The following is a 288358-nucleotide window of genomic DNA, read 5'->3' as shown; positions in this document are numbered from 1 at the left end:
GGAAGCATGGCAATGTACACGCAGACATGGTGCTGGAGAAGATCTGGGAGTTCTAGAGCTGGCTAGGCAGCTAGCAAGAAGAGAGAGTGACACTGAGCCTGGCATGAGCTCCTGAAACTGCAAAGCCCAACCTCAGTGACACACTTCCTCGAACAAGGCCACACCTCCTCCAACAAGGCCACACCCCCTATAGTGCCACTCCCTACAAGGCCATGAGAGCCATTTTCATTCAAACTACCACATCCAGCCAGCCTGCTGGTAAATGCCTGCTGAAGTCAGTTCAAGAAGATGGGGCCATTGTAGGGGACATGAAGAAACAGGGGGGACATGGCCAAGTAGCCAGAGCCCAAATGTAAAGAAGCAGAAGAATGAATCACCTGAAAAGATGGCAGAGAATTCAGAATAACCACCTCAAAGGTGCACACTGAGCACAGGAAGATGCTGCAAAACATCACGAACAACAGAGAAAATATGAAAAAGAGCCACATAAGCACTGGAGCTGATGAGTGTGACAAGTTGAAAGTTTCACTTGAGAGGCTCAACAGCAAACTGTGTGAGGCAGAGGAAAGAGGAAGCAACTCAGAGACAAGTAAGTCATTTGGAACTGTCGAGTCAGAGGAGCAAGCAACAAAATAGAATGAGAAACAAGGGAGGAACATATGGGATCTCATCACAAAGGCCAAATGTGCACAACAAAGAGAAAGAAGCAGACCTCTTCTATAAAAAGATGATGACCCAAACGGGGCAGCAAACATGCAACCCCAGGGCTCAGAACGCTGCAGGAGGAGGATCATGAGTTTGAAGCCAGCCTCACTCTCGATAGTACATCATGGGACCCTCTCTCACAATAAGTCAATCAATAATGAAAATTCCCAAGTAGGGCCAAAATCAATTATACTCAGACTCCAGAAGCCCAAAGGACTCTAACTAGGTTACTTAATGATGCTCACAGCAAAGACATAAACTGCTCCAAAGCAAAGACAAAGGATTTCTACAGTAGCTCTGACTCATTGTATGCAAAGATAGGCAATACTAAGGAAGACAGCAGAGGGACCCTTCAAAATTGGAGAAATAAAGACTTTCCCAGATAAACACAAGCTGGGAAAATCCATCACCACTAGATCATCCCTACAAAAAACGCTAAAGGGAATCATTCAAGTTGAGACAAAAGAAACCCAGACAGCAACATGAAAATTTGGAGTTCCATAGCAACTGTGAATATATTCACAAACATAGAACAATGTAAAACTGCAATGGTGAAATGAAAGAGTTTTTAAGTCTGGTCTGTAACAAAAATAAAAGAAGCATTAAAATCACTGTAACTATAAAACATATTGCTGGAGGCACAATAGTAAAAGATGCCACTGGAGACATCGGTAAGTAACATGTGGTGCAGCAAGTAGTTACAGAAGAGAGTTTCTGTATAAAAGCGAAGTTGTCACTGCCTTAAAATAGATTGTCAGAATTGTGTGTTGTTTTATGCAAGTCCTTCGGTAACCACAAAGAAGACACCTATAAAGGATACACAAGGGCCAGGCATGGTGTGTAAATGTCTCTACTGCCAATAGTCAAGAGCGAGAGGCAGGCAGAGCTCTGTGAATCTGAAGCTATCCTGCCCTACACAATGAATTCTAGTGAATAGCCATGGCTATGTAGTGAGACCCTGTATCAAAAAAAGAAAGGAAGGAAGGAAGGAAGGAAGGAAGGAAGGAAGGAAGGAAGGAAGGAAGGAAGGAAGAGAAGAGAAGGAGGGAGGGAGGGAAAAAGAAAAGAAGGGAGAAAGTGAGAAAGGTGTCAAATCATACCGCAATCAAACCAGCAAAATAGAGAGGAACATAACAAGAGAGGGAAAGAGGGACAGAAAAGCTGGGAGACAGACAGAAACTACTGACAAATGGCAATAGTAAACTTGTTCCTATCAGTAATTACTCTGAGTGTAAAAGATTAATCTCATCAAGACAAAAGCACAGAGTGTCTGAGTGGGTTTAGAGACAGCCAAGGTCTACTATATGCTGTGTACAAACACTTGCTGCAGACTTGAGGACACACAGACTAAGAAAAGGACTGAATAAGTGTTATGCCAACTGTAACCAAAGACAGTAGGGACGGCCACACTTACACCAGACAAAATAGGCTGTAGTGTGAAGCCCTTCACAAGAAGTAAAGGCAGTATTAAATGATGAAAAGATCAACTCAATGGGAAGACATAACGCTGAGTGCACCCAGCATCAGAGAATCCAATGTGTGAAGTAAACACTGGAAGGGGAGATTGAACAGAAAATTCCTGTGATATGATCTCAACAGGGGATAAAACTTCCAGATCAATAACCCAATATCAGAATCAGAGGACATGAACAACAATATAGACTCAATGAACCTAATAGACATGTCCAGAATATTCCACTGAGAAGCAAGAGAACACATATTCTTCTCAAGCCCGTACCACAGAGCTTTATCCAGGATAGACATCTGTGTTGGTTCACACAAAACATGTTAAAAAAAATTGACAGTACATCACACATTTTTTCTGACCTGAATGGGTGACACCAGAAATCAATAATGTAAGAAAAATTTAGAAAAATCACAATATGTAGAAATCGAACAACATATTCCTGAGTAACCAAGTCAAGGAAGAGATAAAAGAATACTCAAAGACATCTTGACAAAGTAAAACAAAAACAAATGTCCCCAAACTGATGGCATGTAGCAAAATCAATACTAAGGAGGAAGGTTACAAGGGTACAGACCTGCAGGCAAAGTGAACACATGTCTTAAAGAATCTGACTAGATCCCTCAAGAAATCAGAAAAACTAAGAATAAACTAAGACCAAGTTAGTAGAAGAATGGAATTCCATGAAATCCAAGATAACACAAGTAAATTAGAAGACCATATGTTTGTTCACTGATCAGAAGATTTCATATTGTTAAAATAGCCACATTACCTGATCTACATATTTGATGAAATCTCTACTCAAATCTCAGTCGTTTTTTGTTTTGTTTTGTTTGCAGAAAAATTTTAAAGTCCAAAAATTTATATGAAATCAAAAAAGGTTAACAAACAATCTTGGAGAATAAGAACTAGCCTGGGGTATCACATATACTTACTTCAAAGTGTATTGTAAAGCTAAAGTAATCAAAGCAGTGTGGTGATTTACAAGGACAGACAGAGACCAATGGGCAGAATGGGGAAACGAAGAATAGCCTAAGCATATCCACCCAAACTTCAGAAAGATGCCGACACAGCCGCTTTAACACATAAATAGCACCGAGAACGGAATGACCACACCCCAGATAGCTAGTGAACCCTAGCTCCCACTTGCATCATATGCAGATTAACTCAAACTGGATTAAAGATTTAGATGTAAGTCCTCAAGTATTAAATTCCTAAAAGAAAATAGAGAGGTGAATCAGAATAATTTCAGTCTTTACAGCAATTTCTAAGCAACCTTCCCCAAATCACAGACAACATAAGAAAAAATAGATTAAGTGAGAACATATCACACCAAAACTTCCGTGGAGCAGAAGAAACCATCAATCAACAGAGTTTTAAAGCATCTGTGGAGTTTAAGAAAATATTTGCATTTTATTCTTCTTTGTTTGCATGGGGGGATGCATGTCACTGTATACATACATAGGTCAGAAAACAACTTGTGAGAATTAGTTCTGGTCCTTCCTTCCATTGTGTGGCCCCAGGATCAAATACAGGGAGTCAAATTTGGTGGCAAGCCCTTTTACCCACTAAGCCACCTTGCTGGTCCAGTAAAGAAAGCATTTATCTATACACCACCTATCTGATTGTTTTCCAAAATGTACAAAGAACTCTTATAACTCAATAGCAATAAAAATAAATAGTGCAATTAAAGTGGCTGAGGACTTGGTTGGACATTTCTCCATAGATGACATACAAGTAGCTGACAGGTCGGTGAAATATGCCTATCACTTCTAATCACCAGAGAAATGCAAGACAAGGCTACAATCATTATAATATATAATACATGCTAGGATGGCCACAACAGATGGCCACAAAAGAAAACTGAAAACAGCAGGACTTAGTGGGTGTATCCAGACATTCGAACCCTTGCACAGTTTTAGTAAGGATGTAAAATGTGTTCAGGATGGGAAACAGCATGTAGGCTTCTCAAAAAATTAAAAGCAGAATAATCATATAAGCCAGCATTTCCACTTCTAGGCATAATCGCCAAAGAGGCAGAATCCAATCAAGGATTAAAATAGACACTTACATACCAATCTCCACAGCAGCACTATTCCTATGAGCTGAGAGGCAGAAGCACCCAGGTGTGCACCTACAGATCAATGAACATCAAAATGCGGTATAAACACATCTAGCTCTAGAAAGTTTCTTAAATACACAGAAGCTAAAGGGAATTAGATTCTCAAACCTTTCTTCAAATTCACCAGGGTGTGCGTGTGTGTGTGTGTGTGTGTGTGTGTGTGTGTGTGTGTGTGTGTGACAGAGAGAGACAGAGACAGAGACAGAAAGACAGAGAGAGACAGAGACAGAGACAGAGACGGAGGGAGGGAGGGAGGGAGGGAGGGAGGGAGGGAGGGAGGGGGAGAGGGAGAGGGAGTCAGAATCACCTAGAAGCCACACCTCTGTGCATGTCTGTGAGGGCTCTTCTGGGGGGGGGTAGCTGAGGAGGGAGGCCTGGCAACACCTTCCTATGGGCTGGATCTGGATTGAATAAAAGGGAAAAAGAAAAGAAACTAAAATAAGCAGAGTACAGCATCTTCTTTCTGTTTCTCATGTGGAAGAAAGGTGACTTTCCTCACCCCATATCTCTGCACCATGCCTTCCCTGCCATGATGGACAAGACATTCTCAAACTGTGACCCACAATAAACCTATACTTCCTTGAAAAAGTACAGGGTAGACATGTAATCCAATATAATTTGGCCTTAAAAAGGAAGAAAGTCTGAAACACACTAGAGTGTGAATAAGGCTTGAGTACTTGAGGCTAAATGAAATAGTGTAGTCATCGGAGGACAGATACTGTGTGACTCTGATTATATGACGTAGTGGAAGCTGGTTACCAAGGAAACAGCCATGCAATCAGAAGGTTGAATCCTTCAGCTCTACCAGTGGATCTCCAGAGAGTGAAGAGAGGCTTAAGGTTTAGGCAATCACCAATGGCCAGTAATGTGATCAATCATGACTACAAAATGAAGCCTCCAAAAAATAAGACAGAAAGGATACCATGGAGGTGTCAGGAAGATGGAACATCCAGAGAGGACATGGAATATCCCATAATTTCTCAGTTCTTATCCTACTCATCTCCTTCATCTGATTGTTCATTTCATCCTTAATTTATCCTTTATTAGAAACCTCCTAAACATAGATGTTTCTGTGAGGTCTGTGAGCCTCTGTAGCAAATCAATTAAGTCTGAGAAGAGGATTGTGGGAGCTCTCAGCTGATAGCCAAATTGGCTGCTCTGGCAATATAGGTTGCAACTTATTAGTTGTGGTGATTTGCCAGTGAAGTAGGAACAGTGTTACGGGATTAAGTCCACAATCTGTGGGAAGTAGACTGAAGTAAACACTGACTGTAGCATCTGAACTGAGATACATTACTGGAGATCCATTGGTATCCAGTAGATAAACCCCATACAGATGTCCGAAGAGTTGTGTTGGGCTTTTGAGATGCCTCAGCAAGTAAAGGTGTCTGCTGCCATGCCTAATGACCTGAGTTCAATTCTCCACACCCACAAGGTGGAAAGAGAGATTCCTGCACGTTCTCCTCCAACCTCAATAGCAGCCTGTCAGTGCACACAAAAATAAACAAATAAAATATAAAACATAAAAACTGTAGCATTGAGTAGTGTATATAAATAATAAATAAAGAGTTTTTTCTTTAGAATTCTGGCATGGAGATCTCTGTTACATGTCTTTTTTGTCACAACAAAAGCCATGAGTGAGCATGTGTTAATTCTCTCCCAAACAGTGCTCCTCTGCATGTTAATACTTTGGCTGTCTGTAAACATTTTACCCAAACTTGTATCTTGCCTTTTGCATCATTTTAATGTGCTTGTTTTGAATTTAAGTTTTAAGTAGTGGTGGAATCAGATGTAAAAATTGCATGCTTTTATGAAAGTGACTCTCGTGTGAATGACCATACAGAGTCATTGATTATTTTATTCCAATGATCCATAAAATATTCATTGATGAATTCATTTCAGTGATCTTAGTTTTTTCATGTTCAGGACTTTATTCCATGTAGACGGTCATGTGTGTGCACTGTCAGGCTGGAGTAAGTGCTTGTGTGAGACACTGGGAGCCCTTCAATAGTTGCCCCAACCATTCCTCAGACGACACATTCTTCTCCCCACTCCCATAGAAAACTGCCATGCATGAGTTCCTGTAGGTCGGGAGTGTGTCCCTGAGCTCTGTATTCTCCATTGCTCTTCCAGGCTTATTGTTAGTTATTTTGGCGCTCTTACCCCGAGAGGAACACGTCCCGAACACAACAAGACCACAGAAGAGTTTTTATTAAAAGAGGATAGAGAATGTGACAGGCCTGTGTGAAACACACACGTGGTTAAGGAGACAAGAAGAAGAGGAGAAGAGGCCTGTGCAAAATGGCGCCGGCTTTTTAAAGAGTGGGCCGCACATGCATACAGGACCACATGTGGCTACTCCACACATGCATATAGATTACATGGCCGCACACAAGCTTTACGCAGCCATGCAAAGCCACGGAGTCCTAGTCACCTGAGATGTTCTGACCTGGAAATGGCTATTTTGAACCGGAAATAACTAGGCAGTCCGCCAGGCAAGCCCAACCGTGTGGACATGTTGTGATTTCCTATCACTTATGCCAGCCCACTTCAATTACTGAGGCTCTGTAATCAGATTGGGTCTCTGGGAGGCAGTTTCTGCCTGTCCTCTTTGATCATTGTTATTTGCTACTGCAACTTGACATTTTCAGCATTAGCTTCCCCCCACATCCCTACAAAATGAAGGCACTGGATGACGCACCAGTTGCTAACTGCACATGGAACCTTTTCCCAGGATAGTGTGTTTCTAAGGCCCGGGCTGAAAGCACTTGGCCTCTAGGCTGAGCAAGAGCCTGCTTCTTCTCCAGGTCCCTGGCAAATGGTCCATTGGAAGCTGTAATGCCAAGCAATTTTTCAGCCTCTGCTCTCCAGCGTGAAGCACATTCTCACCTTCCAAAGTCTCAAAGCTTTCTTAGGGACGGCTTCCCTTGACAAATGGCTCACATTTGCAGCTCCCACTGAACCACAGAGCTCCTGACCTTTTTCAGTGCTCTGTGTCCTTTTGGTTTCTGCCCATCATGACTCTTTCTTATTTTTGAGCACAGCTAAACAGCCTTACTATGTTTTCACTATCTTATCTATCTGTCATGTCTCTCCACAATGAGGTGGAAGAGACGATTTTCTATGAGCTTTGAGCCACTATTAACAAATAGAGCGGTGGAGTTTGATTGGTTGTTTATTTGTGGTTTTGGGGATCAAACCTAGTGCCTTGTCCATGCTGGGCAAGCACTTTACCACTGAGCTACATCTCAACCCTAAAAGTAAGTTTAGCAAAATGGGGTGATATTGATGAGTGTGTGTGTGTGTGTGTGTGTGTGTGTGTGTGTGTGTGTGTGTGTTTGTGTGTGTGTGTGTATAAGGGAAAAAAGGAAACAAGACAAATGGATGTTCACATTCAAAATACCACCAAGCAAATAACAACAACAGCAAAAGTAGGTGCCCGGATAGATATAGAAATGGAGAGCATATGTAGGCTTTTCTGGGCTGGTTGGAACAGAGGTGGATTCAGAATAACATACTAGAAAGAAAGACAAGAGGGAAATGAAAAGGACACAGGCTGAATGTGGGGCGTTCAGTCCTTATAGAACCACAGTGACCTTGTCACTATTTAGAGCACAATAGTGGCACTGAGCACCACCTGGCAAACCTGGAATGATGGTCAGGTGACAATTCGCCTTGTCATTGCAGAGATCATTGACTCATCCTTTCTTACTCATGGCTGTTTCATACTTTCTCTGTCTCTGTCTCTCTCCCCAACAGGCTTTGTTGTTGCTTTAAATGTACATTTGTGTGTGTGTGTGTGTGTGTGTGTGTGTGTGTGTGTGTGTGTGTATGTGTGTGTGTGTGTGTGTGAGAGAGAGAGAGAGAGAGAGAGAGAGAGAGAGAGAGAGAGAGAGAGAGAGAGAGAATGAATCTGGGAACCAAATCCAGGGCCTCCTGCATGCTGGAGAAGCATTCGTCTACTGAGCCACACGGGAGCCTTTGCTTAGCTCTTTGAAGGCCTCCACCTCTGTACGCCTCTTCTCTTCACAGTTCTGTTTTCCCACTATTCCAACTCTAAAGGGAACAGCCCAGTCAATCCCTTAGTTTTCACTATAACGTTCTTTCTGCTCTGAGTTCTCACACCCAATCATCCGAGCAGCCTTGGGCTTCCAGGTGTTCAGTCTGAAAATGCAGCTTTGTCTTTGAAGATGCCATTGACACCTGGTTCCCTGAGCAATGTACAGGGTTGCAGAGCTGTGACCCAAGCGTGCCATTTCCTGCTGCCTGCAAGCATTTGGCTCTGGGGAGTGGGTGGATACTGCTGTAGGCACTTGGAGCATGAGAACATCTTTCAGGGTATTCAGAGCCCTAGAAAGGGGCAGGGAGTATTGATGGGGAGGGGGGTGGGGTGGTGGGATTTGAACTTTATTTTCCTTTATCTTCCTTTTCTATAACAAGAACAAAAAAATATTCTCACATAAAATCTGAATGCATGGTATAGCTAACTACATGTTGGCATTTTTAGGTCTTCAACCCATCTCTTAAATTGTGCTTTGTATTTAAGTGATGTTCTGAACATAATAACTTGATTAATCACCTAAAATTCAAGATGCTAAGGGTTGGCTTTCCTCAGGCATAAAATGCAAGACTACAGTCTTACTTGTCTTCATGAACTAGGTGTATGGGGAGCAAGGGTGTTTAAACCTCAAAACATCACCACACATTCCTTGGGAGATTATCCTCTCTGAAAGGTGCTGCCTACTTGAAATAAACAAAGCATTTGTCTTCCAAGTCAAACATTGAGGAGAATAAAATGATAAATGGTGACAATGATCACATCTATTTTGTGAAGCTAGAAATGAAGTGATTATGGTAATTGATAACATCTTAACATTTCCATAGCAAGTATGCTATAAAGTAGATTTTATTCAATTCATCTAACTTGCTTTCTACAGCAATTGTGTAAAGTCAAACAAACATGGTTATTATCCATATTTTTTAGCTGATAAGCTGACACTCAGAGAGACTAAATAAAAAAGTTTAAAATAAACCCAAAATGTAAAGGAGAAAGAAGAAGCAGAATATTGACTCTCAGTTCATTGCTTTTCCCAGGGATAAAAATGTAACTTCCTTCCACTGGACAGTACCAGTATAAAGCTCCTCAGGTGTGTCATGTGACATCCACATCACTTGACTTGTGACTGCATCCCCACATGTTAATAGAAGCAAATACATCTCTCCTTTCCTTATCATAACTCTACCACAACATAAAGGGACACCTTGGAGGTGGCCAGTCCTGACATTCCCAACACATGGCATATGGCTCTGCTTCCTGTGGGCAGTGGTAGCTCTGTCATCACCCAAATACATACACTAAGTACCCCAAATCTCCAACAGCCAGAAAAAGAAGCAATATGTCACCTAAGATGGGTGTCTTAGTTAGGGTTTCTGTTGTTGTAACCATGGCAAACTCTTATAAAGAGAAACATTTCATTGAGACAGTGGCTTAGTTTTTAGAGGTTTAGTCCATTCATCATGGCTGGGAGCATAGCAGCTTGCAGGCAGACATGGTGCTAGAGAAGAGACTGCTACATGTTGATAATGCAGGCAATAGGAAGTAGACTGAGTGTCACACTGAGGGAAGCTTGAGTAAAAGAGACCTCAAAGCCTGCCCCAAAGTGACTCACCTCTTCCAACAAGGCCACACCTTCTCCAACAAGGCCACACCTCCTAATAGTGTCACTCCCTTTGGGGGACATTTTTTTTTCAAACCACCACAGTGGGCTTAAGTACTTAGGTTCCAGTCATGGTTCTGCTGTCAGCAACATTTTCATGTCAAAATTTCCTATCATTCCTACATCTTTGAAGAGCTAAAATTTTCTAAATCAACAAGGCTTGTACTCACAATTAATGGAAAAGTGTATTACGGTGGCTTAGTCAAAGGTTGGGTTTTGTTGTTGTTTCTGTTTTTAATCTTTCAAGAAGTCTTGATTTGGGCTTGACAGTCTTAGACAGGTCCTGAGAGATCCCATCAAGGAAGGGGTAAGTCATAACCTTCTGTTCCACTGACTGGTCACACAATGGCTGTGGCATTCCCAGGCACCATGTCACATTCCAGTGAAAGGAAAAGCCTTGCCTTGTCCATTCTTTCACTTAGGCTTTAATCCTCCCAAATAAAAGGAACTTTTCTAAAAGTCTCTACAGAAGAACTTTCTTGAGGTCTCTGGAACTGGTTGACATAGCAACCTTCCTTCACATGGGATGCCGAGGGGTGGGGGAGCAGGTTTGTCATAACCAAATTGTAATAAGTCATCATCTGTCACCTGACATTGGACACATGGCCATGACAAAGCCTAAGTGCCATTATGATGATGCAATCTACTCCCCATGGGCCAGACCTTATGTGGTAATGTTAATGGATACTCAAAGGCAAAATAAATAAACAAACAAACAAATAAATTAATTAATTAATAAATAAACAAACAAATAAAATGAAGACCTGAGCCCAGGTATGTCTAAAGTTGGGAACAATATTCCCATAGTTTTCCTCTTAACCTTACTCCCTCTGGTGGTTTGAAAGAAAATGACCCCCAAAGGGAGTGGCACTAATGGGAGGTGTGGCCTTGTTGGAGGAAGTGTGTCACTGTGGTGGTAGACTTTGAGGTCTCCTATGCTCAAGCTACACCCAGTCAGATGGACCACTTCCTGCTGCCTTCATATCAAGACATAGAATTCTCAGCTTCTTCTTTACCATCATGTCTGCCTGCAAGCCACCATGTCACACCATGATGATATGGACTAAACCTCTGAAAATGTAAGCCACCCCAATTAAATGTTTTTCCTTTAGAAGAGTTGCCATGGTCCTGGTGTCTTTTCACAGCAATAGAAACCCTAACTAAGACAGGTACCAGGGACTGGGGTATTGCTGTGATAGGCCTGACCATGCTTTTGTTTGGAGGAATTTGGACTTTGGGAGTTTGGGTTAAGAAAGGAGTAGAATGTCTTAAGCACAGCTTAATGGGCCATACTAGTAGGAACATGGAAGACAGAAGTGCTAAGGGTGATCTGAACTGTGGGGGGCTGGCTCAAGAGGTTTCAGAGGGTAAGAATTTTAGTATGTTGCCTAGAAATTGTTCTTGTCATATTTTGGTGGAGAAAGTGGCTGCCTTTTGCCCTTGTCTGAAAAATTTGCCTAAGGCTAAAGTGAAGAGTTTTAGATTAATTTTCTTAGCAGAGAAAATTGCAAAACAGCCTAATATAGACTCTGTTGTGTGGTAACTAGTGTTAACTCTAATGAAGATTTATAATGAAAAGGAACAAGCTGAGCAAGGAAAAATATTTAGGGAGAAAACAAGTACCAGAAAGTGGAATGGAGCTAACTCCTGTATTCAAGGAGATAAATAGATTAAAAAATAGAATAAAGGGAGTGGTGACCTCAGAGCAAGAGTTAAGTTTCCCACTTGTAAAAAGGAATTTAAAAAAAAAAAAAGCTTAGAGCCAGGTATGGTGGTACATCCTTTAATTCCAGCACTTGGAAGTCAGAGGCTGGCAGACCTCTGAGTTTGAGGCCAGCCTGGTCTCCAGGGAAAGTTCCAGAACAGCTAAACTTAGGTAGTGAGGGAAGCCATCAAAAACAGAAAGCTGATGAAGATGTATTTGAACAGGGGATCATGTTCCAGCCCCAGTAAGCAGCAGAACTTAGCAGCTGCAGCCATGTCGTTGTGGCTTTAAGGATAGAAGAAAGGAGTTATGGAATATTCCTCCAGTAAGGAAAGTCACTAGTGCCAGGCATGTGTCAGGAGTGTCCCTGAATGGGGACCTAATAGAGAGGCCATTGTGTGAAACTGTGAGGTTAAGTCCCAGATTGCCTTGGAGACCCCAAGATGTTGGAGATGCCAGAGCGGTGGGATACCTGCCAAGGGAAGCTACTAACAGAGTGGAGCCAGCCCACGAGAAAGAAGTGTGCTGCAGTCAACAAAGCTGAAAGGAGCTGGAGATCTGAAGAGTATTTTGGCATCAGACATGGAGATGCAGAGTTTGGAGTTTGCCAGTGGTTTTCGCTCTTGGTTTGGTTCAGTATTTCCTCACTATGCTCTCTTCCCTGTGTTTTAGAATGAGAATGTATATCCTGTGCCATTATACGTTGGAAGTATGTGATCTGCCTTTTTATTTTAATTTTACAAGGGATAACATTTAAGAAATTGCATGAATCTCAGAAGAAGAGACTTTGGACTTTTAAACATTGTTGAGAATGTCATAGACCATGGGGACATTTCAAGTTGGACTGAATGAATTTTTACATTATGATATGGCTACAAAACTTTGTGGGCCAGGGGATGGAATGTGGTGGTTTGAAAGAAAATGGTCCCCAAAGGGAGTGGCACGAATGGGAGGTATGGCCTTGTTGGAGGAAGTGTGTCACTGTGGTGGTGGGTTTTGAGGTCTGCTATTCTCAATCTACACCCAGTGAGACAGACCACTTCCTACTGTGTGGTGATATCTTGTGTATCCTAATAAAATTTGTCTGAACATCAGAGGACAGAGCTAGCCACTAGATTAAACATAGGGGCCAGGCAGTAGTGGGAACACACCTTTAATCTTAGCACTTGGGAGGCAGAGACCTGTCTTGATCTCTGTGAGTTCAAAGCCACCCTGGACTACATGAGATTGACTCAGTCTAGGAGAGAAACAGAGCCAGACAGTAGTGGCACACACATTTAACCCCAATACTTGGGAGTCACATGCCTTTAATCCCAACACTTGAGATCTCATGCCTTTGCTTGGGAAGCACATGTGCCTTTAATCCCAGGAAGTGAAGGCTGGGCTAAGAAAGCTAAATAAGGCATGAGGAGACAGGAACTGAACCTTTTTCAGGCTGAGGAGTTGGTGAGGTAAGAGGTGGTGACTGTGCCTTATTCCTTTGTCTCTCTGATTGGTCAGCATTTATCCCAATATCTGGCACTGTGATTTTTTTTATTAAAAGGCCACTTAGGAATTCATGCTACATTTGGCACCCATTGTGGTAGCTAGAATTTCCACCTTAAACCTGAGAAAGCTTTAAAAAAGGGTTCTAAAATGGTGCCAAGAACAGCTTCCTAGTTCATGTTGCTCATGGAGAGCCACAGTACAGAAATGAATCCCCTGGCTGTAGTGGGTTTCAGTGATAATATGACTGACTTCCACAGTCTCTGATGGGGCCAGGCCACAATACAAAGAGGCATCTCCCAGATGCTACCTGCAGGCTTGGGAGCACAGTCACAGGCTTAAAGACACAAACATACTATTTAATACTGCTTCCCAGAATTGGAGAGTTAATAAGTGTGACTCATCAGTACCTACACCATGTTGAAAAACTGAATGGGGTGGGGACACATCAGTCTTAGCCACACTGCAGTTTAAATCAATGATCAGAAAAGGATTATAGATACATAAAGAGACAATAAAAGTAATATAAAAATTAAGCCACATTAAAAAAAATTAAGCACACAAAGAATCTGGATACTGCATATTATTATATTGCCTTTGGCATTTTTAACTGTAGAGAGACATTTGATTGTTGGGGATACTCAGTTAAACCAATATGTATATTTTAATGATATCTCAACTTCAAAATTTGTGTCTAAGGATATGTTGCTTTGGAAAAGAGGTTCTGCTTTCATTTCCATAGAAGATGAGAACCTGTGGATTTCTTCCAGGTTAATATGATTTGATCAACCTAGACCCCCTGAAAGGTCAATACAGCCTCATAGACTACTATAACCAAGATTTAACTATAATTTTTAATTTTCTCAGGATCCCCATAAGATTGCCTGTGCCCCCAACCAGCAGGAAGTAGTATGAGAAGCTATGCCGAAATTCCAAAAATATTGTTTAAAATGTTTATTTTTATTTAAAGGAGGTTGACTATAAATGTAATCTCTTTCTAAAGAAGAAAAGGGGATATAGATATGATAGGATAAAAGGGTAGATTATTGAATCTACTTTTAAAGAGCAACAACTTATTTGAAATGTTTTACTTTGCAATAGATGTTGGTTTATTGATACAAATTTAAAGTTAAAATTTTGTTTTTTCCTTTCTTTTTTTTTTTTTTGGAGCTGAGGATCAAACCTGGAGCCTTGCACTTGCCAGGCAAGTGCTCTACTACTAAGCTAAATCCCCAACCCCTAATTTTGTTAGACAATATATAATTCTATTCTTATTTAGGATATTATGTTTATGTAACTCATTTAAATTTGCAATATATAATTAAAAAATACAGAATAATTAGTCATTTATGATGGTCAAACTTATAGTCATGTTAGTTAGGTTTCCTGGGTATAAATAGATATATTTCAATTAGGTAGATAATCTTTGAACACTTCAAAGACCTACAGAATATAGTATTTAAAATTTTTTAAAAACTTAGACTTTTCTGTACAATGAGACATGTCTGCTCCTGGCAGCACTAACCTACTTCAGAGAAGATAATGGGCATTGAAGAAACTCCATATGGAGTTTGCTTTCTTTATGGCAAAAATAGCCATTTGGGCAAGAAACTGCTCTTGCCTGGACTACTTGATAATTTTTTGTAAAAACTGGACATACAGAAACCATAGGAAAATGACCACTGAATTTTGCCAAAACAAGGCAAGATGGTCCTTCAATTTACTGCTTCACAGAAGAAACTGTCAGACATTCTACAGGACATGGGGAGAAGCAACTGATGAACTTTGCCAAAATGGGCAAAATAGTCCTTAAAATTTCCTGCTTCACTGAAAGCTGTGCCAGAGACTCTAGATCTATAGGCTGAAGATAGATGCCCCAACGTTTCAGAGGAACTTTGAATGACTGTCCAGGTAGCTAGATGTCTCTGTCATTTCTAGAATTATGGAAGTTGCTTGCAATGCATTTCCTGTTTACTCAGGTAATATTATGTCCTTCTGAGGTCTTTGATGGAGTTGAAGACTAGATAGTTATAATTACAGTTTTTCTTAGTCATGATGAAAGATAAATTAGATATGAAACTTTAGACTCACAAAAATAAGATAGATGATAGAATATTTTCTTTAATTTTACCAAATATAAATAGACTAGATGTTGTAACTGTAATTCTTGCTTGATAACTGTTTTGTTACATATACTTTTACTATGTTAAAGTTAAAACCTTCCTTTTTGATTAGACAGAAAAAAGGAAGTGCTGTGGGATATCTTTCTGGATGCTGTGAATATGTATGGCTCCCATTGGATAATAAATAAAGCTGTTTTGGCCTGTGGCAAGAAAGCTTACAGCCAGGAGAGAAATCCAAGCAGAGATACAGAGAGAGGAAGAGTGGAGTTGGGATTGATGCCAGCTTCCACCAAAGGAGCAGCAAGATGTCAGCAGACCAGTAACACCATGGCCATGTGGCAACATATAATTTTATTGGAATGGGTTAATTTAAGATGAAAGAGCTAGCTAGCAAGAAGCCTGCCATGGGCCATACAGTTGGTAATCAATTTAAGCCTCTGAGTGATTATTTTATAAGTTGTTGCAGGACTTCAGGGACAGGTGGGACACATGAAAACTTACACTGTTGCCTTCATATCAAGATGTAGAATTCTTAGCTACTTCTCCAGAACCATGTCTGCCTGCACAGTTCCATGTTAAACTATCATGATACTGGACTAAACCTCTGAAAACATAAGCCACCCCAATTAAATGTATTTCTCTTGTAAGAGTTGCCATGATCATGGTATATTTTCACAGCAATAGAAACCCTGATTAAGATACTCCCAAATGCAGGATGAACACATTCCTTTATCTACACTCAACTGAGTGACCTAGGAGAAGAAGGACTTTGCAACTTTTGAAAGTGTTGTCAGTAACAGCATGTTTCTTTATTCCACATTTCAAAGATAGCTCCTCTTGTCTTAGAAAGGCATTGGGATCCTATAACCTCACTGGGACAGAGAACATTGTGAATGGACCTGTCCTAGACAGTTGCATTCTGAATAGCTGGAGAGTTGTCCTGGGATGGCACTTGTCAGCTGTCATCAAGCCACAAGAGGCTTACAGTGACTGGAACTGCCAACATGCCTGGAAGTCATTTTCATTATCTTTATTGACAATTAGCTTTAATGGCAAAACAAAATAGTTAGGCAACAGTAAATATGAAGCATGTAGCTTTTCTGTAATAAAAAAAAAAAAAATCACGGCAAGTTTACCAACTCCAGGTCCTTTCCTATATACCGAAGTGATTTGGATTGGCTTACAGAGAGTGACCAGGGAAAATACACTCACTGGGTTCATTAGCAGAATTAATGTTCCATGTGGGCTTCAAGCTATTGCTTTACAAATTACCTGACATAATTAATAGAAAGTGTGTTGTAATAATGGATGGCATTTCAGCAACTCCCTCAATAGCACGCATTGAAAACGCCACTAGTGCTGAATACACTTCTCTGTTTCCTGAGTGAGTCAGCTCCTTGGGGTGTTTTGACAGTGCCTTGCCTACATTTAACATAATGGTGAATTAGTTGACTTTACCAAAGTCAACAGAGTTGCAACTGATTTCTGTCACTGTCTTGATTTCAGGAAAAAAGCTAGGGACAATTTCAGTGTTTCTTGGTGGAGATGTGGTCACAACCTTATTCAGAACACATCCTTGTGGTGAGGGCCTGACCCCACATTACAAGGCATCTATCATCTCCAGTTCCTAGACACTAACTGTCAACAACCACCCTCCATCATCTTAACAACCCTCACAGATTCCTATGGATCCCCAAGTTTCCCCTGAAGCAGCTGGAACAATATCTCATGGTTATCACTAAATTTTCAGATGCTCTGTAGCCTGCGTATATTATCACTAGTGATGGGAGCAGAACTCAGGAAGAAAGTAGAGTTCAGAGAGCATCTCATGATGACAGGTTTCATGCACCATCTAACAGAAAGTTGGTAAAAATCCTCCTTGTGTGTAACAGCAATTTTAATATTTTAAGAAAAAGCTAGGCACAGTGGCATGCCTTTAGTCTCAGCTTTGGGGACACTAAGGCAGGAGGATTGAAAGTTCAAGGTCAGTCCCAGATACACAGCAAGTTTCATGCCCATCAGAGCCAAAAGCATGTAGGGAGAAAAAAGCATGTAGTGAGTAAAGCTTTCGGCTGGTTAAGCATTCAGGCTTTCAACCAGAGTTCAGCTGAGATTCATGTGGAGGAGGACTCAGAAGCTTCCAGCCTGAGGAAACAGGATCACCTGAGGAACTAGCAAGGTGAGGTAGCTGTGGCTTGTTCTGTGTCTCTGATCTTCCAGCATTCACCCCAATAACTGGCCTCGGGTTTGAGTTTTATTAATAAGAACTTTTAAGATTCCTACTACAACATTGTAGAAATCCTATCTCAGAGAATTCTGTGTGTGTGTGTGTGTGTGTGTGTGTGTGTGTGTGTGTGTGTGACGTGCCAAAAAAGTTTGCCAAACAAACTTTTCTTTGGTAGCATTTCACTCCCATGGCAGGCCCTCAGTGGGACAATAGTCCACCACCAAACAGGAAGTAAAGCATGAGGCCAAGACTTTAACAACAAAGTCCTTGACAGGTGACTCCTGCTGATTGATTGATAAATAAAGTGCTGATTGGCCAGTAGCCAGGCAGGAAGTATAGGTGGGACAAAGAGAGAGGAGAAGTCTGGGAAGTAGAAAGCTGAGTCAGGAGACACTGCCAGCCTCCACCATGCCAAAAGCAAGATGTTAAGTACCAGTAAGCCACAAGCCACATGGCAACTTATAGATTAATAGATATGGGTTAATTTAAGATATATGAACTAGATAGGTAGAAGCCTGAGCCATTAGGCCAAACAGTTTAAATAATCTAAGTGCCTGTGTGTTTATTTGAGTCTGAGTGGCTGCCAGCCTGGGTGGGACTGGAGATAGCTCCAGCTACAGACTCCAATGTGTCAGCTCCTCTTCTCTTGGCTCTCCTCACCAATGGACTCATCCTATTTGGTACACTTAGTCATTCTGCAGATTTGCTGAGTGTCCACAAGTGATATGTCAATATTGGAATACAGTTGAATAAAAAAAAATACACAGTGAATTAGTTACTTTTCTCATTGCTAGAATAAAATATCTAATAAGAAGCACCTTAGAGGAAGGTCCGAGACATCATGCCCATCTTGGGGAGGAAGACATGGCAGCAGGGATCAGTAGTGTGTGACACCTGCTTTGTCAACAGTGTTATCAGTATTCACCAAGGCATTATAAAGTTTGAATGACTTGATTCATAAAGGAAACAATATTTTTATGAATCGCAATCCAAATTTGTATACATAGCCAACATTTAAGTACACAAATAAGCTTCATTTGCCTTAGACTCACAGAATTAGATACACAATTAAAAGAACAAACTCATTTCTGATAATAGCATATGCTATCCATTGTTATTTAAAAACTTATTCTTACCTGTGTTTTGCTAGAATAATCACATTTATATTAATATTGTTTATATTGCTCTCATCTTTGATCACTCATTGTGTGGTCTGAATAGATATGGCCCCCCTAGACTCATGTTTTTGAATTCTTGGCGCATAGGGAGTGACACTATTAGGAAGTGTGGCCTTGTTGGAGGAAGTGTGTCACTGTGGAGGCGGGCGTTGAGGTCTCATATGCTCAGGCCATGCCCAGTGTGGCTCAGTCTCCTTCTGCTGCCTACAGATCAAGATGTGGAACTCTCAGCTCCTTCTCTAGCACCATGTCTGCCTGAATGCTGCCATGTTTTCCACCATGACAACAATGGACTAAACCTCTGAACTGTAAGCCAGCCCCAGTTAAATGTTTTCCTTTATAGGAGTTGCCATGATCCATAGTATCTCTTTACAGAAATAGAAACTCTAAGATACTCATAGAGTGGTTCCTCTCTTGTTCCTTCAAATTAAGGCTTTAGCTGAACATGGAGGCACACACTCACTCATTGTCCCAGCATTCAAGAGACAGGCCAGAAGGATCCATGGGAATTGGTTTGAGGCCAGCCTGGGCTACATAGTGTGTTCCAAGGAGCGTGGGTCACATGATAAGACCTTGTCTCTAAAATAAATAAATAATGGGGACTATGGCTCAGTGGGTAAAGTACTAGCTAAAATAGCCTGATGATGAGCTGAGTTCAAGTTCCCAGAACCCACAAGAAAGATGGGTATGGTAGCACAGAGTTGGGAGAATAGCCTTGTGTTTGCAGCAGTAAATAAGAAATAACCTGCCTCAAACAAGGTTGGAGGGCAAGGAACCTACTTTCCAAGTTGTCCTTTGTCCTCCACATGTACACCATGGCATTTACACATTACACACACACACATGAATACATACATACCTAAAGTAAACAAATCAATGAATATAAAAATAATAAAAACCTGAAATGAACTTGTATATGTCCCAGTCCCATTTTGTGATCTTCTGATATCACAAATGGTGAATCTGGGATCATGCAATAATGGGTGACAGACAACCAAAGTCTATTAGACCAGAAGCAAACTTTATTCCAGAAAAATAAAAATTAAAAATTAAAAAAATAAAATAAACACTATGGGGCACAAAAGCTTATCAGTTAGATCAGACCACAGCCAGGGTTAGAATTCTGAGGCTGTGGCAATGGAGGCAGGTACTGGCCCTCTTTTATAGTGTCAGACACAGAGTGCATGCTAGGAGTCACATAGAAACATCAGGCATGTGATGCATGCTAGGAGTCACATAGAAACATCAGGCATATGATGCATGCTAGGAGTCACATAGAAACATCAGGCATATGATGCATGCTAGGAGTCACATAGAAACATCAGGCATGTGATGCATGCTAGGAGTCACATAGAAACATCAGGCACCGGGTGCATGCTAGGAGTCACGTAGAAACATCAGGCACTGGGTTCATGCTAGAAGTCACATAGAAGCAACTATTAAAAGTTAACTTTGGTCCAGGCAGTTGTTGGCTATAAGGAGCAAGGGGGTTAAAAGTTAACCTCTGGCTGTTGACAGAGGAACTGGCTGTAAAGTGGAGAGCCGTTGTTAGCAGTTAACCTTTAGAGCTGATGATTATCAGTTTTTATATCTTAAGCTTATACTTTTATATTTCTATATTCCTGGACCCTTCAAGATAATGATTATGGTGTGGTGGGGTAAATGCAAATATGCCTGTGACAAGGCAGAATCATTGTGGAACCATAAGACGTCTCAAGACTACCCTAGACTCAAATCTCAATCTATCAGTACTGGTCAGCTTTCCATTGTTGAGATAAACACCATGACCAAAAACAACTGGGGAAGAAAGGGTTTATTTCATCTTACCGTTCATAGTCCATCATGAAGGGAAGTCAGGGCAAAAGCCCAAGGCAGGAACCTGGAGACAGGAACTGAAGCTGAGGCCACGGAGGGATGCTGATAACTGACTTGCTCCCCATGACTCACTCAGCCTGCTTTCTTATAGAACCCTGGGCCACCTGCCCAGGTATGGTATCACCCACAGTGAGCTGGGTCCACCCACATGAACCATTATTCAAGAAAAGGCCCCCATAGATTTGCCTACAGGCGAATCTTAACAGGAGCATTTTCTCAGTTGAGGTTCACTTTACCCAACATGTGTCAAGTTAACATAAATTAACCAACACACTCTCCACTGATTGTCTTTGGAGCTTCCAACTGGTTATTCGATATCTCTGTATTTCATTTCTAAAAGACCCATCTCACAATGTCAACGTAAGAAGTCAGTTCAATACTGTGAAACTCACAATGGGACTAAGTGTGTTAGTTACTCAGGAAAAGAAAGAACACCCTCCCTTCCTTCTTCTGGATAAGTCCCAGTTGTTTTTCCAAGCCTTTAACCCTGGGCTGCTTCCTCTGAGCAGCTCCTGACCACATGCCATCCCATCACTGACTCCTGGGTGGAACCTGTCCTGGCTGGTTTTATGTCAACTTAACAAAAGCTAGAGTCATCAGAGATGGAGGGAGCCTTAATTGAGAAAATGGCTCCATAAGCTCAGGCTTCAGGCAAGCCTGCAGGGTATTTACTTAATTAGTGATTGATGGGGGAGGGCCCAGCCCCTTGTAGGGGGAGCCACCCCGGAGCTGGTGGTACTGGGTTCTGTAAGAAAGCAGGCTGAGCAAACCAGGAGGAGCAAACCAGTAAGCATTACCCCTTCAAGGCCTCTGCATCAGCTCCTGCCTCCTCCAGCTTCCTACCCTGCATGAGTTCCTGTCCTGACTTCCTTTGATGATGAACTGTGATGTGGAAGTGTAAGCAAAATAAACCCTTTCCTCCCCCAAGTTGCTTTGGTCATGGTGTTTCATCACAGCGATAGTATCCCTAACTAAGACAGAATCACAGTAAGGAATGCCCTAGACAGAGGGGCTTTTCACAGTATCCCTAACTAAGACAGAAGCACAGTAAGGAATGCCCTAGACAGAGGGGCTTTTCACAGTTGACATGCTTTGTCTGGGGCTGTGTCTTACCCTCACATGCTCCTCCAATCCATCCTCACATGCTCCTCCCATCCATCCTCACATGCTCCTCCCATCCATCCTCACATGCTCCTCCCATCCATCCTCACATGCTCCTCCCTCTAGTGAACACACACCAAGTTCTCTGAAGCCACACCTCAGAAGTCTGTTTAATGAGTTTCCTCCCCTACTCTCTGCCCAGTCAGTGAGCAGCAGCTTCACCACTGAAGCAAACAACCTTGACATTGTTAGTGATAGTGCAAATGCAAGGAGTCTCAAGGTGGTTGTTTTTCTCTTGATTCTGAAAGCCAGCATCTAAACGCTAAGATTTTATAGCAAGCTGTGGTAATTGCTTTAGGACAAGCAAGAAATACATACATTTTAGTTACCCATCCTTTTTATAGCACTCCATGAGGTCATACCTTCCTCTGAACAGATACAGGTATCAAAAGCATTGGCATGATATATTTAAGATTCATTTAAGACCCTTGTGGGAGTGACCTGTGAGCTCTGAGTAACTGTGCCTAATGGTGTCATCTGTTGATTATCGATTACCCCTTCCTGCCTGGTTAGCTCACTGGTTACAGTATCTCCACAGGCCATCTATTGTCCTTCTGGAATGAGGAACAAAGGAAAAGAAGCTGTCCCTAACTTATTCCCCTAGCACTTAGGTGTTTTTGCCTCCATTATTTTCTCTCAGCCTTCCTCAAAGCCTGGTGAGGTAAACAGTTTGAGACAGGATTGTGTCTCAACATGTAAAATAAAAATAGGGCTGGGACTACACCTCTGTAGTAGAGAACTTGCCTCAAAGCACAGGGCTATCTGGGTTCTATCCGCAGTAACTCCAGTCAGAGTCACAGAGCTGTGTAGAGTATGTGTACTGGCTCTCGCTCATTCACCTTGGAGTCAGACAACAGAAGTGAGTCCCAGTAATTGAGCATGCTGGGTAAATACACAGACTGTGGACAAGCCAGTTCCTTGATATTTCCAAGGCTCAATTTCCTTATCTGAAAATGGAGGCAATAAAAATGTCTACCTTGTGGGATTATCCAGAAGATAAAGTGAAATAATGCCCATAAAAGGCCCAGCACCAGGTAGCTCTGCTACTGTATACAGAATGTCTCACAAGGGTTCTACAAAGCAGTTGCTCTAGCCCTATAGCAGAGGCCTGTCTTCCCTGAGCCTGGGAAACAGCTCTCTGTTCAATGGTCACACAAATCAACCCCATGCTATGGGAATCCTAATGAGGAAGAGACGGATTTTGCCTGAGGGAGTGGAAAAGGCTACCTGGAGGTGATAATATGGGAGGGAGCCTCAGCCCTACAGAGTCTATCTTAACAAGGAGCCCAGGAGATAGAATGCCTAAGGTTGAATGGCAGGAATGGAGGATGAGGGGTACAGAATGCAAGAGTATGTAGGCAGACAAGAATACATTTTGGCAAGAATGAAGGAGAGGAAGAGAGGTATACATGAACAAAGAGGGCTTGAGATTCACCTCTAAGAGTGGGACGGATCTGGAACACCCAACTCTAGGCTCATGTTCTGTAGGTAGTGGAGGACCATGAGAATTTCCTAAGCAAGGGAGCCACATGCCTTTATCTGCATTTGGAAAGAGCATCCAAAATGTCATCTGGACCCTGGATTGAAAGGGAGAGAGCTGGGGTCAGGAGGACAACAGAATATTAGCACACAATGAGCCAGCATGCAAAGAGAATGGGCAGGTCAGCTCCCATCCTCCATGGTAGCTTGCTAGTGTCAAGGACATGGGCCTGTCCATCATTTCTCCAGAGCAATGCTGGTTCCATCCCACTCTAGAATCAAAAGCCCTATATGCTGAAGGCAATAGTTAAGAATTAGGGAAATGAGGGAACCCTAAATGTTAAGAAACAGATGAAAAATACGGGTAGTCTTTGCATGTTGGCGACACAATGCTGCCTGCCTGAGTCATGCCTAGCTTGCTCTGAAATGCCTCTTGTAAATAGCTATGTGAAGTGGTGCTGTGTGGGGGTTGTTATCTTTCATCAGTCCATTTTCCTGTGGCTCTGCATTTTCAACTTCTGGATAACTGACGTTAATCAAAACCAAATTGTTAAAAAAGTGAAGACAGACTGAGGTTTCTTTCAGGAATTATTTATCTAACAGTGCCCATTTCCAAGATGACCCAGCATCAGGTATGGTTAAAATCTCCAAGATGCTTATATTCAGAGATACAGCTATATTTCAAAGACGGCACTGCTTTCAGATTTTTACTAGACACTGAGAGGCAGCAGGCTAACAGCACGGGAACTTTTTAAAGAGCTGTGAACTGAACATTTTAGGAGCTCCTGTGGCTCAATTGGCCAGGGCGCAGTACTTATGTGAAATTTTTATTGAGAGGAGACTCATGAAATGTGGAGAGGGAAAGATGTGAGGATGTAATAAATACCCATTCAAAGGACATCTGGGGACATGTCAAGATGCAGTCCTAGGACATGAAGCTGGCCACACAGAAATAAATAGAAATCTAGATTCCTATATATTCATCAATCCAAAAGGGACTCCAGCTGAAAAACAAAGTAATAAAAGATAATAATCTTTATTATTTTTTTAAAGAAGTTGTGGCTTCAGAAAAGGTACCTCGTTCCTTAATATAAAATATACAAAACTATAAGAAAATGGGTTGCTAATGGTGATCATATAAAAGTAGGAACCCATGTAAGTATAAGTTAATATGGATATCACCAATACGCATTGATAAAGTCACAAAGCAAGCAACAGTATGAAGAAAATGCATTTGCAATGCATAAAACCTCCTGTCACCTGGCCTGCACACTTCCATCAGCAGGAATGGGAAGCCACCCCAACACTGTTCTTGTGATGTGAAGCTCCTTCTTCTAGCAGCTGTGGACCCCCACTCTTACACACACACACACACACACACACACACACACACACACACACACACACGCCTTGTTACTTTCTTGAGGTCATCACCGCTGACCTCCATGTTGACTTTATCCCTTGGTCTAACCGGTGTTCTGTCACTGGGACAGAATACCTATGGAAGTCAGCTTAAAGGAGCAGAGATTTATCGGGGCTCACTGGTACAGAGATTTCAACATGTGGTTATTTGGCTCTGTGGCTTCTGGGCTGAGAGTGAGGCAGAACGTGATACAGGGGGCCTGGTGGAGGAAAGCTGCTTAAATCATGGTGGCCAGGAAGCAGATAGAGAGCAAAAGGGACAAAGGTCCTCTAATAGTCTCTAAGTACACACCCCCTGTGACCTAACCTCTCTAACTCAATGGTTCTCAGCCTTCCTAATACTGCGACCCTTTAATACAGCTCCTCATGTTGTGTGGTGACCCCAACGATAAAATTATTTCATTGATACTTCATAACTGCAGTTTTGCTATTGCTATGAATTATAATGTAATTACCTTATATTCAGGATATCTGATATTCAGCACTCAGAGGGTCACAACCCACGGGTTGAGAACTGCTGCTCTAACTGGTCTACATCTCCTAGTTGCCCATTCCTCAACAGACCACACAATCCACTGACAAACTTAGAGCCCTCGTGACTCATTCATCTCTGCATGCTAAACCTCAGGTCATTGCTGCTTTGATGACTAAGCCTTCACCACACAAGTCTTCGGGGGACATTCCCAATCCAAATCACAACCTCTCTATTCATGTCATGTCACCCAAAGAAAGTCAAAGAGCCAGTGTAGAACTCAACCCCAGTATCTGAGAGGCAAGAGGATTGCAAGTTTGAAGTCAAACTGGGCTATCTAAGGCACCTCAAAATAAATAATCTAAAGAAACCTAGGATCCCCCTGTTACTCGGTCCTCGCTGCATTTGGTCCATACTTCTCATTTTTTACTCTTCCCTTCACCCATGCCTGGTTCCTAAAACCATCCCACGGTGCTATCACACACAGAGCTCCACGTGCTCACTTCTGTGAAAATTCCTGCTACCTCTTGTGTGTACATGTTTCCAAATTTCTTCTATTAAATTTGCTCAATACAGGAAGGTTACACATTTTAACAGGGTAATGTGTTGTTTCAGTACCCATTGTAGAATGCTTCAATTAGGTTAAATAGACTATTCCCTCACATATTCATCATTTCTTCATGGTTTGAAGAACTTAGAATCCTTTCTGCATGATACATTACTGCTGTCCATAGCCACACTCCTGGACAGTGGCACACTCAGCTTCTTTCTCCTGTATGACTGTGACTCAGTGCCCATCTATCAACCTCCCCTCATCCTTGTCCTCACCTGCTCCCCTCTCAAAAGCACCGTTCCAGGCTCCCCTTCTAGAAAATCCACTTTCTTTATTTTCACACGAGAGAGATTAGGTAGCACTTGTCTTTCGTGCCTGGCTTATTTGATTTAGCATAGTGATCTTCAGTCTCGTCTATTTCATTGCAGACGACAGGCTTCCATTCTGTTTATAGCTAAATGGCATTCCATTGTGTATAGGCATCACGTGAACTGTATCTGTTTGTCAGTCAATGGACACTGAGGTTCTTTTCATTTGTTGGCTATAGTGAATCGTGCTGCAATGAACATGGGTGTGACCTGTGAACATGGGAGTGACCTGTGAACATGGGAGTGATCTGCCAACATGGGAGTGACCTGTGAACATGGGAGTGACCTGCCAACATGGGAGTGATCTGCCAACATGGGAGTGACCTGTGAACATGGGAGTGACATGTGAACATGGGAGTGACCTGTGAACATGGGAGTAATGTGCCAACATAGGAGTGACTTGTGAACATGAGAGTGACTTGTGAACATGGGGATGACCTGCATACATGGTAGTCACCTGTGAACATGGGAGTGACTTGTGGACATGGGAGTGAACTGTGGACATGGGAGTCACCTGTCAACATGGGAGTGACTTGTGGACATGGGAGTGATCTGTGCACATGGGAGTGACCTGTGAACATGGGGTTAACCTGCACACATGGGAGTCACCTGTGCACATGGGAGTCACCTGTGCACATGGGAGTCACCTGTGTACATGGGAGTCACCTGTGAACATGGGGTTAACCTGCACACATGGGAGTCACCTGTGAACATGGGAGTCACCTGTGGACATGGGAGTCACCTGTGCACATGGGAGTGACTTGTGGACATGGGAGTCACCTGTGCACATGGGAGTGACTTTGCAACCTGTTTTAGCTGCATCCCAGCTCTCTAAGATGATATTTCTCCACACTCAATTCACGGGCACATCTGTTTTCTTTCCCTCCATCAATAACCTCTAACATATTGATCAGGTAGACACCCTCTTCCATCTCATTACCATGACGGCACCATCAGTACTCTCCCAAACCACTCTGTCACAGCTCTCCATGGTGTCTATGTGCTCAAAGATGACCTTTGTCACAGTCTGGCCTGTTTCCTTTGGCTCCACCGCCATCACCTCTCCTAGGAATCTCATCCTTACACTGTCTCAGCTGGTGACTCCCCCAAAGTCAGACAGTTCATTATTGGTACCTACTCTCCACTCATGATTTTACTTCAGACATTCTGTCCTCTGACCTTGTATTTGAAGTTCTCTCTAGTGTGCCGCCTCTCACAATTCCTTGACTCTTAGAACAGACAAGAAAAAACAGTAAATCTACCATCACTCACTCACCCAGAATCTTCAATTCCCTTCTTACCATCCTTAAATCCCACCTGGGTTGTGTGACTGTGACCACTCCTTTGTATCCATTTTCAACTTGCCTGCCCCTCTTATGTCTTCCAATTCTTCTGCTGTTACAAATTATACTTTATTAAGTCTGTTTTCTGTTGCTATAAGAGAACACTTGAAGATGTGTGTGTTATAAGAAAAGAGTCTTATTTAGCTCACTGTTCTTGATGGTCAACAAAATGTCCAGCACAGTTATTTGCCCAGCTCTTATGATGGTCTCATGGAAAATGGCATCCTAGTGGGGAGGGGGCAGGTAGAAGAGATCACATGATGAAGCAGAAAGTCAGAGACCTATTCAGGAGCTACACTAGCACCACTGGGGAGTAGGTTGCTTGATGACCTAACCACACTCTTCAGGCTTCACCTCTTTAAAGGTTATGCCACCTTGAAACACTGTGCACCAAATCCTAGCTCACTAACCTTTTAGGGACAGATTCAAACCGTATCCAAATCTATCACCCTCTAAATGTATGTGTTGAACTTCCTTTGTGATGGTTTAGGGGGCTGCTATAGTCTTCAGTAGAACAGTTAAGGATAAACAAAGTCATGTAATGAGCCCCTGACAATCTAACTGGGGTCCTCAGGAGAAGATACCCTGGGGATGTACACAGAGTAAGCCATGTGGGGATACAGGGAGAAGACAGTCATCTATCTGCAAGCTTAGGAGAGAGGTCTCATGTAGCAGGAATCTTAAATGGTCTTATTAATAAAATCAAACCTGAGGCCAGTTATTGGGGTGAATACTGGAAGATCAGAGAAGCAGAACAAGCCACAGCTATCTCACCTCGCCAGTTCCTCAGCTGATCCTGTTTCCTCAGACTGGAAGCTTCTGAGTCCTCATCCAGAATGGATCTCAGCTGAACTGCTGCTCAAAAGCCTGAAAGCTGAACCAGCCAAATGTTTCTGGTTTCTGGTCTTCACACCTTATATATCCTTCTGTTTTTGCCATCACTCCCTAGGATTAAAGACATGAGTCACCATGCTTGGCTGTATCCTTGAACACACAGAGATCCAGGTAAATCTCTGCCTCTAGAATGCTAGGATTAAAGACATGTGCTACCACTGCCGATCCTCTATGTTTAATATTGTGGCTGTTCTGTCTCTGACCCCAGATAAGTTTATTAGCGTGCACAATATTTCGGGGAACACAATACCAGCACATTCTCAGAAGAAACCAACCCTGCTGGCACCTTCATCTTGGAACTCTGACCTTAAGAACCTCAAGGAAAGAACACCACCAAGGTTGTGGCAGTGAAGGTAACAAAATCCCAAGCTTAAATTCATTGTTCTGCCGATTTCTGATAGGTACCTGTACCACTAATTGAATTTGGCTGAGAGAAAGGAAAAAGAGAGAGAGAGAAAAGACAGCAATGTAGAAGAAAGAAAGGATGATAAAATCTCTTCAAACCAGAAGACTAGTCTCATAACTGCTAATCTCAGGGCAACCATTCTACATTCCCTATACCAGAGTTGTGTCTTAGCCAGTGTTCTGTTGCTGTGAAAAGACACCATGACTGCAGCAACTCATAAAAGAAAGCATTTAATTGGGGCTGGCTTACAGTTTCAGAGGTTAAGTCCATTGTCATCATGGCAGGGGACATGGTTGCATGCATGGTGATGGAACTGTAGCTGAAAGCTACATCCTAATAATCTGCAGGCAGAAGAGAAAGATAGAGCCTGGGCCCATTTTGAAACCTCAAAGTCCACCACCAGTGACACACTTCCTCCAGCAGGCCACACCTAATCCTTTTATTCCTTTCAAATAATGCCATTCCCTGGTGACTAAGCATTCAAACCCATGAGTGTATGAGGGGAGGGCTTCTTATTCAAACAATCACAGCTGTTTTCACTGTTGAAATAAAACATCAGAGACTTGGTAATCTGTGAAGAGGTTTCTTGAGTGCATCATATTGGAAGCTGAAAGTTTATGCACATTCAAACAGCAAGTCAGTGTCTGTGGAGAGAGTACTCATCGTATCATATCATGGTCGGCGACATCCCAGTAGCAGGAATGGGCATAAGAAGAAGAGGTAGGTCGTTGGTACAAACAGCCCCACAGTCAGTCAAAGCTGCCACTTCCCTGCTGCTGGGAGAGAAGTGACATTGTGTCAAGAGTGACATTGCTCAGACTCTTACCACATTACCCACCGTGTCACATACTCTCTGCTTTGCTTCTTCATCGTATTTATTTTCTGTCTTCACGAATTCAAGTTGCATGAGAGGAGGGATTTTGTCTATTTTGTACTGACTCCATAATCTACTACCTAATAGCCACTCAGTAAATGTTCTTTCTAACAATGAACGAGTTAATATCATAGATGACCACTGTTATTAATAGACCAAAAAACTCATATAAATCAATAAGTGAAGGAACAATTTAATTAAAATGAACTGAAAAACTGAATAGTATTCATAAACCAATGAAATATAAATAGCTAATAAATATAAACAATGCATTCAACATTATTCATAATTAAAGAAAGGCAACTCTAAACAAATAAATTCTACCCATCAGATTGATGATAGTTTTTTTTTTTTTAATTTAAATGTTTCTTTGTTAGAGACTCAAACAAATACTGCTATGGTTTGAATGTTTGCCTCCCCTAAAAACACACGTTCAAAGTTAATCCCTGATGCAACACATTAAGAGATAAGGCCTTTGGAAGGTGTTGAACTCATTCATACATGGCCTAGAGGGACCTATCCAATGTCTTTTACTCTTCCTGTGCATTACCCCACATGAGGGTACAGTGTGAGCGCCCTTGCTCTAGAGACAAATCAAGAGGATGCTAGCTTATGTGAGAGCATCCTTCTCCAGATACCACATCTGCTAGCATCCTGATTCCCCCAAAGCCCTTAGAACTGTGGGAAATAACCCACTGATGATAAATTAAATACTACTAATAAGGAAATAAATATAAATTATTTCATTGTTTCAGGGAATTTGTTAGGTTTTTTTTGTTTTTTGTTTTTGTTTGTTGTTTTTGCTACAGTAAACACAAAAGTCAAAAAGGCAAATTGGGAAGGAAAGGCTTGATTTGGTTTACACTTCTCAGTCATACATAGTCCATTGCTGAGAAATGTGAAAGCAGGAACTGAGGCAGCAACATGGAGGAATGCTGCTCACTGGTTTGCACTTGGGGCTTGCTTGGCTCCTTTTCTTTTACAGCCTAGGACCACCTGTTCGGGCATGGCATGACCCACAGTGGCTGTGCTTCCCCACATCAACCAGCAATCAAGGAAACACCCCACAGACTTTCCCACAGGCCAATCTGAGGGGGCTATTCCTCAGGTGAGACTTGTTCTTTCCAGGTTTGCCTAGGTCTGTGTCAAACTGACAAAAACTATGACAAGCAGCATGAACTAAACTAGACCTTTGCATGTAGTATTGGTGGAAAGTATAAACTGAACTGTCTTTTGATAATATTTGCCAAAATTTAGTACAAATGCCTTATAAAATGTGCAAATGTGCAGTGGGATATTCATTCGCAACCTTAATTATAAGAGCAAATATTAGATTTAGAGCAATATGAGACTTTAATTAAAATTGACACACCCATGCAAGGAAATAGTTTATACTCATTAAAATTAAAGAAGACACTAGGTGCTTAGATCTGTGCTAGAGTGCTTGCCTGGCATATGGGAGGCCCTAGGTGCAATCTTCAGGACTATAAAAAATGAAGTGGATTCTAATTAATGTTTACTGATATAAAATGATGCCCATCATAGCCAACATTCAGGTGATGAACACAATAATCTACTCTGAGTGTGTCTGTGTATGTGTGTGTGTGTGTGTGTGTGTGTGCACGCTTGCGAGTATGCTCATCACAGCTTTCTAGGAGGCTATGTAAGAAGCTCTTAAAATGATCATTCCTCTAGTGTAATTTCTGAGTTTGGGGAGAGTTTTTGGTTGTTGTTTGAAGATATTTCTTTATTCGTTTTCTCAGAGCTAAAGATTGAACCCAGGGCTTTTGCACACACTCAGCAAATGTGCTCAACACCAAGTTCCACCAGCAGCCCTATTTTATGCTCTTCTGTAGGATTTTCTTTACGGGAAAGACTGCTTTGTTTTTGAAGAGGAGAGAGATGGACTTACTGCCAGCACGACACATAGGACCCCATGAGCACATGCACGCACCCCACAGTCTGTAGACACAGGGTTAACGCAGTTTCATATTGTTTAATGGATCCAGGTCTATCGTTTAAAAGCTTTGCTCTCAGAAGGCAAAAGCAACCTGTCAAGGTAGTTGATTAAGTGCTTTCCACCTCCTACATACAAATACATAAATTCAATAATGGAAAAAAAATCACCCAGGCATTTGTTTGGCATTTTGAAGACAAAGCAACCAATCAATAAACCACTTCTTGGCTTTGTGCATCATCTTTTTAGACAAGTACTGTGTTTGGGGAGTTAGACAAATAATTCTATTTATTCTGCTATGTACCTCCTTACCATCTAGTGCTCAGTGAGGTCTTGGAAGAAAACAAGCTGAGGCCCTCTCTCAAGAAGTTCAGTCCCTGGAAAGATGGGAAGAGTAATAGAAGCACAAAGGCCATGGCCACGAAAGACTTAATGGAAAAATGAGGAGGCCGAGGCCACAAGCAGAATTCACGCTGCAAAACCAATAACTAATGCCTTTCTTCCAAGAGTTGGCTTTTGAAAGTAAGGTTTTAATAGTCCATGTATTCCAGTAAATTATGACAAATCAGAAATGCCGCTATTAAACTGGACCCCTGGGGCAAAGTCCCTTACTGAACCTATTTGAGTTCAAATCGACAGCAAAAATGCACGGAGAACAAAACAGCCAACACCATTTCCAACGCAGCATTCTGAAGGCAATTAACTCTTATACTCAGATATAGGAAGATACTGCATAATGGAAAGCAGTGACTATTTTGGGATCTTACTAAAGATGCAAACATTTCAGGAGACTCCCTCCCCTCCACCGACCCTTTCCTGAGTTATTATGCCCATTACCAACCCTGTGTCTAAATCAAAAAATTACTGAAATGCAAATTGAACGGAGCCATTATCTGTGACTGAAAATATCTCTGTGTTAATAGAGCTACGCTGATGAGAACTAAGGAAGCCAGGGATGAGCAGCACCCAATTTACAATGGTGTTATTTAAGCACAGGCAGTGCATAGCATGAAAGTTGTGAGTAAAACGCCAGGGGGAAATGGAGTGGTGGATGAGGGATGATACGGAATGTGCCTTGTTAAAAAGAAAAGGGACCATGGGAACAGCACACTGATGTGGGGTACACAGTGGGCATTTCCTCACACTAATGCAGAGTACACAGTGGGCATTTCATCACACTAATGCTAGGTACATAGTGGGCATTTCCTCACATTAATGCTGGGTACACAGTGGGCATTTCCTCACATTAATGCTGGGTACATAGTGGGCATTTCCTCACATTAATGCAGAGTACACAGTGGGCATTTCATCACACTAATGCTGGGTACATAGTGGGCATTTCCTCACATTAATGCAGAGTACACAGTGGGCATTTCATCACACTAATGCTGGGTACATAGTGGGCATTTCCTCACATTAATGCAGAGTACACAGTGGGCATTCCATCACATTAATGCTGGGTACATAGTGGGCATTTCCTCACATTAATGCAGAGTACACAGTGGGCATTCCATCACATTAATGCTGGGTACACAGTGGGCATTTCCTCACATTAATGCAGAGTACACAGTGGGCATTTCAGATTGGTGAGAGTTATTAAGAAGGGGAATTCAAAGTCACATTTTAGTCTCTTTCCCCAATCCAGATTTACAGCTAGGTGGTTTGATTTTCTTTATGATTTAAAATCTCTCAAACTGTACTCCTTTGATTTTTAAAGTTTATTTTATATATATATTGTTTTAACTTGTAATTGATACATAACCACTGAACAAATCTCTGGAGTGAAGCCATCTAACAGCATCCTCATTCTCAAAGAGGAAAGCTGCTGTGGCACAATCTTTGTACACTGTAAATATGTGTTACTCTCATTTGGTTAATAAAGAGCTGACTGGCCTATAACTTGGCAGGAAGAGATTGGGCAAGAGAGCCAGACTAGGAGGATGCTGGGAAGAATGTTTCACCACAAAAAATGATAAATATTGGAGATTAGAGATATGCAATGATTGAGTCAGAGTAATTAGCATATCATATATAAGTAAAACATCACACTGTACTGAGAATTTTTTGTCAGGACCACTGGCCAGCTCCCAAATAACCACACAGAGAATTAATACTAATTATAAATGCTCAGCTGATATCTTCGGCTTGTTACTAACTAGCTCTTACATTTTAAATTAACTCATTTCTATTCCTTTACTTCACACCTACTACTTACAGCTTGCTAATACTTAAATCCTTTTAAATTCATACAGCTCAAGAGCCCCATAATCCTCAGAGCTTAATGTGGAACACTGTCACCCAAAATTTTTAACCCAGAAACTCTGGTCAAGATGATCCTGTACCTACATGCTTTTCTTCCTCCCCTGTCCCCTAATCAAAACCAGCAACAATGACAGACAGTAGCATAGACAATGTGGAAAGAAAAATAGATAAAGATCTCTATGGACCAGAAGTAGAATGACTGAAGAATATGACAGAGACAGAAGCCAGGAGCCAGCTGGGATCAACATCCAGAAGCTAGTTGTGGGGCTGGTGAAAAGAGATGAGCACAATCACTTCCCACTGTTACCAGGAGCCATGGCCTTGGCATGTCATGGCCTTGTCACGGGACCTTGATAGAGGAGATAATGAGCCAGTCCTCAACTGAGGTGGGCACCAAGGTTTCCCCTGTTGCACAGTAAACAAATCTGCATCATCCTCTAAGGCCACCAGGTGCCAGGAGTCCTCAAACTCCACTATACCAAGATCTAGTTTGCTGGGCAGACAAGAGCAAACACTTTCTGAGTCCATTCAGTCAAAACCATTAGGGACAAAACTATTAAAACCAACTGAAGCTTTTTATCTCATTGCTGTGTGAGAAACAGCATCCCTGGGGATCTGTGAGTGTCTTGTCAAACACAGGGGAAATGGAATTGGTATGGGATTGGAGGGATTTTGTTGCCTAGGTAAAATGTAAATGAAGAGGTCTGGGGTTTTCTTTGGTTGTTGTATAGGCTGGTTATGTGTTCAATTTGACACAAGCTAGAGTCATCAGAAAGGAAGGAGCCTTGGTTGAGGAAAGGCCTCCATGAGACACAGCTGTAAGGCATTTTCTCATTTAGTGATCAAGAGAGGCAGGCCCAGGCCATGGTGGGTGGTGCCATCCTTGGACTGGTGGTCCTGGGTTCTATAAGAAAGCAGGCTGAGCAAGCTATGGGAAGCGAGCCTGTAAGCAGCTTCCCTCCACAGCCTCTACCTCAGCTCCTGCCTCCAGGTTCCTGCCCTGTTTGAGTTCCTGTCCTGACTTCCTTCATTGATGGACTGCAATGCCGATGTATAAGCCAAATAAACCCTTTGCTCCCCAACTTGCCTTTGGGTCACGGTGTTTTGTTACATCAATAGAAGCCATAACCATCCTCTTAGCGACATTTAAGTGAGCAGTCCGGTGGTGGTTAAACACACACACACTGTCTTAGAGCTGTCACCACCATTCCAAACTCGTTTCCCCTTATCCAACTAACTCGAGTTATCACACCTCCACCCAAACTCCCACAGCCAGTCTTTCTAAGTCTGAGTGCTCCAAATACCTCCTGAAAGCAGAATCGTAGACTCTTTCCTGGTGCCACCTGGTTCCTCTGAGCAGATGTCCTCAAGGCTCACTGACCTTGTAGCATGGTTTGGATTTTTCCCCCTTTTAAAATAAAATAATATTCTGTGTATATGTATATTATTTATCCACCCATGATAGACACTCTAATTAATTTCCACTTTGGGATTACTAAGAATAAATGCTACTGTAAATACTGGTGTACAGATCTCTATTTGAGTTCCTGTTTTTAATTATCTGGGTTCTACACCCAAAGTGCAATTCAGGATCATGCCGTAATTCTCTATTTAACTTTTGGAAGAACTGTCAAAGCGCTTCAGTGGTAGCTCCAGCATCTTACATTGCCCACCAATAGCTTGTGAGGACTCCAGTTTCTCCACGTCTTTGGCAACACGTGTAAGGTTTACATGTTTTTCATTATAGCCATCCCAGCGAGCGTGAAGTGATGTCTCGTTGAGGAATGAGTAATGTTTTGATAGGCACAACAGGAAACAGGGCTGTAAGGAGGGCTCCAAAGCTGATTTCCTTGCAAACTGCCAAGTTGAGCTGATGGGAAATATTGTGCTGGGGAACCTCTTCCCTTCAGCTCCCTGCCTGGCTTGGAAATAGAGGTTGCTTCTCTGTGGCCCTTCAGTCTCACAGGCAAAAAAAAAAAAAAAAAAAGCTGTGTTCCAACCAATACAATTTCAAACTAGAACAGTCCTACCTGTCATTCAGGAGAACGAGGTTTCTCGGTGACTACATAAAAGAAGAACTCTTTTGAAGGGAAGGGGGATTCTTTACAAGGATGAAACATCCGTGAGAGGAATACTGGTTACCAGTAACTGCATCTGTACCTTCTCCCAGTGTGACAAGTACTTCCTCCCTCTAAGCTAATCTTTCCTTGCTCAGCAACAAAGATACAGCAAAGACAATCAGGGAAAGTCACAAATAAGAAATTTTCCTACTTAACATGATCCTACCAACTAAACTACAAACCACATAAAATGTGAAAACATGAGCCATGATGACATAAGCACAAATCCATGGCAAATGTAATGTCTGGGGTCTACCGGCTTCATCAGCCAGCCGGTAGGTTGCGACATAATCATTAGCCTTTTCCTCAACTTCTTAATTTCACGTTGGAGTTAACATGACTCCACAATCTTATAGGACAATCCAAGAATCCATAAAACTACAATTTGCCTCCAAAGTAAAGTAATCCTGGTGTCTACTATTGTCATGTATCCACCTCTGAACAAAACATTAGAGGCCGGGGACCTTGCTGCTCATGCAACAAGGGCATCCATTCTTCAATTACCACTGAGCAAAGTTCTCAGAGCATCTCCATCATGCCGATGAAATCAGGGTGGGGTCGGCTAGGACCCTGCCTCTAATGTCTTCTACAGGTATTTTGCCCCCTCAGGCTTTATTTTCCTAGATAAAGATTCCTATATTTTCTTAAGATTTTGGCCTTTTTTCCTTTGGAAAAAAAAAAAAAGAAATGATCAAGAAGCCTGGGAGCCTGAAATGCCAACTGCGCAATTTACATCCATCACTGCATAATTAGCAATTGGCTGAGCACAATAAAAGGATAGCCTGCTATGAATCCCTCCATACCCAATCCAGGCGGGAAGATTGTGTTGATTCCTTCTCTTCCAAAGCGCATACTGGGAACCATCCAAGTATTTAGCCAGAATACAGTATACCATTTAAATGAACTGCTTGGAAATGGTGATTGGGAGACGTCGGGCAGGACTTCTTTGGAGACCTTTTTGAGATCCAGCTCTCTGGTCCAGGTGGAATTCCTAAAGTTGCGTTTACAGCATTTTTTTTTTTTTTTTTTTAATGAAGATGAAGCATTATTCTGAGCAAGGACTTCAGGCCCCAGGCCGCAGTTAGCAGCTGGTGGGGCTTTTCAGGCTGAAAGATAATATCCAAGAAGGGAACAATTTGCCCTGTTAGCTTGATTTCTTCTGTGCTGAAAGCCAAGCAGAGCTGGCCTTTGCTGGTGTAAAATGGAAGCAGGACCAGCTCATCCCTCTAAGTTTGTGATTAGCACAATAATCATTCTGCCTCCTAATTTTCCTGTCATTATAGGAACTGTAAGTGGCATTCGGGAAGTCCACAAATTGCTAAGGAACAGTGTGCACAAGAGAAATTCTCCCATTGTGCAAACAGACCAGTTCCCACCCTAAAATTATTGGCCTCTCTCTGACAAAATGAAATGGGGACCTTGCTATGCCTGCTGGGCTGTATAATACCAGACTAATTTTTAAAGGAACTTTTTTTTGTTTTGTTTTTTTGTTTTTTTTTGGTTTTTTGAGACAGGGTTTCTCTGTGTAGCTTTGGCGCCTGTCCTGGAACTCACTCTGTAGCCCAGGCCTCGAACTCACAGAGATCTGCCTGCCTCTGACTCCCAAGTGCTGGGATTAAAGGCGTGCAACGCCTGGCCTGGGGCTTCTTAAACAGGAAAGCTTTTTCTATTTTATGGTCCCTCAATGTGGGAGTTGCCATGTTGAGGTCAAACCAATGGGATGGAAGACTGGTCATATTCTGTCTCCTTCTCTCCTACTGTGTGTCCGTCTGTCTGTTTCCCCTGTTCCTTCTCTCTCTTCTTCTCTCCCTTTAGGCACAGCCATCTTCTAAGTTGTCATGGTGTAAGAAACAGAATAGGTTCCCCTCACAGTGTCAGCTGAGCATAGTTTTCTACTCATTTTTTTAACCACGGTGATTTGAAATCTACTCACTCTAAAATGCCCCCACCTACTCCCACCATTGCGCAAAGATTCACTATTCCTGGTTCGCCGAATCCCTGAACCTTCTTCCAAACAGCTTTTTTTTTTTTTTTTTTGTGCCATCCAGGAAAGATGAACACATTCTTCCATGTCACCTATTTCAAACTTCAAAGTCAGCTCAGTTTACTCACCTGTGATTCTACCTCTCCACTAAACCGTGTCCCCCAGAGGTATGTACTCACCTGTAATCATGTCCCCTCACTAAACTGCTTGCCTCAGAGACCAGAAGCCATGTTTCAATCACCTTTGCAGCCCCCAGATCACAAGACCTAGTGAATAGCTGGTTCTTAATAAATGTTTATAAATGAACTACATACACACACACACACACACACACACACACACACACACACACACACACACACATTTGAGACAGGGTCTCACTATGTAGCCCTTCACTGGCCTGGAATTTACTATGTAAACCAGGCTGGCCTTGAACTCACAGAGATCTGCCTGCCTCTGTACCCCAAGTGCTGAAATTATATACAAATATCATCATACCCATCAAAAAATGAATATATTTCTAAGTCATAATTTACTGTGCTTTTTATAAGAGACAATATAAGCATAGCTTTACTGGCTAGAAACTGGGCATGGTGGCGCATGCCTATAATCTCATCACTTGGGAGGCTGAGGTAGGAAGATCAAGAATTTAAGGCCAGATTTGGCTACATATCAAGTTCCAGGTCACCCTAGTTACCTAGAAAGATCCCATTGGGGGAAAAATATATACAAAAACCAAGATTTTAAAAAGAAAAAGAAACAAGCCATTGTTTACAAAACCACAGCTAAGGAGGCAAAGAAACAGGGAGACAAAGTCTTTGTATCTTGGGTGTCTCTGGTTGAGCAAGAGTACCTCAAGGACTGAGGGGCCATCTGTGTTTGGAATAACAGCCTGGCGGAGACTATGCGGAAGACCAGTGATAAGAATGAGTTATAGAGATAGAAGCCAAGACAGCCGATTCTATCTAGGTTGCCTAGGAAGACTCCATGGTGGAGACCTTAAAAACTGGTGTTGAAATATGGGTCATATTCTCCAGTTATACAAGGGTGACTGGCATTCTTTTTTCTTTCTTTCTTTTTTTTTTATTTTGATTTATTTATTTTATTCATATAAGTGATTTGCCTGCATGTATGTCTGTGTACCGCATGCATGCAGTACCCATAGTGGCCAGAAGATCCCCTGGCATCGGATGCCCTGGTACTGGAGTTAGAGATGGTTGTGAAGCACCAAGTGGGTGCTGGGAACCTAACCCAGGTCCTCTGCAAGAGCAATAAGTGTGCTTAGCTGCTGGGACACAGATGTTCTTAAGAAAAGGAACAATGGCTGAAAATAAAAATTGCAAGTCTCGGAGAGCAAGAAGGGTGGGGGCATGTTTGGAATGGTACTCTGCCTAGATCTATTTCCTCCTAAGCCCAGCCTTGAGTGAGCTTTCAAAGGAATCTCACAACTATGTTAGAGTCATACATGTCTTTTCTGCCCAGCATTTGGAAACTGTAGGTCCCACTAAGCAGGCATAAAAACTATCTAGAGGGTCAGTGGCTTTGGCCACCATCCACAAAAAGGAAGTCTTCTTTGGCTACCAGTAGGGTCCCTGCTGACTTCAATTTCTTGATCCTTACTTGAGAAGTCCAGGAGTCTTTTTTTTTTTAAACCAGAAAAGGCCTCCAAAGTCTCACATCTGTATCCAAAAGGCTTTCCAAGTGCAGGCTTTTCATGTTCCTCGATGCTTGTGTACAGCCAAGCATCTGAAGTCTAGAACTCCTCCCCCATCAAGAGTTTCAGAGCACAGCTAGAAAATTGGCTAGAGATCACTCCACAGAGACACCATGTAAGCCAAGACTCCACCAATGGAAAGCAAAGCAGTGTCTTCCATCTTTGCTACCGTTTCATCATCCGCTCGGGACAGGACACGACTTCCTCCAAGCCCTGAAGCCTGAACCGGGTACAAATTGACAGTGTGGGAACAACACACACTTCAAAAATTCTGATTAGGTTGTTCTTTTAAATCAAGGCCAACATTAAGTATGTTTCTCAATTCTTCCTTTTAACGATGCTTGTCCCGGTTTAAGTGGCCTGGGGGGAATACATTAAGCTGACTTGCATCACTGACTCAGATCTAAGATACAACAGTTAGCCATACATCAACTTTAAGAGACTTTGACCTATGAAAGTCCTGATTCAACTGCTGTATTTTGTGTTTCTCTTGTGCTTTGGGGTCCTTCTTCCCAGCTCCGGCAGTTTGCTAGCACTTTTAATGGACCCCTTACATGATCAAGGCCTCCTCAAAGGCCCCTTCTCTAACCCAGACTTTCATTTCCATCTAGGGCAGTGATTTTCCAAGATTAATGCAAAATAAAATCATCAGAGAGTCTTGCTTCTGGTTTTCATTGCTTGACTTGTTTCTATTGCAATGCCGAGGCTCCGTAGCCCCTAAGACAAATGAATCCAAATTATAGGACTCTGATCAGGGTGTTGGCAGCATTTAGAAGCTTCTAGAAATGTCTGCTGTTGGCCCATGGATAGAATCACTGGCCTAGACAATATTAAGTACGTTTAACAGCTCTAAAGACCCTTTGTTCGAGGGCCGGAGAGATGGTTCAGCAGCTAAGGGTATAAAGTGCCAATGCAGACGACTCAAGTTTAGTTCCCTGCACCTACATCAGGCAGCAGCTCATGGTGCCAGTAACTGTAGCTCCAAGGGAACCAATGCCTCAAGCTTCCATGGACACTTGCACGCATGTGCACAGCACACATCAATGCACAGGCACACCCATACACAATTAAAAATAATAAAAGTAAGTCTTATACAGAACCCAAGGGTGTAAAAGAAATGAAAGTTGAATTGATTTGGTTATTAATGAGTTGTGTGTGTGTGTGTGTGTGTGTGTGTGTGTGTGTACAAAACACACACCCTTGGGGTCTCTATAAAACCCAAGAATTTGCTTAAAAATCAGTGCTTTGCTTTGCTTTCTACCCCATTAGAATGTAACTTACCCTAAAGCCAATCCTTTAAACAAAAGCTTGGCAATTTTTCTGTAAAGATCTATTAAAAATTTTAGACTTTGTGAGCCATGTAGTCACTATCATGACTACTTACTATCATTTGTATTGAGCATAAACACAGCCATACATAAATGAATGAGCATAGTTGTATCTCAATAAAACTTTATTGACAAAGCAATCTGTGGGCCAGGCTTAAGCTGCCAACCACGGTTTTCCAACCTCTGCTTTAAAGCAACATGTTTCTAAGCAAATTATTGTTGCTCTTACAAACCAGATATATTCATGCTTTATCCCCACCAAGGTTGTGCAGTGTGACAGGAGCCTCAAGATGACAACTCACATACCAGGAACTGGATTTCCTTTATACTTCAGCAGGGGGATGACAGTAATAATTTGATGGTGCACAGAAAGTCGGTGCAATGGGTTAACCTGTGTGCAAGCAGCTCAATCCATAGTCTTCTTGGAGCCTAGCAAATATGGAACTGCAGTCTCCCCAACCCTTGGAAGTCTTCAGCAAGGTGCTGATTTGTCTTTGGGTCTCTCCCAGTGCTGGGATGGAACTGGGGTGCATCCTGGCAAGCACTTAGCCTCCCCGATACTCCCTCAGCCCACTAGAGGGTGTTGGTGTGGAGGAGCAGTGGCTATAGTCTCCTTGATCCTGTGTTGGGGTAAAAAAATGCCTTCTTAAGTCTGCTTCTATTGGCCTTTAAGAGCTTGAAGAATCCTGTTGGTCCCTTCAAGTCCAAAGAGAAAAGAGAGAAAAGAATTACACTGTCCCCAGAACTCTTCATTTAGTATTTGGTGTTAAACAGTATTCCAGAGCTATGAAAACAGACTAAAATACTGGAATCTAATCAGGGCGCCATGGTAATACTGATACTCAGAATTAGTATTCCAAGTAGGGTGACTTTCACCTGCTGGTTCAAGTTTGCAAGTCTAGAATCAGACACTGACATAACTTGAATGAAAAAAAAATGTTTTTTTCTGAATATCCCAATGTTGTTTTTCAACATTTGATACTGAAAGTGTCAAGTATGCAGCACCCCCGCCCCAACCTTTCCATCCATCAGTTCATCCTTGTTGAAGGATCCGCTAAAGGATTCCTGCACAGTCCACAAGAACTGGCCTGAGAGCAGTGAAGCGTTTGTGGTAAGCTTTTCCTCTCGTCCCTGTGTGCCACCAGCTTAGGCTTGGTGTCTCCACAGCCTGCTCAGGATCCCTTGTTCTTCTCTGTTGACGTCACAGTACTCTGTCCCTTTGTTGCGCTGCTTCTCAGACACTGGAGCTCCTTTATTTAAGACAGTGGGTCTCAACCCAAAGGGGTCACAACCCTTTCCCAGGGGTCACATAGCAGATATCCTGCATATTAGATATTTACATTACAATTCATAGCAGTAGCAAAATTACAGTTATGAAGTAGCAATGAACTAACTTTATGGTTGGGGGTCAAGACAACATGAGGTATTAAAGGGTCACAGCATGAGGAAGATTGAGAAGCGCTGATTTAAGCCGATGTTCTCATCACATTCTGTTTATTCATTTCAAATCTACTTGACACTCATCTACAAGATAACCCCTGCACTTAAGGCTCGGGGAATATCAAAGAAAAGGGAGCAGGAAGATTATAAGAGCCAGAAGATCAGGAAGTCTGCTGTGAGATAGTGTCCTTTATCTATAAGGAAGATAGCCCAGGAAAGCTCAACAATATAGCTGCCTAAAAAAGACCAGTAATCGAAAACAGCAGTTGACATGGCAACATGGATGATGGAAACCTCATGAGGCCCCAGTCCTAGGTGAAGAGCTACAGGTAATTAACAGCTTCTGACAGAGGAAGAATCATCCAGGGATAAGCTCCAGGGGGCTGTCGGAATGAGGAGCCAGGTTTATCCAGCCCCAAGAGGCCAGCCCTACATGAATAAACACACACACACACACACACACACACACACACACACACACACACACACCAAAACAAAACAAAACAAAACAAAACACTAAATAGACTCAGCAGGTTGTATTTATATATAGGTGTGAGAGGGTGTGTGTGAGTGTGAGTGTGTGAGTGTGAGTGTGTGTCTGTGAGTGTGTGTGAGTGTGTCTGTGAGTGTGTGTGTGTGTGTGTGTGTGTGTGTGTGTAACAATTATATCAAAAAGATGATGAATTTGAGAAGGAGAAATGACATGAGAGGACCAGAAGGGAGAAAGGAGAGGGTAGAAATGATGTATATATAATACTCACATAGGAAATTCTCCAAAATGATTTTTTTTCTTTTCTTTCTTTTTAGTTGAGGATCGAACCCAGGGCCTTGCGCTTGCTAGGCAAGCGCTCTACCAATGAGCTAAATCCCCAACCAAAATGAATTTTTTTAAATTAAAAATTAGGTGGGGCCTGTCGGAAAGAGATTAGGTCGCAGAAGTCTCATTCTGGATGGGTTTAATGCAGTCTTGCAGGACTAGGTTCCTTATCACAAGGGTGGTTGTTATATAGCCAGGCCACTCTATATGCTCAGTCCATGTGATGTGGCTGGTTCCCTTTCCACTGTCATGTTCAGATTCAGCCAGCAAGGCCTTTGCTAAGGATGCTGGCACCATGCTGTGTGGACTTTCTACCCATCTGAACGGTAAGCTCTTTGTAAAACACCCATCTTTGGTTATTTGGCTCTTGCAATTCAAAACAGACCAAGACAATGAATGGTGTTAGGCTTTTCCACTTAATATTGTTTTAGAGAGATGTATCCATACTGTGGCTAACACGGTGTGGTTCACTTGGCAACTGCTAACTGTGTTCAACGACGTGGGCTGACTTTATTTATTCTTGCGGGATGAGCGTCTGCTTCTGGGTTTCCCTATGATGAATGCTTAGTATTATGAATGTGCTAGACTTTTCTGTGCACACATCCTCGGAAACGAAACTGAGACGAGAAGACGATACGAACCATGGAAGACAGTGCCAATTTGTTTTCCAAAATGGTTATCCCGTTTCTCCTCCCCACAGAAGTGCCCTCACTGTCCTTAGGCAGCGTTCACTCCAGGAAAATATCAAGTAGGCATTACTTACTCTGACATAGACATAAAAGGGTGAACAATGGAAGGGGAACTTCGAGATGTGCCTTTTAAGGATGACAAAGTGCTAAAATGAAGTCTGCCTTCCTCTTTGCTTATTTTCATCAGTAGTGTGTCGAGCTAGTCAGTGGTTCTCAACCTGTGGGTCATGACCCTTTGTGGTCGAAGGACCCTTTCTCAGGGGTGGCATGTCACATATTTACATGATGGCTCGTAACAGTAGCAAAATTACAGTTATGGAGTAGCAATGAAATAATTTTATGGCTGGGGGTCACCACCACATGGGACACTGTATTAAAGGATCACAGCGTTAGGAAGGTTGAGAACTACTGAGCTGGATGTTTACGTGTATTGGCTTCCAATCCTGTGTTCTTAGTTTTGATGTTGTTTATGCCACGGATCCTCCTCACCGGAGAGACTGAGAAATGTTTTAACCTTTTATTCTCAAGCAAAACTAATATCTCCTTCCCAAGGCCATTCTTTTCTTCTGGACAAAGTGCATATGCCTTTACACACGGCTTCCAAAGGGTTGTTCGTCCTTCCCTATCTGTAAATTTGCTTTTATTCCATGAGCAGCCTGAAAGTCGGATATCAGAGGTGCCAAATTAATTGACTTTGATATTTAGCATTCAGATATGTCAGCTGGGTCTCTGAGTTCTGTAGAAAAGGCTCCCTACAGGAAACAAATTTGTAGGATTCACTTGATAGCTAATGTAAGTGCAGTCCAGCCATGAGTCTCCCATTCACGTACAGTCTGTCCTGATTGCCTGGTAGATCATCCAGAAAATGGATAGCCTCCTGCAGCCTTACTGACAGACAGGCAGGACCATTCCTCACACTGCACTCCAACAGCATTTGCACATGTACCTGCTGCCTATACGGCAGCTGCATGGGTCACCTTAGGTTTGCTGGCAACCCAGTGTTCAGTGTGCTCAGTGCTGTTTGCCGGTGAGTTTCCTCAGCAAGGCGGCCTTATCAGATAGTGAGTTTCATTATGTGCTGTCCACTGGGGACTCGACTAAAAGCAATAAATTCATTTCACTGCACTAGTCTCTGGGCTATTAAAGCATTTTAGTCCTGTTTCTCCTTTAACCTCCCAGGAGCCAAATATTCACTCTGACGAAATGCTATTCATTACGAAGTTAAGATGACTTTGACTCCATTTCTCTAGCACATAATACAATGAAAATGCTTTGTCCTGGATTCATCTCCAACCTGACAGTATTATGGACCGTCTTTCTTCTCTAAAATGGATTGAAATTACCTCCAGCTATCTATGTCTCACTTAGACAAAGAATAGCTGAAGAAAATGCTATTCTGCTCATTTTTAATATCCTGACCAATATATATTGCTTTAGGGAGAATGATCGGGGGCTGGAAAGGGGTGGGCGACAACAGAGTAGATAAAGGAAACATCCCCAGAGTATAAAGAGTTCAAATCCCTTATAGTCCTCTTTCATCCACACATACTTCCCTATCTCTTCACCTAGGCTTAGAGTTAGCAAACAGAGGGGGAGATTGGTGGACTTACGGACCTTCTCACAGAAGGGCACGTGATAGACGGTTTGCTGACTGGCTCAGGCAACGTGATAATGAAGTTACCATGGAAGTCAGCTCCAGTCCAAACTGATACACATCACACAGGTGAATTTGTTAACCCCTAGGACCTCTTTGCTTGCACCTGGAACAATTGAAGCAGTACCTTCAGAGGTTTAGTGCTTGGACTCAATGAAATCACAAATGCAACTCTCCTAGCCGAGCCTTGAAAGTAAGATGAGAAAAACTTCATACTTTTCCTCATCCTCCCTCCAGTCAGAGCCAAAAAGCAAGAAGCAGGAAAAAGGGACAGAGGATTGACTGCTGTGAGGCCTCAAGACTGACTTTTGCTCTGTCAGCTTAACTCTAGAGATGCAGTGGCTCTTCCACCCATACCCTAAGAATGATTTTTCACTCACCACAAAACAAAAGCAAAAGCAAACAGAAAGCCTGATGGTTGTAGTTGGTGTCCATATGCTACAGCAGTTATCAGAGATGAGAACTATGAAAGGCATGTCTTTGTGGGTGGTCAATGGAAGCTGTCTGGGCATGCCACTCAGTCCAAGCTTGCTCTGGTGTTAATGCCTTTCTCTACTCTGGGCTTTACAGCTGCATCTTCAGTACCAACTTATTCCTTCTTTTGTTTTTCCTCCCCTTCACCTGTCACTCTTGACTTCCTACTTATCTTTCTACATCATCATATGCTGCTCGGCTATGCAAGCCACCCTGTGCCCTGATCTAATTACTCTGTTGATTAGATCTTCTCCCCATGTTCCTGTGATCAAGTGTGCCTAGCTAGAGACACGGGGGCTTGTCAGTTCTTACCATCAAAGCTCTGCCTCCAGGACCAAGAAGTACTTAAGGCTTCCTTGGAGAGCCGGCCCTATCCCACATGAAGAGATTTGACTCAAGATGTCCAAGAAAATGGGAGCCACTTGTCTTTCTGATCAGAAATATTGCTTTTTGACAATCTATTACTTTTCTAGAAATGTTCCCACCTATTCTCCTTTAAATAGAGTAATTCCTAAATGCCTGATATTATCATCTCTGATGGAGTTGTTGAGAGCTTGTGGAATCTGTTGAGGGACTTCAAACCATCTTTCAATGCCTTCTTGGGTTCTGGGCCTCCTTCTGAAGGGCTTTCTTAGAACATTGCACTACTATGCGGTTCCAGAATAATAGTGGATGAATAAGGATAAATAATCCTCTACTTAAAGTTGTGCATTTTCATTTCAGTGAGTTCAGATAGCTCCTCGATTATTAACCAGCTGGGAAATTTTCCAGGTACTGCATCAAAATAAGCGATAGCAGAAGGCTTGCACCAAGCTGCTCTATTTATTGTATCTCATGTGCTATCTCATGGGAGTTTTGCAGTGTGGATGATTGGTAGAAGTCTCCATAACATATACACTGTCAGATACAGAACTTTCTGTTTTGGAGTTTTGTTTTGTTTTTTAGTGTATATCATCATTCAAAGTAATGAGTTTCATTATGATGTTTCCATACATATATAAAACACATTTTGATCATACTTATGCTCCAACACTCTCTCTTGTCTTCCTCCCCTCTCCCCTGCTGGCTCCCTTCCATTTCACAAGAGTATACCTTCTTTACACACACACACACACACACACACACACACACACACTCTAGAGAATTCATGGGGAGAAGAACAGAGTTTTAATTAATCAGCAGAGTAAACAGATTAATGCACAGGGTGGATGACATGGCTGCTTAGCATAAAATAACATAGAAAACCAGGATGTCAAGAAGAGTAGCAGGGGAAAGAGAAGCAAAACCAGGGGAAGGAGTAAGATGGCGAAGGACTAAAGTCGGTGCTGAAGATGTAGCTGTAAAGTCCAGAAAAGAGGCAGCAGGGTGTGTTCCATTTAACACCAGAACAAGCCTGGGCTTGTGCCATGCACAGACCTTCTCCAGCAATGGAGAGAAGCCATGTGACATTTGTCTAAGTCTGCCTTATTCCACTAAATGATCTGTAGCCCATACACTTCCCAGCAAATGATCTAAGTTGTCTCTTTGTGGATGAATGAAACTTTATTCTGTATATGTAGCACATTTTCTTGGCCCATTCTTGGGAGGATGTAGGCGATGAGTAATCTTGATTTTCTTAAGTAGGAGCAGCTACTGCCAACTTCAGGTTCAATCATTGGAAGCTGTTCACCAACAAACCAACTTTCCGGAGGCCTATCAGCCTTCGAATCAGTTCAAGACCACTTTTCAGTGGCCTCAAGGTTGCACCTGTAATGTTATTATGCCAATCAGATCTGGTCAGAGCCTATAACACTGTGGGTGTGAATAGAAGACTGAGTTTTCATAGAGAACAAAATAGTGTTCATGATGCAAGTTGATGCTATTCATTCTTGGCAGCACTGAAAATGCCCAAGCTCTCCAAAGGTAGAGTCATGGAGGATCTCTGTGAGTTTGATGCCAGCCTGGTCTATATATTGAGTTCAGACCAACCAGAAGTACATAGTGAGACCTTGTTTCAAAAATAAAACAACAACAACAACAAAAAAAAAAAAACAGAAAGAAAATTTCTTTTTATCCCCTTAAACCTCACATTGATTTGTTATTCTCAAAGTAGTAGGAACTAGAGGAGACTTTATTCTGCACTTTAGCGCTCTCTCTCTCTCTCTCTCTCTCTCTCTCTCTCTGCATATATATGCAAATAAGATCAAGCTTTCAAAACCACATACAACTGAGTGGCCTTTAGAGAATAAAAGTGTAAACTCATTAGGTCTGCTCACGGATTTCCTTCTGAGATTAGCATTTTGTTGAAATTTTACTTTCAGTAGAATCGAAGAATAAGACAAGAGAGGGGAAAGGGACTTTGGGTAGGAAAGGGAGTCACCGCATGGATTTACAGGTCTTAGAGAAGGCCACCTGCATCTAAAGGGGTTCTGCTGCTGGGCCTGTTTCCACCAAAGCAACGGAGAAGCCCAGATCTCTGCCCCGTCACAGACCACAGGCTTCCGGAGAAAGATGGGATGTTCTGTGTGCAGGAAGAGGTGACAAGGATGGGCAAATGCTCTGCAGGAGGCTATCCTTCACTACCTTCATAGCCTCAGAGGACATCCATCTAGCTCTTTCTGGCACTAGACATCACATTGTGCAGGCAACAATGATAGTCAATGGAATGGCTTCCTTTGTTATCCCCACTTTCCCTTGAGATGAACAGAGGATCAGAGAGGTATAGACAGATATCTATATCTCCATGAAACAAGGTCATAACTAGGAATTAAATAACTAAAACCCATGTGTTATAGATTCCAGAGCCCTGGTTAGTCATTCAACAGGGCTGTTCCTCTCCCTAGAGAGGAGCAAGACGTATGCCTTAGACTGTCTATTTCATAGTGTGAGGGAATAAAAAATAAATGAAGTCACTTTTATTCTAACATGTAGAGGCATATTTAGAAAAGTCCAGGGATTTCTAAGAAAGGGAAATGTTTGAAAACATCTTGAACTGTTTCAAAGGAAGACATTTTGTAAGTATGGGGTGCAATTGTTTTATGAGAACATCTTGTCACCTGCATCTCTTGGAAATGCAATACTACTTAACCTCAAGGTATTTCAGATGAGTCAGAATCTAGAGTAGTTGAGGCATTTGCTTTTTAGCTAAAGGGCTGAGAATGAATCCATCTTCCTTTGCTGACATTTCCAAAGGAACTTTGCATTCCTTTGCAAGTCACCTGAAGATTTACATCCCAAATGTAATCAGAGTAATGTAACTGACTAATAACAATCCCACCATAGGCCTGGGTACATCTGTGTTAGTCTATACCTAACACCCCATGATGAAGCCTCAATGTACTTGTGACTCAGCCATGAACCTCTCCCATGTGATGGCTCATTCTGTGAAGCAAGGCCATTTTTTTTTCTCTGAACAGCAGATCTAAGAAAGACTTGCATTTTCCTTTTACACTTCCCCAGAGGAGCAAATTTCACAAGAAACAGAGTTCCATCAACCCAGAGCAATCTGTGTACCTCACGCGCTCAGAAACGCTCCAGCTGCGGCACCATTATTAGCATTCCATTGCACATTTTGTTCCTAACAAGCACTCCTTGGCCCTACACGAGGTAATAATTGCTGTTCTTCTTTGCCCAGTTTAAATTAATTTGTCCTTGGGGGCAGAGGAGGGGGTTGAAGTTCTGCCAGATTAGCAGCCCTAGACTCTAACCTCCTAATTGTACCAAAATACACCCTAACAAGCCTCCCTTAGCAGCCATAGCTTAAAGACCTAACCAAACAAGAAGCACGCTTATGATTCTCCCCAAAGTCTGAAGGTTGAAAATAAAAAGTGAAGGACAAACAACAACCCAGTCCTTAAGGTGGATTCCCAGATAGGTCAGGAGTGAGAGCCTTCTGCTCTTCATGATGATTCAAGTCAAAGAAAACGTGTACCGTATGCACCCTCCCTCAGGGTTTTCTAATATTGATGGCTATTAGCTTCTTGTCTCTTGCCTCCTGTATCTAACTAGTTTAGTGATGTGGCTAAAGCCAGTGACAGGAAGCTATTGTCTAAAGTCAGCTGAGTGAAAACCCCAGGAAAATCTGAGGTACTATAGATGTAAAACAGTGGGGCTTAGCCTTCTGAAGGAACCAGTGTTTCTGATGTCCATGTGAGAGGCATTGTGCTAAGCGCTTTACAGTTATCCTCTGTTTAAAAGATGTACTTGTTTACATGTAGATGTGTATGTCTGTGTAAGTTTATGTGTACCGCATGCATGCGTGGGGCAAGAAGTCCCCAAGAGGGAGTCTGGTCCCATGGAAATTAATTTACAAGAGGTTCATAACTGAACTGTGGGTCCTGGAAACTGAACCTAAGTCCTCTAAAAGAGCAGTATACACTCTTAATCGCTAAGCCATATCTCCAGCCTCACATTTACCCTTTTTTTTTTTTTTTTTTTTTTTGGTTTTTCGAGACAGGGTTTCTCTGTGTAGCTTTGGCCTTTCCTGGAACTCACTCTGTAGCCCAGACTGGCCTCAAACTCACAGAGATTCACCTGCCTCTGCCTCCTGAGTGCTGGGATTACAGGCGTACGCCACCACCGCCCGGCTTACCATTGTTTATAAAGTTCATTGTAGCCCATTGAAATACATTTCCTCCCCCTCAGTCAGCTGAGTTGGATTTGATGTTGACCCAGGAAATGGTATAACCTGATTGCATACCAGCACATCTCAGACCATGTCCCTGCCAGGGTGCCATATGTCTCTCAATGAGCAAGCACTGCATCTCCTCACTCCATGCTGAAAACCGGCTCTGATGGAAGAGGAACGAGCTTCACTGAGAAAACATGCCGAAGTCTAGGCTGGTTGACTTGAATCTTCAGTTGCTGGGATGTTCATTCTTCAGTTTATGTACATTCTTCAGACTCATTCTTCAACCTGAGGTGAACTAGAATCACCTAAGGGAGAGGCCTCCGGGCATGTTTGTGAAGGATTTCTCCATTGGGTTGACTGGGATAGGAAGACTCACCCTAAATGTAAGTGGTACCATTCCATACAAGCCTAACCTATCGGCCGAGAATTTATCATTAATAAGTCTTCATGGCAATTATTGGGAGGCAGGTGGTCCCAAGGCAAAACTCTGCCTACAACCTAGACTGAATAAACAGGAGAAAGCAAACTATACAGCAGTCTGTCTGTCTGTCTATCTCTCTCCTGACTCCTTGAGACTCTGCCCCTATGACTTTCCCACCATGACTGTACCCTAATATAAACTCTTAAAACTTTGACCTAAGGACCAAATCTAATAAATTATAGAACAAGGTACTTCTTTATGCAGTGTCCAAAAAGCCAAACTCAGAAGAAATATGTGTGATTACAGCCCAAGGCCAGACTCTGTAATTACAGAGTCCAGGAACAAATGCGGGGTGTGTTGAGCGGAAAGAATGGCTGTTCCTTGGGTCAGGCTGCATTTGTGGGGCAAAGACAAAGCCTAGCGAAGCTGAGAGGGACCAAGTTCAACCAAAGTCGGGGCACAGAGACCGGAGCTGGAGCAAGTTAGCAAACAGCTGTCTGGGGAAGAGTCCTGGGGACATTCACTTTTTATGTTACCTTTAATCAGGCATGGTGACTCATGTCTTTAATTCCCACATGGGGATTAAAGAGGCAGGCAACTTTAAGTTCAAAGCCAGCCTGTTCTATATAGTAAGGTAGCCAGGACTATATAGAAGGCTCTGGTATTTAAAAAAAAAAAAACCATAATAAATAAATAAGTAAACAAATGTTGCCTTTAAACTCAGGCCTTATCTGACTTTATTTTAAATACATTTCACTGTATCTGGCAGAGAAGCTATGTGGGTCTTTCTAGGAATCCAGTTTATACCTGGTAATTATACAGAAAGTCTCTATAGAGAGGGCAAACTGTTCCTTTGAATCTTGGTGTCCCCACGACCAAGTATGATATGAGATCAGAGGAGAGACTCAATACACAATTGCAAAAACATCAAAGAAGAGAAGGAAGAGTTGATAGCCATTAGCAAACCAGTTGAAATAAGTCTCAGATTCTGAGTGGAGGGAGAGAACAGGGGAGTCAGCTCTCTCAACTGTGGGATAGGAAACATCAGAAAAGTGCTTGTGACCAAGGCCTTACTGCTAGGAGATGAGAATAGAGGGGTTCTCCAGTCATAAAGAAAAGACAGAGTGCAAGAAAGAAAAGAAAGAAAGGGAGAGAGAGAGACAGAGAGGGAGGGAGGGAGGGAGAGGAAGGAGGAAGGAAGGAAGGAAGGAAGGAAGGAAGGAAGGAAGGAAGGAAGGAAGGAAGGAAGAAAAGAGAAGTCCAGCCTTTGACAAGTACAGGAAAAGCAAGGCATGTACTTGCCTGGAGGAACTAGAGAATAATTAGTCCTTAAATCATCAAGACATCAGAAGACAGAGAGACCAGGTGCCAAAGTGCAGAGACTTCAAGATCAGCAGGATTGATAACACAAAGCCCCGGCTGCAACTGTCCTTCACTGGGGCCATAGTTAGTCCTAGAGGAGGGCTGAACCTGCAGGAGGGTTTGTACACCGGTCATAGAGAAGGTTTGAGGCCCCACAGAAAAAGAGACATAGGAGATTATTGCACATCTTCCTAGTAGCTGGTCAATAATGTATTCATTCAGTGAATACTATAATAGAGGAAGCAGGGCAAGGCTTCTTTGGTCCCACTTTTAGAAAGGAAAGTAAAAAGGCATCAGATGAGCTGCTACCTGGGGAAATAAGGCAGTGGCACAATTTATCCCCAATACAGTTGTCTCCGGATAGAAAGATGCCAGCAAGAGGGCCCTGCAGAGGCATGGTGCTCCCACCCTACCCCAGCTCCAGTCCCTGGCAGGACAGACCTGTATCAAGGCGACCTTATACAGCCTTTCTTCCCTGTCTCATTATACTTAGCACATAGTTTCAATAACTGCCTGGTTGTTTTATTTTGCTCTCTGATTAGACTGCTGATTCTGAGATAATAGAACCATGTCTGTTTCTTGGTGTTTGCCTTTGTGTCCCGCCCGCCCCCAAACCCCAAGCCTATACTTGCATTGCTCAGTAATTAATTGTTGAGTGAAGAGGAAGAGAAATGAATGAGAGAGGGAGGGAGGGAGGGAGGGAGGGGAGGGATAGAGGAAGGGGGATGGAGAGAAGGAGAAAGGGAGCGAGGAACCTTATCTCCAATTTTAACCATAGGCAAATGTAACACGGATTGCTAAACGGTCTTATTAATTAAAAAACAAAAAAAAACAACAAAAAAAAAAAAACAGAGCCAGATATTGGGGTTAAAACCTGAGAGATCAGAGGAATAGGAAAAGTCACAGCCAACCTCATTTTACCAACACTTCAGTCTCCAAAGAGACCTACTTCCTGTGTACCCATGTCTATATGCCTTTCTGTTCTGCAATTTCACTTCCTCTCTCTGCCTAGCTACATCACTTCCTCTCTGTCTATACAGACCTCCAGATCTTTATGGTTAGTGCTGGAATTAAAGACATGTGTCATCATGCCTGGCTCTGTTCCCAGTATGGCCTTGAACTCACAGAGATCCAAGTAGATCTCTGCCTCCCAAATGCTAGGATAAAAGGCGTGTGCTACCATTGCCTGACCTCTGTGTTTAATATGGCTGGCTTTTTCCTCTGATCTTCAGATAAGCTTCATTAGGGTGCACAATGTTTTGGGGGACACAATATATCACCACAGGCAAAAATAGACACATTGTAGAAGCAAGAGACTCAAAGATAAGTGTTAGACTGGCATGTTATTTCAACATGTGAGGATGCTTGCTGTCACACCTAGCAACTAAGTTCAATTCCTGCTACCAGCCAGGTGGATCTCTGTGAGTTTGAGGCCAGCCTGGTCTACCAAGTGAGTTCCAGGAAAGGCACAAAGCTACACAGAGAAACCCTGTCTCGAAAAACCAAAAAAAAAAAAAAAAAAAAGAAAAAGAAAAAGAAAAAGAAAAAGAAAAGAAAAGAAAATTAATTCCCATAGTTACCCTCTGACCTCTACCTGTTCTCTCTCTCTCAATGAATAAATAAATGAATATAAAAATCTATTTAAAATGCTTAGTATTGTTTCTAAACGTCCAGCATAGAAGGATCCTGAGAACTGCTATACAGCAACATAAAATCCTTCTCTGCACAGGCTTGGAGCTGGGAGTTAAAAAAATTACAAGAAAAGAATGGATTGCAAGATGCACGCTATAAGTTAACGGTAATTTCTAGGTCAGTTGCGAATGATTACCATTAATAATTACAAGCTTTTATTGAGCCCTTTCTATTTTCAGAGTGCTTTACAGTCACTAATTTGTTATTCCTCACCACAACCCTAAAAAGTAGACCATTATTATTATCTCATTACACATGCACTAAGGATGTCACGTTGGATTTAATTGACCCAGGAATGTAGCTATTCTTAGTAGGTCATTTGGCCCTCTGCTTTCTGGTCTTAAAAAATCTATGGATGCTGCCTGGAGGGCAATATGGCTAAAGTGCAGTTTAGAAAGAAACACTGCAGACAACTGGGAGAATTGCAGGAGAGGAGTGGGTACTAAATTTCCAAAAGGTAAGAGGTGCCAGAGCACAGCTTCGATGTATTCCAAAAGCACATGCATTTACTTCTGTTCATTTGCTAAAGGATGGCATTTCCACTGAGGTTACTGCCACTTCGGAAATACGGATTTTGTTTAACATGCACAGATCTGAAAACAGCTTATGTACTTTGGTCTCATGGTGCTGAGGCAGAGCTCCTATCAGTGGTATATCTGACTTCCAGGATCAAATTCATTTGGTTGGTATAGGAGTTATATTTGTTGATGTATGTTCACTCTGAGAGCTAAAACCATTATAATCATATACTGAGAGCATTGTTGCCCAAGAAGGCTGGTAAATGCATGGAATGGAATTTAATTATTGAAACAGCTTCTCCATATTCAAGGATGGTATTTTAGCCACCTGTCAATGGGAACCTGTTCCATTGGCCCTGTGTTGTGTGACTTTCTGTTCATCAACCTGCTGTGGAATAATGCTTTTGTACATTGGTTTAATAACATGCTGATTGGCCAGTAGCCAGGTAGGAAGTATAGGTGGGATAAGCAGACAAGGAGAATTCTGGGAAGAGGAAAACTGAGTGAGGAGATGCCAGTGAAACACCCAAGGAGCAACATGTAATGGTACACAGGTAAAGCCACGGAACATGTGGTGATACATAGATTGATAGTTATGGGCTGATTTGGGATAGAAGAGCTAGCTGGTGAGAGGTCTGCCATGGCCATAGTTAAAAAAATAATAGAAGCCTGTGTGTGTTTATTTGGGACCACGGGACCTTGGGAGCCAGGCAGGACCAGGAAAACTTCAGCTACATCAACCTGTAGAGACTTTTAAACAGGTGCAAAAAAATGCCCTTGTGTGTTTCTATAAAAGCTATATCCAGTAGTTCAGAATATGACATGGCTTGGAAATGGGTTTTTCCAGAGTTAATGGAGCAAAAATGCGATCATTGGTTCAGACACTAGTCCAATGTGACTCGTGTGCTTATAAAGAGGGGAATGTTTAAATGTAGTATTTTATTAATTCTCTGAGTATTTCATACAACATATTTTGATCATATCCACTCCATTCCTCTCAGATCCATCTCCTCAACTTCATGTTCTTCTTTTTTGTTGTTGTTAAATAACCCACAGAGTCCAATTTGTGCTGACTATATGCTCAGGGGTATGAGGCCATCTATCAGAGCATGGTCAACTTACTAGGGCACTCTAAAAAAAGTGACTCCCACCGGGCAGTGGTGATATATACCTTTAATCCCAGCACTCAGAAGGCAGAGGCAGGTGGATTTCTAAGTTTGAGGCCAGCCTGGTCTACAGAGTGAGTTCCAGAATGGCCAGGGCTCCATAATGAAACCTTGTCTTGAAAAAAAAAAAAAAGTGTGAATAGCAACACCCACCCAGGACCCATCAACTGTCCTTAACCTCTTGGTCAGAAAGAGGGTAAAGTGTAACACAGAGACAGATATGTCAAAAGGAAAGGGATTATGTAAAACTAGGTGCTGTGTATATCGCTCTGTGTAAATAAAGTTCTGATTGGCCAGTGGCCAGGCAGGAAGTATAGGCGGGACAAGAGAGAAGAAAGAGAATTCTGGGATGGAGAAGGCTGGGGAGAGACACCGCCAGCCGCCACCAGGAGAAGCAACATGTAAAGACACTGGTAAGCCACACGCCATGTGGCAAAGTATAGATTAACAGAAATGGGTTAATTTAAGATAGAAAAGGTAGATAACAAGCAGCCTGCCATGGCCATACAGTTTCTAAACAATGTAAGTTTCTGTGTGCTTTCTTGGTTGGGTCTGAGCGACTGTGGGACTGGCGGGTAAGAGAGATTTGTCCTGACTGTGGGCCAGGCAGGAAAACTCTAACTACAAATGGCGCCCAACGTGTTGGCAAGAGTTTCCACCTAAAACCTGAGAAAAAAAGATTCTAAACGGAGCTAAAAACAGCTTCCTAATAGTCTCTCTCAAGGTAGCGACAGCCTGCCGGTTTCAGCTACTATGGCGGGTTCCTGGCATGTGCGTCTGACCTGCAGTGTGGCGGAAATGAGGAGTCTACAAGCAGCACTTTGCTCTGCTGCATGGTGGATTTAGCCTTTGCCAGTTAAAAAAAAAAGATTTCTAGGCTATGCGCTGCTTTGATAGAACTGCTTCTGATACTTGATGGTACACATGGCTTCAGACCCAGAGCTGGCAGTAAACTGTACCTCTGCCATGTTGGGAAACTGAGGTGGGCGGAGCCAGCAGCCACAGTGGCGTTTCAGTCTTACAAAGATGGATATTACACAGAGAATCTGGTTTGTCTTGTCTTTGGGATTTTTAACTGCAAAAAAAGATTTGACCGTAAAAGCTGTTGAGTTAAACAAATATGTAAATTTTAAAGGTACCTTGACTTCAAAATTTGAATATAAGGATATGTTGCTTTGGAAAAGAGTCTCTGCTTTTGTTTCCACAGAAAGCCAGAGGCTATGGATTTGTTCCACATTAAGATACATCAGGCTTCATCAGCCAAGACCACCTGAAAGGTCTCCGATGATACCATGGCCCAGATGATCCAACATCCAGAATGGTTTCAAGACAACTGGCTCAGAGGTTCACCCTAATGGACTACTCCATAATTCTAAAATTTTCTTTGTATCCCCATAAGATACAGCGCCCCCCTCCAGCAGGAAGTAGTAAGAGAAACTACGCCCACATTCCCAAAATTATCAAGCTGGCTTTGGAGATGGAATTGGCTCATTCCTTCTCTAAACCCAGACATACTGCTAAAAGAAAAGGTTAAGAGATTCTTGTGTCCCAAATCAGAAGAGCCCTCTGGTGTGGGACAGAGAAAAAACAATATTTTTCTTTAAAGCAGGTTGATTATAAATGAGATCTCTTTCTAAAGAAGAAAGGGGAATATGATATAGATATAATAGGATGAAAGGGTAGATTAGGGAACTGACTTCTAAAGAGCAACAACTTGTTTAAAATGTTTTACATTGGTTTAGATTTTAGTCTATTGATACAAACTTAGTTAATTTTGTTATATTGTGTGTGTATTTCTACTCTTGTTTAAGGTATTATGTTCATATAGCTCATTTAAAATTGTAATGGATAATTAAAAATAGATTAATAACTGGTCGTCTATGATAATCATACTCATAGCCATGTTAGTTAAGTCTTCTAGGGATACACAGAGATATTTCAGATAGACTGGTAATCTTCAAACACTTCAAAGGTCTACAGAATATGGCATTTAAAGTACTTGTAAAATTTAGACTTTCTGGACAGTGAGACATGTCTGCTCCTGGCAGCACCGTTTTACTTCAGAGAGGAGGATGGGCATTAAAGACACTTCATATGGATTTTATCTTCACCTTTGCAAAAATAGCCATTTGGGCAAGAAACTGTTCTTGCCTAGACTGCTTGATCGACTGGACATGCAGGACCCATAGAAAGGTGACCACTAAACTTTGCTTGACAAAATGGTCCTTCAGGTTCCTAATTCGCAGAGGAAACTGCCAGACATTCTACAGGACACTGAGAGAAGTGATCGAGAGACTCTAGCCCTGTGGGCTGAAGAGAAATGCCCCAACTTTACAAAGGATCATTAGGTGACTGTCCAGGCTGCCAGCTGTCTCTGTCTACTCTTGCAAGACTCCTGAAAAATGCTTGCATCCTTCTCCCGGTTCTCAGGTAATATTATATCCTTCTGAGGTCTTTGATGTGGTTGAAGGCTAGATAGTTATAATTTCCTCAGATATGATAAAAGATAAGTTAGCTATAAAACCTTAGACTCACAAATATAAGATAGATAGGATATCTTCTTTAATATTGTAACTGTAATTCTTGCTTGATAATTGTTTTGTTATATGTAATTGTACTATGTAAAAGTTAAAACCTTCCTTAAAAAAAAAAGAAAAGGGGAAGTGCTGTGTATATCGCTCTGTGTAAATAAAGTTCTGATTGGCCAGTGGCCAGGCAGGAAGTATAGGCGGGACAAGAGAGAAGAAAGAGAATTCTGGGATGGAGAAGGCTGGGGAGAGACACCGCCAGCCGCCACCAGGAGAAGCAACATGTAAAGACACTGGTAAGCCACACGCCATGTGGCAAAGTATAGATTAACAGAAATGGGTTAATTTAAGATAGAAAAGGTAGATAACAAGCAGCCTGCCACGGCCATACAGTTTCTAAACAATGTAAGTTTCTGTGTGCTTTCTTGGTTGGGTCTGAGCGACTGTGGGACTGGCGGGTAAGAGAGATTTGTCCTGACTGTGGGCCAGGCAGGAAAACTCTAACTACAACTAGGAGATTAAATCAACTAAAAGCCAAAGAACTCCAAAGGACAGTTAACTACCAGAAGCTAGGGAAGAGAAAACAGCCCTTCTGTTGGCTTCAGAAGGAATATGTTTCTACAAGACGTCCCTATGGCACACTGGAGAAACAAATGTGGTCCTCTTGATGGCTCAATCTCCAAATGAGATGAGAAATGGTAAACATTGCAGAAGGTCACTGCTACAGTAGCCAGTTATCGCTAGTGCTAAGTTATCCCTCATCCTATGTAATAACCACGGACTGTAACTATGTAGAAGATAATCCTCATCAACCAGGCCACTGGGAAATAGTTCAAATTACTGCATTGTCAATTACAACCATGGCCACAGCTTAACAACTGTAAAGCTGCCTCATACAAAGCAATTGGCCACAGGAATACTATATCCCTAGTTGGTTAAGGGGTCCTCATTTGTACACACATAGGTCACATAGATAGCATCAATCTTTAATATAAAATTTTAATTACTGTTTGAGAATTTCATATATTCGCACAATGCATTTTGATCACATCTACCCCTTTTTGCCTCTCTCTAATGACCCCCAAGATCCCCTCAACAGGTCTCCCATCTAATGTCATCTCTCCTTTTTTTCCTTATAACCCACTGAGGCCAATTAGTGCTGCACATATGAGCACGTGGGGCCATCCACTAATGGCCACCCCCCCAAAATAAAAAATGACAGCAATATCAAGTTATTAAGCTGAATTTTCTTATTGTGGTAAAATGGATAACAGAATTTTCCAATAATTTTTAGACTACAACCTGGTGGCATTGAGTGTGGTCATGATGTTATGCAAGCCATTGTTTATTTTCAGAACTTTTTATCACCCCACATATAAGAATCATGCCATTAAAATATAATTTCCTAATCCTCTCCCATCCCCTTCACCAGTCTCTGCGAGCCTCTACTCAACCTTCTGTTTCCATGAATGCACCAATACTAGTCACCTTGTATAAATAGAACCATATTATTTATCTTTTCCTATCTGACTTTTTCTCCTAGTAAACAATGTTCAACTTTCCCCCATGTTGTAGCATGTATCAGAATTTACTCCCCCCCCCCTTTTTTTGAAATAGGGTCTCTGTATACAGCCCGGCTGTCATAGAACTCACTATGTAGACCAGGCTGGCCTCTAGATTATGGAGACCCATGCTGCCTCTGCCTTCAAGTGCTGAAATTAAAGGGTGCCACATGCCCACTTCCTTCCTTCTTAAAGCTAAATAATATCCTGTTTTGTTTATTTGTTTTCCTACTAATAACATTTAAATAATACACATATGTTGGCCCTCATAAACATCGCCTTTATTAACATTAGTGTACAAATATCTTTGGAGTCTCTGTTTTCATTTCTTTTGAGGGGATACCTAAAAGTAGAATTGCTGGACTGTGTGATAACTCTGTGTCTAACTCTTTAGAAACCACAATAGCCTTTTTTTCCATAACTGCAATATTTCACATTCCCATCAGCAATAACAAAAACAGCTTCTCCATGTCTTCACCTTCACTGCTACTCTCTCTCTCTCTCTCTCTCTCTCTCTCTCTCTCTCTCTCTCTCTCTCTCTGTGTGTGTGTGTGTGTGTGTGTGTGTGTGTGTGTGTGTGTGTGTGATGTCTATCTCAATGTCTAATGTGGTATCTCACTGTAGCTTTGGTTTGTATTTCCCTAATGATGAGTGACATTAAGTATCTTTCCTGCACTTATTGGCCATTCACACAATTTCTTTGAAACACAGTCTATTCAAGCCCATTGCTATTTTTCTACTTGGGTCCTTTGTTTTGAAGCATCTATATTCTTAATTATTTTTTAGTGTGTGTGTGTGTGTGTGTGTGTGTGTGTGTGTGTGTGTGTGTGTGTCCCTGTGATGTATGTGTGTGGTCATGAGCATGCCACAGTGTGCATTTGAAGGTCAAAACAAAAAGTTTGTGAAGCCTGTTCTCTTTCTGCCTTTGTGTGAGTCCTGGGGGTGAATTTAGGTCTCCAGTCCTGCATAGCAAGTGTACCTTTACCCTCGGAGCCCTCTAGCAGCCAGGAACCTATATTCTTACCAAGGCCCCAGGTGACACAGTGGACGATTATTGACCTTGAGATGAGACTGTAAGAATCACTTCTTTAGTTTTTATTTGTCAAATGATTGAGTGCAAGCTTTCCAAACTTCACTTCTGTTGGTGTGACAAAATCCCCTGACAAAAAGCAACTTAAGGAATAGAGGGGATTCCTCAGATTACAATTCCAAATTACAGCCCACTGTAGTGGGGAGTCCAAGCAGAGACTTAAGACAGCTGGTCACCTCACACCCACAGTCAAGAACAAACAAAAATAAATGCATAAATGCTTGCTGCATTCCTCTTGATTTTACTTTTTTACAGTTCAGATCTCCTACCTAAGGGATGGTGCTGCCAAGAATGGGCTGAGTCTTCCCACATTAACTTAGCTAAGACAATCCCCCACAGACCTGCTTCACAAACTAGCTCAATGTAGATGATCTATCATTAAGACTCTTCTCAGGTTATTTTTAGGTTAGGTCAGTGTCTTAGTTAGAGTACCATTGCTGTGAAGAGACACCATGACCACGGCAACTCTTATAAAGGAAAAACATTTAATTGGGGTGGTTTACATTTTCAGAGGTTTAGTCCATATCATCATGGTGTGACATGGTGGCATGCTAGTAGACATGGTGCTGGAGAAGGAGCTGAGAGTCCTACATCTTGTCCCTTAGGCAATAGGAAGTGGTCTGAAACACTGGTCATATCTTGAGCATATATGAGACCTCAAAGCCTGTCCCTACAGTGACACATTTTTTTCAACAAGGCCATAATATTGCAACAAAGCCACACTTCCTAATAGTGCCACCCCCTGTGACCTTATGAGAGCAATTATACGTAAACTACCACAGTCATGTTGACAATTAAATATAACCCTCACACTAACCTTATTTGTGGTACCAAAGTTGGATGAAATCTGTTTAATATATGGACTTATCACTTCCTTCTAGTAATTCATCTTCTGTGAGTTTTCTAGGATTTCGATATATTTTTGTCTCACTTTGATAGATTTTACCTTTCTTGCTGTGAGGAGCAACAAAAGATGCCCTGAAAACAAAGCGAAATCAATCAATCAAACACACAAAACCCAGCTTGATCTCCCCAGCATCCTTAGAGCCTAAACATCCATATCTAGATGTGTTAGTGTGCACTGGAGATGTTCATCCTTCTACAGCTGGACATGGACGAATGTTAACACTGAACCAAAAACTTGTGAAGCTCCTGTTTCTGAATCATCATGGAACCTCAAAGCTCCTGACCAGCAGGAGTCATGTTATACATGTAATTTATTTTAAAAGAATAATTATCTTAAGGCAGCTTCGCTGCTCAGCCTGATTTAAAAGAACTATTATTGGCCTTATGAATATGTAATTATCATGATTTATTTGTCAAGTGCTGAACATAGGTAAATTTCCTACATTTTTATTGAGTTTTAGAAGTTAATTAGTATGCCTATTAAGCAAAACTCAAAGAGCATTATACATGAAATATTTCCTTATAATTCAAATAAACCAATTTCAAACCTATTGGGCTATAAATTCTATTCAATAGTTTCCAAACATTTTCCCTTCATATAAAGGGTCCCTGTACTTACCTTTAACAGTAAAGAGATTCTATCAATCTATGTCTATTGAAATAGCTCACGATCCTTCTTGCTGGGTGTACATAATTAAACTTGTTTTCTGTGAAAATCTATGGAAATGTCTTTTGAGATTAATAGAAAAGTACAATTTTCCTGATCACTATTACTTAGAATTTATATAACACCTCATATTTCCAGTATTCCCTTTCCACCAGTTCCATTTTGGCTATTCTTACAGTGTTCCACATGTGGTTGATTTTTCTTATGCCTTTTGACATATTTCAGTGGAATGAAGGCCTAAAATGGACTCTTGTCATAGCTGGTGTTTAGTTTCCTAAGACTACCCCCAGAGTCACTGGAACTCATGGAACTCACTACCCAGTCACAGTCACAATTCCTATTCATAAGAGCAAAAAGATAAGGAGCAAAAACAGCCAAGGCAGAAGTCACGTGGGATGACAGTGCAAGCTTTCCCAGGGTCTTTTCCCAGCAGAAGCACACAGGATGTGCTGAATTCCCCCAGAAAGAAGCTGGGATAACACTTGGGAGGGTTATCTACAAGTCAAGCTCTGATTAGAGGTTCCATGCCAAGGGTTTTCACTGAAGGCTAGCTAAAAACACAGCCTCTGTCTGCTGCATTCCAAATTCCAGACTCCCAGGAAGAAAGCACGTGTTCAATACTGTGGTAGTTGATTTTGTACTCTTGGCTGGGCTACAGTGCCTAGGTAGTTGGTCAAACGTTACTCAGGATGCTCCAGTGAGGATGTTTTTAGATGAGATGTATATTTAATTAGGTTTGTCTTGGAGTGAAGCAGATTGTCTCCCTAGTGTAGGTAGTATGCCTCATCCCATTCAAATGTCAAAACTTTAATGACTTGACTCTGATTAGGAGAGAATCTACAACACATGGCTTTTGGACTTGATCTGCAGCATTGGCTCTGCCTGTGTCTCTGATCTGCTGGGCCATCTTCAAGATTCTGAACTTGCCAGACTGTAATCACGTCTACACTCTCCCTTGCCCCACCCTACACCTCACACCCTATTGGTTGGTTCTTATTATTATTATTATTATTATTATTATTATTATTATTATTATTAAATATGTTTGTTTATTTATTAAAACTCTTTTCCATTTATTGGTTGGTTCTTTAATGAACACTGGCTAATAGAGCCATATTGTTTGTACAAAGAGTCTAGGCACATTGAGCTACTCTGAGCAGTTAATGATGGAGATACTTGTGGTATCTAAATTCCCAAATGTCAGTCAACGGCCACCCTTGCAGGGAGGACTTTCTGAGGCTGGCAGCAGTTCAGGCTCACTACATTTATTCTTTTCTCCAAGAGCTCATAAGCCCTATAAACCATAGGAAGTACATAGAAAAAGAGCAAAGAGAGGAGGTTTTCCCATTGTTGTTCTCATTCTCGTCTGCATAACCCTTGTTCATAAACCTGGGTTATTTTTGACTCCCAATGAGTTGAAGAGACATTCTTGATACTTTTGAAACCATAAACAAGCTAATATATACCATACACCTTCTTTCTAACCTGTCCTAACATCAGAATTGTTACCAAATAAAGAAGTCAATGTCAAAAGGCGCCGATCTAGTCTCATTGTCTGTCTGTTCTCATTGTTCTGTTGTGCAGGTTCCGCCCTGTGACTTTTCATCAGACAACATATCTTTTTCTCTTAACTTCACAGGGGATTCCATGCATGAATGTGCCCTGAGAGCTGAAGCATGACAAGAGCTTGCACCTAAGTACTCACCAGAATAAAAAATGGTTGACAGCAGTTGCTGCAGGACCTCGCTCTGTGCCTGGAAGCCATCAACAGTGAAGATGCTCCTGGGATGAGACTATGGAACTTTCCAACTGTAACTAGTGTTCTCAGAATCTGCACTTGTTTATCAGACAGAACTAGATAAGGGGCAGACATGGGTGGGTGTGGGAGACATATTTTGGTTTTGACACAGCATACTTTCATTTTTTCCCCCTCCAAACTTGGACCGTGTTTTAATTAGCCATCTGAGTCTGCTCTTCTTCCATTTCCAACTTACTGCTTTTATGGATTTTTCTATAAACATGAATCTGGTCTTATTATTCCATTCAATCCATTGGCTCTCTCCATGGCCTGATGAATGGATTCTTAAGTCCTTGGCACTGCAGTGAGAGAATTTCACAGTGTAGTTTGAATTTATATTTCCAAATGTCTTTGGCTACCTACCTATCAAGATCAGTCAGCCATGTAAAAATTGGAGTGTGTCAGATTCCAAAGCTCTGCAGGTTTCTGAGACCCTCTCTCATTCAATTTTTCAAGAGACTTTTTTATTGAAATATGCTAACAGAGAAGTATACAAGCCATAGCTACACAGCTTGATGTGTAAGCAGAGTATACCCATGGGCTCATATGTCAGTCAATAAATGAAGCATCACTGGCACCCCATAGGTCTTTTCACCCCCTAGTCACTCCCTGTTCCCTGACTTCTTTACCTGTGATGACTTCTCATTTATGAACTTTGTTCAAATGGAATCAATTATTCATATGAACTACTATGTCTGAATGATTTTTCTCGATATCATACTTATGAAATGTCCTCCATTAGCATATGCAACAAAAGTCCCTGGTTTATTTCTATTGTACTGCATTCCAGTTTGTTGCATTTAATGGGTGTTGGGTTGTTTTCATCTTTTTACCTATTAGGGATGTAGTACTATGACTAGCCTTCAAGATCTGCTTTAGTTAATGCAGACATGCATTACTATTGATATGTACTTGCCAAACTTTCTGGCTGTAAGAGCTGTGTACCTGAAGCTTCAGTTGATGATATAAAACAAATATTTTAGATGTCTCTACTTATCATCAATCAGTTCTCGCTTCATTCTTTTTAAGACCTTACTAACAATGGGTGGGGTAGGTTTAGTTCTGTTTTGTTTTGTTGAGACAGGGTCTCACTGTAGAACTTTTCATAGAGACTAGGCTGGCCTCAAACTCCAGAAATCTGTCTGCCTACCTCTACCTCCCAAGTCCTGGGATGAAAGGCATGTGTCACCACACTGGGCTTATTTCTTATCAGCCATTTGGGAGAAAATACAGCTATATAGCTTTTGTGGTTTTGATTTGTATTCCTGGGTAACAACTGTATTGGCCACCTTTTCATTTATTGGCCATTTTGACTTTTGTCTTTAAGTGCTTTTTATGGTCCCTTGCCCATTTTTTTTCTATTGATTTTAGTAATAATTTATGTATTGCTATTTATATGGCCTAAATTTAGGAAAATATACTTAAACATTTCCATATTCCATATCTAACATTTTCTCCCTTGATGTTATTTTAAATGAACATGATTATTTTAAAATGTATTGTATTTATTTTATTTACTATTGATAGTGTGCGTGCTTGGGGGTGGGATACATGTTTACTGATAGTATGCTGAGGGGAGAAGACTGCTCTCTGGATTTGGATCGTGCTTTCCTCCATGGGTTCTGGTGGTCAGACTCAGGCTCTTTCTTTCCATTGTGAGTTCCATGGGACAGATCTAGCCACCAGGCTTACAAAGCAAATCCTTTTTCCTGCTAAGTAATCTCACCCACCCTGAACACAATTCTTAATTCTACCGAAATTCAGAACTCTGAGATGATATTCCCCAATGCAGTGGTTTGGAAAAAAAAAAAAAAAAATGGCCTCCAAAGGGAGTGGCACTATTAGGAAGTGTGGCCTTATTGGAATAGGTGTGGTCTTGTTAGAGGAAGTGTGTCACTGTGGAGGTGGGCTTTGAGATCTCATATATGCTCATGATACTGCCCAGTGTCTTAGACCACTTCCTGTTGCCTTCAGACCACAATGTAGCCAGCACTATGTCTGATTGCACATCGTCATGTTCCACCATGATGATAATGGACTGAACATCTGAACTGTAAGTTGCCACATCAATTAAATGTTTTCCTTTGTAAGAGTTGCTATGGTCATGTTGTCTCTTCACAGCAATAGAAACCCTAAGCGTTACCCATCACCATTTTTTTTTTCATCTATTCTTGCCTCAGTACCACACTGTCATCATTATCACAGCTGTGTAGGAAGTCTTTGTGTCTGGTGTTAGTTGGCCAGAGCTTTCTTCAAGAGTATCTTGACAGATATTTCTGCATTTTCATATAACTGATAGTAATAGTCTATCAATACCCACAAAGATAAACCTACTTGGATTTCAATAGATCCCACTTAATCTATAAGTCTATTTGTGGAATTAATTACATTTTTATAAAGACAAAGTCTTCCTCTTTATCCTAGATCTATTGAATGAGAAACTGGAGATGGGCCCCCCACTATCCAAGAATTAGCAGACCTCTAGGTAATTCGGATAAATTAAAAAACCTGTGGATAACCTCAAAGGGATATAAAGGTAATGTCAGAGAGAAAAACTGAGGCAGAGATGATATCTCACAAAAGAAATATAGATCGGCTTTATACCCTTATTGATAACTGCTTATTGTGCTTGAGAATACAGAACTGCAGCCAATGTGTGTGTGTGAGGAGGAGAGAGGGATATAAGGTCAAGTTTTGTTTTGGTAAATTATAAATGTTAAGGAGTATCAGTGTGGAAAAATGGCATTTTTGAAATGGTTTCTTTAAAGTCAAGGACCAAAGTCTGCACCCATTACATGTTTGACAAATTCCCTCCAATAGCCATTTCCCGTCCCCCCTTCCCCACCCCTACCCCCAAAGTATTAATCTCCCTTGGAGCAGTTCTGTTGCTGTTGTTTTCTTAAGAGGCTCCATTTGGCTATCTTTTATCAGTTTGCCTCCATTCAGGAAAAGAAAAGCCATGCTAAATCTTTCAGCTAACACTGAAATCGAGCATAAGGATTACAGGAAGACAAAGAAAACAAGCAAAGAATAATGAGGCTCCCCAGAGACTGGGAAAACAGGCAGCCATTTACCTTTCCCATGGCAGCAGCTATAATGCCAAAGCCCGGGATTCTGTATGATCTCAGGGAGCACAAGGGTCCTTATCAGTGTGGCAGAAATGAGAGTCACAGAGGTCACCGCCTGCAATGCCAGAAGAGGCTGAGAATTATCTTTACTCCTCCTTCTTCCTGCCCCCGCCCTCCAGTCATTCATGGATCAATCCCATTCACTGGGACAGCCAGAAAGCAGAAAGAAAACTGTCTTGGTGTGGGATGATGTTGACAAAGGAGGAGTGAGGATGGATACAAGGTGTTATCTGAGGTTCAGATGACATTTCATAGTCACATATGGCTCAACCAAGGAAGACACCCTTGCTTGCTTCTGTTGGAAAGAGTACTACCTTTGGAACCACAGCATTATGGTCTATGGCAGCTCGAATAAGTCAGTCAGATGTCCTTCTTCAGTCTGACTTTTTCATGCAAGGTGAACCTCTCAGAATGTTTGTAACTACCAAGTGGACAAAGGCACTATCAGCTGTAAACCCCCAGAAGAATATACAGTGGCCTTGTTATGACAATAAGGGCCAAAAACAGCTGAAGGAAAATTTCCCTTGTTCTGAGAAAGGGGAATTGAGACAAAGAAGAACTGGAATGTCTCTCTTTTTTCCTCTTCTCTTTTTTCTTCTCTTGCTTTGAAGGGTCCAGGAACACAGAAATATAAAATTACAAGCTTAAGAGATAAAAACTGACAGTCATCAGCTCTAAAGATTAACTGCTAACAATGGCTGTCTGCTTTACAGCCAGCTCCTCTGTCAATAGCCAGGGGTTAACTTTTAACCCCCTTCCTTGCACCTTATAGCCAACAACTGCCTGGACCAAAGTTAACTTTTAATAGCTGTTTCTACGTGACTCCTAGCATGCACCCCATGCCTGATGTTTCTACGTGACTCCTAGCATGCACCCCATGCCTGATGTTTCTACGTGACTCCTAGCATGCACCCCGTGCCTTATACTATAAAAGGGGGCCAGTACCTGCCTCCATTGCCACAGCCCCAGAATTCCAACATTGGCTGTGGTCTCAGCTAGCTGATAAGCTTTTGTGCCCCACAGTATTATATTTTAATTTTAATTTTTAATTTTTATTTTTCTGAAATAAAAGTTTGCTTCTGGTTTAATAGAGTTTGATAGTCCGTCCCCCATTATTGCACTACCCTGGACCCATCAGCTTCTCCTCCTCTCCTCTCTCTTTCGTTCTCTTCCCCTCTTCTCCTCTCCTCCATCCTCCGCTGGCTAAATTTTGTCAACTTGACACAAAGGTAGAGTTGTCTGGAAAGAGGACCCTCATTTGAGGAAATGTTTGCAAATGCCTGTAGGCAAATCTGTATGTAGTGCGTTTTCTCAATTTATGATTCATGTGGGAGGCCTGAGCAAGCCATGAGAAGCAGGGGGTCCTGAGTAGTATATGAAAGCAGGCTGAGCAAGCCATGAGAAGCAAGCCAGTAAGCAGGGTTGCTCCGTGGGCTTTGCTTCAGTTCCTTCAAAAGTCCTGCCCTGAGTTCCTACCCTAACTTCCCTAGCAACGGAGTATGACCTGAGAGTCGTAAGCTGAAAGAAATCCTTTCCTCCACAGCAAGCGAGAACCTAACTAAGACACCTCTCTTTCCCTCTCCTCTTTTCTTTCTTTCTTTTTTCTTTTTTTTGTTTTTTTGTTTTGTTTTGTTTTTCGAGACAGGGTTTCTTTGTGTAGCTCTGCGCTTTTCCTGGATCTCACTCTGTAGCCCAGGCTGGCCTCGAACTCACAGAGATCCGCCTGGCTCTGCCTCCTGAGTGCTGGGATTAAAGGTGTGCACCACCACCGCCCGGCTTCCTCTCCTCTTTTCTATCTAACTTTACTCCAGCCAAATTCAAGACCTGAATTTTCTTAAGTCAGTCTGGTTTAATAATAGGATAACGCACTACGTAAAGCCCCCTTGAATTCCATATTCAGGGAAAAATTGGCTGGAAGCAGAGTGGAAGCATTGGTAGCAGGGGCAACATTCAGTGACCACAAGGAAACTATAGTCTAGGAAAGGTGGAGGAAGTGGTGGGAAGTGCACAGCTTTCACTGGGCATACGTAACAGCGGCCTCCTTATGACAATAAGGGCCAAAAACAGTTTAAAGAAATTCTCCCTTGTTCAGAGGTGACAAAATAGCTTTAGGGCATCAAAAATGGCAATTCTTAGAAAACCCTTGTCGCAGCCATACATAAACATGCAGCTGATACTGGGAAATCAGAGTCTCTACTTGGAGTTCTTAGTCTCATTAATAAAAGAATTTAAGAATTGACTCAAACAGAGGCTCAAGGACAATTTTATTATCGTTTAAATGAACCCCCCCCCCCCCAGGGCAGGCAAGCTGTAAATCTCAGCAATTGCTGGAAGAGAATAGAGGAAAGAAGAGGGGAAAACCATGCCATTTAAGCAGCCACGGAAATCAGACAGATGAATGAACAGCCACAGGGTTGGGAGTGGAGCTTTAGAAAGAAGGCCAGAGTATCAAAAAAATATAACTTGGGTTCTAGCTAGCATGGAAAAGGAAGAGACATTTAGAAGAAAGAAAGGAGGAAAGAAAGAGAGAGAGAGAGAGAGAGAGAGAGAGAGAGAGAGAGAGAGAGAGACAGAGACACAGAGAGACAGAGACAGAGAGAGAAAGAAAGAAAGAAAGGAAGGAAGGAAGGAAGGAAGGAAGGAAGGAAGGAAGGAAGGAAGGAAGGAAGGAAGAAAAAGAAAGAAAGAAAGAAAGAAAGAAAGAAAGAAAGAAAGAAAGAAAGAAAGAAAGAAAGAAAGAAAGAAAAGAAGAAAGAAAAGAAGAAAGAAAAAAGAAAGAAGAGAAAGGAGCCAAAATGTTGTGCCTTTTTGGTTTGGAACTCAGAAAGAGGGGCAAACCCAGATGAACCTCCTGGTGGCCGGTGCAGGATGCACTAAAGGGCCGGGATTTGGGGGAGATAATGTACAGTACTTCATTAAAGAAACAAACAATTATTCCATGTATCATTTTAGCATGGCTTAAAGTGAGCCCACCTTCCTGGGGCTGGTACCTTGTCCTGGTGATTTGGCCTGGCCCAAATGGAATGTTAAATAACTCTCCATCCAGGCCAGATCTCTTGATCAGAAGTTTCTTTGTTTTTTCAAAATAGGGTTTCACTCTTTAGACCAGGCTGGTCTCGAACTCACAGAGATTCACCTGCCTCTGTCCCCGCCTGCCCCCACCCCCACAAGGCATGTGCCACTGTGTAGTCTCAGGGGCATTTTCTTAAAGAGTCTTTATTGGGGCTCTCACATGGTGAGAAGGTAGGACAACACCAAAGCAGATGTTGAGAGACATTTTATAAGATTCCTTCCTAACATTATTTTACAGTGAAGGGTTGTTTAAATATGCCTTTGAGGCAGTTTCTCAATTTTCTAATATTTTTTTCCAGCAGACTTCAAGAGACAGACTTTGTTTTATAGTGTTCAATTTGTTCAAGTGGCATGTGAAAAGTTTTTAAAGATTCTGCTCTCGAAGTCACAAAAAGCTTTGAGTCAAGACACTGGTATAGTACATAACATTTTTCCTTCAAAAAGTATAAAAGTGTGTGTAGTATTAAGATGTTGATTAAGGACAGCCTGATCTACAAAGAGAGTTACACAGAGAAACCCTGTCTTGAAAAAAAAAAAAAAACTGCTGGTTATTTGTGACTTAAAATAGGGCAGGAGAGTTGGCTCAGTGGTTAAAAGCATTTGTTGTTCTTGCAAAGGACCCGGGTTCGATTCCCAGTGCCCACATGGAGTCTCACCACATCCTCAGGCGCCAGGCATGCATCTGGGTACACAGACATACATGCAGACAAATCACTCACATGAAATTTATAAAATAGTTCTAAAGGATAAAAGAGTTGGCTGGCGATGTTAGGTTATTTCTGGACTGAGGTTCTAATATAGATCACTACTAAATGGCAGGATAGATACCTCTATTGGGTCGGCTATAAGATAATTTGAGCAACATGGTTTCTAAGATCACTTGTAATTTTCATTTGATTTAGAAAAGCTCTCCTGTGAGTTTGAGAAAAGCACCAGTTTCAGACATAAATACTCCCACAGCATTTGTCTCTCTAAATATCCTAATCACTACTTTGGAGAATGTTAAATATAGGAGCACATCAAGAGGAGGGATGGTTGACATAGTTCCTCTAACGATCTTTGTTTGCTTCCATTTTTCTATCCAAATGGGACGATTACACTAAAGTGAACCCATCAGCCAATGGTGATTCCCACGAGCAATGCCACACAGCAAGAGGGATCCAAGACAGACAGACAGAGCCTTCTTAACATCACAGGGCAGTGGAATCTGACCCTTCCCATTTGCTGGCAGGCAGCAGCTGTGAAGAAAGATAAATTCCTTGACAGACATGAGGAGCCACAGGAGTCCCGGAGAGGATTTGAAAGGAGGGACCTAGAAAAATCTGCTTCTTAAGCACTTAGCAACTGGAAGAAATGAGTCACAACTTGGGTATAAACATATGGCCATTATCTCCTTGTCACAGGCCAATGCCTCTGTGTTCCAAAGGGCAATGGTAGGTGTGTTGCCAACAAACACTCCAACACCTTTCTTGTTACAGACTTGTTTCCTGAGACACTAGATCATAGTCAGAAAAGCATGTCTGTGGATGACTCAGTGACCCAGAGTGCTGCTGACGATCTAGACTCCAAGCAGCCAAAGAGAAGGAAAATAAGACACAGATTTCCAAGTCATAAAAGCAAGGGGGAACCATGTAGTACGAACTCAGCAAATGGATGCTCCCAGTATCAGTATTTTTACTGCAATATGCCCTGGGAAGAAGTTCTTTAATAAACTCTTGTTTTTGGATGCTTTACATCTGCTTTTTATTCGTTTGATCAGTAAGTGCCCGAGTGCACTCAACAGCTAGAGCCATCGGGCTCCCTATCTTTATTCATGTAGCTGTCACTAGAGTTTTCCCCATCCTTAGTAGCTGCTCTTCTTCTGAACTCCTCTACCCCTCCAAGTCTGAATGATGATGATTATAAGTTCTCCAATGTTAATTGAGGCTTAAGATATTAAGCCAGCCAAATCAATAAAAGCTTGGTATAATTAAAGTTAAACACCTCTTTTTTTTGCGCTTCAGAAAAGCCATAATGGTTCTCTTGCTCTTTAGGAAGGGTTGGCTGAAGTCTATAGATTTTCAATAAGTTAAAATTTCCCGAGGGTTTTGTTTCTCAGAGGGTCAAAAAGAAAAAGAATAAAAAGAATTTTGAGAGTACTGTATTTGGCGAGGATTGTAAAGGATAATTACCCACATTAGTCACTTTTTATCCATTTTCTTTCTTGCTTTTTTCCTGAATAGCTAGAAAGGGAATCCAATAAAACGTTCTGTGATAATGGAATAGATCCCTTCATGAAGTGTAAGTACACTTGAGGTATAAATCCAATCGACATTGCAGTAACAGCCTGGCACATGTTCAAATGTGCCATGCAAGTCAAGGAATGAGATTGTTACCTTATAAAGATACCAATTACTGTTATCCATAACCTTGTGTTTGGGTGCTCTTGAGTTGACATGAAGCTCTCTCTAGGGGTTGATGGTAGGATTCTGGACACTCTGCCCATATAAAACATCCAACCGGTGGGGATTGTCTGCTTTCAAAAGCAATCAACAGAGAACAACTGTTTCAATGTCTAGAATGTCCTTACCTCCCCATGGAGAAGGAGTTGGGGGAGTATCAATGATGATACTTCATGATATATGTATCTGGCTCATATTTATGGACTGTCTCCAATGTTCTTAGTGTTACACAAAATAACACATGTGCTACTGTGATGGATACGTGGCTTCATGAAGCCTTCAAAGTAGGAGAGTTGTGCATATTTAAGCCCTCTCTCTACTCTTTTCACCGTGCCTAGAGGCCTCGAGTTAATTTTGTGTGTCTACATGACTTAGCTAAGGGAGTCTAAAATAGTTGGTGAGACATTATTTCTGGGTAAGTCTATGAGGCTGTTTCTGTCATCCCATCTGTTGACTAGAACAAAAGGACAAATCTACTCTTTCTGCTTGAGCTGAGACATCCATGTTTCCCATCAATATCAGAGATCCTGGGTCTCAGACTTTTGGACTCATACCAGGATTTTTACCACTGGCCTCACTTTTAAGGTTTAAACTTGACCTGACTCACATGACCAAGTTTGTTTGTTCTCCAGTTTTGTAAGGGTAGATTGAGGGGCTTCACAGTCTCCTCATGATACATATATGTGTACATATGTATATTGACACACACGTCCACACGTGGGTATGGATATATGTTCTGTTCCTCTGAGGAGTCTGATACAGTCACCTTAGATTCCAATGCCTCCAAGATTAATGCACAGAGGAAGGAGATGTAAGGGATGAAAACTACTCTCTTTTGAGTCTCTGTGAGCATAACAAATGTTTGAAATGGTCTCCCTGTGAGTAAGATAAACGATTGGAATGGACTTCTTTTCTGGGGCACATTGTGGATGCTTCAGGGGCCCCGCTGAGATGATTGGATTCCATTGCCAATGATTTTCCTCTGTCTGGATATTCCTATTTTTCTCCAGTCTCTAATAGTCTAGGGTTTCACCCTTGAAGCATTGCTGCTGAGTAAAATGCCAAATCCTGAAGTAGTCCAATGCAACACAGAGATTCTCTAGCAGCAAGCTTGATGCTCTTTTCTGTCACTTCCTAAATTCTGTCCCCCTTCCACTGTGGAAGTTGGTTCAGGCTGCTAGAACAAAGGAATAGGTAACAGACACATGTACCTTCTCATAGTTCTAGAGTCTGAGGAGGGTCAGGATCAAGATGTTAGTCTGCTGTCAATCTTGCAGACAGGCCAGCATCTTATTATATACTCTCATGGTGGGGAAAAGGGTAGAAACAGGGGAAGAGCTGGGGGATGAATGGGAATATCCTTTTTTATAAGAACATTAGTCCCATATAAGGAACCTCTTTGATCTAATTGTATCTCAAAGGCCTCATCTTCAAATATCATCATGCAATATTTCAGTGCATGGACTTGGTGGGCAATCAGTCCACATCACTCACTCTCTTCCTTCTATTACATGGTAGAAAAATAAAATAAAGATTATCTTTTGCTTGCTTTTGGTTTTGTTTTCAAAACGGGGCCTTGCTACATAGCACTTGCTGTCCTGGAACTCCTTTTGTAGACCAAGCAGGATGTGAACTCACAGAGATCCACCTGCCTCTGCCTCCCAAGTGCTGGGATTAAAGGGATGTGGCATGTCAAGGATGTAATTTTCATATAAAATCCAGTATAGTGGTTTTTCCAGGGGAATAAGGGACTGAAGAGAGTATCCTGGGGTCCTGGTAACATTTACTTCTTGACTTGGGTGACATTTTGATGCTTATTTACTAGTTGCTTAAAGTGTCTATTATGTTTTATGAAATTTCTGGGTGTGTGTCATAATTAAAGGTATTTAAAAATTCAAATGGCTGACGAAAGGTGATGGTCTTGACTGGAGAAGGAAGCAGTAAAATGGAAGTACAGAGATGAGGTTGAAGATGTCGCTTTCATCCTCACAAAGGGATATTGGTGACTTGCAGGCTAGTCTATAGTGTATTGTCAGGACTGAGTTCTTGAGACTTGTGGGTGGCTTAGCCCTAGGTGGATTGGGAACAGAAGCCAGTAGTGTAGAACACAGATAAATTCAAAATGATTCTTAGGCTTCCAGGCTGACCAAATGAGTTCACGAATGAGGCCAATTGGTAAGATAGAGACATTATGCATGGTGACACATGCCTGTAATCCCAGCTCTGGAGAGGCCGAGGCAAGAGGAGTGTGAGTTCTAGATCAGCCTTAGCTGCATACTAGTGAGACTATGTAAAAAAGTAAAACTTGGAGCTGGAGAGATGGCTCAGGGGTTAAGGGTGCTTGCTGTTCTTCCAGAGGAACCAAGTGCGGTTCACAGCACTCTTAATATCAGGTGGTTCACAATGGCCTGGAACTCCAGCTCCGGGGGGGGGGGGGGGTCTGATGGCTCTCTTCTGGCCTACACACACACACACACACACACACACACACACACACAAGGACCCAGGCGAAGATGAGACACCAAAGCCTGGTCTTCCCCTTCTCCTTCCATGCCTCAAGATGAACAATATATCCTCCATCACTCCCTTGAAATTCTTTTGTAAATGCTTTCCCATCCCATGTCTTTACAGACTCCCCAATTTGTTATTTGAATAGGACTTTATGATTTCTAACAAGGGAATGTCTTCAATAATGTTTGTCTGATTATTTTTTATTTTGTTTCCAGCTTCTCGCCCCTATAAACATTTATCTGCAATAGCATTTCCCCCCACAGAATTATTTCTTTAGAATACGTTTTCAGGTTTCCCAGTAGAGATGGCTGCAGATTCGTACTCTTCCTTTGTGAGCGCATGTGCATGGGAAAAAATAAAAGGTCATAACTGATTTCTAAAGGGTTTCTAATTAGTTTTCTCCGCACTCTTCTTTTGTCAAGTATTTGAAGGAAACAATTAGCTGTCTAAACGTTACCTTAGTTCAGTATATGCGTCACTCCCTTACAAGGCTATCAGATGTCGTTCTTCTAATAACCCTGATGCAAATGAACTTATCACTTCACAAGAAATTCAATGGGCATTTCAGGGTGTCTTCTTTTGCCATAGCTTCAATACTATGAACCTAAGGTAATGATTACTAATACATGCTTTTTCGAGGGTACAGTGATAAGAGAGGGAAGGAAGCAAAGATGAATGTAAGTAAATATTCATAACAGAAGAGGAAGAATACCACACTGAATACTAATGGCTGCCTCTAGGGAAGTAGTTGTACCTGATATTTCTAAGGACATTTCACTATTCATTTCATGTTTCCATTACCTGCATATCAGCTACTCACACTTCTTTTTGGTGGTAGAGTTATCCAGACTTGCATTTTGGAAAGGAATGGCCATTAGTAGTACAGTGCTACCAAGGACATACTAGCCTTATGACTTCCCTCCCTTGCTCCTGCATTATGAAATCCTTTTCTACATTTCTAGACATTTCTCATTGCCATAAAGACACCTTAAATTGTTTCCATCTTAAAAACCTCTCTGAGTGCTCATAATTGACATGCATTTTCTTCTTGGTGTGCTGGGAAAGTTTTATACTGATTGCAGCAACTGTTGCACAACTCTGAACATGCTGAACTCTTCAAAAGTATTTTATTTGTATTGTGTGTGGAGTTGTGTGGGTGTGTGCATATTTATATGTGTGCAGATGTACATGCGAGAGCCCGAAGTTGACTTTGGGAGTCTTCCTCCATTGTTCTCTGTCTTATTGGGTGAAAAAGTACTTCTTGATTGAACCCACAACTGCCCAATATGGCCAGTCTAGCTAATCAGCTTTCCATATCCCCCATTTCCACATTCCAAGCTCTGAACTTACAGGTGGGCCACTACACTCACTCAGTATTTACCTGGGTTCTGAAGATATGAACTCCCATCCTAAATTTTGTACAGCAAGTATTTTAAACACTAACCCATCTCCCCATCCCAAAGCATATATACTTTTTGGTGTTTTTTTTGTTTGTTTTGTTTTGTTTTGTTTTGTTTTTTTAAGACAGGGTTTTAGTTATGTAGCCCTGGCTAGCTTGGAACTTGCTATGTAGACCAGGCTATCCTTGAACTCACAGTGATCCACCTGCCTCTACTTCTTGAGTGCTGAGTTAATGTGCTACCATCCCTGGGCTCCAAAGTGTATATACGTCATATGGGGTGATCCATATGTATATGAATACATAGATCAATAGACTTAACATACAAAAAGAGAGTAGAGGAGAATATGATATTCTAAGTGCTTGAAATGGGACAGAATGAATTACCATATTTCAACTGCTTTAACAGAAGATCAAAAAACAGAGCAAATATCATTCTATGAAAAATAACACAAGATCTATTTGTTAATAAAAACATAAACTATAAAACAAAATTATAAAGTAAACATATAAACCAAAAGTCCTGTCTTGGTATCATTCCTTTTCATTGTTACTATAGTCCTTTCCTTCCCTTTGTGCCAACATCCATTGACAAAATTATATCTACTATGTGTATTTGTATATCTCTTTTGCTAGCTGGTATTGCTTGTGCTTCCTCCAAACTGCTCTCTAGGTCCCCCCTCATCCTCTATGTAGGCATATGCTTCAGCCATTCTCTGCATTGGTCTTCCTTCTTTCTCAAGCACCCCACACTTCAGTCCTATCTCTCTGGTCAGGTAGGTGGTCAGCCTGATCTCTTAGATTCACAGCTGGTGTCCTTCCCTCACCTGCGGCACTGACTTCTCCCTCCTTATTCTCTGTCTAGTTAGCTTTGTTAGGTTTGCAATGGGAGCCACTTATCATCTTGGTGTTGTGGATGTCCTGATGCACTAACTAGGAAGGTTGGGTTTCCTGGATACATCTCTTAGTCTATTGGTTTGCAGTTGCATCAGCTCTATTCTGAGCGACTATCTCTAAAGATGCACATGTCATTATATCATTGTGCACGCATTCCTTACCAATGCATTCTGGAACGTTTGAGAACTTTTCTGAATATGCTTATAACTTCCAGGGATTACACACACACACACACACACACACACACACACACACACACACGTATATGTATGTTATATAATATTATGTATTGTATAAATTATATGTATATGGCTTGTCCGGAATATTTTATGGTAAGCAATTGAACATCAAAATAACTATCTACAGATAAGATATAGGGACAAGTCGGTACAAGAAATTGCACATACTTATCACTTAACTAAAATAATTTTCATTCATTGATTTTTATCAAAATGTAGTGCTGTTTTTTTGTCAATGCTATACAAGCTCTGTGTGTGTGTGTGTGTGTGTGTGTGTGTGTTATATTGCATGAAATAGTCTTTAATGGAGTACACATGTGTATTCTAATTACTTCTGAGAAAAAAAATTCATAAGGAAAGGAGTATTTTTAGTTCAAAAACATTTAAGTAGAGTAAACACGTTTTTAACTATACCGTTCAAATGTGTGTTGGCAGGGGCTATGGATACAGCTCATTTGGCACCATGCTTCCCTTGCAGGTTTGAGTCCCAGAACTCATGGTTTTTTGTTTTTGTTTTTTGGGTTTTTTTGTTTGTTTGTTTGTTTTAATTGGCTCTGGGTGTGGTGGCATGTGGTGCTTGTTATCTTAGAGCTGGGGAGAAAGAGATGGGCAGACCCCTGGGACTCGTTGGCTAGCCTGTTTAGTCTATTTGGCAAGTTCTGGGAGGTAAGATCCTGTCTTTCAGTTAAAGACTAGATGAATGGCACCTGGGGAACAACACCTGTGGTTATCCTCTGGTCTTCACACATATGTGCACATTCATGCACATGTACCCCCCCAAACTGTAGGGTAGCAAACACATTAATCCTCAATGTGACAAAGTCAGGATTCATATCCAAGCATTTGACATGTAGAACCTAACTTAACTTCTATAGCACCAAGTGCCTCTGGTATTTAAAGGAAGTTATCTTTTATATAAAGCAACTTCAAGTTAGATATGTCAGCTTTGAATTACTGTCCTTTTCTTGTCTCATAGGAAGTTGTTTTTGTTTTTGTTTTTAACAAACCTTCATCTGACACAATTCATTCAGTATGATGGCTGCCATGGTAACTGTTGGTCCCCTCTGTCATTATGACGCATGTAGATTTCTGGTTGGAACTTTAGCTATGAGAATGAGCACCTTGATAGAGAAATCTGGGCCAATGGCACCATGGGCATTTCTGATGTAAGAATGACATATTTTCTAAGACAGGTGAGAAAATGACACTGCCTTGATTAAGTTATAGCTCTGCCTTGTGCTGGCGAATTTGCCAAGGAAGCATCATACAGGACATCAAAGAATAATTGGACTTAATAGATCTGAAATACTACTAGTGAACTCATATGTGAGGCTGATCAATTGGAAATGCATGAATAGAATAATCAAGCCAAGTTTCACTGAGACAGAAGCATGGAACTCATGCTAATTTATGATGGTGTAGCCTTCAAAGAGAGTTCATGTAATTATCATGGAGAAAACCCAGATGTCATACACATTCCAGAAACAGAGGTTTTTGTTTGTTTGTTTGTTTTCAGTTAGCAGATTTTTCTGTCAACAGAATGGCCTAGGAGAGTACGGTATGCTTATATTTTTAAAACAGTTGGACATGATTTTTGTGTAATATTTTTGAAAATGATAAGATGCTACTTTACTGTGATTCTCAATTTTTGGAGATTGGAGAGACTTATAAGAATTCTGAATTAGTCAAACAAACAAATCAATCTTTAAGAATTCTGAAGCTGGGTGGTGGTAATGCATGCCTTTAATCCCAGCCCTCGGGAGGCAGAGCCAGGTGGATTTCTGTGAGTTTGAGGCCAGCTTAGTCTAGAGAGCAAGATCCAGGACAAGCACCAAAACTACACAGAGAAACTGTGTCTTGAAAAAACAAAACAAAAAGAATTCTGTTACATGTGAAATGGTAGGTATTTGCTCCTAATTATTAGCTTCATCATAAAAGAAGTTCAGAGGAGAAAGTTATTAATAGTGGCTGTATGTCCTGTTAATTTTATGTTTGCCACATAAGAGAACAGATCTAACATTCAAGGAGTACTTACAAAAAATAGGGCTTTTTTCCTATGACAAGGAATCCTCATGACAAGGCTCCAGTAAAGCCAAGTTCTTAGGTTGAGATGTATCTACCCAGGCTAGCTGACTAATAATTGTTAGAGATGCAATTATTTTGTTTGTTTGACTATAGGTTTTGCTTTCTCTAGCACTGTGTATCACTCTAGTATCTAGTATGATGGATCGATCCCTCATGGACCTGTGTACAACCACAGATTAAGTAGTGATAGCTGCCCTTTCCTGACTAGAACTCAACATTAGTCCTTCTGAGCCATACACTTTATAAATACTTAATGTTAAGCACCTTTACTACTCTCCACTGAGGATGAAAAAAGCTATTTCCAATTGACTGAATGCATTTTCAGAATGTGTTATGATCAGTTTCAGGCAATTCAGTCTTTTCATGCTATCCAGCAGAGACTTTCTTATTTATTTTGTTCTGATAAGCAGACAAAATAAATGCATTTTAAAATAGTTTGACCATTACTTCTTTCTGCAGTATATGAGTAAATGGCCATCAGGGGATGATGAGATGAAACATTCTTTATGCTTCCCTTTCAGAGAACACCCAAGGGGCAGCAGGACAATTGATTTCTGATACATTGTGGTGATTCACCTCCACTCCCAAATACTCCATGTTAAGAAGACTCAAGAGAACAATGCTGACTTAGCACTCTGCTTTATAGTCATCATAAGAATTTTCCAAATTTTGATGATGAAAAGGGAACCTATTCTGTTGGTGTTGGTGATCATCATGACAAATAGAGTTCCATCCTTTGCTCTGTTTCCTTTCCATTTTCCACTGAGAAACCGTGTGGTCATGGATTGAAAAATAAATACCGTGGGTAAGTGGGTCTTGCTGTATCTCCAGGTTTGTAGTAATTAATCCATAATGGATGCCTGTTGCAGAGTTGTAGAACATCCAAAGAGTGACCCAATGACCAGTTCTTGCTTCATTCATCCAAATAACACTGTTGACATACTTTCTTACAAGTTGGATTATGGATTTCACTGTTCAGAAACGCTTTGGGTACAGTTTTTTTTTGGGGGGGGGGGGGGGAGACTGATTACATTTTTTGGATAATGGATAAGGAATTTAAGGCAGGGCAGTATGTTCATAGTCAATAAAATACATTTTCTGAGTTTATTGTAAATTTAAGTTTTATCCATTGACATTTTTGTTTAAGGGAACCTGAATGTATTTGTTGAAATGTATAAAGATTTATAAATTAGATTGTCACATTTAATACCATTTCTGCACAGGAGAACATACGTGACGGCCCGATTTTAGCTTCACTGTGTTCTCTGCTATAGCCTTACCCTGACAGACACTGACAAAGGGCACAAATGTATAAGACATAAGAAAATGTTACACTTCTAACCTGTAGTCCCATTCAATGAAAACCAAATGCCACTCATGTTCCTGACCTTATTGTATTCAGCCGATATGCCAAAATTCACCCACTCATTGAAATGGGAATATTAACATCATGCTAATTATATTTAGTAATGAACACTTGAAACAACCATTGGCTTAACCTGTTTGATCCATCTTATTTTTTTTCCTTGGGAACGACTCTTCATGTGTCCACTCCGTTAGAATAATGCTATTAGTGTGTACTTCCACAATGCCTATTTCACTATTGAACAATTGGAATGAAACAGAGACCTCACTGGAATTATCTCGATACCACACAAAATCTATAGTAATAGGAAATGTAGAGAAAAAAAGGAAAAAAAGCTCTAGAAGATGGCACCTTAATGGTGTGTTATGGACAGAATTCAGGTTTTTAATCTTAGTTTGGGAGAGGAGAGGGAAGTGGAGAGAAATGGACGGGGAAAGACCCAAACTTAAAAACAAACAAAAATCAAAAAACAAAAAAAGAAAAAGAAACATTTTCACAATTAGTTAAAATTAAAATGGAAAATAAAAGTACAGAGACAGAATAAGAAAAAAAAAACACCTTAATTTTAATTAACATTTAATCAAATTTGTTGGTCTTGCAAAAGGGTAACTAGGTTGGGGATTTAGCCCAGTGGTAGAGTGCTTGCCTAGCAAGGGCAAGGCCCTGAGTTTGGTCCTCAGCCCCAGATTTAAAAAAAAAAAAAGCGAAAGGGTCACTGGCAGAATGTTTGGTTAAGTAACTTGCTCGAATGTACACCTCCAGGAAACGGCAGAGCTGGTTGTCTGAATCACCATTTAAAATTGGGATCTTGCAAAGTTACAGAGTGAGGAAATTTACAGGGAAAACTCTCGCCAGACTATCAGCGTTGAGGCAGCCAGCTGATTGCTACAAATGCCAACAAGCAGAGACTGGATGAATCTTTGAACTGCTTTCTTCAGAGGGCCTGTAATCTGAGAAGACAGGATTAACACTTTAGAGAGCTGCCTTACTCATCATTTCCCGAAGAGTGGCAATCATGCCAGAGTTGGGCCCTGTCTCTCTGGTCAGGTGGTCAGCCTGGTCTCTGAGAGTCCTGGCTGGTGCTCTTTCCTCACTGCCTGCACCTGCCCCTCCTTAGTCTCTGTCTAGTTAGGTTTGCTAAATCTTCATACTCCCATAGCCACTGAGCCTTGCATTCCTCTCAAGGCACCCCGAGTTAAAACAAACCAATCGAGCTATTGACATTGTGTACGCGTATGAATTCCGTTCTACAGTATTAGGTACAAATGTACCCTTATAGAATATAAAAGTGCCCTTATTAGTCCTGCCTGTCCTGTATCAGAAAGCGACCGAAGAGATTAACAGGCGTGTAGGGAGATCTAACCCTGCACTTTAAAAAATCCCCAATGTGCTACTTATAGTTATGTATCCTTCAGAGCGTTTTGCATGCATTAGCTCACTATAATCCCTGTAAACAATTCTGTGAGGTGGGTACTATTAGTTCCATTTTTCAGGCGAGGACATGGGATGGGTGTTTGCATCAAGTTACACTTCCATAGCTGCTTCAAGAAGCGGGGACTGGGCGGACGGCGGACACCTTTTCCTCAGGCCAGAGCAAAGCCGCCGAAAGTGAAGTTAGGAGCAAGTTCCTCGGGCAGGGAAGTGGCTCCACATAGCTTTCAAATCTGCCAAGCCAGCCCGCCAGGGCGTCACAAAAGCCCGCCTCTCTACTACAAAGCCACGCCCCCAGGCCGGCTGGTCTCTGAACTCCCAATACTTCCCTTCTTCTCTCGGACTCCACCCTCTTCGGCAAGAATCACTTCCGGTATGTTAGGTTCTGATTGGTTCAAAAGCCGGAAGTGAGGGCGGGCGGTGGCGCCGTTGCCGCAGTGACAGTAGTGGGGGAGTGGGAAGATGGCGGCTTCGCGTCGGTCTCAGCATCATCACCACCATCATCAACAACAGCTCCAGCCCGCCCCAGGGGCTTCGGCGCCGCCACCGCCACCTCCCCCGCCGCTCAGCCCGGGCCTGGCCCCGGGACCCACCCCGGCCTCGCCCACGGCCGGCGGCCTGGCGCCCTTCGCCTCCCCGCGGCACGGCCTGGCGCTGCCAGAGGGGGATGGCAGCCGGGACCCGCCCGACAGGCCGCGATCTCCCGACCCGGTGGACGGCGCCGTCTGCACGGTGGCAGCAACGGCCGCGGTCCCGGCAGCTTCCGCCGCCGCCGCCGCCGCCGTCGGAGTGGCTCCCAGCCCAGCCGGCGGTGGCGGTAACAACTCCGCGTCGTCCACTTCTTCCCCGACTTCTTCTTCGTCTTCCTCCCCGTCCTCCCCTGGCTCGAGCTTAGCGGAGAGCCCCGAGGCGGCCGGAGTTGGCTCCACAGCGACTTTGGGACCCGGGGCGGCGGGCCTGGGCCCGGGGGTCCCAGCCGTAAGCGGGGCCCTGCGGGAGCTGCTGGAGGCCTGTCGCAATGGGGACGTGTCCCGGGTGAAGAGGTTGGTGGACGCAGCGAACGTGAATGCAAAGGACATGGCCGGCCGAAAGTCTTCTCCCCTGCACTTTGCAGCAGGTGGGAGACTTTGGAATTGTCTTTTACGGGTGTGGGAGTTGGAGGGCGGGAGATCGGACTGCTGAAAAGTTACAGGTTGTAGCGGGACAAGTAGGGGCTTGGCTGGTGTTCTTTTACTCCTCACCCTGAGACCTGAAGTTCGTGCCTGGGTTGGTGGGAGCGTGCAAAGGGGGTGGATGTGTGAATCCACTCTTTGGCGATTGCAACCGTGGTACTTCGACTTAGGTAAACTCCGTGTAGTGGTTGATCCTGGATATGGACATACTTAAAACTTTTTCAGTTCAGTGCTGTGAGACCAGTTAGATCGGAGTAGCTTTGGAATAGCTTTGTCGTTTGTGTGCTAGTTTTTTGGACACGGTTGTGTCTCTTGAAGACAGTCCGAGCCAAGAGAAGTGTAGGGTAACTCAACAAGTGTTTAAGAATCTGCCATATTCTTAGTAACATAACGAAAGACGGATGGAGTTTGTGGAATTCCACCTTTGCTAAGACGTTTACAGTCTGTTGGGAAAGACTACAACCGGCCTGTCCGAGACAACAGTGATAAGGGTATTGTGCGCCTTATGATAAGGGAAGAAAGAGCGGCTTTTGAGTTCCGAACGCCACCATTGTGTATTTACCTTGTCTCAGCTAGCTGGTTTTCTTGAAGACAAAGATGATAGGCTGTTTGAGTGGGGATTTAGTTAAAAAGTCTCTGGCATGAAAAATCTCCAAATAGGCACAGATTCCTAAACGCTGAACTTTACTTTTTTTTGCCCATCCCCCTTCCAAGTAAGTCGTTGTTTTCTTTTAGAAAGACATAATGTTTTTATAAAACACAGAAACGGAGAACAAAAACAGAAGGGCCATAATCTCACTGCCTTGATACTTCCTGGTTTTTTAAAATAAAGGTAATGAGGTTATGTACTTTAAAACATTACACTTGGAGTATGCACTTTACATATGCATTATAAATTCAAAGAAGACAGAAGGATACAAAATTAAAAGGCTCACCTTTAAAATAAAATACCAAAGACCCCTCCTTTAAATGTTTTCTTTTGAAAAAAATTTTTGTTGTTGTTGCTTTTATTCACGAGCCCCTGTGTGTCTGTGTGAATATTTGCCAAGTGTGTGTGCAAGCATGCCTGTGGAGGACCCAAGAAAGCAGTTCGATGGAGCTGGAGTTATAGGAGGCTGTGGGTCACCCAATATGGGTGCTCAGTTTCTCTGGAAGAGTAAGCAGTGCTTATCACAAGATCTGTCTCTCCGGCTCCTTGTTTGTCTTGATGCCGTTGAACATTGGGACTTGGCTTATGTTGGGCAAGTCCTCTACCACTGGGCAACACTTCCAGCTCTTCTCGGTGTCCATTTTCACGGGTGTTACTCCTTCAATTTGTTCTGTAAACTTTGACTAAGGACTTTATGTATGATGGTTTTCTACCACATGGCAGGTTCTGCCGTTCTGGTTTACAGATAGAAAGTGAGGTACACGTGTTCAAGTGAGCGTAGGTTCACAAGCAAAGTAGTGGAACGTGGATGTTGAGTCAGAAGTTTGATCTGGAGCTTCAGCTATGATAATCTGTACTTGGTTTTATAATTGCAGTGAAGAGTTCCTAAGTGATGCAGCTTTAGGGGGAGAAAGTAGTACTCTAGGGCTTATAGAAAAGGGTAGCTACCAGATTGTTTTTTCAGCCCATACTTAGAAAGAGATTTTGTATTGTTGAAATTTAATCAGAACTTTCAGGAAATGAAAACCACACTCTCCTTTATATGTGTGTTGTACTTTGGTGTTTTTTGGTCTTCCGCTTAATTTTTAGCAAATTGTGTTTGTGATCTAGTAATGGGTAATGAATGACCAATGGCATGTATGATAAACATTGGAAATCACCACCAGATTGTTGGATCTATGCTGGATATTTAGACACTAGCTGTTGAGTGTGGTGAACTAGCTCGCTCATAAGTAGGCTTTCACCTGACCAGATGAAAACTTGGTTCTTGCTGGTTTTATATGAAATTGCATATCTTTTTCCTGTCTTATTTTTCTTTCTTCCCTCACTCATTGATTGTCTCCGTCTCTCAGATAGATCGGGCAAGGCTTAAGATTCTTCTGTCTCAGCCTGCCAAGTGCTGGGACCGTGGGCCTCTGCTACTACACATGGTTTCTTTTTCTTTAGGCTAAATGAAAGGTCTGAGTCTGATTTAATAAATCAGCCGAGACCGTTTACTTCCAAGTACTCTTTCCCAAATCTGATTAATACGTTGTCTCACAAATCTCTAACCACCAACACACTACTTATATCTATTTGTGCCTCAGTTTCCTCATTTCGAATGAATCCACAGAGGAGTGGGCCTTTCCCAGTCATGGCCAGCTCCACAAATCGCTTGCAGTTGTTTGCTGTGTACTCAAGTCAGTGGACCGCAAACAGTGAAACGGCCTCATATAGTTATTTTGTAGTGAGGAGGACCTAACCGTGACACCGCCTGCTTTTTTTTTTTTTAACCTCATTTGTTTGGCTCATTTGTGGAAAACAGACAAAACAATTATTGAATTCTCCATGGTTAAAAAAAAAAGCATTCTGTATTTAACTTACACTTTCATATTTGTTTGTAGAACATTAGAGCTTCCTTAAGTCTAGTTTCCATTAGATGTATGCTGCATAGTTAAAAGTACTTGTTAGTTGACTATTAATTTGTGTGTGTATATATATATATATATATATATATATATATATATATATATATCTTTTTATAGATAGGTAAATATCTTGGATGGAAAAATTAAAAAAATATAGCTAATAGTTCATTATGTGTTAAACATGGGCAAAACTTTGGAGAGGCAGATAGTTAATAACTTCATATTACTAGGTAATGAGGAGCTTTAAAGAACAACAGAATTTCACAAAGTGTAACCTGTAGGAGTATATTGTACTGTCTTTTGTAGTATGTAAAAGAAGTTGTTAATTCTGGGTTTGGAGTAGTTAGGAAATCCTTCAAAAAAAGGTTGTCTACTTTTGTTTTTGAAATAGGGTTTTACTGTTGGCTGTCCTGGAATTGGCTGTTTAGACCAGGCTGGCCTCAAACTCAGAGAACTCTGCCTGTCTCTGCCTCTGGAGTGCTGGGATTCTAGGTGTACACTACTATACCAGGCCACTATAGAGCTTTCTGGGTGCCACTTTAAAGTGAAATTACGGTAATTCATTTCCTAATAGTGATGCATTTTTAGTAACAAACTGGTATGATTTTGATGACATTTCTTTTTACAAAAGAGTTGAGATGAGGTATTTTTTTTAAAGGTTCAGTTTTTCGATCTCAGTATTTAGTAGTTATTTTTAAAGCTTAATTTTAGTTTTTAAATTGATATGTGTATGTGTGTGTCTATGGGGATGTGATGTGCATGTGTGTGGGGGTCCCCTGAGGGTGTTGGATACCCTGGAGCTGGAGTTGCATGTGGTTGTGAGCTGAATTAAGTGGTGACAGGGAACTTAACTTGCGTCCTCTGGAAAAGCAGCAGGTGCTTTTAACCACTGACACATCTTTCTAGCTCTTCATAGTATGTATGTATTGTTTTTTTGAGACAGGGTCTCTCAACATATCTCTGGCTGTCTTTGAATTTATTTACTATATAGATCAGGTTGGCCTTAAATCACAGAGCCTCTACCATGCCCAGCATGGCATTTACTTTAAATTGAAGATGTTTGGTGTAGGTTTCTGTATAGTTAATTAACATATTTCTTGTATTGTCCTAAATATTATAAGGCTATCAAAAGTAGAATGTAGCACACTTAACCCTACAAAAGTTGCCCAACTCACTCCAGAGCCTGATTTTCATAAAGATAATACTGCCCCCCCTGTAGTACAGTTGTTTTAGCTGAATACACGCTGTCCTCTAACCTGTGGCAGAAAGAGAGTCTGAGTGCCAGAATCAGCCGTGGGAATCGGTGCGGCCTGTGCCTTCTGCTCTTTATTGCCGAAACAACCTCAACTGTGACTTCTTACTCGATTCTTAGTGTCTTAGAGTCGGAGGCTTACTTCTCTAGGGTAGGTTGGCTTGCTGATGCTCCAGCCACGGCCTCCCAAGTGCTGGGATTGCAGGCATGTGCCACTGAGCCCAGCTCCTCAGGACTCAAAGGTCTTACTGTGGTAGAAGAAAAGGAACTTGCTTTTCAGATTCCTTCCTAGACTTCAAATCCCTAGTTGAAAATGGGATTGTGTGTACCTTGTGTTTTCTTAAAAATTGTGCAGTAAATAACCTCTTTTCATACAGTTCACAAGGAGCTTAGAGTTAGGGAGATACATGAAGTGTCTTTCTCTTTTGCCTCAAAGGTTTAAAGAATAAATTAGCTGTTTGATGACATTACAAACACATCTCCAGTAATGTAAAAACAACAAACTGTTATATAAGACTGCTTATATTTCTGCCTTATGCTGTCTCCTTAGATATTCCTCAGTGTCTCAGACTCTTTCAGTGCATGTCAGTGTGAATTACAGACAAGTGAGTAGGTGCCCCAAATCAGCTGAGTTTTGATGCCTACAGACACGGTGCAAGTCAGACCCTTATAGAAAGTCACCACAAAGTCAGGAAGTTTGGTTTTCTGGTATTAGCAGTTGTGTGTTAAAAGTTCTATAAAGGGATCCTATACAGTTCACACTTTTCTGTAAGACCTGCCTCTCCCACCCCCTGTAATAGATCAATAGTTCCTGTTCACACTCAGTAGATCCCATTCTATCAGTGTGCTATCAGTGTATCTCTCTTCCGTTGATGAACTCTTAGGCCGTTTCCAGTTTTGACTGTTATGAATAAAGCTGTTAGGACATACATTCTTATAATCTTGTCTTGTGGGTGTAGGGTTTTTGTCTTCTTGAAAGAAAACACCTTGGAATTACTGGATCTTAGGTTAGGTAAGTGTCCAGGTTGGTAGCCGACAGTTCCTTGAGGGCTGCAGGACTGAGGCATTCAGTTGCACAGAGCAGCTCACAACATAGCAGTTGATTTCAGAGAAAGCCAGCAAGCCTCAGCAGCACAGTAGGTGAGTAGAATTGAACTCAGACTCTTGAGCGTTCTCACCCACCTTGGCTGAGTCTGATAGAGTGGGCTCAACCCGTCCTCGGGAGGAGACGGATACACTAGGTATGCACACACTTCCAGTGTCCGTGTTGCCTAATGATAGAGATGAGTTTGGAGAAAGGCACAGCCTACATACAGGTATGCTCTATGGTATTGCTTCTAGGCTCCACACTTGTCCAGTATCCTGTCAGTGTCTGAATTCTGATAGGAACACAGTGATGGGTATTTGTATATAAACATGGGAAAGACACAGTAAAACGAAATACGATAAGTGAAATATAGCATATCCTCAAAGACATAAGTGGGGTTTGCAAGATTTGGAGAGTGAATAGGAAGGCTTAGTCCACACTACTGTAGTTTTTGTTTGTTTTATTGTTGTTGTGGTTGTTGTTGTTTTTTGAGATTGTCTACTTACCCTCACCCTAATTTATAAATTATTTTTTCTTCAGTGATGTATTAACCTTTTGTTTGTTGGAGTCAAGGTCTCCCAATCCTCCCCTTCACTCCATGAGTAGTAGTAGGCCTGTAGACTACCACCTCTAGTCAGGACTTTTCCACTTTATAATCTTTAAAACTTTTTAATTCTCTTGTAATACTTAAGACACAAACATATTGTATACAGTTGAACAAAAGATTTTCATCTTCTGTATCTTCATTCTATAATGTCTTTTTTTTCAATTTTTAAAACTTACTTTCTGTACATGGTTGTTAAACATGCATTTCAAAGCAGTTAGTAGGTACATAAACATTTATGTTATTACTTGTTATCTCAGTAGTCTGGGCTGTTATTATGCAAGTATAATGGTTGGGTGCCTTGTAGGTAACAAAAATTACTCACAGTGCTACAAGCCTGAGATTAGGGCCCAAGGAGGTTGGCTCCTGGTAAGAGCTGTCTTCTTAGTTGCCGACTGCCAACTTTTTAGTTGCACATATATTCTCATGTGGTGAGCAGAGAGATATACAAAGAAAGAGAACATGTGCACTCTGTGTTTTCTCTTATGAAGACTATAAATTTCACTTAAGTTATCTCAAGACCTCACTTCCTGATCCTGTCACACTGGAAGATTTCAGTGCATGGATTTTCTTTAGGAGGACATGGCATGAGCAAGCATAGAGTCCACAGGCATGTCTTCCTGAAGGTTTGACTTCGTGTGTGCATGTGTACACACAGCACCTTGCACATGGAGGGAAGCTGGGAAGGTCTGATAGGTGAGTAGTGTCAGTAAGAGGGAGTACAGTGTCCATCTTTGGACTGATTCCTGATAAAAAGGATGGGTTAAACCAGTTCTTAACCTAGAGCAGTGGTTTTCAGCCTTCCGAATGCTGCGACCCTTTGGTACAGTTCTTCGTGTTGTGGCGACCCCAACTGTAAAATTATTTCATTGCTACTTCAGAACTGTGATTTTGATAGTATTATGAATTATAATGTAAATCTGATATACAGGACATCTGATATGTGTCATGAAGTGGTCATGACCGTAGGTTGAGAACCACTGACCTAGAGCCTGCACACACTGCTGTGCCATCCAAACAGTTGGCTTTCCTCAGTGAGAGAGAGGGTGCTTACCGCTTGGGGCCCCTTGATGTTAGCATGCCAGGTAAGTTTATATTGTTTACCACTTAAGTTTCTATGTTTTTATAATTGTGCCATTTTGTAATAAAAATGGAGCTGAGCCTTGCGTGTCATTCATGGGGGTTCACGATCAGAATTGAGCATGATGAGTTATGAATAGGGCTGTAGAGTGAGAACGAAGTAAAGAAAAACTCTTTGCTTACTATCAAACAAGCCACGAGCAAGAAACAAACGTCTAGCAATGGACTTTTAGTGTATTGTTTGAAAAATACTGTGCTCCTGAAATTTTTTTGGTGGGGAGGTGTTTGAGGCAAGGTTTCTCTGTGTAACAGCCCTCGCTGCCCTGATCTCGCTTTGTAGATTAAAGGTGTGGGCCACTCCAGGCCTTCAAGTTTTTTGAGAGGCTGAGTTTCTTGGGGTCTTAGTAGAGCCTAAGCACTTGGGACGATGGGTTTGAGCCTACCTTGTTGAAAATTTGTCTGAGTCAGGTAATTGAGGAGAGTCTCAGGCTGTGTTTGGAGTGCTGTGCTTTAGAGGCCCCCTAGGGTTCGGGGGTTACCTGCTGGGCTGCTGTGTGGAAACTTGTTTTGTTCCTTTGCTTGGATCATCTCTTTACAGAATTCAAGCTCCATGACCTTCCACTGTGCTCATCTCAGTTCTTCGTGCAGTGGTGGCTCTTAGTGCAGTGTAAGCAAGCGAGTCTTTAATCTTTAAACTGTGGGCAAAGGAGAAATGGAAGAAGGTTCTTCTCTTTTTGGTTCTAACTAAGTGGTTGTGGCAGAATTTTGTTTATTTGTTTGGACTTGTAACTTTTTTCTTTGAGGTAATTTTCCTTTCTTTCTTTTCTTTTTGTTATTGTTTTTGTTGTGTTTTGAGATTGAGTTTCTCTGTGTAGTTCTGGTGCCTGTCCTGGATCTTGCTCTGTAGACCAGGCTGGCCTTGAATTTACAGAGATCCACCTGGCTCTGCTCTCGAATGCTAGGATGAAAGGTGTGCGCCACCATTGCCCGGCCTGAGGTAATTTTCTTTAAAGAGTCAAGTAAACATTAAACATTTGATAGTTAACACAGACAACTTCTGTTAACTGCAAGGTCAAACTGACTTTAAAAAGAATCTACTGATTGACCCACAATTCTTAAAAGCTAGTCTTCATATCAACAATTATAGTTTTAGAAATGAATGAAATGTCCCAATATGTAGCTAATTTAATTTGCTTTTGAAAATGTTGGTTGTATCCAAGTAGATCTGACAGGATTGTATGCCCTCATTCTGATATATTTAGGGGAGCCATTTGGATGGTCCCACCCATTCTGTTATTACATTGTGCCTTTCTCCTTTTCGAGATGCTTACCTTCTCATACTGACTATGGAAATTTGACTTTTTAAAAAAAGGTGACACGGAATTACAGTTAATGATTGCATGTTAGCTATTTTGTAAAATAACGTCTGGACTAGAGATGTTAAGTTGTGCTTTTGTGTAGAAAAAAATCTCATTTGGAAAAAAAAATCTTCTGAACTAATATGTAGAGCAAGGTATTAAAAACTTGGTTTAGCCAGTGTTTCCCATGAGGCAGTACCCAAGTGTAACAACAGAATGTATAATTGTCATCCTATTGGAATTGTATGAAAACAAGAACTTTAATATAGGTTTTCAGTTCACATTTGAAGACTTGGCATTTTAGATTAAGATTTCTAATCTCAAGTCTGACCTCCTTATATTTAGAAATAATAATTTTTAATGTACTAATCTACCTTTTTATGTCAAGGTCAGAAGTCACATAGCTATTAAGCGACACAGAGTTTTAGACCTGTAATCTGGCTGCCTTAAAGTCATTAGGTCTGGGCTGCTCAATGGAAACTTCGGAGTAATGAGAAATAAAATATGTTTGAGTTGTCATGGCTTTCTCAGATTTGTTTCCTGATAGCAAAATTAATCATCTAAAATTTGAAAGTGCAGAAAAAAAATAGTTCACCGTCTTACCACTCCAAGTCAAGTAATGGTGATTTGTGGTGGATATGTCCCTCTAAGCCTTTTCTTGGGCACTTAAAGTAAAGCTCTTCAGTAAGTAGGATAATAGAATATTTACAATCATTAGGATGTTTGTTTTTAAGATTATTTTTTTAGCCCTTGTGTATGTGTGTGTCTGCATAAGTTCATGTATATATACCATGTGCGTGTTGGAACTCATAAAAGCCAGAAGAGGGGGTTAGATCCTCTGCAACTGGAGTTTGAGCTGCCTACTGTGGGTGCTGGGAACCAAACCTGAGTCTTCTGCAAGAGCACTAAGCATCCTTAACTGCTGAGCCATCTCTCACAGTTCCCAGGATGGTGAACTATCTTATCATTTGTTTGTAAATATAAAATGTTTGATTGTAAGTAACCCATGAAAAATGTCATTAAATCAGAGGGTATTTGAGCAATTCTTCTAAGTCTAAAGAGTGTTAAGAAAATCCTGATAAATTTTGTTAAATATTTGTAAAGATCCCATTTCACCATGGGTCTCAATCAGCAAAGCCACTAAAGCCCTGTCTCAATCTTTGCTGAATTAACTTCTTTGCTAACTGTCCTGTGAACATAATCCTGTCTGACCTGGTGTTATATGACAAAACCTTTCCTGGGGAGACACAACACACATGTCTTTACTCACCCTAGATAGGGAGCCCGTGATAGACCAAAGTATGGACACCACCAGAGTCCAACTTGGTGAACCAATGAGTTTTATAGGGGTCACTTTCAGGAGCAAAACTGTTTCAAAGGCAGCCATATCACCAAAGCCCATCCTAGCATGAGTGACAACTCATAAGTGTTGGGAAGTGTCCTTTCCCAGTGACTCTGGTCTAAACCTCTTCCAGGCAGCTGGTCTGCCCTCAGTCTGTCTTTGCAGCTTAACTCTGCTCCTCTGAGAGGAACTCTCCCCTTTGATTGCTTATTCTGGCAGGGCAGGGCCTAGAACCATCATCTGGTCAGTTTGAGGGACTTTCTGAAGCTCTTTGAGTGTGTACCTTCCTGTTGAAGGAGCTTCCTGTAGGGTGGAGTGTTCCAGTCTCGGGGAGGGAGCTGTTTGTTACCCAGCACCTGGCAGGGGACATCAAACATGGCCTTTCTACACCCAGTTCCTCTTTCCTCCTGTTTACCATATAGCCCAAGCTGATGATAAGCAAAGATCACTAATGGCTCACATGAGCAAGTCTAGTCCCCCAGGGACTGATTTTCCTCATGTTGCCTCGGATTCTGCAGCTTTTGTCTCCAGTAGGGAATGAGTCATTGTAGTAATCATTTTCTCTGTTCCTAGGCAAGCAGACAGAGCTCATCTATCCCCATGTTCCAGCAGCTTCATGAAACAGCTCACGAGGGGCCCTTTCACTGTGTTTCAGGTGCAGTGTATTACCCCTGGTTACTGTAGGCCCTGTCCTGGGCCCTTACTGAGGCTGCCAGCTGCTTGTTGAATCCCAGTTTCCTCTTCTCTGTATTGAAAATTTGACCTGACGTGTGTCTTGTTGATTCTTCTTGCCATCTTCCTTTTCACTGTTTGGTTCTTCCCATGGCTTCTGAATTTTTAGATGCTAATATGGGCACAGATCTACTTTGTACTCTATTCCTGTACACCCCACAAGTTGTAAGAAACTGTAGTCTAGCACTTCCAACTCACCTTCCCACACTCCTGCAGGGCATTTACCCACCAACCCCATACCTCCCCCGAGTTTTCTTGAGTGAGAGCAGCAGGAAATATTAGATAGAAGGATTTATAGTATGGAGGTAAACAGATAGAAAATAAAGGATAGCCTTGAGAAGGCCCTGTCTCTGCCCCCAGGGTATTTATAGAGATGCCAAGGGGTGGAGCAAAAGACCTCCTCCCCCAGCACAGCCAAGTGCAGACCAGCTCAGACACCTGCACTCAGGCCTGTGGTCCAATCATCCTCTATGTGGACCTGTTGGGTAAAGCCCCGAGGAACCCGAAAATGGGCTCCCACACACTCCCACCACTTTTCTTGCCAAACCAGGTGCTAATGTGGAAGATAGCATTCACATGTCTTTTTCCTATTGTGACCCTCACTTACGCTGGCAAGTTCCGAGTAGACAGCTCAGCCTCAGTTGTATGTCTTACCACTCACAGCAGAAATCCTGACACTCTCTGCCACGGCCTACTTAGAGTCCTGTCCAGTATGTGCTGCTTTGAGGGACTGCAGTGTAGTCTCTAAGTCCATCACGTGTTTGGGGCGTCTCTTACTCAGATGCTGGGCTTCACTCATCTAAGAGGCATGCCACACCACATATCATGTAGAAGAAACCACTACCCTGGGATTCTTCTAAAGATGCTCCATGCTCAGCTAACTCGGCCTCAGTTGCGTGTGTTATCACTCATATTGGTGATATCACCATATGTATGATACCTATATCACCATACACAACTTCCCCTACCACATGGGGCAAAGTAGCCATATCGGGATTGCTCCTGTGCTCCACTTTCAAATGGGTCAGCCTCAGTTGCAAATCTTGGACTGGTCTTAGTCTTTGTTCACCCTCTTTGGGTACTAATGCATTGTGTGACTTCTCCTGGGAAAATATGAACACATAGCCCCTACCTCCACCCCTAAGTATGATAAAAATGGCAGATCACAGAAACAATTCCACTGAAGTTTAGCTTGAAATCCTTCAAGGAGCCTAAAAGCTCTGGAGTCTGTATCACCGGAAAGCCACATCAGCTCACCTACAAAAAGCACCCCACTTGAATTTGGACACAAGTTGCTGGCAGCCCCATGGGACAGCCTCTTCCTCCAGCAGTTTTCTACTGCTTGTGTGTGTATCCTTGGGGCGGGGCATACTGAATTTTGAGCAACTTTCCTGTGAAGTGACCCTCCTCCTGTAGCTTGCGTTTTTCTCTCTGGGTCCCACCAAGCCCCGGCAGTCCCATAGCCCACTTATAAAATAAATATACAGACGCTTATATTATTTAAATTGTTTGGCCATTAGCTCAGGCCTACCATTGACTAGCTCTTACTCCTATACTCAGCCCATTTCTGTTCATCTATATGTTGCCACATGTTCTGTGGCTTTACCTGCTGCCTTTACATGCTGCTCCCTGGACGGCAGGCTGGTGTCTCCTGACTCAGCCTTCCTGTTCCCACAATTCTCTTCTCTCCTTGTTCCGCCTATCCTTCCTGCCTGGCTACTGGCCAATCAGCATTTTATTTATACAGAGCACTATCCACAGCAGCCTCCCTTCTCTCCAGGAGGGAGTGTTTCATTGGGAAGAAATGTCTAGAGAGAATACTTGGAGTCAAATGTTGTTTCTCAAACGTTTTCATCTCAGGACTCTTAATACTCAAAGGTGCAGCAATCCTCCCTAATCCTCAGAGTGGTGAGGTGCCTGAGACTGCATCATACCAAGCTCTAGATGTTTTCCCACACATGTACACTTTTTGTAAGGTTCAATCGATAAATTAGGCATAAGAGATTAGCAGCAGTACTATAGAAATGTAAGAATTGGTAATAAATGATTTGAATGTAGTCTTGATCTTCTCTCAAAATGTCCCTAAGTCAAGAGCCTCCGTCTTGTCTCCTAAAGGAAACACATTTAGCTCCTTTCTCTTGTATCTGAATCGTCAGCTTTTTGGCTAAAATATGAGTGAAGTCAGGAAAGCACTGAAATACCATAAGAGCTAAGATGGGGCAGTGACAGTGGGTAGAGACAGACTGGATACCCTGGGCACAACAGAGCACAAAAGACATTCCACCACACTGCTACCATGGATACTTAAGATTTAAAACTTACACGTTATTTATTTCTGGTCTTTTCCATATAATGCCCCCAGACAGTGACTACAGGCCACCAGTGCAGAAAACAGCTCTATGGAGAAAGGGGATGACTGTATTGACTGCATCTTTGTTAATATAGGTTATGTCTGTTGAGACTTGTGGTATAAATTAAAATGTAGAGATAAAAATAGTAGACTCCATTATTGGAGGGTAAATAACACTTGCAGTTAGATTCTTTCTGAATCAAAGGCTAATAAAAAGAAAAAAAGGGGTTGTTTTGTATTTTGAGTCAGTTTAATGCCCGGATTGATAGAAGACAGCCCAAGTCTTGTCTTTCACCAGACATTGTGTGTATTCTGTAGACTGAATTCATGGAACAGATAATGGAGCGCAGGAGGAAGTGCTATGATGTATTTTTTTTCTTCAAAATACAATTTGGTTAATTAGTTTTCATAAAGAGAATTTGCAGCCTTATCAATGAATTTTTCATATTTCTGGCATATTGAAATCCACTGACCTACTTTACAGAATTGGATCTTATAACTATATGGTTTAGTCTCTTAGAATTATTACTTCAGTATGCCATGCAAATTTTTCAAAGCATTAGTATCTTTATGATAAAAATAACAAGCAGCACATTTGTTAGTAACACCAATCTTAGAAAAGTAATGGTTACTGGGAAACTGCTAAGTTTATAATAGCTTTGTAATGCTATAAAATTCAGATATTTGTCTGAAAGCTTAAATTCTGTCTTTGAGAGCAAATATTGTTGTTTTTATCTAAGTAACAGACTCCCTAGTTCATCCTGAAAAAACGCCTGGCAAATGCAGATGTCCAAGCTTACATATAATTTTCAGGAGAATTACACATTCCTGAAGCTGTGTAACCATAGTTTTCAAACTGGAAGGTTTGTTGAAACACGCATTGCTGAGCCACATCCCAGAGTTTCTCTTCTGGTTAGTCTGTAGTGGAGCCTGATAGTTTCCATTTTTACCTAGTCCCAGCAGATACCTGTACTCTTTGAGAGCAGATTTCTAATCATGGAGTGATTAAACCACTGGTATGCACTAAACTCTGTTCTGTAGCTGAAAGTTTTTCTGTGTCCGTGTAGTTGATGTCTTCTCCAGTCCTGCCTGGCCCACAGTCAGGACAAATCTCTCTCACCCACCAGTCCCACAGCCACTCAGACCCAACCGAGTAAACACACAGACTTACATCACTTACAAACTGTATGGCCGTGGCAGGCTTCTTGTTATCTAGTTCTTCTAACTTAAATTAACTCATTTCTATAAATCTATACTTTGCCACATGGCTCGTGGCTTACCAGTATCTTACATGTTGGTACTCAAGGCAGCGGCTGACAGCATCTCCTGACTCAGCCTTCCTGTTCCCACAATTCTCTTCTCTCCTTGTCCCGCCTATACTTCCTGCCTGGCTACTGGCCAATCAGCATTTTATTTATACAGAGCGATATCCACAGCAGTCCTGCCTGATCCTCAGCCGCTCAGAACATGCAGAGGCTTATATTAATTAAAACTGCTCGGCCATGAGCTCAGGCTTACCACTGACTAGCTCTTACACTTAAACTCAGCCCATTTCTGTTCATCTGTATGTTGCCACATGTTCCATGTTTTTACCCCTGTGCTGTTACATGCTGCTTCCTGGACCGCAGACTGATGTCTCCTGACTCTGGGAGGCAGTGGGCCTATGCTTCTATCAAAGCAGCATATTCTTTTCAAATCCCCCCCTCTCTGTTTCATGCATGAACAAAATAGATGATCTTTGTTGGAGGACACATAAAATTTAGTTAAGACTCCCATGTTTAGAGAGATTAAGAACGTTTAATATTTATACAAGGTTCTATAAGTTAGGACATGTTATATTTGAGGAGAAACGGTCCTGTGTTCTTAGATTGTACTTACAGGAACCCTGGGGACTGGGTCTGTAGGATGAAGTAGGTGCAGATACTGAAAGTTCCCCTAACAGTGCTGTACATAGAACCTCAGATTCTTGCTTATAGCTCTGTGCTGCTAGATTGGCTTTCTTAGGGGAGTCTACTAGTTTATGTTCCTCACATAGCCCTTATACCTCCATAATACTTCCGTAGTTTGTTTTTGAAATGCAATAAGCACAGATATGCACAGAATTTCTCTGTGTACCTTTGCTCTGTAGCCCGGGCTGGCCTCGAACTCACAGAGATCCGCCTGCTCTTGGCTCCTGAGTATTGGGATTAAAGGCGTACACCACCACCTCCCGGCTTCTCAACCAAGTTTCTTTTTCTCTACCAGAAGTCCTGCCTATACCTCCTGCCTAGCTATTGGCTGTTGAGCTTTTTATTACACCAGTCACAACAATATCTCTTCCCACAGTGAACAAAAATCCCACAACAGCATGTCTCCCTGAATTTTTTTGTAGTTTCACTATTTTGTGCTGTAATCACTAGTTTTTGTTGTTGTTTGTTTTTGTTTTTGTTTTTTGCTGTGCACCGAGAGGCAAGGATTTAAAGAGATTATTTTTCTGAATTACTCTAGATTGCTTCAGTTGCTTTGAACCACTTGTTGAATAATTTAATCATTAAGATAAAATGAAGCTTGGATTTTCATGTACATCCACATACCAGATCCCATTATAGATGTCTGTGACCTGCTGTGTGGGTGCTGGGAATTGAACTCAGGACCTCTTGAAGAACAGCCAGTGTTTTAACCACTGAGCCGTCTCTCCAGACTAGGAATTTTTTTAAAAATTGTGTTAGTGGTTTTTTTGTGGTTTTCTTCTGCCTTTTAGATATGATTCGTTCATTGTACTGTGTTTGGTTTTTCTCTTCCCCCAAGAAGAATACCCTTGTCTGTAGAGTTCTATGATGAAACAAAGGAAGGGAGACTGAGAACTACTGCCAAACAGTTGAGAAGCTCTTCTGCCTTCTGCGATTGGCGCACGAGCTGCTGTTTGTATTCTTCTTTACTGTTCGGTTCTGTAGCTGTTGTCTTTCCTTTCTGAAGGACTTAGGAAGGTTTTGCTCTTGAACTAATTGTTCGACTGTGCCATGCTGTTGGTCTGTTCTCACTGGCAGCCTGTGGGCTCTTCGCCTGGAAACTTTGACCTGCCTTTAGCTGTGAGAAGTCTGCCAGTTTTGCAGTACTTCTCTTCCTACTCTCCATTACTCCCGTCTCTTTGGGAATCCTTTCCTTCGGTTCCTGTTTCAGAGCCTTTGGAAGAATTCTTTAGGAGCTGGGGTCCAGGAAGATGGCAGTATGCTTTCTAGGTTGTGGAGAATATCGATAGACATGCTAGGGTAGAGAGCGCCCCAAGCGTGGTTTCTGTTAACGTTCTCCGCGTTTCCTAACCTCCTTTTGTTGTTTGCCAAACGCTGTCACTACTGCAGTGTGATTGCCTAAGGGGAGCGAGACTTGACTTGGCCCTCAGGCCTGCCTGCAGTATTCCCTGCCATTACCCTCTGCTCTAGGCCAGAGTAGACTGGGGATCCTGTCTTCCTAGCTCACAGCGGTGAAGGGGTACGGTGACAGTGGTGAGGAGTGTAGGTTCCTCTGGCCTCTCGCCTGCCCAGGCAGGACACCTGTCTTCTGCTACTGAGCTATGGTTTTTGCATTGGAATCCGACCATCTCTTTTTCTGTCCCTAGACGTATTTCCCTACAGTTTTTTAAAGTTCCGGTCTTCCTTGTTCCTGGAGATTCCTGCACTGGGCTTAGGGAAGGCACTCTTATTTCTCTGTACTTCACTTTTACCTTAAATTCTCGTCTTTTTCTAAATCGGGTTCTATAATAGAAGAATTTTCAGTTGGGGTCCCCTTTGTGACTTTTGATCAAATGATCAGAAGCTGATATATCTACTAATGATTAAAAACTGATGTAGTTAGAATCAAAGTCGGAAAGGAAGCGCTAATGGCTGAGTTAAACGGAAAGTGTTTATTTGTCATGGATGTATATTACAGAGCAATCCGAAGTTGATTTAGCGTATATAGACTAGGGAGACCTCACTTGGTACCTGGAAGACTGGACGGTTTTAGAGTAGACTGCAAGTTCTTTCCCCACTCCCTATTACAGATGGTCGTGATGGCATGCAGATTTCCCTCATAAAGTACAATAACCCCCAAACTGCAAAGAAGTGTTAGAACTCAAAAGAGGATAGGATTGGCAATAAAGGCAGAAAGGGGCTGTTGTGCCCTAAACACCCTCTCATTTTGTAACTGCCTTCCACACATCAGCCAAGATCCATATAGACTGAGGATAAACTTAGCAGAGTTAGAAATCCCTGTGGGCAATGGACCTCTGGGGTTGCTCTCAGATGCAGAGCCACAGTGTTAGTTTGGGAACTCACTGAGTAAGTATGTTGGGTAGAAAGTGTTGAAAAGCTCTACAGTCATGGTATAAAGGCCCCTGTGTTGGTTAGTTGTTGTCAACTTTACACAGATGTATCTGGGAAGAGGAATTCTCAGTTGAGGAATTGTCTCCATCAGATTGGCCTGTGGGCAAGTCTGTGGAGCATTTTTTTTTAATGATTGATGTGGGACGGCCCGGCCCAGTGTGGGCGGAGCCAACCCAGGCAGGTGGTCCTAAGTTGTATAAGAAAACAGGTTGAACAAGCCATGGAAAGAGAGATCACTAGTAAAGAGGGTTCCATAGGTCTCGGCTTCAATTCCTGAGTTTTCTGCCTCTACTTCCCTTCATGTTGGACTGTGACCTGGAAAGCGTAAGTGCTTTTGGTTACAATGTCTTATTGAAGCAGTAGAAAACAAAGCAGGCCAGTCTCCTGACTGGAATTCTGTAAAATAGACCACTGTAATATTTTCTGTTCTAAGGTATCGAGTGGATCCTCTGTCACCACTTGTCTGTCTGTCCTTACTACTTATGTTATTGTTCCTGACAGTTTCAAAATTACCTTATGTTACTTTATCTTTTGGGTGTTCTTGGATCTTACAATACTTACAGAAAAAATTAAAAATGAATTGTAATATGAATGTTCTTATTGTGATTCAATGCTTGTAGCTTTGTTGGTAGTCCACTTAGGAAGAAAATGCCTTTTGAATCTGTTGTTGCTGCCATTTATAAAAACTTCAGTTTACAAGACTCCACACACCTTTGCTTTCCTCTTTTGTTAGTACTGTGCATGCCACAATTAAGGTTGAAGGTTGTTTCTTGCAGGCTTTAATCGTAGGCTCCCTTAAGATGCTAAATGTTAAGTGGAATGACTTTTTCACCTTCGTCTTTGAGCTCCAACCTGGGGAATAAATATCAGTGACCTTACATTTAGTATTGAAACATTTTGAATGGCCTTAATTGTAATATTTAAAGATCAGAATAAGGAATATATTTAAGTGTATTCAGTTAGGCATGTGTTTTGAATTTAGATTTTCCTTACAATGCTAGCACAATGCTTTTCTTGTATTTTAAATGTTCTTTGAACATGTGAAATAATGACATTATTTAGCAACAAGAGTGTGCTGAAATTTACAAATCATATCACTTTGGCAGCTAGTGAGGGACAGGTATTAAATGACCTTTTGTAGCTCTTGGCTTGCTTCTTTCCCACATGGAAGGAATCTCCACAGACTAAGAGTGCTCCTACAGTTCTAAGACCCGGTCATCCTTGCCTCCCAAGGCCGTGCCAGGTCTCCTCCATCTTTAGACTACAGCAGGAGTTTCCTTCGTTTGCTCTAACTTTCGTCTTGTTCTTTAGTTTTTATTGTGTGAATGTATATATTGTGTGTATGTGCTCATGGGTGTGTGTGGAACGCAGAGGCTCATGGGTGTCCTCTAAGATGGGTCGCCCTCCAGCTTCTTTTTTGAGACTGGGCCCCTTGTTTAGCCAGGAGCTTCAGGGTTGCTTCTGTCCGACACACACCACAGTGCCCAGCATTAGTTTACATGGGTATAAGAGATTCAGATTCCTATCCTTCTGCTTGTGTACCGAGTGCTTTACTGACTGATGATTTTCTCAGCTCTTTATTGTTTTTGAGACAGGGTCTCATTATGTAGCCCATCTTGGCCTACAAACTCATTTGTTCAGGCTCTGCCTCGAGAATTTGGGGATTGGAGGTGTATGCCACCATATTTGTTTGACTCTAATTTGTTCATTTTTATATAGTGTATTAGAGTTCTGGAGGAACAGACAGGTAGGCATTATTATTATTATTATTATTATTATTATTATTATTAATTTTATATTGGCTTCCATTGATATAGTAACAGCTGCCTAAACAGTCCTAGTCAGGTGCCAAAAACTTAGCAGATTCTGGAGACTCGCTTCTCCTGTCAGTGAAGGAATGAGCAGCAGCCGGGAGCAGGAAATGGGTCTGTAAGAGGGAAGGCCACGGGGCAGCAGGGCAACCTGCCTTCTCCAGGCCCCTTCCATCTGGGCTGCTACCTGAAGGTGCCGTCACACCACGTGGGGCTGGCTTCCTGCCGCAGTGAAGGCAGGCTTCAGGCGAAAGCAGGCTTCAGGCAATCGGGTCCATCTCTCAGGTGACACTCCCTCCTCAGGTGATTCTCACTTGTGGCAAGTTAACATTTAAACTGAACATCACATTCAGCTATCTGGAAAACCATTTAAGACTCATAGCATGAAGTGATTTTTCTTAGGAATAGTTTCTCAGGTACTTAAAAATGAAACAAATTTCCACCTATGGCTTACAAAGCTATGGCAGATGCTGTTTTCTTCTCCCCAAATTCATCTAGTTCTTCACCAATAGAGAACTTGATTTTCTTGAGATAGCTGTGTACTCAGCTCTAAAAGACTGTTTTCCAGTCATTTTTGGAGGTAGGCGGATGACACATCTTTGGCTAGGAATGATAGGTGTGTGTGTCTGAAGAAGCTTACTCGTCCACAGTAAGCACTCTGTGTCCAAGCCCTTTCTCCCTTTACTTCTCTCTTGTCTGGGAGTCCTGTCTGCAGCTCGGAGGGCAGCACTCTGAGGACTGCAGACTGAGGAAGCAAGGGAACGCCAACGCCGCCACCTAAGTGGAGAGGCTCCCCAGGGTTTCTAACAGCACTGCTAAGTGGCAGATGCGAGCCCAGGGAACTTCTGTCCTACTTTGGCGGTGTCACTTGGAGCTCTCTGTGTTTCTCCCTCACAAAAAGGCCATACCCATCTTCCTGACCTCATCTTCCCATGGCTGCTGTTGACATTAGCTAGCAGACAGATTTGGCCACCTGACAGACCCTTCCTTCCTCAAGGTCAAGCTCCTTGCTGTGGCTCCAAGACTTTGAGTGGCGTGACTTTCCTGACCTCACCGACCATCACTGTCTTTTCCATCCCAGTCAGACAAGACCTGGGCAGTTGCCCACGAGCCCTTCCTGTCCTTGCGGGAGGGGCTGTGGGAGAATAGGGTTGTGTGCTAGTACGGAGAGGAGAGGTAGAGATGGTGAAGTAGACCTCTAACCAGCCCGCAGCTGTGTGCCAGGGGCAGAACCGCAGACTACCACCATGGCTGGTGACAGCAGTTAGCTTGCACTCCAGAACCTCACGGTTCTAATCAACTAAGTTGACTTGCCCCTACCCCACCCCCAGCTTCAGCTTAATTTGAGGGTTTATCTAGGAGAAGTATAATTCTGACTTTGTGATTCATGTCTATGGAATGGTATTTTTATTTCGGGAGAGTTTCTTAGTACTTGCTCTCTTGAAAATGAGTGAATTTCTAGAGATAGCATAGAAGACACATCTTTTCCCCTCGTTTTTCATAGGATTCTCATTTATTTAATGTATGCATGCAGTGGAGAAGATATGACTGTTTTACTACCCTTTAGTTTTATATAAAATGCCAGTTTCTAACTTGACCAAGTATGTACTAGTGTGGAGGTGGTGCCATGGAGCCACAAAGTGGGGTAAGTTACTAACTGCTGATCTGTGCAGTTTCCAGTTTTAATCCATTGTGATAGAGCTTGCAGTTTACCGTGTAGTACGGTTACTTTCCTGTTAGGAATGGCCATTTTCCCTTTTCTCCTGCGTCGTTGTCGTCATCCCTGGCTTCTGTGACGGTTCCTCCAGAGCCTTCCTCGCCTGTCTATGCAGTCTTTACCCCGCTTGAGCCCTAGCCGGCTCTCCTGTCCCCTTTCTTGTGAAAACTGTCTGGTTCTGGATCTTCAGGTGTGTCTAGCTCCGCCTTCCCCGTTTGCTCAGATTCGTAATCCGTCACAAACGGTGTGCCTGCCACCTGTTGTGCGCAGTTTGGCTCCCAATACCAGTAGTGTTCTGAGCACTTCATTAGTCCTTCATTAGTCCTACTGCAGAGGCCCTTAACCCAGATGTCACTGTGTGTTTCTGTTGCAGCCTCTTAGTTCTCTGGTGCTAGATGTTGTGATTGGTACAAAATTTTTTTTAAAGATTTATTTATTATTATGTATACAGAAGAGGGCGCCAGATCTCGTTACAGATGGTTGTGATCCACCACGTGGGTTCTGGGAATTGAACTCAGGACCTCTGGAAGAGCAGTCGGTGCTCTTAACCTCTGAGCCATCTCTCCAGCCCTTAAGTACAAAATTTTTGTCAGCAGCTTTTACGTATAAAGTACGTGGAAGCTCTCTGTATATAGTTTTGTTAGGTGTCTCCAACGCTGGTGGACAGAAGTCGTCTCAGTCCCTTGGTGACTGACACAGTTGCCTGCCATAGCAGGCGATTGGGAAGTGGTTTCTGAGGAACCGCTCACTAGCCAGTTCTATCTTGAAATGAAGGTCAGTTTGAAAAAAGCTTGTGTTTTAGTGTACCCTTTTCACTGTAGGGTACAGACGCAGGATGGAGGTGTGGATGTAGTGTCTAAAACATTTCTGCCTCTCTTCTCCAGGTTTTGGGAGGAAGGATGTCGTAGAACACTTGCTGCAGATGGGTGCTAATGTCCATGCCCGTGATGATGGGGGTCTCATCCCACTTCATAATGCCTGTTCTTTCGGCCATGCTGAGGTTGTGAGCCTGTTACTGTGCCAAGGAGCAGATCCGAATGCCAGAGATAACTGGAACTACACACCTCTGCATGAAGCTGCCATTAAAGGGAAAATCGATGTCTGTATTGGTGAGTAGTACTGCTGCCATCTAAGTCTGCAGTCAGCTTTAACTGAAAGCTGCTCTGGGGTTTTTATTGTGGTGTAACTAGTGCCGCCTCAGCATGGGTACAGATGTATCCATCAAACGGAAGTAGGGAGCTGGAGCCAAAGGTGGTAAGAACAAGACTCAGTGAGGCAACTCAGTGTCAGCTGGTTAATTGTTCTCTTTGCATGTAGTTAACTTCAGTCTCTCATTAGACAGCTGCAGTCAACCTTTTGTCACAGAGATCCCTGAAGTACACTAGTTGGATACTGTAGGTTGATTCAGAGGAAATCGTCAAATACGGTGACAGATGTCTTTAATTTACTAAAATTGAACCCCGATTGGTTTACTGCTACTGAAAAGCCTTGAGTATATGTTTCCAATCCAGTAGTTCAAAGCTAAACTGTACTATCATGTGTGTTGGTTAGTGGCTGTTTTTGGTTTTGCTCTGGTCAACTTGACACAAGCTAGGATCATCTAGAAAGTGGGAACTTCTGTAGAGAAATGCTCTATGAGCTTGGCCCTTGTAGCAAGTCAGTGGGGGCATTTCCTTGATTAACGATGTGTGAGAGACGCAGCCCACTATGGGCAGTGCCATCCCTGGGCAGGTGGTCCTGGGTGGGATGAGGAAATTGGCTTGCTAGCAAGCCATGGAAAGCAAGCCAGTAAGAAGCATTCCTGCATGGTCTGCAGTTCCTTCTGCCCTGATTTCCTTCATGAAGGACTGTAAAATGAAATAAACCCTGTCCTCCCTAGGTTGGGTTTGATGTTTATTACAATAATAAAAAGCAAACTTGGTCTGCGAGAAAACAATTACAGACAATTTAGCTTTCCAGCCATTTTAAGTAACTTCTAATTTATATGAATTTGTAGTCAATTACTGTTTCTCATTATATATTTTTACATGTTTAGATTTTGCTTTATTGCATTAACATTTTTATTTCAAAATCTAAAACAAGACTCTTAGAAACCAAGTGTTTTGCCTCCCCAGGGCATCATCTGTTTCTTCATCCTTCAGATGATTGAGATGTGTTTAGCCCATGGCAGACTTTGTATTCGTTCTGGATGACAAAATAGTGGTTCTGCTATCTCTTTGTGGATGTCAGCATTTTAGTACAACGTCTTCTTTGTGCTAAGGTAGATAGGCCGTTTAACATGTTCTGGTTAAAATTGTCCCTAAATGGTGATTACGACTGTTCCCTCATAGCCCTTTGTTCTGGTCTCCAGTATATTTTCAATTTTCCTAAAATTGTAATTTTTCTGTCAAGTTCTCTGCCACCATCCATAGTCACTTCAGCATTTTTTGGCTTTTTATATATGTATGTATGTATGTATGTATGTATGTATGTATTTACTTATTTATTTTGACTATCCTTTTAGTTAGTGCCTTACCATCTGTTACTTATATTCAGATGATTATCTCTTTTCCTCCTAGGCCTTATACTAACACAGTCATGTCCTATCAACTTATTTTGTACAATTACCTTGACAAGACTGAGTGCCTGAATTTAGCACTGAACATCTCTCTGATCCGGGCGCTCTGACTTGCTCTTTTGTATGTGATAACTGTTGCTGAGCTGGATAATTGTTGTTGCCTAATGGGGACTTTCAGCATCTCTTATCAGTACTGCCCCTGACACCTCGTATCTATTGGACTTTTCTTAGTCACTTGTCACAAAATGGCATGCTCTCTTCAGTGTCTAAAATCACCCTTTCTAGCCTCCACTGCACTGTTTTTCTAGTTTTACCTCTCTGAAATTTTCATTGTCAGTACATTATATTTTTGAAGTTAATATCCTTTCTCCCTCTTAATCTTTGTACCAAAAAAAAATAGAGAATGAAATGCCTTCTTTAGTGTTGGTTCTTATGAAAAAAAAATCTAGATGGAGGGCTTATAAGACCTTAAAGAATGGGTCCCTGCAGCTACCAGTCCATGCAGTCCTTAACAGACTTTGTACACATTGCCTGCCCTCGGTTTAATTTCTTGGGAAGTATAAAAGTTGAAAGGAGAGGAACACTTTTGAAACTGTTATCAAAATATAACCAAGGGGTAGCTACTGTTAAAGTATGTACTGTAGCTGTGGGAATCAGGATGGACTAGCTGGCATGGTGGTGCACACCTTTAATCCCAGCACTTGAGACAGGTGGATCGCTTAAGTTTGAAGCCAGCCTGCTCTACAGAGTGAGACCTGGCCTCAAAACAAACACACACACACAACTTAAAAAAAGATTGACTGTATAGAAGAGTCTATATTTAACTCTTGGGAGCTTCTTAGTTTGTCCTTTGAAAACCTCTGATAGAATATGTTACACTTCATGAATTTAAGCATAGTTAAGACATTCTGAAATATTCTTGTGTGGCGCAGCTGGACAGAATAATTGGAAACCTTGTTCAAATCTGGTAGTTTTGAGGCTAGTGTATAAAGTTGACTTTAACAGTGTTTTTACCTAGTTGATAGAATGCTACCCTTATGATTTAGAACTAATATGTCTCTGTATTCAAGTAGAAGAGCAAACATTTGATAGTCATAAGGGTAGAACAGTCATACTGCTGCTACCACCTTGGAAAGCATCAGGGCAGATGCTAAGAGCACAGGCTCTGCTTTGATCTCCTCAACTCCCTAGTTTTCCACCGTGCGACCAGTGGCTACTTAACACCATGTTTCATGATGTTCAGAAGGAATAGTCCACGTTGTTCATGACCAAATTACCAGTACTAAAGGTGGCTCTTGGAAGGATAGCAAGTGTAGTACACAGTCAGTAATAATAATAATAATGCCTTTTATTAATTATTAGTACTACCATTGTTAAGATCCAAACTTTAACTTCTATGTGAGGTACTTTGGTTTTCTCTCTTTTACTGATATTTAAAGAAGTCTTGTGAACAGTCTTTAATCTGTTTCTTTCATTGCTGTTTTGTAGCTATCATAAAAGAAGAAAATACAGAGTATTTTTGTAAAATTCAGCTTTAAGTGCTTGTAAAATTAAATGAACTGCTTAAGGTAGAGGTAATGGGGTTCACTAGAATGTTTATGACATTCTTCTACTGCATATAACAACTCAAATGTACTTTAGAAACCAGCGTATTTTCTCTCTTTAAAGCTTGTTTATTTCTTCATATCCTTAGAATGTAGTCTCCAGAAAATTAAATAAGTGTCTATTGAGCATGTGCTATGTGAATACAGAAACTGGTGGGGTCAGATTTGCTTCTTTCCATTCTTGGCTAGGGTGACATCTGTCAGCCAGGTGCCCTGTTCTGTAATAGAGGAATCCTGACCGCAGAGTTGTGAAGGACGATATTAAAGAATTGTTTGTAGCGATAGATTTGTGTTTCAGGTCTAATAGAGGCCTGGTCATGGTGTGCCTACTAAAGAACAGTTAATTTCCTCCTATTGTGTGGAGTATTGTTTTCTGAGGTTGATCCTATAACTTCCTGTCCTTTCAATTTGAGGTAAACTTTGATATTTATCACCTTTTTTAAAAAATGTTTTTTATATATGTGCCATCTAACCCTATCCTCTGATAGGGTTTAAATTCTCAAGATCCCTCTCTAAAGACTTGAGTGATCTGGGGTGGGATAGCTTGCTGGTTCCATGGCAAATGGTGCAATTTAAGTGCTTAGTTTCTGCATTTTTGTGCATGTGCGAGCGTGTGTGTGTGTGTGTGTGTGTGTGTGTGTGTGTGTGTGTGTGTGTGTCTGTGCGAGTGTGTGTGTGTGTGTGTGTGTCTGTGCGAGTGTGTGTGTGTCTGTGTGTGTGTGTGTGTGTGTGTGTCTGTGTGTGTGTGTGTCTGTGTGTGTGTGTGTGTGTGTCTGTGTGTGTGTGTGTGTGTGTGTCTGTGTGAGTGTGTGTGTCTGTCTGTCTGTCTCTCTGTGTCTGTGTCTCTATGTGTATTTGCACACACGTGTGTGCTCATCATGTGTCATGGTGTGTGTGAAGACCCAACAGCCACTTGGTAGTGTTTGTTCTCTCAGCATTTACGTGGATTCTGAGGATCAAACCCAGGTCACAAGGCTTACATAGCAAGTGCCTTTACCTACTGGGCCATCTTGCCAGCCTGACATCAAAGAATTCTAAGGATGTAGGGCTGCATGTTTTTCTAACACATACAGGATTCTTACTGTTTAGATACTTCAACATCTAGACCAGAAGCTTTGTAAGGTAAATGAAAAATTATCGAAGACTATTGGGGTCCAGCCCCTCAATAGCCTTCTCCCAGGGTTCCAGAAGAGATGCTACCAGTGGCGGGTTAATTAATCTGAGGGATACTCGAATAAATTCATGTCCATGAAACTCTTAGTCCACACACTTTATTCTTCTAAGTCACTTCTCTCTACGCAGCTACTATTCTGCTCTCTTGGTTAGCTCCTTTCTTGCCTGATTCTCTACATCTTTCTGCTGTCCCCTCTAAGTGTTAGCTTCATTCCTTCCTCTAGTTCTTTCTCATCTCGGCTCCTCTCCCTTCTCCTTTCTCATCTTGTTCTTCCCCATCTGGCTCTTCCTCGTCTTCCATCTTATCCCTCTAGTGTTCTCTTCTAATCCTCCAGTCTAGTCCTCAATCTAGTCGACCTCAAGTCTCTGAGGTTTCTAGTTACATACCCCTGCAATAGAGATGCTCTGGCTAAGGCAAGGCCACTAGGCTTGAATTCCCTCAAGGTTGAAAGGAGGGGCAATAAGAGCCACACAAAGGAGCAGTAATTATCAGCCATCATCTGCAACCCAACAGGGAAGTGACTAACGAGGACATGAATCAACTAGGGGCTAAATCTGGTTAATATCTAAGCAAAGGGGGTTTATTGCTCAAACTATGTTCTTAGAAGTGGTTAGTTGAAGTGTTAAGAACCTATAAGTCACTAAATTGTGGGTGAAAATAAAACTGACTTCTGTTTTCCTTTGGCCTCTTACCTGTCCAAGCTATCCTTGCTGCCTCCATTTTCTGGCAGGGCGGGGGAAGTATGCTTGGTCACTAGGCAACCTGTGTCATAGCCAGATGCATCTGGTCATTGTTAAAGGAGATCTAGAACTAGAGATAAGATTTGGAAAAGGAGAAAGTTAAGCTTAATTAGCACATCCGCCTGGCCTGGGCAATTGTCAGTATAAATCTTTACCTTCTCTGACAGATGGTCTATTCTTAGAAAGTCTGGGGAGTTTCTCAGATAAGATACTTTCATCTGGAGAAGGTCCTGGCCGGCTGTTGCTAATGACAATAATTACAAAAAGGCCTGAAATTAGGGGTCTGTTGTAGCACAGTTGGGAGAAAGTTGCCCAAATATTCCAATAGTAATGGGGAAATTGTGCCCCATGAATGATCAACACAATGTTTTAGAAATGGAGAAGCTACAGTAGCATACAAGAAATTCATTGCAGGAAAATGGCTTAGTATTCAGGAATCAATATCACCAAGACTCCTTGAACCTTTAACTCCAGAAGGCCCTTAGCTTCTTCCAGGTATTAACATTTGCCATAGTCAGCTGAATTCCTACTTCATAGTTTGGTGGTTCCCAGCAAAACAACAAGAACAAAAACAACAACAACAACAAAACCTAGCTGTGTCAACCATAGTGGAAGATCTAGAGAATAATCTGTGTGTGTGTGTGTGTGTGTGTGTGTGTGTGTGTGTGTGTCTGTCTGACTGTCTGTCTGTCTCCAGGATAGCTTAAAAATACCAGATATACACTGAGATTAAACACATGTACATCTACACCTCTCCTTCTAGGAAAATTAAATGTAGGAGACCTTTAGAGCCTAAGACCCTAATTTGTTTCAAAGTAAATCATTCAAGGACTAGGGAGATGGCTTGCTGTGCAAGCAATTAGGACTTGGATTCAGATCTCCAGCACCCATATAAGCTGGGCATGGTAGCATGCCTCTCCAATCCCAGTGCTGGGGGCAGTAGGGGGACAGGAGGATCACGAATGCCTGCTGGCCAGACAGCCAAGAAGAAACAACACATTTCAGGTTTAGTGAGAATGCCAGAAAATATGATGGAGAAGCAATTGAGCATCCTGATGTCAACCTCTGTCTTCTACATGCTCTTGCACACATATATTAGACACATATACTCATACACAATCTTAATAGATGAATTAAAGAACATGCTAGTAGTCTTGATGATCTGTGGGAAATATCCAAATGTAGAGCAGAATGTGAACATGTTAGTTAACGTATGGAAATCCTGAAGAATATGATAAATCTAGAAAAGTCAATATTTTTAAAAACTTACATGTGATAGGAGTTTCAGAAGGAAGAGATGTAAGAACTGATTTAAAAAAAAGTAACTCAGAGAAAAAGATAGCCAGTATTTACAACTTCAGAGCCCGAACACCATTGGCAGAAATGGATTAACTTGTAATTCTCTTTGATAAAAAGCAGTTCCTTAGCTATTGATGAGTAAGAAAGGCTAAGTAGTGTGTGTGGCAGGATGCTTGGGTTTTTTCAGACAGGGTCTCACTATGTACTTTTGGCTGTCCTGGAACTCATGGAGACTAGGTTGGCCTCAAACTTCAATCCCCAGTACTAGGATGTTTGGAACAAAGCTCTAATTATTTGCTTGTTTGCTTTGTTCATTCAACAGTTGTTGGTTTTCTTTGTTCCGTGTCTGGCAGAGACTCTTTTCTCGAGAGTCCCAAATTAAAGCAACAACAGTTAAGCGTTTTTCCAGGCTCAATGGCATTTTGTCATAGTGGTTGAAGTCAAAGAGACCTGGGTCTTTTTGTGAGTTAGCTGTTTCATGATTGAATTAGGCGTAAGAACATCATCATACAATTGTGAGGATAAAATGAAATAACACAAATCCTTAGTATGATATGCTTGTATTTGTAGTGTGATATCTAAATAGGATATGTGCCATAGTTTATAGCTCCCCTTACTATTTGAAAATTACACAGTCTGATGTAATTTTCTTATTGCATTATATGATTTGATCCAGATGTATTTATATTTACTCAAAATGCAAGAGGAAATAAGATCTGGTGATAGTTTCATAATAGTCTTTTTGAGATAGGGTCTCTTTATGTATTTATTTCTGTCTGTCCTGGAACTCACTATGTAGACCATACTGTCCTTGAACTCTGAAAGAGCCTCCTGCCCCTGCCTCCCAAGTGCTGGGATTAAAGGTGTGCGCCACCACATACAAGCCTCATGAAAGCCCCTAAACATGAAGTCTAGGAAGAGATTAGGCAAACTATTTAAAGATAATATCACATAGTAGCATAAAATTAAGTTGGTTATTTAAATGAACTAGCAAAAACAATTAACTGTAATTCTCATCTTTCTATCCCAAATCAGATCTCAGTTGATTCTTCAACATGTAATAGAATTTTTGGTGTTTTCCCATTAAAGCTTCAGTATTTGTTTTCTCTTTTCTGCCCCTTTCTTTGCTGTATAGAAAGTAAGTGGCATTCCTTAGCTTTGATCATTCCACCCGCTAAGCTCAGATGTAGTCAGCCAAATACACTGTCAGCTACGTAGGACCCTTTATTCAAAAAAAAAAGCTGAAACAGTGTTACGGTTTAGTCTTGTTTGTATGCAGTTCGTCTTCTTACACGTGTGTATCCTACATATTCGGAAATTAGGCAGCATCAACTCAACTGCCAGGCTGGTTAAATTGTCAATTGGTAAAATACGGGATCATCAGGAATAGCAAAGATTTCACTTACGGCGTAGTTGAGGACTGGTCGTGATCTGCTGCTGGACAGAACCATGAAATAGGAGTTAGTGGACCTGAAGATTACTCTTGTATCATCCATTAGGAAGCATTTTTGTTTGGGATGGATTACTTTCTGTGACATAGTTGCTTTGTCAAATGAAAATAGTGAGACTGTTGTATTTCTTTTTACTTTGCTAGTGTTTGTAGAAATAGTATTGGCTGTTGGAGTGTTATGTAAGGTGTTATAGCTGTATTTCTAGATGTTTCTGACTATAAGAAGTGATATGCTATACATGGTAGGCTTTCTGTATCTAGAGATTCCTTATTCATAGATTTATTCAACTGCAGATTGGACATTTTGGAGGCCATTTTCTTTATGGAAAATGTAGATTTTTTTTATCTTCTAAACCATAACAATTTGCTTGCTTAGTGTTTGCATCATATTAGGGACAAGTAATCTATAGATGACTAAATAATATATAGGATGTAGATTATTTGCAAAAACACCACCAATGAATTTTGATTTTTTTTTTAAATTAGGAAGTCTTGAAACAAATCCTCTTCAGATACTATTGGAACTACAGACAGAAGGATGGCCCAAAAATGTCCATATTTTAGTTTCTGGAACCAGGACTATATGTTACTTTACGTGGCAGATAAGAATTAAAGTTATAGATGGTTGTTACCCAAAATATTTTTAGTTGCATTTAGGGCCCAATTAGGTATCATATCTAAAAAGACATTAACAAGTCCAGGGTCATGATTTAACCCTGTTTTTGTCTTGTTTTGGCCTTGGAATTTTGAGAGGGAGTCTGGGTATATAATTCAGGCTGTCATGGTACTCATCATGTAGTGCAAGCTGGCCTGAAGCTATGGATGTCCTCTTGCCTCAGATTCTCTAGCACTAGGATTATGGGCGTGTGTCACAAACCTGATTTTACCCTATGCTTAATCCTTCATTTAGGTATTTGAATAACTAAAATTCTCATTTAAAGAATATGTATCCTAAGTCTAGTGGTATGATACCTTATAGGAATATCAGTGAAAAACATAATTTGGGAATGAGAATGGAAGTTTCTTTGTTCTTGGTGGGGTCTTTTTTAAGACTATATTTTAATCATAAAAAATAATTTCTTTCAAATCTTCATCTTTTCTTCCAAACTGAAACCAGGTTTTAAACAAGATTTGTATTTTTTTTTTTTTTGTAGTTAGTGTACAAAATAATGGGTTTCATTATGGCAATTTTGTATGTGTGTATTATTGTACTTTACTCATATTTCCCCTGATTACCCTCCATTGTCCTCCTCTCCCTTTGTGCTGGTCACCTTCCTCTGCCAAATAGTTCCATTTCTTCTTTCATGTCATATAGATATGTGGATATAAATCTACTTAGATATCTTACTTATTCTGTCTATGAAAGACATTTACCATGTTGGACATTCCCTCTCACTACTCTCTCGTGTAGACTGTCTTCTACTTTCATCTTACATATATGTGTGTATTCATAAAATATATTTTAGCCGGCAAGTGGTGGCGCACACCTTTAATCGTAGTACTCAGGAGGCAGAGGCAGGAGGACCTCTGAGTTCCAGGCCAGCCTGGTCTCTTCAGAGTGAGTTCTAGGACAGCCAAGGATACACAGAGATACCCTGTCTTAAAAAACCAAAATAAAATAAAATATATTTAATTTTGGATTCTGCATCTGAGAGGTCAGATACTTTTTCTCTTTTTCTCTGAGTCTGGGGCTTATTTTGCTTAGCGTGATGATGTCCAGTTCCATCCATTTTTCTGCAAATGACATCATTTTATTCTTTATGATTGACTAAGACTCCATTGTGCATATGTGCCACAATTAGCCATTCAGCTGTTGACTGGCATGGAGATTGACTGTTGTTAATCATGCTGCAATAATGTGACTGGCCAAGTTTCTATGTAACTCTGCCCTGCAGTAGTTTTCTTCTCTGAGTTTCTTGTAACTCTGTTTACACATATGTTCCCTAGAAAGATGTATTTGCTTTCCCTGTATAAACGATTGTGGTATAAATTGTCTGATGATTTCCACTGTTACCTTTACTTTGGTGAAGATCATACTCTGTAACTTGGAGTGACATGAGGATGGGAGAGGAGGGTAGACACAGTGTTGGGCTCCTTTGGGATTATATTATTAAAACAGCAGTACTCTCTTCTTCTGGTTTAAATGTCATATTTCAAAGAATAATAAAATTCTCTGGGTTTCATCCCCAGAAGTATAGGGTCCAGGGAACCGCTAAAGGAAGACCACAGACTCAAATATGTGTAAGAGCAAAGAGCCTTTATTAATATTCCAGCATATATGGGGTCGTTCACCTGTACAAAACGGTGATGACCCCGAGAGGGGCTCCTTTTAAGCACAGCTACGGGAATTTCAGGGACAGGTAGGTCGTCTCCAGTATGATTGGGTAAACAAGCAGTGGTTCTATTAGTATACTTTTAACTGGCTGAGGTTTAGTCTTATCATTTTTGGACATACACAAGTTTGGGCAAGTTCGGACATGACCCAGAAGGGGTTGATGGATTTGTCCTTGAGATATTATTGTGAGGCTGGTTCAGACCTTGTCCCTGAATGTAAGGGCATTGTGGATAAATGACCCTTTGTGGGAGAGACACCTGTTTTGTCCTTCTCAGAGAACTGAAACCTAACCTCACTTGTGGGAGTGGGAGAGTTTAATCCCCTCAAAAGTAGTTTTAGAAGCAGCAGATGTTCATCAAAGAAGAGATAGAAAGTTTATTCATGACTGTCACACCACCTCTTCTGTCTGTCTAGATGGATATGTTCTCCTTATTAGTTAGTTTACCAATGATTGTAGTCATCCTGCAGGTGCTTGCTGGAGGGTATCTGGGTCTTGGATGCCATAGGGACAGTGAGGCTGTAGAAATAGATAATTGTACAATTCTCTCAGGACATGGTTGGGCATAGTTACTGATATAGATATAATAGGATGAAAGGGTAGATTAATGAACTTACTTTTAAAGAACAACTTGTTTAAAATGTTTTACATTGGTATAGGTTTTAGTCTATTGATACAAACTTAAAGTTAATTTGTTATACTGTGTGTATATTTCTACTCTTGTCTAAGGTATTATATTTGTATAACTCATTTAAAATTGTAATGGATAATTAAAAATAGATTAATAATTAATCATCTATGATAATCATACTTGTAGCCATGTTAGTTAAGTCTTCTAGGTATACACAGAGATATTTCAGATAGATAAGTAATCTTCAAATACTTCAAAGACCTACAGAATATGGCATTTAAAATATTTTTAAATTTAGACTTTCTGGGCAGTGAGACATGTCTGCTCCTGGCAGCACCAATTTACTTCAGAAAGGAGGATGGGCCAGCCGGGGAGGAGGCTGAGGGAGGGAGCCAGGCCTTTGGAATTTGCCCCACGTGAGCGCCAGATATTGGTGAAATTATTAAGGCCACTCCACATAGTTAAAAGGGAGATTTATTTTGTGGGGTAACTTACAAATGAAGGGATAGGTTGTAGGGTCTGGCAAAGGTATCACACAGTCCAGCGGTGTTCTCTGGAGTACTCTGCTCAGTCTGCCTCCTGTGTCCAGCGTCCCAGCACCAAGAGAGACCTCCTCTCAATCCTGAGTCTTCCGCTTCCTCCTCGGCCCCGCCTTGTGAGCATGACCATTACCGAAGCCTCAGTGGGGGTTGGAACTTCCAGGCCAATGCTGGGATGGCTATCCATTACAAGTTACCATGATCATAATCATTTTATATAAAATGGTTGTTCCATGGATTCTACATTTTTTTTTTTTTCTGGAGCTGAGGACCGAACCCAGGGCCTTGCGCTTGTTAGGCAAGTACTCTACCACTGAGCTAAATCCCCAACCCTCTACATTGTTTTATTTCAATGTATAATTTATGTTATAAATTAGGGTATGGTTTAATACAGTGTAACTTTAAAGCTTTCGATTTTGTAGACAGTATTGTTTTGATAAGTCATTTCTGATTTGTCACTCTTTCATAACTAATGTTCTACAGCTTAGCTTTAAAAACTGTGGGTGGCCAGCATAGCCAAAGGAATCCTGTACAATAAAACAACCTTTGGAGGCATCACAATCCCCGACCTCAAGCTCTACTATAGAGCTACAGTAATAAAAACAGCTTGGTACTGGCATAAAAAACGACATGTGGACCAATGGAATCGAATTGAAGACCCTGACATTAATCCACACACCTATGAACATGCAATTTTTGACAAAGAAGCCAAAACTGTACAATGGAAAAAAGAAAGCATCTTCAATAAATGGTGCTGGCATAACTGGATGTCAATGTGTAGGAGGCTGCAAATAGATCCATATCTGTCACCATGCACAAAACTTAAGTCCAAGTGGATCAAAGACCTCAACATAAATCCAGTTACTCTGAACCTGATAGAAGAGAAAGTAGGAAGTAGTCTTGAACGCATTGGCATAGGAGATCACTTCCTAAATATAATACCAGTAGCACAGACACTAATAGAAACAATCAATCAATGGGACCTGTTGAAACTGAGAAGCTTTTGTAGAGCAAAGGACATGGTCATCAAGACAGAGCAACAGCCTACAGAATGGGAAAAGGTCTTCGCCAACTCCACATCTGACAGAGGGCTGATATCCAGAATATATAAAGAACTCAAGAAATTAGACATCAAAATGCCCAACAGTCCAATTAAGAAATGGGCTATAGAACTAAACTGAGAATTCTCAACAGAGGAAGCTCAAATGGCTGAAAGTCATTTAAGGAATTGCTCAACATCCCTAATCATCAGGGAAAGGCAAATCAAAATGACTCTGAGATACCACCTTACACCTGTCAGAGTGGCTAAGATCAAAAACACTGAAGACAGCTTATACTGGAGAGGATGTGGAGCAAGGGGAACTCTCCTCCACTGCTGGTGGGAATGCAAGCTTGTACAGCCACTTTGGAAATCAATATGGTGCTTCCTTAGAAAATTGGGAATCCATCTCCCCCAAGACCCAGCTATACCACTTTTGGGCATATACCCAAGGAATGCTCAATCATACCACAAGGGCACTTGCTCAGCTATGTTCATGTCAGCATTGTTTGTAATAGCCAGAACCTGGAAACAACCTAGATGCCCTTCAACTGAAGAATGGGTAAAGAAAATGTGGTACCTATACACAATAGAGTACTACTCAGTAGAGAAAAACAATGACATCATGAGGTTTGCAGGCAAATGGATGGATCTAGAAAAAAATCATCCTGAGTGAGGTAACCCAGACTCAGAAGGACAAACATGGTATGTACTCACTCATAGGAGGATACTAGATGTAAAACAAAGATGACTAGACTGCTACACAACTCCAGGGAGGCTACCTAGAAAACAGGACCCTAAGAAAGACACAGGGATTGCCCAATGACAGAGAAATGGATGAGATCTACATGAACAACCTGGACTGGACGTGAGTGGGGGCAATGAAGGGCAAGGGCCAAGGGAAAGAGAGCTTAGGGGAGCAGGAGATCCCAGCTGGATCAAGAACAGAAAGGGAGAACAAGGAATAACAGACCATGATAAATGAAGACCACATGAGAATAGGAAGAAGCAAAGTGCTAGAGAGGTCCCCAGAAATCCACAATGATACATCCACTGTAGACTACTGGCAATGGTCGAGAGAAAGCCTGATCTGACCTACTCTGGTGATCAGATGGCCAAACACCCTAACTGTAGTGCTAGAAATCTCATCCAATGACTGAGGGAAGCAGATGCAAAGATCCACGGCTAGGCCCCAGGTGGAGCTCCAGGAGTCCAATTGTTGAGAAAGAGGAGGGATTGTATGAGCGAGAATTGTTGAGACCAAGATTGGAAAAAAACACAGGGACAAGTAGCCAAACTAGTGGAAACACATGAACTATGAACCAGAAGCTGAGGAGCTCCCAACTGGATCAGGCCCTCTGGATAAGTGAGACAATTGAATAGCTTGAACTGTTTGGGAGTCACCCAGGCTGTGGGACCGGGACCTGTCCTTAGTGCATGAGCTGGCTGTTTGGAACCTTGGGCTTACACAGGGACACTTTGCCCAGCCTGGAAGGAGGGGACTGCAGCTGCCTGTGCTGAATCCACCAGGTTTAAATGAATCCCCAGGGGAGTCTTGGCCCTCAGGAGATGGGAATGGAGGGGAGGGACTGGGGGGAAGGTGGGGCTGGGCATGGGAGGGGGAAGGACAGGGGAACCCATGGCTGATGTGTAAAATTAAATTAAATTAAAAAAAAAATAAAAAAATAAAAACGGTGGGTGGCAACCCCCTGTGGGGCCGTATAATTTGAATGGAGAGGGCTGTGAGAACTTGGCAGCACTAAAACTTTCTGGGTGCATAGTAACCAAAAATGAATTCAAAGTGACCCCAGATGGTTCTTCCATGCTTTCACATGTTGTGTCCTGTGACTTCACTGTAGCCTTAGTTCTGATCACAACATCACCCATATTTTACACTGTGTGTACATCCCATCATGAACGCTGCCTGAAACATCTTGGCTCAGACTTGAGGCTATCATGTTATTAGTGTTCTTACTGTACATACAGAATTTACATGTTTTCCCCTCTTACAGAAACAATAGTTTACTTAAGAAAACAAAGGCCTTAATATTTCCCCACTGTCTTCCCTCAGCATGTACCAAATTAGCATGCTTGATCTATATTATGTTAGAATAACTGATTTTAAAAATTGTTGTTTGAGGGGCTGGAGAGATGGCTCAGTGATTAAGAGGACCTGGATTCAATCCCCAGCAACCACATGGCAGCTCATAATGGTCTGTAACTCCAGACTATCTGACACCCTCACACAGACATACATGCAAGAAAAATCCAATGCACATTGAATAAAAATAAATAAATCATTAAAAATTTTAAAAATTGGCTGTTTGAGTTGCTGACTTGAGTTTCATAAAAAGTATTCAATGAATTTTATTTTGGGAGAGGACAATTTTCATCAGTTTCTGAAATGGTCCTAAACATCTGCCATTTGGTAGTGCATATTATGCTACACAACATTCTCAGCATTGATGATTATAAAACCAAAATATTGATATCTTTGAAAGATGTTGACAGTGTGACAAGTCTGACTTGTATTAGATATTAAGTAAAGTGGTTTTTGTGTGTGTGTGCATATGTGTTTTGTTTTGTTGAGACAGGGTCTCCAGTAGCCCAGGCTGGCCTTGAATTTACTATCCAGTGGGGGAGATAACCTTGAGTTCTTGATTTTTTTTTTTTTTTTTTTTTAAACCTCTATCTCCCAAGTACTGGGGTTACTGATGTACACCACCATGGCTACTTGGGCAAAATGTCCCTTATTGTAACAGTAAACAAGTATTTTCATCTCTTTAGTATGCAAGTTTGCTTTCTTTTTGAATTAATGTAAGACTGCATAAGCATTATTTTGCAGTCAGTGTCTTTGTAATTGTTTGTGAATGTTTCCTTGTCTGTCTACTTTCTGTGTCTGTGCACCTGTGTTCTCATTAACAGGCCTCAGGTGGAAGGGAAGCAAGTAGGCCTTTCATTAAGTGGCTGTGTGGACCTTAATCATGCCAGACTAATGGCCTGGAAAGCTCCAGCCTTGGATAAGAGCCACGCAGCTTTAGCTACTGGGCTACTCCGGGAGGACTCCTGACTTAGTCTGTCACATTATCTGTTCATGTGCCATCCATAAATGAGTTATGAAGAAGCTTCATTTACTGTGGCTGCCATGCTCCTTGGAAAAGTCCACTGAAAATTTAACAAGGCTTTGAGAATTTTTTAGAATTCAATTTTTTAATTATATGTGCCCCTGGGTGGGTATGTGTACTTGAGTATGGATACCATGGAGGCCAGAAAGAGAGCTTTGGATTGCCTGGAGATAGTTATAGGCGGTTGTGAGCTGCCTGATGTGGGTCCTGAGACCTGGACTCAGGCCCTTTGGTAGAGCACTGATTTCACCACTGAGCCTTTTCCAGCCCAGCTTTGGGAGTTCGATTCTAGTTGTTTCATTATTCTTTGTTCTTTTTTTCCTTCAGAACAACGCTCATCTTCATTTTTTGCATCAATTTTTGTTATAAAAATAAATTGGGTATTTTAAATCTTAGTGTAACATTTTGGACACTTGGCAAAATACCATACTGTACCCTTAAAAAGGAGAGCAGCAGGGAATGGCACCATTATTTCCTCTTGTGACACAATGACTCAAAACACTGAGCATCTTGCCTATTGGTGTTCAAATGCTTTCAAGAAGATGAGGGTGTTTTAGCTATTGACCTGATAAATTTAGTACTGGATAGCAGGCCTTCTCAATAATAATGGTAATTATACCATCTCCCTATCACACATAGGCTTATAGTTGCTCATTGTGTGTTATTAGAATTCATAGGGAAGACCTACTTTGAATCATTCTAGTACAAGAAATATAATAAAGATGCTTAAATTAAGAGGAAAAAGTAAATAATAATAATAATAATAATAATGCCTAAAACAAGATAGGTTTTTTAAAGTGATGTTGAGCTTTACCTAATATTGAAATTTATCTGTTAAAAGAATTACACATTTCTGTTACTTTAGAACAAGTTGGCCATGATAGTTCAAAATAGTGTGTCAGTGAGCAGTGTGGCATAAGATTGATATTGTTTGAAAATGGCATGAGACATTTGCTTAGGCATTGTTGCATTGAATACTATCATGTTACCTGAAGTTCCTGTACATTAGAGCTGCTTTCTCACTTTGTCTGGGATTTCAGAGGCAGCTTTAGTTGGAGACAAGGATTGGTTCTTACTAAACTAGAAAGCCAAGTATAATCCTTATATTATAGGCTTAAAAAATATGGGCTCTCTGTAGCACTTGGCTCATTGAAGTCTGCCAGTCTTTTTCAAGTTGGATGGCTGCTAGACTTTGCCTCTAAACAGGATCCAGACAGAGGATAGTAAGCTTCAGTATGATTGTTTAATATTTTGTTCCCAGATATGATAATATAAGTAAGATTTTCTATAAAACATTCCCTTTGTCAATCTATTATTTTGGGTCAAGGCTGAAATTTTCTTAATTTGTTGTGCTACCCCATGGAGTCCTAGGTAGGGAGTGAGAACACATACTTCCTATGCATATTTGGAGCTCAGTTTTGAATGGGGTCTTTTGAAAGAATATCCATGAGTACGGAGACTGGGAACATGAGAAGGAACCGTGCTGCTTTCCAGAATCATGACTTCACGTGTTTTGTAGTTATTGTGGTTGTTAGGACATTGGATGCAATAGGAACAGAAGAAGTTTTTAGGACAGAGGGGGAAACTGGCCTCCAGAACTCACATGAGGAAGAAAAAAGGCTTGGGTTGTAATTCTAGGGTAACCTTAGCTTCTATTCTCACAGAGTGATGTGTAGGTAAGAGATTGAGGGGAACTGACTTAATCCAAATTACATTTGGATTATACAGCCTGGGACCCAATAATGATACCTTGTTAATCATAAAATTTCATATCAGTGTCAGCCTATAAACAATGAAGGACGTGCATGTAATTCATTAAATCACAAATGGAGAATTCTTTTATGTAAATTTGGATTTTTCCCCCCAGATGAACCCAATTTTTGAGCATTAAGGTACAAGGGAAAATGTTACATAATGGATATGTAATAAAACACAGAAAGGTAAATAGTCCAATAGGGTGAAATAAAGTCATTTCTCAAAGGATGGTAGAGTTAGCAGAATCTTGGAGTTTGGGCCATTTTTGTATTAAAGACTTTTTTAGAGGCATAACTGAAGCTCTGGAATTAAGAGTCTGGTGATGCCAATGAATGTATTATTTATGGGAAATGAGGAGAGACAGCAAGACGGTACAGTTTTAGGCACTGTGCTGGCTAATTTTATGCTAGAGTCATTTGTGAGAAAGGAGCCCCAATTGAGAAAATGCCTCCATAAGATTGCACTGTAGGCAAGCCTATAGGACATTTTAGTTAATGATTGATGTGGGAGGGCTCAGCCCATTGTGGGTGGGGCTTCCCCTGGGCTGATGGTCCTGGCCTTTTCTATAAGAGGGCAGGTGAGTAAGCCATGGGGAACAAACCAGTAAGCAGCATGCCTCCGTGGCCTCTGCATCAGTTCTTGCCTCAGGGTTCATGCTCCCTTTGCATTCCTGTCCTCTTTGAGTTCCTATCCTGACTTCTCTTAGTGATGAACTGTTACCTGGGAGTGTAAGCCAAAATAAGCTCTTTCCTCCCCAACTTGCTTTGGTCATGGCATTTCATCACAGAAGTAGATACCCTAACTAGGACAGGCACACTTCCACTTTCCTTTTTGAAATGTTATTATTAAAATAACTTGTATTCCTTGTAATAAAAAATAGTTTCGATAAAGTTGTCCCTCAAATACAAAGTAAATAGACATAATAATTTTACTGTTTTACTATTTACTTGTGTTTTTATGTTTTAAACCTCAGATTTTCTTTCTTTAGATGAACTATTGCAGAAGCTTGGCATATAAAACTGTTTGGAGATGTGTTCCACTTTGTATCTGTATGTAGAAGATCTGTATTTGGGGTCCGAAGAACCTGAAGAGAGAGCCTTTCAGCCAGGGAATAGTTCTTGTTTTCACAGTAGGACTTGCCACCGGTACCTAGTGCGCCTAAGTCAGAGTTGTTAAACACCTTAGAAGGTGTGGGATAGCTCCCTACTGTAAAGTACCTACAGCAAGACCAGTCTGATGACAGAAGAGCTGACTACTTCAGCAAAGATCCAGGAAGCTGAAGACAGCAAAGTGAAAGCTAATTCCAAGACGCCAGCTCTCCATCCCCCGTCTACACACCAAAAAGGATGACACCGGAAGAAAGCGGTCAGATGACTGCGGAAGGGGTCCAGGGAGCCTGAGGAACCGATGAGAGGGCGAGGCAGAAGGCTACCATGTCCTGACGTGGGAGTGAGTGCTGACAGCTCCCTTCTTGCTTGTCCTCAAGAGGTCAGATTAACTATGCTCCCTGTGTTTATCTGTGAGCCCAAGAAGATACCTGCACAGTTACAGCATGATGGAGCCATTACCTCACAGACAGGAATGTCTATCTGCTCCAGCGGCTAGTGGGTTCAAAGTTGAGAACCTGCCTTCTAAGTAGCACACGTGAAAGTAAAACTTCCAGTAGCTACATTAAAAAGCAATAGGTGATAACCAAGTCATTGATTTGTTTCATTTAACACAATATCTACAAAATACTATTTCAGTATGTAATGCCTATAAAACATTGGTACTTTTTACATTTTTTTCAACTAGAGTTCTGAAATATGTTTATACTAAAAGCATATCTCAATTAAACGATTTTTCTGAGTTTGTGTATGTATGCATATACATACTTTTTTCTATTCATTCATTCATTCATTCATTTATTTATTTATTTATTTATTTATTTATTTATTTAAAAATAAGGCCTTTACTGTGTAATTTTGGCTGACCTGATTATCAAACTCAATGATATCCTCTTACTTCAGCCTTCCAGGTACTGGGATAATTGGTGTGTACCACCAAACCCAGTTTTGTGAGTAATACTTAATCTTTATTTGCATTTCATAAAATTGCTGTTCATAGAGTGATTGCACATACCTAAGGTGTTATAAGCACATGAAATGCTTGCTAGTAATAATTTAAACTAAAATTTAAATTGACCAGAGTCAGATGCAAGCAACAGTTGAGATCATTCGTCTCCCTAGACACATCTCAGGAACTCTCGTCACATGTGCTAGACCATCCATATGGGATAGCATATCTCAAGAATAGAGGAGAGATTATGACTGAAATACAGCCATGACTTTAAAGCTCTTCCCTGGAAACCCAGCCTAGTTTTCTAGCCATTACATTGGAATATTTGTCCTTTCGTCTTCATTTTGGAAGAGCTTTATAAGTGGGTCACATTAGGCTCTGCCTTGCACAATGATATTCTCAGGTTCCTCCAGAGAGTGTTACAGAGGGTGTTAATTAAGAGGAAGACGGCTTACTTTACTCAGTGAATGTCGCTAATCACTCAGTGCAGAAGACACCATTGAGCATCAAAGAAATGTTTATCTCATGTTCTCCAGAGAAGCTTGCATATCAATGAACATTAGTGTGTTGAGAGAGCAGAGCTAGTACTCCTTTTAGGCCTCAAATTTTATCTGGTGTACATAGAGTTTATCTCCTGTGACTAAAGAGTTTAATAATAAAGGGTCCCAGCAAAATTACTAAATTTTGCTTCTTTGTTCGAAACTTTGAAAGTGCGTGTTGCTTTGATCCCAGGTCCATAGTGGGGAGAATTCGTGATCACTGGTGCACTTTGATGATTGTCTTAACATGTGCTGACTCACGGCTACATTCTTCATGTGTTAATACTCAGTGCAGAGGTTAACACAGTGAAATGAGGAAGTAACATTTAATTAAGAAAGTAATTTTGACCTGGAAGACCCCCCCCCCCAACCTCGGGAGTGCTGGTTACCCTAGCTAAGGTGACCTAAGGAGGCCTCTCTGTTTTGCTGTAGTTGGTGTGTTAGTGATGTCTGTAATTTCTGCACTCTCTGAAAGGAGGACCATTTCTCTCTCCTCTCTGGCATATTCTGACCTGTAGCAACTACACGGTCCCTTTAAGCCTCAAGTGCCCTTGGGTTCCCTAGGACTAGTTCACAGCCACCTGTCCTCATCCTGAGGAATAAGCCCCTCATGGGGTGGGGGAGAATGTTATTTATAGTCACTAGTTTGGGATGGGTTCTGGGCTTTCCTTGCTGTTGCTTTACTCCACGAGACCTCGGAAAAACAGGTTTTATCTGCCTGCTTCAGGAACTGGCTTCAGAACAGCAGTGGCTTCTATGCGTCCTCCTCTGGATTCCCTTTACCGCTCGCTGTTCCTGCCTCTAATTCCTGAGCTGTCTCAGTAGCTACTGGATCACTTGAAGCTGCATTAGGTTTTGTTAAATCTCATTACTTTCACTGCTTACCACCTAAGGGAGTTGGCCATTTCTCAAAATTGAAAATGCTTATCCCTTAAGTCTAATTTAAATTCAACAAGCCACATTATTATAGACATTAGCAGTGGTTACTTGAATTTTTATGTTTACCATTAGTGGTAAATTAACTCATGATGGTTAAAAAAACAACTAACATACTAGTGACACTCAACCTCCCTATTGCTTGACTACTTTTGTGCCCTACGAAGTAATGCATATCTTGAACAAAAAAAAAATTGTTTTTATACATTATGTTAATGGTGTAATTTATGCCACTATACTATTATTTATATATTTCTTCTGTTGAAGAAATTATCACTGTAAATAAGCAAGGCTGTGTTGTATATTTATGTTGAAAAGAAAAAAATACTCTGTTTCCGTTCCTTACCAATCTGGTTTTTTGTTTGTGTTTTGAGACAGTGTCCAAGCTCAGGTTGGCCTTGATCTCATTTCATAGCCAAGGATGACCTTGAACTTCTGATCTTCCTGCCTCTCCCTCCAGAATGCCAGGTTTACAGGCATGCAGTTACCATGCTTGGTTTCCTATAATGCTGGGAGTCAAACCCAGGGTATCACACATAGTAGGTGTACTTGATCCACCAAATGAGCAACATTCTTAGCACCCTCATCACCTAAATCCCATGGTGTTGATGAGAGTTCTGAAATTGAAGAGTATTTGTTTTGGCTCTTTAATATATATTTTGCTAAAGAATGAAAAATTTTGTTGAAAAACAAAACAAAGATTGATGAGTTGGCTCAGTGGGTAAAAATGCTTGTCCCCAGGCCTCATGGCCTGAATTTAATCCCTGAGATCCACATGATGGAAGTAGAGATGCCCTCTTACCTCCACAGTATGTCTCTATCCCCAGTAAATCTAGTTAAAAAAAAAAAAAGTTAAGGACCATTGCAATGTATTAAAAAAATTAATTAAGTTGGTTCTTGGGGTTGGGAAGATGTCTCAGAGAACCTGGGTTCAATTTCCAGCACCTCCATGGCAGCTCACAACCACCTGAAACTTCAGTCCCACGTAACCCAACCCCCTTTCTGGCCTCTGTGGGGCACTGAATACACGTGGTGCCCAGACTTAAAATAGTTATTATACACATAAAATAAAGATAACATAAAGCTTTTTGAAGGGTCCTATGTGGTTGAATTTTGAAACTCAGTCTACAAAGTGAGTACTTGCATCCCTAAAAAGTAAGCTATTTACAAATACTTGTAAACATTGAACATAGACAGAACTTGAGTTTAAGTACTTTGAGTGTCAGTGAACAATTTTAGACTCTAAACTCACATTTTAAAAAATGTTTTTAATACTGTGATTTTTACCACTTAAAGAAAAAACTTAAACAGCTTTTGACTTTTACTCTAAATGACTTGCTACATTTTTAGCTTGGAAAAACTCACATGGTTTCAATCCTGACTTTTTTTTTTTTTTCCTGAGACAGGGTTTCTCTGTGTAGCTTTGCGCCTTTTCCTGGAATTCACTTGGTAAGCCCAGGCTGGCCTCGAACTCACAGAAATCTGCCTAACTCACAGAAATCTGCCTGCCTCTGCCTCCCGAGTGCTGGGATTAAAGGCGTGCACCACCACCACCCAGCTCAATCCTGACTTCTTAAATCATTTGTTAATGCCTGTGGTTAATAGAGTATATTCTAAAGAGGTTCGTGTTCTTCTAGAGTCTGGCACACTGAAGCTTTGCATTAAGTTTAACTTTCCTTTGAATTTGTAAGAATGATGTAGGTACTTAAATTTAATAGTGTTGAACATGGCTAAAGTCATATTTTCTGAATCTGAGCAGATTCTCCTAAATAAATAGAAACTAGGTAGGAAAATCACATGTCCTTGTCATAGCTTATATGGAGTGTTTTTGAGAATTTTGTCCTGCCTGTGTTACAACCATCTATTGTATCAGCTGCTGTAGTTTTTCTAGCTTCCCTACTTGGAAAGGAGATGATAAGATTGATGTCCATCAGTAGAAAAACTGGGAGGAGTCAAGATGTAGTGGTTTAAGGTTGGATCATATCTCAGTTTGTTAAAGATAGTAGAAGTTATAAAGAACTTGTGAGGCCGAGGCAGGAGAATCATGAGTTTGAGGGCTGGGTTGTATAGTGAGATCATTTCTCGTTAAGTAAATGAAATAAAGGAAGTTATGGATGACCACAGTACTCGTTAATTTATTTTCTGGATTGTGCATGTTTTATTTTTGTATTATATTAACATACTCGGAGAGGCTTGTGGTGTTTGTACTGACCACACAGCAGGGATCCCAGTTATATTTTGTGCTGATAGTTAAATTCCCTTTCATGGTTCTGAACTTGGAAAGTACATTTGGGGCATCAGAAGTGACTCTTAAATACAACTTCTAAAGTACTATCTGGCGTTCCTGAGAGCTGCCATGGTCAACCTTTGCTTCTGTGAATGCCATTCTTCAGTATCAGAATGTAGTCCCCTCATGAGTCCCTACCAAGAGTACTGTGAAGCACCAGTGATGACTTTCATAGTCGCAACCTGCTCCCTAGTCTATGGACAGCACATTTTCTTTCTGCTTTTCCCTGTCGAGGGCCATTCAAGTTGCCCATAACTCGGCTGCTGTGGGGAGTGTGAAGGTGGCTGTGGTGTGTGGCTGGGATGGAATCTTTGGGGTAGATACCCCGTGGTGGAATAGCGGCTGTCTGGGGTGGGGCTGATGTTTAGCTTCTTGCACACTGAAAGGTTTGCGTCTTAAAATGTCCTGTAAGTATTCTAAGTGGCTGGTGGGTGATATGTATTGTCAAACTTCAAGCTCAGCCTCTCTGCATACTGCTTTTTCTTTTCATTTACTCCTCTAAGCAGTGTGAAAGACAGATGTAGACCCTGTTATTTTAATTGCAGGTACCTTCGTACCTAAACTTTATAGAGTTTCTTCTGTGACCTATGTCTTAATAAACTTAAGATGGTTCAATATTTTCTAATATGGATTTTATTAGCAGCTGATTGAAGAAATTCAGCTGGTCTTTCCTGTTGCGACATTGTTCTGCATTGGATGTGCCTGTGTTTGAGTCCAAGGAAGAGCTAGGAGTGACCACAAAATGCTTAAAAGCCACACTTTTTAAGCAGATCAGTTGCTACTTTTGAAACCACCTAACCCAGAATAAAACTGAGACTAAATTGCCAACTTCTCTTGCAAAACAGGAAAGTTTATTGAGGATTTTAGTTCCTTTTGGAGGAACAGTTAGGCTTTCAATACTTTGCCTCTAACACTTATTAAAAAATGCTGAATCAAAGCTCCCATTATGTAATTGTCATATTCTGCTAAATAAAAAGTGTCTTCACCTCCATTGAAAGCAGGAGCTGGTGTTATTCTCAGATATGGATAAAAGCCAGTGGTGTTTGTGATAGTTGTTTCAGATATGGATAAAAGCCAGTAGTGTTTGTGATAGTTGTTTCTTCTGTTCCCTGCCTTTTCTTTGCACATACCAACAACTAAGGCAGAAGTGTTTGCTGCCTTCCTTTGGTTCTTGAGTCTGCTTTATGATTGAGATGCCTTATAGACCAGTCCAGAACTTAAAGTGTCTGCCAAAGCTCTTCATTTTGATTATCTAGTCAGGCTTCTCTAGAGGAATTTAGAATTGTTCAGTCCACAAGGGTGGATGTCTCATCTGGTCTTCACTATACGTCAGAATCCCAAAGAAACAGGCTCTAGCACCAGTGAAGGAATGTCTCAGTGGCAGGATATATGAACTTGCCAATGAGAATCAGGGCAGGCAGGCAGGCAAAGAGCAAAAGCCTTTTCTGTGCCCTTTATGTAGGCTGCTACATGAAGGTTGGACCAGATTAAGGGAAGGTGTTCTGACCTCAGAGCATCTGGTTTTAAGGTGGGTCTTTCTACCTCAGATGAACCAGTTAACTAAAAATCCCTCACAGGTGTGCCCATCTGCTTGAATTTTTAGTTAATTCTGGATGTATTCAAGTTGACTACCAGTAATAGCCATCAGGATGATACAGTAACAACAGCTTGATACTGTGTGACTATTTTATTCCTTAACTATTGAGTCATTTTAGAAACATCTGAAAAATGATGGTGTTTATTGCTGCATTCAAGTTAATGATTCACAGCAGTCCCTCCCCACCAGTGTACCCAGGGCACATGGTAGGAATCACAGTGGATGTCTGAACCCTTGCGTGGTACTGAGTCCTGTATCTGTACCTCCTATCCATATGAACTGTGTGTAAGTATTGAAGTTTAATCAATGCATTGCGCCTCACAGTTGAGCAGTGGTGTCTAATAAGAAGACAGAATTACTGTATTGTAGTGAAAGTTATTCTGAGTGTGCTCTAGGGTTTTCTTACCAAGATGTGCAATAGCAAAACTAGCGTGGATTTCTTCCTCCTTTCCTCACAGTCGCAGTGATAGATCTGGTCTCAACCATAGATCTTAACACATAGTTTTTCTCTTCATTTTAGTTGGGAACTTTGATCTTCTCACTTAAGGTAAACATGCTAACCTGCTTTTGAGATATTTGAATCACCGACGTCACTGCTCTTGCTCTTTGAGGCTATTACTAAGTAAAATAAGGGTTTCTCGAGCATCAGCCCTGTGATGCTATGCCAGGATGAAGAGCTTAGGTGACTCGGTGACTCGTGGGAAGGGAGTACACGCAGTGTGAAGATATAATTACTTCTTTCTGAAACTTTCTACTTACTGTTTTCAGACTATGATTGGCTCTAGACATCTGAACTCATGGAACAGCGCAGGACTTAGAAGCAGGACTGTAAAAAGTCTGCAAGGTCTCTGCATCTTCTTAAGCCATGGCTAGTGTTAATACTGCAAGTGTGAAATTACCCCAGATCTAAGGCAAGAGATGTGGATGCGTCCCTCTGTTGGCTTCCATTGTAGCAAAGCCATTGATTTGATGGCTTATGCATCACAGAAAGAACTGCCTTATGAACAGCAGGATTCAGTAATATGAAGATCACCTTCCAAATAGTCCAAAAGGATGCATGGGCTTCAGTGTAGTACTTCGAATGAAAATTTGAAGATTATCAGTAGTAGCTCAAAGCTTGTAACTGAACTGTTGTTAATGGAGGAGAGGGGGTGATGGGGGGGCAGTATGTATATGTAGTTGCTCGTTAGGAATGTATTTGCATGCATGAAGTGTACCTGTGTGTATGGAGGCCAGAGAGGGTCTGTTGTTTTCCTCAGTCACTCTCTCCACTGTGTGTTTTGAGACAGTCTCTCACTGAGCCTGGGATACACTGATTTGGCTAGACTATGACCAGCCAGCTCCAGGGATCCTGCTGTGCCCACCTTTTTATGTGGGAGCTAAGTATCAGAACCTAGGTCCTCATGTTTGTGAAACAAGCACATTACCACTGTGTCAGACCCTAAAGATCTTATATAAGATAGAAGTATCCCTTATCAGAAATGTCTGAGACCAAAGTGTTTCAGAGTTCAGACCCCACTCCCTGGGACTTTGGAATATTTGTGTATATAAAAATGAGATGTTTTGAGGCTGAAATCCAAGTCTAACCTTGAGGTTGATTTGTATTCACATATATCATGTATACATCACCTGGCAGTGATTTAGTCTATATTTAAGTGCCCATCTATCACAAGGTCAGACAGAATTTTCTACTTGTGTGGTATGCATGTGCTGGGAAAAGATTCACTTTTCTCACTTCTTTGGATTTCAGGTATTTGACTAGAGATGCTTAGTTTACATATTTAAATATCAGATAGGTGATACATGCCTGTAGTCTCCAGCCTCCACTGCACAGCAGAGATGGCTTACCAAAATGTCATGTCCATGTTTTATTTCCGGGCCATCCTTTTATAAGAGCTTCTGAATCTGAAGGATTCTCTGCAGTTGTTTTTCATGAAATAGCTTTGTTACATGCATTTCAGTGATTGAATTTCTATTTCTAAAAATTGGATGGAGGATCATAATCTAGGAGGTAGTTGGTTTTTGTAACATGACTGCAGGAGCTGGAGTTGCATGCAGTACTATGTCAGTTAAACTTCTGGAAGCAAGCCAGTGTGGTGATGGTGAGTTTCCTGTGTAAGTGGTGAGCCACTAAAAGCCTGCCGGCCCAGTATTACAACTCTTCTGAGGAGGCAGGTTGGGAGTGCAGCAGGGAAGCAGCAGCACCAAGCAGCCACAGTGGTAGTGAAGCGAGGGCAGCCCCAGCTAGCACATCTCACGGCCAGTCAGTGAGCAGCACACAGCTCCCATCCTGCTGCCCTGGGAGGCAGAGCAGGACCGTCCAGGGCAAGCTTCTAGTTCATGTTTATGATGTCAAGTCATGTGATAACACTGTACCTTAAGTTGCCAACTTGCTTTCCTCTAGAGAGGCTCCTTTGCTGCAGTGCTTTCCCCTTGTTCTCTCCTCTTTCTTTTCTGGAAAGAGAAAACCTTGTGCAATGTATGTGTATGCCTACACCATGCCGAGGCGACACTTGCCAGTAAATAACCTCTGTCTCCCCGAGGTAAGATACTGTTTCTGCTTTCCCTGCACAGTGCTGCTGCAGCACGGAGCTGATCCAAACATTCGGAACACTGACGGGAAATCAGCTCTGGACCTGGCAGATCCTTCAGCAAAAGCTGTCCTCACAGGTAAGGAGACAGAGCTACAGACTGCTTGATTTTGTACGGTTTTCATGCACAGAATGAAACGAAGCTCAGAAAACACTAAAGACCTCATTGATTGGATAGCTAGCTTATTAATTGTGCTGTTGTAGATCTGTGCAGCAATCTTACTGCTTCTGGTACTTAGAATTACGCATTAAATCATAACGTTCCTCCTGTTTTGTCAGTTTTCTGGCTTGCAGCACAGTTTTCCTCGACCTCCTCTTCTCGGCTGGTTTTCCAGTCCTTCACTGTTGAGCAGACAAGGGCATTGGTGTTAGTGTGGAAGTAGTTTTCACTGGAAGGACAACCTGCTGCCTTATCGATACTTAAATACTCAGCCGCCCTGCTCTCAGATTCTAGTTTCTCTTCACTTTTACCAGGACAGCCATGGTGTGTGAACTGGGGTAACAGATTGTCTTTTTACTTCTGATGGTGCAGATTTGAGCTTACTAATTTTATTAAAGCAAGTGCCAGCCACCGGCACCAGAGATGCTGAGGTGGGAAGCCCCCCTCGTCACGGTCTGCAGGATTGTGTTTACCGGGGAGCTCCTGAGCTGCTGTTCCATTGATCTTCATTCTCAGAATGCTGCATTGGGTCTGTTGGCTTTGAGTCTCAGTGTCTGAGCCCTGCTGCCCTTGCCCTCTTTACTCCCTGACCTTTGTCGCTTGGAGCCTGGGTGTCACTGCAGTGTTAATAGGACGCTCTAGGTGGTGCGGGAGTCAGTGACTCGGAACTACCTTTTAACTTGCTGTGTTTGAAGAGATCCGTGTTCTTGCCTAAGTTTAACAGTCCATGCTGTGCACTTTTAATAAAGATTGCAAGATGAACGGAAGGCGTTATGTACAGAAAGCTTTAAAAATATATGGAATTTTGTTTAATTACTCTGCATGGAAAGACAACTTCCCACTGTGCTAAAATTAATAAAATCACTGCTAAATCAGAGTAATCTGATTTTTCTCAATTAATTAACAATTAGATGAGTTGCTGCTCTAGGATAACATACACTAGAGGAATGAAGCTGTTTAAATCAGTGTAGGCAAAGTGAAATACGAATACCCCCTTTTAAATGATGGAATCGCCTGTCTGATTTGTCTCAGGCCTGCTCAGGTCCTGAATCTTCAGGCTCTTTAACAAGCCCTGCCCAACAATGTAGCAGCTTTAGTGCTCTGACCAGAGAGAGGATTGGGAAGCAGCTCCTCCCGTGTGACAAGTGCCCAGCAAGACTGTTCCTGAGTGTCCCCCACCCCCACCTTCCCTCTTCTCCAGCTCACTGCCTGCTGCCATTTGTCAGGTGCATTTGATGCACCATCGCCTTAGGCCTACTTCTGCTTTTTGAAAGACAAAGTTTAGGTAAAACAAAAAGTCCAGAACAGTAATTTTCTTGGGAATATAAACTGTTATGTTTACACGCTCGTGCTCTATAGTGTACATCAAGGAAATGCTCTGGTGAACTCTTTCACTGTTTTCTGCCCATATAGGCTTGTTACTAAGGATTTCTTTCTGATGGAATTATGATGGGAATATTATTTTCAGTGCTAAATTTTAAAAGATGAAGCATTGATTTTAAAAGTGAACTGGGCTCAGGGCACAGCCCAGACTTGTCTAGCACATGTAAAACCCCATGTTGAGTCCCTGACACACCTTCCCCAAGGAGAGGGCAGGCTCTTGAAAGGACTATCTCAGAGGTAGACTTACTCTGAGTCTCGTCTTTATTCCAAGTAAGCTGTGGACCGTTACGTAACCTGTGGGAGGAATTTTCCTTCTTGATTTCTCTGTGGTTATTTGGGTGCTGAATATCTTCCTGGTGGTCTGTCATTTGTTATGAGTTTGGTGCATTAACCAGACAATATGCAGGTATACCTTTAAGCAAATCAACAAAGAGTAAATCTCTTTATATAGAACATTAAAAAGTATGTGTTTGATTTTGTTTTATACATCAAGACTGCTGTCCAAAGCAAGTATATACTGTCAGTGTGGTAGTTGGCGTCTGCCATATAACCTTTGTTTTAGATACTGCCGTTAGGCATTTGAAAGAGAGGGCTAATTGGAGAGACTAGTTCAACTATTTGCTGAACTACTGAGTGAATGGTAGGTTTACAGAAAGAAGTCTTCAGGGTTTTAGCTTTTGTTAATTACCTGTGTTCTAGGTGATCACCTGGAGGACTTGGAACCGGTGTGGGTTTGTTTGTGTTGTTTTAGAACAAGAATATAAAACGTCAAAGGTTATGTACATTTTATTGAACAAGATGTTTGGTGTGTTATAATTATTGACTTTTAAAAGTAACATATTTTGGACTTTTTCTATACATAAAAATATGTTTTGAAATAGAGGGAAATAAGAAAAGCACATAGAAGAAAAATAATAATTCTCCCTTAAGAGATGACATTTATGTATTTTTGTATAGCCTTTTCTTTTTTATTAGTATACAGCAACATATGTTAGTACCATTAAATAAACTATGTAACGATTGATATTCATAATACACAATATTTGATTTAGTGGCATTGCTAATTTCAGGAGGCTGTAAGTAGTCTTTGTTCCTGGCATTTTCCTTTCCATGGATATTTATTAGTTCTTTGAGTGAATTCCCTCATATTTAACATTTGGATAGTTTATTTTTAGCCTTATTTTCTTTTTCCTTTTCTTTCTTTTTATTTTTTTTAAGAGAAAGTCTTACATATCCCAGGTTGGCTTTGAACTTGGTGTTTAGCCTTGAACTTCTGATTATTCTACCCTCACCTCCAAATGTTAGGATTACAGGTAGAGGCCTCTGTGCATTACAGGCAAGCATTAGCTCTCATCCATCTTTGTGACTTTGAGGTCATCAAGTTCACCCAAATTGTGCTTCTTTACCATCTTCAGGTTCAGCACATAGAAACAGGTGCTTCTGTTCTTGACTTGGATGGACTCCAAGGTTTGGCCAGATTGCATGTGGTTTAATTGCGGGGATGCCTTGAGTTTGCTGAAAGGCATTGTTTCTTAACGGGACTAAAGGGGATGCTTGTTTCCCATGTAAAGTAAAGTCTCTGGGGCACATGGGAAGGATTAAGGGTATCAGTGGGACCCTGAATTAGGCAGAGGTGATAACTGATTAAGATTGGAGGATAGATGACCCAAGGAATAGTTATCTTTAGCAGGATCAATGTTAATTAGACGGTGAACTGTGTGACTTCCTGTGGTCACAAGATTGGCCTGGTGATTGATTGGTACTAGGAGCTTCCTAGTTGATTTTGGGAAAGAAAATAGGGAAGAAAGATATTTTACACAAAGGTGCCTAAAAACTAAATAAACCTTCCTCATGCTTGTAGCTCCAGCACTTGGGAAACTGAGGCAGGATACTCACTGCAAGTTTTGAGGTCAGCTGAGCTGCTAGAGAGTTCCAGGTTTCTCTGTACTATAGAGTAAATGCCATGTCTCAAAAACCAAAACACCACCAAAGCCAAAGCCAGAAAGAAACTTTGACTTGCATTCATTGTCCTTGTAGAGACATCTTCATCTGTGTGCTGGGCAGGCAGGCCCTCGTGCTACTGAGCAATCAGCAGTGGCTCATTGTCTCAGAGTTGAGGAGCTGGTGTGTGCCTCTAGAGACTGGCTTGGTGTGTCAGCAAAGTCTGTGCGGTCTTCCTCTGCTGCTTTTTCAGGGAAGGTGAGTCGGTGAGGACTTTCATGATCTCGACGCTGGCTGCTTGGTGTTGACCACTAGGATTTCAGTCAAGTAAAAGTTTCTCCTTAATACCGTTCATCCGCCCTCTTGGTAATTAGGTCTACACACTGTGCTTTTGAGGCTGCTAGGCTACCACTTCTCACACCACCTTAGCCTTAGGGTCCAGATCTTCATCATTTCTTCATGACAGCAGTCACTCTGTGTGCGTCTGAATCTCAGTTCTCTTCACTGTAGCTCATGTAGTCCCATTCAGAACCTCCTTCAACCTAGTCCCATTACCCCTGGATAAAATCTAAAGTATTAACTATGGCCTGGCGCGATCTTGCTTCTTTGTTGCATAGTTGAGTCTCTTTTGCTGATCCATGTTTTCATATTTTCACTACAGTTGGATGTTTGCTGTCCCTCAGACCCATGAGCTCTTCTCTGTGTCTGAAGGAAACATGGCTCTAGAACTTTGTGGCTCTTTGGTATCTGTCCGGATCTCTCAACATCTTGTCCCCAGTTTTCTTAGCTAATCTTGTTTCTTCATGGATTTATTGAGACCTGAAATCATGTTCTGTGGCCTTTACTTGCTTGCACTAATAGAATGAAAGATTGAACTCTGGACTTAAAATGTATTAAGTGATTAGATTAAAAAATATATGTCCACATGTCTGGGATCTGACCACTGGTAACTGAACAAATAGTAATGACAGACGAGGTAGTCATTAATCATTAATTGACATAATGTTAAAAAAAAAAAAACCTTCATTTCCTATTTATGGATGCTCTGCTTGCTTGGATGTCTTTATACCACATGTGCATCTGGTGCCTGTGGAGGCCAGAAGAGCACATTGGCCACCCTCATGTTCTCCCCTCAGCCTAAAACCCCTGCCCCCTAAAAGAGTAGAGGCAAGCCCGGCAAGAGCTTCCATTCATCAGTAATGGTGTTTGTGAAGCCAGTAATTTGATAGCATGTCCTGTGAGTCAGTGTGTACTCTCAGAGCAGCTGAGATTTTATTTTATTATTTTGGGGGGGGGGGGATTAAACTAGCAGTTCTGTGGAATTTTAGATTAGAACTTCAACCAACTTGTTATTTTAAATTTTATTATAGTAAAGTTATTAATTTTTGCTTTGTGAGGGGCATTGTAGCATTGGACATTGGAACCCAGGGCCTTGTATATGATAGACAAGTGATTTACTATATCACCAGCTCTGAGATTTGTTTATGTGGTATAGATAGCGATAGAATTTATTAATGTTTTGCTGTTATAAGATTACCAGCTTTGTCCTTGAAATTTTGATATCTGATACAATTACAGATTCATGTGCAAATGTAGCAAATGGTACAGAGACTGCCTGTTCTTTTTCCCCTATGGCCATATGTTGTAAGCTGTAGCAGGTGTCACAGGAAGGGACTTGATACTGTCAGCCAGTATACAGAACACTACACCATAGGGAAGGAGTTGGCTGTGCTCTGCTCCTTTATGTGCTCTAACAAGAGAGTCGGGGAACAGTTAGGAAGCCTTCCCTTTGCTGGGGTTTGGTTTTCTTCTACCTTTAAGGAGGTTATGAAGTTACTGTACTTTTTAAACCTCTCCTCCCTCCCCATTTTGTTAAAATAAACTTCTAATCATTTGTTCCTGGTGCTTTGTTAGGACGATTGGACAATTGGGCTATATATTTCTCCTTCTGTGACGCCTGGTAGTTTATGTCTTTCAAAGAAATGCTGAATTTTGTCTAAGCCAACTTTCAAATTTGTTTATAGACTTCTTTAGCATTTTCATGTGTCTGATAGGCTGTTGCCCTTTATAGAGTCAGTAGTAACAGTCTGTTTCTTATTGATATTTGTAATTTATGTTTTCTTTGTAAATTTCATTGACTTTTTTCTGTTTTTAAAGGACTTACTCAGTTTAAGTATTAAGTTTTGACATTTTTTTTCTTTCTTTCTTTGTACATTGATGTTGTTTGGCTTTTCTTGAGTGGGAAAATAATGTTTACTCTTTCCCCAGAGATCCTAAAATAATTACTTATATTTTTGAAAAGGTTTTCTTTTAGGAACCAGGATGACCCAGTGGTTAAGAGCACTGGGTGCTCTTTGAGAGGATTTAGGTTCAGTTCTCTGTACCCATTTATATGATAGTTCACAGCCATCTGTAAGTCCAGTTCTAGGGTATCTGATGCCCACTTCTGGCTTCCACAGGCACTGGCACAGACATACATACAGTCAAACACCCACAAACATAAACTAAAAATGACTTTTGATTCTGCTTTGATATTGTTTGTATATCTGCATCATTTTGAGTCTCAACACGATTGACTCTTCATGTTTTTGTTCAAGTAAATATTTGTTCATTGAGAATTTTATGCAGTGCATTATGATCATATTTACCCCAACTCCTCCCTGTCAGTTTCTCCCAGATCAGTCCACCCTACCTTCCTATCCCCCTAAAGATTCATTATATTATGTGTATGTGTGCATGTCTGTGTGAGCATATGCCACAAGCATGCCTGTGCTCAAGGAGAAGCCAGAGGAAGATGTTGGATGCCTTGAATTGGTGTCACAGGCGGTTGTGAGTGCTGGGAACCAAACCTAGGCTGTTTAGAAGAGTTGGTGCTCCTAACAGCGGAGCCATCTCTCTAGTCTCCTGAAAGCATTTTGAACCAGTTATTCTACTTGTTACTCTTGACACTATGAGGATTTAAGCTTTATGTAAAACTAAATGAACAGCATGACTTTTGTGATATTCTTGAGTTTTTAACTCTGTCTCCCAGTTAAAATCCAAGAGCTAAGCAACTGTAAAATACAAGGAGATGATACTGGATCATGCTGAACACTGGTCAGATAGTATAGAGAATAGGACTGTTGAATGTTTTAGCTTTTAAAATGAAATCAAAGTAAAGTTCTGATAATAAATGGCATTTACTATTCCTTTGACTCATTGTGACCAAAAGTAAAAATTGTCTTATTGGTTGGTAACAGGCTTGGGGGAGAAACTCCAGAGTCCCCTTTTTGTTATCATCTTCCTGTCCGTTCATTAATTCCATTTACTCCTTGGTTCAGCTCTTAAGATTGGAACAACCAATAGCAAATATTTTCTGAATTTTGAAGAATTTTCAAAGACCTTAAAATGTCACTGAACAAATGACATGAAAATTCCGTCTTCAAAAAAAATTGATGTTTTGGATAGTGAAATTGTAGGAAAGATCATTTAGGATTGAGGAAGCACTGTTAATTATATAATATATAGTATATACACTATAAAAAACATAATATGTAACTATATTATGTAATTAAGCTCTGTAAGCAAAGTGAGTGGCCTTCTGTTGGAGAGTTTCCTGGTGGACCTTGTACAAACACCATCTCTCCTGTTTTGCTCCAGCCTTGCTGTGCACAGTGCCATTGTTGCTGTGTAGAGGTACCCAGAGGCTGAGCAACCTGGAGTGGAATATGATAGAAATGTTGTTATGTTGCCCTGAAAACCAAAACCCCCTTCAAACAGAGTCCTACTTCTATGTCTAATATGTCCAGGGATAGTTGTGTTAACACCTGTGTAATATCACCTCCCAGAATGTTCTGGGTATCAGTGAGGAGAGTGCCAGCTGCTACTAAAAGGCCAACTCAGTTATACCTGTGTGCTTAGCAAGCCATTCTGACAGTCTTAGACTAGGGAAGGGTAGTACTGGGACCTCAGGAGCCGTGGTGCTTTTAACTTAAACCTAATGTAAAGAGATCTTATCACAGGCAACGTGTTTATGTCTAAACGGGGTAGAGGTTAAATGGTTAGAAGAGGCAGTAGTTGGTTATAAAGGAAATGTGTATATGCATGCCACAGCTCATTACTCTTTCCATCACCCATCTGTTCTGTATGCAATGATTTCATTTACTTATTTATTGCCTGATTCTCATCCCTCCTAGAATTAGATTCTTGAGAAGTGGAATTCTCTTTGCTCATTGTTATTATCCCAGCACTCAATAAATACCTGTAAAATGACCATTCAGTAGATGGGTATTTATTGATAGACTAGAACAGATTTATTATAACAGTGGAACGGTTTTTTTATGCCAGAGAAGGCATGACTGTAAGAGTGTGAGGAGGCTGCTCGCGTTCTGTGTGAGTCAGGAAACAGAAAGAAATGAATTCTAATGGGTAGCCCACTTCCTCCTCTTTCTTCTTTTATACAGCCTGGACTTAGGTCCATGGAATTGTGCTGCCCACATTCTGGAGGGGTCATCCCTCTCCAGTTAAATCTCTATGGAAATACCCTCACCAGCATGCCTAGAGGTGTGTCTCCTAGGTAATTCCAAATCCAATCAAGTTGAGCAAATCAATTCCCATAACAATTTTTATGTAGATTTACCAGTTATGTTTTGAGGGACAGGACCACATTACCCCCCCCCCCTCCCCCCCCCCCCCCAGACATATGATGCTTCATGTCTAAACACTTTAGCATATACTCTCTCCTAAGAACAAAGATAATAGCCTGTATATCCCAACTGTAGCTGGGAAATAAAGCATTAATACAGTATTATCTCAAGTATACTACAATTCATCTTTCTACCATTTTGTAGAAATGGTTCTTAGCCTACAACTTTTTCCCGTAATCTCTGGTAACTGAATTTCTTGAAATAGTTTTTAAACTTTGGGCCTTTTCATAGACATTCAAAAATTGGCCTTTCATTTATATTTTTACCTACTGGCTGCCTCTTTTTTTTTTTTTTTTTTTAGCAGATCCTACCATAACATTTGTTTCACTCACCCACTTGTTCCCTTGCTCCGTTTAACACTTTCTACTCTTTGCCTACTGTTACTGCTGTCTCTGTCTGTCCTTAGATTGGTGGAATACAGGTGACAATTATCAACTGTTGAGTATCACCACATCAAGTGCTTGAGAAATACATCATGAAGCTGTATTAAGGGGCCTAGATATAGTGGTGCATGCCTGCTGAGACAGGAAGATCATGTGTTCAAGGCCAGCCTGGAATAGTAGGTTGTCATAGCAGGAAATGACAGGAAAAAGGCACAGTAAGACTTTAAACCCTTCCTTTCAAAAACATGCCAACCAGTACTCCTCTGAAAAGACTTAATTTATTGGTGATTCAGACTAGATTTTGGAACACTTTGCTTTTCAGTCACAAAAATGTATAAAAATGGGTTATCTTTATTTGTAATGACAAGTTATTGGAGTCTACCTAAATGGCTAGTGATCTGTAATGCATATGTCTAATAGAGTACTTCACATATACAAAATATTCTCCGTGAACTACTGATAGGGTGTTCTCAACAGGCTTTTAAGACATGAGTATGACTAGGTATTTATTATGTGACATTCTTTCTACAAAAAACAATGTGCGGTAGCTAGCTCCCCATGTCTTGGTTTTGATATGTTTATGTCGTCTTCTAGTCCCACCACGTACCAGAGTTTATGGTGTGTCACTACCATGTGGCTTTGACTTGGACACACTCTCTCGGTCTCTTGGATACTCTACTCCAGAGACAGCAAGCTGCTGTCTTGTGATTGACTCTAGAGAGACTTGTAAGGTGGTACTGGAGTATCTGATCTCAGTCAGTAATAGATAACCTGAGGGCTGTCAGGCACATCCTGAGAGGGCCAAGTAGATTTCCGCCCTCAGCTAGTCTTGAGGCACTGTAGCTCCATCCTATAGTTTGGATGCAGCCCTGAGATGCTGAGTCAGAATCATTCAGCTAGCCATTTCGATTTTTGGTCCCACAAACTGTATGAGATAATGTTTGTTCTTGTAGCTACCAACCATAGAGGTGAATTGTTTAGGCAGAAATAGATTCTAGTGAAGCATTTTGAAATATTTATTTTAAACTTTCTTTTTTTTTCCTTTTGTAAAATGAAACACAGAAAGAATGAACTAGAAAGCATTCAAGAAAGCTGAAGTTCCAGAAATGAAGTCTGGGGGTGGGGGTGGGGGGTAGGGGACGGGTAGAGGGAAACCGTGAGAAATCTAGCCAAGTAACGGGGGCATTTCCTAGAGGGTACTGTTTGATAAATGCACAACTTCAGGAAGTCTGGCCTGCTTACTGAGAAAGCTGAAGTCAGGAACTGAGGAGAAATTGGAGGCCCTGAGCACAGACAGGCAAGTCGTCTGTGTTTCAAATAGTCACATTTAATTAATGTTGGAATATGATATCTGACCTCATGCCCCAGCACAAGGGAAAGAAAAAGGATTTTAAGTGAAGCAGATTTTTTAATATCTTTAAAAATATTTGTAATATAGTAACCCTGAGACCGTTACATTTTTGGATATTGAACAAGTATGTAAGCAGGGAGCATCCTTGGAAGAAGGGATGCTTGAGAGAAAGCACTGTGGAGCAGGGAGGCAAACCTTCTGGCCTGAGAGTCTACATGCCATGCCTCCATGTACTACCGAAGAGACCATCGTACCCGGGAGGAAACGAGATACAGAGAGTGCAGGGGAGCAAGGCAGTGAAACCCTCACAGAGCCGGAACAACTTGTCTAAACCAGTGGTTCTCAACCTTCCACAGAGGTCACCTAAGACCATGGAAAACACAGATATTTACGTTATGATTCATAACAGTAGCAAAATTGCTGTTATGAAGTAACAACAAGAATTTTATGGTTGGGGGTCCCCACAACATGAGCAACTGCATTAAAGGGTCGCAGCATTAGGAAGGTTGGGGACCACTGCTCTAAGCAACAGGCAAGTAAGTGCTCAAAGGAAAAAGAAGAGGCATCGTAAGAACCGAGAAGTTTTTATCAAGAAGTGTTTCTTATTGGCCAAATTTGACAATCACAATAAATTATGATAGTGCTAGACTATGTAATAAGTTGGGTAAGATAGGAATAGCTGCGTATATGACTTTAAATAAAGGGGCTTTTTCTTAGTCTTCATTTCTACTAGTCAGTGTGGAGAGATGTTAGCGACAACAAATTCACTGTTGCCATAGTCACGGTAAACACTGGTAAGGACAGATGTCACACGGAGTACTCAATCTTAGGGACCACCTTTGATTAACATATTTGTATATTTCTGCATATCTTATCTGCCCCTAAATCAGACAGTATTTTGTTGGGTGATCAAAATGAACATCACCAATAAGAGAATCAGATAAAGCTGAGAAGACTCGGAGACAGTTCCCATGTGTCTAGGGTGGACACTAAAGTGTGAAAGACAAACGCATCCATGGAAAGAACATAGAATGCTCATGGGCAGAATAGTACAGTTGGGGAGCCTGGCAGGCAGGAGTCTTCTGTAGGAATTTTGCAAATTTTCTGTTTGAAATTATTTCCATTGAGAAGCTTTTAAACTTTACTCAGGGTTACCACTGAGCTAACAAATTACATCATGAGCTGTGGGTATATACTGGTTTCCCTGCTTTGCATGTCTTTTTGAGTTGCTGTTTAGGAGGAACTCAGCACCCCCCCCCCCACCCTTCACATTTTCCTTCCACCCACATCAGTGATCTTTTGTATTTATTGTCTCAGAACTGTTTCTTTTCTAGGAATGAAGTTTAGGCTTCCCTTGTCATTTTAGGCAGAGCGTATTATGAGCACTGTCACAATTATAGTACTTTCTTATATCTTGTTTGGGAGCGAGCTCCTGGGCACTTAACTCCTTGAAGTTGTTTGGAAGCAAATGCTGTCTGCACCTTTTGTCTTTTTTTTCCCCCTGTAGACCCAGTAGACTGTGTTCCTAACTGGGGGACAGTTTGATGCACTCCCTTCCTTCCTGAAGGATGTCCTACCGTAGCTGCCCACTAGACACACTAACTGGTTCTCAGGAAGCTTTTTCACCAAATTAGCCATCTGAGCTTGGTGTGTATGACTATGATATGTGGGCCGAGCAGTGTTTTCTCAAGGAGTGGATCGGGCCTACTTAGAATATCTTGACTTTATACATTTGATCATAACCTCTGACAGTTTGGAATTGCTGCACATCTTAATAATGCCTCCCCACCCCGTCCCTGTGGACCTTGGAAGTCATCTGAATTGACAGCCTAACAGGGAGTGGGAGAGGACAGGGAATGATAATCTTTAATTCCTTCTGAGAGAAAGAAGAAAATGTGTAATTATCTGAAGTGACTGTATCATTTTATATATGGAAATTTCTTTTAAAGGAAGTAGTACTTAGGAGCTTAATTGGATAGAAAATCAGCCCAGGTAAGAGAGCTTACATCATGACAAGACTGTGCATGGATCTGTGTTCTCCGAGGGCGCCCCTCTATCCAAGCACACCACTCTGCTTCAGCGGTGAGTGTTCTGTCTCCCAGCTCTTAGGTTTGGCTTTATCCTCTTTCCCTCTGGGTTTCTTTCTTTCTTCCCCTGTCTGTGAGGAAATTCGATTGCTCCTTATAATTCTAGTTATATATATTTGGCTTCAACGTTTGGAAATGGGCCCCAGGTGAATGAAAAGGAATCTTCTTTCTCTGTTGATATTCAATCTTTCCATATGTTGTTTTTCTATTATTCTATTTCCCTCCGATGCATTACAAGTGAGTGATGTATGGCTTCTGACAGGACACAGAAATGACTGTTGTTTTTAAGAAGTTATTAGAATGCCAGGGGCAATAACAGGCAGATATGGGAGTCTCCGGAAGAGCAATGCCTTTGTGCACTTGTTTGCAAAATTAGTCTTCTTTTCATCTTCAAAACCTAATAAGGAAAATAAAATCATTTCCTGCCTATGCTTTTTGCAAAAGAAAAGTGAACGTCCCAAATGGAAGTGTGAGTGAGGATGCCTGACAGCCAAGGCTAGGAGGAGTAGAGGAGGGAGGAGGTCGGGTAGAGTGGAAGCACCAGGCAGCCTCTGTAGTGCCGTCGTCCCAGAAGCTGGCCTCCTGCTTGCTGGTTGCTCCCCTGCCCAGTGTTCCCAGTGTGTCAGTCTGAAAGACACTTAACAACTGAACAGTAGTCATAGGAAGCTCTTGGAGCCCTTTGCGTTTCCTTTTTAGTTACTGAGCCACGGCGTCCGTGCCAGTAGTACCCTCAGGTACTACAAGTCTTGAGGGGCCAAATACTGTGCTGAAATAGTATTCATATCATTTGAATTAACAAGTTTTGAAACCAGACAGTCTCCTGAAAGAGGAACGGGCTGGGAGTCACATCCATATACACTTTAATGTGACTTTCTTCTAGGACAGAGGAAAGAGTGCTGTTGAGTAATTAATAATTTATATGGTTTGTTTCTGAAAGAAAAGAGATTAATCTCAATCCCGCCCCTTTTAGTTCTTATATGATACTTTTTAGGAAAAAGCAATTAAAATTAATAGATTATTTAAACAAAAATGATAGTAAAGACATTTTTTCAACAAATAGTTTTAAAAATATGAAGTAGAAAAATTTAAATATATTAAAAGCCTTAAAGTCAGGTGGTAGTGGCCCATGCCTTTAATCCCAGCACTCAGGAGGCAGAGGCAGGCGGATCTCTGTGAGTTTGAGGCCAGCCTGGTCTACAGAGTTCCAGGATAGCCAGGGCTACATAGTGAAACCCTGCCTCAGAAAGCAAAAACCAAAACCAAACAAAAACAGCCTTACAATTCAGAAGGACATTGACATTGACAAGAAACAAAGATTTATATAATGCCTTGCAAGAAAAATGGCTATAACCACATAGCGGAAAGCTGGAAAGGAAGGACAGCCAGACTGTTGGGAAAGCTGGGAAAGGAAGGACGACCAGACTGTTGGGAAAGCTGGGAAAGGAAGGACAGCCAGACTGTTGGGAAAGCTGGGAAAGGAAGGACAGCCAGACTGTTGGGAAAGCTGGGAAAGGAAGGACAGCCAGACTGTTGGGAAAGCTGGAAAGGAAGGACGACCAGACTGTTGGGAAAGCTGGAAAGGAAGGACAGCCAGACTGTTGGGAAAGCTGGAAAGGAAGGACGACCAGACTGTTGGGAAAGCTGGAAAGGAAGGACGACCAGACTGTTGGGAAAGCTGGGAAAGGAAGGACAGCCAGACTGTTGGGAAAGCTGTCCTCCGAGAACCGGCAGTGAGGGTCTCGGGGAGCTTGGTGGACGGCAGGACCACTTCAGCTTACACTTACCACTGCCATCACAGACTTCCTTCCTTCCTGTGGACCAGAGAAAGCCAAGCAAAGTTCTTAGCATCACCTGCCCTTGGGATGGCATTGATTTTAAGAAATTGTGTCCAGCTAATTGGCAGAAATAACAATATCCCTTTTGAGGAATAAAATAGTGTCTTTTAAATTTTGTTTTTATTATATGTTTTTTAAAGAGAGTGTGTGTGTGTGTGTGTGTGTGTGTGTGTGTGTGTGTGTGTGTGTGTTTGTACAGGGATGCATGCACACGTGTCACAGTGCGCATGTGGATGTCAGAGGACAGCTGGCCCAGTAACATCTGAAAGATGAAATGTGAGAACTTCATTGACATAAGTAGGCTACATTTTTCTCCTTTCAGACATAAACAATTTCATGTAGCATCAGCTTCAAATCAGGGCACTTGAAAAATTTATCAAATGGATGAAACAAGATTACTTAAGAACATTGGTAACACAAAGGTGAGCAGAGGCTGTGTAGGTTATACACTGCAGACTTCCTCTTCCCCAGCTTATTTTAAAGATCTTTTTTTTTTTCTAAGAATGCTACTCTTTCTTTTTCTGTTTTTTTTTTTTTAACAAGAAGAAATACATAAACTTTATTTTGCAACTCAGTTGTAATGCTTTATAACACACACACTCACACAGTCACACATAAATCTTGTGGCCAGTTGGGATGATAGGTTGTATGCCTTTCCTGAAAGAACTTCTGGGTTCCTGTTAGTTACATCATCTGCCCTCAGATAGACCTGTCTGCAAAGTCATTTTCTTTAAAATGTGATGGTTTATCAGCCTCTGTCATTAAAAACTATAGATTTACACAAAGTAGAGAAAGGCACTAAGTATGCCAAGGAAATAATTGGATCCTGGGTTTAAAATTTTTCACCCTTTCAAACAAATTTTTGACTTAAATCTACTAAAGTTATCAAGATGATAAAACATTAGACTGCCAAGAATCCAAAAATTGCCTGCTGAGATTTTATACCAATTACAAAGCTCTTAGTTAGGTAATCTTTGCCACTGTTCGTAGATAATTCTATGCAGAAGCTATTATACAAATGACAGATTCTGTCAATTGACTCACATTTACTCAAATGAATGTGTAGTATCTGTTGCTAATGGAGAGATTGTGTGAGAATCATTCTCAGTCTCTGGCTTCGTGTGTTCTCTAAAATGTATGGCTGTTTAAAACTGTAAATTTATTTGAAGCAGTCTTCTATCTTGGTCACATCAGGTTTTCTATATATGTGTAAAATTCATGTTTTGTCTCTATATTTATTTGAGCTTGAGACAAATACTTTGAAATGGCACAAAATGAACCAGAATAGTGTCCCTTATAAACATAACCAGATGATCTGAACGATCTGGCTGTATAATTTGTCACTGCTCAAAAGAAAAAAAAAATAGAAAACCGTACATGATACAGGTCTAGGGAAGGACTTTCTAATAAGACTCATTTTGCCCAAAAATTATGGCCAATAATTGACAAGGGCAATTTTATGAAACTAAACAGCTTCTGCACAGAAGAAAAAACAAACAACAGCGAACAATCAGCTGGTTGAAGAGTAAGCTCACAAAATGAGAGAGAATCGTTGCCAGCTATACATGTGACAGGGGCTTAATATCCGTAATATGTAAAGAGTTCAAAGAATAAAGAAAGCAGCAACCAAACAACCCATTCAGAAAAATGGGCTTAGGTCTGAACAGTGAATTCACAAAAGAAGAAATAAAAGTGGCTAAGAAGTATATCAAAATGTGTTCATCATCCCTAGCAATTAGGAAATGCTAACTTTGAAACTTCATCTTACCCTAGTCAGAATGGCAAAGACCAACCAAACAACACAGGACAGGTGCTGGAGAGGCTATAGGGAAAAAGGGCTCTGCATTCACTGCTGCTATTATTGAAGACCGCTGACCACTCTGGAAATCAGCACGAGGAACCCTCAAACACTAGAAATAAATCTGTATGACCCATCTCTACCACTCTTCAGCACATTGCCCGATGGAGTCAACACCTCCACAGACACTTGCTCAGCCATGGTCATTGCTGCTCTAATCACAGTAACTAGGAAATTGAAACAACCTAAATGTCCTCCAGTTGATGAATGGATAGTGAAATGTGGTCCATGTACACTATGGAATACCATTCAACTCTAGAGAAAAATGAGATCATGAACTTGTAGGTCAATGGATGGAATTAGAAAGCATATCGAATGAGGTCACCCAGGTGCAGAAAACACTTCCTTTTCCAAGTCTTCGGGCATGAATATGCAGCCTGAAGTAACTGCAGAAGTCAGAAAAGTAAAGGGGGGTAATTGGAGTGTGGAGGAAGTTTGGGGCATAGGAGAGCAATTGAGAGGGGAATTGTAGGATACAAGTGATCTGAAGAGCGAAATGGAGAATAGAGGGGCTTTAATTAAGGAGTGAAGGGAGGTAAATACAGAAGAAGAAGAAGGGTGGATAGCAAGAGTGGCTAAAGAAGTCAAGGGAGGGACCACACTGTTAACTTTGTATATAAAAGTGCCAACAATGCATGTAAATGAAATTTCCCCTTCTGAGCTGGCAATGTTTCTTTCGCTCGAGAGCCATAGACTATCTAACAAAAACCCCAACACGGGCATGAGAAGCCCTCTTTGGAGTTGTTGGTCATGGCTGTCCAAGAGACTCCCAGAACAGTATAGGCTACTGCTGTTGCCCTTGGTTGTCCCCTCTCCTGGGGTGCAAGCAAGGATCCCCATTGCGGAAGACACTACATGAGACAGAGGATCTGAGCTGGATCTAACCTGCAGTCTTCCTTCCTGAGTCCTAGCTTTCATGGGACCAAAAGGCATCATGCAAGCTTCCAAAGAAGGAAACCAACCAATGGTCAGACCCATCCGTGACACCTATGAACCACAGCCACCAACATGACAGGATAACTTCAGGGGTGCAGTAGTAGCACACCTATCTTTGTGGTAACCACCAGCAGCCTTCTAATTGTACTTCAGGCCCAGGCCGCCTTGACAAAAGGGGAAGTGTGCCTGCTACCCAGGGCTAGTGACATCATGGGTCTTGGAGGAAAACCTCCAACCACCATTTACTAAACCAGTATAATTCTCACTACATTCTAAGGATTTATCCTTATCCCCACAGGTAAGTGTAGAAACTCTTCTTTGCAGTAAATGGAGACTATTAAAGAAAGCAACAGCCAATCAAAATGCAGAATTCAGGAGCCCAGCCCCAACTGATACATCTACAACACAACTCTTGCTCCTAAGGCTCAAGGATCACTGTGGAAGCGGGGCAGAAAGACTATAAGAACCAAAGAAGCAGGGAGTTTGCTGTGAGAACAGGTCCCTTAGAAATGTCAGAGAAGTTACACCCATGAAGTCTCACCAACATGGCTGCCTAAGCATGACCTGAACAAACACAACACCAACAGGCATGCTGAGGTGGAACTGGGAAATCCCAGGAGGCCTCAACCCTAGACAAAGAAGAAGTACAGGCAGCTAAGGAGTGCTGAGAGCAGAAAAGCAGGCTTTGAAGGGAGGAGGAGCACACCATTTGGTTATCCAGCACCAAATGGTCAGCACTGAGAACATACGTACAAGTAACACTATACGAATTGACCAAGTGTGTCATTATATATTTAAGAATACATGCATGAATGTTACATAATACATATATGCAGCAAGAATCAAAAAGATATCTAGAGCACGGGTACGTGGCAGGTTTTAGAGGGAAGAAAAGGAAGGCCGAAATGATGTAATATGTCTCAAAAATAAAAAAAAATTGCAATTTAAAAATTATAAAATCTTTTAATGTTAATTAAAAATAAAATTTTAGTTTAGATTATTGAATATTTTTAAATTTAGTTTTTAACCCTAATTTCTCATCTTTCCTAATAATACATATATAGCTGTTGTATTAATGAAAATACTGATATTTCATTTATTTATATGTATGAGGGTGTATGTCTCGTACACATGTACATACAGAGGCCAAGGACTGTTTGTGTGAGTTCAGTGGAGCAGCAAGAACCTTCACCTACTGAGGCAATTTGCTGGCCCTAACTATTTTAGTTTAGTTCTATTTAAAAGAAATTAAACTAGGCCTGGCGATAAAGGCCTGCCATCTACTTGGGAGGCAGAGGCAAGATGATCACAAATTCAATTGCCTGCACTACAAAATGAGTTCAGTGCCATCCTGGACCACTTAGTAAGGCTGACAATAAACAGACAGAATGTGTTAAGACTCCTAGTAAAAACAATTCTTCATGACCTATAAAGCTTGCTTTATTGTAGGTAAAGCATTACTAAGCTGGTCATGGTGGCATACACCTTTAATCCTAATACTTGGGAGGCAGAGGCAGATTTAGGCCAGCCAGTGCTACATAGTGAGAGCCTGTGTCAAAAAATATTAAATAAATACATATACTTTTAAATAAAGTAAAAAAGAAACAGGGGGATTATGTTTCTCCACTGGAGAGCCAACAGCCTGACTGAATCATGCCAGGAGCCAGCAGCTGACTGATACCACCAATTCCTCATTTACTTTGGACTTTAGCCCCACCATCTCTCAACATTGCTATACTGGGGACCAAACTTCCAGCATGTGAACTCACATTGTCCAAGATTATTTTGCATATTTTACATGTTATCTCAGGCACAGCATATCCCAGAGGAGTTTGAGAGTAGTTTCTGGGAGGGAGGGAGGGAGGGAGGGAGGGAGGGAGGGAGGGAGGGAGGGAAGGTAGGTTTCCTACAGGATCAAGGCTTTTACATACTGCAGAGTTCCTAAAGGAAGAGGCCCACAAAGCATAGCAGTAGCACTTGCACTTGGGAGGCTGAGGAGAGAGGATCACAAGTTCAAGATGTGCCTGGGCCACTGAGGAAGATCCCGTCTCCAAAAAGAAAGAAACAGACCAATATTGTTCAGAAATACTCTTCAAGACTTAGGCTGCCTCTAGGAATGAAGCCAGAAAACAAGTCACTCTAAGAGAGGATTATGGTCACTTTTCTAATTGTTTAATGGCCATAGGAACCATTGTCTTCCTTGTTCTCATCCCATCGTTATCAGCAGGGATGACTTCCATCTCCTCAGTATTAAACAAAGTGCTAATACTAGGTTCATGTTATTTTAAAATTTCTTTCAAACCTCCTGCTTTAACATGCTGACTAATGTGCATACTAAGCTTTAATCAGGTTTTGTAAAGATTGTTATATATCAGGTTTGGTTGGTACATTCACATAAAAAGAGCTATATTTAGGGTTGGGGATTTAGCTCAGTGGTAGAGCGCTTGCAAGGCCCTGGGCTCGATCCTCAGCTTCCAAAAATAAAAATAAAAATAAATAGCTATATTTGACATACATTTTATGAAGCCATTGTATGTGACTTAAAGTCAGTTTCTAGCTTAAAAATAACAAATTGTGAAGTGGCAAAAAAAAAAAAAAAACAAAACCAAAAACCCACTTGTCTTTGTTATGACATCATTACTGATGACCTGTGAATATACATGTAGATGTCAGTAGGTCACCAGCTAGAATATTAGTGACCATCATATATGTGGAGGGGGACTCCGTACAAATACACGTCTCTTTCTTTTGCGGGCTTTCTAAGAGCAAGTAGATTCTTACTCCTGGCAAGGTCCTTCATTAACCATAAGGGCTGAGGTTCTTTTTGACTTGGAGAAGAGAAGGTTGGCCCGCATCTTCATATAGTTGTCTCCTTTGAAAGCTTTCACAATGTCTTGGTCATTATTTAAATCCATCCTTTTTCTTTTCCTTGCCTAGGGCTTATCAGTTTCTCTGCTTCTGCTGTGATCGCAACTTTCTAGGGACACCACCACACACACACACACACACACACACACACACACACACACACACACACACACAGTACAGTGTACAGTGATATAAAATCACCACCCTCCTTTCATTGAAGGAAAAACATGTTGTGGAGAAGAATCGTGGGGAGTGGAAGAAAAGCGTTTTCTGGTATTCTGTAACTGTTAGTTCCTTTAATTGAAAATCTCTCAAGGGATTTTAATGAGAAGATGAACTCCCTCTGTCCTTGGCTGCCCAGAGCAAAATAAGAACAGTTATTAGTATAAAAACCAAGTGCTTTAAACTTTGAATCACATTTTTTTCCTCGTTACTATCTTGGGTGGTCGATCTAAGTCAGGAAATATTGGGTGCTTTATTTTGTATTATCCCTGACCCTCATAGCAACCCCATAAAGTAAGTTTTCTTCTTTTAAAAATGAGAAACATGAGATTTGTAGGAAGGTTAAATGACTTGGTCAAACTCACAAGGGTCGATAATAGCATAGCCCGAATTAATTTGAAATGTTTGGCCCTAAAGTGATGCTCTGTTGGAACTCCTCAGTGACTCCCACGTCAGCCCAGGCCCTGTCCTGCCCCTCCAAGAGACACGTGGAAGACTTCACTCAGTTGTGCACAGCCGTGGGCACATCCGTTCTTAGCTCTATGATCAAAGGGAGGGCAGAAGCAAACTACTAGCCGGCTCTAGGGAGGTGGAGGAGGAAACAGTGCAAGCGAAAGGATCCTCATTTGTCCTGACACTGCGTGTTGGTGATGTAGGTTTGACCTCAGAGGCTCCTGGATCCAGGAATGCAAAGCATTGCGTTTAGCCTCCTCAGGCATTCTTTTGTTGTTGGGGTGATGTTCAGCCATCAGTTGCCAGATTTTTCACCTCCTGTTCCACAAGACCATATTGTCTTCTCCTATCTAGAAAGCCAAGGGTCCCCCTACCCCCACATTAAGTTAAGAAGCTGTGAAGAATCTACCAGTTCCTGCTTGTCCAGAGCTTGAACTGCTAAGATCAACACTTGTATCCATTTGAAATTAAATGCATTTGATAGCACAAAGAGAAAAGTAAATGAGTTAAACACTTTGAAATAACAAAATGTATAGCATTCTAGAAGTATTTGAAGAAGTGTAGATAGCCCTGCTCATCTTATAGACCCACAGCCTTCATTATGATAGTCTGTTGGATGTTCCTAGTAACTGGCCTTGAACTACCAAGAAAAGCATAGCATCATTTTTCAGATAATCCCTATTGAATGCATAGAAGTATATAATATAGTTCAAAAAGAAATTTTGTCAAGAACAGAGAACTTAAAATGCTAAATTAACAGTTACATTCTTGTCATCTATCCTGGTGTACAGTCTTTGAGTGTTCCAAGAGTTAGTGTTTGTGGTACCAGCCTTTTAGCAAGGCCAGTGATTAATTTTACATAAATGTGGCTGATATATTTATGAGAGAAAAGTATGACCATCAAAAAATTAGAAATACCAAAATACTCAACACCATCTCCTAATGTTTGTAATATATACATGAGGTATTATATTACAATGTTTATTTGAAAAAAAATTTTGATTAAACCTGTAGGCAAAATTGATCTCTTCATCTAAGAAACTGAAAAATGTATAGTAGCTGCTGCCTCAGAGCTATGAGACTGTATGAACACAGTGCACTGTGAACTATAGGAACCATATTGTTATCTTTGAAAAGAAGATTGCTTCCCGTAGTCCTTGCTCTTGCCAGGGAACTCTGCCCTTTGAATGCATCAGCCTACTGAAGCCCAGAGTGCATGAGACACCTCTCTGGGAATTGTCAGACCCCACTTCTTGTGACAAGTTTAATCCTAAAGAATGGCGGGCTAGTGTAGAAGTTCATGTGACTATTTTCCTAATGATGTAAGAACTGTCATGGACCTCATTGAGCAATGGGGTGGGTAAACTGAGTATGGTAGTTGTGGTTCAGGAATTGAAGACATGAAGGATGCGTTACAGAACTATTGTAAAGAAGGTAGTGGGAAGAAAAAGTACCTAAATGTAATAACAGAATGGAAAGAATTTCAAGTAGAGAGAAGATATTAAATGGGGCATGTGGTGGCAGAGCTTGTCATTTGATGTATTGGTTTAAGTTCTTAGATTTTTTAAAAATAATGTGAATGGACCACTTCTTACAAAGTTAAATATATATTTAATAAGCAGCCCAGGCAATCAGCATTACTACTAGGTGTTTGTCCAAGAGAAATGAAATCATATGTCCATACAAAATGGTTTTCATAGATGCTAATAATAATGTCATTTTATAACCACCAAAAATGCAGCCCTGGATTTCTGTCAGCTAGGAAAGGGTAATCAAATTGAAGTATGTCTATGTAATGATATTGCTTAACAATTACAAAACAAAAACAAAAACCCTATCCTGTCTAGTGACAGAGACAGATTTCAAAAGCTGTAAAAAGATTTAAGATTTACGCCAAGTAAAAAAAGCCTAGACTCAAACGTTTGTGTGTTCACTAGTCCTGGTGAGATGACTTGACATTGTGGGGCTGGGCTAGAGGTCTGTGCTTGAACAGGGGAGCAGTCAACAGGGTTCAGTCTCCAACAGTGGGGAAATGGAGAGATGTCAAGTAAACAGAAAGTTTAGGGACAGAAATCAGACCAGAGGTCGCCACGAAATGGGGCTTCACAAAAGTGTGAGAAGTTTCGGGATGCAATAGAAATATTCTCTGTCTTTAGTAGTATCTAAGAGATCATTTGAGTGCTTAAGAGCATTGATGCTCTTGCAAAGGATCGGAATTAGCTTCCCAGCACCCACACTGGAAACTCATAACTGCCTCTAACTCTAGCACCAGAAAAATCCAACACCATCGTCCTTCTTCCGGCTTCCACCAGCACATTCTTACATGTGTGCTTACATGAACGCATGCACACACTAAGTAAAGTTTAAAAAGTACTTTAAAAGTGTGAGTGTACCAGGCATAGTGGTAGACACCTTTAATCTCAGCACTCAGGAGACAGAAGGCAGGCTGGATCTCTGTAGTCTACATAATGAGGCCCTCCTCCCTCTGAAAAAACAGGAATGTAACTATGTAAAATGTACATCAACACATAGTATGATAAGACAGGTTTACCGTATACAGAACACCCCCGGTAGACTCTGAAAACATTCCCTATAGCATTCACGGTTGTCAGTGAAGTGTGGCAGGTATGTGCACCCGTTTCAGTCTTTACATGAAGGGAGTGTGAACTGGTAGGTCTAGAAAGGGGCTAAAAACACGGTGGCAAATCCCAACATCTGGGAAGCAGAGGCAGGTAGAGCTCTGTGAGTTCAAGGCCAGCCTGCTCCATAAAGTGAGTTTCAGGCAAGTCAGGGCTACACAGTGAGCCCCCATCCCCCCAAAACAAAAGCAGCCTCCTAAAAAAGCTCTGTAGCCTTACCTGCTGGTGCACACCTGCGATCCCATTGCTGGGAGTCAGGGTGGGAAATGATCAGCACACATTCAAGACCAGCCTGTGTCAGCATATTGAGCCCAGGAAGGGGAGAGAAGGGAGGGTGGGAAGACAGGAGAAAGAGAGAGAGAGAGAGAGAGAGAGAGAGAGAGAGAGAGAGAGAAGAGGAGAGGAGAGGAGAGGAGAGGAGAGGAGAGGAGAGGAGAGGAGAGGAGAGGAGAGGAGAGGAGAGGAGAGGAGAGGAGAAGAGAAGAGGAAGAGGAAGAGGAAGAGGAAGAGGAAGAGGAAGAGGAAGAGGAAGAGGAAGAGGAAGAGGAAGAGGAAGAGAAGAAAGGAAAGAAAGAATAAAAGGTCATCAGTATAGCCCAAATTATTGCCAAGTGGATCAAATATGTGATTTACTTTTCTAAACTGCTTGCTTTCTTTTTTAGAGCAAACATCGTCATTGTATTTTATATTTAATTACCAAGTCCCTCAGCTGCCATTGGATAGCTGTTTGATAGTGAGCAGTCTGAGGTCCCAGGTCCTGTAAGCATTGTAATGTGCCTTGTTTAAAATGAGAATTCGTTCCTTCCCCGTTCCTTGACATCTTTGCCATGTAGCCAAGGGTTCTCCTCTGCAGTGCTCTAAAAGGTCATTTTCTTTGAAATGACAGTGGACGGCTCACTGGTTAACAGCTTCCTAGAGGAACACACACTGAGCATTTATATCCAACGTTAGAGATTATAGATTTCACAATACAGCCCCACTCCTTCATCAGTGTGTATTTATACCACCATTTAGAATAGAGTGGCCCTCTCCGGTGTTGAAGGATGGGGACCAGCTCAGTGTCCCTTGTATTTCATGGGGATAAAGAACTTGTTGGATAGCAAACAGAGAAAGAAAACCTTAGAGTTTTGACAGGAAGAAGAACGGGGGCTAAGCGGGGGCTTCTGTATGATCAGAGCACCCTTGAGTTGCAATACAAGTCACACCATCAGATTGCAGTAGAGTGCAGGCATGGAAGTGAGTGCTTGTCACACAGACAGTGCCTGCACACTGCTGCAATACGATGGTGTGACTGAGCAACGGAAGGCTTTAGTTTAATGTGAATAACCACATGAGTGCATTGGTTACTATATTGTCAGTCTAGCTAGATTTTATTAAGTGCAATTGGTGTTTAATGCTGACTAATGTTAGCTAGTGAATGTTAGCTCTAGCTAGTTAATGTTAGCTACTGAGCTTTTAGGAGACAATTGAAGTAAAGGATTGCCACCAAAAAAATAATAATAATCTTCACAGCCTCAAGTGTTCTGTTTTGAAAAATTGTGGAGTGTTTCCTTTGATTGTGACCTTAGGTTTAGCTGATGGTATGGACTTTTAAGCCACACCAGAAGAGAGGGAAGATTTGATCGGATTCAAGAACAGAAACAAGGTATTGAAAACTTAAGACTTTTGACATTTTTCCCTTGTCTCAGAAGTCTTCATGAACGATTTTAGAATGAAAACAAGAGGTTAATTATTACTAAGACCCTGTTTTCTATATAAAGTATCAGTCCGTTGGAAAATTGGTTTGCCTGAGGATCTAGCTTTAGTGATTTGAGACTAGATTGTTTTCTGGTCTTGTAGCTAGTCTTTTCACAACCACTTAACTGGTTCTAAGTCTTCAGACCAAAACACGGTGAAATACATCACTTCAACTAATATTTATTCCCCAAATAGGCTGTGGGTTTGGCTAAAAGAATCAATTTTTTTGTATTTGCTGGTACCATAGTGCAAAGATTTCTGTATCAGCATACCAGTTCGTGCTACTGGTGAGCATTCTACAGGAGTATCAGGATTGTCAGGTCAGGAGCTGTGTGCACTCAGCACCATGAGAGTGCATGCATTAACTTGGTAATGGAGACTGAAGTCTTTGCAAAGCTCTTCCCTTGAGATACCTAAGAAGTTCAGGAATTGTAAGCATGTTATGGAAATGTGAAATGTGTCGATCACTTGAAGAAACCTAGAAGAATTTTTTTCAGTTCTCTTCCTGTGGTCCAGTGGTCCATGTTTATAAGCCCAATGCTTCAAAGTGGTTCTGATGGGAAATTTGGGTTTATTATATTATTTAAAGCTACTAATTCTTGGATTTATAAAATGTTCTTCTACGTAACAAATTAGTTTCTTTCAACTAATGTAATCCTGTCTTTCAGAGTTCAAGTTTGGTGGTTCTTTGTCTACACATTAGCCCAGTTCCAGAGCCTGATGGACTGGTGAATGGTATTAGAACCAGACCCTCTGTTTGATTGCTTTAGGACCAGTTCATTAACTAATGAATATGGTAGCCAGTGGGTGTGCTGATACATGCCAGTAATCCCAGCACTCAGGAGACTGAGTGGCAAATGGATCACTATGAGTTCGAGGCTAACCTAGGCTGCATAGCAAGGACCAGGCCAGCCAGGCAGGGCCAGCAAGACTGTGTGTCTGGGAGAAGGTGACTGACTTGTTAGATGTGTTCTGGAGCTGCAGGGTTGGGTGAGGTAGAGACAGGTGACTTTCCTTTACATCTCTTTCATTTTGTGTGTAAAACAAGCATCACTCCGGGCACGCCCTGGGTGTTGTGAAAGCAGAGGACAGAAAGGTCAGAGTTTCTTTTTTCAGTCCCTTACTGCTTTCAAAATCTGTGATTCTGTGCTCATAAACGTCCCATGTTATCCCATCTAGACAAAATGGCTCAATTCTTCAACGTATTCTACTTTGATCCTGCTAGTTACAGTGTTGAAATTGATGTAAATCAATAATCATGACTTCTGTATGTTTCTTCAAAAGAAAAATTTGCCTGTATCCTAAGAGAAAGAGAAATTATTTCTAACTACTTCAGAGAATACGAAGGGAAGTTTTATTTTTAACCTTCATTCTGATATCATTTATAAAACATTAATTTGTGTATCTGTGTAGGCATATATATGTTTGCCGGTATCAATATTTGATAATAATGACTACTTAAAAATGAAACAAACATTGTGCCTACTTGTTTTCATCCCACTTTATTCTAATGAAAAAAGTGATATTTGAAGCCATCTAGTTTCTTCATTCCAGGTGCTCTGACTTCATTTGCTCTCTAGCTCACCCATTGCTGCTCAAACTGGATATTATTAAAGAGTACAAATGCTCCGTAGAACACCATGGTCTCATCTAAGTGAAACAGATCTGGTGCTGTGGCTGCTAGTAAGCAGCTCGGGTTTGCTGTTAGTGTACAAAGGAGTCTGAATTCATTATGCTACTTTTTCCTGTGAAGCAGGGTGTGAGAAAAATGGCTTCAGCTGTTGACTCATTGTGGTCCTTGGGCACCAGATAGTGGATGCTGGAATGTATTGCAGAAAAGCTGATTAAAGCGCTAGAATCTCTAACAGGAAGAGTAGAGTCATCTGTAATGCGTACTTACATATTTCTTTTGAAAGCATTGCCTTATTATTAGCCTATGCAGAAAGGAATAGCATTATTGCAAAACTGTACCTTTTTGGTGAAAATAGCAAGCTGTGTATGTTTAGGACTTTGTGCGGGTAGACTGATTGGAACTTAAGGAGCCTGAGTCCTTTGCAGTTTTGCTACTTAGCTTATTGGAATTATATTTCACCGTGGCTTGAAGTTCAGTAGTTACTTGCAGTTCACAGTTCAAATATACAGAACCCAGAACCCAGAATGTCAGCTGTCAGAGCCTAGTATCTCGTCACCATGTCCTGGCTGCCTTTCTTCCCAACAAAAGTTTACTGGAGTGAAATACGGAAATATTTTATGTAGTCAGTAAACTTGAAGATGCTTAAATACAATGTATTTTGCTTTCTTCCTGTTAAAACATTTCAACGTTTTCTCAGCAAGCTCAAACTTGGTCCTTTCATTTAGTCTGCCTCATGGTCCTGCAGATGTCCTTGGTTTGTCTAGGAAGAGCCAGCATTTCCCTCTTCTCTCAGGCCTTTCCTCCTCTCCCACATTCCTCACCTGAAAGCCACTTGTTTCTTCTTTAAAACTCACTTTAGTGTCTTCCTCCCGAAAGACCTCCTTAAACCACAGTTAGCCTGTTCGCAATCCTATTTAGACTAGCCAATAAGCCCATCATAGTATTTCCTAGATTTCCCTACAATCTACTACAATCATTTGCTTACTTTTCTCTCTCTCCTTTAATAGGATCATATTCCTTGAAGTCAGAGATAGTAATGTTGCCTTTTGAATGCACGAGTGGCTTTTATAGATGTATTCCATAATTTACATTATGTAGATTGTAATTATTCAGGCTTTTTAGTTTTAAATTTGACTTTATAACATCATATTCATAGTATGTTTAACTTCCATATTGCTGTAAAAAAATGTTTAATAAAGGAAAGTCTTTAGCTTTGAGCCTTTTTGGCCAGAAGATACAGTTTTACTTTTGCATGGTTAATTATTAAACAACCTGAACTACAATTTATAGGAAATTGGAAAGACTAATTCTGTGATTCTGAAATTGTTCAACCTACCATGTGGAATTGGGGGATGCATAGAACAGACTTCATTGGTATAAGATACCCTTAATGACTTTTCTATTTGAAAACATGGTTATAGTTTCTAGATATTAGCCTAATTCCAATCCAAGAGACAAGATAAAGGCGAAGCTATATAACATTATAGGATCTAAGCAGCTTCTCAGTAGTCCGTGGTATCTTTGTAGTGTTTGCATTAAAATAACTCAGCTTTATGGCAAAATGCAAAGAAAATGTAAAGAAAGGTATGACCACAAAGACGTATTTTAAAGTAATTTAAGGTTATTATTTAACTTTTATTTAATCTAAAGTTTTCTTTTGCCAATGTATACCTGACATTTTTTCACAAATGATCTGTTAAGACAATTTGTATAATTATTTCTTTAATGATATTACCAATTGCCTTATAGCTGAATCATAATCCTGGCTGTTCTTTTTATTTAATGAAGGAACAAACACAGTGTTGTTATTATTATTAAGGTTCCTTATCCTTCAGTTGAGCTCGCAAAAGAAACTTGTTAGATCTTGAGTACTCTAAGAAATCCATGAAAGATTTGTGATTTCTGTTTTCACTGATACATTTTGAAAAGTCTGTTGTGAAAAATAGAGTAAAATTACCCATGTCACAGTAACTGGTTACCTGCTCATTTCCTGAGATGCCTACTTACTAAGATTTACTGTTGGTAGAATTCGGCATACCGAGCGAGTATAAAGGCAGGTTAGGGTGTTGCTGCCGGTTAAAGAATGTGCTCTCTGTTTTGGTTTTGGAGCACTGCCTCCAAGAGGCTCGCTGCCTTTGGTACGTAGTTCACGTATTTCTAGTCTACCGACCTTCCCTATCGAGGCGAGGAAGGATTTGTGGTTCTGATATTTACATTTCTTTCTTTCCTTTTTCTTGCTGTAAAGCTCAGTGATGGTATAATTAATTTAAAAAAAAAAAAAAACTTTCCATGGCGTTAGAAATAAAACAGGTTTTTTTTTTTGAAGGGTAGTAATTCGTACCTTTAAAGAGCCACATTATTTTGCTTTTGTCTCAAAATGTATTATGCTTCACAAGTATACTGTGACAGCCTGAATACAAACGGGGGGAAGGGACATTGTCTTGAGCTGGCATGCTGTTATCAGAGGGAATGTGTTCCTGGACGCGAGATTTAGCATTCATTGGTTGTCTGAAGAAAGCTATTTCATCTGAGGATTGGACAAGAAGCTGCGTCAATTTGCTGCCCGTCTCCAAGGCACTGGTGATGCTGCCTTCACAAGCTGGCTAACGTCACGGCTCCATCACCCAGCGGGGTGTGGACTCTCTTTTTCTGCTCTTCTCTATTTAATTCTCTATTTGCTGCCTACTGCATTTCTTAATCTGTCTTCTGCCAAATGCTAACAGCATGATATTTTGCAATCATCTAGGTGAATACAAAAAAGACGAACTCCTAGAAGCTGCTAGGTAAGTGATTCCATTCATTTTAAGTGAGTATAATGCATGTACGGGAGGAAAGGGGGGGGGCAGGTGGAGGAGTATAAAGATTTATAACCTGTTCTTGTCTTGCTTGGGTTTTAAGAGATAGTGTGGATAAGATCTACTAAGTCTTTGTGCACTTTATTTTACATTGTTAGTGGGCATAATGACAGAATCCTTCACTATGCTGAGTATTGTAAGGCTAATTTTATTTGAAACCTATCTTGAGGTACCTGCAAATGTTTCAGAAGATATTCTTGGAGTGTTTATATGCCAATGTCTTTCTTTTGCTTTGAAGATTTTTTTTTTTTCCTAACCAAGCTTGAAGGAAAGACGAAAAGTAAATGTTAAAATCCTCAGCTATTTTGTTGTTGTTGGTGGTACTAATGGTCATTTATAATTTAATTGATTACCTCTTTATAGAATTTGTATTTTTAAACTCCAGAGTTTTATATCTTTTTTTCATAATAAAGTTTGTTTGTAATTAAAATGACTCTGTAGATAAATTTTTAAATGTAGAAAGCTACATTACTCAAGATATCGTAACACTACATAATTAACAGGAATTATGCTAACTGAAATAAATATTAAGACATGCATTGTGATCCATATTTAAAAAATAAGGCAACGTCTTTGTTTTCCATCTTAATGAAGACATGCATAAATCCTCGTAAGCAGCCCTATGAGTACAGACATTGACTTCCTCCCTTTTTATAGGAGTGGTAATGAAGACAAACTGATGGCTTTACTGACACCTCTCAATGTGAACTGCCATGCAAGTGATGGGCGGAAGGTAAGTTAGTGCAAGTGCTTCCAGGACCGCCCTGCTTTACAGTGCAGTCTTGTTCAGTGTGCTCTGAGTACGTGTTTAGACGTACACATTTGTAAGCTGTTTTTACTGGCATCTTTGCACTGTAAAATGAAATGCTGCTCTCTCTTCCTAGTGGTTCTGACAGGTTCATGGAGCTAGGGAAATGTGGATCTTAAGGAAGCTTCCCTCTTAAATGTCAGACACTGAAAGTTGTTTGTTCTTGAATTGCACGCATTGTTTTCAGTGAATAAAATTAACATCATGTTTTCTGTGTGCCATGATGGAAAGGATATTTATCTTTGTTAGGACATATGCATTTTTTATTTATTTGGTAGATTTGTCTGATAGATATCAGCACTTCTTCCATTAAAGGTGAGAAACTGCTAATGATTTTTTAGATCTCCGTAACAGTTCTGCTTTTTCTTTCTTAATTGTGGCATATTGTAGAAAAGTAGACTATAAGAAAAATATTCTGCATAAAGATACACTTGTCATAACTGTAAGGTAATGTATAAAATGCGCAGCTCTCAGCCTCATTCTCTGCTCTGCACTCCTGCTGAATATAGAACGAAATATAATGTGTTTCAGACTGTGGTAATTGACTGCAAAGTTTGCAGTGATTTACCTGGTGGACTGAAAGAGCCCCAGAACATTCTCTACTGCACTAAACTAGCAAATTCACTGAGTTCTCTTCCTCACTCTGGGGAGGTGATTTTTAAGGCTAGCTGCCCTTTTTTTCCTGCAGTTTTGGAGTTGCTATAGGGATTTTAACCCCCATGAATACTTTGAGCTCCATATTTTATTTGGATCATCTCAGTAGGTAGTTACTTCTCTCACTGTGTGAGTAAGAGCTTTCTCATCTGTAGTGGGTGGAACTGTGGACTGTAGACGGAGCCAAAGCCCAGCTTCCTTGACTTCTCCATAACCCTCTAGTCCTGGCAAGTTGGCGGGCAATTTCCTGTTCAGGAGATGAACTAGCCATCCTAGTTTCATCCCCAGTCCTCAGCCCTCTGCTGGACAGCCCCATTTCTTTTTTCCTGTCACTTCCTTCTAGCTGGAACCAGTGTCCATGGCTCTGTTTCTGCATCAGCCACATGGCTTTTGCCGTAGACTTCCTTACAGTGTGCTCTTGTTTACCATGCCCGTCTTCCACTGTTCTGTAGTTTTGGTATTTTGCACAGGATCAAGCCTGGCATCTAGCAGCAGCTTTAGAGTATTATTCTGGTTCACTAACAAATGTGATTTTATCCCCCGAATGAGAAATCGTCTCTTCTCTTGTGTTTTAGGAAATTAAGTCTGTAGTATGTGAGTGAGAGAGTGTGTGTTTTCTGTTAGTTGTCCTTTGTACTCCGCTGATTTCCACATAGTTACAACATGAGGAAGAACTATATGATTTTCATGTGTAAGACATCTTTAGGAACATACCTGAGCTATCATAATGAAGGATTTCTGCATAAATAATACAATAATATTCTAAAAATGCACATACACTTATCAGGGTTTTTTTCAGTTTAAATCAGGTAACAAAATTAAATAGACATTTATTAGGGCTTATTGCAATGCATATAAGGAACCATTCAAAGTTGTCATCTGTATGCAGCTCACAAATGAAATTGCATACATTAAGGTTGGGATGTTTATGTTTAGATTTTTATCCTCATTTGTGGCACCGAGTGAGGCTCACTAACATGCACCAGTTGTGTGAAGTTGCAAGCAGTGTTCTCGGTGCTGGTGGGGACTGGTGTCATGTCATCCTCTGCTTATAACGGTGTTGTTTGCTTTCGTGCAGTAGGTATCAAGAAAATATGTGAGCCGATCCAAGCTGATAAAGTACAAGTTTCTCAGATGTTCGGTATATTTTTTAAGACATTCTCATGTGTTTACTAGAACGAGGGAACTTGGTTTTACATTTTAGAAGGATAAAGGGACCTTTTTCTGTGTGGTAAGTTAGTGAAATATTTAACATTTTACCTTTTGGCTTTTATATTAGAACAGGTCATACAATCAAATCCTGTTTGTAGAGGCTTTCCAAAAGACTGCTAATGCCGAACTGGTTTCTGTCTTAGCTTTGGTATGTACATTTCCAAGGCCCATAGAAATATAAATTCACAAAGAGTTTTAGAAAGAAACGCTCCTTATGCGGTCACTGTGGCTGGAGAACTGCTTAGAGATGTGTGGGGTAAGACTTGGTCTTCTTAGTGTTGTGTGGGGGTCGCACACTAGCGTAGTTTTCATTGTCTTGTCCTGCACCACCGTGACTCGAAGATGGTCTCGTTAGCTAATGGCAGTAGTTAAATTTTGATTTCCCACAGATGTCTGTTTGTCCAGCCTCTGCAGTACTGAAAATCATGACGTACCAGTAAGGCTCTACCTGCTTTATCTTGTGCTTTGCTTTCATTTTTACCAAAAGGCAAAATCACCATAAGATGTATACTGTGGTATACACCTGTACTCTCAGCAACTTGGGAAGGCTGAAGCAGGAGGATTGAAAATTAGCAGGGACAGCCCAGGCTACAGAATGAAATCCTGTCTTAAAAAATCTGAAGGGAAGAATTTTTATAGACAGAAAAGACCACATGGGAAAATAGTAAGAGAAGAGCAAGTGGATCGGTGAGTTCAAAGTGACTTCTTCTTTTTAACTTTTATTGCTTCTTTGTGGATTTCACATCATGCGTCCCAATCCCACTCATCTCACCCTCTGGAATCCACCCTCTGCCCTTGCAACCTCCTCCCAAAACAAAATTTAGAAGAAAAAACAAACAAAAACAGAAAAAGAAAAAAAGAAAAGAATCTTGTTGTGGAAGCTATAATGTGGCCCTTTATCTCATTGTCCTTTCTGGGGCTGTTCTAAAACTACAGGCTGGCCTGTGACTCACAGAGATCCTCCTGCCTCTGTCTCTCTAACGCTAGGGTTAAAGGTACCCCACCAAGCCACCAAGCTTCACTTTTTTTTTTTTTTTTTAAGTTGAGACAAGGAGACTTCCTGGTCATGCTGTGTTGAGCTGCCCTTTAGAGAATTTGGCTAACATTCTTGTAGTAGTAGTTTCTCATCTTCCACCAGACCACAAATAACTCACAGAGACTTTTTATTAATTATGAAAACTGCTTGGCCTTAGCTTAGGCTTGTCCCACTAGCTCTTATAACTTAAATTAACCCAATTATGCTAATCTACAGTATGTTGCGTGCCTCATTACTTCACCTCTCCATAACTGCCCATGCTGCTTCCTCTGCCTCTAGCTGGCGACTCTGCTGCCTTCTTCCTGGAATTCTCTCTCTGCCCAGAAGTCCTGCCTATACCTCCTGCCTAGCTATTGGCTGTTCAGCTTTTTATTACGCCAATCACAGCAATACTTTTTCACACAGTGAACAAAAATTCCACATTTCCCCCTTTATGTCTAAATAAAAGGAAAGGTTTCAAATCTTATACAGTAAAATTGTACAATAAGAACAATTATCAAGAAAGAATTCACATTCATAATGTCCAGTTTATTTGTATTTGTCAACTTTGGAGAAATTACTCTATTATCTATCTTATCTTGATGAGTCCAAAGTTTTATACCTAAATCATTTTCTAATATAACTTATATTACCATCCTAAAAATATCTTTTTAGACTTAACACCTTCTTAGATAAATAACTTAGGCTTTCATGTTTTTCAACCTATAAACATTACATATTTTATGTAAGTTATTTTTCTGAATTTGGTAACAAGAAAAACTGTACAACTGTCTAGTCTTCAATCCCTATCAGAGACCCAAGAAGGATAAAATATTACCTGAGTAAACAGGAATTGCAGAACAAACAACTTCCAAAACTATAGAAATGACAGAGAGCTGGCTGCCTGGACAACCATCCAAGGTTCCTCTGCAGTGTGGGGGCATCCATCTTTGGTCTACAGGCCTAGAATATCTGACAGACTTTTCTGTGAGGCAAGGATTTTGAAGGACTGTCCTGCCTTGTCTTGGCAAAGTTCAGCACTCTTATCCAATTTGGATAGCATATTGTCATCAGTTAAGGCAAGGGCAGTTTTCTTGCCCAGTGGCTAACTTTGCCACAATAAAAGCAAACTCCATATGGAGGTTCTTCAATGTCCATCATCCTTTTTTGAAGTAAATTGATGCTGCCAGGAGCAGACATGTCTTACTGTCATGAAAAATCTTAGGTTATTAAAACATCTTAAATATCACATTCTTTGTCTCTGAAGTGTTTGAAGACCATATGTCTATCTAAAATATATCTCTGACCTTGAAAATATACCTAACATGGCCTCAAATTTGATTGTTAGATAACTAACTGCTAACCTGTATTTCTTTATTATCCTAAATAGCTTTCAAGGACTAAAACCTTACATTTTTAAATGAGCTGCATAGGTATAATACCTTAAACAAGAGTAGAAGCAGTATAACAAAATAACCTTAAATTTGTATCAATATACGAAAGTATCTCAAACAAGAGTAGATATATATAGTGTGTGTTCTAACAAAAATAACCTTACATTTGCTTCCATGTCAAAAAAGCCATACCAATGTAAAATATTAGAGACTCGTAGTTGTTTTTAGTTTAAAAGTAGATTCAATAATCTACCCTTTATCTTGCCATTTCTATATCCCCCTTTTTCTTTTCAGAATGAGATCCCTGAATTTAATCTGCTTTGCTTAGTTTCCTCCCTGACTGTGACCAATAACGACTTGCAACCAATTCACCTAAACAATGGCAAACATCCATAATCCACCAAACAACCAAAAAAACAACCCACCTCACCTCTTGGGAACGTTGGCGTCATGTTCTCTAGCCTGCTTCCTGCTGTCTGGGGTGAGGGCATCTCTAGGGCCCTGAGAAAATGGAGATAACGGCCCAGTCCTGGGAGCACTGGCTGTGTCACTTGTTGTCAGTGTCTGCAATGGGAAAGTGCAGGCTGGTCTGCAGTCCAGCCTGGAGTAGTCTGTGAGGCTGGACCCTCTCAGCCAGCAGCTTTGCAGTTGTTCTGGATGCAGAGTTTTGAGGGAACTGCAACAGAGGCACTCAGAGAGGCTGGATCACCTGGGTTACTTGACTTCATTGGTGTCTGAACCTTTTAAAGGTAACAGATACATCTGTGTTAAAACAAGTATGGAATGGACAGTGTGTACAAGTCAGCTAAAGATTTTCTGTTTTGTGTTTGAGCAGGTAAAAGGCATCTGTTAACTTTTTAAGTTTGTTTGTACTGTATAACCAAACCTCTATCCATGCCACAATTAAGGATGGCATGTAATAATAAGTCATGAGGACTCGGTAGTCACCGAGGTTTATCATGTCTCATCCAGTCTCAGAGCTGTTCCCATAAGTAGAGGGATTTGCATATATCACCTGTCATGTAGTCTTTCTTGGTTTTTGTTTTGTTTAGCTTTTATTGTCTGTAGCCAAGATTTTCAGGAGGTCTTTCCCAGTCAAATTTGATCTTCATTAATGTTGAAGAGAATTAATAACTTTTTCTTTCCTGTGAAAACAAAGACACAACCTCCCCCCACCCAGCAACATATTTTCTGACTTCCATTTTGAAGTTGAGTCATTCTTAAAATATATAGGTTGGCTTAATTTATCAGTTTCCGTAATTCAGTGCCTCTTGGAAGCTATTGTTTTTTGTTCGTTAGCATTTAAAATTCACATTTGACAAAGCGACACACAGGATTCAGACACCCTGTGTATTTCCCATCTTTATATGACTTATTCTGTTTGTTTGTTTGTTTCTATGACTGGCTATACCCATTTTCTTTTCATTCTGTAGCATCTAAGCACATTTTTAAACATATTGTACCCTTGTAGAGGTTTCCTGTGTCTGGACCTGGCTTTACTAACCTTCTACAGTGTTCTCTGACCACGTGAGACAAATCTGCAACTGCCATGTCAGTTGCCACACAGGCTCACCTAGCACATAGCACTGGCACATGGTGCTGGTGCCTGGTGGTCGGTAACCATGCTTCTGTATGCTGCCACCGAGGACTAGCCCGCTGAGAGACGGCAGGACTAAGTCATCAGGCTCCTCGTCCAGAACTTCTCTTAGCTTTCTCAGGTCTACACTTGGATATTTGAGTCCCTGTGTTGGATGCCATATGTAGTAGTAATTTCTCATTGGCTATCAGCCCACAAATAACGACATGGAGACTTCTTATTAATTATGAAAACTGCTTGGCCTTAGCTTAGGCTTGTCCCACTAGCTCTTATAACTTAAATTAACCCATTTCTACTAATCTACATTCTGTTGTGTGGCTCATTATCTCATCTCACCATATTGCTCATGCTGCTTCCTTTACATCTAGCTGGCAACTCTGCCTTCTTCCCAGAATTCTCTTCCCAGAAGTCCCATCTGTACCTCCTGCCTAGCAATTGGCTGTTCAGCTTTTTATTACACCAATCACAGCAATACATTTTCACACAGTGAACAAATATCCCACGACACATTCTCTGACGTGAGTTCCCCGAGGTCAGAAAGCAGCTTCGTTTCTGCTTGTCAGGGTGGACTTGAGCATGAGGAGCTCCAGTGGACTCAGTCTTTTGGGCCTAGTATGGGAGGTGATTGCAAACCAACGGACTCCTACAAACAGCATTTAACATTCTACAGACCAGTCACAATTGGAGCTTGGCTATTATAGAAATTTAAATATTTCCTTTAAAAATAAACAAGACAACTTTTAAATGATATTTTATCCTTTATGCTGCCTTCATTAAATTATTATACATAGTCTTAAGAATAATTACAATAGAAAAACACACACCTAAATAAAGTTAATTTTTCTGTCTCTGCCCATGGTGATTAGTCATTTTATTATACAGTTTCTGAGTCCAGGGAAGCTTAACCAGAACTTTTCCTTTCTGGAAGACCTTAATTTTTGGCCTCTAATATTATTTCCTGTCACTTTCAGATGTGTTCATAATTACCTAAGTTCTCTGTTTTAGCTCTATCACCTAAATGTAAGGTGGTAATATTTATTCTCTTGGGTTTTATTTCTCCCAATGTTCACCTAAGTCTTCCTTTCTCTAATAAATGAATATATTTTAATTCATCTCTCTCTCCCTCCCCCCCTTTTTTTTGTTGTTGTTTTGTCTTTGTCTTGGGTTTGTTTTCATTTTTTGTTTTGTTTTGTAACAGGGTCTCACTATGTAGCTCTGGCTTACCTGGAACTCACTATGTAGACCAGGCTGATCTTGAACTCACAAAGATCCACCTGTCTGCCTTCGCTGGAATTAAAGGAGTATGCCACCACATTGGGCTTTTGTTTGCCTTTTGAATTTTTAACAAATCCTATCACAACAAATGGCCTGAATTTATTCTGCCTTTACATTAAAAAAAAAAAAAAAAAGGATGGAGTGGGATTACAGTGTGTGTTTCTGAGTAAGAAAAAATGTGTGTCTTCTGCACCCATTCCTGTTGCCTTGATGTCACATACAGGAAATAGCTAATATCTAATGTTTTAAGAATATTTTAATATTGGGGGCTGGAGAAATGGATGGCTCAACAGTTCAGAGCACTGGCTGCTCCTGAGAGGGCCTGAGTTCAGTTCCCAGCACCCACAGGGTGGGTAGCTTATAGCTATCTATTACTGTAGCCTCATGAGATCTGGTGCCCTCTTCTGGTGTGCAGATAGACGTGCATGCAGATAAAACACCTAGTCATAAATCAATCTGTTTTAAAAATTGTTTGTTATAGTTACTGGGATTTCAAGATTCTTCTTGCTCATTACATGTATTCACTCAGCAGAACCTCAGTACCTGCCATGTGCATGCTATTCTGAATATCATAGGATAGAAATAAATCCAGTGATGGAATAATTAAGATATTACCATGGATGTTGAAATTAATGTACTAACAAGTTTTAATGTTATTTTTGGTGTGGTGGTTATGAAGCATAGAGTGAAGGAGAGAGTTTTTCCCCCTGGACTTTTTTTTTTTCTTTTTGGTTTTTCGAGACAGGGTTTCTCTGTGTAGCTTTCGCCTTTCCTGGAACTCACTTGGTAGCCCAGGCTGGCCTTGAACTCACAAAGATCCGTCTGCCTCTGCCTCTGCCTCTCTGCCTCTGCCTCTGCCTCTCTGCCTCTCTGCCTCTGCCTCTGCCTCTCTGCCTCTGCCTCTCTGCCTCTGCCTCTCTGCCTCTGCCTCTGCCTCTCTGCCTCTGCCTCTCTGCCTCTCTGCCTCTGCCTCTCTGCCTCTCTGCCTCTGCCTCTCTGCCTCTCTGCCTCTGCCTCTCTGCCTCTCTGCCTCTGCCTCTCTGCCTCTCTGCCTCTGCCTCTCTGCCTCTCTGCCTCTGCCTCTCTGCCTCTCTGCCTCCGAGTGCTGGGATTAAAGGCGTGCGCCACCACCGCCCGGGTGTCCCTGGACTTTTTATGGCATTACTATTTAGTTGTTTGTGAGAATACACAAATTTACAAACATACATTTGGAGGACTGCAATAAAATTAGAAAATTGGATTGACATGGATTGCATGTGAGATGCAACTGTAAATATTTGCTTCTATAACAAAAAGTGGTGGAGATTCTGGAAATTAAAAAGTAAAGCCATAAAGAACTGGTTTAGAGAGATGACTCAGTGATTAAGAGCACATACTTTCTTATAGAAGACCAGAGTTTGATTCCCAGCACCCACACTGAGCTACTAACTGCCCATACCTCCAGCTTGAGAGGACCTGATGCCATCTGACATCTGATAATGCACACACTGTCGCTGTCTCTTCCTCTCTGTCTCACTCCCTCTCCTCTCCTCTTGCTAACCCAAGGCTGGAGAGAGAGATGGTTTAGTGTTGAAGATTGAAGAGTGCTTACTGCTCTTACACAGGACCTCGGCTTGGTTCCCAGCACCTACATGGTGGCTCACAATCACTTGTGACTCTGCCTTCTAGGGGATCTAATCCCTCTTCTGGCCTCCAAGCTACCATACACATGTGGTATTCATATGCTGATGTAGGCTAACACATAAATTTATAACTCTTTTATATGTAGATCAATGAGAAACAGTAGAACTTACTATCATGCCTTGAAGACATCATGATGAAAACATATGATGGGGGGCGGGGCATGGGCAGTCGTGGCTCACACCTTTAATCCCAACACTCAGGAGAAAGAAGCAGGTGGATCTCTGTGAGTTCAAGGCCAGCCTGGTGTACAGAGCGAGATCCAGGACAGTCAGAGATGTTGCACTGAGAAACCCTGTTGGGAAAAACAAACAGACAAAATGAAATAAGAAAGAAAGAAAACCTAGGATAAACTTGAAAATACATATAAACTGTGAGGCCAGAGAGCTGGATTCGTGCGCTTGGCTCTTCAGTGTCCACAGTGTGTGTGGAATTTTCTGTTCACTCGTTCGTAGATGTTGATACTTGTTCCCAGTGCACAAGGCATTTGAGAGAGTTAATGTGGCCAGTGTGCATGGGACAAACACTATATCCACAACAAATCACATCTCTTATTTCTTTAGTACAGAAGTCTTTGGCTGTACTTGAATACACGTTTTTCAAGTGTGCGTGTACACATGCATTCCAGAGCACAGCTGCCCAAGTAACACTGCTGTTGGCCGCTTCGTTTGGCAGTTGTGGGCAACTGGAATACTGACTAGGAGAAAAGGAGACAACGCTTTGTTTCCTAGTTAGGTGAGCAGTAGTGGGCTTCTTTCAGATGCCTGCTGAAATTGTTCACAGCCACCTAGAGGACTTGAGGGTTTAAAATACCCCAGGATGTTGTCACAGCTTAAGATAACGTTCATCTGTTTTCAATTTGTGTCTTACAATATTTTTTTTTCCTCCTGGCAAAAACAAAAAAAAAAAAAGCCGACAACTTTGTGTACATTTTTGTGGTCATGGGGAAAGGTAAGGACTTGAAGCTAGGTGACCAGATGTTAACTTATAATTGTTATCAGTTATATGGTCATAGCAAATTTTAATATATCCTTGACATCTCAGGGTTTTTTTTTCTTTTCAACATACACAGTAGAGGATTTGAGCCATATATACCGTCAGTTTTAACACCCCAAACTTGTAATATATTTTGTTATTTCTATGTCAGCTGTTACCAGTAATACCAAGTTGGGTTGCTTAAGAGTCTGTAGCTTCACAATGGGTAGAACACACATGGTTATCTGGGAGAAAGTTCCTGTCTGCACTGTTCCTCTGTGTGACAGTGTTAGCATTGTCTGGGGCCATATACCTGGCTCCCCCAGCCCTGACTGCTCTCTGGCGTCATCCTCATTTCTGCCAAGTCTTGGTAGATAAAGGTCATATCATTTTCCCAATCTCCAGTTTGTACATCTTATAGTTGGAGTGTTCCTTGGGATCAGGAAGGTCGGCACTCATTAAGGCTGCATCTGGGAACTCTTCAAGTCCTGCAGGTTAATTGTGTATCTAATCAAAGCACTTCTATAGGGCAGCCTTGCTAAGACATGCCTGCCTCACATGATGCAAAAATCCTTTAGAGCAATCTTTCTTGCATATTTATGTTGGGATGCAGTATATAAAATCTTCATGCTTGTGTATATTTGTTTCTATAATAATAGGGCTTGAAAATGTCTTTGGTTTTTCATTAGCAAATTTTACCGAAATCATCTGTTTCGTCAGATGCATCATTTCTGTGGTGTTATTAGTAGCTCTGTCAACTCTGCTGTTTGTCTCACTAAGGAAGTAATTTTTCAAAGATGGCCAAGTGTTGGAAAGAAACGATAAAACTCTGTGTCCTGTACCTAGCTCCTGCAGTCTCCCCATTAGCTGAGCAGTGAGTAGAGAGTCGGTGCTAAATCATTTGGCTGTTGTGATTCATTATTGCAATTTTATTTAGAAGTTCTGTTCAGAAATGGTACTTCAACATCTGCTCTACAAATTGTTAGAATCTGAGTTTAAAGTGTTTTTTTTCTCCTGCCTTTGCAAATTATCAAACATCGCATGATAAAGATAGTCCAAAACATCCTGCAAGGATTATGACTAGGTACAGTCCTGGCTTGAACAGAATGGCCAGTTAGTAACACACACTCCATTCTGTAGAAAGTTCTTAAGGGATGAACTTGTGTCTGAAAGACACAGCTAGGTATGGAGAGTTTGAGAAGCAGTAAGAAAGAAAAAAAAAAGAACAGCTAAAATGGACTTAAGAATTCTCAATTTGAGGGCTGGAGAGATGGCTCAGTGGCTAAGAGAACTGACTAATTTTCCTGGAGGTCCCAGGTTCAATTCCCAGCACCCATGACAGCTCACAACTGTCTGTAACTCCAGTTCTAGGGGACCTGGCACCCATGGCAAAACATCAATGCACATAAAAAAATAAATAAAACTGCTGTGGATTTCCACCCTATATTCTGAGACAAGGTCTCTCAGTGAACCTAGAGCTTGCTTTCAGGTAGACTGGCTGGCTACTTGTTTACACTCACTCCCTCATCCCCTATGAGCTACAGGATGAACTAGCCTTTATTTTAATTTTTAAAAAATTTGTTTTTTGTGTGTGGATAGATGTTTTTGCCTGCATGTATGTCTGTGTACCCATGAGACCTAAAGAGGACATTGGATCTCCTGGAACTGGAATTACAGATGGTTGTGAGCTGCCATATGGTTGCTAAGAAATGTACCTGGGTCTTCTGGAAGAGTAGCCAGTACTCTCCAGCCCCTAGCCTTGATCTAGAGATAGGGTCTTACTGTGTAGCTCTGACTGGCCTAGAACTAGCTGTGTAGACCAGACTGGCCCCAACTCCCTACTACTGGGATTAAAAGCCACCACATCTGGCTGAATTAGCATTCTTAAAGCAGTTGCCTGGCCAGTTACAATGTAAACTGTTAATTTCCCAGTCCAAGAATATGCCGCTTACCTGTGTCAGTCATCTTTGACTACCATGACATTGACAACATAACCTAGAAGGACCACACATTTCTTTCTTACGGTTTCAGAGGCTATTGAGTGCAAGGTCAGAGTGCCAACATGTTTGGTGGCTGAGGAGAATCTGCTCCTGGCTGCATTTTTCACCAGTTGCTCACATGCCGGCTGAAAGCAGTCTCATAGCTCATCTTATGAGGTCCCTAGCCCTAGACATCAATGAAACCATATTCCTTGCTGTCACTTAGGAGTGGGCTTCAACAGGAATCTAAGGTGGTTACAAGTATGACCTGGTTTTTAGCATCTGTGCCTATTTTAATCATAAAGAATTTTTTTCAAAAAGGCTTCTTCTATCTTTTTTGCATGAATATTCATATTCTCAATCCTTAAATTAAAATTACAATGGCAAATTTCTCAAAGTATAGAAAATGTTTATAATACACCTTTTAAAAGGATTTTTCACTAACTCGAAAAAATGTGTTCTAAGATTGGCATAGATAGTAAGAGTCAAAACTATAAATAACAAATAACAGTTGAAATACTGAATAGTGAACTAATACCAGAAGCAGGCTCATTCTAAATGTATTTTCCTTTTGTAACTCTGACTTAAGTTTTGTATTGCAACACAATTCACTACTCTTACATACTCCAAAAACACCAGAGGAAATAAACTGCCTTTATATGGATGGGTTCAGTACCTGTGGCAGTGGGTGATGGGAAGGCTGTAATTGAGGACAGCTGGAGGCCTCTACCACTAACACTGCTGCATTCACCATGTGAATAGATCCCAGAATAGCAAGGACATCACAACTGAAGGAACCTCAGTGGCAACATATCTCTACCACCCTAGGGGTCTCCACACCTTCACAGCAACTCAAAGAAGCACCCAGTTTCCTGACATCCACTTACCATGACTACCTACATAGCTAATGTAAAGGAGTACTCCCTCTGTGTCCCCACAGGTCACCAGTAATGACTACCTGCATGGCTAGTGTAAAGGAGTAGTCCCTCTGTGTCCTCACAGATCACCAGTAATGATACCTACATGACTGTGTAAAGGGAGTGAGTAGTCCCTCTGTGTCCTCATGGGTCATCAGTAATTGCAATTTGAATTTGTCTTTTCAAAAATAAGTTCTCTCTCTATTGTAAAATAAGTTATCTGTCTATTGTAAATTGTCTAGAACTTTTTGTTTTTATTCTTATTTATATGTATATGTGTGCCTTGTATATGCATGTGCCTGTGGAGGCCAGAAGAGGGCATTGGATCCCCAGGAGCTGGCATTAGGGGAGGTTTCTCTGTAGCTTTGGAGCCTGTCCTGGAACTCGCTCTGTAGACCAGGCTGGCCTCTATCTCACAGAGACCTGCCTGCCTTTGCCTCCCAAGTGCTGAGATTAAAGGTGTGAGCCACCACCACCCAGCTGAATTTTTTATGTTTAGGTATGAAAACCTAAGATTGCAAACATTAAATGCAGAGGAAATTCAGGGCCAAGGATAGGGCTCATCAGTCAGTACAGTACTTGTGTAGCATGTGGACATCATGAGTTCAGTTCCTAGCACCACTTGAGAAGGGGAAAAGGTTGACCCTAACCCAACAGCTGTCCATTCAAAACATGAAGGAAAGGGTAAAAAGGTATTTATATGAGTTGGGTAGTGTGAAGTTTTCCTCCTTAAACACAAAATACCAAAGTACAGTCAGACTAGCAAGCTGAAAAGCTGGAGATATGCTTTGAGAGTACTTATGTGTGTCTTTTTTCTCCCCATACACCCTGTAAGAAGATGCTAAAAAACTGTTTCCATTTACATATTTGACTTCTTTGGTTGATTCTGATCTAAGGTTAAAAAGAGAAACTCAAATTAGTTGCTGGTTGAAGAATCTCCTTATGATTTCTACAAGTTCAAATCGAATTAAGTTAGCATTTAGAGTTCCATTGTCCCATGGGTTACCCTACTCATTTCATTTATCTTTATCTTTCTAATTCATTTGTGTAAAATACAGTCTTTATATATTCACTTTAAAAAGACTTTTAAAATTACTTTTCTAACATTACTGGGGTTTGAATCTAGGGCCCTCTCGGTAGCTGGAAGCCTTTCTCTGTCTCGCCCTGCCCTGCTGTCCCACATCTACTTATAAAATAATCATTCAGAGGCTTAGTATTAATTACAAACTGTTTGGTCTATGGCTCAGGCTTCTTACCAGCTAGCTCTTACACCTTAAATCCACCCATTTCTATTAATCTGTGTATCGCCACATGTCTTGTGGCTTTAACCTGTGTTCCATCACATCTTGTTTCTCCAGTAGCTCACAGCATCTCCCCAACTCAGCCTTTCTTCTCCCTGTCTCTCTGCTTGGATTTCCCACCTGGCTATAACCTGTCTTGCCATAGGCCAAAGCAGCTTCCTTATTTACTAATGATAGCAACACATATGCACAGCATACAGAAAGACTATCCCACAGCACCTCTCCATGATAGGCAGATGCTCTACCACAGAGATATATCCACAGCTCCTTTTATTTTGAGATGGTGGTCTTGCTAAGTTGCTTAGGCTGGCCTTCAACTCCAAGTAGCTGGGACTACAGGCCTTGTATTAAAGGTAGTTGAAATGTACAATAGTAGTTTTTTGAAGTATCTCATAAGTTCTATAACTTTAAATTCAGATATTTACATTCTTCTTATAGATGAGTCTGTTACTTTGGAAGAGCATCCTCTCTGAGGCCTGTAAACTACCAGTTACCCCTCTGTCTCTTCATGTAATTCATCTAGGATCCACAGGCTCTAGTTACCCCTCTGTCTCTTCATGTAAATTCGTCTAGAATCCACAGACCCCTGTCACCCCTCTGTCTCCCTTGATGGAATCCGTCTAGAATCCACAGACCCCAGTCCCCCCCTCTGTCTCCCTTGATGGAATCCGTCTAGAATCCACAGACCCCAGTCCCCCCCTCTGTCTTTCTTGATGGAATCTGTCTAGAATCCACAGACCCCTGTCACCCCTCTGTCTCCCTTAAAGGAATCCGTCTAGAAGCCACAGACTCTTACTAGGAAGAGGCTCTTAAGTGACAGCTGGTCTAGCCTCTTAGTACAGAGTTGAAACCTTTTCAAGGAATAATGCCAACAGGTTGTGCTTAAGTGAATTGTTGTTTTTCTTTTTTGATTTTTCAAGACAAGAGTTTTTCTGTGTAACCCTGGCTGTCCTGGAACTTGCTTTGTAGACCGGGCTGACTTCGAACTCATAGAGGTTCCCCTGCCTCTCTCTCCTGAGTGCTGCAATTAAAAATGTGTGTCACCACCACCTGGCTATGAATTTTTTAAAAAGAGATCTTCCTGGGTGAGAACTCAGTTTGTATCCAGTTTTAGCACCAATGTGGGGTGTCTGACCAATTAGCGAGTAGCCAGGAAGTTGTTCTGCAAGTAGTTGACACAGTTGGGGGGGGGCAGGGCTTGAAGAAAGGAAGTGCCCATCCTGGGGATTTCGGAGAAAATACTGCTGTGGGAAGGAAGCAGAATAAAACCTGCTCTCCATGTTCAGTTCCCTTACTCTCCCTGGCCCTGTAGTAGGCAGTTGTGAAGAAGCCCAGCATTTCTGGGGTGCTCATTCTAATGGTATGGTCTCACTGTGGATGCATACAGTTCATTGTAACAATCCGAGAATCTGAGTGCTGACATACTTAGAACCGACAAGCTCCTAGCCATAGATACTTATTTGCTATTCAGCCACACTGGCCCATTTCTGAAGATCCTCTATGAGTCTGAGCTTTTAGTCGATGGAAAAGGAGGAATGCAGAATGAGAATGATGTCAGCCTTCCTGGATTTGGTCCCCTCTCTCTACTGTTACCTCCCTGCTCATTTGTTCTATGGTGGTATTAGTTTCAAACCCAGGTACTTACTGTGTTAACCAGTTAATACACAAACACTTTGTCAAAAGAGTTAAGAAACTTCAAAGATGCAGAGCTTCATAATTATACTACTTAAAAGTCAGGCTCAGTAACAAGATGTACTTATTTCTAGGGATGCATGCCCATATTGATTCTCTGGCTTTTAATTTGTTTGGATTCTCATCTAAGTATCAGCATCTCAAAGAGCTCCTTAAAGCTTTCTGTCAAAGCAGATTAATCATGTCTCTGTTGATAGAGGTTTAATAAAGCTCTGATTGTGTTTATTGTGCTTGCCTAGGAATTTTGACTTAATGGCTGGTGTAGCATTTTATTTGTATCAGGGAAACACTGATCTATTTTAACCAAATAATAGATCCAAATGAGATAGGCTTTGATAAAATAGAGCAAGAATTGAAATACTTAAATACTCATTTATAGGCAGTGAGTAAATAATCGTGGTACATCCACACAATAGAAGTACTGTATAGTCAGTCATTACAAAGAATAAGACAGACTTCTCTGTGATAGCATTAGGAAGAAAAAATCAAATCACAGAAGAATGCAATGCAGTCCTATTGGTGTGTGTGACAGAAGCAGCCACAAATGAACTCGGGGAAAGCAAACACACTGTCACAGACATAGACACAGAGACTCTCCAAGGACCCGCAAGCATCTGGGATCACCTGGGAAAGGGGCATGCTGGGTGGCAGAGGAGTACAGCAGTGTTTTCTGCACTGCTGGAATTTTTGGAGCGGTTACATTATTCTATACATTTAAAGGGAGTTCTTCCCTGGAGAAAATGATTCATATAAAGAAAGTGATCATTTGAGACCAGCTAAAATTGAGAAAATACTTTATATTTTCACTTTTGAAGCCAGACTTAAAGAAAGGCATGATTTTATAGATCAAAAAAGTTGAATTTTCAGGTTTTGTATTTGTTCATATTTATGTGCAGCTTTTCTAAGACACAGTTTAAAAAGTGAGACAATATCTAAACTCGTAGATTGATAGAAGTATGGTTGCAAAGCTGATAGCACACTTAGCAGTCTTACCACTAACGTGAATGTTTATTTAACCTTAAAGCTCTGTCTCCTGGTCAGGTTCTTAGGTAGTAATGGGTGAGAGATGCTGGTTCTCTGTAAACTGTGTAGTAATGGGTGAGACAAGTAATCATTTGAAGGAGGAAAGTTGAGTCCCAGTATAAACAACATAGATGTAGCCACAAGCTTATCACCTTAGGAAGGAGACAGACAAAAGGCATTTTCTTCAGTAGGGCACTGTTTTAACAACAGCAAAAATCAGGGTGCATGAAGACTGTTTTGGATTTAAGAAATTTGCAAGACACAGTAACCAATTATATTAATCTTGATTCTTGTAAACAGTTTTTTAGGAACAACCATAAAATCAGAATATTGACACCAACATCAGATTATAAGTTCTGATTTGTTAGATTTGATAATAACTTGGAAGTCTGAAAGAAAATGCCATCTGTGGAATGTGTGGAAGTGAGTTGTCAGTGTCTGAGTTTGCTTTAGAATACTTAGGAGGTGGGGAGGAGATGTCGTCAAAAGAGATGAGTCTGGAACAGTGTCGCATAAGCTAGTGACTATTAAATATGAGAAAGGGATGCATGGCTGTTTAATATTTCTCTAAACTACAGAATCATTTTGTAGTTGAAACTAGAACAAGAATCTGGAAGAAGAATTTAAATAGCATCCTGTATTGTGAGGTGTATGGAGCTAAGAGAGGCTGTGCTTGAGTCTCTGGAAGAAATAGCGCATTAGATGACAAAATGGGTAGCCTTCAATGTCTTGAACTGGCTCTTCATAGTAGTCTTCTAAAGTACTGGATCCTCCTAGGAATGCATGTGTGTAAGGATACATGTGTACACATAGTACTCTTCTAATGTACTGAGGTACTAGATCTTTCTGGGAATGCATGTACATGTAAGGATACACATGTTCTCTCTCTCTCTCTCTCTCTCTCTCTCTCTCTCTCTCTCTCTCTCTCTCTCTCTCTCTCTCTCTCTCTTTCTCTCTCTCTCTCTGGCTTTGGTACCTCTACGCACTAAGAAGTTTGACCAGTATTAAATCTGCCTGGCGTCCTGACTATAGTGCATTTCCTGGAGCCAGCAAAGTCCTGGACAGACCAAAACAAGTTGGTCACCATTGCTTGGGAAATTCCAGAGGGTTTGCTGTAGGCCCCACTGAATCCTCATCTTAAAGAAAATAAAAACACTATGCATTATGGATTAGACAACTCTCAGGTGACTTACACCAGCACTTCACAGTTGTGGTTTTAGTCCTCCCTAGGAAATACATCGAATAGCACACATGCCTGTGGTGAAATGTCAGGGTCTGACTGTCTTAGTTTGTTCCTGCTGCTGTGATAAAATGACCTGAGAAATGCAGCATAGGTGAGAACGGGTTTCATTTACCCCACAGTTGCAGGGTACAGTCCATCATCGTGAGGTCAGGACAGCTCGTGCAGAATGAATGCATGCGTGCGTGCCCATGCTCAACTGCTCTCTCCATCGCACCAGTCCAGGTCCCAGCTGATGAGAATGAGGCCACCCACATTCAGAGCATATCATACAATGGTACCGTAACATGTGGGAGCCCTTTCAGTTCATTAACCCAGCCCCCGTTCTGTGCATTACCACCTTGCCTCTGCTTCCTTCTGTCATGGTTCAGTCCAAACTGGATACTATCGTGTTTCTCACTGTCTACCTGAGTCAAGTTACCAGTGCCACCAGTTCTTAAAAGCTTCAAATGCCTGAACTCCATTTGTTTCTTTTCTTTTTACAGCCAACTTATTTCAGGCATCCTCTCATTTTTACCTGGTCAGTTACAGAGCCTTCTCATTTCTAAATGTTTCAACCGTTTATAAACAGCATATCACCACTTTTGAAGCATCATAATTTTACTCAAAGAATTTCTTAAAAATCTGAAAAGTAGGAAACTGACTTGTCTTGTATTTTGACTATTTACATAAACTATTAAAATAAGTGTATAAGCCGGGTGGTGGTGGTGCACGCCTTTAATCCCAGCACTCGGGAGGCAGAGGCAGGTGGATCTCTGTGAGTTCGAGGCCAGCCTGGTCTACAGAGCGAGTTCCAGGAAAGGTGCAAAGCTACACAGAGAAACCCTGTCTCGGGAAAAAAAAAAGTATATTGTCATTTGGAGATTTGTTCAATTTTGGAAATGGGAAGTATTAAATCAACTATGAACAAATAAAGTTGTGTAAAGGGCATTATAAAAAAGGAAAATCTTTTTTGCTTTTGCTCATAGTCAATTCAATTGCCACCATTCCCACAAAATATTAAATGTCAGCTTTGCCAAATAACAGCTTTGCTGGCTGACTGAGCAGCCATCCATAGCAGTATGTCTCTGGAGGGAGCTTGCCATCAGGAGCCGTGTACAGTGGGCATCCTGTGGAGATACTGGAAGCCCCAGGGAATGGATGAGGTCTACTGTCTTTTTGGTTTCTACTAGAGCCTCTTCAAATAGTTCTTCAGGGACGCTTCTCAGTTTTTCCCAGTAAAGTTTGAAAATTATTAGATTCCTATGTTTTCAGTTACTGGGAATATGACCCTTACTTAGCATAAATAAGAGTGGTTCATGCTGGAAAGGAAGAGAGAAGCAGCACAGGGCTTGCAGGGTAGAGCTTGATTATTGAAGCCCTTGAGGCCCAGTGAGGGACATAGATGAGGTCTGTTAGCTATTCCGTGCTGCTATAAATGGATGCCGAGGAATGTCTAAAGAAAAGCGTGTTTGGTTTGTAACTCTGTGACTGGAAGATCCAGATGGCATGATGCCAGCGTCTGGCAAGGGCCCCTTGCTGTGTCATGCAGGAGTGAGTGAGTGTGTGTGACAGGGAAGGGAAGGAGTCCAGGAGGAGAGGTCATGTAGGAGGAGAACAAGAGAGCAAGCCAAACTAGGACTTGCTTCGCAAAGCTCCCTTTTTAATTCCAGCCCAGTGCCTCCAGAGCCCTAACTCACCTCCTGGAGAAAAGCAGTCCCTCACTTGAAGGCCCTAGCACCTGCACGCTGTCACTGTGGTGACAGGAGTTTGATGTGGACAGACCAGAATCAAGCCTTGCAGATAACGCTGGAGATGGACTTCTCTCTCTAGAAGGGGGATCATCCCTTGTGTAGTTATAAGCTGAGTGGGGACCAGGGCCATCTTTACAAAACCAAACCTGAAGAGGTGCTGTGCTCTTTGTCTTTTTCAGTCTACTCCATTACACCTGGCAGCAGGCTACAACAGAGTTCGGATAGTTCAGCTGCTTCTACAGCATGGTGCTGATGTCCATGCAAAAGACAAAGGGTAGGTGCAGCCATTTCTGCCTTTTGAGGATTTCATGGATGGACGGACGATTATGCTGTTTTCATCATTTGATAGTCTGAAGGTTTTATTTAGCTCATTAAGAATGTTCATTGGGGCTAGAGAGACTGGGGTTTCATTCCTAGCACCCAGAGGGCTGCTCACGCCTGTGTCTGGCTCCCATTTCACAGGATTCAGTGCCCTCTTCTGGCATCTGTGGACACCAGGTACATAAACATGCGATACAGACATACATGTAGGGCAAACACCATAAAAGTAGAATAATAATGAATTTAAAATAATGTTCTCTGGTTTGATCTCAGACCATACTTTATGTATGTACTATAGACTTCTCACAATCATTTGTTAGACCAATTTAATTTTATTGCGATTCTATTTGAAATTATTTTTCACAGTTATCATTTTCATTTCTTAAATTGCATTTCAGAAAGATTTAAAAATACTGAAAATTGTGATTATTTAGTATAGTAGCTATTAAGAGAATTTCCTCTTATTAATAAACTATAATAATGAGTAAATGATTTTTTAATTTAGTTGTTTTTTTAATCCACTTAAACTAATTCAATCTAGATGGTCTTTATAAACATTGGTACAGGAAGTAATGGATAGGAAACAAGAAATGTGTCATTTTCTTTATGAATTGATAAATATTGGAAGCTTACCAATTTCCTTCTAGTTTCCAATGATCTGTGGACATTTGTTTTTCTGTCCTATATGAAAAGCTAACATTTCTCATTATCTGGCCTTAAGATGTCAAGGATATTGACCCTACCCAGGTGAGGCAGATCATGTTGGGCTTCTGTGATTGACAGCGTAAAGAAGGAATGCCCTAGAGGGAGACTTCTTTCATTCAGCTCACATTCCTGTCCGAAAGCATAGAAATGAACTTGGTTCTGGAGACAATTACAAGAAGGAGACTCCATCCATTTCATATCTGCCCCTTTCCCTGCTGTCTGTCTTTTGTTGTCAAGTTTTGTATCTCCTATGAATCGTGTGTCCCAGGAGAGAAGGGCACAAGTGCCTGGAGCCCCTGTGTACCTGTTTTCTTGTGCGTATCTGAAAACAGATCGGTGAAGAACAGGCAGTCGTCCAGAAGCACACAGCAGGAGAGGGGCCTCTAACCTCACTTAGAAAGGGTACTCTCATAGGGAAGTTTGGGTATTTAATTCTTATTCTGGAAAGTATTACAAAAGTGGATTAAAGTAGCCAGTCACTGTGCCTGTTACATACTGATATTTGTTTGTTAATGCATTGGTCTTTCCTTTAATTCTTCTGATGGGTAGTTTTTATTATTCTCATGGATCATGCATAAAGACCACAAGATAAATACTAAAGGCGTGATAGAAGCTGTGCTTTGAGTTCTTTCCATAAATTCTTTAAAAATATAATTTATTAGATTTTTTTTAGCAGTTCACAACAAAATGACTGTTTGGAATTTCAGTGTTTTAATTTCTTCTTTTTGTCTAGTGGACTCGTACCTCTTCATAATGCATGCTCATATGGACACTATGAGGTCACAGAACTGCTGTTAAAGGTAAGAGAAAACCAAAATATGGAGTAGTATTGGCTTGATTTTTGGTGTTTTAGCTTGTTGATACAGTAAGATAATGTATAAAAATATTTCCACTGCTTAGAAACTTTGAACATTCAACTAAAACTTTTTTTAAAGCTGGATTTAAAACAATTATATATTGAAAGTTATAGCTGACGTTTTCAGTGAAATGCTTTTTCTGGGTTTGCTCCCCTCATGGAGATGGTTACTAATGTCGGGCTTTTCTGATGCAGCATGGAGCTTGTGTCAACGCTATGGATCTGTGGCAGTTCACCCCACTCCATGAAGCTGCTTCCAAGAACCGTGTAGAAGTCTGTTCTCTGTTACTTAGCCACGGTGCTGATCCGACCTTGGTCAACTGCCACGGCAAAAGTGCTGTCGATATGGCCCCAACTCCAGAGCTCCGGGAAAGACTGACTTGTGAGTGTTGGTGTGCCCAGTGTAGCTATCCATAGTGAGAATATCTCAGTGCTTCATTGCCCCAGCTGTTTTCCATCTAAACGACATTCTCCTCTTCTTACATGTGTACTAGTTGATCATAGTCATTTCTAATCATATGCCTTGCTTCATGTATTCCACAAGAGCCTTTAACACACACACGTTATACATACACCACATACACTATACATAATACATACATATGTACATACATACACTTTTGGTGTTTTTTGTTTGTTTGGTTGGTTGATTGGTTGGTTGGTTGGTTTTTGGTTTTCGAGACAGTTTCTCTGTGTAGCTTTGCGCCTTTCCTGGAACTCACTCTGTAGCCCAGGCTGGCCTCGAACTCACAGAGATCCGCCGGCCTCTGCCTCCCGAGTGCTGGGGTTAAAGGCGTGCACCACCACCGCCCATCGAAGATGGGATTTTTAAAGCCCGATTCTAGTTAGTTTGTCAAGGCTCCTGTTTTTGTTTTATGTTTTGTTTTGTTTTGTGGTGTTTTACTTTGGGGTCTTGGGGGTTTTGTTTTGACAACTAAAGGGTAAGGTCCATCAACAACTATTTACTGAACATAGTTTTCCTATGTGACAGACATTAGAAATACAGCAGTATACAAACCAAAACAAAAGGCTCTGGGCTCACAGAACTTACATTTTTCTGCCACTGGTAATTAAAGGTGATGCTGAACATTAACTCTCCATCTCCAGAAAGTTGCACAGTCATGTTTTTATTCACATGTGAGTGTTATGTCCCAGACTTAAGTGATTTGATGGATATAATCTTCATAAATATTAATGTGTATTATATGTGTGTGTGTGTGTGTGTGTGTGTGTGTGTGTGTGTGTGTGTGTGTATAAAGGAAACTGCAAGTAGTTTTAGGTATGCAGAAAGTTTATGTAGCTAGCAAAGAGAATTCTCACCTAGAGCATATGTAGGTTCCTGTGTTACTGACTTTTTACATTAGTGTGGCCCATTTGTCACAGTTAATAATAACCCAGCGTGGATACATGGTTAACTGAAGGCTGCACTAACTAGATGTCCTTGGTTTTGCCTAGGGTCCCCTTTCCATTGGGTTCTCCTTCAGGTTGTCACACTGTGTGTCATGTTTCAGCCAGACTGACATGTATGTAGTTCTCCGTGTGGGCATTGGAGATTTGAAGCAGGCTAGGTATCTCCCACCTAACTTCAGCTGCCCAGTAGTCTGCCGTCATCCTTGTATAGAGGAGACTAAGTCAGAAACCATGTAAGAGTCTTTCCTAGGTGCCACCTCAGGGAAAAGAGTGCGCGCAATGACATTTATCGTGAAGCAGCATTTCAGCTAGGTTTTATGAAAAGAGTCAGTTTCCTAAAATTTAATCAGATATCGTGTAGTCAGAGTAGGTTGGATTTTCATCAAGTGTAAGCCCAGTTATGACTGGGGAACACCTTTGTTGTCCCCTTGTAGAACTCCACCCCCACTCACCCACCCACCCACTCACCCACTCACTTACCCACCCACCCACCCACTCACTCACCCACCCACCCACTCACTCACCTACCCACCCACTCACCCACCCACACTCACCCACCCACCCACCCACTCACTCACCTACCCACCCACCCACCCACTCACTCACTCAGTCACCCACCCACTCACCCACCCACTCACTCACTCACTTACTCACCCACCCACTCACCCACCCACTCACTCACTCACCCACTCACTCACCCACTCACTCACCCACTCACTCACTCACTCACCCACTCACTCACTCACTCACCCACCCACTCACTCACTCACCCACTCACTCACTCACCCACTCACTCACCCACTCACTCACTCACCCACTCACTCACCCACTCACTCACCCACTCACTCACCCACTCACCCACTCACTCACTCACCCACTCACTCACCCACCCACCCACTCACTCACTCACTCACTCACTCACCCCACCCACCCACTCACTCACTCACTCACTCACTCACTCATTCTTGCCATGCTGTAGTGGATTATATAGTAATTTTCTATGTATTCCAGCTTCCTTAGAAAAATGTAAGCTTGTAGGAAAAGGGCAACCTTTGGACACCTGTGCTATCCCTGGTATCTTAAGTGAGGCCTCTGGGTCATGTCTCTGTCTAACCCCAGCCTAGTGTAGGGCTTGTGTGTGCTGTATGTTCAGTAACTTCAGCCAACTGAATTTGACTCTTCTCAAAGTTGATAATTCTGTTTTCTAATTTACTTTTTTTAGTTTATGTGATGGCTCATATTTATTCCTGTGTCATCATTGTCCCTTTAGTCCACTCTTATTAGAAGTCTAGACAGTCTTTTATTAGGTTGTCTTAGTCTATTGTAGACCTCAACGTTCACCTAAATTTGTGTAGCTTTTTACAGGGAGCAGTTTCTTAGCTGTTTTCAACCTTCTCGATAGGAGTTTTCATTAAATAAGATTCTACTGAGAATTATGTGGAGGGAAGAACTTAGGGATCTGCTCTAGCTGCAGTTTTCAGTGCCCTGTTTACTGCTGTGTAGTTGGCTTTCACATTACAGAATTTGTTAAAGGAAATAATACAAGAGGCTTGAGAGACGGCTCAGTGGTTAAGAGTACTCTCTGTGCACCCTGAGGAACTGAATTTGGATCTCAGTGCTCCCAGAGCAAGCCAAGCATGTTTTTACATGTGCCTGTAATCCCTACCTCAGAGGATCAGGACGCCTTCGTCTGTCCTCCACACATACCACACACACACCCAAAGAAGAAATTTATACAGGAAAAAAATAATGTTGACAGCATGCCATTACTACAACCACATCATTCTGCATACTTACCCCTTTCTTGATTTTTATTTATTCTTTTTATAAGCCAAATAAATGAGGTAGCTTGAATTTCATTCTTATTTTAAGAACTATTTAGAAAGGCAAACTTTTAGACATTTTATAACGAAAATTATCAGGTTTCTGGGTTAATGTCATTGGTAGTTGTAACATCTTTTAAACTATATGTCTTTGATATTCTAAAAACAAACACCGGGCATGGGGTGGAATGGAGGGAATAGTCCAGAAGTTCAGAGTGCTGTCAGCTCATGCAGGGGACCCAGATTTGGTTCCCAGCACCCGTGTGGGACGGTTCACAACTATGAAGTGGCTCACAACCACCTGTGATTCCAGCTCCAGGGGATCCGAGATCTCTGGTCTCCATGGGCCTCCCACACAAGTGCACGTACCTAAACACGGACACAGACACACAAAATTAAAAATAATAATAAAAACAAAACTTTAAAAACAAGTTTTTGTTTACCTTTGCATTTCAAATTTTAGAACAGTTACAGAGTTGATAGGCATTCCACTTCCTGGGTTGTTACTTTTTAATCATAATGATTCCTTAAAAAAATACTTTAAATTTCAAAATTAATTTAGTCAGAGATCTTATAGTTTTTCTAAGAGCAAAGATAAGGAATATTTTCTGAAGGAACTATTATGCATGCCATTTAATTTTATTACTGTGCCATAGTTCTTTCTTTCCTTGGTACTCCGGTGTTACGATTTATATTTCCATACATTTGCTGTTTTCTTCTGAGCCACCATTCCTTACTATACAGTAGGAAAAGGCCACACTGCCTGTATCACATTGCTGTTGATAGGCTGCTTGTTGTTAAAGACTGCCTCACCTGCCTTGGGCTTCAGTTCTCTCTGCTCACTCCAGCCAAGCTCTCCAGTCCATCTGCTGTCGCTTCTGAATGTATCCGCTCCTTTATAATTGTCAGGACCCTGCCCCTTACACTCTGCCTATAGTTCCCTGGCTTTAGTAGCCCTGCTTAGAGCATTTTTAAATGTTTATTTATTATGTATACAGTGCTCTGTCTGCATGTCTGCCTGCAGGCCAGAAGAGGGCACCAGACTCACTACAGATAGTTGGGAGCCACCATGTTGCTGGAATTGAGCTCAGGTCCTCTGGAAGAGCAGCCAGTGCTCCTAACCATGGAGCCATCTCTCCAGCCCCCCCTACTTAGAGTATTAAAATCAAAACATCTAATTTTGCTATTGGTATTGACTGATGTACTTTATCATCTCAGTTAACCTTGTGTTTTGTTCCAGAAGTTTTAAAGTCTCACTTTGAGAAATTTAACAATGTTAAAGAACCATAAAATAGAGCTGCAAGATGGTTCAGCCAGTAAAAGCCCTTACCACACAAACCTGATGATGTGAGTTTGATTCCTCAGAACCCACTTTGGACAAAGAAAATCAACTCCTAAAAGTTATCATCTGACCTCTGCACATACCCTGTAGCGCGCGCGCACACACACACACACACACACACACTTTTTTAAAGGAAATGTTAAATAAAAGGTCATCTAGAAATAATTTATTTCCTGAACTAACACAACTTATTAAAACAACTAATATTTATTGAGAACCTACTACGTGCCAAACTCTGTACTAAATGATAAGGACTGTGAAGAATAAATATGGCAGTGGTGCTATTACAACTGCTGTGGGCCTAACTGAAAGAATTCCATGAAGGCAGAGAAGGAGGCATGTCCGAAGAGTCTAAACTGAGGCCTTCAATAGTGACTGGTGGTCCATAAGGCATGTGATGTATTTGAATAGATGTGTACATTTCTAAGTCTTTTGAGAGAGAGGAATGTGGTGAGGTCCTCATAAGAAAGAAGAAACAGCACAATATCATGTAGATGCATAGGTCCAGACATTAGAAGAGCTGAAATGGTTATGTATTAGTGTCAAACTTCATTTTCAGCTTTGTTAATAAAACTGTATAAAATAAAACTAAATTTGTAACATAGAAAATAAAAATCTAAAATTATTCTTATGTAGTTATTGTTCTTTGAAAATTTTCAAATTCTGGCATTTCTGAAACATTTCAGTTCTGTGTCAAGAATAAGTGCTGTTACTATTTTGACCATTTCTCCAAATACCATTTTCTGTTCCGTGACTTCCATTTAGTTCTGACGGCAGCAGGGACAGCAAGAAGAGTAGCAGTGTAAGAAGCAGGCTCCTCCTGTCTCTTCTCCCTGACACTGTATAAGGTCTCTGTTCTGTGTAAGAGCTGTACAGCACTCCAATGTGTGTTCACAATGATGTGGCTGCCCAAAGAAGTGCCTTAGGATGTGACTTGACATCAGCTCTGAGAGTATGAAAGGCTCATTTCCTTAACCTATACCTGCATTCTTTATATTATCATGATTTTATATTACTATTTGAAGTAAAATAGGGATGTATGCCAAGTTAGTAATTTTCCTACTTACAATTTTGACGTGTGTGTGTATGTATTTTTATATGTAGTGGCCTTTTGAGACAGTCTCACACAAGTTGGCCTCAGACTCACTTTGCAGGCCAGTCTAGCCTTTAATTTGTAATCTTCCTGCCTCAGCCTTCCAAATGCTGAGACTATAGGTTTGTAAATTATACTTTCCAGTGTTGAGTATAACTTTTAAAACTATATGTCATTTTTATTTAATAACTATTCTTTCTTTGGCAGATGAATTTAAAGGCCATTCTTTACTACAAGCAGCCAGAGAAGCAGACCTGGCAAAAGTTAAGAAAACCCTTGCTTTGGAAATCATTAACTTCAAGCAGCCACAGTCTCATGAAACAGCGCTGGTAAGAGGGCATTACCCATACATCCCTGGTCGGTAATAGTGTGCAGCATTCAATAATGCTTTCAGTTCAGAAACCTGAAAGTGCCATACTCTCTGAAATGCCAGCAATTTACATTTTAATGGTGGCTGCACTGATTTTTAACTTGGGTTTGCTCATGATTCTTTGTGGGTGAGGGACTAGATATTTGCTCAGCCGTGATTTAGCCGTTCTGTCTCTGTATTCACCCAAGCTTATTGTGACAAATTACTTTTGTGCTCAATGCTTTCATTATAATGCAAAATGTAAGCTGATAGGATCTTTTCTTTAGGAGTATGCTTACTGGATAAATATTATATCTGTTTTCTCTAGAAATATGGTGTCATAGATATTTGCATCATCCTCTGGAGTAATTGCACTCAAATAATGGATTATGTTCATGTGAGGAAATATCACACCTGAACTTTCTGTTCCTGACTGTATAAATTACCTTTAAAACTATCCTTTTTTTCCTCCTAGTACTCTTCAGAAAGATTCACTTATTTTTATGTCATTAGATACATTTAGGCACAGGTGTTGGTCTGGTTAGTGTATACCCCTAACTTCAAAATTTAAGCATATGTGGTTTTTATAGCATAGACTGTTAAATATGCTTCATTTAACTTCCTTAAACCTGTGTGCCTCAGAAAGGTCATTTAGCCCATTCTGCTGAAAACACTGTTAAAAGATTAACCAAATTGAAATGGACCAACTTAAATTTAAAACCATCAACCCCAGTTCAAATAGCTTCTGTCTACACAGTGCTAGGCCAGGAGGTTAAGAGTCACAGAGCATAATCCCCAGCCTTAAGGAACTCACTTGGCTGTTCTGGGGTAGTTACTCTACTCACTTGTGAGCAGTTTAAGTTTTTAAAATGTTAATACAATCAATGTAAAGTGGAGCAAAATACAAAAGTTATATAAATATGAGGATAAAATGTGAAGTTCCTGAGACTATTACTTCCTTTAAATTGCTTTAAAGTCACATGTTTTCACCACTGACTGAGCAAATCAGCTTATCCTCTCAATGGAGTAATGAAGAAACACTGACTTCTGTGGCTGATAGACCAATGAAGGCATGAGTCATTTAATATAGATTTCCCCAGCTTTGGAAAAGCGCTGTTCTAATGCCTTCAATGGAATATATGCTTAGTAGTGTTTATTGACTGAAGAAGAAGAAATGAAGTCTCTTAATGCTTAATTGAGAATATAATTTCACTAGGTTTGCACTCCCAGTGTGTTTAAAGAGAATATTGACCATCTCCGTAGAGTAAAATGCATCATTATGCCATGACACATTTTGAGATTACAGTGTTCCAAATAGCTCCCAGCTGCAGTTTCGTCCAGGAGTCCATGTTTAAATACAAGTCTGCTCTTCTTAAACTGAATTCTGTTTGTGTTGCAGCACTGTGCTGTGGCCTCCTTGCATCCCAAACGAAAGCAAGTGGCAGAGCTGCTGCTAAGGAAAGGAGCCAATGTCAATGAAAAAAACAAGGAGTAAGTGTCCTTACGAAGAGCCATCCAGCCTTTCCTCCTCTTTCATTTGACTGTTTTGTAATGTGCGTACCGTAACCTGATCGTTTTCAGCCCCACCACCGCCTGCTCCACTGTGGACCCCCTCTACCCCACAAGTCCCCTTCCTGGATTCATGTCTTCTTCCTGTCCTGGTTTGGTTTGCTTTTCTCTGACTCACTAAGTCTAATCAGGGTCGCTTGAATGAGCACAGACAACTTAGCAGTGGACACACCTCTAAAGAAAATGCCTCCCTCCCTCAACAGCCATTAGCTGCTGAGAACCATCACAGTAGAAGTTACAAAAGTCTCCTTCCTTTTTCTCCTTCCCACAGTTTCATGACTCCTTTGCATGTGGCAGCTGAAAGAGCTCATAATGACGTCCTGGAAGTTCTGCATAAGCATGGAGCAAAGGTAAGCCCAAACTCAGCATGAGGCAGCCAGCTGCTCTCCTCAGTCCTTGAGTCCCCAAGAAAGGAAGACCAGTTAGGTGTAGTTTCTGGGTTTTGTCTTTAAAGCCATAGGTTGTCCTATGAAGTTGATTAATTGTTTTTCTGATAAAAAATGTTTCTTTGTCCTTTCTTCCTGGTCTCCTCGAAAGCACTAGGCAGCTGACATGACTACTGTCTCCTGAAATACAGTCAGCTCTACATTTGTGTCGGTTACTTTCTCATGCCTGTGATCAAGCACCTGGCCAAAACAACTCAGGACTGCTTTTGCTCATGATCTTAGAAGGCTTCGGTTGTGGTCACTTGGCCCTGTGCAGTTGGGCAGGAAGCCATGGGGGTGGACGCGTGTGCATAGGAGTGGTGGTCACTCTGTAGACGGCAGGAAGCCATGGGGGTGACGCGTGTGCATAGGAGTGGTGGTCACTCTGTAGACGGCAGGAAGCCATGGGGGTGACGCGTGTGCATAGGAGTGGTGGTCACTCTGTAGATGGCAGGAAGCAGAAAGCAAGATAGCACAGGACCAGGAATAAGCTATCTTCAAAGATCCATCCCCACTACCTATGTCATCGAACCATGTCCCATCTTCTCAGCACCTTTCAGAATAGTGCCCTTGTCTGGGGACCACACCCCCAATATCAGCCTTGCTGGGGGACACTTCATATCGAAACCACAAAAGCAGGTAGAGCGGTAACTCAGTGGGCAAGAGTGCTTGCTGCTCTTGGAAAAACCCAAGGTCAGTACCCAGCATCTACATCGGACAGCTCACAGCCCTCAGTAACTCCAGCTACAGGGGATCCAACATCTTCTTTGGCACATACACACACGCAGCATATATCCACACATACCCACACAGATATACACATACACATAAGTAAAAATAAGACACTTTTAAAACACGGAAATGTACATTATTGGGGGGGATTTATTTTTGTGGTGCTATAGATTGAACCTGGGGTCTCACATTCTAGATAAGTGCTCTACAACTCAGCTGGGTTCCCAGCAACCTATACCATTTTTAAGTTAATACTAGAATTCATACAATGATACAGTCAACTTTCTTTTTCAGGTTTATTTTTATTGTATGTGTAGGAGTAATGCAGGAACCTGAAATGCAGGAACTGGAGCTGAGGCCATGGAGGAATGCTGCTTACTGACTTGCTCTCCATGCCTTGCTCAGCTTGCATTTTTATACAGCTCAGAACTACTTGCCTGCCCCAGGTAGCACCATGCACAATGAGCACAATGCCTCCTAAAATAATTATTAATCAGGAAAATACCCCACAGACTTGCCCACAGGCCCATCTTAACTGAGGGTCCTTCTTCCCAGATGATGATAGCTTTTAAGTTGACTCCACACACATTTAAAAAAAAAAAAAAAATCAGCATACCCACCCATCATAACTTCATAATTTAAAAAACCATTAAAACAATCTTCTAACCTATTTATATCTATTTCCTGGTTTTTGTGAATATAAGGAAAGATGAAATTTGACTGTCAGATTTCTTAGTGAAAACTTCAGTTTCATTACATAATCACATTACAAGTAAAAACATTATTTAGTAAACATAGTTAATATATTTCTTTGATGGGCTCTACATGTGTATGAAATCTCTTCCATTAATAATAGCTTATGAAACCAAGCATCACAACTAAGTAGTGACCAGATCCTCAATCCCTACATCATGATCTTTGTAAGATGTTAAGATTTAGGGGTTGGGGAGATGGCTCACCTCTTGCAGAGGCTCTGAGCTCCATTCTTAGCACCCATGTTGAGCATTTCATGGTGGCCTGTGAGCTCCAGGAGGTCTCTCACCTCCACGCCTACGTACACCCATGTGCACATTCCCACACAGAGACACGTAACCTACCCTCAATTAAAATAAAATATTTATAACAATTTTAAATCGTCAGGTTGGGGATTTAGCTCAGTGGTAGAGCGCTTGCCTGGCAAGCACAAGGCCCTGGGTTCGATCCTCAACTCAAAAAAAAAAAAAGAAAGAAAAAGAAAATCGTCATACTCGGAGTAAATAATATTTTACACCACAGTAGTGAAAAACTTCTTTCCATGTTATTTAATCCTTCCTGCCTTTTGCTTTTCCCCTTGTGTTACATAAGCCTCAGATTTGTTTGTAGGGTTTTAGTATTGCACTACTTGATTATACTTTTACAAGTGAATAAGATTTTATGTTCTCGTTTACAGTGCATGTGATCCAAAATTTTGCTTTAAAAGGGCATTTGGTGTTTTGTTGTTGTTGTTGTTGTTGTTGTTGTTTTTATTTAAGATCTAGATGAGTTAGAATCAAAGAGAAGTTGTACAGATTTCTCACCTACTTTGTAGCTACAACTATGGCATTGTTATATAAACAACATGTTATGTCAAGCAGAATAACAAGCAAAGTGGGCTTTCACTTATTCTTGTGAGCATTATTTTTTTTATTGGTCTGAGTATTTTATGACATTTATAATACTCATACAAACCATGAATAATGTTCTTAATTTTTAAAAATATTATTTATTTGTTGTTACCAATAAGGCATTTTATTTCAGAAAAACATATGAAAAATAGCCTTATTTTATAGTCTGAGTCAGTGACATTGTGTAGGTCTAAGATTGGCCGTTGGTGTACATAATGCATTTTCATTATCACATCTCAGTTCAGCAGTGGGCTTCTGTGATGGAAAACATTCTGCCTGTGGTACAGAATGACTTCTAAGGTACTACATCCTTCCAGTCTTCCCTACAGAGAGTAAGTGTCATTGGTTCCTTTAAAGACACAGACTGTACAGGTTGTCATCAGTAGACCTCAAACCTTAACATGCTAGGTGTAGTGACAAATGCCTTTAATCCCAGCACTCGGGAGGCAGAGGTAGGTAGATCTCTGATGAGTTTGAGTCCAGCCTGATCTGCATAGTAAGCTCCAGGCAATCCAAAAGAGAGTGTGGGAGGAGAGGAGAAAGAGATGGGGGCAGAGGGAGGAAGAAGCTGTGTTAACTCCCCATTACTCATTCTTGGATCCCAAGGCAGGATGCTAATCCCACAGGGTTGGTGCATTCAGTCATTCATGTGTTAGTAAAAATTTGTCTTTGCTACCTCTGGGCCATGTTTTCCTTGCTTAGTGTATTCTTTCTGTGATTTCTGAATGACTCATGGTTTCCAGCTGATTCTATAGCACTTTCTGAACATGTGCCCATGATCAAATACCTGACAGAAACCACATAAGGGGGAAAAGTGTATTTTGCTCCTGGTTCAGGGGTTCAGGCCATTGTGGCAGAGAGGGTTCTGGAATAGTCACCTCATGGCACACAGGAGTCCAAGTGGAGTACAGACAGGAAGATATAAGCACAGAGGACACACCCCAGTGACCTCCTCCTCCAATCACTCCATGGCTTTCTACAGTTCCCTTCTTTAGTGGCCTCCAGATTGGCAATCTGTCAGTGGATTAACACATTCTTTTAAACTGGAGTCCTTAGAATATAGTCGTCTTTAGAAAAGACTACACACACACACACACACACACAGTTGCTTTACTAATTACCATTTAGTCACATCCATATAGTCCAATCATGTTCACAATCAATTGGCCATCACAACCTCTAACTGCATGGCTTAAGAAAGTCTTAACTATTGCTAGCACTGTTGAGTATATAACATTAAATGAGGCATTTTCCTTCTTGAAGGCAGTTCCACACTTCAATAGACATAAAAAGTAAAAATAACCTTTTTAGCACTGAATGTTAAAAAATACTTGAGAAAGTTAGACTTATGACTTGGTCTCCAACCATTTTAGGGTACTCTCGGGGCTGTGAGACTAGGGGCTTCAGGGAGAGAAGAGGGGTGGGGGTAGATTTGTTGTTTCATTTGGTGGGGGTTTTGTTGTTTATTTGTGTCCTAGCCAGCTTAGAAACTGCTCTGTCCACAAGGCAGACCTGAGACATGTGAGGATCCTTCTGTGTGGGCCTCCCTGAGGAACTGGTGACATTGCCTTCGGGTAGAGTACCCCTTCCTCACCGTCCCTATAGAAAGCCTGTTTCCTGTTCCCCTGCCCGGGACAGCAGTGCTCAAAGAGGGCTGCCCAGACAGACACGTTGTTCTGGGCTCTTCTGGTTCTCTCCATTGAGCAAGCGCTCCCTCTTGGATAGCCTGTTCACTTCAGCTTGGTGCTGGACATAGTGTTCCGGAGATAGTCTTTGATAGACTGTGAGGAGAGGATAATAGTGTCCTTTCATAATGTGTGTGTGTGTGTGTGTGTGTGTGTGTGTGTGTGTGTGTGTGTAAATAATTTTGCATTGCATTGGTGTTGTATACTTTATAGATATGAAAATTTCCAAGATATCAGAAGAATAAGCCTCACCTAAAGGAATGATTAAATGTCTCATGAGTAGAAGAGAGAACATGAAATTTCCATATATGACCAACTTGTCAGGTTCCAGTATTATCAGTCAGTCCTTATCAACTAAAATTTTTAAACTAAATCTTAAAAATTTGTGTTACAAATTACTTCTGAGAATCATTGGCATATAAAGTTTTTTCATTAAGACCTGCAGTTCCCCAGAATGAGCGAGCGATGGGGATGTGAATGAGCTGTTTTACATGGCCCTCCTCTGTCCCACCGTTTTACTTACAGTATGTACAGTGTGTTCTTTGTCTGTGTTCTGTTGATCTGTTTCAGCAGTGCAGGCGAAGCTGGCTGGTCCTAGGTTTACAGAAAACCTTTAAATCCTCTCTCTTGCCCATAACATCTGTTTGCTAAGGATTCAGCTTTATTTGAAGGACTAGAGTTATTAATTTGCGATCTTAACTTGGTAAGATCTGTATTTTACAAGAATAACTCTCAAACCATATTTACATGATTTAACAAACTAAATTTGAGTTCATTGTTGCCATTCATTTTTACAGCTGTATAATTGAGTATGTCTCATCTGATTTCCAGAAAAGTGTGAATAATTAGGATGTTTGCAGTTCTGACTGTATTCTTCTATAATGAAATAATCATACAAAAACTGGTTTGGCATTTTGTCTTTTCCCCTAAGAAGCAAATACTTACAACAGTGCTTCACTGTTACTATGTACAAAGTCATTTTTTCCTGCTGGAAAATATGATAGAATTAATTGTGATACCATCTAATGGTGAGTTTTCTGAAAACCATTAAGAATTTAAGCGAACCTTTATCTGAACCAGTGCCACAGCTGTACCAGTAATGATGAAGGACTGGAAATAGACCAGTTCTCTTAAACACTACTAACCTTACTGGTGTGGGAGGTGCAGAAATGTTTTGAACAACCAGCATAAATCTGAGACTTTACTGTTATTCCCTCATTAAGGCCTTTCAAGAAGATCGTCCATGTTTTCAACAGCATTAATTAAACTGGATGAAAAGTGGCCCCAGCGGTATACTTTCTAAGTGCCAAGTCAGCACAGATGTTCAGAAAGGGGGTTAGTTGCTGAGGCCTCAAGGGATGACGGAGGACTTGGAGAAGGTGATCTCTGAAAGCAGCTGTACAGTTGATCTAACTGGAGTAACAGGTGTCTACTGGAACATTCTGAAATGCTATACTAGTTAGATATGACCAAATTATGAACATAACCGAAAAACTGAACATTTACTCAACGTAACTAAATTACTGTTTCCTGTATATACTCTTAAAGGTTTGAAAATGGAACATCTAGTCCTCAAGGCAATTTCCAGTCAAATGTATTTTTAATTAAGGTAGCTGTTGCAGGATGAACATCCATGACCTGAAAATAGGAAATCTGAAATGCTCCAAAATAAACATTTTTGAATTATCAACATATAATGGAAAATTTCACACTTGACCTCATGAAATACACCACAATCACAACACAGGCACACAGCTTATGTGTACAAAGTACATGTGAAACAAATTAAGTTTGTATTTAGATGTGGATTCTGTTTCCAAGATATCTCATTATGTATGTACAGATACCCTCAAACACAAAAGAATTTGAAATTGGAAACACCTCTGGTAAGGGATACTCAACCAGAGTATAAGGCACTCCTAATGAAAAAGAAGTGTAATAAACTAAGTTACCAGTCTTTGCATAGTAGTCTGTTGTCTTGGTACCCTGAGTGTGATCACGCTGTTCATTCTGAGATGTTTGGAGGGTGTCTCCAGTGTGGCCAGCAGTGAGCACCAGGTGAGAGTCCCTGCCCTCCAAGACCTCCCATCCTTCCTTCCGAGTGGAGTGTGGCGAGAAGATGTCAGGGAAGTCAGGGGTATCCTGTGGTCTTAGTTTTTTCCCCACACTCAGGCCACTAAGATGAAGCTATTTATGTAGTACTGGTAAGCAGTTAATGCCATTTTCCCAAAAAGTTTCACTGTTGGCTTTTATCCTAAGAATGGATTTGCTACAGTGGGAAAGAATGCCTGACTTCTCGTGCCACCCAATGATTTTTCAGATGAATGCACTGGACAGTCTTGGGCAGACTGCTTTGCACAGAGCTGCCTTAGCAGGCCATCTGCAGACTTGCCGTCTTCTGCTGAGTTATGGCTCTGACCCGTCCATCATCTCCCTGCAAGGCTTCACAGCAGCTCAGATGGGCAATGAAGCAGTACAGCAGATTCTGAGCGGTGAGTTCCATCGGCGGCCTCCACTTTCCCTTCCCTCTCCTGCTCAACCAGGCTGGTGCCGCCCGACCTCAGCTGACCTGACCTGACCTGAGCGCTTGTTTGCCACACCTATCCTTGCTTACGGTTTTTTGGGTGTTTTGTTTTTGGTTTATCCCATATTCTTTTCTATGATGTTTTTCGGTAGGATGAGGTGTCAGGAGAAGATCTACACCATTTTGGGGTTGGTTGGTTTAGAATTGAAAATCTGGTGCAAGCTAGAATTATGGTAGCTATAAAATCTACCAAATGAAGGGAATAAGTTAAATTTCCATAGTAATGACTTTTAGTTGTTCTTGTATGTATAGTAAGTAGTCTGACCTACTTGTCATTAGCTATTCTGAAATCATACCGAATTTTCATGGATTAAATGTAATTATCAGCTTTTGGTGAATGTCACAATGAACGAACACTATGGTGTGAGATACTTAGTTTGTTGACAGAGAATGTATAAAACTGATGGGAAAATAGGCACCGGCTTCCGAACTCCCAGAATTAGAAGTGACAGCCGACTGAAAACTTAGGAATATTTATTACATAACAGCTTGGCTGTGACAATGTTCGAGGACCAGAATTGACCCCACAAATGTTTTTAAGACCTTCTAAGAAATACAGGCCAGTTGAGAAGCACAGAGTCGCTCAGGGACATGGTGGTAGGTGGTGGATGTGTTAATGCTGTGTGAGGGAAACAATCTCAAGAACTGATTTTGCAACCTTGAAAACTCTGTAAGGCTCTCCCTCCCTCTGCAGTTCATTCTTACATGCCAATCATGCTGCTTCAGTTTTTAGATTTGTAGACAGAGCATGCATAAAACCGATAGGAAGCTAGCTAGGCACCTGCTTCCTCGCTCCCAGAATTAGAAGTGACAGCCTACTGAAAACTTAGGAACTAGATGCTAAAGGTTCAATACAGTTTCTTGTCTTCCATGTTTACTGCCCTTTCCACCAGTCCTCACCACCAGAATATGGATAGGGGTTTAATCTTGAATATTACACACCTGCCTTGTATCTGCTGCAGGGAGATAAGATATTATTCCCCCACTAGGAAGTTGTTATCATTTTATAAATTGGGTTTTTATGAAATATTCTTTTGTGCTTTTTACTGGGAATCATTCACTACTGAATTTTACTTTCTGTGAGTTATAACTATAAGTAAACAGACATACAGCTACTGCATCAATTTCTCACAGTACTGTACATAAATTTTAACAGTGGTTAACAGAATGGAGATGAAGCATCAAATAAATCCAGCAAATTGGATCCATATAATGCCTTTAAAATGCCTTTTAAGTAAATGCATTTCAAATATATGACTTCTGGGGGAAATGAAATTGAATATGGAATCATAAATAAAAAGTTTCAGTTACTTTTATAATTCTACACTAAAATTGATTTGTGATACACATAATTAACTAAATGCTTAATTTAGGAAATGGTAGGACTCAGTTTGCCATGATCAAGAAAGATAATGCAAATAATAGAGCTGTCTGAAATAGAGTCTTTTAATCAGAATTACTTCATTCTTGGAAGAGAATACTGAGGGTTCTTTTATACTGATATTTCTACATTCCCAGATCTCTTACTGCTTTTCAATCTTAAGACACAGTCTAACTAAGTTGCCTATGCAAGTCTTGAACTCACTCTGTAACGTAGACAGGCCTTGGATTTGAAATATTCATGCCTTATCTACTTCAGTAGCTAGGATTTGCCTCCCAAGCCCTGAAACAAGCCTGTTCAGGACTTAGTGTTTTAGATTGATGCAGATGCGGAGCTGCAGTCACTGTTGGAGTAAGTCAGCATGTTCAGCCTTCACTCTCGGGCCTTTCTGTCATTCTCTGAGTATTCCAGTATGTGCATGGGATAGTTTGCTTGACTAGAAAAATGACACTTCCCTGGTCATTCCCATCAGCATGCTGTGATGAATAACCTAAAGACACAAAGGCTGTTTCGCTGAGTCTTCTGTGGCTGGAATCACTCTCATGGAGACATGGTGGAGTGTTGCAGATCTGCCTCGCTCACCTCTAAGTGCAGTAGTATACATGCACTGTTAGGATGGAGACTGGGGTCCAGGAAGGAGGCGAATACAGGCAGCTGAGAATTAGGTTCGACACATTGAAGTCACCCAAAATCAACTTGGCAAATACTTTTTGAGTTGTTGTGTTTGTGAAAAGGAAATATAATGGGAGCAAGGATCCAGGTCTAGTACTTAGCCACTCCACAGATTAACAAATGCAATAGAATACATTCTTTAAAATGTACTTCATTGTTTGAGATGTTCTTTTTTCCTCTGTAGTCTTGATATTTTATCTGCTGAGTATTATTAATATGATCAAATAGTTTGTCTTCTATTGAAGAATTCTTAAACTTCTCTATAAAAGTCCCCCTTCTGAACAAAGCACTACAGAAAACCTGGAGTGTTTCTTCTAAACTCTAAAGCCATTTCTAGCATCTCTTGATCTTCCCCCCTTGGACCTTGAACTCGGTGTCTGTTCATAATATAATGTAATCTGAAGCCGGAAAGAGACTTTGAGGACAAGCAGGCTCACTCTTGAAATGCAGAAGCTAAGGTATTGTGCTGGCTAGATGGCTCAGTGGTTAAAGGTGCTTGCTAAGCAAGGCTGACCACCTGAGATCACTCTCAGAGCCCATGATGGACATAGTCTTTACCCAGAACATTTGATGACTAGAGTGGTGGAGCATAAAAGTGTTCCCTGCCAGGTGGTGATGGCCCACACCTTTAATCCAGCACTCGGGAGGCAGAGCCAGGCAGATCTCTGTGAGTTCGAGGCCAGCCTGGGCTACAGAGTGAGATCCAGGCCAGGCACCAAAGCTACACAGAGAAGCCCTGTCTTGAAAAACAAACAAACAAAAACCAAAGTGTTCCGTGTTAGAATTACTGAAATTTGACTCTGGGAAGGTGTAAATTGAGGTAAAAGGCACTCATCTGAGTAAGACTTTGAGAGTAACCATTATATTACAGACATGTCCAGCTTTAATCTCTCTTCCCTCACCAAACAATCTCATTCTGTAACTGCCTACAGTACCCCAAAAGCCAACACAATCTTTGCTTTCTCGGACACAGAGAGCACCCCTATGCGCACTTCTGACGTGGACTACCGACTGCTGGAGGCATCAAAAGCTGGGGACCTGGAGACCGTGAAGGTAAAATGGCACCTTGGCTCTTCCTCTTGGAGTCTTGCCACCCAGGTCATTTGACACAGCTACTACTCAAAACCAGACGGTTTCTTACGATTTACAAACAATTGACAGTGTATCCACAAACAGGAGAGTCTCTGCTACTAAGATTTTCCCAGTTTGTGCCTTATAGCAGCACCTAAACCATAAAAAAATAAGATATACATGCACACACTTGTATTACATCAACTGTAATAAATATCCTAATTTGTGTGTGTGTATGTGCCTGTGTGCACATGTGCCGTGGGCATGTGTGGAAGGAACAGGTTTCTAGAGTTAGTTTTCTCCTTCTACCATGGGGAACCTGGGAATTAGTACCAAGTGCCTCTACCCCATGAGCCATTTTGCTGGCCCAGAATACAAATTTTAATTTCATCTGTTTGTATGTAGGCGATATGTGCTTTCAAGTTCCTAAACAGTGCATTCACAATAAAGGGAAATATTATTTTTGATAGTGGAATGTAAGTGTCCAAAGAAGACATACAAATTGAGAATTCAGTCTAGTATATTTCTTTCTCAAAAGACTAATAAAGTATTTGAAGTTAGCTGGGTGTGATAACTCATGCCTTTCATCCCCCTGGAAAGCTGAGGCAGGAGCATTACTGTGAGTTCTGGGATAGCCTGCACTATGAGAGTGATATTCTACCTCTCCTCCCCTCCCCACCACCTCCAGGGGAGGGTGAATTCTCTAGAAGAGAGAATTAAAGGGAGAAGTGGAGAAAAGGGCTGTTCATTGTCTAAAGTATGTTAAAATTTGAAAAACAGCATATACAATTGCTTTGACATTCAGCAAGAAATGGGTAGAATCACGAGCTTTGTGAGTACTAAAAAGCAAGTTTCTCTTGACCCACATTCCAGGAGACAGGAACTCTCTAGTTTCCTTAGTTCCTTGGAGTCAACTCAAGTCGACTTGAACAAAGAGCAGCTAAGTGTACCATAGGAATTCATGTGTGATGAGTAGTCTTGGGAAGGGGGTGGACACAGATGAGACAGGAGGTTTCTGATGGATTAGAGATTGGGCTAGGGCATGCTGACAACGATTAAATTCCTCTGTATGTATACTGAAAGTATTTGTGGTCACTGTACAACAATTCTCTTTGGGTTTTTTTGAAATAGTATGTGACCCTCCCCAGCTCTGGGATTTTAGGGGTGCCTCACCATGTCTGGCTATGGTGCTAATTTTTAACATTTTAATGATCTCATCTGGAGAATATTTACCATACAATTATAGTGATCTAAAATGCAAAATCTGTGAATGATTGATAATGGTGTTGTGTCTCTCTCTGTATCTGCATACACCACAAAAGCAACTCTGTAGCCCGCAGAATGTGAATTGCAGAGATCTGGAGGGTCGGCATTCGACACCCCTGCACTTCGCTGCAGGCTACAACCGTGTGTCTGTTGTGGAGTACCTTCTCCATCACGGAGCTGATGTCCATGCCAAAGACAAAGGGTATGTGTTCAAGTCCACATCTTTGAGCTCATTCTTCTCACACTTAGCCTGTTTAGTTATATTTGGTATAAAGTTATGTAATTTTTATCTGTAGAACTTAACTGCTTTCTTTAGTACAAGGAAGTTTACAAATGACAGGTACTCCTTTTGTAAACATCGTGTGTTTTGATGTTGTAGGTGCTTTCCCACTAAAACAATATACATGTTTCATTTAATCATAACTTAAACAAACATATAGTATAAAAGTGAAGGTTCTCTCACCCCACCCCCTAGAGATGTAAACTGAGCAGTATGCCTGGAATTCTCCAGCTGTTTCTTTGGTGTGTACACCAATTGTGAGTCACTCATCACTCAGCACCTCAGCATTTGCACTGTGCAGTAGATAGGTCTCACCCAGGAGGAGATGTGGGATGTCTTCTGACTTGGTGCATCCTTTGCATGCCTATGTGTAGGATTTTATTTCAATTATGAATGTTTGTATGGAATTTGTAATTTACATTCATCCTGTCATTATATTTTTTCCTATTAAAGTAGATGATTTCTTCTAAAAAGAATTCAGTCCATCCCAGAATCACCAGTATTAATAGAAATATAATTCTGCTTCTACTAGTTTAAATTGTCTATATTTTTATATTAGATGAACTATGTGACAAACCAGGTAAAACTTTTAAAGCAGCTGCTTAGAAATATAAGAAGAATATTTTTGCCAAAATAATTTCCATATTCTGAGTTAATTTTGCACCTGCTCAGCTAAGCCAGCCCTGTTCATGCACTTGCTTAGCATAGAGCTAACACTGAAGTTTCATGGCTTAGGCTTCGGGTAACCATTGTGTGTTTATCTTTCAGAAGTAGTGCACCATACGTGACAGTGTGAGAACAGCATCACTAGTTGTTTCAAAATACTGTTAGTACATTGGAGAGCAGCCAGTGTTTGCTTCTGTAACTCATTTTAGTGCCAGCATATTTTATCCTAAAACCATCCTTAGATGACACCCATTTCTAGCTGGAATGGCACTGGGTATCTTGTTTTTACTGTGTCTACGTCAACCTCAGCTGACCCTTCGGTGCATGACTGAGAGGGTGTCTTTTTAGGTTACTTTCTAGAATGTTGCCTGTTTCTGTGAAAACATAGTCATCTACAAGAGTTACCTCAGAAGAGGAGGGCGCTAGGTTCTCTTAGCCAAGTAGAATTTATAATGGAGAGCCTTTATTTCCCTTGGTGAATTCTCTTCTTTTTTAGGTGGAGAAGGGGTAGAGTTTGGCTTATTTGAGACAAAGGTCTCTCTCTGTAGTGTGGCTGTCCTGAAACTTGCTATGTGTAGACCAGGATGACCACAAACTCACAGAGCTCTACCGCCTCTGCCTCCTAAGTGCTGGGACTAAGGCGTGCACACCACGCCCAGTGTGGATTCCCTTCTGAAATCACTTAGAGTTTTCATTGCTTGCTACCTCAACATTTAAATTGTACAGAGAAACTACTATTGAATCATTATGAATTTAAAAATAACTAAAACAAATGGTGAAACTTGCCAACTAAATAAGTAGAATGTCTTATATATTTTATGTAATACATATTACATTCTTGTGTATTGTGTATCATATAAGTAAGCCAGGAATTTTCATTAGTAAAATCCAAATTGGAGAAAATCTGAGAGATGATAAAACAGATTGGTTAGGACCTGTGCTAGTACTTTGTAGTATGCAGAGCTTTGCATTGCTCAGATTGTAAGCAGGCTTGGGGTCCCAGCCGCTTGGGAGACAGTGGGATTTGAACTCAGTGCTTGCTTGGTTTATAGAATGAGTTCAATAATACCTGTCTTAACATAGAAAAGGTTGGGTGTGTAGTCAGTGGTAGAGTACCCCTGGCATGCATGAAACCCTGGGTTTTAATCCCAACACTACCAAAAAAGAGTATTGTGGTTGTATTTTATTCTCTGAGTACATATATCTACATGTATTCAATACTAACAATTCCTGTGATATAAGAAGACTATATTTGATTTTTTTTTTTTTTTTTTTTTTTGAGCTGAGGATCGAACCCAGGGCCTTGTGCTTGCTCGGCAAATGCTCTACCACTGAGCTAAATCCTCAACCTTGAATTTTTTTAATTATTATATTTGAATTGGTGAGGTAGCTTAGCAGGTAAAGACACCTGTCTGTGCAAGCCTGCTGGACTGAGTTCAAAGCCTAGAACATGCATAAAGGGGAAGAGAGAAAGCTTGACTCAAGGTTGTCCTCTAACCTCCACATGTGCCATGACACACATACCCACCACAGTAAATAATAAACATTGTTAGTCCTTGCCTAGAAATGGGAGCCCGTATCTTAGAGACCAAAGAGGAAGTATTTCTATTTGAGTGGATGTTCAATATACCCAATTCCATAGAAAGGTGTGAGGAGGATTTGTGGCAGTCTCATGTAGCTTGTGCTAGGTTGAAATCTCTCTGTAGCTGAGGATGACCTTGAACTGCCTTTGCCTCCCAAGTACTAAGATTATAGGCATGTACCACCCTGTCCAGCAAAAGAGCATGTTATTAAAAGAGTTATTTTAGCTGGAAGATCTGATCTGTTTTGTGACTCTTCTTTTCTTTTGTTTAGTGGCTTGGTTCCCCTTCATAATGCCTGCTCCTATGGACACTATGAGGTAGCTGAGCTCCTGGTGAGGCATGGGGCTTCTGTCAATGTGGCAGACTTGTGGAAATTTACCCCTCTCCATGAAGCAGCAGCCAAGGGAAAGTATGAAATCTGCAAGCTCCTTCTAAAAGTATGTAGATCTGAAGCAGCTGCCTGGGTTTAGTTATTGCTTGAAATTAGAGTATTGTGATCTATTGAAAGCAAGTGCTGAGAAGACCATACATTTCCAGGTGATGTCATGGTACTCACTTACATAGCTTTGACTAGAGTCTGACAGGTCTTCCTGAGTAGATTCAATGGAGGTCATTTCATTAAGGTTTGGGGAGAGTTGATTTAATTTACATGACTTGTTTAATATAGTATCATTATTAGAAAAAATGGCCTGAGGGACCCTTTCCTCGTGTTGCTGTTTGTGATACAGTTACTATTGCTACCGTCATAGCTAATGATACTGTTAACTCATCCTTACTAAATATCACATACACATGTATGTCTTACAAGACATCTGGGTGGTTTTTCATCTTCGCCAGAGAAAAATTGCTCTTATAAGTACTCTATATTTTTATTTGATATCATAATACCATGAATATGTATGGCAAATACTACTACTAGTTACTTTAAACAAATCACCTATAGGTCATTATTAATTCATTATCTGACTTGAATATTGGGGTGGGTGGGTGGGTTGGTTGGTTGGTTTTTTAGTTGGTTGGTTGGTTGGTTTAAGGTGAAGTCTCACTCTGTAAACCAGGCTGGCCTGGAAGTCACAGAGATCTGCCTGCCTCTGCCACCCAAATGCTGGGCTTAAAGGTGTGAGCTACCATACCTGGCTAGCTTAGATTATTCTTAATTTCCATAACAGGTCAACAGCTGTCTATATCAGGTCTATAGTATTCTTGGCCTCCAGGTATAGATAATTTTAAACTATGGCAGTTTTTTTAAGCATATTTATACATCATGAAATACATTTTTTAACTGATGCCATTTAGAATTCAGTATTTTTTTTCTACCTGTGTGTATTCCTCTTTTCCTTCTCATGATGCTGCCTAAATATCTTTGTGCAATTTGAGTTGAATTCAGTGGTGGAGTTCTTGCCTACCGAGTGTGGGGCCTGTGTGTGTGTGTGTGTGTGTGTGTGTGTGTGTGTCTATGTGTTGCGACTGAAGTCTGGCCAAAATTAACATCTAAACCGTTATAAAAAATAAAAGCATTTTTAAAAGTAACTTCAAGTCTCAGGAGAAGTTTGTCACAAAAGATGCTCAGTGTCCTCCCAGCACACTGTCACCATTGACCCTGAGGCTTTAATTAGTAAGATCTTGGATCATTTTTCTAAGTAGTTACAAAATAAAGGAGAATTCAGACTCCTGTTTTCAAAGTGCCTGTAGAATAGATTCTCTCCAGACAAGTGAAGGTGTAGACAGCAAACTGAGTCAATGATGGATGTGCTACCTGCCCGCGCATACACACAGGCACCGTGCGGGTTCTGTCTTCCAGCATGGAGCAGATCCAACCAAGAAGAACAGAGATGGAAATACACCCCTAGATCTGGTCAAAGAAGGAGACACGGATATTCAGGACCTACTGAGGGGGGATGCTGCCCTTCTGGATGCTGCCAAGAAGGGCTGCCTGGCCAGAGTGCAGAAGCTTTGTACTCCAGAGAATATCAACTGCAGAGACACCCAGGGCAGAAACTCGACTCCTCTGCATCTGGCAGGTAAGTGTCACTGTGCGTCATTCCGTTGTCCTTTTTCATATTCTGTTAAACACTACCAAACTTTGTGCTAGGTTTGCAAGGTGGAAGAGGGTTGGTGAAATAGCCCAACAGTTAAAGGTGTTTGCCACCAAGCTTCACAGCCCAAGTTCAATTCCCAAAACTCACATGGCCAACAGAGAGAGAGAATCAACTCCTGCAGATTGTCCTAAGACCTCCAAACTCATGCTTGATGCCTGCAGTGTCTGTGAAAGAGACTGACATGTATTGTACACTTTAGTAAAGACTCAATTATGTGAAGATAGTATTAGCTTTTGAAGAAAAAAAATAAAATTTTAAATTTTTCTGGTCTTTATCTATAGATGTGTGTGAGCTGTGTTTATTTCTCTTGACCTGACATGTCTCTTTTTACTCTAATAGCAGGCTACAATAACCTGGAAGTAGCTGAATACCTTCTAGAGCATGGAGCTGATGTCAATGCCCAGGACAAAGGAGGTTTAATTCCACTTCACAATGCAGCATCTTATGGGGTGAGCATGTTACAGTGAACATCTGGAAACCTTCCCTGGCATGTAATAGTTTACTAACCATATACTACATGTTAGGAACAGATTTCTAACCAACAGCATAGTTGAGTGCATTTTAACCATCTGTACAAGTGTTGTCACACCTCCCATGTGACTACTTTTTGATGAACAGCCATACTTCCTGTCTCTTTGCACATTATCTAACACAGTAATTGGTGTGTAGCTGAAAGTTTTCCTGTGTCCCGCCTGGCCCATGGTCAGGACAAATCTCTCTCACCCACTGGTCCCTCAGCCACTCAGACCCAAGTAAACACAACAGAGGCTTATATTAATTTTAAACTATGACCATGGAAGGCTTCTTGATAGCTAGCTCTTATATCTTAAATTAACTCATTTCTATAAATGTATACTTTGCCGCATGACTTGTGGCTTACCGGTACTTTACATCTTGCTTCTCCTGGTGGCAGCTAGCAGTGTCTCCTCTCTCTGCCTTTCTCTCTCTAGTTGGAATGTCCTGCCTAACCTTATTCTGCCTCACCATTGCCAAACAGCTTTATTTATCAACCACTCAGAGCAACATATTCACAGAATACAAAACATCACCCATCATTGGTGTATGACGGGTCATGTATAAATCTTAACCTCCACCTCAGGTAGATTTTAGGAATTATTGTACTTGGAGCTCTGTCTTCTCTTCAGATCTGCATTTTTTAAAAAGCCATCTTAGTTTTTTTCTAATGGAGAAACAAACATTTGTTTAAGAAACTTAAAAGAAGGCTGGGCAGTGGTGATACACATCTTTAATCCCAGCACTCAGGAGGCAGAGGCAGGCAGATCTCTGTGAGTTCAAGGCCAGCCTGATCTACAGAGTTACAAGTTTCATGAGAATTTTTGCTTATGATAGTGTGCCTTATTCTGCTCAGTATCCTTTATATTATAATGTGTTAGGTATTATTTCTTAACTTATGCATAAAGGGCAGTTCTTTTCTGTGCTATTACTAAATATAAAAGATTGGTATTTATTCTTTACCCAAAGCATGTGATTTTATGTGTAAATTATTTGACAGGATGGCTTTCTTCCTCCACTTTCTCATTCTGCAGTGTTTTCTCTAAAATGGATGCTATTGGAAGGCTCATGCCATGATTGTTGTGGAGACCACATACAATAAAGGTTTTAGCGTAGCCCACATTTCTCTTTTAGCTCCATCTTTTTAAAATCGGGTGCCCCATCTTTATGCCGTGGTTGCCACGTGCAGCATTTCGGGATGCAGCTCAGTGCTGAGGCCCCATTAAACTGGCTTTGCAGTCAGCCCCTCGGCTAGACTCTCTCTGTCCTTTGCTGTTAACGGAGACCGGAGCTTCCTTGTGCATGTAGTTACTGTTCTTTGCCCCGGTGGTATAGTTACCTAAGAGGAACTGAAAGCCTAGGAATTGTTTTGACTCTACTTGGGTCTTTTACTCCTTCCTCTTCTTGGTCTTTTAGACATTTGCCAGCCAATTTAGCAAGCATGTAATTGTTTCACTAAACACACACTGTAAATTCAATAGAAAGAATGTTTAACAATACATACTGAATAAACAGCTCATTTATATACCCACATACACACAAACTGTAACTTTTCTTGGACTATATAATTTTGGAAGTCTGTGCAAATTAGTCTGCCAAATTGCATTACTCTTTTAATAAAATACAGGAAGCAAAGTTTAAGTAACCTAGATGATTTGAGGAATGGTTTTAAGTGATCCCATGTTTTTGGATTGACTGAACAGAAGGGCTTTTCCAATACATCCTTTGAATAAGGAAGACAACTGGGGTTTTACTTTGTTTGACGTGATTTTGACAGAATCATAGCCAGCTTTCATGGTAGAAGTCTGCACATAGACTGCAAAATTAATTTTATAATGTTCTCATTATCCCCAAAGGACTTTAAAGTGTAATAAACCAGGCTGATCTCAGAAGAACCCTAGTTTCATCTTGCTGCCCCCTCTCTTCATATTAGCAGCAGTGGGAAGCCTTTCTTAGGAATTAGCTGATCTTTAATTTGGGAATAACTAGTTTGAGGCCAGCCTGAGCTATATGAGACCCAGCCTCAGAAAACAAAAAGCAGAATTAGAAGGACTGAAGAATAGTTGTGGGGAGACAAGTCTGAAACACAGGAGAGGGAGTGCGCGTGCGTGCGTGTGCGTGCGTGCGCGTGCGTGCGTGCGTGTGTGTGTTGGTTTTTAAGAAAACACTTCTATTAAGGTTGAGAACACAGGCCTGGAAGGAATTGTTGAATAGAAATAGGGATACTTGGTGGGCCTCTACCAGGAGCTTCTTCAGCCTCTGTATCCTCTTGATTTTCTCAGCATGTGGACATAGCAGCATTACTGATAAAGTACAACACGTGTGTAAACGCAACGGATAAGTGGGCATTTACTCCGCTTCATGAAGCAGCCCAGAAGGGAAGGACACAGTTATGTGCCCTCCTCCTGGCACATGGCGCAGACCCAACCATGAAGAACCAAGAAGGTCAGACACCTTTAGATCTGGCAACGGTAAGTCCTCATTGCACCTGTGGTTTGGTTCAGGAGGATGTCAGACATGACACTCCCTTCCAGTGCTCAGCTGGCAGTTCATTCTCAGAGTTGGCATTCTTCCTGGAAGTCTCAGCTCTTTGCACTTCTGGGATATCGCATGTGAAATCAGCCCGTTAGCTTTCTGTGCGGTCGCCTAACTTCCAGCTCTCACTCATAGCCACTGCTCAGGGTTGGATGCCTCCAGCCAGAAGCAAGTGTCAGTTTCTGGGCCTGGTAGTCTTTAAAAAAAATCACAGAACGTTTGGTGCTTGGTGAAAACTTACCATTTATAACGCTTTTGTGTTTTCTTTCACAATTATTTTTAGGCCGATGATATCCGAGCTTTGCTGATAGATGCCATGCCCCCAGAGGCCTTACCCACCTGTTTCAAGCCTCAGGCAACTGTGGTTAGTGCCTCTCTGATCTCGCCAGCATCCACCCCCTCCTGCCTCTCTGCTGCCAGCAGCATAGATAACCTCACTGGCCCTCTGGCGGAGCTGGCTGTAGGAGGGGCCTCCAATGCAGGGGATGGCGCCGCTGGTGCAGAAAGGAAGGAAGGAGAAGGTAGGTGGAGCCCTGTGAATGGCCAGTTACTTCTCTTTAGGTTATTAAAAACTTAAAGATAGCCTCTCTCTAAGCCTTTCTGAGTTGAAGGACATCCTGGACTGTATGGTGAGACCTATCAAAGATGGGCGGGCGGTGGGGTGTGAGAGGAAAGGGGTGCGAGGAAAGGAGAACTTGACTTTGGATAACCAACATCCGCGTAAAAAGCTGGTACAGGGCTGAGTAGTCCCAAAGAGGATTCCTGGAACTCGCTGGCCAGACACTTTAGCTGAGTAAGTGAGCTCCGGGTTCAGTGAGGGACTCTCTAGAAGACAGGGAGGTGGGGGGGGGGGGGTGGATGGATGGATGGATAGATAATGAGGAAGACACTCTGGCCTCCACAGACACAAACATGCGCATACATATTATGCACGCAGAAATAAATAAAAATAATTTTTATAAAGACTTGATTTTCTTTTTAATTCATTTAAAATTATTTAATTCTATTAAATATGGACTGGAGCTTAGGCATACTTTTCCAGAGGACATAGGTTAGTTCCCAGCACCCACACTGGGTAACTCACAACCCCCTTCACTCCACCTCCAGGATATCCAGTATTCTCTTCTGGCTTCCAGCAACACCTGGACTCAACATGCACGTGTGTACACACGCACGCACGCGCGCACGCGCGCACACATGCATACATAATTAAAAAAATAAAATCTTTAAAATTATATAAATAATGTGATATTAGAAATTAATACCATATTTACTATGTCTCTTATATAAATATATTTTAATTCTATGTTTTATGTGTATTAGAATTAATGTAAGTACTATTCTATTTCTATGCCAAAGATAAAATTCAGAATAACTTGAAGTGCTTAAGTTATGTATTTGGCATTATTTTATATCATGTGAAATCATCTATATAGGCAAGGGTCAAGAAATAGGGTTATGCCAGGTAGTGATGGGCGCACGCCTGTAATCCCAGCACTCAGGAGGCAGAGGCAGGTGGATCTCTATGAATTTGAGGCCAGCCTGGTTTATAGAATGAGTTCCAGGACAGCCAGGGCTGTTACACAGAAAAACTCTGTCCCGAAAAATGAAGGAAGGAATGAAGGAAGGAAGGGAGAAATAGCGTTATACATAAATACTGAAACCTTCCATAGGATTAGACATTTCTTTTTTTTTTTTTTTTTTTTTTTTACCCACCCCAGGATTAGACATTTCTAAGAGATGTAATGTTTCTGTTTAGTTGCAGGTCTTGACATGAATATCAGCCAGTTCCTTAAAAGCCTTGGCCTTGAACACCTTCGGGATATCTTTGAAACAGAGCAGGTAAGCTCTTGTCTGCTCTGTCAGCTCTTGAGCTCTTGGATTGTTTACTACCCACATGGTTTTCGTTCTGAACTTTGTACTGTGTGTTCTAGTTTGTGACTTAAAGTGTTCCACATTCTGCCCCATGCTTAATCTGTTTGTTTCAGGTATGTTTTTACCGTGTTGATTAGCTGCCTGTGATGCTTCTAGAGAAGCCAGGGGAGCCCAGCACTCTATGCCTCTCTTCAAAATTATCTGGCAGTTGAGAGAGCTCTTTGTGAGCAGTCTTGCTCAGTGCATTGTCATGATCGGTTAGACCATGAGAAGCAAGGGGACAGCCTGATGGCAGAGCACTTGGTGAGCTTAGATCAAGAATCTGCCTCAGTAGTATTTTTTATTTTGTCTGAGTTTTTTGTTTCCAAAAGACACTGGCATTTATGTCTCATCTCATTGTGTTTACTAGTGAGAACTCTTCCGTTTCCCAGGCTGTGTTGCCAAGGATAATGAGTTTTTACTACTTACTGCCCTCCATGATAAACCCTGAAGATGAAGCTGAGTTTAGTGTTGCTGCTGGATGTGGCACCTCAGAATGGGAGAGGCACTTAGAGCCCAGTGCATCATTCTCCCAGATACAGAGTCACCTCCTTACAGATGTCAGCCTTCCTAGCAGCAAAGGTGCCTTGTGGAATAGAATATAGCTGGTCATATCTTATTAAGGTCTGGGGAGCTTCGTGGACCTCTTCTGGTCCCATTGTTCTGTGACTTGTGCGGGTTCCACAGTCTGCCCCACGCACACAAGTCTGTTCGCTAGTAGTCTGTGCCCTGAGTTTGGTAAGAGCTGCAGAGCATATGACTGTGGACTTAGTAGCCTCATGGGAATCTGTTCTATCAGGAGACTGAACTCATGCTGTTGAGGTGCACCCCTGCAGCAGTTCTAGAATAGTCCGCTCCCTGCCCTTCCTGCCTCCCTGACTTATGGTCACATCATTCCAGTCTCTGCTGTTGTCACATTGCTTTGTCCTGTGTCTGCCTTTTCATGTGCCTCTTATTGGGACACTTCCTTCAAACCTGGGTCCTCTTGGGTGATTCCTGGTCCCAAGATCCTGAACTTAAGCATCTAGGGACAGCTCGTTCCAAAAAGTGTTAACATTTTTGGAGCTTCTCCCTTCTAGGGAGAAGGACCTATCTTTTGGAAGGCTCTCACTCAACCCACAGCAAGCATGTGTGTATGGGCCTTTTTATCTTTTTAAGCCTAGGCAATTTATCATAGACTTTCCCTTTGCAACCATCAGCCTCTACAAATAACCCTTCTGTAATCAATAAACTCATTCAGTGTTTTAGTATGGACAGAGTGTTGTTCACAGGTCCTTGCACTGTCCTTTATTTCTTGTAAGCTTGTAGTCTGTCTTTAACTTCATTAAATACCGGGTTAATACAAGTAGGTGGCACACTCCTATAACTAGCACTTGGAAGGGTGAGGCAGGAGGATCACAAGGTTGAGGCTGGCCTGGGCTGCATAGCAAGTTAAAAGAGAAACCTTACTTCAAAAATATCTGGAAAGTACTTTGTTCTTGTTTTTAATTTTTATATGTTTTATGGTAAGATTTTTTATGCTTTTATTTCTTTGGTTAAATAAATTTTACATTTCTTATAGTTCATCCTTAGTATTTTTAATGATTCAAACAGTTGAAATAGAATTGAACTAACCTTGATCTGTTTTCTGACTATGAAGGTAAGTTAAGAGGCATTTAGCCTGTCACTTCTCTTGCCAATCAGTTAAGCAAACCTACAATATGTGAATGCTTAAAATTCCTGCTAAACTGTGGTTTTGTCAACTTTTAAATCATACTTGGTAAACGTAAAGTATACTCCACTTTAAGAATTTCCTCTCCCTGTCGTCTATCTGTTCATCTTCTAGGCTAGAGATTTCCTGTGAGAACACTGTAAACAGTGAGGCTTTGAAGTTGTTCAGACACATCTTCTGCTGTAGCCACATGAACAACTGTATCCCTTGGGTCTGAATCGTGATCACAGTAATTGTCTTAATTTAATAAGCCAAAAACCCGAATTCAAACAAGTGACTCCACCTCCTGTTGAGAGCTTTTCCTAGAACTGTAGTTCTGCCCTTTCATCAGCCCACATTGTGATGGACAGCTCTGTTCTTCACCTCTTATTGTATGTTCTCTGTCAGTGACCAACCTCCTGTGGCGTGTTTCTGTGCTATTGACTTAGTAGTTGGATGAGTCAGCCTTCATCAGTTCTTCTGACCACTTACCCATTTTATCTGTTCTATTGCTCCTTTTTCCTGCACTTTTGTTCCAAGTAAATCAGTGTTCCATTGAGTTTCCTTTTGTCTAAAACAATTTCTGAATCATTTTCATAGTCACGATGTTAACTGTTGCACTTATGTATATTACCTGGTGTAGCCCCTCTAGATCAGTGGTGTGCCTTTCTTTGTATCAAACTATGTCTGACTGTCTTCTGTGCTGTTGGGCAGGCAATTAGGTTTGTATTTATTATCTCAAGTGCAGATGTTATTTGTCTAGTCCTCAGTTATAAAATATCAAGTCCACTTAATTCTTCCTTAGAATTTTCTTTTCTGTCAGGACTGGAGAGATGGCTCAGTGGTTAAGAGCACTGGCCACTCTTCCAGAGGACCCGGGTTCAATTCCCAGCACCAACATGGCAGCTCACAGCTGTCTATAACTCCAGTTCAGGCAAAACACCAATGCACATAAAATAAAAAAAATAATAAATTATCTATGGCTGGGCATGGTGGCACAGGCCTTTAATCCTAGCACTCAAGGCAGAGAGGGTGGCAGATCTCTATGAGCTCAAGACCAGCTTGGTCTACAAAGTGAATTCCAGGACAGGCTCCAAAGCTACACAGAGAAACCCTGTCTCAAAAACAAAAACAAAAACAAAACAAAACAAAAAAAATTTTCTTTTCTGTCATAAACATTCTACAGCAGCCCAGTAATGTGTGTCAGCATACTTGTGTAGTGTGAAAGTGTGCCCCCTTAATTCCTGTAGTGTTTCCTGAGACTCTGACATACTGTGTTCTGCTGCCTCTGTGCCTACTGTGAATACTCTTCCAGTAAGGTGGGAGATGATTATTTTATTTCTGGTGCTGGAAGTGCTTTAGTGTATCATCATATTCTCACTCGACCTTCACAGTTCTTTTCTTAGAAATCTGTTACCTTATTCCATATAGATACTTTCCAAAAATATACCGAAATCCCTTCTAATTACCTGCAGCATCATGTAATGTCGACTCCCACTTAAAATGTAGTTTCCTACCTCGAATGCTGTGTCTATGAGAAAGAAAAATTTGATTGCTATTGTAATTTCTGGAGCTCAACTGCTATGACTTGGCTGACTGGGTATATTTATAGTCAGTCTATATATTTTCACAGAAAGTAACCACACACGTTTTGATTTCAAATTGTGAAAAGCTTGGACTCAAGTAAATTCATGGTAAATATGATTACAAAGTCACCACCACCACCCAAGTGAAAGAAAGGTCTTTTCAGTTCAAATAATTTTCTCTCCACACCCCAGGTAAAATGAACAAATTTTAGGAACAGGAGGCAAACCTGTAAGACATTGCATTTACTTTGCATGTGGACCTAGTTTTAGCTTGTAAATAAACATTCTAAAGATTTTTCTATTGATGTATGTTAGACGTGAGTAACTCCCTCCCCCCCAAAGAAAATACCTAGGGAAGCAAATTGTGATTCCTTCCAAGTAACTAAGTATATTCTCTGACTGCTCCCCCACGCCAAATAAGTCAGTGAGGTTTAAAAATAATAAAGATATTGATTGAATATAAGGGGGAAAGTACTGTTCTGTCATTTGTGCTATACTACTTTAGTAATTGGTCAGTGAGTGTAGCCCACCCACACCCAAGGGGAACACTTACAATCAGGACATGAATCCTAGGGGCTGAGGATCCCTGGCAGCCATTATAGAGGCTGCTTTCCACAGCACGTAGGAGCCCTGCTTTGTAAACGTGAGTGTAGTAACTCCAGGGTTCCTTTGCTAGAGCAAGAGGCTTGGACAAGGATTTTCACATCCACTTTTTGACCGCAAGCCTGTTTATTAAACTTCCTTCATTTCTTCACTAGAACATGATTATCAGTATTCTTTGTTTATGGTTTTGTTTTATCATCTAGCCTAATTTTGACACCCTTTAGCTATCCTCTATGTGTATCAATTAAAAAGATTTTTATGTATATAGCCTAAAGTTTGTATGTGTGTGTGTGTGTGTGTGTGTGTGTGTGTGTGTGTGTGTATACCCATGTTTCTGTTGTCAACCATATTTAAACCAAAGTATAAAATATATAAAAGAAAAAGATATCAGTAACATTGTTCACAAATTATATTAAAATCAGGTTTAGCTTAAAATGTAAAGATTCCTATTTTATAAACTGTACTATTTCAAAGATGAATATTTCAGAGTAGCTGTCTTTTGAAAGCTCTGTTGAAAACTTCCTTTGGGTGGTTAGAAGTGAATTGCTCATCTTGTGTAATGAAACAATTATTTCTTCAATGGCCACTTAGCAGTAATATGCTAAATTACTTCAGAGAATGAGCCACGATGGTGTTCTTGCGCTGAGATGATCCGGCTCATTATGTAATGTTTCATTTTGACAGTAAAAATCCTAGCTTGGGGCCTGATTTGTTACTTTGTGTTGAAGTATAAGGACTGAAAAAGTTATGCATACACACACACATACATACATAGATACATAGATTTATTATATATACAGTGTTCTGCTTGCACACTAAAAGAGGGCACCAGATCTCATTACAGATGGTTGTGAGCCACCATGTAGTTGCTGGGAATTGAACTCAGGACCTCTGGAAGAGAGCCAGTGCTCTTAACCTCTGAGCTGTCTCTCCAGCCCGGATACTTATATTTTTTAATCTTGTATGAGTTAGAAAAAGAATGTCTATAAAAAGATATTTTGGGTTGGGGATTTAGCTCAGTGGTAGAGTGCTTGCCTAGCAAGCGCAAGGCCCTGGGTTCGATCCTCAGCTCCAAAAAAAAAAAAAAGATATTTCAATTCTCCCAAGAAATAAAAAAAAATAAGAGCAACAGACCAGTGTTTATCCCAGGACCTTTGTCTGTCCTGGAGAACTACCAGTGCCATCCTGGCTGCAGGTGATTTCTGAACTTTGCCACTGGATGGAGGTAGAGTCACAGCTGTAGTCCACAAAGGTGTGAGGAAATCAGCAAGCTTCTGCTTGTCCTCGAGATGAGTCACCAAAACTCAAAGGCACATTCTGTACAAACATGGAGTGTGCGTGAGGCAGCAGGGATTGCTAACCTGACAAGTTATGAACTTAAAAACATCTCCATCTTCTTTTTCTCCGAGATGGACTTTCTGATGTCGCTTCTTTAGAAAATTACCTGTGATCTAAACTTAAAATCTAACTAACGCCTACGACTGCTGACTCCTGGCTTGCTTACTTCCTGGCACTGGGAATTTTCTTGTCTAAAGTACACCTACTTTTGCCACACTGTGACCAATGAAAATGCTTCTCTCTTCCCTCTGTTATTCGTTTGTCTTACCCACAAGATACTGAGTTTGGGGTCTTCCCATTTCCAAGCTGCTGATTAATCTGTCTGGAGACAGACAGTAGACGGTAGAACTGCAGTCAGAAAGAGACGTGGCAGTGATCATCTGCCTTCCCTTCACACTGGGTCTCCATCTTCAGTCTCCAGCTGCCTGAAGCAAATGCGCAAGTGTTCTGCTGAGGAGAAGCTGCCAGTCTTCTTAGGCAGCTTGAAGGTCCTGTTCATAAGGGAGACAGGTTCTTTACACTTGTGTGGTAATCATAGCACTGTAGACAGGCGCAAGAGCTTTTATCCTCCAGAGAGCTGTTACAGATTTAGTGTGCAATTGCTTTCACTTTCCAGATTACACTAGATGTGTTGGCTGACATGGGTCATGAAGAGTTGAAAGAAATAGGCATCAATGCATATGGACACCGCCACAAGTTAATCAAGGGTGTTGAAAGACTTTTAGGGGGACAACAAGGTAAGCTATTTTAAAAATATTTTTATGTATGTATATATATAATATTTTGTATATAATGTATATGTGTATATAAATATATAAAGCATATGTTAAATAATATATAAATAAGTCTTTTGACTATATAATATTTTATCTATCTATAAATGTGATCTGTAAACATATACAAATATTTTTTTAGATATATTCAGAACTTAGTAAGGAAATATTAAAGCTGGTTTGGGAGCTTGAGCACATGCAGGTAAGAGGTATAGCACCCCTGCCTTCCTCAGCTCAGCTAATCACCTTTACTAGCCAGGAAGGCCTGTGATCATCCCTCTCTCTATTCTTTATGTCCTGAGTTTTCTCTCCAATCCTTGTACTTTGTCTTTCCCACTGCTGTCGCCTAACTCAAGCCACCATTCCCTCTCCTGGGCCTCAGAGCCACTGTCAGTTCATCTCTGCACCTTTGCCTCCCTCGCTGCCTTCTCCACCAGAGGCCTCTCCAGTGTGAGCCTTGAGCCTCTCTTCCTCCTGCGCTTCACCCACATAACCCTTCAATGGTACCCCGGTGCTGATCAAATCACACACCGACAATAGTACCCCAGTGCTGATCAAATCACACACCGACAATAGTACCCCAGTGCTGATCAAATCACACACCGACAATAGTACCCCAGTGCTGATCAAATCACACACTGACAATAGTACCCCAGTGCTGATCAAATCACACACCCACACAGTAGTACCCCAGTGCTGATCAAATCACACACCCACACAGTAGTACCCCAGTGCTGATCAAATCACACCCACACAGTAGTACCCCAGTGCTGATCAAATCACACACTGACAGTAGTACCCCAGTGCTCATCAAATCACACACCCACACAGTAGTACCCCAGTGCTGATCAAATCACACACCCACACAGTAGTACCCCAGTGCTCATCAAATCACACCAACACAGTAGTACCCCAGTGCTGATCAAATCACACACTGACAATAGTACCCCAGTGCTCATCAAATCACACACTGACACAATAGTACCCCAGTGCTGATCAAATCACACCAACACAGTAGTGCCCCAGTGCTGATCAAATCACACACTGACAATAGTACCCCAGTGCTGATCAAATCACACACTGACACAGTAGAACCCCAGTGCTGATCAAATCACACCAACACAGTAGTACCCCAGTGCTGATCAAATCACACACTGACACAGTAGAACCCCAGTGCTGATCAAATCACACCAACACAGTAGTACCCCAGTGCTGATCAAATCACACACTGACACAGTAGAACCCCAGTGCTGATCAAATCACACCAACACAGTAGTACCCCAGTGCTGATCAAATCACACACTGACACAGTAGAACCCCAGTGCTGATCAAATCACACCGACACAGTAGTACCCCAGTGCTGATCAAATCACACACCCACACAGTAGTACCCCGGTGCTGATCAAATCACACACCCACACAGTAGTACCCCAGTGCTGATCAAATCACACACCCACACAGTAGTACCCCAGTGCTGATCAAATCACACACCCACACAGTAGTACCCCAGTGCTGATCAAATCACACTGACACAGTAGTACCCCAGTGCTGATCAAATCACACTGACGGCTTTTCAGAATCCACAACTCATCCATTCCATCGCCCTGCACTTGGCTGTCACAGGCCTCTTCTCTTCCTTCCATGGTTACTGTGTTTCTCTGTTAGAAGCATTTCTATAGAGGAAAGAAAGTAAAGACAAGGAAACATAGTTTATCTATGGAGCTGATAAAGCTTCAAGAATTGCATGCAACCAAAACTTAGACAGTTTGGAGTTTGACTCCTTTTTTTTTTAGCATGTTTTTTAGCCAACTGTATGAAAGTAACAGATAAGTGATGTCGGTGAGCATTTCAAGCCATCCCAGGAGTTTTTGAGGACAATTCTTGTATTTTAGAACTCACTCCATTGTAACCAAGTTTTCCATAAATTTAGTAAAACTGGGGTGATGTGGACTTGTACTTTATATGTTTTTTGGTTTTTTTTCCTTCTACAGGAACCAATCCATATTTGACTTTTCACTGTGTGAATCAGGGGACTATTTTACTAGATCTTGCTCCAGAAGATAAAGAGTATCAGTCAGTAGAAGAAGAGGTAATAGACATCAAAAAGTTTTTATTTTCCCCAATTCTGTTAAGACTTTTTCCAGGGGACATAAACTCATCTTATTCTGTTCTGGGATCACTGGCCTGTTACTCGTTCTCAGTCCCTAGCAAGCATTTAAACTAAAACTATACACATTGCTTTCATATCACAAGTCTATATGTGGAGTAGCTCCATCTTTTTATTCTGGAAATTTTGTAAGTTTTAAGTCATGCAAGCAATAATCCTTTTAGAACGTTTTCATACAGTACGATGTGCCTAAGGTTGATATGGAGCAAGGATCTTGCCTTATAGACAGAAAGTACTTGTCTCTATTTTTTTTATGTAATTATTAAGTGTGTTTCTTTAGTAAAGTGTATGATTATCACATATGCCTGTAAAGTCAATTACGTGATTACAGAAGATTCCGTCTCACATATAATTTTCATAATCACAATTCTTTCCAACACTGTAATAAGATTACTTGTAAACCCCTTGTAGAAAGGTGGTGTAGAAATTTCCTCTGTGCTGGTGGCTTGTGCTTCCTGCACCTAATGCCATATCTAACTCCGTCACTGTATAAGCTGCCTCGTTCCATTATCATACAAACACCCAAGCAGGAACAGCTTTCCTGCAGTTAAGGGTGTCCTGTTGTTTGCTTTGTTTATTATTATTATTTTTTTAATTAGTGCCCGTATTATCTCCTTTCTGTGCTCGGAAGCCACATTAAGGAATACAGGATTGTCATGCCCTGTATGTTTCAGTTGCATGAGATCATCAGGAAGACAGTGTGTCTTCTGGTGCCTTATTGTCCCATTGTCCCATAGTAAGTTCTGTCCATGGAAGATGCGTGCTGGGCATTCCCCTGAGTGAAATATGAGCCCACATCAGTAGTCAGAGACTCTGTGACGAGGACTTGAGAGCTGGGGCCTTGCTTAAGTCTTTAAAACACTTCCTTTTCCTTAGTAATTATTTTACATTTGAGAGTGAAGGAATTAGCAGTGGTCAGGAGAACATACTCAACTTCTCTTACCTGAGTTGATACATCAAGATCCCAAAGACAAATGAGATCAAATGAAATAAAAATGTATTTTTAAATGGTTATTTTTAGCATTTATCAATATGCTATCAGTTAAATATCATTTTAGTTTGACTTACTCAGTTTCTTTTCATTCTTGTAACAAATAGTAATTATACATTATTTAAAGTGATAATTATTTTTTCATTTTCCCTATTGTGTTTACAAAAAAATTTTCCAAAACTTTTATCAGAAAATGCTTACATTGGTATTCCTGACTATTTTCTCACACAAATGCTCATTAAATTTGTTGATCAGTTGTAGTTTGAGATTCAGACTCATCAGGGAGACAGCTGGAAGAAGTGGACTATTCTGGAGGTAGCAGAAGGCACACACTGTTGACTCTCATGAAGTTAATCTTTCCCTTTGTTCTGCAGATGCAGAGTACTATTCGAGAACACAGAGATGGTGGCAATGCTGGCGGCATCTTCAACAGATACAATGTCATTCGGGTAAGTTTGTCCATTTTTATGGTGAAAATTGGGTTGCAAAGCTAACACAAAAATCATCTAGACAATGGAAAGAATTGTAGGAATTCTGGAGGTAAAATTTCAAGTTGTCAAAAATAATCATCTGTTGTCCTAAAATCAGCTGTTGTTCTCTTCACTGTAACCTCTAACCCTAAAACCAAGGTGGGCCAAAAATTGAAACCCTAAAAACACAGAAGGCCAGGTCACATGGCAGCTGGTATCAAAGACGTACCACCATGCAGCCTCAATTTGGACCCTCACTAGCAGTGAAATCATTTGAAAGAAGCATTCATTAAAGGCCTGGATTGTCTGTTTACTTGTCATTGAGGAGATCAGAATGCATTTGTCTCTTAAGTCACAGAAAAAACTGTGTGGCCACTACTGCTTTTTCAGAGGCTATCACGAAGGTGAATTACATCTGTTGAGAACTGGTTTAATCCTTTTTTAATAGACTTACAGGAATTATCCTGGTATATACCAAAATAATCCATAAAAGGTTTTGTTGTTGTTTGTTTAATACAAACTAGAGGCGGCTGAGGAAATGGCTAAGTGGATTAAGTATGAGCTGCTCAAATGTGAGGGGGCTAGCTGAGTTAGGATTCCCAGATCAGACATGGTGGTGTGTGTACCCTGACCTCAACACGGGGAGGCAGAGACAGGAGGGAAGGTCACTCACTGGCCAGCTAGTCTAGCCAACAGTAAACTTCAGGGTCAGGGAGGGACCTTCTCAAAAATAAGATGGAGAGCACTAGACCAGGGTTCTCATGGTTGATTTCTGGTGCACACTCACGGGCACTCACTTTCCTTCACACGAGCACGTACATGAGCAATGAACTACTAAATTACAAGAGCTGGGAAAATGTGTCACTAAAAGCTAGCGTATTAGCCATGTGTGGTGGCACATGCACAACGGGCGGATCTCAGAGTTCGAGGCCAGCCTGGTCTACAGAACGAGTTCCAGGATAGGCTCCAAAGCTGCACAGAGAAAATCCTGTCTCTGAAAAAACAAAATAAAAAAAAAAAAGCTAGCATATTAGCTGAATTCCACTGACACAGTGACTTTTAGATAATGTGTCAAATAAAAACAAAATTAGCACACCAAAGGGAGAACTAATCGTCATTGTCAATCAGATACTTACAGTTAACTAGGAACACTTTTTTCCTTCCTTTGTGAAGATTCAGAAAGTTGTGAACAAGAAGCTGAGGGAACGATTCTGTCACAGACAGAAAGAGGTGTCTGAGGAGAATCACAACCATCACAATGAACGCATGCTGTTCCACGGTGAGTGCTGGTGCCGGCGGCAGGGCTCTCCTGCACTCGGAGTTAGTAACGGGAGAAGCCCATGCGAGTGATTAGCAATACGTTCAAATGACTTGTTCGCACTTACTGGGCTGAAGTAATTCCTGGTTTCCTAGTGATTTGCATGTTGGCCCAGGCTTTCCAAAGCATGTGCAGTGGGAACGGCTTTCTGAACTTCTAAACTCAAATTCCAACCTGAGCCACCAGGTTTTTCTTTTCCCTCTTTAGGATTCATGTGTTTGGTGACAACAGTATAAACTAATTTCTCCACCGTTATGTTTTAGGTTCTCCTTTTATTAATGCAATTATTCATAAAGGGTTTGATGAGCGACATGCATATATTGGAGGGATGTTTGGAGCTGGAATTTACTTTGCTGAAAACTCTTCAAAAAGCAACCAGTATGTTTATGGGATTGGAGGAGGAACAGGCTGTCCCACACACAAAGACCGGTCATGTTATATATGTCACAGGTGAGCGTCCTGCAGTGAGTGAAGTGGACAGCACCCTAAAGTAAGCAGATGTGTTGAGCAGCTTCTGTGGAAGTTGCTGGTCTGCTCGTGCTCTAGAGCAGTGACTGAAGTGCTGAGGCCAGTGATCCCGAGCAGACACACGTGCACTTGGTGGAGGTGGTAGTGAGCTGCATTGCAGTCCTCACCTCAGAGTCAGATCTGGACCATGCTAAGATGAGTACTGTAGATCAAACACCTCCTCACCATCGTCACATCTAAACATACAAGTTCAAGCCATGAGACTAGACTCAAGAGTCTGCACTGCTGAGGTTGCTAGTGACGTGGCTTGTTTTCAGGTGGCTTGCTAATTCCCCTCGGAAAGTCCAGCTTCAAAATGTCAGCTTTGGAATGAATAGCAAACAATTATCAGCTGCTGCTTCTTGTTGTTGTCGTTTTGGGAGGTTTTTTGTTTGGTTTTGGGATTTTATTTTGTTTTTTGTTTTTCAAGACAGTGTTTCTCTGTGTAGCCCTGGCTGTCCTGAAATTCACTCTATAGACCAGGCTGGCCTCAAACTCAGAGATCTGCCTCCCAAGTGCTGGGATCAAAGGTGTGCTCCACCAACGCTCAGCTGGATATCAGCTTTTTAAAATAGGGTTTTATAATTCAGAAGTTTATAAAACCAGGTGCCAGCTAGTTTTAAACCAGTGGCTATAGTATATCATTTCTATCCAACCATTTTTTTCTCATCCTGTACACTTAACATCTGCCTCAATTTCCATATTAGATTTTCAGTCATTTAAGCTAGTTGTCTTTTGATTTTTCAAGACAAGGTTTCTCTGTACCCCTGAACTCTGTGTCCTGGAACTCACTCTGTAGACCAGGCTGGCCTCGAACTCCCAGAAACTCATAAGGCTCTGCCTCCCAAGTGCTGGGATTAAAGGTGTGCATCACCACTGCCCAGCTAAGCTAAGAATTTTGTTTATGTTCCACTTGTATTATTACTGTGTCTATCATCCCAGTTTCTCCTGTAATGACTCAAGCCTCATCTTGTCTGGGGAGATGGCTCCGGGGGTAAAAGCATCTGCCAGACAAGCATGATGACCGAAGTTTGAGTCCCCATAATCTGTATAAAACCCAAGCGCGAGCTCTGAGGCCAGCCAGCCTTGTTACACAGAGGCAGAAACAGTAAAGAAACTCTGCCCCTAACAGTAGAAGGCCAAGACCCACATGTGTGTGCACACCAGAGATTTTAATCTCGGCTACTGTTCCCATCTGATTTCCTTTCTTCTGTGCATTCATGTGAAAACTCCGCTTTCTCTGGTGTATCTTTCTATTTTCTGTGCTAGATCCATACTCTGCTCCAGATCTGCCTTAAACTGTTGGTCTGACTATTGATATTGAGCCTGATAATTGTTAAATAGTAAACCAGTATATCAAATTTTATCCCGTTACTATGTAAAACTTGAGACTAGCGTTTAAATTAGGTTTCATTGTATGAGGTTTTCTTTTTTCAAAAAGCTAATAAACCTAAGAGTTACATTTTAAATAATGCTTTCTTTTTTTCTTTAGACAAATGCTTTTCTGTAGAGTGACCCTTGGGAAATCCTTTCTGCAATTCAGCACTATGAAAATGGCCCATGCTCCTCCAGGACACCATTCAGTTATTGGTAGACCAAGTGTCAATGGGCTGGCCTATGCCGAATATGTTATCTACAGAGGAGAGCAGGTACGTCCTTCATCCAGTCAGCATGACAGAGTCCCTAAGCCATCCTTGAAGAAGCAAAAGCCATATTTAAGACGTGTAGTCATTGCAGGCATAGCACACCTTTGAATGGATCTGCTTGCCATAGGCTGGTTACATGAGCTTCCCTTATTATTCTCATCATAGCCTATAGCTTGAGACTCAGAAGGCTATGGGGCATTCAATTCTGCCAACCTCTTGAGGCTCAAATGAAATTGGAAAAAAAAAATTAATGGAAATGTATATACAGAGAAATGCATGCATACATACATAAATAAACTTTGTAGAGTTTCAAACCAGTCCTCAACTCCAGCACTAAATGTCATCCAGTTTATCTGAATGCAAAAGTCAGTTTTTCTAACCTTAATTAAAAACCATAAATAGCCTAAAGTAGAAGAAAAAATAAGAAAGTAACTATATACAGATAATGTATAAAAATAATATTTTTTCTGTGTACTGTCTTGAACAGAGTAGTGTGTATAGTTGGGGAAGAATTGCAAAGAATTCTTGAATTCCTTTTTACTAAATTTGTTTATTGTGGTAATATAGGAAAACTAATAAAATTCTGTTAGGTATATTATAGGATTGAGCAAGAGAGTAAATGCATAGGTATATTAACTTTTGGGAACTGTGGTTCTTACTATAGAAGAAGGGATTGTATGGAATGAGAGAGGTTCAAAAACATTAATGTACTGAAGTTGCATTAATAGGAATTTGTGGTTTCTAACAAATATATCAATAGATATATAGATGTCTGTACATAGATGTCTGTTCCTATCTATGTGTAAATTTAAGTACATACATATATTTTTTAACTCTACTGAAAGCAAAGACACCCCAATAGCAATGAAAACCTAGGGCCTAATCCCTCAAACCATTCCTGCCTAGAAGGAAGCAGGGTTGGAACAGAATAGGGACAAGATAAACTTTAGATAGCTTGTTAGACTAGAAAGTAATGAGATGCTCAGGAAGGAAAATGTAGATGCAGAGCACAGGGACCTAATGCCATTGGGGGAGCTTCCTCTGGCCAAATCTGAGAAATCTGCATACCAAAATAAATATAGGACTGAATTTGGGAAAGTGTAAAGCAGTACTCATTACTCTGTACTGATGAATGAGCGGGAAAGGGAATTCCTTGGGTCATGGTAGAATACCGTAAATAGAAGTGGGAAGAACACTGGAGTGGGAAAAGTTGCATCTTGCAAACCATCATGGTAAAAATTAGCTCAAGCAAGAATGGATGCTGAATTAGAGGGTAATTTCCAGAAGACAAATATATGCATGCTTGTTGCAAAGCTATAAGGACCGGAGGCCATAATCGGCCACTGAGGAAAGAGGGAAGTGCCTTGACCAGCTAGTCAAAATTGACATCACTCATTAGGGACAGGTGGTTGAGACAGGGACATCCTAGCCTGGAGAGCAGTCTGGAAGACATACAAGAGACCCTATGTTTAAAAAATGAAAAACTAAACTTGGTAACTGCATAGAGCCTCCTCCTAAAGGAGTGAGGGAACAATCTGTTGAGGAGAAAGTTGACGTACCTTGATGAAATGAAATGGTCTTAGTGTTTCTCTGGGAGAATGCTTGTCTTCCCTAACAGGTGGGCCTCTCAGAGCTCCCTGCAACTGCATCCTTTCCTATGAGCAGTTTCCCTTGAGTTGAGGAAGTTTTCCTCTCCTAGTCTGTTTGTTCTCTCTAGTTTTAAATCATACTTGATTCTTAATGCCTAACACTTTCAAGAGCACGTGGCTGTTTTAGTCGGAGGATATTATAGATGGGATTTTTTTTTAAGGGTTGAAAGGTATACTGAGCCGGGCAGTGGTGGCGCACACCTTTAATCCCAGCACTAGGGAGGCAGAGGCAGGTGGATCTCTGTGAGTTCAAGGCCAGCCTGGTCTACAAAGCAAGTTCCAGGAAAGGCGCAAAACTACACAGAGAAACCCTGTCTCAGAAAAAAAAAAAGGGGGGGGAAGGAAGAAGGGAGGGAGGAAGGAAGGAAGGAAGGAAGACTGAAATGAATGAAACTTGGCTTTTGATCATGACATGATTAAACTTGGTATCAGGAGAGGCTGGCGTTAGCTCTGGGGAAGAGCACTAGCGTCCGTGTGCAGGCCCTGGATTCACTTCCCAGCACTTGGGGTGGGAGAAGAGGAGTATCTGAGTATGTTTCACTTTTACCCCCTATGTCAGCTATGAAGAGAGATAGTCTCTGGTCATTGGTTGCTACTAAGGTTTTGTGCATTTTACTAAAATGACATATACAGTGCTGGCTTATGTGTGGTGGGGAAGAAAAGACTATATAATAAGTAGAAATACTATAGAAATAATTTTATAGATGGTGGGATTTATGTCTGATATGTAGCCTGACCTCTGAGTAAGTAAGGCTCACCTGCTGCACCTTCAAGAATGACTTGTTTGCCTTCTTGACCTTTCCAGGCATATCCGGAATATCTCATCACCTACCAGATCATGAAGCCAGAAGCCCCTGCACAGACCGCAACAGCCGCAGAGCAGAAGACCTAGTGACTGCCCTGGTAATGGCCAGAGTGAGTCAGACCTGCGGCTGGACTACAGTGGATTGCTTCAAAACACACACACACACACACACACACACACACAACCAATATTCCCTAAACCTAACAGCCGAGAAACACGCTGTTTGTCTTTTATAAAGCATTGCTGGTGTGATGGCCCAGAGTGAGTGACCAAGCACACTCACCTGCCATCGGTCCCTTTGAGGAAATGTTTACTGGGCGGCCTTGGACATGTCTCGGGCTCATTGTCCTACGGTTACCCATTTCTAGAGCAAGATGCTTTGCTTAAGACATAGAAATGGGAAAAGAGAATATTCACACACTACAGTTTCTTTGTTGTGTTTGGCACATGTATAGCAGATAGACACGTGTGGCTCATTTTTTAATTTTGCCAAACATACATTGTTGATGCTTGTTGTTGTTATTGTTGTTGTTGTTGCTGTTGTTGTTGTTGTTGTTACTTTGAAAGTGAGCCAGAGTCTTCCTGGGATATTTTGCACAGTCACACTGACTAAAGTCATTAGCAATACAACTAGAGCTCTGGCCGATCAAGACACTGTTTCCACTTCTCTTGTTAGATTGTGTCTCTGCTTCTTCTGAACGTAAGGGGAAGCATCAAGATTTGGTTCCCTTTTAGAAGCTGGCCCATCTTAGAAGGAAGGGCATAAACACCTCTCTGCTCTTTGCAGTCCGCAGGGCTCCCAGGACTCCGCTCCAGAGCCAAGCGAGCATTGCCGAGGAGATGTTTCCGGGAGGCGGCTGTGACTCCTCCTGGTGGACGACTAGCAGCTTGTAAGGGAGGAACCCAGTAAGAGGGGGATGAGTAGAACACAGGGCCTTGTGGCCGCAGCCAGGCAAACCCAGGGATGTCTCAATAAAACCTTCACTTAATCTGAACCATCAGAATTGTCACCCCAACATTACCCTTTGCTTCCAAAGTCAGGGAGCTGCCGTACCCCATTAGCATGTTACTCTCCTCCTCAGTTTAGAAAGCCAGGATTCAAACCCGAAGTAGTAAATATGCACAAATGCTAGGACTTTTTGTTTACTCCAGATTTGGCCTTTATTTTGAGTAGTATGCTTCAAGTGGTTTATAAAGATCTCTTTTCTTAATTTTTGAACCATTTCTTCAAAGTTCTTAATATATTTAGACAAGGAAAACAAAAATTGAAACCAAAGGCTCTTTGACTTATTTTTTAAGTGCCACTAATAGAGAAATGTCTCTGTGAAAGTACTGCTTGTTGGTAATGGCTTCCTCGGATGCCCTTGTGGACCTAACCGAATACTGAATTGAGCACATTACTGTTTAGGTTCATGTTGGCATCTGTCTGCTCAGTTTTGCAGCAGAAGTCAGAAACAGGAAACAGTGTGACACACTTAACCATTTCAATCGGAAGTCCTGAAAACGAGGGTTTTTTTTACTTTTGTTTTAATGTAAGCATATTAAGCTGTGACCACCTTCATTTCCCTGGCTCCCAAAATACACATTTCTCTCTTTCTTTTTATTTATTTCATTTTTGTTAGCTTAAGCCCAATGCTAGAAGTAGGCATCCAGCCTAGGGTGAATTTTATAGTTATGTCTTGCATGGGTTCCTCAAAATTAAGTCAAGACTTCGCCTCAGTTTTCACTTCTGTTGAAGTCAGCGGCCTGAGCTGGGTGATTGTGCTTTTGGCTGTGTGTTTCATAGCAACCAGGGTTCCATATAAAGCTTCAAATGCTGATGTTGGCTCGGAGAGCTTTCTCCTTCCTTCCCCACCCCACTGTTAGCAAAGGTTGAAGACTGCCATTTGTATAGTTGTTGTAGCTACACTGTGTATGCTGTTTGCCCATCCTGAACTAGTTTAAAATGCTAACCACGGCTGTGATTTGAGTTCCATGAGGGAGTCCTATGGTGTAGCTAGGAAAAGCTTTCTAGCTTCATTAAAAGATGAACCACTGTCTGACTGTGGTTGTATGTTGTGTCATCTCCGTCACACTAACTAGATTAACTTGGGCTTTTCCTTGAGAAGTTAGCTGTGGTTCGCTGACCCACCTGTGCTGTGTCTGACAGTCTCTGTGCCAAGTACACTGTATAAGGAAGACTTTCACAGTGATATGAAGACTTTTGCAGTGGTGAGGTCTCATAGTGACTCACATATGGCAGAACACACATTTATGATCTGTTTAAAAAGAATGGGTCAGCAGAGCTAGTAGGTATTTTCAGAACTTGAAAACATCATGGGTGTATTCAAGTTGGCAAAGTGACTGTGTTAGAATTTCCTTGTATAGCAATATGAAGAGCACTCTGGGATATAAAAGCATGGTATTCCACTGGAATCTGTTGAGTTTCTGTATGTGTGCATTACTTAGAACCACTGGCAGGTTTGGGACTCCTCAGCTTCCCAACAGGACTGCAGAGAGAAGTCAAGTGGTCTCTCCGAGCCTCACATCCAAGGGCTTTCCTAGAGACCTCCTGGTCCCAGTTTACCGGCTCTGGCTGCTGGACACTTACCTCAGGCATAAATTAAGTGCTCTGGACGCTTGTCCTCTGACCAGATTGCTAATCTAGTGTCAGAAGTAGCTCCTGTGCTTGGCCCCATCCACCTTCTTACTCTCTTCATCTTGGGTCTTACAGAAGGAGTCCAGATATCTAATTTTCATGTCAAAACCGGAACCGGGTCTAGTCCTCTTCCACTTTCTGCTCAAAAGATTCTGCCAGTTTGCTAACAAATGGCAGCGTGGAATCCAGTTCAACCAGGGATCTTCCCTCCTTCCCTTCCTAGTGGCTAGGACTGCAGCAGACAGTGTGAGTGAGGGAACAGCACTAACATCTCATGGACGCAGCGGGCTCCTCCGAGCGTCGTGTTACAGCTACACACATTTCTCTAGGCTGTCACAGTAGCCAAGTGCATTTGGGATATAGAGAGAAGTGCTTGAATCTGGCAAGCTAATAAACATACATTAACATCCTCTTATCCTAGATATTAGTACAAACAAGAATATTTTGGTTAATGCTAGAAAACAGCCTTAGAATGCAGTAAATTGTCTAGGTTTTCCTCCATTTCAATATATTTCCAGTTGCATGAAAGGTAATTAGACATTATTCCCTCTTCCCTTTTAAACATTCATTGTTTGGATTCCTATAAATGGCCTTGTGAATAAAAATGGTGTGTGTTTTAAAGCACATTCCCCGTCCCCCCGTCCCCCTGTCCCCCAGCCCATGTCCCCAGATCTTGTTTGTGAGACAGCCTTCTTACTATGTTTCCTGTTGCATAGAGCTACAGACTTTAGAGTCATCCAGCAGGTGTTCAAAAATGACACTAAAATAGGTTTTCATGTGTCAGAAGTCAAAGACTGGTGTGTGGTGTCAAAGCAGTGACAAAGAAATAAGAGTCATTGTGAAGGGAGTATTTGAACTGTTCTAGCTGTATCTAGCATGTAAAAAAACATTTTTTAAATACCACCCTAAAAAGTGAGGCTTCTTCAGCCAACTTCTGCTTTCTACAGCTAACAGACAATTACATTTTTCCTGCTTAAAAAAAAAGCCTTATCCATGGAAGAAACTTTTTAACCTTTTCTATACTACCAGTGAAACATGACTCCATTTCTTAGTACTTGAAATGTGTCATTGGGTGGGCATGTCTCTGTATTCCATACCCGGTAAGTGTGTTTTATAGGAGGTACATTTTATAAGCAATACTGTCACACACACTGGGACTGATGGAACCAGTAAGTTCCAGTTTCTCCCATGTGAGATTCCTCAGCCTCCAATTCTTCTGGTTTGAAAGAACACTAGAAGGGTTTCCAAACCTGCAGACTTGTGTGGGGGATTCATAGTATGTGATACCATGTAGAGTTTGAGTAGTGTGGAGGTTCTTTTTAGTCATTTTAAAGTGTACACTATGATACATTAACCTGTAGAAAGTGAAGATTTATGTACTCTGTGAGATCGGGTCAGGTGTGGCCAGCTTTACACTTCTCCCAGAGTTCTGCAAAACTGAGGTAACGCTCACACCGTAGAAACAGACCAATTCTGACTCTTCATTCTTCAACCCTCTCCTCTCTGCTGCACACTCCTGTCTCCCCACCCTTCTGTCCTTTCAAGATCTCTTTCTCATCTTCCACAGTTGTTTTGTCTACCCTTCTCAAGTGAATGCCTTTTGTTAGCTCAAATTTGATAACGGGGTATCTCTGAACCCCATCCAGTGTTCGGGAATAAAAACTAGAAAATGCCACAAGAAAGGAAAGGAAGGACCTGAGATTTTTGAAGCTTGTAGCGTAGACCTGGAAGGTAACGTTGCTGTATAATCCATGTATTCACTACACAGAACACTTAACTCTTCATGTGTGTATAGTACCTGCTTCTGCTCCCCGTGTTTGATCTGAGCTTTGTGGTAGTAATACTTGTCTTTGATACCTACAAAACTAAAAAGGTACTTTGATTGACAGGTTATCTCGAAGAGTTACAAAGCCGCTTTGAGGAAATCTAGAGTTTCTGACAACAGCATTTGGAGTTGTGATTGTGTTTTCTTGCTGTGATGTTGGTCCGTGTAAATAACCAGTGTAGCGTTCCTTCGTTTTCCGTCTCTAACCTAACCCGCCAGTGGCTGGGACCCAACCCACTTTGTCCTTCTTTGTATTTGTCCACTGGTTGGCTTGTCAGACAAACTACAAGATGCCCAGGTAGATTTGAATTTCAGCAGTTTTTTAGCTCAAGTATCTCTCATGCAATATTTGACATACTGTGCATTTTTTAAATGTTCATTAACTTATCTGAAATTCAGATTTTGACTGAATATCCTAGATTTTTGTTTTTGTAGTTTTTCTAAATCTAATAGTTTCATCACAGAAGGATGCTCACAGCATGTAAATTCTCTGGTCTTTATAGCTGTCACCTGAAATGGAAGGCCTTTTTTTTTTCCTCTCTCTCACCTTCTACTTATTTCTAAAAGAGGCATCAGGAACTTAACCAGCCTACATGGTGGGTTTCTATTTAAAACATCTCTGTGATTATATTTAACCTGTAATTGTGCTTTGGCTTAATGTCTAACTTCCAGTACTTGTAACTGATTAATATTCAATAAAACACATTTTAAAGTACACTGTGCGTCTATAGCTTTCGGCTTGTGTTTCCTTTTGTCCTGTTTTGTTCACATCAGCTTGCCTATTCACAGCACAGCTGACCTAAAACTGTCAAAATTCGCGTAACAATTCTCCTTTCCCCTCTTCCTAGTGAGATCCCAGCTTGAAGTTCCTTAGAACCTGCACGCCCACATGGGAGCTGTAGAAATATGGCGAGAGCAGTGAGCCCACGTAGGAGCTCTGGAAATACAGCAGTGGCTGGAGAAACCCTGACAGTGGCTTAGATGCCCTCCCAGCCAGGAGGGTTGGAGGAGAAAGCTTCTGTACCTGCCATGGGGAGCGATCAAGATCTCACACAGCCGAGCTTGGTGTACTAATCTGCAGTCCCAGCACTCAGGATGCTGAGGCAGGAGGATCATGAGTGTCAGGCTAGTCTGGTTTGCATGGTGTGACCTACCCGCCTTGTCCCCACGAAACAAGAATTTTTCCATCTCTCACCGGTTCTCTTTGTCCACAGCTAGTGATCTTTGGGTAGCTAATGTGAAGCTAGGTGTGTCTCCATAACTTGTCTACCAGAAGAATTGTCAGTTTAAAGACATAAAGTAAGTGCGTAGGAGTACCCTAGTTACCCTGAACCTGTAAGATGCACAGAATGATCTATGAACAAACAAAAACTCGCAGTTAAAGAATTTGCCAAGGACACACACGGAAGAGGACTTTATTGAAACTCTGAAGAAGCAATAGAGAACTGTGAGCTGAGGGAGTGTGCGGAAGAGCTTGTGTGATGGGAAAGTTACTAGGTCTTAGGGCCATTTGGGTGGGGTCCAGAGCCAAGTAGACAGGCGAACATCTTACTGGGTGGTAAATATAACAGCAGGAGTTGTTTCTCCTGAGGCTGGCCATTTGTGCAGCGGGGCCTGGGCCACCAGGGGTCAGGCTCTGAGTGCTCATGGCCTGTCGTTAAAGTCTAGACATTGTGCTTTTAGGTTTGGTTGGTTGGTTTGGGGTGTTGGTTTTGTTTGGTGGGGGGGGAGGGGTTGTTTCCTGTTTGTTTCTCTCCATGTACTGTGTATGTTGTCAGTAATCAAGGGATCCTGGAAAGTTGTTGGAGTCCCCGTCACAGTTAAACTTGAGGTAAAGTTCCACCGCAGAGCCTGCTGTCCGCTGCTGTATGCTGGTCCCTGATTATACTTCTGTTCCAATGCACTCATGGAATGAATGAAAGAGCTGGTGCCAGTATTACCGTGTGTCATTGGTGGCTCACATGGAGATCGGGTTCAAAGGTCCACAGCACCCCGAGCTCAGTACATAGGCTTACAGCTTGATCTCCTGTGTGTGGCAGCTTGACAGAAATGGGGAGGAGAGTGTAATAAGTCACTCTAGGACTGAGGATGAGGAGACTCATGAGTAACGCCCTTGCTGGACTATTGAGGCCCTGGTTTCTAACCCCCAGGTCTCTAGTAAAAGCCATAGTAGTGTCTGGAATACCAGAGCTCCAAAGAGGAGACAGGTAAATCCCCAGAAGCTCACAGGGCAGCTCAGTGGGATAAAACAGACCAGCCTTGAGGGTGGAGACAAAAACTTGAGATTGGCCTCTGTGTCCGTCAGGGTTTCTGTTGCTGTGAAGAGACACCATGACCATGGCCACACTTATAAAGAAAAACACTTAATTGGGGCTGGTTTACAGTTCCGAAGTTTAGTCCATTATCATGGCAGGAAGCATGGCAGCGTGCAGTTAGACACGGTGCTGGTGAGGAGCTGAGAGTTCTACATCTGGATCTCCAGGCAGCAGGAAGAGATTGCCACACTGGGGTGGTTTCAGCATCTGGGCCCTCAAAGCCTGCCCCCATAACACTTCAACAACACCACACCTACTCCAGCAAGATCACGCCTCCTAACAGTGCCACACTTAGGGGGGGCCATTTTATTCCAACCACCACTGCTTCCGAGCTTCACCTGGAACATCGTGCCGTGCACACACATGAATGCATACATACATATATGCACACAGGATTTTTTTTAAACGCTTGCTAAACTGGATTTATTTTTTTAAGAGGAAATTATAGCCAAAACAAATCCCATGACTGTAGAGAGAAGCATTTTCTTTGCCACCAATTTTGAAAGGGGGTGTGACGGGCTGTGGATTGACCTTACAGCTGTGCACTTCTAGGAAGCTTTATCGCAGCTTGGTGACAGCCCCAGTGTGAACTTGTTTTTAACTTGTGTGGCTTAGAATGTTTATAAACCTTTATCCTCGGCCTTGGTCACACCTCTCATAACACACCCCAAAGGAGCACACAGATCCATTTGCAGTAACAAAGGTTATAATGCTAATGTAACTGCTTCGGCAGAGTCAGTGGGTACGGAGCATGTTGGTTTTGTTTCAGTTTGATTTACTAAGGTTCTTGACATTATTTACCTAGCATAGGACTGATGTATACAGAAGGGCTGATCAGCTTTACTTTCTAATTCTGCCTATAAACAGAGTATCAAGTATGAGGAAAGTGGTGGGCGTCAGGACTGTGGGCTGTGGAGAGGCTGAACATGGAGAAAACCAGGGTGTACCATTCACCACTGAACTTCAGAATCCCAAGGCAAGTTCTGTGAACACTGCTTGCTTCTACTTCTCTGTTAAGTGTCTGCAAAGGCAGTTTAATGGTTGTACTTGAATGGTGTTTGATGTGATGGAGTGGTACAAATGACATGCTTTTGGAGTGCCAATGTCTTCAAGCAACTCCATGTTACAGGCTATGTAGTCCAAGGAGTTCCCAGAGACTCGGGTGCTGCGGGGATCCTGACCTACATCACTGGAAAGAAACGGGAGGCAGGCAGGAGAGGGCAGAGCGGGTGGGTGCAGGTTTAAAGAGGCACACTGAAGACTCCGTGAGCTCTTAGGTGACTTGTGGCTTTTGAAGCGCACCGTTCACGGGATGTTATTATCTACATCGATAGCCGAGTTTAAAGACTACAGAAGCTCAAAACAGCAGTTACTTGGCTTACTCAAAAGAATTTCCTTGTGTAAATGAAAACGGAAGGTGTTTTATGAGATGCTTTTCAGTTTTATGGGTGAGAGAGTGGAGTGCTGGTAAACTGTAAAGTCAGAAGAAGGACACCTTTTTTTTTTTTTAAAGATTTATTTATTATGTATACAATACGCCTGCAGGCCAAAAGAGGGCGCCAGATCTCATTATTGATGGTTGTGAGCCACCATGTGGGTGCTGGGACTTGAACTCAGGACCTCTGGAAGAACAGCCAGTTCTCTTAACCTCTGAGCCATCTCCCCAGCCCAGTCAGACACCTTTTGACCCTAGGCGTGGTTATTGCCTGTTGTAGTCCTCTTGGTTGCCATGTTTCCTCTGAGTATATAGTTCTTGCTGCACGTGGTCTTGGAGCAGTTTGGTCCGTTGTGTTGAACCTGGAGGCTTTCAGGGGCTAGGGTTTGTTGTTTTGTTTAAATGCAGATCCAAAGGAATGAGGGGCTTCTCTCTGGTCCTGACTTTCTACCCTGCCTCATTAGAACAGTGAGAAATGTGGATGGCTGAGGGCATCTGGCAGGGTAGCCGATTTGCCAAAGCACTGCAGGATTAAGGTGAGGCCCCAGCTCTGCCTTCTAGAGTCTGTCTGGTCCTGCCACTTGCTGTCCAGATGTGCTGAGTTACCTCAATTTCTTACCTTTTTTTTTTTCTTCTTCATAATTCTTTACCAACTCTGGAAATTTCATATTGTGCATCCCAGTCCCCGCTCACTTCCCAGCCCCTCCATATCTGTCCCACACCCCTGCAGCATGCCCCCCAAATTAATTGAAAACAAAGCAAACAAAAAAGCCACCTTGCTCCTCCCATCTTTCCAACACTTCATTCATACTAGTGGCATCAGGACCTGCACTGTGTCACATTCAGTGTCCCCTTCTGTCAGCCACGCCCACAAGATGCCCATTGCAATGAGTCTGGTTCCAGGCCGCTGGCACACCATATGAGCGTTCTTACTACTTCATAGTGCTTATGAGATACCTCAAAGGTCATTTTTATTTCATCTAAAAAGCCAGCTCTGTTCCCCTCCTCAGCCCCCCCCCCCTTAGAAAAAGCACAATTGGCTAGAGAGGTGGTTAGGAGAAAGTGGTCTATTTAACTGTCTAAGACCCCACCCCAACGTTCTCAGCCAGACTGAAGTCCAGGGTGCTGCAGAGATGACAGATTGAAAAAGCAATCAACCCTCAAATTCTGATTGCTCCTTCCTGACCCTGCAATGTGACCTGTTCCACAGTATACCACAGTATCATGTGATACCACAGTATCACTGGGATGTAGATCTGTGTACTGCTAGAACAGCGGAAAAAACACTCAAGACAGCCCTACCTGATTCCTTCCCTGGAGTTTTTTGTTTCCAAATGTATTCTTCTGAAGGAAGTATATGTTTTTCCCTAAATCCTGCTGATGGATTGAGTTGATTGTTACTTTATAACTTGTTGCTAGCTCTTATCCATGAACATTGTTTTCCACAAGCACATTATCTCTTGTCCATAATATACCTCTTGCCTGTTCCTAATAGCTTATTGTAGGCGTTTTATCTTTAAATTGTCACTGTAAAATGGATCTTGTTTTTTATTTTGACACTTGGCCTTTCTGTATAGGAAAGGGGCTTAATTTTTTTTCACAGTCTTATAACTGAGTTTTATTTGACCATGTCTAGGATGTTAAATAATTATGAGACAATAGGAAAGTATTTTTACTATTTAATTTGCAATTGGGGAAAGCCACCCCAATGGAATCTGATAAATGATGCGTGCGTCCTCTTCCATCAATCACCATGCGTTACTCAGCCATTAGTTTAGTTTTGCACTCTAGCCTTGACACACAACCGCTTATTTCTGTAGTCCTGACAGACTACGAAGCCAGGACTGTCGCCTCAGATCCTTCGAGCCTCAGACCCTGCACCTCCTTGTGTAATCATTCCTTACACATCCTTGTATTATAACTCTCTATGCTGGTGTCTTCATGCTAACACTGGCCTAGTCCATGGGCCATCCTAACCATCCTCCTCCATTCCCTACAGTAGGTCCTTGTGGGAGAGACGTGCTGCTACTGCTACTTAGCATTGGGCCCTTCTGACTGCTAGTAACCAGCCCTCTCTCTGACTGCTATGATCAGCGGGTCTCCACTGCAGGTGCTAAGCACGCAGGATTACCTGAGGTCCCAGATCCTTCCTCCCCTTCCAAGTTCTAACGGCAGGATGCATTCCAGTGAGAGTCTACACATCAGAAATGGTTGAAAATGTATTTATTTTTTCTTCAAATGATCTTCTTCAAGCAATAAATAAAAACAGACATGTTGGACTCTTCTAAAAAACAAAAATCCCCTAAACTATGTACATCCTACAGAAATACAGGCATATCAAATGTAGAAATGACACCACTCAGAAAGATGGACTATTTACACAAGTTACAAGTATTGCATTGTTATCTTTCTGAAGTCTTTTGGATGATTCATGAGCTCTAAGGGGCAGGGCACTGGGAGGACTTCATTCAAAACAGACACAGACTTCCTCCATCTTTCTTGATGGAGACAAGGTTTACAGGAATACATCAACACCCAGACACTATATTAAGCCCACTCACAATGTTCGGCAAACTGGTTCCCACTGGGGCTCCCCCAAAGAAACCACCTCATCCCTCAGCCAGCTGTGGAGAGTGGGACAGCTGTAGCTCCTGGTTCACCTCCGTGGGAATTTCACCATCCGGAAGCAATGGCATCTCCAAAACTTGGCTGCACACTGAAAGCACTTAGGAACACTGTTAACATACTGGTGTCTGGGTCCCACCCACACGAGTCCTGGTTTATTTGGTCAAGGTCACGTGGATATGAGGCTCTCCAAGGTTGCCCAGGGGTCTATGATGGACAACCAATAACTACTGTATCATCGCCACAGGCTTCCTTCCTGTCCATGACCTAGCCCCTTCTCCTTGGATTAACCCCCAATCTCCCCTCTTCCCACCAACTCGTCAATCACTTCTCATGGCTTCCCCAGCCTGACTGAAAGCCAAGCAGAGGTGTCAAGGAGAAGGAAGCAGAGAGCTGCTAGCCACCTGCTCACCTGTGCTTCAACCTTCAGACTCCCCCACAAACACCCATAGATGAGACAAGACCCCTGGGGAGGACTGGATGTGTTCCTCATTCTGACAAACACTCAACGGCTTTCTGCCATTCCAAAAACACCCCATCACCAGAAATCAGTTCATGGACGGGATGCTATCTTTTGAAACTAACCATTTCAAATGACCCTGGGACGGGGTGTTCATCAGAGCTATTCCAAGCCATCAAAGATGCTGCTGGGGAGAGAATAACTGGTTTTTAAGGTCCCCCCCCCTTTTTTTCAATCAAACCAATGTCCTATTTTCTTTCTAAGAGTTCTAGGTCTCATGCTGTTATCAAGTACAAAGAAAATGACTTTATAAATAGCCCCTTGACATTGTCATAGACGGCTTGAATTAGGAAGCAGAGGACAGACATCTGGAGCTCCCACTGCCTGTGTGGTTGGGATCCAGTCTGGGAACTAGGGCACATTTGGCAAACACTCCTATAAAAAGTGAATGTAGTCTAAAAGCTATCTATCTGCTCCCCAGAAGCCCTTCCATTCTTGGAACCCAGGACTTGTCTAGCTATAAAACTCATCTAATCTGATTCTCCAGCAAACCTGGAGCAGCTGCCGGGAAGCAGGGGAAATGTAGGACCATCCAACTAGGGTCCACCATCTCTGATGGGTCAGCCATCCGGGAGCTCAGCCCCTTCATGCCTTCAGCCAAGCAGCAGCGTCAGGGAAGCAGGGCACCCCCTCCTTTTTCTAAAAACAGGAAATGAGGACTCTCAACTCACCCAGAGGCAGAGTTTGACACAGGCCACCAATACCATGCCAACCCAGGTTCACGGTTCACAGAAGGAAATGTAAGGAACCCGGGCTATCTGGGATGTTGGATAAGAAAAGAGCATTCCACCATGATTGTGACATTGAGGCTTGAAGTTATTTATGTGTGACCAAGAATGTTCACAGAGATCTAGACTCTCAAAAGAGGGAGAAACCATGCTCTCGTTCCTGACGCGTCTTCAGTGACCTCTAATCTGGCACCCCACACTACTGTTTCCCCAGTACTACAGAAGGAACATGTCCCCTCCCCCCACCCCACGCGTTCCCCATAGAAAACACACTTACTCTGACAAAGCCATTCCTACATTTGAAAAGGCTCCTAAAAATGGCCTTAACCCAGGCAGAATCCAAAATGGCTAAGTTACCCAGGATGCATTTCACAGGAGCCGGCAGCCGGCTCCCACCCACTGGTCCCCTTCTCACCCTTCCATACCTTAAGGAGCCCCAAGTCATGGCCAACATGTACCTTTTTATTCAAGAGGGCTTTTGAAAGTAAGTATTCACTTGTCAAACAGGGATTTAATAACAAGAACTTCTTGACATATTTCAAGTAAATGCCTAAAACTGAAAACTCCAATTTATCCAAGAGAGAGAGGATGGCACACTTCAACTTTACAAATTCATTTTTTTAGTTCATCTTAAGTGAGCTGGCTTTGATGGGGGCCTCGCCAAATGACTCACTGTAGGAAAATCTGAATTGCACCCAGTTTTCCAGGAGCACCTCTTAAAATATGGCATTTGTCACAGACAATATCCAAATCCTAGGCAAATTGGAAGAAAACGCTCTAGCCACCACCAAATGGGTCACTGGAGAGAAGAGCTTGCGTGCCTGGGTCAGTGTGCCCAGGAAGCAGCTGTCAAAGTGACCAACCACAGACCCTTTTCCTTGCAGATCACCCTGCTTGCTTCTTGGTGGCAATAATGCAGGATGGCGACCATGCTGAAACCCAGACACCACTCACTCCCTCCTTGCTAGCCACGCCTGTGCATTTCTGTGCTCTACTGTGTGACCTCAACAGAAATACATTACAAATCCACATCACCAGGCTCCTGCTCACACATCTTAAAAGAAGTTCTCATTCAGCATAAATATTCAGGGGGGACAACTAATCAGAAGTGAATACTGTGGCCTAGATGTATCTAGCACAAAATTCCTATGAACACAATATTAGAACAAGCGCACAGCCAGGCACTTCCGGCAAAACTTGTTTCCTCCTCTTTCCCTCTCCACTTAATAAAATTGGTTGAGCACATTTTGCCAGGATCTGTGGGCTTCATAACTTCAAGCCTTACTGTTTTAAAAAAAAAAAAAATGAGGTAAATATCTACCTGCAAAGTAAAACCGACACATAAACCAAGTCTTCCCTGGCCGCGGACGCTGCCGTTATTGCTCTAGGTTGGAGTGTTTGTGTTTGTTTGCTTTTAAGGTGTAGTTGAAGTCGTTATTGCCATTCTAGCTGGCCCTGTGGTTAGTTAGCCAAGGAGAAATGGATGAGGACGGAGCGTGGTCACTTGGACCCCCGACTGGTCCCCCACTGGTCAGTCCCTACTTGCTGCCCACGGTGTGTGGCTTGTACAACCCTGGCTGGGGGGGCAGGGGGCAACCCTGGACGACTTAGTGTTCCCGAGACTGGCCCTAACAGCTGGGGGACGTGGTGATGGGGCTGTGCAAGTACGGCAGGCTAGTGGAGGCCGAGTGCACACCCACAGACACTGGGAAGCTGAAGACGAACTGCGACGTGGGGGTGGGGGTGGCCTTGCCCCTCTCCCGCAGGGGCCCCGAAGGGCTAGCCGCCTCCGCCGCACACGACGACGACGTGGTGAGCACCTGAGATTCGAACTGCAGCAGCTGCCCCATGAAGCTGAAGTTGGGCGAGATGATGCTCCGGCGCTGCTTGACGAACTCGAAAGCTTCCTCCAGCCTCACCCGTTTCTTCATCATCAGGTAGGCCAGGCAGATGGTGGCTGACCTGGAGATGCCCGCCTGGCAGTGAACCAGCACTCGCCCTCGGCAGTCCTTCACGGCATCTGGGGCAGAGAGCGTGGCACAGTTAGGGCCCCGTGGCAGACTTCAGGCACCACCGCCGGCAGCGCGTGTGGCAGAAGCGGAGACAGGGGAGTAGGGAAGACAAGATGGACCGAAGGATGAGGGGCAACTAACTCCTAGGGAAAGGGGCAGCTATGCTAGACTGAGGACCCATCCTATAGTATTTTCTAGATTTAGCAACAATAAAAAGTGATTTTTTTGTTTTTTGGAGACTGGGTCTCTCTGTGTAGCTTTGTGGCTGTCCTGGATCTCACTCTGTAGACCAGGCTGGCCTGGAACTCACAGAGATCCGCCTGGGTCTGCCTCCCGAGTGCTGGGATTAAAGGCGTGCCACCACCGCCCAGCCAATAAAAAGTATTTTTAAAGCACACACCAATGGCACACGCCTTTAATCCCAGCACTCAGGAGGCAGAGGCAGGCGGATCTCTGTGAGTTCGAGGCCAGCCTGGTCTACAGAGTGAGATCCAGGACAGACAGAGAAACCCTGTCTGGAAAACCAGGAAAGTCACATGGCAGCGCCAGTTCGATGAAAGAGAACAGTGACTCAAAGCTCCTTCTGTCTCCCTCTCCATACAGAAGTCTTACTTTGCACACATGTGGAGCCATGCATGGGTAACGGCTTCCAATTCCCACCACACACAAGTCCCCGTAGGCAGGCCCAGGGCCTTTCTAGTGAAGGCTGATATACTGGGCTGGGATCCCCACAGGCTCATGTACTGAGCGCTGTGGCTATGCCATGAAACCTCCTGGGTGGTGGCCATGCTGAAGAACTGCACTAACTAGGGGCGGGCCTTGAGGTCTGAGAACCTGGCCCTACTTCCCATGCTCTCTGCTTCCTGACTGCAGGTGTCATGTGACAACTCCATACTCTCCTGGCACCAGGTCGTCCCCCTGGGATGGACTACCCCCTTCTTAAACTGCAAGCCAGAGTCAATTTCTCCCTTAAGTTGCTTTGTATCACATAATGGCAGCAAACCAAGGGGAGTGCCCTAGCCTGCACATAATACCTGAAGTCCCCACCTGCCGTTCGCTGGGGTTCCCCCTCCCTACCCCGAGGGTGGGTGGGCAGGCAGCCTACCGATGTACTCGATGGCTTCCATGAACCAGGAGCTGATATCAGCCTTGTGGTTATCTTCTACAGGGATGCACTTGTACTGGAAATGTCCTTCGAAGTGGTTGGGACAGTCCGAGGAGACATTGAGCAGGGCTGTGATCCCCAGGGCGTCGAGCATGTCTCTGCGGGCAGCATGGTAGGCACTGCCGAGGTAGAGGAAAGGGAGGATCTCCACAGGACCCCCCTGCACCAGAGAGAAACATAAAGACCTCAGTAAACCATGAGCATCCAGTACGATGGCTGGCGTACTGGAACTCTAGAAACAGACAACCCACGGGGCTTCCTGGGGCCTGGGGAAGAAACCTTATGATAGGTAGAGCTTTTCTGGGCTCTTCCTTCCAGGCCTGGGTTCAGTGGGACTCCAGTGGACAAGGTATGGTCAAGTCCGCACCTCCCAGCTTCCCATGACAGGCAGGACATTGACCATGCGTGCGTGCATGCGGCACACTCAACCACACTGGGAGTTTACCCTGATAACAGATCATCGAGCCATTGTGTCATGGGGCTTAGGGATCTGTTTGGGCTGCTGTGTCTACAATTAGCACATCAGAGACAAGATGTCTCAGGTAAAGGTAGAGATCATGGCAGGTGTGATGCCCTAAACACGTGGTAAGATTTACGGGCAGAAATGGTGGGCTCCATCGGACTGAAGGGTGGATGGGCTTGGGCTTGAAGGAAGTGTGGTGACTCGAGCTGACTTTTTTTTAGGAGCATGGCTGGCACTCTGAGTCCACTGGTATTTTATAACTTGCTGGTAAATGAGGGAGAGCCTGGCTGTCATGGGAACCCAGCAATTATCCCAAGGCCTCATCCTTTCCAGAATGATATTCTCAAGATCACTCTGCTCTGGGGTCTAGAAGCCAGACATGCTGGGTACATGCATCTAATCCCAGTACCAGGGAGCTGAGGTACAATAATAATTTCAAAGGTAGCCAGGACTACAAAGACCCCGTCTCAAAACTAAAACAAAACAAAAGAGGCTAAACCGGAAGTTTTTTTGTTTTTTAAAGTGGGGGTAATAAGAGAGAGAAATAATTCCTAGCAATAAATACACCTGACCTAGAATCCCACCATGATACTCGGGGTTCACCATGCTATCTTCAAATCAAGGAGTTGTGTTTGAAGCTTGAAACTCAGAAAGTTCCTTCATGTTCTCCTGCACCGCCTGACTTGAACTCTGCCCGGGGTACCACTACCTACCTGGTCGTGTAGTGGGGTCCCACAGGAGCTGCAGCCCAGGTCCAAGGACTCAGTGGCACTAGGGGGCACAGGTGGTGGGATGGCTGCCAGGGTCTTGGTTTTGGAGCAGAATTCTGGGTACTCAGAAGAAAACCTCTCGTAGCCACCTTTAAAGGAGAAAAGTGGTTCAGGTTAGTGGAGCCACAGAGCCAGTAGGAAGCGAGGAAGAACAAGGAGAACTGTTGGCTCGATGTACGCCACTAGGTGGCGCTGTGGGTCTAGGGATAACGTCCCAGATTTGTTTGGTCAGAGGACCATAAATATGGAGGATGGAATGATGCTGGGGGCTTCGTTAATGCTTTATGGACAGAGCCTTCAATTTGAGATAAAAATACACAAAGGAAGATGTACAACGATATGCCAGAGGGACTTTCTAGAGTACCACGTACAACCAGGAGGGACCCACGAACACTTAGGCGGACAGCCAGTGGTGCCCTGCCTGGGTGAGGATTCCCCTCTGGTATCACCAGCGTCAGCCCTTTCTGATGTGAGAAAGAATAGGGGCGGGAGCGCGCGCGGGGGGGGGGGGGGTCGACTAAAAATAACTTGACACCAGCCCTTCTGAGTCTCCTCAGAGTCGGAGCTGATACCAACTGCGCTGAGCCACAAACAAAAGGAAACCCCCCTCTGCTACACAGGTTAGGGGCAAGAAAGGATTTTTCTGACCCCGAGTGTGGATGAACCCTGAAAAGTTTATCGGCGCATCTTCTGCAGAAGGAAGGGTTTTGTAACAAAAAGTTGGCACCAGTTATCTGGGACAGCCGGGTGCTGTCCCACAAGAGCCTGGGGCAGGCACAGATTAGAACAAAGTACAGCTCTCATGTTCTAGTGACCTCCAGGACCAGAAACTATACTACTACTTCAATACAGCCTACACACAACTGGTACGTGGTCACACACTGTAAGTTAGCTCCTACCCTGTGCCTGGCCCTGCTGGAAGGCACCTCTGGCTTTATGTCCTCCAGCTGTTGACAATGACTACCCATGGGCTGACATGTGACACAGTTAGTCAAATGCTTGGCTCCAAATTCCAACCCTAGAAAACTGCTTCCTCCTGCTTCTGAGAGAAAGGAGAACTCTCTCAGCCACATCACAAGGGTTTCAGAAGCAGGGCACCCATTTTTTTTCCTCTCTGACCGGAGGCTTTGGCTTGCCCTCTGCTCACTCCCTCCGGATATAAAAGGATATCTCTCTGTGGTCAGAGTTCTTCCTGCTGAGTCACAGTGACCAGCCTGCAGAGGGGAAGCCTGCAAGACTTGCTACTGCCAGCTAAGAATGTGTTGGTGGCCTCAGTGGCCATAGCACCCAAGAGGCAGGGCACCCTTCCCCTCCCATCAGAAATCCTTTATCTTAAAGTAACCCAGGAGTAGAGATGAGGATCTGAGGTCTGTCACCAAAGGCCCTTGGTCTCTGCCATGGCCCCCATTAGGGAATGAAGACTGGCTAAACACCTCCATTAATAAAGGCCATTTGCCCCTCTGTGTATTTGTGTAAGACTTCAAGTTAAGGATCTCTTTGTCTATTAACATCCATTTAAGCAATCAAAAAAAATTATTTTTTAAAAGAGTGAAGTTACCAATAGTTCCTGGCAAAAGGCTTCCCACCCAGTAGGCAGGCTCATCCAGCCTCACCTAAAAATAAAGGGTCAGGCTGCCCACTGGAACCCCGATTCCAAGGCTCAATAGCAGGACCCTCCAGATGTCACTCCCCATCATGGAAAGGGTACAGGGCCTGGCCAGCCTGAAGATCCAGAAAGGACACAGGCTCTGCAGACAGGTCACATCTGCTGTGCACCCTGCTACCGGATATCCTCTAACCTGTCCGGGTCTCCCCACAGTAAGAAGTGATTATTAATCTCACCCCGGCAGGAAGTTCTTGGTACATGGATTTGCCTGCCTGGCAGAGGCACCTTGGGAGAGGAGCTGCTGGCTTTGGGGAGCTGTGGCTGTTTGAAGACAGCGTGAGGGCTGTGTAAAAGGGCAAGTCAAGTGAGTTGCTGGTTCCCAGGAGGAAGAAACCATTAAGTCCTTGCCTCCCTGTGGCCATGCCTGTTAAGTCTTTTGGATGACACTTGAATTCCTATAAACTGGATACTCCAAACAAGGGGTACAACACATCCTATGTGCCAAGCGGCCCTGTGGAGATCATGAAGAGCTGCAGGGTTACACACAGAAGAGACAAGAAAGCCACCTGGGAAGGTTTAGGGCAGGGGCCATCTTTGATGCCAGACTTATCAGGAGCCTTGGCTGCCCTTTTGCACTGGCTTTTTTCCCTTGGGAACTCTGCTGGCTACCCCAGATGGGCTATAAGGCTTCTCACCTACACACAAGAGATCTTAGTGCTGACACCTTTGCTCCTGGCCCAGACAAGGCCCAGGTGTTTCCGGTAAGCATTAGAGAAAACGATCCACTCTTCAAAGAAGCAAACTTGAGTAGCAGAATGTGTTGCATTTTTAAAGCGTGTCAATTTATGCAATGTCCACCGGGGTACATGTAACCCTCTTCTTGATCACAATGTAAATTTAATGGCTCTGGTTTTATTGAGACAGGGTCCCACTCTGTAGCCCAGGCTGGTCTCGAACTCATGGCAACCTTCCTGCCTCGGACTTCCCAATCCCCAAGCAGTGCTGGGATTACATGTCTGAGCCACCATCCCTAGAGCAGTGTTATTTCTTACAGTGTGTAGGGAAAGCGGACTGAAAACATTTTCCCGTCAGGCCCTCCTAGAGAAACCCCATCTTTGTACAAGTCCCATATGGCCACTATCTTTGTAGTAAAGAACCACTGTTACCCAAAACTGACTCCACCATACACAAAAGGGCCAGGCTTTCCCTACACCTCCTGCATACATCCAAAGAAAGTGGAAGCCTAGTCAGTCTGGCCATCTCTGAAGCATTGGGCATCTGCTGAATAAAATTTCATAACGTATGCCAACGAGATTTCAACCTGTTTTTTCTGTGTCCTGTTGAATGTAATTGCCTCACAGATTTCTTAAAGGTCTTTATTTAAGGAGTATATTTCCTAAGACTGAGGGTGTAGTTCAGTGGCGGAGTGCTTACTAAGCACATGTAAAACAGGTTGGTTCCTAGAACTGAGGGGGGGAAAAAATCAAATAAAGAACTTATCTCCCAGCCAGGCGGTGGTGGTGCACGCCTTTAATCCCAGCACTCGGGAGACAGAGGCAGATGGATCTCTGTGAGTTCGAGCCTGGTCTACAAAGCGAGTTCCAGGACGGCCTCCAAAAGCCACAGAGAAACCCTGTCTCAAAAAAAGTCTTAAAAAAAAAAAAAAAGAACTTATCTCCCCTGCTTATTATCTTTCAACCTGTAAATCAGGACTGGAGAATCAGGCATGGCCTCCACAGGGCTTGCTGGTGTTAGCTCCATGGCCTCCTAATTCTCTTACACTCATAGCAAGCCATTTCAGAGTATAAATCATGAAGCCATAAAGTCTCCACTCTAGTTGGCTGCCAGGCTCTGCAGTAATGGAGCTAATACACGTGAAAGCGCTTTAAAAGGGCCAGCCGACTGGTGCTGGCAATACCACCATAATAGGGTTCCTAGAGGGGAGCTGCTGTGGTGCTGACTATGGCCGTGGATCTTAATGAGGCTGCCACTTTTTTCTATCATCCTGTCAATCAATATTTGGACTACCCACCTGAGGCCCCTGTCTTGCTCTGGCCCAGAAAGGAAGTCTAGGTTGTCTCAAGGTCATATATGCCTTTGGGAACCTCGGTTTAACTGAGAAGTCTTCAGACTATCCCTGCAGACGTGGGCTTCTGACCTTGTGGTTCCCAATGCAGAGAGCCTGTCCTTCCCAGGCCATCTGGCTGAACCCCCTAAGGCCTCGCTTGGGAGATGGCTCTTCCCTGCAGTCCTTCCCTGTCCCCCCAACTATCTGCTATGTCCAGCAGGCTGGCTGGCCTGTTACAGAGTGACTTGTCTTCCGGTCATGTTCTCTCTGTCAGGTTCTGAGTGTCTAAAGGAATTAGACTCTTTAATTAGACTCCTTTTCCTACAAGATAAGAAGCTCTGATGAGCTTAAGAATCAAGGAGAGCCAGGCGATGGTGGTGCACATCTTTAATCCCAGCACTCAGGAGGCAGAGCCAGGTGGATCTCTGTGAGTTCAAGGCCAGCCTGGGCTACAGAGTGAGATCCAGGACAGGCACCAAAACTACACAGAGAAACCCTGTCTCGAAAAAAAACCAAAAGAATCAAGGAGAAACTCATGGACACCTCTGCCCGTCTCTAGTTACTTTTGTTGGCTGCAAACATCCAGCTCAGCTGAAGTCATTTGTGCTGTGTAGCCAATGCCATTGAGGCTTGGAATTCTTGCGTAAGCCCTATCAATTTTATAACGCTAACACTTCCCATCTTTTCCTCTCTGGGACGCTGCTATATTTACAAACAGAAAAGGCCAGTCATTCTCCCTCTGGGAACTGTAGGCAAGCCCCTGAGCTACACTGGGAAAGCTGAAGCAGGGCACCAGCAGAGGTCCTGGATAATCGGCAACCCCCCTCCCCTCCCTCCCCCGCTCAAGTCAGGGTCAAGACAACAACGACCTGAGAGCCGGTGAGTTTTAACCAAGAGGGAAAAGTAGAATGTCTAGATGACTATCCCAGTTGCTCAAAACCGGCCCCTGGATAATTCTGCAATGAGGTTTGAATATGAACTGAGGCCATAAGATAAAATTCTGGAGGAGAGGAAAGATGGAATTGTTTGAAGAATATCTGTCCCATGTGTGGAGCAGGCTGGTCAAGAATTTGTAATCTGGTTGCCTCGGCCTCAGGTTCCAGAAATCATAGGCACTCACCATACCAGGCTAAAATCAGTGTGTGTGTGTGTGTGTGTGTGTGTGTGTGTGTGTGTGTGAGATGAATGAATAAGTCACTGAGGGTACTGGCAGTAAAGAATTATTACTATTAGGGTAAGACATTTCTTTTGTCTTTTAAAAGCCAGGCTTTCTAAAACTCCAACCTAAACATTTATGGAGGGGGAGAATCTGAAAGAGGTATACTGAGATAAAAAAATTTGAAAAACAGAAGTTTTAGAAACTGTCTCTAAAATGCCTTATAGGATTTTTAGGTACTCCCCATGACTTTTATAAGCAAAAAGGAAACAAAAGATTTTAGTTAACCACTTTTAGCAAACCTTGATCAATAGCAGCAAATGTATAAGACTACCAACACTTCAACGAAGTTTAATTCCTGCTTTTAAGCAGCCATGCTTTGTGAAAAGCCACTGTTAAGTACTGCCAAAAAGTAGCCAATCATCCTTTTAAGTGACTAAAATAAACAGGAAAATTGAGATTTCTTTTAAAGCCATCTAACTGGGGTGGGGGAGGTGGGGGGTGGGAGTGGACCACGACAAATTGATGGATGGCTTAGGCCAGGAAGGACATCATTTCTGAAACTGTTGTTTTGCCTCCCCAAGGATGGCAGGCACCCATCATGTCTCCCTCCCACTTGCCCACTGTTTGCCCCCACACTCCACCAGCACAAGGAGGCCCTGATTGCCCAGATGAACCCAATTACCCCTTTGATAGTTTAAGAACAAACCTACCCAGCTTCCTATCAGGTCTCTGAGCCATGATTCTCTCCCACCAAAGCCTCACTCATCTTCCAAGCAGCGACGGCCCCCCCCCCCCCCCCCCCCCCCCCGTGTGGTGTGTCTGTGTGTGTGCACGCGCGCGCGTGTGCGTGTGAGTTCCTATGACTGCTCCTTGCCCCTTCCTACAGCGGTCATTTTCTTGCTGCCCTCTCTACCAAGGCCGGTCAACAGCTGGCAGAGAGGAGTAGGGACTAGGTTGTGGCTCAGGATGCACGGCCACATAAACTAAGGCTGGCAGACAGATATTCTGTTGCCTCTACAGAGCAAGGGGCAACAAATACTCCACCACCAGCCCCACTCTCTCATTTTAGGCTCTTGCTCCCAAGGGCAGCATGTGGAACTTTTAGCAAGGGATGGTGGTGAAGTTGGGGTAGCAGCTGTTCCCAAACAGATGAAAACAAAGCAGTCCAGGCCTGTGGCCAGGGCCAGAGGGGCGCTACCTCAGAGGCCTGGGAAGTGGCCTTTGGCTTTGGAGGGGCAAGGGGTGATCCTCCCTGCCCACAAGGGCAGACAACAAGGAAAGGAGGTGGGAAGGCAGAGAGATCAGACAAGCCCCTCTTGAAGGAAATGTCTTTCTGTGGGCCAGGCTTCTGGCCACCCATTAGGGAGGGGACTGTCATTTTGCCCAGAGGCCACCTGTCCTGCCGGTCTTACGTCAGTATTTGCCCTGAAGCGTTTCTCAGAATTGGTCTGGCCTCCAGGTCTCCGGATCCGAATCAGGACCGGTAGAGTGCCGCGAGCCATGAGATTTAACCTTAAAAATATGCTTCCCTTCCTTAGGCGCCAGGTCCCGGAGCCGGCGCCCCGGAAGGAAGCTTTAAAGGGCTCAGGGCGAAGGCCCACAGCTGCCGCTCCAGGGCGGTCCCCTCCGGATTTCTTCCAGGAAGAAAAACAAAACAATCCCTGACTCCACGTGGGGCATAGATGCTTCCAAAGCCAGAGTAGAAAGGCATCGCCCTAGCTCTCTCCAAGGGCTGAGGAACCGAGGATAGCCTAGACTCCCCCGGGGTACCTTCAACCCCAACACAGTTTCACCTCTCCCACCCTCGCGATCTCGATCCGGTGAGAGCCAGCAGGCGGGAACAATGGCACAGACGAGCAGCCTGGGGTCCAAGTAGGACCCCGCAGAGGGAGGGCACGGGACCTGCGCCTGACCCAGGGCTCCGGGTACCGCGTGGGGCTCGGCTCGGACCGCTGGGCGGCCGCGAGATCCGCGACGAGCCTTCCGGCAGTCTCTCCTAAAACGCTTTTAGGGCGAAGGCAGAGAGACCAGGACTCGCCTGGAGGAGCAAAAGGCGGCCCTCGCGGAAAAAGAAAGAAAAGTCAGCAAATTCGCCTTAGCAGTTCAGCCTCAGGTCAACAGCAGCGTTTCCCTAGCAGCTGACGGGTCAAATGGTCAGGAAACAACTGCGGAGAACAAAGCCCCCCGCTGTTCCGCCGGGCCAGCCCCGCTCGCCCGCACCCCAGCCGCTTCCCGGTGCTCTTCCGAAAAGCTTTCTCCCCCCAGCCTCCCTTCCTGGCAGTGGACAGATCCCGAGAGGAAAAGTCTAGAAGAGGGGACGAAGAGCCAGGACAGGGAAAGGGGGCGGCTCTCGGAAGGCGGGGACCCGAAATACCTCCCGGGTTCAAAAGCGAAGACCCGACCCGTGCGAAAGAATGCGCGGAATGCGGCGGCCGGAGGTAGGGGCGCAGCGCGGCAGGGGGCGCCCGACCCCCGCGCTCGCCGCCCGTTCCGCAGCCCCAGGCCCGCACAGACGCCGGGCTAGCAGGTGCGGTGAGCCACCGGTCCCTTTCTCCAGCGACTTGGGACAGTATGCCATCTTTTTTTTTTGGGGGGGGGGGTGTCCTGACTTCTCATTTTGACAAACCACCTAATCTCTGGCCGCCTATTGAGGCCAGGGTTCGCTTCAACCAGGCACGCGCCGCCAAGAATGGTGTGTGAACAAAAGGTGGTAATTCTCCGCGGCCGGGATTAGCAAGAGGAGGCGCGTTACTGCCTGGTGTCCCCCGATACAACACTCCAGCCTCCCTGCCCCAGGAGCCTAGGTCTTAACCCAGGGCAGGAGGACTTGACGGACTTCCAGAAAAGCTGAATTGGGGCAGCCAGAGAGACACAAGATAAGAACGTTCCCCAGATCTGCAACCCAATTCTCCTTCCTGCATTTCCCAAAGGCAGAATTGTGTACGAACTCTCGAGGCAGATCCCACCTCGGCGTTAACCTTCCTTCACTCCTCTCTAGGGTTCTCGGGGTCACACCGAACCAACAGGCCTCTCTTGTCCCTGTGCGACTTAAGAGCGCGTTCTCAGCACTCGAAGCTGGGCTGAGCAGAGGAATCCCTGCCAGCCCAGCATCCAGGCCAGAACCGCTCTTGTCAACAAATACGGTAACTCTCGGAAGCCTGCGGGTTGCAGGTGACTGGAGAAACATGCCAGCACGCCCCCCCCCACCCCAGACTTGGGCTCAAAACCATGCACACTGCCACGCACGGGAACTCCCCGCAGCCCCAAGTCACTCGGGTACTTCTTCCCACGGCCAGCAGAGCGCAGGCGGCCAAGTCCCTTACACCTACCTACCCATCAGCTCGCGCCCGGGCGCCCACGTTTACCTTTAAGCAGACAGATGTCTGTGCGCTCCGCGTTACGGCGCAGCGCCTGCACGACCAGCGACACGGTGCTGTCCTCGCGAAGGCTCTCGGCGCGCGGGCTGCGCTCGTCGTAGACGATGACGGCCGAGTAGAGGCCAGAGCGCAGGCGGGCGCGCACTTCTTCCTCGGCGGGCAGAATCTGCTCCAGGCTCACGGAGCCCTTGGCCCTCCGCCTCACGATGGTATTGCAGCGCACGTTAACCGAGCCTCGGATGTAGCCCGCGCTGTGAGCCAGAAACGGTCTGCAGTCCAGCAGCAGGCACTTGCCGCTGCTCAGCAGCCCCAGGGCGCCGTGGCTGCCGCTGCCGCCCGCGCCGCCGCCGCCGTTCTCATCTCGGTTCATGAGCCTTTTGAGCACGCTGCAGTCCATCTCCCGCAGTTCCTCCATCGTCACCATGTCGCCGGGAACAGCAGCAGCTGGGGAGCTGGAGAAGGAAAGCCAAGGGCACCCAGGCCAACGAGGCTACAAGAAGGAGCAGGCGAGGGTCTAAGAGGGCGCCTGTCGAAGTGGCCACAAACTTGGCCCCAGCCTCCTCTTCTCCCCACACGCCTTCCTTCCTCCTCCCGCAGCCTCGACGTTACATAGCAGTCCGAGCCTTCCGAGGAGGGGAGTGTGTTTACGGGAGAGAGGGCTCCCCTCGGTTGGTTGCCTCTAGTGTGTTTTGCTAGCTGGGCTGCTCCTGCCGCCACCGGCTCGGGCGCCGCCGTTCCACGCAACAGCCTGCCGGAGCTGCGCGCACTGCCCCAGCTAGAGTTCCCTCCTCGGCTTAGAGATTTATTAATGCTCGCCGGCTCTCCCGGGGGAGGGAAGAGTCATTACTACCTCTCCAGGCCCCGCCCCCCCGGGCGAGCTCCCCGCCCCGCCCCGCCCCCACCCCCGCTCGTGAATGGAGCGCCGGCCCCCTCGCACCCAGTCACGGGAACTCGACGTCACAAAGAGAGGAGTAAACAGGGCGCTCGGTGCTCGCTGCCAGGCCCATTCATAAAACTGAGACCTAGAAGAAAAAGAAGGCAGCCTCCGACCCGCCAGCCAGCCGGCAGCTCCCGGACTTTGTGAATGGAGCTGCGGCGCGTCTCCTTGTCCTTCCTTAGCCCCGGAGCGCGGCGTCCGTGCAGAGATAGTAGCGGGTGGCGACGCCGGCCTAAGCCAGGCCTGGGCTCTCGGCTTGGAGGTCTTCGGCCTGTGCAATCTCCTCGCCAGCCGAGTCTTCTAGCTCTTGCTCCCGCAGCTCAGTGGACCCCTGCGCGTTGCGGCTGCCGTTCCCGTTCCGCAGAGCTCGGGATCTCCTCTGGTCGGACCTAAACTGGCTCTTCGGGTCCTGCCCGTTGTGCTTTGTTTTGTTTTTGTTTTTTTGTTTTTTATTCCAACCCCCCAGACGTTGGTTTTATATACATTAGCGTGATCGATTTCCATCCTGACCCATGATAGCAGCTTTATAGCTTCCCGTGGAACGTGGGCAAACCCCGACTTCTTAGAAGATGAAAGGGAAGGCCCTAGCGCCAAAGGCCAGTAACAAAAGAGAAGTGTGGAGTTCGTTACTTTACAACCCAGAGGGGGCGTTAATTAGCCGAATGGTGTGCCTGTGCTGGAGAACTGGGCCGCACTCCGGCCCAAGCTTCCTATAACATGTTTATTTAGCTATGGTTGGGAAGAGGAGAATACACCGACGTTTTCCGCTGGGGGGGGGGGGAGGATCTTCACCTCCCTCTTAGTCACACGCGAATTGTCCTCTCAGGAAATGACTATTAGGGTCCACATTTGGTGCTTAAGGAAGATACTAAAAAGTGTCCATACGAAGACTGACCTTTTGAGCAAATTTAGTAAGCTCGGGAGGCAATTGGAGTTTCTCCATCCCTCTTTCCAGGTCACGTAGTACCCGCACCCCGATTTTACTTTGCCAGAGGCATTTAATTTCCCAAGGGCTTGCTTTTGGCAAGAGGGGAGGTTGTGCGCGCACGCGGTGGGGACCTTCCAGAAGCCAAAAATTATTCTGCGGAGATCTTGCCAAATCTTGTTAGCAAGAATTAATCACCGAACGAGGGAATTACGGGGTTCGCTCGCGGCCTTGGTGGCGGCGAGGTCGAGTATTCCATTTCAGGTCGCGGGTGGAAGAGGGCCGCCGAACCCCCAGGCTCCTTCCTGCCCAGTTCAGCCCTCTTCTCCTGGCCCTCTGCCTTGTTCCCTGCCGAGCGGCTCTCCCGAGCTCACCTCCAGCCCGCATCACCCATTTCCAAGGTCTTCTTCTACCTGCTCTCCATTCCTCCTGCGCTCTGAAGTCCCTAACACCCCGATCTGGGTCCAGTGGGCTGTGTGGGGCGCTGATCATCCATGGAGATCTTCCCATTTTGCCTCGGGTTCCAAAATGGCACTGCAATGTTGTTCCTCCTGCCTTAAATTTTTAATTTTGTTCGTGTTTTTTTTTTTTTTGTTTGGGTTTTTTTTTTTTTGGTCAGTTTAAAAGATAAATTATTACATATGGATTAATTTGTTGTTGACGTTTTGAGTGGTGACCCCCATCGCGCCTTAAATTTTGGCGCCTGGAGTGCGTGATCACACACTAATCCGGGCTCCGGAAGGAGCCGCAACAGCAGACTGACGCAAGCTGCCTGGGGCAGGGTCTAGGACACCGGTCACTCTGGCTGGGAGGGCAGCAAGGGCGCGCTGCACCAGTGAGGAGGGCAAAGTGGGGCTGGGTCCTGTTTCTCTTGCTGCGCGGGGGTGGGGAGTGGGGCTGGGAGGACATCTCATGCTTCCCCTCTTGCTAGCCCACCGTTGGGTGGCCCTTTGCTAGGCATCCCTGGTACCTCGACAGCCAGGGCCAGATTCGCGCTTGTGGGGGGTGGCTCCCCGCAGTTTACAAATCCCAGCTGGGAGCAGGTCCCAGCTACTGGAGCAAGGAAACACAGACTGCTTTACAAAGGCTTTGACACAACCTTTCTCCAAGGAGTCACAGTCCGAGCCAGGTCTGGGCCGAGTCCACCCGAGTTACAGGAGTGGGGTGAGGGTGGGGGGTTTGACCCCAGGTGACGCTGGCCACGCTGGGCTAGCCTTTGTCTCCCCTGCTCTAGGGAAGGCTCCCTCCCCCCGCCGGCCAGGCCGGGGCCCAGTGCTCACGTGGCCCGTAAATAACAGTCAAATCCGGGTTGGGAGGGGGGGGAGATGCCCACCAGACAAAGGGCTGCTTTCTGCACCTGACAGTAATCCGTGCCGGAGAAGCCCATAAATCGCGTAGGCGAGTCACACGCAGGGGGTGTAGGCAGGCGCGTGTGAGTGTGTGTGTCCACGTGTGCGTGCCGGCGCCTGCGCGCCTGTTTCTGGAGGGGGGGGGGGGGACAGCCTCTTCGGACTCAGTACATTTAAACTAAGAGAGGCTTTTGTTGTTAAATAAAAACAACGAAATCCCTTTCCCCTAGCTCAGGAATTGCCTTCAGCAGTGTGAATGTCAGCAAATGAGCTCTAAATGGCAGCGTTGTGTTTACCCGGATACTGTGTGAGTACCCTAGATAATTTTCTTAATGGAAGCGTGTGAGCCATTTGGTCCACTGTTAGGTGAATACAAGGCGAGGTCTACCCAATACCGGCTATAGAGAAGATATAAAACTGGCCTTCCATTGGCCTGCAGGCTGAGGGGTGAGAAACAGTCAGTTTACACAGGAACTTCGTGAGTCAGCTTGTCAATAAAATCTTTCAGAAAACAAAGGCATTTGGGGGGAAAGACCACTTGAATGTCCTTTCAGAGTTAATTGGTTTAGGAATATCTGCAGGGATTGGGGTGGGATTGCCCAATTTACATCCAGCAGTAAACCTCCGGGTGGAAATGCTTTTAAAATTTCACTTTGACACGTGAATCCAACTTCTCTTTCATCAGTCAGTCCTTTGACCGACCTTTTTAGTGAGTGTCAGGCGGTGCCAACAAATCCCTGCGCTTGTTTAAGAAGAACCTTTCTTGCCAATTAGAAAGTTTTGTGATCTGGGGATTGAACGCCGGGAGTAGAATCCCCAGAGAAGGCTGTGGCTTCTATTCTGGTTTTGATGCCAACCTCTGACTCACAGCCCTGTCCCAAAGTAACTGAATAAAACTTACCTAAATAAATAAATAAATAAATAATCAAGATGGCAACGGATAACTGAGTGGATTCCCCGGCTTCCTGGGCCTTGTTCATTACTCTGAACTACACAGGAAGTAAGTATCCTTTTTACCTGAACCTATGTGGGCTCTGATAGTAAAATTCTGGCAAGAACTAGAGGCCAAGTCATGCTCCAAGCAGGAGAGCGGCTCCATAATGTGTCCTTAGACAACACCGACAAGCACAGAATTGAAATCCGTACCTTTCCTTTCTGCTCACCTCTGACCCTCAAGCCAGAGTTCAAAGGCCTTGGGAACCTTCAACACCTAGAAATCAACAAAAGAATTCAAAAGCAGGACCTAAACAGAACTGGGGCTTTGTTTATGAGATAGGGTTTCATGGAATCCAGGCTGGCCTGAAACTTGCCTTGTAGCCGAGGCTAACCTTGAACTCTTAATCCCATGGCCGGGCTATAAGACTATTGAAATAATGGATTCCAAAGAACTAAAATGTCCCTAGGAATCTCTTGCTGATGGGAGTAAAAAGCTCACGACCTAGTGCTGGGAAAAGAAATTGACTGTGAGGAAGAGGTTCCACAGTTTACCAGACCACTTTTTAGGACAGACTTGCAGCCAAGACCACGATAGAGACCAAGCTTGATCAGGACTATGAATTATGCATACCCCCTTGCTCTCTATTTAAATGTCTGTTAGTGCCTGGAAGACAGACTGGGTGGTACTGGGTCTCTCTATTTGTTCTTCCCAATGGGGCCACAGTGGATAAATCTATCCTCGCTCTTCCCTACTACCTGTCTCTGTTGGTATACTGGGAATGGGGTAGCTGAGCCTAGCTTGTAGGGACTGCCAGAGTCCATCCATCCCGTGAGCCTAAAGACTCCACAAACATGGCCTCCATTCCTGTAGTTCTGGGATTACAGACATAGGCCACCACGTCCCTCTGAGCGGTCTTTTTTGTGCTAACTTTTATCAGGTGAGTTTATCACCCTCTTTTATTTTCTGTGGGTGCATTGTATCACCTACTAATGGTTTAAAATGCTAGGTTTCCAGGGAGGTGCATTGTGGCGCATTTCTAGTGCATTGCCTCGCTTACTATTTGATTTGATAATTACCGCATCAAAGCTCCCATATTTAGCTTTAGTGGCCTTGGGCAAGATTCTCTCTCCCTTAGCCAAAATGTCTTCACCCTGAAAATGAAGCTTGTACAGGAGTTTCCTGCCTACATGATTCTGTATGTTTCCAGCCTCGTATCATCTGATTCTGAGCAGGTGAACTTTTACCAATTCCAAACTCACTCCTCACCACCCTTTCTTCCCATGTCACCCTCCACAAAGCCAAGCCTACTCTCTAGCTCCTGTCACCCCTTTAGGAACAAAGCTTGTAGGTTTTCTTTATCTGAGACAAGCATTTATGTCTCAAACATTCTAATGAAATTTCGGGGGCAGTGTTTTGGTTTGGGTTGCCAGGTGTGGTAGTGTATGACCCATCTTAGAACACAGGAGGCACAAGGATTGCAGAGTTGCGGGGTGCCTAGCCTACATAGATCATGCCTCAAGGGGGGTGGGGGAACCAGGTTTGGGAAACAAGTAGATGTGGACTCAGCCTCTTCTCAGCTGTCATTTCTAGCCATACATAGTCTCTTCTTCTTCTGTCCGTTCACTCAACAAGCATGCTGAACTCAGCATGAGAAGTAAATGTGCCCCAACCCCTAACGATGCCTCCTGAGCCTTCGATCTAGTAGGTCAAACCAGTATGACTGCCAGTATGTGCCACTGCACAGCAGCAACCAATAAATGTCCTTACAGAAGAGCAGATAAAATGCCAGAGAGGGTCAGAGGGAAAGGAATTTAACTCCATGGCCAGGCTAGGGAAATGGAAGACAGGGGATGCCATGAATAAGCTATCGCTGGCCATTTCAATGCTGCCCCTGGAAGGTTGCCCTTGACTTCTCTCAGGAGACTACAAAAAATAAAAATAACACCCGTTATCTCACCTCTGACATCATTCACTCTGCCCTTGTGTCTTCCATTTGGTTCCTTTTATTTGTTAGTGTCTCTCTTCCCCCAGTGGATTCCGCCTGCTAAAAATAGACAAGCAATTGTCTGAAACTACGAGGGAAGCAAGATGAGGCAAAAGCTATGTGAAAACCTACCCACGGACCACGTGCTGGCCTGGTGCAGATGACCTAGGCCTGAGCCACACTCTGACTGTCATGACTGTATCAATAAAGTCCTCCCATTGACTGCCTTGGTTGCTATAAAACCCAAGAGATTGATGCAACTGTTATTAACGTTTTTTTCTAAGATAACCAAAAAATGTCTAAATTATTCTGCCAACGATTTGGCAAGGCTCCTCTGCTTCAAGGCAGACACTGAAGTGTTGTGATCAGGATTTCTTTTAGCCTTGTGAAATTCTTATAAAAAAGGATCCTAAAAAAGCAAAGAGATGGCTCAGTGGTTAAGAGCACTGGCTATTCTTCCTGAGGTCCTGAGTTCAATTCCCATCCATCTGTAATGAGATCTGGCACTCTCTTCTGGCCTGCAGGCAGAACACTGTATACATAATAAATCTCTAAAAATAAATAAATAAATAAATAAATAAATAAATAAATGCAGGCAGAACACTGTATACATAATAAATCTTTAAAAATAAGTAATAAATAAATAAGTAAGTAAGTAAATAAATAAATGTCCTACTAAGCTCTAGTGTGGTGGTTGGTATACAACTTTAATCCCAATACCCAGGAAGCAGACACAGGTGAATCTCACTGAGTTTGGGGCTAGCCTGATGACACAGCAAGTTCCAGGCTAGCCAGGGTTACACAGTTACACAGTGTCTCAAATTTCTTTTTAAAAAGTCTGAAAATTCTTAAGTTCTTGCCAGGAAGTAAACATAAAATCATATTTGAATGAAAACAAAAAGGAAATAATAGGAAAGGAACATGGCTGCTCCTAGGTGTGATGGAGCGGACGGTTTATTATAGATAAGTGGGAGAGCATAGCCAGAGGCAGGGACATCTGGGAGAGTCCAGAGTGCTCATGACCCTGAGCCCTGAGCGGGAAGGGGAGAGAATAAAAGAGGGGAGAGAGGGACCAGGCACAACAGCCAGGAGGCCCAAAGGTACAAAAAAGATCAGGCAACTAAAGTGGTTGGATTCTATAGGGTAGAGCAGCCCAGCTCACCGGGCTGGAGAAGTTTAGGGCAGAGAGAAGTGGGATATGCCTGCCAGTCAGGAGGGCCCTGTATCAGGTAGGACCTGGGGACTCAGGGAGAACCTGGAGGCCAGTGTCCACTTTGATACATCCAATAGCCACCTCAGCCATTGTCTCCAGTTTGAAATCTAACAATAGTAAGATGTATTTTCTAAGTCTTCTTTTATTGAAAACAACAAAGAAAGCTGAAGTCAAGTTCATCAGAAAGCCTGGGTGGAGCTCAGCATGCCATGCTGACCCCAGCATACAGAAGACCCTGCCTTCCATCGCCAGCAGGTCTTTGAGAAAATATGCAACTGTAGGGCATTATTTCATCAATGGTGAAGCAGAAAACGCAAGCTAGAAAAGGCCTCTGCCATGGCTTGTTTGCTCCCCAGGCCCATACTGTATTATCTGGGATGTCCACAGGACAGTTCTACCAAAGGTCCTGGACACAACCCACTGGCTGCCCAATCGGTGCACAGGATGCGTGCCCTGCCACTTGGGTGTTTTGGCTACTCTCTGCTGGCATATCTTGGCCTTGTGGAGAGCTTTTTATTTACCCGGTGATCAGTGGGTGCTCACTGTGGGTACATCACTTTTTGAGGAGCATGGGGCAGTGCAGAAGAGGGGTTAGCGCCGGAGATGATAAGCAGGTCCTACCAGCTTAGTGGTGGCTTTCAAATACCACATAGCCCTTCACAAATACCATCATCCTCTAGTCAGAGATTGCAAAAGGATGAGAGGTTGAGAAGGAAGCGTTTCTAGTGAAAAATAGCAACCTTGAATGAACTCTTTCTCAAGTCCCTTGGTAGCGGTCCTCAACCTTCCAAACATTGCGACCATTTTCATAAAGTTCTTCATGCGGTGGTGACCCTTAACCATAAGATGATTTTCATTGCTACTTCTTGACTGTAATTTTTCTACCATTATGAATCATAATGTAAGTATCTGTGTTTTCCGATGGTCTTAGGTGACCCCTGCAAAAGGGTCATTCGAACCCCCCCAAGAGGAGTCTCAACCCACAGGTTGAAAACCACGACTGTAGAGACTCATTAGCACATTCCTTTTCAGTTACCGGGTTTCTGAAGTCAAATCATGAACAGCCTGGAGGCTGGAGCAGGGAGACAGGAGGGGAGATACAAAAGGACCCCCCACCCCCACAAGCTTCCTACTGCCACAGCGGTCTTAGCTGACCCTCTAGGGCCCCCTCTTGCTCTGGCACCCCCCAGCACTCCCACCAAGGCTGACTTCGGCACCCTGAACATCACAGCTCCTCCACAGAGCTTTCTTTTTCCTCCAGAGGATCTCGTCTTCTGTATAATCTGGCTTTTACCTTAAAACGTGACCCAGGGGCTGGAGAGATGGCCCTGCGCTGAAGAGCTCACACTACTCTTGCAGGGGACAAGTTTGGTTCCCAGCACCCACATCAGGCAGCTCATAACTGCCTGTAACTCCAGCTCCAGAGGATTAGACACCCTCTTCGGTACTCCACAGGCTCCTGTAACTTACATTCACACACACACACACACACACACACACACACACACACACTTTATAAATAAGTTGGTTTTCTTTTTAATTTGAAAAAATAAACATGACTCAGGGGTCAGCAAGTTAGTACACTGGGTAAGGGTGCTTGTACAGGCCTGTAGACCTGAGTTTGATCAAAGGGTCCCCTTCCTGGCCTGAGACATAACACTCCCTCCCATCCCCCTCCTCCTGTTCTTTGAAAGGGGCTATTTCCCCCCTTATAATGAAGTGTGGTTAGAACACTATTCTCTCCCTGAATATAAGATCAGGTAGCGATCCCTCCCCTTTATACATGTGACTAAAGACGAATATTCATGTATGCGGATATAATGTGAAATGTTTTACAAATATATCAGTATAGGCAATTCTAGAGCAATTATTTTTATGGGTATTTGAAGGCAAAAATATAACTTTCCTGTCAGTTTAAGGTGGAAGAAGATTAAGCTGTGTGCCTTTTGCAGTGTCTCCACATCCTGGGGTGCAGACAAAGCAGAGAGATTCTAAACTGATCAGGATGTCCTGGCATTTGTCATGTCTTAAAAAATACCAAACTGCAGAATGCTAAAAATAATGGTGAGTGTGTGTGTGTGTGTGTGTGTGTGTGTGTGTGTGTGTGTGTGAGAGAGAGAGAGAGAGAGAGAGAGAGAGAGAGAGAGAGAGAGAGAGACCCTTCCTATGCCCTCTTTACAACTGACTGAAAAATAACAAAGGGTGTTAGAGACAGGCTGACCTTCCCTACAGGGCAGTCCTGTGGTTATCCCAGGATTTTGTGTTAATAAACAAGCAATTTGTGTGTAGATTTCTTCTTCTTCCTCCTCCTCTTCCTCCTCTTCTTCCTCCTTTTTCCCTCCTGTCTCCAGCCCCCTTCTTTTGTGTGCTGAGGAACTCCAGTCCTGTGCATACAGAGAACACACCATGCCACAGGGCCACTTTTTCTTCATGAAACATTCTTTGTAACCTTCCTCTCTGGCCATGGATCCTTTCTTGTAAAACTCCCGGGTTCCTTCCCCACCCCTTACAATTCAAAGGGACTTTCTTCTTCACCCTTTCTGTGGGCGTTAACTCTTCACTCATGACAGGATGTGCTCAAATTAAATGCTCACAGAACTCAGGGACCGATTTCCTCCTACCCTCAGGCTGATCTCTCACTTGCCAATGTATTTTCAGCCAGCAGTAACATGGAGGGTCATCAGCAATCACTGGCTGATGACTGATGGATGGACAGGATTCAAGGATTAGGGAGCAGATACTCAAACTTCTCTGTGATTATGATTAGCCCACAGGAAGAAGTGCCTGGCATGCCACCTAGCCATGCTATCAAGGTCATTGGCACCTGCAGTCGCAAAGATCAGTGTCTGTCTAAATCGCTGGCCTTGGTTTCCTCCTTCAGTCCTTGTTCTGAGACCAGTTATGAGGGTAATTACTGTCAAGAGAATTAAAATGGAAAGGCAGTTGAAAGGAACATGCCACATGCTGAGCTGTATAAAAGGGATAATAGCAGTTAGGGGTTTATGGACACCTGCCATTTGCCAGTGTCCCCTCTCACCACTCCGGGTGGGTTCGGTTTGGAAGGTAACTCCATGCACACAGACACCCTGCACAGGGCAGAAACAGAACAAGCAGTGAAGGGGAGCTTATATGAGTCTGCTTTGGACTGCTGTTCCAAAGTGCAGCCACAATCAAAAGTGATGTGCTCCCACGTCAAGCAAGCTAGAATTCAAGATCACAACAGGACCGGTCACCAGCTTTACCCAGTGCCTTCCTGTGGTCACTCCCGTTTCTTGTCATAATCTCGATTTATTAGGATGTTAGGCATATGGGATCAGGACCCACTCTAATGACCTCATTTAACACACTCACATTTAACATGTCACATTCTGACATACTGGGACTTTGAGAAGACATACCAAGACAGATGCATTTATTTCTGGGAAACTGAGATCATATCTGCTGGGTCAGTGGATTATGGCCACCCCAGGGCATCTCTAGCTCTCCAGGGAAGAGTCCAGGCTCTGTGGGCCTTCAATTCTCCCTGGCTCCCATAAGAACAACCGAGGCAACTTCTCATCTGGGCTGAGGAAAGAACAAAGCCCGGGAGCCTGCATCATCTCAGGATGCATGGGTAGAGGTTGGGCAAAGATACCAATGTGGCTACAATGGCTGAAATGGGAACACCCCAGCCTTGGATTGAGGCCAAAGCTAATGCTACTAGCATTGATGGTCAGACTCCAGTGATTAACAGGTCCCCAGGCTGAGGAAGGTGACCTCTTCCTTTGTCAAGATTCTGAAGCAATTGCTAAGAGCAGCTGAGAGAGCCAGGGAGTCGGAGGGAGTACCAGATGAGCTGAGCTGGGAGCACTTCCCTCTCTGGCTCCCTTAGGCATCAGTGGAGGATGTCCCTGAGGATGGGGATGGGCTTCCTGATCTGAAGCCAAAGCAACACTCTCATGCCTCTCCATGCCTCACTGACCCTCAGATTGGGGCCCTATGGTTTCAGGGCCTCTGGTGAGTAGCATTCTCCAGTGGTGAAGGAGTAGACAGGTCCCTTAGGGGAAAGACAGCCCAAGGAACATTTTGTTCTGATGGTATATGGGGCAAACTGGCCTGTCAGTGGCAGGACACTCCATCTCCTGGGCTCACCTTTTCCTGCCCTTGCAGAGCTGGTTCCTATCTTCTCCAGAAAGTGCCAAAAGAGGGAAAAGTGACAGAAAACAAAGCCGTTTGACACAAGGACAGCTGTGGTTGAGTTATCTGGGTATTGTGTACTCAAAAGCACCAGCCACACACCTCTCTCTTTCCCCAGTACAACAGGAAATGGGTCAAATAAGCAAACCACTCTGTGCTGAAGTCTTTAAAACTGAGGCGGTGGTTGGGCTCCTTTTTTTTCCAATATTAAAAGTTGAGACTACAGACCTGGTTCAGTGATTAAGAGCACCGGCTGCTCTTCCAGAGGACCTGGGGTCAATTCCCAGCATCCATATGGGAGCTCACAACTGTCTGCAACACCGATTCTAGGGGTTCAGACGCCCTCACACAGAGGGTGATATACATGCAGGCAAAGCGTCAATGCACATAAAATGAAAACAACTAGATTATAAAAACTAATTAATTAAAAGTTGTAAGCATGTGTTTGTGTGTGTGCGTGCATAAGCATGTGCAAAGATGCCCATCCCCATATGTCCATATGCAGGAGGCCAAAGCAAGACTTGAAGTGTCTTCCCTATTACTGTCTGCCTTACTACCTTGAGACAGGGTCTCCCATGAAGCAGAAGCTTGTCAGAGAGCTTTGTGGCTGGAGCCAGAGCTCTCTGGATCGGCCTGGTTCTGTCCCCCAATGCTACAGACATATGCACCAGTGCCCAGCTTTTGCACTGACGCTGGGGATTCCAACTCAGTCTTCATGCTTGTAAAGCGAGCACTCTGACTCAGTGACCCACCTCCCCTGCCCCAGTGATGGGATTCTCTACACATAAATCTCTCCCTGAAGCTTTGCTGGAGTCTGAGAAAAGGATTGTTGAGCTAGAAGTGGGCTTTGCCTGTTTCCTCTGGGTTATGCGTGAAGACATGTTGTTCAATTAGCCAAGCTTTGAGCCTGGTGGAAGCCCCTCCCGATCAGCTTGGAGGCCCTAAGATTTCTTTGATGCCTCATCCTGGGTCTGTCCAAAGGCCTGGACTGGCTTCCATCATAATAAGACTTATTTCTGCCCCAGTACCTCCTGGCTCTGGGTGCCTGCTCCCCAAATCTTATTCTCTTGGCTGAGTTCAGTGGCCAAGGCTTTCCCTGGAGGAAAGTTGGGGAGAGGCAGGAAGGAGGTGACATCTTGAACTCCTACCTCCTACACGGGGCCTGCTTCATCTGTCTGGACCCTCCGTCCCTGAACCTCCATAGTGTTGCTCTGAGTCACCCCAGGACATGATAAACTGGTTCTTCTGTCCCCCAGCCACTAAGATTTGCATTTCCTGTCTACCCTCTCCCCAACTTCCACTCAGTGGCTAGCTAACCCCAACTGAATGAATGCTCATTGGCCACTGATTCGCTGCCACGAAGCTTCAGGGTTGAACCCACAGCCTCGTGGTAGGGGGACTTCAGACTGTGGTCTTTCCCAGAGTCAACTTTGTCTCTCCCGCCTTCTTCTTGACCACCACCGTAGCAACTGTCTTGCGTGCCTCACTGTCTCAAAGTCTAAGGTTGCATCTGAGAGTCACCAGCCTCCTCACTGGGTTTCCTCTCCTACTCTTACAATTCTGGGCTAGTGTTCTTGTTAAACGCCCGAGTGTTTTATGTCTCTGTAGCTAAGGCATCCCTAGGGTCTACCGTTTGGATCCCTGCCTTCCTGACATCTCTCACTCCTGGCCTGGAATCACCCTTTGCTTTACTCCCTTGAATCATGAGTCTTCTTGAATGTCTTCTTTATTTTCTTTCCTGAATGCTTTGGTTCACACAGTTCACTCTGCCCAAAATGCCCTTCTCCTGAATCTCTTGAGATACTTTAAGAAAGAGCTTGCCCAGCTTGGAGTGCTCACATACCAATTTGCCCTCCGAATTCCCCCCAGCCCACTCTTGAACCTGCCTGATAGAAAGCCCAGCTCTGTTAGAGAACTGTTCCAAGTCTAGGGATGCAAAATCAGACTCTCAACTCCTCCCAGGTACAATTTCTTTTTGTTTGTTTGTTCGTTTGGTTGGTTGGTTGGTTGGTTTGGTTTTTAGAGATAGGGTTTCTCTGTGTAGCCCTGACTTCCCAGAACTCACTCTGTAGACCAAGCTGGCCTTGAACACACAGAAATCCTCCTGCCTCTGCCTCCTGACTGCTGAGATTAAAGGCTTGCACCACCACCACAACTTCACTTTTTAATTAACTGGAAATGTAGAGACTTCCCTGTGCTGTATGAGATCCTTCCCCTCTCCATCAAGGGTCAAGAAGATTTGCTGACTCTTCTTAAAGTCACTTCTTAAAGTGATACATGCATGTCCATAACTTTAGGCTCTACTGATTATCTTTGTTGTACAAACTGATCAGATTCTGTGGTTTTTCTCTTTGTTTGTTTGATTGATTGATTGATTTTTTTCCATAGTCCAGTCAAAGGTCATCCTGTTTTCTTCTGAACTTCTTCAGCATTTTATTTCTTGAAGCCTCTCCTCTGGCTTCTTTTATTCATTAATGCAAACATACATGAAGCGAATGTCATCCATAGCTAGAGAGAGAGTAAATAACCAAAAAAGCAGTTCGTATGGCATGTTAAGTATTAGTAGATTATAGAGAAAAATTAAGCAAGAATAGGGATGGGAAAGACTTGTAAACTTGACCTAAACCAGTTTGGATATGCATACTTTTAACCTTTAATTTGTTAAGTGTGTGTGTGTGTGTGTGTGTGTGTGTGTGTGTGTGTGTGTGTATACATGACATAGTGGTCCTTGCTTTCTGCCCTGTTTCAGATGGGTTCTCTTGTTACTTACCAAAGTGAACACTTGACTAACTGGCCCATGAGCTTCCAGAGATCCTCCTGTCTCCACCTCTCAATCTTGTAATAGGTTACAGATCGTTGCTACCCGGACCCAGCTTTATGTGCATTCTGGGATTTGAACTCAGGCCCTCTACTTACACACAGCAAGCACTCTATCCACTGAGCCCTAATTGTGACATTCTATTTTTGATAAATAACAGAAGTCTCTAAGGAGTCTGAAGTCACTGAAGTAAAGAGCCACTCCCCCACAATGTCACTGTCAGGGAATACTCTACGTGCATGCCAAGCTGCATGCTGCAGACGTTGTTGTTGTTGTTTTAAACCAAATAATTATTAGAAATCCAGCTCCCAAATTGCACAGCCTGTTCTGAATCCCAGGTAACCTTCCTAGGTTTTTGAAATGCCATATCCTTCAGGAACCATGTAGTCTCAAACTCTTCCAAATCAACAGTGGGGCACAAAATATACAAGGAATCAATTCTCCCATGATAGGTACAGTTTATAAGCATCACTGAACTCTTCGACTTTGCTTATGTAAGACTGGGATGGGTCCCTAAATTATTGCAGCCATCTATTTGAGCCAACTTTCTGCCCTTCCATTTACACGTTGCTGGTTTTACTAATACAGGCAGATTTCATTAATTTAGCATGTTAATTAGCAGAGTGTCAGTTGTTGCCTAAGACGTGAATGGCAGAATTTCAGATCTGCAGCCTCTGGAGGGTGGATGGCTCTTCTGGTAGAATGCCAGCTGGCTGCACATTCCCGACTGCATATTGGCTGACCATCTCTAAAAATTATAGTTTAAAGGAATAGGTACACACAGAGTACCCCCACAAATGCTGCTGCTGGCATTTAAAGGAAGGTGTGAAGTACTGTAACCCATGACTGGGGAGAGCACACTTGGCAAGACTTGCAGGCTGTGGAGGAATGGGAGGCTGGTAGGTCTGGAGAGCACCGAGCCATAGTCAGGGCTGCAGGAGTTTGCCTGGCCTGGCTGAGGAAACCAAGAGGAGGCTGGCATGGCCGGAGTCCAGTCAGAGCTTGGGGGAGACAGGAGTCATATATGGTGCCAGAGAGGCAATGGAGCCAGCTTTTATGGACTTTATGAGACGGGGATGATTGGAGGGTTTTACAGAGAGGAGAGATAGGACTTGGTGCATTTTCTCCCAAAGTCAATCAGGCTGTCAAGATGTGAATTGAGTGTCGTGGGACAAGAATCAAGATGAGTAGATTATATAGAAACCCATCAACATTGTTCAGTGAGGAGGCTGGCCAGCGCAGTGAGAAGTGGCCACGTTCTGTAGACACAATGGAAGGTGTAACAAAACACAACATCGGGTAGGGTGCGAGAGAAGGGAAGAATTCAAAGTTGTTCCCATAGGTCTGGGCTGAGCAACCTGAGACTTGAGTTGCAGTTGCTGATTACTAATTGTTGGAGGGTGAAGAGCATCCACTTGGAGGACTTGAGAAGCAGCTGCACACAGAGCCTTTAGCTCAAGGGAGGGAAGGAATCAACAGTTAAAAACACGTGGATGATCAGCGAAGAGACTGCACCTAGAGCCAGGCGTCTTCAAGAGGAATCCAAGAAAGCAGAGTACGCAAGAGAGAAGAGGCCCCGGGCCTGGCTCCAAGATGCCACCTTTCAAAGGTCAGGGAGAGAAGGAGGAACAAGTAGAGGAGAGACCACTTGAGGACCATCAGGGCAAGGAGCTGACTGCTGGGTCTAACTACACAGCAGTCCCTGGTGCCTTTGGTGCATGGAGTCAGGTAAAGAGTAGGTTGAACTAAGTTCAAGGTCAAGAGCCAAGGAATATAAGCCACTCAGATCAGTATGGCTGAAAGAGCCAGAGGGAAATGTGAGAGAAGTCCTTGAGTTGGGATAACCAATTTTAGTAGGTCAAGGACACACTGTACTATATTATACTATAGATTGTACTACGTGTATTCACAAGTCCTCCTCCGACCTACTTCCTGTATATACTACATTCTACTGTACTGTGTGGTGATCTAATAAGCCGGGCAGGTGTCACAGAAACAGGGCCGGAGCCATGATTCCTCCCACAAGGGTTTGCAAACAAACAAAAACTCCCACAGACAATAATCCCAAGGGACAAGCATTGTAACGAAGAACAATACCACGCTCTATGGGAGCCTGAAGAGACAGAGACGGATTCTGAAGGAGTCAGAACGGCTGCTGGTGGCCTGGCAGCCAAGGAGGTTTCTCCAGGCAGATGACATTGCCAGTGTACTAGAGGAAGGATGCCCAGGCTGTGTGGGGGACAGCGACCAGAACCGAGTCTGTAAATGCTAGCTGCATTAGTAACAGCCTTGTGTGGAACCTAACTTCTATTGTGAAGACAACTAGAAACACTAGGTATCTTTAAAATACATACTTAATCATTAAGATTGACAAGTGGAGCTAAAATATATCCTCAGTGGTAGATCAGGTGCCTAATATGCACAAAAATCTGATTTCAATACCCAGTACTGAAAAAGAATTATCAACCAAACATGTATATATGTACTTTTTATATATAATATTATATATACAAACATATAATATAATACATATTATATATGCTATGATGTACAGTGTGCTTGGAAATATGCATACATTGTAGAAACTGGTTTCTAAGAAGTCAAAGGCTGGTGGCTGACCAGTACAACTGGCAATGTGGGAAGACTTACACAGAGCTGGACCACACTGTCTTGGAAGAGCAGACAACCAGCGCCAGGAACTCAAACAGGACAGGAACCTGGAGGCGGGAGCTGATGCAGAGGCCATGGAGGGGTGCTACTGGCTTGCTCCTCATGGCTTGCTCAGCCTGCTTTCTTATAGAATCCAGGACCACCAGACCAGGGATGCCACCACCTACAATGGTCGGGACCTTCCTCCATCAATCACTAATGAAGAAAATGTCCCACAGGCTTGCCTACAGCTATCCTACATCTTGGGGAGGCATTTTCTTCTCAACTGAGGCTCCCTCTTCTCTGATGACTCTAGCCTGTGTCAAGTTGTCATAAAACTACCCAGGATTAGTACGCACGGCTTAGGTCACCTCTCCAGATTCCCTGGTGGGAACTGGTAGCAGGGCCAGGATGGTGGCCCAGGTAGGCTGGCTCTGGAGACACTCCCCCTACCCCCCCCACTCCCCCACCCCCGCTTGGCCCACCTCTATGGCATCCACAGACATGCACAGGTGTGAGGGGTCAAGGGTAGTACCCTGGGGTATCAGGAGCAACAGGATTGAGATTGGGGTATGGTGAGCTTGCCATGACTGGCCTGGAGAAGCAGAAGGTGAACTCTGGCAAGCTGTGGGAAGGAAGGTCAGCGCTAACAGTCAGTTCTCCATCCACATCCATAGACAGCTGTCGTTAAGGGGAACTCCTTCCCAACCACGGAAGCCATGGAGAGGGACAGAGGGGAAGGAAGTGGCTGGGCTGGCTGCAAAAGTACCCAGACCCCACAGGGATGGCACGGAGTGGGGGAAGAGGAGGGTTCAAAGGAGGCCTCCAAGGCAAGGAGTATCAGCAACTCCAGACCAAGGTTAGCTTGACTGGGGAGGCGGGGTCACTGTCCACCTCTGAGGGGACTGCGTTAAAATGAGATTCTTTAGTTAGCTCGCTGAAGAAAGGTTCTTTCCGAAGCTTTTTTTTAACCTTTTCTCTCTCCTTTTCATCACATTCCCTGGAGTCAAAAGAAAGCAAGCATTGAGGGTGGGAGAGGAGGCTGCGCAGCCCCAGGTCTTGGGTACCCCTCCCCCGCCTCCCCTCCCCTCCCCCGCCGCCCCTCCCCCGCCGCCCCGCTGCCTGACCAGCCACTGTCTGTTACATAACCATGCTCTTTCAGCTCTCCTCCTATGCTCACGTGTATCTGCTGCAAGCAGCTGCCTAGAGGGGCCGCTAGGCATGTCCCAGCCTCATCAGATCCATGTAGAGGGCTCCTGACTCGTCAGCAGCCCTGAGCATGCAGAGTCGCTGGCTAGATGGCTAGCCAGGTCACCCGGCTGCCTCTGAGGACGGTGTGAACGGAAGAGGGCTCTTCTCCAGTCCCTTTGCACACTTAAGCCCAGCCACAACAGACAGAGGACCCTAAGCTGTTTTTGTTTGTTTGTTTGTTTTACGAAGACTTACAAAGCAGTGACATCCATTCATGCCCTGGGCTGGGAAAGTTCCAGCAGAGGGACGCGTGATCCTAGCCGGAATTGCTAGAGCTCTCTGTCACGGGAAAATGGGATTGGGTGGCCCTATGAGTATATAATCACCAAGTGTGCTGTATGTGCTCCTTCTGCCTCCTTCCAGACCCTGTCCTGCGTGGGTGACCTTACCTGCCCCTGGCCCCTGGCTCTGGCCCCTGTTTCGAACCAGTGATGGATAGCAGGGAGGATCAAGAGCAGATCCAGGTCTGTGTGTCTTTTCTACCTCTATGTATGTGCCCATGACACACGGCCTGGTGGACAGTCGAGCTATGTATCAGGCTTTTCGCATGCCTGACACTCTTTCTTTTTCTTTTTTCCTTTTTGGTTTTTCGAGACAGGGTTTCTCTGTACAGTTTTGGAGCCTGTCCTGGACCTCGTTCTGTAGACCAACCAGGCTGGCCTTGAACTCACAGAGATCTACCTGCCTCTGCCTCCCGAGTGCTGGGATTAAAGGCGTGCGCCACCACCGCCCAGCCTGGCACTCTTTCTTTTGGTCATAATACTGTGGTTGTCTAGCAAGGGAATCCTCCAGTCTTGGTAGGATTGTCAGTCAAGGTGCCTGGCTTCACAAGTCTCAGGCCAGACTACCGAAATCTGTTTATCTTTGATGGGCATGAGGAGAGCCTGGCCAGGCTTGTGCCTCTTCTTTTTCAGAGGACGTGTAAGTCTCTAGAAGTAGGCAGCGCTGGGAGACAGAGAAGAGTCAGGATGAGAAGAAAGACCACATCTTTAATTCGGACAGACGTCCAGGTGGAAGCCACCTGCTCTCAGATGTGGGGTGTGCCCTTCCGCAAACCCAGCAGACAGTCTGGGAGGCCTGCCTGCCTCCCTGCATTTAGCCCTGACTCTGCAGTCACTGTTTGCATTTTGGAATTGCTTCTCAGGAGGTAAGAAGCACTGCCCTTCGATATGCTCAAGTCTGGTTGAGAGAACCATCTAGCACAGATGTTTTAAAGGAACATAAGTGTCTTAGGGTTTCTATTGCTGTGATAAAACACCATGACCAAGAGCAACTTCGGGAGGAAAGGGTTTAATTCATCTTAGAACCTTCGGGTCATTCTCCATCACTAAGGGAAGTCAATGCAGAAACCAAGAGGCAAGAACTGAAGCAGAAACTATGGAGGATCCTGCTCACTGGTTTGCTCCCATGGCTCCCTCAGACTGCTTTCATACAGAACCTAGGACCACCTGCCCGGAGGTGACAATTGCCAGTGAGCTGGGCCCTCCCCCATCAATTGTTAATCAAGAAAATGCCCAACAGACTTGCCTAGAGACGTACCTGATGGAGGAATTTCCTGTTGTGATTCCCTTGACCTAGATATGTCTAGGTTTGTGTCAAGTTACTGAAAACCTAGCAGCATCCTGGGTTCAAGTGGAAGATAGAGGATATGACCTCTAAGTTTCCTTGAATGTAGGGTTTCATCATTCTGTTTCTATTTCTTGAATCTTGACTTCGAAAATTGGTTTTGATATGATATTCCAAGGATCTTTAAAAGCACAAAAATAGTACAACCAACAGCAAGTGTGCATATACCCCCAAATTGTCAGTGCTTAGCTTCCTCCTGTGTTCTAGATAGAAACAAAAACCTGGACAGACTTGTGTTTCAAATTATTTGTTTAAATACAATTTATATGTAATGAAACATGCAGATTTAAAGTGTACCATGTGGTAAGTTTTGATAACTGTATGTATCTGTGCAATTAGCATTCCTGACCCATGTATCTTTTCTAGTCAGTACCACATGCTGTGCCTTAGTGAGCCACTGTCCCAATCCTTCACACAAGTTTAGTTTTTCCTGTTCTAGGTCTTTATACAAAGAGAATCACATAGAATGGACTCACTTTGTTGTATGTCTTGGTAATTCATTCTTCTTTTCTTTTGAATCATATTCCATTGAGTGAACATACCACAACTCATCTATTTGCCCAGCAATAGGCCTTTGGGTGATGTACTTTACCAAAATAAATGATGTCATGTGTCCACAAAAAGGACCATACAAGGTCACTCACAGTAGCTATTTAAATTATCATTCCGAAGCAGCTCAGATAAGTACTCATCATGGTTAGGGTTACTATTGCTGTGATAAAATACCATGAACAAAAGCAGCTTGGCAGAGGGTGGGGGTTGGGGGCAGGGGGATGGGAGGTGGGGAGGTGGGAGGTATTTCACTCCGGGTTCCATATAACAGTTCATCATCAGAAGCAGTGAGGACAGGAACTCATGTAAGGCAGGAACCTGGAGGCAGGAGCTGATGCAGAGGCCACGGAGGGGTGCTGCTTACTGGCTTGCTCCTCATGGTTTGTTCTGCTTGCTTTCTTATAGAACCCAGGACCACAAGCCCAGGGGTGGCACACCCACCATGGGCTGGGACCTTCCCCATCAATCACTAACTAAGGAAATGGCCTACAGCCAGATCTCATGGAGACATTTTCTCAATTGAGGTTCCTTCCTTTCAGATGACTGTAGCTTGGGTCAAGTTAACATAAAACTAGCCAGCACAGCACTCCATTTTATGACATATTTGCTACTATACAACAAGCACCTGAGGCCTGCCTGGCTCAAGATAAGCTTGGGATGGGCGCAGCTTATCAGGTATGTGGCCCTCAGTGTAGCTGCTAAGGATTCCTAGATAAGGACCCAGAAATGTTTACCCAGCTTGGACTGGAGCTCACAGGCATCGCAGTTATCAATAAGTAGATATCTGAAGAAGGACACTAGGATCCCAACCCCCTCACTCCCCTGGCTCTTACTGGGCCTCAGCAAAGTTGTTTCCCATCTCCGTGATGAGAAGGCTGGATCTCCCATGGTCTCCCTGACTAATGGCTGCTCTGAAGCCTGCGTGCTCTGGGCATGGCTGTCTGGAGATCACAACTCTCACCTCTGTGAATACACTTCACTATAGGCTCCTGTGTTTCAAACATGATGATGGATGTTTTGTTTTGTTTTTGAGACAGGGTTTCTCTGTGTAGCTTTGCACCTTTCCTGGAACTCACTCTGTAGCCCATGCTGGCCTTGAACTCACGGTGATCCACCTTGCTCTGCCCCCCAGTGCTGGGATTAAAGGCGTGCGCCACCACCGCCAGGGAGATGGATGTTTTGAAGGACCGTCACTCAATACTGAGGCATTTTCTGCATGTGCTGTTTCTCTTTTTAGGTCCAATTCAGAAATACTTGTAGTCAACATATCACTATGGATGGGGAAAAAAATCTTGAAAACTCTTATGTTGCGTATCCCTGTTGATAACACTCCCAGAGAAGGCCCGTTGCCCTCAGAGGATAGTGGAAGTGGGGTATTTGTGCCCTATCAGGCCGTGAGCCCTTGTTGGTGACCTGGGCAGTCTGATGGCTTAACAAAGACACAGCTGAGAGTCTCAGCACAAGGAAGGAAGGGTTCCCAGGCCCAGGCCACCAGCATGAAGGACAGCTGACCTTTTTGCAAATGACACCAAGAAAGCTATGTTCGTGGTTTACCCTTCCTTCCTCTTATGGGCCTATGCCGAATTTCATGTATCTGAGTACACACATCAAGTCAAACACCGTTTCTTTCCTGTTAAGACAACACAGCTTATGTATTCAGCCTGACCTTTAAAGAGCTTGGGACACAAGAGGATTCTTAAAGATTCACTTCCTGGAAGACTGTCAAGATTAAGGTTTTTCTTCTTGTTGACCGACAGGGCAGGGGGCCTATTCGCTTAATCTCTTCTCTCAAGAGGCAGCAGGGCCTTGGAGCTGGCCCCACATTCTGGCCTTGCCCTCAGCAGCTGAGTGATTGTTGCTGACACACCTAACCCAGTCTCCCCACTCAGGAGAGGGCAAGGATCACTTGACCAAGCCTGGGAAAGGCTAAGGTCCCTTTCCCCAAGGCCGAGCTCCCCACAATTGGTGACATCACAACCAGGGCTCTATTAGATTCTGCCAAGAGTTCCCTATTACCTGCAAGGTGTACAGAACAGCCACAGTACTTGTTTACAGCCTGCTCTGTATAATAGCTCCCTTGCAAGGAAAGTTTCCTTGGCTGTCCAGGGCACCCCTTATGATAAGAACCACAGGAAGTGGGAAGACGGAAGATCAGTAGAGACAGGCTCTGACAGGATATCCCTGGGCTTGTCCAATTTAAAAACCTGATATGTGGAAGAGTATGGAGTCTGTATATTTCTAACCAACGACCTAATTTGGAAGTAAATCACCAATTCATGCCCCTAGCAAAAATATTTCTAGCATCTCTCTGCTAATGAATAAACTCTTTAGAGTGGATTTGCACGCTATAATCTGAATACTAAGTTATGACCTCTGAAGATCTTAATTCTTGATTAAGGCATTTTATCTGCTAACTACTGCTGGAGGGGTGGCTCCTGACTCATCCCCTAATTAACTGCTCCTAACCGCCCCCAACAGATAGATTAGAGTTATGTTGTCCCAAGCTGCTTTTAAGGAAGTATTGTTAAAGTAAATTACTGCTGAAATTATGCAGCAGTGGCCAAGGGTAAATTACTTCAGCCCTGGAAGGCTCTGATTTCTTGTCTGTAAAATGGTGATATTACCCCGTAAAGGTCTGTTGTGGAGATTTAAGGAGAAAATACACATATAAAGTGAACAGGACTATTGAAGGTACACAGTTGCTTAGTTCCAGAGATCATAAAGTGCACACAATGGCAGAAATGAGGAGAGCTAGGCCATGGAATGGAACTATAGGAAACCAGGAAAGGTCTGAGGTCTAAAGGGAGTTTGGCACAACCCAGCCTTCTTCTAGAAGATTCCCTGACAGAACTTAGCAGAACAACAGCAAAAAGGGAAATCAGCAAAAGGAAAGATCTAGATTGTTTTTAAAAATGGGTGTGGGTGTGAGTGTGTATGTGCATCTCTGGGTGTGGAGGCCAGGAACCAATGTTGGATGGCTACCTCTACTGTTTTCCACCAAACTTTTTGAGACAGGCTCCCTCAACAAACCTTGGAGTGAACCAGTTCAACTAGACTGCCTGGGCAGTGTGCTCTGGGGATCGGTTTGTCACCACCACACCCATCCCACCCTGAATCCCTGCCGCCACACACACACACACACACACACACACACACACACACACACACACACACCCCTTATGCTGGGGTTACAGATGTGTGTGCTGCTCCTGGTTTTTACATGGGTGCTGAGGGTGTGAATGCAGATGTTTATGTTTCTGTAGCAAGCACATTACCCATTGGGCTATCTCCTTAATACCTAGAATATTTTTCAAAATGTTTTCCTCCTCCTCCTCCTCCTCCTCCTCCTCCTCCTCTCTCTCTCTCTCTCTCTCTCTCTCTCTCTCTCTCTCTCTCTGTCCGTCCGTCTATCTGTGTACTTGCTATGCAAATAGTTTATTGGTGAGCCATGCCCCCTGGCTTACCTTAAAAATTAAAACAGTCAGACTATATCCACTCTTGGAGAGCCTCAGAGGGCTAGACCCCATTCAGGTTATGAAGGGCTGATTGTTGCCTCTGGCTTGCCCAACAAGCTGACCCCAGGTGTTAGGACACATCTTCACTCAGGGTACTTACCAACCAAGGAGTAGTCTCCCTCTCCAGGGGCGTCAAGTGTGACCTGCCCTTATGTTCTTGGCTGTCATCGGGGATGCCAAAGCCTGAGAGACTGTTGCACACAGACTTGGGTTTGCAGCTCACCCTAGCCCACGTATTGGACTGGGAGCTTGGGTAAATGATTTCACTTCTGGGAGCCTCTGACGAGTTCTGTACAGACTGAGGTCAAGAAAACCAACTCTGTAGGGTTGGTTGTAGCACACGGTGCCTCTCAACAACCATTTGTCAATGTCTGTTAAAGAACATCTCTTCAAAACCAATTTTTTTTTTGGGGGGGGGGTTCGAGACAGGATTTCTCTGTGTAGCTTTGCGCCTTTCCTGGAACTCGCTTTGTAGACCAGGCTGACCTCGAACTCACAAAGATCCGCCTGCCTCTGCCTTCCGAGTGCTGGGATTACAGGCCTGCGCCACCACCACCCGCCAAAAACAATTTTTGATTTTACATTTTGTCAGAAAAGTTTGAAATTGTATCAGGTCTCTGGGTAAGTCTCAGGTGGAGGTCTCAGTTGCTCAGAAAGGAAGTGATGTTTCTTTACTATGGGATAGGAAACAGGTAGTAGACAAGGCAGGAAAGGAAACTGGGAGCAAACTGCAGCAGGAAATTTCCTTCCTGAGCTGGCTTCCTTTTCTTCTGTTTCCAGTGACATAAAGAAGTAAAGCCTTATATGCCTTTTGTTTATTTTATTTTATTTATTTATTTGTTACTAATTAATTAATTAATTAATTTATTTATTTATTTTAATATTTTTGAGACAGGCTATCCAGGCTAGTCTGGAACTCACTATGTAGCCCAGGCTTGCCCTGAACTCGTGGAAATCCTCCTGCCTCACATGCTTGCCTGCTGGGATTCCATGTGCGAGGCTACCAATCACCGCTCTTGGTCGAATGACGCCTCTTGGGATGTCTCTGAGACATGATGTCTTGTGCACTGGCTGATTTTGTATGCCAACTTGATACGAGCTGGAGTCATCAGAGAGGAAGGAGCCTCAGTTGAGGAAAAGCCCCCATGAGATCCAGACGTGAGGCATTTTCTCAGTTAGAGATCAATGTGGGGAAGGCCCAGCCCATAGTGGGTAGTGCCATGCCTAGGCTCTATAAGAAAGCAGGCTCAGCAAGCCAGGAAGCAGTACCCCTCCATGGCTTCTGCATCAGTTCCTGCCTCCAGGATCCTACCCTGATTGAGTTCCTATCCTGACTTCCTTTGACGATCAACAGCAACGTGGAAGTATAAGCCAAATAAACCCTTTCCTCTCCAACTTGCTTTTTGGTCATGGTGTTTTGTAGCAGTAATTGAAACCCTAAGACAAGTTGGTACCAGCTGTATTGCTGTGACAGACCTGACCATGTTTGGGGGAGGATTGTGGAAGGACTTTAGAACTCGAGGCTAGAAGAGCCCCTGAATGGTCAGACCTCAGTGGGATGTTCTTCAGAAGCTTGGAAGAATGTTAAGGGCAGTGCAGAAGATGGAGGCCTGGCTTCTGAAGTTTCAGAGGGAAATTTAAAGACTGTCCGGGCCATTTGTTGCTTTGAATTAAGATTCTGTGGTTCTGGTTAGCTAGGGCTGAAGAATCAGCTGCGATTAACAAGATACCAGAACTACTACAGCAAAAACGTTTCTTTGTTGGGATACTAGATACTGGTCTGCTGGAGCTAAGAAATTAGCTGTGATTAAGAAGAGACCAGTGGGTTGGGGATTTAGCTCAGTGGTAGAGTGCTTGCCTAGCAAGTGCAAGGCCCTGGGTTCGATTCTCAGCTCCAAAACAAAACAAAACAAAACAAACAAACAAACAAAAGAAGAGACCAGCATCACTGAGGTGAAATCTTCTGGGAAGTGTTTCCTGAGAGCACAGAAAAGCAGTGTTCCAAAGGTGGCCAAGGTTGTACTTTGTGCTGGGAGCCAGGTAGTAACTGGTTTTGAAGGTATGAAGGGGTCATGGACAGCAGCTGAGGCTTGGCACTGTGAGTGGCCAGGAGAGGCCATTTGTTTTTTTTGCTTGTTTGTTTGTTTGTTTTGGTTTTTTGAGACAGGGTTTCTCTGTGTAGTTTTGGTGCCTGTCCTGGATCTTGCTCTGTAGACCAGGCTGGCCTTGAACTCACAGAGATCTGCCCGCTCTGCCTCCTGAGTGCTGGGATTAAAGGCATGTGCCACCACCGCCTGGCAGGAGAGGCCATTTGTGCAGGTACAGCCTCAGTGGCAGTTGAAGACCCAGGATTGAAGGGGTCATGCAAAGAAGTTGAGGCTTGGCACCATGAAGAGAGCCTATGAGAGGCTATTGGTGAAAGTTCAGCCCAGTTGCAGCAAGGGACCCCAGCTTTTTGGAGACACCAGTCCTGTGGGATGACCACCAAGACCAGCAGCAGGAGTGGAGTAGAACCAGCTGTGTGCGCTGCCAGAGAAGTGAGCCAAGCCTTTGGAGGAGCCCAGAAGACCATGAGTAGATCCCAGACATTGGACAGCTGTAATTTAGTTTTGCTTTGATTTGATTGTGACTGTGCCCTGATTTTTCCCTCTTGAAGAAAGTATTTTACTGGAGTCCACAGCTGAGAGACTTCGAATTTGAAGACTTTGGATTTTAAAAGAGATTGGCTATTTTAAATGGACTGAAATTTTAGTGTGTTTGAATTTGTAAAGACTGTGGGACTTTTAAAATTATTTATGTTTTTAATGTGAGATCTTGGGGATGAATAAGAAAGGAAAGGTTATGGTTTAACAGTGACATGTTTATGTTTCAAGCTGACAGGGGGTCTGTGGTACTGGCTGGTCTTCTGTGTCAACACAAGCTAGAGTCATCAGAGGAAGGAGCCTCAGCTGAGGAAATGCCTCCATGAGATCCAGCTGCAAGATATTTTCTCAATTAGTGATCAATGGGGGAGGGCCCAGCCCATTGTGGTAGAGTACTCACTTAGCATCCTTAAGGTCCTGAGCTTGATCCCCAGTATTGAAAATAATGGGGTACAGAGAACACTACCATTCACCCTTAATTGTTTTTAGTATTTCAATGGGTGTTCTCCCAGTCTTTGGGGTATAAGGTATGAATACGTGTTTCACAAAGAGTGAAATAGCACATCTGCCAATTTTATTAAAAACAAAATGTAACAGGAGGCTATGGTAAGTCATTTGGCAACTTATTTTATTTTATTTTTTTCTTTATTAAGAAAAATTTTATACATTTTACATACCAACCACATATTCCTCCTCCTGCCCCCCAGCCTTTCCCCCCAACGCACCCCCATTCCCTCCTCCAAAAAGGTAAGGCCTCCCATGGGGAGTCAGCAAAGCCTGGGACATTCAGTTGAGGCAGGTCCAAGCCCCTCCCCCTGCATCAAGGCTGTGCAAGGTGTCCCACCAAAGGTCATGGGCTCCAAAGAACCAGCTCATTTTGGCAACTTTTTAATTTAATGTACCATGCTGTCTATATATAACCATGTCATTGTGAACATTTATAAATTTCTTGATTTTTTTTTATAACATCATGTTTGTTGGGTTGGTTGGTTTGATTTTCTTGTCACGTGTGTAGCCCAGGCTGAGTTTAAACTTTCATATTGCAGAGGATTGCCTTGAATTTCTAATCCTCTTGTCCCTGTCTCTCAAGTGCTGGAATTAGAGGTGGGTGCCACCACGCTCTATTTGTGCAGTGTTGAGGCTCAAACCTTGGGCTTTGTGCATGTTAGGTAAGAACTCTTCCAAGAGAACCATGTCCCCAGCCTTATAATATGTGTGTGTGTGTGTGTGTGTGTGTGTGTGTGTGTGTAGGTATACACACATATACATACATACATATATATATATATATATATATATATATATATACACACACACACACACACACACACACACACACACACACACACACACGATCTTTAAGAGACTCCATAGGGTGCCACTTTCTCCTTAGGAAATGTGGGTAACAGCAGCTGTCAATCCAGCAGCTGTCAATCCAGCAGCCCCATCTAGTCTGCAAGTTCTATATGGGAGCAGTTGTGGCGAGGGCCCAGGTCACACCTGTGCCTCTGATGTATAATGGAACAGGGAAAAGGGGACAGGCATGTGGCTGTGGAAGGTTGGCATACGGGACAAAGCTCAGTGTCGGTATTATAAACTGCGAGAGTCATGTAGTCTCCACTCATTTAGCCATTGTTTAAACCAAACTGAGAAATGGGGTGAGGAACATAGCTTCAAAACCATATTGTGGGGGCTGGAGAGATGGCTGCTCTTCCAGAGGACCCGGGTTCAATTCCCAGAACCCACAGGCAGCTCACAACTGTCTGTAACTCCAGTTCCAGGGGACCTGACACCCTCACACAGACATACATAGACAAAACACCAATGTGCACAGAATAAATAAATCATTAAAAACTATATATGATGTAACTCCAAGCCTTTTTGTATGATTCAAAATAATGTGATGCGTGAACTTGGCACAGGTACAAGACCTCAGAGGGCAGCCTAGCCCAGGACAGGCCTTGGTATGCTAATGAACTAACCCCAAGGTGATGTTGACTGCCGGTGGCCAAGCTGTGAGCCCTGATAGCGCAAGCTACCACCCAAAGAAATTATATGAAAATTGGAACTTTGGGAATGGTCTCTACGATCTCACCGCCGTGAACCCAGAACGCTTCTCTAACCACTGTGTCGATACCCTTCAGAGAGAGAGGACTTGAGACTCTGTGCGTGGCCCTGGTCTCAGTTGAACTTCTGGCACTGGGTCTACACCAGATAGCCATTGTCCTATACTCTCCAGGACCTCCTGGATCTCCCCCATTGACATCCTCTCAGCCTGTCACAGCTGAAGGATTTCACAGAGGATGTGGGTCAAGCCTGAAAAAAGTTTCTGAAGCGTCCTCAGTAGAGAAGATTCCCCAGGGGAACCTTGGAGAAGTATTTCTGCCCAAACAACTGCTCCCCAGTCGGTGGGAGGTCTGTTTAACTTTGAGATTAGCAAGATATCCTAAGGCATGTTTGTGTGAATAAACCAACTGAGCATTTTCGAAAGACAAATCCCACTCAGACATCCTAATTGCCAAGCGCCTCATAGCCCATAGGCAGTACTCTGAAACCGGTAAGATGTTTTAGCAGGTACCAGGGCAAATGGTCCAGCCTAACATTGTGGGCTCACTCCCCAGAACCCAGATAGTGGGAGAAAACAATTGATTCCTGAAAGTTGTTCTCTGACCTCCACATGTTTAGGTGGCAGGAATGCACACACACACACACACACACACACACACTAAAATAAGCTTAAAAAGTTTAAACCAAAGCATCAATTGCCAGATACTAAAATAATCTAAGATATACTGAAAAATGTTTTGTTAACATTTCTTAGCTCCAGGGCCCAAATGGCTTAGTGAGACACCCAGCAAGTCATTTTGACCTTGAACTGGAGTATGTTCAGCACTTTATTAAAGGCTTTCTCTGGGCTTGATTAGATTTTACCTAACGGCTTCTGCTCCCTGCCCAGCATCTGCCAGTGTGGGAGCCTGAGGCTTTCGGTTTTCAGACTCTTCTCCAAGGAACCATGAGGCCTAGTCCGGCCGCCTTAGAGAGCTCACCACCCTTGAAGACTGCAGACGTGGTACACAGGCATTCTTCTCTGTCCCCTTCCTCAGTCTCCTGAGAGCTGCATGGGAAGCAGGGCCAGGCCCAAAACCTACTGAGGGCTGTGACTGGATGTTCAGGAAGCTTCTTTTTGTTTATAATTATTATCGTTCTTTCCCCCCCAATTTCATGTGTAGGCAATGTTTTATGCACATATTTAGCCTGTCACTTTTTTGTTTGTTTGTTTTTTTTTTGTTTGTTTGTTTTTTTGAGACAGGGTTTCTCTGTAGCTTTGGAGCCTGTCCTGGACTAGCTCTTTAGACCAGGCTGGTCTTGAACTCACAGAAATCCGCCTGGCTCTCTGCCTCCTCCTGAGTGCTGGGATTACAGGCATGCGCCACCACCGCCTGGCGTCACTTTTTTTTTTTTTTTTAAGTTATTTATTTACGCCTCCTACAAGCCAAGGAATGGAAGGCTGGTGTAATAACTGTCACTGTTCCATGCAGGAGAAGACCAGTTTAATGCCCCAGATGTTTTGCCGACCCAGATGCAGTGGCGGTCAACCAGTGCTGTGGCTCCTGAAGGTCCCCGTACCTTTTCCTCATCTTCACAGCTGTTGGGAAGCAGATTCGCTTGAGGGTTACGAAAGACAGTCCGGTTGTCATTTCTCCCAGGGGAATGGCTTGGTCTGATGTTGAGATGCGGTGGATGACCAATGAGGGTCTCTCCTACTCTGTGGTGTGACGGCTTCAGGCAAACACAAGTACGGTCACTCCTCCCTGAGGCAACGCGGTTTAGTGGCTAAGTAGCGGAGGGCCTTTCATTCGAGAAATGAAAAGAAGCGGCAGCCTGTCAGCTGGAACTGTCCAGCCTGGCTCAGCCTTGGCCTACTCTCCTCCTTTATTCCTCTCCAGCAACTAGAGACCCTCTTCTTTTCAACTAGTCCCCTTTCTACATTCCTTATTTCTCTGTGCGGCTGTCCTGCAGGAAGATGCAGCTGCTGTGTGTTCATGTTACATGGCCCACTACATCAACTCTCTGACAAGGAAGCACTATCTGGAATAAACACACACACACACACACACACACACACACACACACACACACATACATACACAACTAAACATCAAGAAAACAACCCGATCTAGAAATGGGCCATGGATCTAAACAGAGAATGATGGCTAGTAAGAATTTTCCGATGTGTTCAGCTTCCACTGTGTGAGGGAAGTGTAAGGTAAAGCTCCTCTGAGATGCTATCTCTCCCAGTCAGAATGGCTACTATCAAGAAAATACACGACAGAAAACCCAAGAGAAAATGTGGGGGAAGGGGAACCCTCACTCACTGATGCAGCCACTGTGGTGATTTCCTGAAAAGCTAAAAATAGAACTCAGCTGTACCACTCCAGGGCTATACCTAAATGACTCCATACCCCATACCAGAAAGACCTGCACACCCTGGTCATTGTTGTTCTCTTCACAATAGCCAGCCAAAGGGAAGCAACCCAAGATGTCCACCAATCCATGAAAGATAATGAAAATGTGGGACACTGACACAAAAGGATTCTACTCAGCACTAAGGAAAAGGAATTATAAAATTCGTAGGAAAATGGATGCAATTGGAAAAACTCATTCCTGAATGAGATAATGAGATAACCCAGGCTTGGAAAGTCTCTCTCATTTATAGAGGAAAGCTTTGGATTTTCAGATTTCTGTGTTGGAAGGAGCCTCTGTAAGGGGGGGGGGCACGGGGGGGGGGGACAGGAGCAAGAAAGGAGCCTTGAGTTATGCGGGTGGTGGGAGGGAGGACTTGAGGGAGGGATAGTAAAACCTACATGAGATGCAAGAGTAGGGCGACATTGGGGCTAAAAAGGGTCAGACCCGGACAGGGAGAAGATGGGGGCAAAGGAAGGGAGGGACGGTCAGCCAAAACTTAGCAATAGGAAAAAGCCCGTATAGAAACCTATTAAATTATATGTAATTAATAGATTTCATTGATTTTTTTTAAATGTACACAAGTGCCCTGCATGAGTGGGTAATACTGGTCCCAGAAGCTGTAAGTCTTTAACCCAAAATCCCAATGCCAGGTAAGAGATATCTCTTAATGAGTTGTTGGCCAGGAAGCCCCAAGAGGCCCCCCTCAAACAACAAAGGCTATTGTTATCACTCTTGGTCACCCTCACCCACAAGAACTAGATGGTAGGACGGTTACTGAAGGCACCACACCCTTGGGATGCAACACACAGACAGGTCAAGTTGGACCTCAGTTAGAAACTTCCATACACCCATGATGGCATTCAGTGTCCGAAACTCTATTCAGTGTGCTGAGGGACAGAGAGGCATCAGAAGTCTTACCCAGATGAGGATCCTAAGTACTATAATAACTGTCAGGCAAGACATTCCCATTGGTACAACAGTGCTGTGATTGTTTTGAGGGAAACCCACCAGAAGTCATCTTCTGCTTCTAACACTTGGGGGGCGGGGGTGTCTGCTTGCCTTCTTGAGCCTGCGTTTTATGCCTGGAAGGTGTTTGCGTGTTTGCCTTTCCCAGATAACTCACGGAAGGGGCTTGGGTCAGGGGAGGGGGCACCCACGGGACACTTTCAGACCCGCTTTGACGGTGTGCTGGCTCCCTGGGATGGGACTTACAAGAAAAGCAAATCTAGGGAAAGTGTTTTCGCCAACCGTTTGCCAGATGGCTCCTCTCTGCTTGTCATCTTAGTGGGCTTTGGGGACTTATAAGTAAATGTCCCTGTACAATTCCCACAGGAGCTACAGAGCCAGCATGAGTGTGTCAAAGGAAGAGCTAAATAAATCCTGAGCAAACGGGAGTTTTCAATTAGGAAACTTCTCAGTGACTTGGATGACATGGTGGAGAATCCAGGATGAGAGGGGAGGGTGCTTATGTGCGGGAGACAGGCTTGTCTCCTGTAGAACTGAGGGGACACAATGTGAGTGCAAGTTCTGAATGACTCCCTTCCTTGCTTGGTGCAGTCTTTTCTGCTGTGGTCTTTTTTTTTTTTTTTTTTTTTGTCCTTCAGCATTTGGGATTAGATGGTCAAAAATAGTTCATATGACACTGGCTTTCTCAGGCTACACGGATCTCAGGCAGAACAGGAAAATGCCAAAAGTTTCTCAAGGCCAGCTGTGTTCTATATTTTCCATGCAGAAAAGTTAGGGATGGCCAATAGGTTTTCAACTGTCATGGGCTACCACCATTTGCTAGAATGACAGAGAGAGTCTCTCCCCGACAACTCCCTCCCCCCACCCCACACAAATCAGAAGGATTTCCACCTTAGTGTCTCTGGCTCCATCACAGAATGACTATTTGATGCTTAATTTTTTTTTCCTTGTCTGAAATTTTGCATAGGGTCAAGTTCGTTCTCGATGGCCCTTGATATAGCTCTCGAAGTCTCTGTGTCTACAGCGGGTGCTGGGAAGAGTGGAAAGACAGGGTATTCAGTGGGGTCAATTCAGACTGTGCATCCAATAGATTCATATGTGTCTCACTTGTGATTCTATCTGAGTTGAGATGCATGGGGTAGTAAGCACCTTCGGTTCAACTTAGGAGATGAATATTGACCACATGTTTGGAATCTTTTGCAAAATGGAATAACCACCACTAAAAGCATGGAAACTGGAAATCAGTAGACCTGGGATCTCTGGCTCCAGTTGTGCTGTTGACTTGGATTGTCACATAAGCACAGTGATTCTTGCTTTGTCCGGCTATGAAATGGGGGAGGGAGGGCGTCCTGAAAGGAAAGGGTTGGATTAGACAGCTGTGAAGACTCCTCTCAATTTGAAACTCTTATTTTCCTCTCTCAACTTTATCAGTGCTGATTTTCTTTCAAGGCTGGATAGGTATGATATATATATATATATATGGAAGAGTGATGTTTATCCCTGTCTGAGAGTGTTTATATAAGTTTTAGGTGTGTAAACAAAAAGTCATTGACTGAGGAGACCTTCACACTTACCACTCTCTCTCTGGCTTCTAGTGAAGTGTTTGTGGATAAACATTGAGTTTCTAAGCTGCCATCTTAGTGTTCACCTACTCACCCCACCTCCTCATTGCTTTTGCCCTCTACTTGGCCACCTTTTGTGTCTCCCTCCTTTGCCGGTGGCTCACCCCTGTGCCCGTCTATCTAGAGATGCCCCCCTTCCTCGCTGTCCCACCATCCTGTGTTGCCCTCTCTCTTGCCCTTATCTCCATGGCTTATATTTGCTCATTTCCTGCCCATCTCATTAATCTAGAACAGTGAATCTTAACCTGTGAGTCACAATTTATCAGAGATTTACATTACAATTCATAACTGTAGCAAAGTGACAGTAATGAAGTAGCAACTAAATAATTTTATGGTTGCAGGTCAGTCAGCACGTCATGAACCACATCATTAAAGGGTCCCAGCCAGCATCAGGGGGGCCTGAGCTTTATTTTCAACGCTGCCTTCAGGCCCAAACATAAAGACCTTACCCACATTCAATGAATGTTTCCTGGGTGAAGGAGCAAGCTTCTCCATCTCTTTTTTTGTTTTTGTTTTTCGAGACAGGGTTTCCTCTGTGTAGCTTTGTGCCTTTCCTGGAATTCACTTTGTAGCCCAGGCTGGCCTCGAACTCACAGAGATCCGCCTGCCTCTGCCTCCTGAGTGCTGGAATTAAAGGCATGCGCCACCACTGCCTGGCTGCTTCTCCACTTCTTTATTCCCACCTCATCACCAACATTGCCAAAACATCATACTCTCTGCCATGGTGGTACCTGCCTTTAATGCCAGTACTTGGGTATCTATGAGTCCAAGGCCAAACTGGCCTAAATAGTGAGCTCTAGACCAGCCAGAGGTACATAACGAGGCCCTGTCTCAAAACAAACAAAAACAGTCATGCTCAGACATGTGCCACGACACACGCTGAGCTGAGAAGTCTCCATACCAGCTGCACGTCTGTCTGGCTAGGACGGCCTGCTCAAGTGCTAGACTCCTTTACCAGTGCTCCTTTCCCCTCTACTATAGTCTTTCCCGTCACTCCTGGGAGCCAGAAGGGTGCCTAAACAGTAGGGATAAATCATGCTTAATTTTGCATCTCAGATTTAGCAAACTGTCTGCTGCCTAGCAGGGACCAAAACGTGTGAACAGATGATTTTTGTCCCAAAGCTTTGAATAAATGGGTTAGTATATGCTGGCCCTGAACTTGGAGGGAATGCCACACTGTTCTGGAGGGGAACAAACATGCATGGTGTCACCACAGCCTCGTGTTTAGATCTAGAAATGATAGACACAGAGATAGACCCAGAGGAATGCGGAGAAGGCTTTCTTGGGACATCTGCTCCCGCCAGATGGAAAAGGCAACTGTGACCAAGAGGAGGTCAGCCAGGCAGCTTCTAGAACAAAGGACAGGGAGTGGGTGACATAACAAAAAATACCTCCCAACAGGCCCCTCACATACAAAGATTCAAACTGTAGCTTGTGGTCTTGTGTGGTCAAAGCCTGAGTTCAGGTAGCATATCGATCAGCTCTGGCTTCTAAAGGAAGATGGTCTTCCGGAGGCTGAGCTTGTACACATCTGTAGAGCTGGGACTCAGAAGCAGTTCTCATCTCAAAGGGAATGAGATAGTTTATTGTGGAGCCACACAGAAGTGGCCATGGCTCAAAATCATAGATTTGAGCGTCTTCAGACACTGTGTTCCACTGGGGAAGGTTCCACGATATTTATTAGTTATAGAACAAAGAAAGCCATATATCAAAGTGTTAATCGAGAACAGTGGCAGGGGCACAGGTAGGTGGATCAGAGCAAAGTGGTTTGGTTTCAGACCTTTACCAAATGGAAACATCATTTGGTGGCAAAGACATGCTGAGACAGAGGAAGCGTGGAGTCGGAGGCATTAGCTGCCTGTTGCCGAGGACCCAGAGTGTAAGGA

At 42.7% G+C, this 288358-nt stretch overlaps 2 protein-coding genes across 2 annotated transcripts; one reads left to right on the top strand and one right to left on the bottom strand.

The window, feature by feature from the left end:
- The first annotated feature begins 83320 nt into the window (after positions 1–83320).
- On the top strand, positions 83321–233317 carry Tnks (tankyrase). The gene is made up of 27 exons (XM_036209298.1): positions 83321–84018; positions 105187–105411; positions 132540–132635; positions 161474–161510; positions 162240–162315; positions 182257–182351; positions 183837–183903; positions 184155–184341; positions 189835–189956; positions 191376–191467; positions 191817–191895; positions 198351–198522; positions 201641–201720; positions 203061–203206; positions 205805–205970; positions 207335–207554; positions 207972–208081; positions 210428–210616; positions 210964–211201; positions 212440–212522; positions 218428–218548; positions 220576–220673; positions 222117–222191; positions 223386–223491; positions 223794–223980; positions 225530–225686; positions 228138–233317. Exons 1-27 carry the CDS (start codon positions 83364–83366, stop codon positions 228222–228224), a joined length of 3966 nt encoding a protein of 1321 aa, XP_036065191.1. The 5' UTR covers positions 83321–83363; the 3' UTR covers positions 228225–233317.
- A 7347-nt stretch (positions 233318–240664) lies between these two features.
- On the bottom strand, positions 240665–253671 carry Dusp4 (dual specificity phosphatase 4). The gene is made up of 4 exons (XM_036166862.1): positions 252832–253671; positions 244577–244722; positions 243341–243560; positions 240665–242243 (listed from the first exon to the last, which is right to left on the bottom strand). Exons 1-4 carry the CDS (start codon positions 253265–253267, stop codon positions 241852–241854), a joined length of 1194 nt encoding a protein of 397 aa, XP_036022755.1. The 5' UTR covers positions 253268–253671; the 3' UTR covers positions 240665–241851.
- Between the last annotated feature and the right edge of the window lie 34687 nt (positions 253672–288358).

This window comes from Onychomys torridus, chromosome 17 (assembly GCF_903995425.1).
Source record: "Onychomys torridus chromosome 17, mOncTor1.1, whole genome shotgun sequence".
Classification (NCBI taxonomy): Eukaryota; Metazoa; Chordata; class Mammalia; order Rodentia; family Cricetidae; genus Onychomys; species Onychomys torridus.
This window is presented reverse-complemented; position numbering and strand designations above follow the sequence as displayed.

Excerpts from the sequence above, each read along its gene's own strand:
- Tnks (XM_036209298.1), top strand. The coding sequence starts at position 83,364 with ATGGCGGCTTCGCGTCGGTCTCAGCATCATCACCACCATCATCAACAA. Across the intron at positions 208,082-210,427 it reads ACAATGCAGCATCTTATGGG|CATGTGGACATAGCAGCATT; the intron begins GTGAGCATGTTA and ends TGATTTTCTCAG. Across the intron at positions 225,687-228,137 it reads TTATCTACAGAGGAGAGCAG|GCATATCCGGAATATCTCAT; the intron begins GTACGTCCTTCA and ends TGACCTTTCCAG.
- Dusp4 (XM_036166862.1), bottom strand. The coding sequence starts at position 253,267 with ATGGTGACGATGGAGGAACTGCGGGAGATGGACTGCAGCGTGCTCAAA. Across the intron at positions 244,723-252,831 it reads AGACATCTGTCTGCTTAAAG|GTGGCTACGAGAGGTTTTCT; the intron begins GTAAACGTGGGC and ends TCTCCTTTAAAG. Across the intron at positions 243,561-244,576 it reads GGACCCCACTACACGACCAG|GGGGGTCCTGTGGAGATCCT; the intron begins GTAGGTAGTGGT and ends TCTCTGGTGCAG.